General features: G+C 33.2%; 11 protein-coding genes across 13 annotated transcripts; 6 read left to right on the top strand and 5 right to left on the bottom strand.

Annotated features, from left to right (window-relative positions):
• The first annotated feature begins 2,157 nt into the window (after positions 1 to 2,157).
• On the top strand, positions 2,158 to 8,821 carry LOC122400672 (T-complex protein 1 subunit delta). 2 transcript variants are annotated; one of them, XM_043402251.1, is made up of 10 exons: positions 2,158 to 2,292; positions 2,404 to 2,706; positions 3,152 to 3,204; positions 3,342 to 3,431; positions 3,858 to 4,109; positions 4,772 to 4,867; positions 5,021 to 5,182; positions 5,259 to 5,603; positions 6,386 to 6,637; positions 7,721 to 8,821. In XM_043402251.1, exons 2-10 carry the CDS (start codon positions 2,598 to 2,600, stop codon positions 7,964 to 7,966), a joined length of 1,605 nt encoding a protein of 534 aa, XP_043258186.1. In that variant the 5' UTR covers positions 2,158 to 2,292; positions 2,404 to 2,597; the 3' UTR covers positions 7,967 to 8,821. The 2 variants fall into 2 exon arrangements, with proteins under 2 accessions (XP_043258186.1, XP_043258184.1); XM_043402249.1 differs by having other exon boundaries at positions 2,170 to 2,285.
• A 922-nt stretch (positions 8,822 to 9,743) lies between these two features.
• On the bottom strand, positions 9,744 to 21,555 carry LOC122400663 (folliculin-interacting protein 2). The gene is made up of 12 exons (XM_043402234.1): positions 21,115 to 21,555; positions 19,662 to 19,866; positions 19,498 to 19,587; positions 19,331 to 19,410; positions 19,174 to 19,244; positions 14,294 to 14,413; positions 13,984 to 14,215; positions 13,538 to 13,870; positions 13,396 to 13,480; positions 11,992 to 13,304; positions 11,451 to 11,913; positions 9,744 to 10,819 (listed from the first exon to the last, which is right to left on the bottom strand). Exons 1-12 carry the CDS (start codon positions 21,213 to 21,215, stop codon positions 10,607 to 10,609), a joined length of 3,306 nt encoding a protein of 1,101 aa, XP_043258169.1. The 5' UTR covers positions 21,216 to 21,555; the 3' UTR covers positions 9,744 to 10,606.
• A 4,089-nt stretch (positions 21,556 to 25,644) lies between these two features.
• On the bottom strand, positions 25,645 to 52,395 carry LOC122400577 (dnaJ homolog subfamily B member 13-like). Its single transcript, XM_043402099.1, has 6 exons — positions 52,295 to 52,395; positions 50,608 to 50,829; positions 47,012 to 47,156; positions 38,199 to 38,376; positions 29,518 to 29,689; positions 25,645 to 25,939 (listed from the first exon to the last, which is right to left on the bottom strand). Exons 1-6 carry the CDS (start codon positions 52,393 to 52,395, stop codon positions 25,645 to 25,647), a joined length of 1,113 nt encoding a protein of 370 aa, XP_043258034.1.
• LOC122400682 lies at positions 30,521 to 31,090 on the bottom strand. Its single transcript, XM_043402266.1, has one exon. The coding sequence runs from the start codon at positions 30,983 to 30,985 to the stop codon at positions 30,521 to 30,523; it is 465 nt and encodes a 154-aa protein (XP_043258201.1). The 5' UTR covers positions 30,986 to 31,090.
• Positions 52,396 to 52,784: 389 nt separating the features above from the next.
• Positions 52,785 to 55,840, top strand: LOC122400576. Its single transcript, XM_043402098.1, has 2 exons — positions 52,785 to 52,824; positions 55,209 to 55,840. The coding sequence occupies exons 1-2, from the start codon at positions 52,785 to 52,787 to the stop codon at positions 55,838 to 55,840; spliced, it is 672 nt and encodes a 223-aa protein (XP_043258033.1).
• Positions 55,841 to 74,301: 18,461 nt separating this feature from the next.
• On the top strand, positions 74,302 to 109,434 carry LOC122400671. The gene is made up of 7 exons (XM_043402248.1): positions 74,302 to 75,919; positions 75,979 to 76,161; positions 94,198 to 94,751; positions 98,430 to 98,565; positions 100,147 to 100,325; positions 103,674 to 103,817; positions 107,128 to 109,434. The coding sequence occupies exons 2-7, from the start codon at positions 75,981 to 75,983 to the stop codon at positions 107,593 to 107,595; spliced, it is 1,662 nt and encodes a 553-aa protein (XP_043258183.1). The 5' UTR covers positions 74,302 to 75,919; positions 75,979 to 75,980; the 3' UTR covers positions 107,596 to 109,434.
• A 21,361-nt stretch (positions 109,435 to 130,795) lies between these two features.
• Positions 130,796 to 133,941, top strand: LOC122400575. The gene is made up of 3 exons (XM_043402096.1): positions 130,796 to 130,849; positions 132,044 to 132,241; positions 133,621 to 133,941. Exons 1-3 carry the CDS (start codon positions 130,796 to 130,798, stop codon positions 133,939 to 133,941), a joined length of 573 nt encoding a protein of 190 aa, XP_043258031.1.
• A 33,244-nt stretch (positions 133,942 to 167,185) lies between these two features.
• On the top strand, positions 167,186 to 187,611 carry LOC122400669 (T-box transcription factor T homolog). The gene is made up of 6 exons (XM_043402246.1): positions 167,186 to 167,484; positions 179,538 to 179,633; positions 182,936 to 183,179; positions 184,781 to 184,934; positions 185,607 to 185,804; positions 186,213 to 187,611. Exons 1-6 carry the CDS (start codon positions 167,186 to 167,188, stop codon positions 187,028 to 187,030), a joined length of 1,809 nt encoding a protein of 602 aa, XP_043258181.1. The 3' UTR covers positions 187,031 to 187,611.
• A 743-nt stretch (positions 187,612 to 188,354) lies between these two features.
• Positions 188,355 to 194,237, bottom strand: LOC122400673 (E3 ubiquitin-protein ligase parkin). Of its 2 annotated transcripts, XM_043402252.1 has the most exons (8): positions 193,980 to 194,237; positions 193,599 to 193,800; positions 192,857 to 193,220; positions 190,369 to 190,570; positions 190,146 to 190,307; positions 188,873 to 188,998; positions 188,715 to 188,799; positions 188,355 to 188,641 (listed from the first exon to the last, which is right to left on the bottom strand). In XM_043402252.1, exons 1-8 carry the CDS (start codon positions 194,235 to 194,237, stop codon positions 188,532 to 188,534), a joined length of 1,509 nt encoding a protein of 502 aa, XP_043258187.1. In that variant the 3' UTR covers positions 188,355 to 188,531. The 2 variants fall into 2 exon arrangements, 1 of the variants encoding a protein (XP_043258187.1); XR_006259373.1 differs by lacking the exon at positions 188,355 to 188,641 and having other exon boundaries at positions 188,873 to 188,984.
• A 1,608-nt stretch (positions 194,238 to 195,845) lies between these two features.
• On the bottom strand, positions 195,846 to 209,832 carry LOC122400573. Its single transcript, XM_043402095.1, has 4 exons — positions 209,776 to 209,832; positions 198,817 to 199,394; positions 198,520 to 198,735; positions 195,846 to 196,186 (listed from the first exon to the last, which is right to left on the bottom strand). Exons 2-4 carry the CDS (start codon positions 199,391 to 199,393, stop codon positions 195,846 to 195,848), a joined length of 1,134 nt encoding a protein of 377 aa, XP_043258030.1. The 5' UTR covers position 199,394; positions 209,776 to 209,832.
• A 2,629-nt stretch (positions 209,833 to 212,461) lies between these two features.
• On the top strand, positions 212,462 to 288,103 carry LOC122400681 (EF-hand domain-containing protein D2 homolog). Its single transcript, XM_043402265.1, has 4 exons — positions 212,462 to 212,862; positions 279,837 to 279,984; positions 285,349 to 285,483; positions 287,798 to 288,103. The coding sequence occupies exons 1-4, from the start codon at positions 212,693 to 212,695 to the stop codon at positions 287,930 to 287,932; spliced, it is 588 nt and encodes a 195-aa protein (XP_043258200.1). The 5' UTR covers positions 212,462 to 212,692; the 3' UTR covers positions 287,933 to 288,103.
• Positions 288,104 to 288,358: the final 255 nt, after the last annotated feature.

Here is a 288,358-nt window from a genome sequence, read left to right as displayed (position 1 = left end):
ATGAAACTTTACATTTAAGTTTTATGTTCTCATTTCAAAGGCGTGTGGACGGATTCAAATACGTGAACACTAATCGTAACGATGTAATTATATTATTTAATATTTACTAACTATTTAACATAAAGAACATAAAAGAAAGACATAAAACGTAAACGTAAAAGATCATAAACGTAAAACTGTGATTGCTCTCGACTAACGTTCGATACAGAGTGACGTTCCTGCAGTCAAAGTCGACCCTTCCTTATTCCTATCTTATAATAATGATCTAAACAAAACGCACGTTCGAGACGCAGTCTCTAAAACGTATTTCAGCTTAAACCTAAACACCTCACTCGATACCTACTCTAGCTTAGACTAAACACTCCTATCGACGCAAACGATAACGGTTCTCCTAGCCACACACATACACTCCTTACAGATTATACCTCTTGTTTCATAGTTGTTCCGATATATAGGCATAATGTATAAAAAATCTTTTAAATGTTTCATATAAATCTTAGGACGAATTAAATTTTATATGAAAAAAATTATATAAACTTTTTCTCTATCTTCTCTAGAAAAGAAAACATTAAATGAAATCTTATACATTACATGCTTACTTAAATCGCATTGAAAACGAATACCACAAATGTTTTAGAATAATGTGCAAAATGTGATTGCGATTTTCGCTAAGACAAATTGAAAACTCGGTTCTAACAAGAAAAAGTTGGAATGGTACCAGGTTTTGGGTTAGGTTTTACTTTGAGATATTATTAAAGTTATTACAGGTACTTATCTTCAAAAATAGAAATACGTTCAACAATCAGCGTGGCGTGAATGACCAAGGTATTTGCCTGCAAGTTCCGAGCTTCTTCTGCTCTGCAGGTTCAAACCCTGCCAAAACAAATCCTTTTCTTTTATTTTTTCAATCATATTTTAATCGTACACTAAATGTGACATTATATTTTTGTCTGACCTTCGAATATTTTTTTTTAAAGTTATATTTAACCGATTACATTTAACATATGTTATTTTCAATGTACGAAGTACATGAATCTGGATGGTACTTTTCACAAAAACAGTCAAAACATAAAAATTTCAAGCACCACGTACATTTACTGAAAGTTTTGTTTTCACAGAAATTACAAAATTTTGTATTTAACTCTGATGAAAAGGCCGCTTCATTTACATTGATAAAATGTGAACGATTTTCGGATAGTTGTACCTTGTAGCTCGTACTTTTTACCTTATACTTCAGGTAAAAAGGGATATTAGCTGGGAAAAACAGTTTTATGACATTACCTGCTAACTTATGTTACTGTTCTACAATGAAACGCTATGTTTTGTACCTTTAAAAATATTCGACTATGTCCTTTTAAAATTTAAGATACAACCCATACTTCGTATTAAACTGGCAAACGGGATCACTTTTCCTTTGTTTCTAGTTAGTTCTATTTAGTTCGTCATAACCAATTGATACGGTTATCTCAAAACAATCGAGGAAAATCATTATTAATTAATTTCTGCAATTATTAATTCTACTGTTTTGTTTATGTTATAAAAGTAAGTACTCTTCTTATTGAAAAATACCACAGCGTGTACAATACTGGTAAAGAGGGGAATCTCATTTTAATTTATTAATTTTCAATCTTAAAGTATTTTGATTTTCAAAAATCGTATTAATAATATACATATGTGCGCTCATACATGGGAATAAAAAAAAATGTCTTTTTTTTCAATAATTAAAATATGATCAGGAGGTCTTAAAACGTGTATTTCCGTAAAATAAATTTTACAAAATTTTTTTTTCATTATGGGTACTTTGCTTATGTGCGCCTACATAGGTCGGAAAGTAAAAATGCCTGGGCAGTCGAGAATCTCGGCTCGAGAATCCAAATCGTATGCCGTTGACGGGAGGTCGGATTTCAGTTGTTTAGAGCGAGAAGGCAAATGTGAGCCTTTCTCTCTCGACTCCCACGAGGCGATCCGAAATTACTTCGGGCAGCTTCGGAGAATCGAGAAAGAGGGCATGCGTCAGTTTGCCTTTGTCGACTTTCCGAAACTCCACGAGCTCACGTACGCGTATCTGGCATGTGTGCGTGTGCACCCGGCGGTGCTTTTCTGGCATCTCTGAACACCGGTAAGGAGTGACGAATGTGATGACTCGTTAAATTAACAATTTTTATAATCGGAATACCGATATAATACTAATATTTATTTCGGTTTTTGATAATATATCGATTTTCGTATAGCCTTGATGACAATACCTGTATTAAATCCTTGATTAAGACGATATGTAAGCCAATGTAAGCCGTAAGTTTATGATACCTTTTTCAATTCTCCGCTATGTGGAGCTAAATAACACGTCTTTTATACTTCATGTTTGTATTACTTCCATTGGATTCTATATTCATTGGTTTCCAGTCATTTCTCGAGCGCGTGTTGGGCAAGTCCGTGCGTTGTAAGAAATTAAATTGTGTTTTGAAGCGTTCAACGAATCTTTAAGGAAGAACGTCACGAGAAATTATTTTGAAGACAAAAGCAACGAAGTTTCTCATAAACTTGCGTACAAACTTTGCGATTAACACAATTTATCAAACGTGAATATCTAATCGAAAATGACGGCACTAATGGCGAGCGGCGATGGACGAAGTGCTCTTGGTCAAGCATATAAAGATAAAACCAAGCCCACCGATATTCGAACTAGCAACATTAATGCTGCAAAAGGTGAATAAACAATCGATGTTGAAATGCATTTTGCACTCTTCGATTTTTGTCGACTAATTTCTGTGTCTGCAACAAAAGTCTTACCTTATATAGTAATGCCCGGCATGCGTTCAATGTAATACCTACGTTGTGTCATGAATTTGTCATTTAATATTTTTCAACTAAAATACGTATTCTGTTTTTTATATGAAAACAAGCAGATAGTGATTTAGTTTACACTGTACTTATTTTTCATACATATGAAGGTTTATCGAGATTATAGGAAAAATAAATTACGGCTATGTGTTTCCTCTTTTATTATTAATATTCACTTATCAGTTAGTATCAATGCAAAGTTCTATATAAATGATTAAAAAATAAATATAACTTTATCGTATAAATTTGTAACATATATAAAAATTATAAATGAAAGTTTATATCTAAAAAATATTTATATATGTTTTAGCTGTCAGTGATGCAATTCGTACTAGTTTGGGTCCTAGAGGAATGGATAAAATGGTAAAAATATGTTGTTATATCAAAGCAATGTATTGATTTTTCTTTTATAATTACAATTTTATACTGTTTGATATTATATTTTTGTAGATAATTTATAATTATAAATAATGAGTCAGTATTCCATTTTGTATATTTAGATCCAAGCAGGCAATGGCGAAGTTACAATTACAAACGATGGCGCTACAATTCTAAAAGAAATGAATGTTGTACATCCTGCAGCAAAAATGGTAATTTTTTGTTTAATATTTGACTGCCACGTTGGTCATATATGACCAGCCATGGTTTCTCCCGTGACGCCACAGTGATCATCAGTGACCAGAGCGCTTGAACTACTTACAATTGTAAGAGTTGAATGAAAATTGACACTTAGTGCATTTTGAATGTAATCACTGATTAGAAGATACTTTGAAATAAGAAGTGCCCCATTGAGCAATTAAAAATTTTCATTAAAACATCGAAAATAAAAGATTAATTTCTATTAGATCATGCTTCTGACGGTGCACGTCCATGGCATCCTGAGCAAAACATGTGATTTCGGCGTGGCAGCCAAAGGTTTAATATTTGAGAGTTTAGAGTTTCAGAATTTATAGGAAAGCTTTTAGAATGTTAAATTATGAAATAATGCGTTTGGGTTAATTATTATGTGTTTTCAGCTGGTTGAATTATCAAAAGCACAAGATTCAGAGGCTGGAGATGGTACTACTAGCGTTGTTGTAATTGCTGGTGCTTTCCTGGAAGCTGCAGAACGTCTGTTACAAAAAGGAATACATCCTACGTTAATTAGCGATGCGATTCAGAAAGTTGCAAATGAAACTGAGCTCATATTATTCTTTATGTCCACTCGTTTTTCTGTGGAAAAGGAAAATTTGTTGGTTCAAGCTGCAGAAACTTCACTAAACTCCAAAGTATACATGATTTCACACATTTAATATATTTGATCAAATGTCCGTTAGCGAATTACAGTAACGCTTGACTATATGCAAAGTTTTACTTAAATATATGTAAAAGAAATATCCCCATTACAATATTTTTTCTTTGGTAGTTGTATGAACAAAACTCGATTAGCTAAGTTTCAAAGCAGTTATCACGTGTCTATCTGGTGACAACCATAGAAATTTTTGAATTTTATTGTATCTTCATGAAAGTATTATCAAATGATTGTAGGAGATTTCCCCATTAAAACGAGACTAAACACGACCGAATTCAGATTATTTTTAATTATATGTTTATTCAATTGTTTTTGAACAGTTCAATCATGAACGTATAATTAAAATAGTCCGAATATGGTCGTGTTTGTATTTATTTTAATCAAAAAATTTCACTAACTCATTGATAATACTCTTATGAAGATATAATGAGAAATTAAAGTTTTTAATTTGCATTAGTGGCTATCGCCTGATACGAACGTGGCATGGCTTTTTAATTTCTCGCGCGGTTGAGTCGAATTTCGTTTCTTAACCTCGAGTAAATGGAAATCTAGTTTCAAATATTTGCATATGTTCAGACACTATTATATATTTCTTTTCATTTACTTGTAATGTACAACATTTTTGTATTATGTTTTTAGGTAGTTTACCAACAATCTAGTCTCTTAGCACCTCTAGCCGTGAATGCAGTATTACGAATTACTGAGGAGGGAAACGAGAAGAGCGTCGATCTTAATGTAAGAAAATCACTGCATAAATAAAATTGTTATGCATTTTCTAAGAAAATTAAAAAAGTAGTTTCGTATCAAATTTAACAAAAAAATGCATGGTAGTTTCAGAGTAAATATTATTTATAGATTAAATGTATAATTTCTGTATTATGTTTATAGAATATAAAAGTAATAAAGAAGTTAGGCGGCACCGTTGAAGATACTGAGCTTATAGAGGGATTGATATTTACTCAAAAATGCTGTAATATCAATGGCCCAAAACGTATTGAAAAGGCAAAAATAGGTTTAATTCAATTCTGCATTTCTCCGCCTAAAACGGATGTAAGTATTCCAAGAAAAAAGGACATCTAAAATTAAAAAGTTTTAATTTTTAAATGCCAACTGAATGTCGTTTCAGATGGATCATAACGTCATCGTATCCGATTATGCTGCAATGGATCGTGTTTTGAAAGAAGAAAGAGCTTACATACTGAACATTATAAAACAAATTAAAAAATCTGGTTGCAATGTACTCTTAGTGCAAAAGTCCATTCTCCGCAACGCTATCAGCGATTTGGCTATACACTTTTTAGATAAAATCAAAGTTATGGTTATCAACGATATTGAACGCGAGGATATTTCATTTATTTGTAAAACATTAGGTTGTAGGCCAATTGCATCGTTGGATCATTTCGTCGCAGAAAATCTTGTCAATGCAGAATTATGCGAAGAAGTTCAAACTGGAAATTCTAAATTTGTTAAGGTCTGTGCAACTTATACATATTCTTACATATACTTTATAGCATGGTTGAAATACTAAATATATCAAAAATGAAACTTTAAGTAGTATGCTTAAGAAAGTAAACACTCTTTATGGGTCATGAGAGCAAACATTTTGGCATACTATAATTATAATTTTAATACAAATACAGTGTCCCACGCAATTGGAACAGGCTATATCTCCTAAACGGTTGGAAATAGAAAAATATGTTATAAATCAAAGTTAAATGGTATCACACGATGCGTAATATGCAACTAATTTTATGCACTTTTGTGCATTGGTGCATCAGAAAAATGCAACTGCACTTTCTTAAAAAATAGAAATCTACATTTTTAACTGCACTAGTCGATGTAGTTTCTTATGCTCTACATAAAAGTACTGCTACATTTAACTTCGATTTATAACATATTTTTCTATTCCCAACCGTTTAGGAGGTATAGCCTGTTCCAGTTGCGTGGAACACCCTGTATATGTACAACTACATAGTAAGTTCTCCAATTATTTATTAATTGCTTGATAATGTTTGACGATTAATTTGTTTTTCGTTGTTATTGTTTTATCTTACAAAGTGTACTGTGTTATATTTTAGTATATAAGACTAGGTGGTTCTTGAAGAAGAGCTTCGGAAAGTTTAGTGTTGGTCTACAGGGACCATAACGTTTGACGTGTTAAGGAGATTTTACATTCCTAAGCGTTCCTAGTATATCGAATAGAATAATGTTCACGAATTAATAATATGATCCAAAATAATTTTCATTTTACAGATTACGAAGATTCAGAATCCTGGACGGACTGTAACTGTTATTGTACGAGGTAGTAACAAATTGGTTTTAGAAGAAGCAGAACGATCATTACACGATGCATTGTGCGTAGTTCGTTGTTTAGTAAAAAACAGTGCTTATATTCCTGGAGGAGGAGCACCTGAAATTGAGCTTGCAGTGAAATTAGGAACGTATGCTCAAACTTTAAGCGGCATTGATGCTTACTGCGTTAAAGCTTTCGCTAATGCATTTGAGGTGAGTTGTGAATTATACAGGGTGTCCGGCCACCCCTGGGAAAAATTTTAAAGGGAGATTCCAGAGACCAAAATAAAACGACAATCAATAATATCAACTTCTTGACTGAGACTTTGTTAAAAAGTTATTACAAAATTTCAAATCATTCTGAAAAAATTATTATTGGTTGCGGGAGTCAATTACAATCATTTTTGGTGAATACACATACCCCCGAAATCCTATCCATTTTTTAAAAAAAAATTCGTGTAGGTGCTGAAATTTTTCGGTGAAAATAAATATTTCAAATCTTTCTGGAAAAATTATTTCCGGTTGCGGGGGTCAATTACAACAATTTTTAGTCATTACACATACCCGCGAAATCCTACGCATTTTCAAGAAAAAAATTCCTTACCGAAAATCTAATGTGAGGCCAGAAATGCTCTCCTGTCATGCGTATCTTTACAATGTTATAACTTCTGAACGGATTAGGGGATTTTAATGTTTCAAAGGGCGAACAACGCGTATTTTGGTGGAGAATATGTGAAAATTCCAAAAATATTCGAAAAGTTATTCCTTGACACTGCAAAATGAGAAAGACCCCATCAAAATGGTCCAATTTTCAAATGTTCTTAACTCCTACAATAGTGAATATATTTCATTGAAATTTTTTTCTGAAGTAGAGCCTATGGATACCTACAAAAAAGTATTAGACAACTTTTCTGTAGGAGGTCAAACAAAATTATTAAAAATCTAGAACGAATTTTTAAGAAAAATCGACAGGGGAAAAAATTTTTTAAATCGTTCTGGAAAAATTATTTTCGTTTGCGGGGGTCAATTACAATCATTTCTGGTGAGTAGACGTATCTCCGAAATCCTGCGCATTTTTTAGAAAAAATTCAGTACGGGCGGAACTTTAAACATTAATATCTTTTTAACGAAGCCTCCATCAAGAAATTGGTATTCTTGATTTTCGTCTTATTTTGGCCTCTAGAATCTCCCATTAAAATTTTTCCCAGGGATGCCGAACATCCTGTATACATATGTTTTTCCTTTTCCCATCTCTTGAATCACTAATTTTAAAATTTTTATTTTTGAATGGTTTAGATAATTCCGTCGACATTGGCAGAAAATGCAGGATTAAATCCCATTGCGACAGTGACGGAACTCCGGAATCGACATGCTCAAGGCGAAGCTACTGCAGGTATCAGTGTACGAAAGGGTGAGATTGCTTATATGTTACAGGAAAGCATAATTCAACCGACTTTAGTTTCTCTGAGCGCCATTACGCTTGCTTGTGAAACTGTTCGTAGTATATTAAAGATCGATGATATTCTGAACACAAACCAATAATAATATTCAATGCTAATTTTATACTCAAACTGTATTGCAAATGTTTTTTATTCATCGCGAGATGCCAATCACGTTTTGAATATATGTTCGGCTTCTAGTTTTTTTTACTATTTAATAAACTTAAATGGTTGAATCGGTCGATGGTCTTCACATTTTTGTTACTGTGTTTCGTAATAAAATTGATCTGCTTCTACAAAAAAGTTTGTTTAATATTCGCTTTTTATAGCCGGTAACATTGTTATACGGTCTTCGCTAAATTATTAAGGTTAAGGATATAATAATGTAATATTTTGAAGCAAAAATAAAAAATAATTATTGTAGTGCTCGATTATATGCAGAGAAACCCGCTCGGAGATTGACATATACATATTTGGGGTTGGGCACAAATCAATATTTCTTATCTCGAGATGAGATCCAACTGCGTATGAACTATCTAATGAAAAAAATGAATGAGATACATTAGGAATGAATGCGATAGCAAACGTGTCTTATTTTATGGATGCTCAGTCGTTGATATTCAAATTGAGACAGCCGCTAATTCAAACGAAAAATTTCTATAGTTCTTATTATATGTTCACAAGAGTATTATCGGCGAGGTTTTCTTGATTAAAATGAGTTTAAACTCAAAGTAGAAAGTAGAGGATTCTTCAGGTATGATTCGAAGAACGTGTAATTAAAAAGAGTCCGAATATAGTCACGTTTAGTTTGATTTTAATCGGGCATTCGGTGATACCGTTTTGAATTTTGCCTAGCAGCGTTTTGTTTTAATAGCTACTAACCTCTTAAGCTAAAGAAACAATGATAAAGGTGATTCTTTTGCACATATTCGGGATAAAATCGTCGTATATAGTCGAGCATTACTCTACTAAAAATTGCACTTTTTTAAAAGAAAATTATAGTTTTAATAATTCGATGAAAATGTTCATTATCTTAACTCTTCATATCTATTGGTTTATGTGGAAGTACGTATAAAAAAAAGAGTTTTAATGCTAAAAACTGGAATTAAAACACGTTAAAGTATAAAAATTAATCTAAGTTTTATTATCCACTCCTGTAGAGTGCATGGAGGTAAATTCTTACATGTTGTGTAAAAAAGGACAATTATAGATACTATGTGTTAAATTAGACTTATAATTATTCATTACTTTAAAAGTATGACTTCGTAATTATAGTCTACAAAAGACTTACAAGGAAGGGCCGCGAATGGTCAAACAATTTAGATGAAACTTTATAGGCTTGTAAAACAGCCGAAAGTAATACTTATGTATTTCTTTTTAGTTGCGGTAACTTGAGTATAAGGAATGAAACCACCTTCCAAAGTTCGTCCCCGAAAGTGCTAATTCAGAAATGGTTGGAGGTTAAAGAAAATGTTTTGACAAAAATTGAATGATTCTTGACATATGACAAGAAAATGTTCGAGACGACCAAAAATGTTTAAAAATATTTAAAAAAAAATGCATCTGCCATATTTATTTGAAAAGTTACAGCAATTGTTTATAGAACAAGAAAGATAGCATGTTTTATTCTAAACCCAACCATATACATATAGTACGTATAATATCATTAACAGTTAACATAAAAATTCCATTTATTATGCTGGCCACTCGTGGTACTAGTATCGTTCTTCCACGAGAAGCGTGCACAGCGTGTTTCCATCCCCACTCCTGTTGCAGTCCGCTGACTCACAGGTATTGGTCGAAAACGATGACGAAGATCGGTGACAACCAATCAGCGGACTGCAACAAGAGTGGGGATGTAAATACACTGTGCTTTCTTCTCAAGGAAGGACGATACTAGCAATTTATAAACCTCGTTGGCTTTGATACGAGTACCACGAGTGGCCGGCATAATAAATGGAATTTTTGTCTTAACTGTTAAAGATACTATACATATATGTATATAGTTGAGTTTAGAATAGAACATGCTATCATTTTTGAAATTTTTTTATCGACTCAAATATTTTCTTCTCAAAATATTTTTTTTCTATCTCTAATTATTTCCGAGTTAGCACTTTTGGGGTCAAATTTTGGGAGTGATTTCACCCCTTAAACTTGAGTTGCCGCAGCTAGAAAGAAATACGTAAGTATTATTTTCGGCTGTTTTTCAAGCCTACAAAGTTTCATCAAAATCCTTTAAAATTTCATCTAAATTTCCTTGTATCGCATTTTTATACATTAAAAACCATTGTTTTCATTTTTTTTTTTTAAATAGAACCATCATCCGTTCTTTGAAATTATGATTTCTAAAAGTTTCAAGCCACCGAAGAATAATGTGTCGTCATTTTATATAAATACTTTAAAATTACAATTATCTTTATTACAAAATATATACATAAGTTCTAACCTTTAAATGCAAATTTAAAACTTGTGTATTTTATAACAAATTAGACTTTTTACGAATTGTACAATTTGATTCAGACTTTATAATAATCAAGGAGAGAAATCTTTTAAGAAGCACTAATTTATTATCCTCGTTCGAAAGACGGATAAAAATTTATTGGGATAGTTAGTTGAGCTATTAAAGCTATCTACAATCATACCTATGAACGAGTATAGAAACATCTTTTGTAGTTTTCGTTCTCTATCGAACAAAACGGACTTCGTGTCAGTGTGTAAAAATTGTGATAAAAGTATGATGTACTCAAGTAAGCGTCAGACCAAATCTCTGCGCTATTTCTGGCGAGTGTGAAGTTGCGACTGCGAGTAAAAGTGGTATATCTGCTGCATCAAGATCGAGAGCATGTGTGAGATTTGCAACACTGGCATCACACAACTCTGTTACCATCAACATTTCAGCCAGTGCCTCGCTTTTCAGCCACATTTCCCTTAGTTTTGCTTCAAGAATACCTACACACTGTAATAAAAACTTTTTAAAACAAATAGTGAGATTCGTATTGAATTGAATGGGAAGTTTTTGCGTTTCTCTTTAATTAGACACAATAATATAGTCTCCATTATTCTCTATTACTCTTTTCTAACATGTCATGAATTTTTAGGTTCTATTTTTATAGAAATTTCGTTGAAATATTTGTGAATATCATTTGATCGTCGTGAACGATTAATTTCAGTAATCGACTAACATTATTATTAATCCCTTGACGTACGATTTAATTACAAGTAATTTTTCAAATATATACTTTGTAATGTTGTTTAAATTTATTCATCCATGCAATACCTGACGAATGTGAAAATCTGTTGATTTTAATATATGAAACTTTATGACAAGTATAACTTTGTCATTGTGAAACTTGATATAAAGAACTTACGAGCCAGGCTCGTCATTGTATGGTAAGGGGTTAATTGCATTAATTCTGTTTCCTAGGATATGCAAGAGCTTTCCATTCAACTCAATATATTAAAGTATCGGTATGCACATAAAGTTATTAAGATAGTTTCTATTTTCACTTACGAACATTTCACAGTGTTCAAAACAGTGTTATGTGAATTTGCATATGTCAATTAATGAAAATTAAACAATTTCTTACATGTGACGCTGAATGGTATTTTCGCCATAAGTAAACAAAGCTTTCCAGCATATTGGAAACAAGTCTTGACATTCCCACTGGTAAGGGTGCAGCATGCGAAGGTGTATTGTTTGATATTATTCCAACGTGCCAAGTATCTAAATCTGCTAAAATACAAAGTGATTCAGCAATTGGTTGATCAACAGTTGGATATCGTACACTGGCAAGACATTCTTCGCGTATGCAATACCACCATTCTCTTTCAATTTCAACTTCACAGTTATCTTTATTATCTCCTTGTCTAACAATTCTCTTTTTCCGTTTTCTCTTCTTTTTTGGCAAACCCTGTAAGACTAAACCCCATGTATAACCAGTTTCAGTGTTATTTATTGCATGCGAATCTTCACGTTTTATACTGTTTTGTAAAAGTGTTTTTGTAAATCCTGTATTTTGGTGCGAATCAGTCTTCTTCATCTTTTTCGATCTACAATTAGACATTTTATATTCTCAAACTGACCTTAAAGATTTTTAATAAATTCTATGCTATGCTTATGAAACTAACCGTGGCATGGGTAATTCTACAACGCTACTCGCTTCCATCAAAGCTTCTAAGCTATTTGATCTAGACAGTCCAACGTTTCCATCACCGACAGTACTACCGCAAGTACGCAGAACTTCAGTTGCGTTTGTCGGTGTTTCCAATACTTGTTTGCAATTGTCGTAATTCTGCGGAGGTACATAGCCTTGACCATTGCACCTCTGACAAAATCCTAAAGACCCTGCTGTCATGCTTGAAGGTGTGCCTGGCGGTGACTGTATACTCTTAGAGGACTCCGGGAAGTTTCTTTGAATAATCTTTCTCAGTACACCTTCTGGCAATTGCGAGGATGTACTTGGCACTCTTGTAAACATATATGAACATTGACAACTATGACCAAGTCGCGGTCGTGGTATCGATTTAGTAGATTTTTCTTCTTCGCCGAGCATGAAAAAAACATGTGAATTTTTTCTTTCGTTAGCCATGCTCTGACCAGTGTCAAAATCTGGCCTACTAGAATATAATTTTAGCGTGTCGATTGATGTGTCGTATCCTTCGAACGTGTTCATTTTAGTATTCATGAACATCTCTTCGGTTTCGTCATCCTCTAACTTCTTTTCGAAATTCCGCAATGGAAATTCAGAATAATGTTGCGTATCAGTCTTGGCCACATCAATATCCTGCGATGCAATATCACTAACTATTATTTTAACTTTGCTGGATGCACAGGTCTTCTCATCGTTTGTTGTTTTTTCATTTTCGTCGTTGGTACAAGGAAATTCTTTCGGGACTAATTTCGTATCTCTTTCGAATACTAACGGTTTCAGCGTGAACGAATCAAGATTCGACTCCATTGTAGTAGTACGCTTAAGTAGGCTAACAGATCCTTCTGCTCTTAACTCGTCAACGGTGTACTGAGGGTAGGAACGTTGCAAGAAACTATTACCTCTTTCTACGTCATATGGATGCTCTTGTACTGGAATTTGTTTGCGAGCAAATGTTCGCGATGTGCGTCGAGACGTCAAAGTGTCTCGATCGTTGCATGTTACTTTCGTATTGAATAAATGCGGACGCTTTATTCTCGCTTGTTCAATGAGGCTCGCAGCTTTGTGAATATCTTCTTCGGTAACGCAACAATATTCATAACGTTTTTGTACAATCCCACTGCGAATAAAGTATGACAAGAAGGATAATACGGAGTTAATTAAATCGACTTTTTGAGGATCTCCTGCGACAACAGTATGTGCTACTCTAATTGGATTACCCAATGCACCGTACAAATCACCCAGTTGAGCCCACAGAGGATTACAGGGATACCAGGAACCTAATTTCTCCATCTTAAATAGATATTGTATTGATATACGGATTGTTTTGCTAAACGAAATAAATTACCACGCGCATGTACTATAGCGAATAATTTATAATTACCAATTGCCGATCATGAACAGGCAGTGTAGTGTATATCCAGCCAAGGTGATATGTTAAAACAGCAGTTACAACAGTACTTAAAAAACTAAAACACACAGATGTTGAAATTGTGTTCACACCAATCCTCTATTTGTATACTTACAAATTGGTTGATTTTGTATCGATGTTTTCGAGTAACTGACACATTTGTTGCAAGCTATAGTGCAATGTATTCATTTTGTGCTCTATTCTCACTGAATTAAGTAGTACATCATGCCACAGTAAAGGCGTCCGCAAATTCAGCCTCGTATTAACATTCGTAAGTAATCGAAGCAATGAGATAATAAATGGGGAGGAAGATCTGTACAGCCGTTCGGAGAGCTGCATTCCTTTGTTCTGGGCGCTCACGTTACCCGCTTCGATGCAAAAATATCGTAAACGGTCTAGCATTCCTTCCAGTAGAGCCATATGCTCCAAAAGACAAGCTTCGATTCGTCTGTAATTCAAGTACAAATAATGATTATGGTTTCACATGTTTTAAATACAAAATGGAACACTAAGGGATTCATTATTTAAGCATTTGTTGACAAACGTTAACTAAGATCAAACCTTTCGTGGCCTTTCGCCAGTTGCACTAGCATTGTTAACCCAAGTCTTGTTTTATGACGCTTGACGAGACTGTCTTTATTATCATTTCCATTTTCGCTCCAGTATTGCAGCCCAAAAGCATCGTCCGAATCCGATCGTGCAAGTGACGTAGATACTACACGTAGCCACCTTCGGCGTAAGCTCGAAAGGCTACCGATACCTGATGATCCATTGCTTTCCAATGATTGCGAACCTGGATTATCATCATGTTATATTCCGATCAGTGAACATCTTCTGGCAATGAATCATCTCTAACTTGGCGTGAACTTACTGCCCATCGGTAGCGGTATATCTATGTCCCACCCACTGCCGGTACTAGAGCAAGTGGAATTTTTTCTTGGACCAACGTTCAATTCGGACCCTGACAAATTCCCGGAACTTGGCCGAGACACTGGAAAAAATGTCCTATTTAGAATGAAAAACGAAACTGAACCAATAACTACACGTCTCCCAAACAGTATTATCTATTTTCATAAATAGTAGAGCCAACAGTTCTTAATCTTTTTTTTCTACCTTTTTTGGCAGTCTAATGGAGCTTGTGAGCTTTTCTATGTCATGTTCCTGAGAATAACGATATAGGGTCAAAATTACTTATGCTGTTAGTCTCCTATGGATTTTTTTATTCTTTAGTGTATTTCTACCGAGTACAGTTCATAAGATGCTCTACTTACATTTAAAAGAAATAGTTATTTAGAAATTATTTCATTAGGAAAAATTAATGTTGAATGACATTAATATAATCGTGTACAAAATCGTCGTATAATTGTATTCAAAGAAATATTATTGAATATTTTGATATTTTTCAGGAACTACTACTATTATTCTGTGATGTGATTGGAAAAGTATTAAGCAGTAAATGATTAGAACAATGAATATAAATACAGAATGGGGTATTTGAAACAAGTCACCTGGATAATTCGTATATTATTACAGATAAAAAAGAATGTTTTGAAACGATATTTTTTATTTCCCTTTTAATAGAGGCTTGTAAAGCAAATACAACGATCTACGTTTCAAGGTTATTCAGGTCACTCAAGGACAGTTACAACAAAAAGTACTTTGTCTCGAGGTACAGATATAACAGATATAGTTAACAGATAAGTTCAGTACTTTCAATCTTTACATTTCAAGTTTTACTTTAACTGTTGGAAATGATGACCTTTAACGGTGATACGTGCTCTAAAGCGGTTTGGTATAAATATTTTGTTTCTTCATGTAAAGCATCATGGTAGTTTTGAATAAATTTTGGAAGTAAGAACTCTTGCGTTGATATAGATTAGTATAAGAATACTATCATAAATATAATTTGTACATTATGGAATGTTATTTATTTATATATCTTCTAGCATTGGAGTATATGCAGGTTAGGTTATAGCATAACAAATCTAGAAGATGCCAAGTAGAGAAAGATACGAAAGACTGTATAAAAAAAGGTTGTGCTGCAGTAGACCAAAATAAAATCCGAAATGCAATAACATGCATATAAAACTGCATTAGAGCAAGTTGCGTTCAAGGTTACCAGTGCAAATGTTTAGAGTATCTTTCTTTGTCATTGCTCTTTAGTGACATTGAATTGTAGGCCATTATATTTGTCATATAAGCCTTTAATTCTTCCACCTGGAATGAAGAAATGTCATCACCCTATATCATTCATAAAATTAAACAGCTCCTACTTCAAACATATTTTTATATTTTTTAAAATAAACAAGTTATTCAGGTGATTTTAAAGACCTGTCTTATATATTGCTAGTGGTCACAGCATTTTTAAATATTATTTTAAAACTTAATACATATTTGTTTATACGCTTATAACGATGGAGACTAAAAGATTAGATTTTACACTGCGCTAAAGGAAGACTTTATATAAGCTGGTAAAATGTTCACACATAATAGTTATATTTGTTTATGTAAGAACTTATTATAAACTAGTATATTCACAATGATGTTACGAAACAAAATCTATTTCAAGTATACTGTCAAAATTTTTCCATTATTGAAAAGGCGAATGCACACTGACATGAATGCCCAGACACTTTCGATTATTGAACTGTATGTCTCAGGATTTAAGAATAATGAAATCAAATTTTACTACGCTATTGTCCAAATTTGATAAATAGTATGTCATTGTATATCGTATTAACACTCTTTTACATTTGAATGGTCTGTAGGCAAAATAATAATACACTGCTGTGAATTAAAAACTGTGATGTTCCAAATCTGGTGCAAAACTGAATCTATCAGTATATATCAATATGAGCGAATAAACAAATATTAGAAATGTTATAAAATTATTTTAATATATCGTGATCACTAACAATACATTACTTATTTTTGTTTTTGACATTATCCATTGAGTACGATAATAACTAATAATTATTGTGAATCATATTGTTCAGTTATACTCCCCATTTAAGCTTCTTAAGAGGCTTTCCTTGTGTCTTCGGCGAAAAAAATCTTTTACAAGTTCTTAATATTTAAAAACTCTATAATAGTAAGTTGAAATTTAATAAATTGATCAAGATATGAGCATTTGAACAAAGTAGTTTTGTAGTAAAAATATATTTTAACTGGTGTAAACATTGAGTTTTTTTCTGAATTAGGATTATTTGAATGTGTTAGAAATTTTGTTTATAATGTAAAATTATGGGATAAAACTTGTAATTAATTCGTTTTATTTCTTCAAAGTGTTACCATTTTGTAGATTTTTAAGTTTCATGATTTTGTTTAGTTCAGACAAAAGCTACACTCATATAAAATAATAATGTGTTTGTATTTTTTGTTTCTAATTACTCGATAAAGCGCCATCGTGTTCATCGATTACGATGGCATTTTTAGAACAGTACCAGGATATTATTAATAACGCGTTTAATATTAGAATGAATTACATGAAAAAAATGCATATAATACTTCTCTATAAATATAATATTCTATAATATAATACTTTTCTATTAACATAATTTTCTATAATAATTCTATAATAGTACTTTTCTATAATATGAAGAAAAAAAAGGTATTTCAAACATTGCCCATTTTTTGATTCGAGACATTAAGAAGTTATGAACTGAAAAAATAGTTCTGTAAAATCATCTCCGGGGAATCCCTGTTGTACATGATGATTAATATCCTATTGTAATTCAAAATAATAGCTGCGTTAAATGTTCCAAAGTCTAGCTATTCGATGTCAGAGTACTTAATGGGTAAATGGAAAGGTATCGATATCTTTGGTATTTGATATTAAGTTTTGATACCAATATCGTATAATACCGTGTAAGTATTGATATTGTTTATATAAATAAAATTGTAATTCTGTCTGTAATTGTAAAATTTTTAGGCGATTTCGACTCAGACGTTATAGTTTATAGGATATCCAAATTGAATTGTACGTTTTTAGAATTTTTGCCTGGCCGTCCATTCTGGGTTAACTTAAAATCTATTGAATCGATTTCGATTGAACTACTTCTACTCTGTTCCGCACATGCCAGGGAACAAGGTAAGCTATTTGTTATCAATAGATATAAGTATTAAACAATTACAAATTAAACTTAATTGTGTCTATCTGTAAAATAGACCAATTTAAAATATCAGCCATGTAACATTGCAAGATTCTTACTAAGGGAGGAGGGATTGTTGTTGGATATTCCAACTATAAAATGTACGATATCTCATTTAGATTTGTTTTAAAGTTTTGCTTAAAACTTTTTTGTTTTGTTTTGTACAAATTTTTGCTATACAGGGTGTCCCACGTAACTGTCAAATCAAATCAAAATTAATCAGTTTCTAGTCAGCTACAAAGTGCAATATAAAAATTACCAAAAAATTTTACTATTAAAAAAAATTAAAGTCGCCTTCATTCTTTTAAATGGTATTATTGTATATTCTTTTCTCTATATTGTTGTAGCACGTGTCAAGACAAATTCAACGACCTTGTATACCATGATCTTCGAATAATTTTGAAGCGAAGAATGTGAATCTAGTGATGTTTAAAATTGTTACGTATACTTTAAATTATAATTTATGTTTAGTGCTTCTAGAATGCTCGCCTGACGAGTTTCTCTCTGCATGCTGTGCGAATTCACTGCTTCAGATGTTCCACATTTTTATGTTCAAAGGTCAAGGTATACAAGTTCATTACATTTCGTCTTGATACGAGTTACAATAATATGAAGTAAAAAATATACCAATGCCATATTAAAAAATGAAGATGGCCTTGACTTTTTTAGAATGACAACATTTTTCGGTAGTTTTTATATTGCAATTTGTAGCTAACCAGAAACTGATTAAATTTGTTTGGTAAATTTTTCCATCAGACCGCCGGAAATACTCGAAAAATCGTGGCGACAAATTACGTGGGACACCCTGTATATGTATAATCGAAAGAAATTAAAAGAAATTGTTGACAGATATGACTTGAAACCACAGGTAATAGTAACTGTAAATACAAACGTAAGTACATATAAAAAATAGATACAATTTTAGGTACAGAAATATCTGGACTTACGTTTTATCAGCGATGCTATAGGCACTTAATTTTATATATTTTATAATTACAAATGTAAATATAAGATGAAATTTTAGTTACTATTACAAATTAATGGAAAGCCTACCTTTTTATCTAATAAAATATTAATATACAAATGTGTATGTATATACGTGCATCATATCTATCTTGGCTTATGTCGGATTACTCTGGAACCAATTAGTATGCAAATTCGGGTATAATTGTAATTATATTTAATCGGTGAAAGTAACTATTTGCATTTGTTTGAAATTGTTTATTTCACGCGGATTAGACTTTGTCTCGATGTCTATTTGATTCGGTTTATACGTATTGGTATCGATATGTGTTATGATAGTATCGCCATTAAGAATTTATATCAATCGATAGTTTTGCGTTGTTATCAAAATAGTTTGTCACGAACTGATACTTTATTATTTGTCATCAATAATATCAATTCCAAAAAGCCTGGCATTGTATATTACAAAACAAAATAAGGCGAAAAAGGTGTCAATTATCATTTTCCTTATTTCATTGGTTGTTTATCTTTGAGAACTCTAATCGGAATTTTATCTATTGCTCAATTTCTATTGTAATTTTACCTACTATCCTAAAGCTACTTAAGTCTAATATGCAAGTCTTTCAGTTTCACTTACAGAGAGTTCGCATGCTGGAATTAGAATCGAGGTTCACGGAACAACCCAACCCTTCGTCCGAGACTCTCTCGCTAGAACTAGTCAAATAATTGATTAACAAGTCAAATATCGTAATGTCAAATCAATAACTGTCTTACAACAAACGGTTTAGCTTTACCTCTGTTTACACGTATTATGCTCCGTGGCAGGAAAAACTTTGGTGCACATAATACAGGGTGGCGAATTCATCGAATGTATCTAGAAGTAATATAGAAGGTACATTGAAAATTTTATGTTATTTCGTAATTTTATATTTACGTTTAAACGTGTTGAATTAAATTTTACCTTGAATGAAGACCCTCTGTACGTCATCGCCACAGTACCAAACACCATTTCGCTTAATAAACTTACATCGTCCTCTGCTGTCCTTTCTCGCTGAAAAATTATAATTTTGCGATTAAATACAGTAATGTGAAATAAAACTTTTAATCGATTTAGCGATTTGTCACCTCGAAACTACGACTGCCCGCGAAGTTTATCGAATCGTTGTTTGTCGGCTCGGTATTGTTTTTGAGATCAAATGCGGCTGCTTTGTTCTTGCGCCACCGTTTTTCCAACGAGAGGGAATCAAAGAGAAGCTTTCTTCCGCGCCACTCGCATTCTCGGAACAACAAGATCCGAACTTGACCTGTTCCAAGGCACAAGGCGGAGTTCCTATACATATTAAACATATTAAAATAATATAAATAAATAAATAAATGTATAATTCAATGAACATACTAGATTAAATTAAATTTAATCATAACTCCTTATTCTAAGTTAGAACATCTCGATTATTTATTTTTATAACATGCATGGATGTCACTTAATAAATAAAAGTATTATGTTGATTATGATACGGATCTAAATGTTGAAAAGTTTCGTTCAAAGATATCTTATTCTAGTGTATTTTATATCGTATAAATTAATTATAAAAAGACACGTATAAATAAATTTGAAGGTAATTTATTTATGAATTATATATATATATTTTACATAAATTATGATTTAACATCTGTTTTATATATTATTTAATACTTTTTTATTTATATATCATTTTTTATTATTTATATTTTGTATACTAGTTTGCAAACGTATATAATAAAAGATCGGAAGTACGGAATAAAAATTTTGAATATAGAAAATACCTTGTTCCTTAATTTTTGAAACAATGTTTGGATTTCAATTTGTAATCTTCGAATATTATTCTGAAATAACATATCTATTGTTTCCTTTCATATTTAATATTTTAATCTATAACAGGTATCAGTTTTAAATTTTATAATAATCCTGCGATTCTGGACAGAAACCTTGATTATATTGTACATTATAGATAAGAACCGTTACATACTTTATAACGTTTTAACAAATAATTCCTTTTTAGTCTGTCTGAACAAATGTAAGGATGAATTACCATTGAAGAGACCATTTTTAATATTTGCGCACGTATGAAAAAGATCAAATTTTACATACGAAATTGTCTACGCGAATTTAAATATATGTAACAGTCGTTTGGAAAGTTTTAACGTAGAGGTCAATTTCACGGCTCGATGCAGAAGCCAAGTCACGAGTGAGTTAGTAATGACAAGCGATTATGCCTCCCGCCAACGGGGAGATAGAAACAAGCATACGCGAAATAGGTTAAGGTTTTTCGTAAACACTATTTCGATCAAATCTTGTAATTCGAACAACACTACTTTCATGCGTGAATGAAAAAAACCATTCCCTCGGACAATAAAATCACGCAATAGACACCAAAACGACGTTGGAGCACCGATGATCGATACACCGTATCAGCAATAGATATCGAAACAGTGAATAAGATCGATACATATAGAACGATAAAAATACAGAGTGACAAGAATGAATAAGGTGAATGCAAACGAATAAATCGGTACAGGCGAAAAAAAGGAGAATTCTTACCTATCATCTTCCTCTGCTACAACGTTCGACGATACGAAGGTTTGAACGTTATTCTTGAAACTCCTCCTCGAAGGAAACAATTTATCGAGCAAAGGCATCATAAATTAAAGACCGCATATAGTTACCGCATTGCCCGCTAACTTTGTTTCGTTTTCGGTCTATCATGTCACAAGGAACTGCACCATACATGTTCGCGAGTATCAGTCAACTGTAAATAAAGTCACGTGCAGAGGAGTCATATGATTGCCCGAGATTATCGTATTTCGTTCGGCCAACATCGAATGATATGTTTAGCCGCAGTTTTCTTCAATGGTTCGAACGATTTGTCTTGCGTAAGAAAGTGCAGGTTTGATGGAATATTGTGGGAAATTTCAGAGAAAAATGAGAAATATTAAAAGAAAAAAATAAAACCGATCGAGACGAATTGTCGACGGTGCACAACTGTTGTACCTTAGAAGAAATTGTAAGTCGCGTCGCAAGAGAGCAGCACTTTCGCAATTCGTAACAGATGTCGCGTAACCTTATTTGAATTTCCCTTCCACGACCGTCAATTATAATACCGAACAAATGTATTTGGGCAAACACGTTTTGTTGTATAATTTCAGTATGCGGTACAGTAAATATTATATTAATTAACGTATAGGAATAATTTATTAAACTATTGCAACAAACATGTATTTTAAATATTGAATGAAATTAAATGTGATAAAAGTATTTGGATGATATTAATATACAACTATAGTTAAAACCAAAAATAAATTTGTCAGTAATTTTACAGGGTTAATGGAATTACATAATCAATATTTTGTAGCATGTCAATTCGAATCGATGGCTGTTTTCATCCGTTTTTGGTATGGATTCTAAAAGTTTCTGAATTTTTTCAAGACTAATGCCACTGTCGTAATATTTCAAATAATTTCTTATTTTTTAATTTGTTCAGGCTTTCAAGTTTTGTTTTAGGTGATTCTAAAGATGTTCGATTAAGTAGTAACTTTCTGCTATAGTGTACTTTATTTCGAGTTATTTAAATTTTGAAAATTTTCTCTGTTCAAAAAGCTGAGATATTTATAAAAAGTCAAGAGAGAACAAAACGGCGCAAAAAGGAATGATTACTTCGCCTTCAATGAAAAATAACAGAACTCGAAAAAAATGATTTTGGATGCCTTTTTTTTAAATATCATATTTTCATGTAATATTATCTATTGAAAGTCATTATACTGGGTGGTCCACACAACTTGTGCAGCTCAGTAATTTCCAAAATATGCGTTATATGAAAAAATTTTATATGTACTGGGTGTGATTGCCCCCACGATTTTGCACGCACCCCCGATAAATAATCTGCTAAAAAAATATTTCCAACTAAAGTTACACAGTTTTTAGTTACATATTATAATATAAAAAATTTTAAAAACAATTTTTTTTATAAAGGATAAGCGCACTTTGACTTTCTTTTAAGAATGGTATCCTATATTTCTGACTTCGTAGAGTTGTTGCTAACGAAAAGCCGAATTCAACGACCTACTATATCGTGAGCTTCAGATAATCTTGATTTCAGAAAATCAGGTTTAATCGACAGAAATGTTAATGTGAATAATTATTTTAGTTCAAGCAATTTACAATAAGTGCTCGAATTGTGATATACTTGGTCTGTGGGGCGTTGCTTTGTAGCGGGTAGGAACTCGAAGAAGATTCGTAGGAGGACGGAAAAGAAAAGGGGGGGGGGTGTGGGGGACACGTGTTTCGTCCGGGCCTGCGAGTGGACTCATCAGTAAGGCTTCCTAGCAGGCTCTGCCTTAGACGACTGGGATATTGGGAAGTCGGTCGAGGAGTATACAGGGTGTTCGGTCACCCCTGGGAAAAATTTAAATGGGGGATCTAGAAGCCAAAATAAAACCAAAATCAAGAGTACCAATTTGTTGATGGAGGCTTTGTTAAAAAGTTATTAACGTTCAAAGTTCCGCCCTTACTGAATTTTTTTCTCGAAAATGCGCAGGATTTCGGGGGTATGTCTACTCACAAAAAATGATTGTAATTGACCCCCGCAACCGAAAATAATTTTTTTAGAACAATTTGAAATTTTTTTTTCGCCGAAAAATTTCAACACCTACCCGATTTTTTGTCTCGAAAGTGGATAGGATTTCGGGGGTATGTCTATTCACCAAAAATGATTGTACTTGACCCCCACAACCGAAAATAATTTTTCCAGAACGATTTGAAATTGTTTTTTTTCGTTGAATTTAGGCACCTAATTAGATTTTCGGTAAGGAATTTTTTTCTCAAAAGTGCGTTGGATTTTGGGGGTATATGTAATGACCAAAAATGATTGTAATTGACCCCCGCAAACGAAAATAATTTTTTTAGAACAATTTGAACAATTTTTTTTTCGCCGAAAAATTTCAACACCTACCCGATTTTTTGTCTCGAAAGTGGATAGGATTTCGGAGATATGTGTATTCACCAAAAATGATTGTAATTGACCACCGCAACCGAAAATAATTTTTCCAGAACGATTTGAAATTTTTGAATTTAATTGTTAATAACTTTTTAACGAAGCCTCAATCAACAAATTGGTATTCTTGATTTTCGTCTTATTTTGGCCTCTAGAATTTCCCATTAAAATTTTTCTCATGGGTGGCCGAATATCCTGTATAGTAACCGAGGTGTCGGTCGAGCGCTTGTGAGAGTGCGACACCTCTGGTGGCAAGCATGGGAGGCGACGTGTCGCGACGCCACACATTGATTTAAGTTGCCTTTCGTTTTGGCAGACCAAACATAATATTCTTTTTTGTACCATCTGGTAGGATTTGATGAATAGATTATAGAAATACCAATTTTAGGTGTCGGAATTAACATTATCGAAAGTTATACTTAATTAAAGATGCATACTATACGCGCAGGTACCTACAGCTCATTTTAACGGCATGAAACTTATTCAATAAGGAATTTTGTGGCTTTTTCAGCGGACACAAGCATTAACGACCATATTTTTAATATACTAAAGTGTGAAAATATGGCCCAATAATCGATATGACGGGTTGTGTTAGAAATATTTATTTATATGGCCACCAAATTAAATACTAACTACTTAAATGAGAGGAAAGTGTATTATTTGAATACATATTGTCTTTTAAGTCCACCAATTAAGCTTGACATTGAATTTTACTTATTTTTTTACAAAATTCTATATTATTTTTACAGTTGAAACGTCGCCATAAAAAGTTTACTTATGCGGTGTGAGTTAATAGCACTAATTTCAATATTTGAGAGCTGCATTTTCAATTTCTATGTATTAAAATATATCAATGGTAAAAAAATAGAGCCAAAATTTTTGATCTCTCAAAACGAAGTTTAAGCTTGATCTTCATTACAATAGTATAGTCAGTGTCCTAGATCATTTCGATAATCAACATTATACATATTGAAAAGCAATAAATTAGTTTTGAATTGCTAGATATGTTATCGCTAAATAAAGTTATATTCGAAACGTGTTTCCATTGTGTGTTATCTTTCTAGATTTCTATTCAAAATTTGAAAAACACGCTTATAAAATGTTAAAAATGAATGTATTACAAACTTATACATATATTTAGTCCTATATTGAATATATTTTTATAATATTTGATAACTTTCAATATATCCGAAGATAAATATTCAGTGTTTTATTAAGTCACGTGTAATTCTGTAATTCTGTGCTATTTCGTTATTATAATTTAACATTTACATTTCAGTTACTACAATAATTTACAAAATATGCTTACATATATGATTTCGGATTGTACGAATTTAACATCTTAGAAGCGACATTCACGACTAATCTACTGTATGAAAATAATTAGTCAATTAAAATTGTATTTACATTAAAATTAGATTATTACGGTGTAACCGACCGAGGGGTTGGTCGAGCGCTTGTGAGAGCGCGACCTCTCTGGTGGCAAGCATGGGAGGCGACGCCACATTGTCCATAATTTCATGTATCTGATACAAAAAACCAATACCATGGCCAGAAAATTAACCCCACATCATTACACTACCTCCAGCATATTTTACAGTTACTTTCTTCTCTAGGTAAGAATGTTTCCCGTTTCTGCTCTACAGGTTACGGAAGAAAATTTGACCACATGATACATAAAATGGGGGAGATAATAATATTTTTTAAAAGAATTTGTTACATTTTATGTGAAAGTAATGTACAAGCTCCCAATAAAAATTTGGAAGTTGTCAAAGCTCTTTGTTTTTAAAATACTTAAAATAAGTTTATGTAGAAAGATTATGTTGGAAAAGGTGGCCAGCCGTCAACGACTAAAGGATGCATATAAAAGGAATACAATTATGTTTATTTTATAAATAGAACATTATACGAAGTCTTTTGCGATAGTTATATGGCTAATCATGAAATTTGTACTGATGTATCGCATTTTATTATGTTATTCTAATCGAGGAAAGAAAGGAATGTAATTTGGTGTCAAAGTTTCAAATACATATCATTATGTTGTAGCTTTTGACGAATTTTAAATGACCAGAACATCAATATTAAGAATTACATATAAGTTGTAACTCTTTTGCTTCATGGTCGTCGGGGTTTCGACGTATCGGAACATCGAAATCTACGTTTTTGCGAATTTTGTTTACCAATACGAGACGATGAATGTATTTCGCATCACTGCTATCATCCGAAACATCAAATGCTCTTCGAATGTGATTTTTACTCGTTGCAGGCAAGTATACCGGGAATTCGATGTTGAACGTTATGATGAGATTTCCTTTTTCTTTTGGAGTTTCTGGTAACGGCAGTCCTTCGCCAAGTATGCACTTCCGATAATCAGGTCTGTCGTATATACAATAAAAAGATATTACCAATTACTATTACATCAATTGAGCTAGGTTGTGAAGCAGTCTTAAACGTTGCACTCTGTCCTTTCACTCTGCTTGGTATACTCCCTTTATGTACGGGGGTCGTTCAATGAGTCCTTAGAAAATCCAAGAGCTGGTGCTCGTAGCATCGAAAACTTTTGTTTTTAGTAAGCATCATGACTCACTAGACAGCTGTCAAATTCTCAATTATATCCACCACACGATTTCCTTTTTATTGACTATTGAAGCAAGAAACTTTTGCATATTTAGAAAAATGGAAGAAAGTGAGTTTTGAGCTGTGCTTAAACACTTATATTTAAAAGGCTTAACACCGAAAGAGATCAAAGCTGAGTTGGATGAAGTTCATGGCACATCTGCTTCTGTGTTTGCAAATATCTACAATTGGATAAATGAGTTTAAACGTGGCCGTGCATCCACAAATGATGAACGTCGTTTGGGACGTCCAGTGGAAGTGACTACTCCCGAAATGATTAACAAAATCCACGATATGGGTTTGAGTGATCGACGAATCAAAGTGTGTGAAATAGTTGAGGCCACAGGCATATCGCAAGGTACAGTGTTTTCAATTTTGCATGAAAACTTGGGTATGAAAAAAATCTCCGTAAGATGGATGCCGCGTTTGCTTTCAGTGGAGAATAAACCCAATCGTGTGGTCGACTCTAAGGCTGTTTTGACGCTTTTTCATCACAATCCTGACGAGTTTCTGCGTCGATAAATAACTGTGGATGAAACGTGGATACACCACTACACTCCAGAGACAAAGGAACAGACAAAACAGTGGGTTTTTGAAGGCGAACGTGTTATGAAGAGGGCGAAGACGGTGAAATCGGTCGGCAAGGTGATGGCTACAGTTTTTTGGGATACACGCGGAATCATCGACACCGATTACTTGGAAAAAATGAAAAACAATAACTGGAGAGTATTATGCGTCGTTATTGCACCGGTTGAGCGAAGAAATCAAGAAAAAACGTCCTCATTTGAAAAAGAAAAAGATCTTCATCCATTAAGACAATGCACGGGTGCACACCTGTACAGTTTTGATTGCCAAAATCATGGAATTAAAGTTCGAATTATTACAACATCCACCGTATTCACCGAATTTGGCCTCCAGTGACTTCTTTTTATTTCCAAATTTTAAAAAATGGCTCGGCGGACAACTGTTCACGTCGAACGAGGAGGTCACCGCCCAAGCAGATGCCTATTTTGAGGACCTTTGGAAATCTTACTTTTTAGATGGCTTAAAAAAGTTGGAGAATCATTTGGAAAAGTGTATAGAGCTAAAAGGAGATTATGTTGAAAAATAAAAAAAAATCTACCTAAAATAATTTGTTTTTCTATCTTTTTCTAATGACTTATTGAACGACCCTCGTATATAATAAATATTAACACAAGTTTCTGGTACATATTGTAAAATGACATATGGAACACGCTCATCTATTATGCTTAGATCTCATGGTGTTAAATAGCGAAGGAAATAACTTTTTGACATCCAAAAGTTAACTTTTCATACTACTTTAAAATTGTAATTAAATGTTCTTTTTTGCAAATTTAATCCTTCTTTCTTGTTTTAAATCTTCAATTTGGTGTTTCATAAAGAAATGCTGATCGGTACAGAGCATTCATTAAAATTTATAAGTGCAGTCGGTGACAATTATAACACCGGCAGTCGAGGTATAAAAATATCAAAATATCGAAAAGAAAAAAGGAAGAAGATAAAAAATATTATTGCATTGTGTGGAAGGAATCCTATTCGCACAAGTAAACCTAATAAAAAATAATATCCTTAATCAATGTTTTAGTTGTCAAGATTGAGCACATGAGGAATGGACTAACCAAAATGATTTATATATTTGTCACATTTGCTTAATAATGGAGAAAGAATAATATAATTTTTCATCTTTCACCTTTCTACGTATCAAAACATTAATTTTGTCTCTTATCATTATAGTTTCTTCTAACGTTTTCTTCTATCGTTTTCTAAAATTAGACTTGTGTTACTGTAGTTCCATGGTGTGCTACAACCTAACCCCTAGTCCGGAACGGTTGTAACATTTTCTCCGCTTGTCATTTTTATTTAATAACTCAGATATTCGTTAATATATAACAAAATAGAAGTAATTATATATTTCGAGATATTTACAATGTTACAACCGCCCCCGTGTTTCAACCGTCATCGGTTTACCTTACATTAAGGGGGTATTGCTGCCTAGACTGTCATTTTTTCGGCCTTTTTTGTGATTTTTTTTAAATGTTTGGTAGGCTGTTTTGTACTGAGATTTCGCAGATATATTTATTCATCTTATAAATATCTACAGTATTTTCTCCATCAACAAATATTAAAAATTATGTGAGTTATAACATTTTGTTTAAATATTCATCAGACACTGCTTTATCGCTGGAACTAGAGATTTAAAAAAATATTGAGTTTTACTATTTTTTTTAATATACTAAAGATAAAAGAAAGGTTAAAAAATTAGAAATTCGAAACTTGAAGTGTCGCCATTCATTTATTTATCTAGATTTTGATTTTACCCTAGTTTCTGCTATAACTACAGCCTTCCTAATGAAGATACTTTAGCCCCCTCTGTTTCAGACTAGCGGATCGGCTGGAATCGTGGAAGCCAGTGGAGCACCTTTTTCAGAAGAGCCATTAAACAAAAAGTTATTTCTCCCACAATTTTTAATATTTTTTTATGAAAAAGATATTGTACATGCTTATAAGATGAATAAATATATCTACAAAATCTCAGTACAAAACCTACAGCTAAAAAAAAATTACAAAAAAGGCTAAAAAGTGACACTTTAGACAGCAATACCCCCTTAAATAACTACGAATCTGTCCGCTTATACGTCCACAAGTTAACCCCACCATCTTTTAAAATCCTATAACCGAACCTCTGTATTTTGAAGACAATGTAGAATCTGTTGGCTTCCATAAAATTCGTAAAGCCTGATTTATATAGCAAATAAAGCAAAAAAGACCGAAAGTGACATTTTAGACAGCAATACCCCCTTAGAACATCGTATATTATCTCCTATGTTTTGGGATTTTGAGCGTCGTAGCTTGACGCCATTGCTTACCACGAGTTCGACCACGCGGCTGGTCTCACCGTGTAGTTTCAGTCTTATAGTTTTTAAAATAGCTTTAATTCAAAATTAATTTAACACGTTCGCTGCCAGACGAGAACCGTGCAATTTTCTGCAAAACTAGAATTTTGATTTCAGACCATTGTAAACTGCACATCCGAAAATTTGTTTTGGTACTTATTATTGTAACCTTGCTAAAATTCACAAATCCTATCCAAATTTATTTCCCTCGACATCTCAATTTGACAATTAATTTTTCTACTTTCACAGTGGAAAAACCCTGTCATCCGTATGTGGGTGACGTGGCAGTCAAAGTGTTAAACTATTAATTTGTGTAACTTGACACATTCACCAAATTAGCGGCCAATTAATATTTCCGTAGACGTAGAAGGGGAAAGGAAAGGATGCATTATAAGGCTGTTGCAATAGCGAGATGACACGTACGTGATGACAGACGTTATTGGGATTCGAAGGGTTCTGTCGTCAAGGGTGTTGACGGTGACCACTGTTCCGCTCAGTGCCTCTCGCAGAAAGATATCGACCGTCATGTGCAAGTCAGAGCCCTCTCTTCGGAAGGTCTCGTGGGGCCGGTCCTCCGTGATGAAGATTACATCCGCTACGCTGACGTACTTCAGACTGAGTAAAGACATTACGCGAACCGCTACGATTAACCCACTTCTGTCCGCTACGAGATGCACGATGCATTTTAAACGCATCCTTCGCAAAATTCAAATCGATGCCGAGCGGAAATAGACCACGGATACGACGAATCTGGTTGCATTTCCGATTCTATCGCACGTTTCTATACTTTTTAACTTCCGTTTTGTACTAGCGATTCCAAGCATTAGGGGCTATACCAGTGTGATCGCTCTAAAATTAGATGATTTTCGGGAATTTTTTTTAAAAGAAATATTACATTTAATGTTTTTAAACTTTAGGTATGTGTTTAGTAACAAATCAAATATTTAGAATAATTTTTTGGTACAAAAATAATAAAAAACAAGCGACTTGTGCGCTATCTCCCAGAGGTTAAAAAAAAAAAGTAGCTCCGCTGCTGCAGTGATTGCCGCCGCCTGAGTACCTAAAATGAAAAATAACAAAAACGCTGTTAAACTAGAAAGTATTCTCCGTACCATGAACTAGGATTTTTGAAAAATATCAAAATTTGACAAAATGGCGAAGTTTTAAAAAAAATTGTGAATTTAAGCTAAAAAAATGATGGTTTTTTTAATGCCAAATTGATATTTTTCATCCAATCAAAAAAATCCTAGTTCATGGTATGACAAAACATATACTGAATACACTGCAAAAAGTTTCGAGTCGATACAATAATTTGTATTCAAGTTAGAGCTGCAGCAAATTTGAAATATACCGTTTGGAGAAAAACGCGTATAAAGTTAAAGTTACTGATTTCATTGTGACAAAACGATATTTACCATAGTAAAAGTTAATCTGCTATTCCGAATCCATATAATGGACCTTCCTCTTCCTCAAAAAGTACCTGCTGGGCCGCTGTAGCTTTCCTTCGAGCTGCTCGACTCTCTTTTGAAGCAGCCTGATGTCGTAACTGCGCTCGGTAAATTCTATTCCTATCTCTCTCGTCGGCATACTCCTTTGCAATGGGACCAATAATAACTTTCATTATTTGGAAAATTTTCAATATAGATTGAAAACCATCATTAAAGATTCCAACAGCCAGAAAATTGGCAAGTTCAATGGTTTTTAAACCATTGTGGAGGTGCTTTGGAGCAAAGTGCCAAAGCAAGGCATTGTAACTTTCATTGTTATTTTGGGTGTTTCGACCCTTGCACCTGTCTAATAAATCACGTTTACTTAGGTCCGTATAAATTGGCTTCAGAGCTTCTTCAACCTGTGGGTCTAAAGGACGATAGTTGTGTTGGAATATCGACATGTCTAATCCTTGAGCCTCTGCTCTGCGATATGTGCACCAGCTCTCCGCGCCTGCTGGGCAGTTTCCATGGTTTGGATTCTTGTCAGTCGAACACAAATGAAAAAATGTGGCCCAAATTTCCTTATACATTTCGTCAACATTATCTTGATGTCTGGTAATCGCCAATCCATAGTATTTTTGTAATTTATTAATTAATTTTTCGGTTAGTTTCACCGTACTCTTACTTTTTCCTCCTAAGCCCTTGGTTTGCTTTTTTAAATTGCGGCATCGCGTTCCCATTCTTTTTTGTACGTGTAAGTAGCACTCTAGTTTTTCCACTGGGATATCGTATGGGTCTAAATTTAATATGCCTTTATATGTGACACTATCGCCATCGCCAATATACCGCGTATATTGTATTCCATATTTATCAATCGAGTGATTGAACATTTCTTTTACGCTATCAACCTCCATTTTTGCAGCTGACCCTGAGTGATTTAGATCACAATTATTGTGCTCTGCGAGCCATTCTTCGTATTCTTCGGGATTATTTTCTTTTTTCTTCTTCCATACTTCACAGTAGGATGATTTCACAACTGTATCAATAATCTTTTTGCAGTATTTACCTGCAAGAGTTGTAACGCCGAAACGAGATATAAGTACGCTGCAATATGGTTTCTGGTGTGGCTACAAGTGAACTAAACAAGGGAGATAATGACAATCTAAACGTATACAGTCCTCGTAAATACGCGTTGACTAAGTTTCTTTCTCGCGGCGATAAGCGCGTTTTTGATACGCCAGCAACTACTCTTTAGAAGGCTGCCATTTTTAAACTATTTGAGATTCGACCTTGGAATTTTAATACGATATTCTAGGAAGTATAAACTTTGAAAAAATGCAAAAAAAAAAAAATCCATTTTTCAAAAGTACTACACTGGTATAGCCCCTTATACGAGGTCTGTTCAAAAAATAACCGAACTATTTTAGTTGTATGTTTGTGTATCGTTATAGCAACGAACAGTTGACAGCACTGCAATTGTCATAATCTTCCGTGTAACTGACGTTTTTACAAATTGTTTACATGAGCCGTTTATTTTGAAAGTGGCCTAACTCCATTTTTCAATTTTTTCCGGTTACCATGGTTACATGTACAACTTCATGTTATTTATCAGTAAAGCATTTCAGGTTGCTTATATTCCGAGCAAATACGATAATTCTTGACACATAAGTTTTCAGAATTAGTTCAATAATTGAACCGTGTAGTTTGAAAGTGGCCTAACTCCATTTATACTTAAATCAAGATATTTAATATTGATAATGTCGGAAAGCAGTGATGAAGGTAATTTTAATTAATTAGTATTTACAAGTTAACCTCAGTTTTTGGACAATTGCGTTAGTTGAATAACCAGTACGTTTAATTAATATAAAACTTAAAATTTAATATTAAATTTTAGAAATTATTTCACCCATGGGGAAGAACAGAACAAGATTATTTAGTTCAGATAGTGAAGAAGAAATAGTAACTAATGATTTAAAAAAAAATCGAAAAAGAAACAGAATTATAGAACAAAAGACTGGTTAAAAATATTTTGGATGCGTTTTGTCAGAAATGAACCGTATAAAATTTTCTATAAGACATCAATGAATGAGAATGAAAATTTTAAAGTCCTGAATTTATTACCACGTCGGAGTAGACCAAGAAAGTTCGAAAATATTGTATCGACACCACTGTATAAAAATATCAGACAAATTACAACAGCAAAATTCAAGGACATAACTGACCTATTACGATATATACCACCGGAACATCATGATTTCTTCAAATCCCTTTCACACGCACAAAATGTAGATGAGTAGTAAATTGTTTTGTAATAAATTTATGTTTGTAATTTTGTACGTTATGTAGTTAAAAAATGTTTTGAATCGCATAAATTATGTTTCCGAAGTGTTTTAAAGATATGTAAAATAAATACAGTATTGTTTTTTTCAATTTGAAGCATCTTAAATTATGTTGAATGGACTTGGGCACCTTCAAATTTTATAATGAATCTGGTTGTTAATTTTGAAAGTGGCCTAACTCCATTCTTGATAAGAAAACGCATATTATTCACTTAATAATTGCCACTATTTTAATAGGAACTATAAATTTAACACCCTTAGATACACTTAAGCAGTATGACTCATTAGTATCCTATACGTATATTTTTAAATTCATTGAAACGCAAACCCTTAAATATCTCGATTTGAAGATAAATGGACTTAGGCCACTTTCAAAATAAACGGCTCACATCTTGTTTAGTTTCCGAGTTATTGCTATTTGAGTGCAACGTGCTTCACTGTTCGTGGCGATTTTCGCAATGTCCGAGTTACGAGAGCAACGATGCAACGTGAAATTTTGCGTAAAACTGGGGAAAACATTCACGGAATCGTTTGAACTTTTGAAGCAAAAGCTTACGGAAGTGATGCATTTTCTCGTACGCAATGTTACGAATGGTTTACCAGATTTAAAAAAGATCGTCAATCAATTGAAGATGATCCTCGATCTCGAAGGCCTTCGACTTCAACTGATGACATTCAGAAAATCAAAGATCTTGTGTGCATTAACCGTCGTCTGACTATCAGAGAACTTGCAGAAGAGGTTGGAGTATCAATTGGATCATGTCATGAGATTTTGACCGAAAAAGGACGCCGTTTTGACTCAATTGAGGACATTAAGAAAAATTCGTCACAGGCATTGAAGGATGTTCCAAAAGAAGCTTTCCAGGAATGCACCGTAAAATAGAATCATCGCTGGAACAAGTGTGTGAATAGAAGAGGGGAGTACTTTGAAGGAGACAAAGAGCAATAAGTTGTACATTAAATAAAACAAATTTTTTAAAAATAGTTCGGTTATTTTTTGAACAGACCTCGTATTAGGTTGGGGAAAAAGAAATCCATTATTTTTCACTTATACGGCTGTGGTGATATATTGTGGTCGTTGGAAAAGTGACATTCCATAGTAAATAAATTCTTTTACAGTTTTTTGGTTGATCGATTCAGTTGTGAGTTACAAGGTGTAAAAGGTAGAAGTTAATAAAGAGAAAATTCGGTATATTTTACAATTTTGCTTCGATGAAGGCGAAAATCCAAGCCAGAAGGCTGTAATTGTGAATAGTATTTATGGTCCTGATACTGTTACAGCCAATGTCGAAATGATCGAAGTAGACCGACGTGTTAGGTGGTCGTGATACCACCCAAGAGCTAAAGATCGACCACAAAACAGTCTTAAACCATTTGCTGGATTCAAAAAGAAGTTCGATGTTTGAATGTCCACCTGCAAAGCCTTAGCCAAACGGAACGAAATCGAATGGCAACAAATTATACAATAAAACGGTACATACATACTTGATCCAAGTTGCACTACCCGAACCATGTTAAATAAAGTCTTAAAATAAACATGAAAATAATAGATTTCTTTTTCCCCTATCTAATATAATGTTCCGCCATTAGTGATTCCTCGTGAATAAATAAGTTGCAAATGCAGAATAAAAGGAGGGTGGTAAAAATAGGTCGATTTTGGATCATGCTGCCAACGAAAAATTTTAGCAGAGTATGATTCTATACCTCCCAAAGAATATGAAACACACAATTATTTATCCGGGAAGCGTTGTGAAAGTTATTAAAAACAAACGTAAACTTTGAAATATTGTCGTCCGCAATACTAAATACTAAATCACTAAATACTTTGATATTTTCTTGTTTGCAAGGTGATTTATCAGTAAAATAATCGTTTTAAATAATAGAAGGTAAATTCTTCATAATTTAATGTCAAATATATTATAAAAATGATAAAATTATGTTTAGGTAAGAGTAAGAATCGTCAACCCCATGCACCAACATTATGTTCGCAATAAGGAGCTATGTTTAAATGTTTGACTACAAGATAATATTATAGGATTTTAAAATATTTAAAAATATACATATTTTGATGTATGTTATAATAATATATAAAATATATAATACGAAATATATTATTATTATTATATATACAGGATGTTTGTCCACCCCTGTGAAAAATTTTAACGGAAGATTCTAGAGGTCAAAATATGACGAAAATCAAGAATACGAATTTATTGATGGAGGCTTCGTTAAAAAGTTATTAACGTTTAAAGTTCTGTCCGTATTGAATTTTTTTCTAGAAAGTGGGTAGGATTTCAGGGGTATGTCTATTCACCAAAAATGATTGTAATTGACCCCTGCAACCAAAAATAATTTTGTTAGAACGATTTGAAATTTTTTTTTCGCCGAACAATCTCACACCTTCTCGAATTTTTTTCTCGAAAGTGGGCAGGATTTCGGGGGTATATCTATTGACTAAAAATTGTTGTAATTGGTCCCGCTAGTTAAAAATAATTTTTCCGGAACGATTTGAAATTTTTTTTTTAGGAACCTACCCACTTGTCAATTTTTCTTAAAAATTCGTTTAAAAGTTCTACTTCTCTACTAAAGAGATACGTTAACTATTGTAGGAATTATTGTCGTTTGAAAATTGGACAATTTTTATGGGGTTTTCCTCACTTTACGAGGTTAAGCAATAACTTTTCCAATATTTTTAGAATTTCTACATATTCCTCACCAAAATACGCGTTGTTCGATCTTTTTTTCGAATTTTTTTCTCGAAAATGCGTAGGATTTCGAGAGTATGTGTAATGATCAAAAATGATTGTAACCGACCCCTGCAACCAAAAATAATTTTTTCAGAATGATATGAATTTTTTAAATTTAATTTTTTAATAACTTTTTAACGAAGCCTCAGTCAAGAAATTGATATTCTTGATTTTCATCTTATTTTGGCCTCTAAAAACTCTCATTGAAATTTTTCTCAGGGGTGACCGAACACCCTGTATACAGGGTGTTCGGCCACCTCTAGCAAAAATTTTAATGAGCGATAGTAGAGACCAAAATAAGACAAAAATCAAGAATACTAATTTGTTGGTGGAAGCTTCGTTAAAAAGTTATTAACGTTTAAAGTGCCGCTCTTACTGAATTTTTTTCTCGAAAATGCGCAAGATTTCGGGGGTATGTCTATTCACCAAAAATGACTGTAATTGAACCCTACAACCGAAAATAATTTTTCCACAACGATTTGCAATTTTTTAATTTTCTCGAATAATTTCACACCTTCTCTATTTTTTTTCTCGAAAGTGGGCAGGATTTCGTGGGTATGTCTAATGACAAAAACTGATTGTAATTGACCCCCGCAACCGAAAATAATTTTTCCACAACGATTTGCAATTTTTTTTCTCCGTTGAAAAATTTAGGCACCTAATTGGATTTTCAGTAAGGAATTTTTTTCTCGAAAGTGCGTACGATTTCGGAGGTATGTGTAATGATAAAAAATGATTGTAATTGATCCCCGCAACCGAAAATAATTTTTTTTAAACGATTTGAAAAATTTTTTTTCGCCGAAAAATTTCAGCACCTACTCGATTTTTTTTCTCGAAAGTAGATAGGATTTCGGAGGTATGTGTACTCACCAAAAATGATTGTAGTTGACCCCCGCAACCGAAAATAATTTTTCCAGAACGATTTGAAATTTTTGAATTTAATTGTTAATAACTTTTTAACGAAGCTTCCATCAACAAATTAGTATTCTTGATTTTCGTCTTATTTTGGCCACTACTATCGCTCATTAAAATTTTTGCTAGAGGTGGCCGAACACCCTGTATACAATAATATACGTAATTCGACCACTTAAATATTTTGTGTATATATTATTAGATAAAAATAAAAATGGATTAAAAAGTATTGTTGGACATATGTGTGGATGTAGAGTTGGTGAATTGGTTGTTGGTTGCTGCTCTCACGCAACAGTAATCTTATGGTGTTTTGGATATGCTTGACACCAAACTACGACGAACTTGCCTACTGAATTTCTAAATAACTATTTTAATGATGGATCATCATCAGAAGAACAAAATATCGAAATACAGAGATTACTTTGCGTTTATTTTTAATAACTTTCCTATCACTTCCCGGATAAATAATTATATATTTCATATTTTGTAGAAAATATAGAATCATGTCTTGATAAAATTTTTCGTTGACAGCATGGTCCAAAATCAGCCTATTTCTACCACTCTCTTTTTTTAATACGACGCTTTGTTTTCGAAAAAATTGAGCTTGAAAATTTATTGAGTACACGTGTACCAACTGTAATTTGGTGTTTCCAAAAAAGAGTCAAAAGAAAAGATGAATGGCTTCAAGAGCACTATATCTATAGAACCATAATTTAAACAAAAATGTAACGATGCATGTACAATTAACAATTGTGTGATTTTTGAAAATAGAAATGCATATTTTCTGCAGAAAATTATTAGGATACAATAGCAAAATGTTATTAGTTCTTGAGATATAAAAAAATGTCTTTTTATCGAAGATGCTCAAACGTTTCATGACAATTTTGTAAATGTAAATACCCTTATAACATGGCGCCCAGAGCCACGTGCACGTTCAGTCTCTGTTTTGTCACGGTTTTGTGTACATACACATATAACTGTACCGAATAATATCAAATTCCTATTTCAAAGCAGTAAACTGAACTGTATGGCCAATTTGACAAACTCAATTTTTTAAGAAACGACACTCAACGCAATTATAAGAGGCCAGTCAATGCAAAGTATCAGTGAAAATGACTTCAGCGTTCGTTCGTTACTAACATCTAAACCAGCCTCACTAATGTCCCACATAAAAATATTAAATATGTATGTACGTAAAAGAGATTTCCAAAGCAATGAATTTTTGATACTGTATTGAGGCAAGTTCGTGTAAAGGAATAGAATTAGTTCTCTTTTTCGAACCATGTCACATTAACCCCTTTGAGCCCATTTTGTCTCGAATTTGAATTTTGTTAATTTGTATTTGAGGCTTCATGTACTACTATTATTGTTACTCAGTAAAAACTGAAACAGTATAATTTTAAAATAATATCACGAATCAAAATTTTACTCATAAGGAAAAATTTTTAAATTATTATTTTCGTTATTTTTGAACTTTGACACCTAATGTTTGCCTGTAATTAATCAGTTTTTTAGTCGTTGGTGGTATCTACACGTGCTTGATAAGGAACCAAAGCAGCTTGAAATATCCTGTTAATGCGAATCACAAGTCGCATAAGTAATCGGACAGAAGTGTTTTGTAGTTAATCGATAGATTTTTCTATTTTTTTATTTTCTAAAAGGATAGAAGGATTTACCAGGAATCTTCGTAGGTCCCTGGTCGCCTTCGTTTGGAAAAATAATTCTCGTTCCTACCGGAATACCCGGTTTAATAGGTATCGTTAGAATCTTTTCTTTCGTTACTGTTCGAGATAAATCGTCGTCCACCAAGACCAATCTTTGTATTTTCATTTTTTTAATTCCTCCGTAAAAGATCTAATGATATTGACAAAAGAACACATAAAAGTGTGCTTCATGAGACGTATTGCAAGAATATCTTTGGGACCCAAAATTTTGTACAATTACATGAAATAATTTTTACATTACTGTCATTATAAAATTTATACGCACATAGGATCAAATTTCATTTAATTCTGAAAATTATAATTTCCATATCTCTCACTGTATCTTTATGGGAGACCTTATTCAAATTATTTTCAATTATACAGAGTGTTCGGCCACCCCTGGGAAAAAATTTTAATGGGAGATTCTAGAGGCCAAAATAAGACAAAAATCAAGAATACCAATTTGTTGATTGAGGCTTCGTTAAAAAGTTATTAATGTTTATAGTTGCACCTGTAGATAGGCAACCTGCGTACAGCTGCGTGTGCGCGATAGTGATTCTTACTCACAAGGGGAGGTCACGACCTGTCAACCTGGGATTTGAACCAAATTTGGCAGAGTTGTAGGGGCTGATGTCCAAATGTAATCTGTAAAATACTAGACGTTTATGGCCAGCCATTTTTGAAAAAAATGACGTTGAAGTTTAAAATTTGAAAGTAGTCGGATCGAATTCGTTTTTTTTTTAATTTCAGGTCTCGACGAGAGGAACACAAAAGTCCAATACATTTTTGCCATACCATCAATAGTTTAGCCAAAAATTAAAGTTTTTTGTAACGGGATAGATGCATACAGTGGCTCACGAAAGTATTCGAACGCTTACATATGCAAACTTGAGTGGCCGAAATAATGTACATTAAAGCAATTTGCTGAAACAAGTAGATGTCAATAGGAAGATGGAAGTCTTAAGATTATGCCAGTAAAATTTGAAAAGGATTCAACAACGTAAGTAGAAGTTATGATACATTTATTAGAAACACGCATGGTAAGCGACTCACAAAAGTATTCGAATGCTGTAACACTGTTGATAGTTTTTCATTTTCCTTTGCGCCGAATGTGAACATCAATGCTAAATGAAAATATTGATACGTTCACTTGATGTTAAGATATCGTTTCAGTATCAGTAACGTAAAAATGTGCACAATAGTATTTAAAATGAGCACCAAAAAGTGTGAAAGAGAAATAATATTACGATTGCATGAGGACAGCAAATTGTATAACGAGATTGCCGGGATTGTGAGCAGAAGTAAGTCTATAATACATTATATCATAAAAAAGTCAAAGAATGAGTGAACACTTGTAAACAAAGCTCGATCAGGTCGACCAAAGAAATTGACTGGGAGAGAGGAGAAAGTTATCATTCGCGAATCAAAAAAGAGTCCTACTATATCCGCTCCTCAACTCGCAAATATGGTAGCTGATATGTTTCATAAAGAAGTTCACCCGGAATTATGTCGACGAATCTTACGAAACAATGATTTTCATGGCAGAGTACCGTGAAAGAAGCCATACATTAATCCAGTAAATCGTAACAAAAGATTGACTTTCGCGAAAACCTACATTAATAAAGATAATACTTTCTGGGATAAAGTCATCTTTTCGGACGAGTCAAAGTTTAATATTTTTGGCTCAGATGGTCAAAATTATCTGTGAAGGAAACCAAATACAGAATTGGAAATTCAACATTTACATCAAACAATGAAACACGGAGGTGGGTCGGTCATAGTATGGAGGTGTATGGCTGCCAATGGCACCGTAAATTTAATATTTATTGACGGAGAATACTTGATAAATATAAGTATTTAAATATTTTAAAGAATAACCTTAAAGAAAGTGCCAGTAAACTAGGATTATTGGAAGATTTCCAACAAGATAATGATCCGAAGCATACTGCTAGAATTGTAAAAGAATGGATCGTATATAACACACCACACATGTTATTTACTTCACCGCAAAGTCCAGACGTAAAATTTATAGGCTAAAATAGGAAAAAGATTAAATAAATTTCAAATAACATCAAAGCAAACACGGAAAAATAAAATTATAGAAATATGGAACTCCATTGAGTGTAGTTTTACAAAATCATTGGTTTATAGTATGGAACGTCGGCTAAGAGACATTATAGCTGCTAAAGGTGGTCCAACAGAATATTAATATTAAATAATTTATTAATACATGTAGCGTTCGAATACTTTTGTGAGTCATTTACCATACGTGTTTCTAATAAATGTATCATAACTCCTACTTACGTTGTTGAATCTTTTTCAAATTTTACTAGCATAATCTTAAGACTTCTATCTTCCTATTGACATCTACTTGTTTCAACAAATTACTTTAATGTACATTATATCGGCCATTCAAGTTTGCATATGTAAGCGTTCGAATACTTTCGTGAGCCACAGTATGCATCTATCCCGTTACAAAAAACTTTAATTTTTGGCTAAACTATTGATGGTATGGCAAAAATGTATTGGACTTTTGTGTTCCTCTCGTCGAGACCTGAAATTAAAAAAAAAAAACGAATTCGATCCGACTACTTTCAAATTTTAAACTTCAACGTCATTTTTTTCAAAAATGGCTGGCCATAAACGTCTAGTATTTTACAGATTACATTTGGACATCAGCCCCTACAACTCTGCCAAATCTAGTTCAAATCCCAGGTTGACAGGTCGTGACCTCCCCTTGTGAGTGAGAATCACTATCGCCCGCACGCAGCTGCACGCAGGTTGCCTATCTACAGGTGCAACTATAAACGTTAATAACTTTTTAACGAAGCCTCGATCAACAAATTGGTATTCTTGATTTTCGTCTTATTTTGGCCTCTAGAATACCCCAATAAAATTTTTCCCAAGGGTGGCCGAACACCCTGTATAACAAATGAAAGTTTTTCAGATATTATTCGAATAACATACAAGTAAAAATAGCTCGAATGATGTCATGTTTGGGCATACATCTATCTATTCTTGGAACAGAAATGCTACCAGGTTGTGTGAAATCGAGTGGATCCGATTCAATGTCACACATCCGGGGATTGTTACACATGTCTAGTAAAATCTTGTCAGTGTGTCGCAGACATTTTTATGTCGTTAGAAAATTCTTAAACTTCTGTTAATTTAAGATACGAGCAGAAACTTAATAATAATTAGAAATTATTTCTAATTATTTAATAGTATCGTGCATCTTCGTCTACGACAAAATGTATATTGTTGCAGTTTTTCAAAATCATGCACAATAATTACTAGAAAATACCTTTATAAATATTAAAATGCATATGGGAAAAATTTTTCATTAAAGGAGCAACAGGAATGTTTTAATATGTTTGAAAATTTACTGCATGTTTAGGTTAACAGCTGGGTATGTTCAAGATTGTCTTTAAAAGCTAATAGATAATTAACGAAGGTGATGATAAGGTCACACTGGATGCACTTTGTAGGTAATATGCAGGGTGTTCTAGTTTTTTCTTATAAAACTTTACCAATATATTCTACAAGCAAAATTAGTGAAAAAATGTTTTGTATACATAGGTTCTTAAATTCTTTATTAGGAAGTTATAATAAAAATACGAAATGATAGCAGACTGGTGTTACATCGATACATCGAACGAACGAATTATCGATATCAATTTGCGTTTATACATATAAACTCCGTTTATGTTTGCGGAATACAACAACACCAAACTAAACGAAATCTATTTGTGTAAATATAAGCACATGTTATAAGTAAAATTACAAATAATATACAAAATAACAATAGATTGCTTTTCCGGATTCGTAGTTCTATTTTAAAGTAAAAAATCTATCGTATTGTTGATTTTCTCAACTTTTTTCTTAATTTGTTGATAGAGGCTTCGTTAAAAAGTTATTAACGTTTAAAGATCCGCCCGTACTGAATTTCTTTCTAGAAAGTAGGTAGGATTTCGAGGGTTGGTTTATTCATAAAAAATTATTGTAATTGACCCTCGCAACCGAAAACAATTTTTCCAGAACGATTTAAAATTTGTTAATTTTGTCGAAAAATTTCACACCTTCTCGAATTTTTTTCTTGAAAGTGTGTAGGATTTCGAGGGTACGTCTAATGACCAAAAATGATTGTAATTGACTCCCCTAGCTAAAAATAATTTTTTTAGAACGATTTGAAATTATTTTTTCGCAGAAAAATTTAGGGATTTATTCGAATTATTTAGGGGGATACCCCTGTCGATTTTTTTTTTAAATTTGTTTTTCACTATTAATAAATTTGTTTCACGTCCTACAGAAAAGTTGCCTAATACTTTTTTGTAGGTATCCATGGGCTCTGTTTCAGAAAAAAGTTTCATTGGAATACATTCACTATTGTATGGGTTATGGCTGTTTGAAAATTGGACGATTTTTATGGGGTTTTTCTCACTTTACGGGGTTAAGGAACAGCTTTTCGAATATTTTTAAAATTTCTACATATTCTTCACTAAAATACGCGTTGTTTGCATTTTGAAAAATTAAATTAGATTCGCATGAAATATCAGGAAAGCTTTTTGGCCCCACATTACATTTTCGGTAAAGAATATTTTTCTCGAAAGTGCGTAGTACTTCGGGGGTATGTCTTTTCCCCAAAGATGCTTGTAATTGACCCCTGTAACTAAATATAATTTTTTTAGTACGATTTGAAATTTTTTAATTTCGTCTAAAAATTTCAGTACCTTATCGAAGATTTTCCTCGAAAGTAGGTAGGATTTCAAGGGTATGTGTATTCACCAAAAATGATTATAATTGAACCACGGAACCAAAAATAATTTTTTCAGAATATTTTGAAATTTTTTAATAACTTCAGGGACGATTTCTTTTTTCTTTTTTTGAGCCTATTTATTATTAACAGTAACAGTAATTATAAAAAAAAACAACTAAAGGTCCACATATGTGGCCAAGGGCGTGAAGAGGTTAACGAAGCCTCCATTAAGACATTGATATTCTTGATTTTCGTCTTATTTTGGCCTCTAGAATCTCCCATTAAAATTTTTCCCAATGTTGACCGTGCATCCTGTATACAATTTTTTCTTAACTGAGCTTGTAGAATATGTTGGTAAAGTTTTGCAGGGAAACATTGGGACACCCTGTACGTATATGCTGGATATAAAACAATGTATTTGACAGTAAATAGTAAGTTCTTCATGTTGATTTCAATATTTCGTTGAACGAAAGATAACAAATTTATTTTCAATTGCGAAAATGATACCATTACACCGCTCATTTTCTTTACATGTAAAATCCCTTGCGAAGTTCAGTTGTTTAAACAAAATATAAAATAACGTCCTAGGCTATAGCACAAGCACTGGAATTGGAAAATTAGTTTTCATCGATAGTATTACGGATACGAACAAATATCTGAATTTATAAAGTAATTTATAAAATTATTTAGTATAGAGCGTTAAAATAATTGAGTTACATTACAATAAATCTAATCAGACTCTAGTGATCGAATATTTTTGTTATTCACTGTGTTTAATATTGAAATTAAAAATCAAAGGTAATCAAAATTGAAAACTGAAAATCTATTATTTTTTACATTTTATTATATATATTTTTCTTTATCGTTTGCAATTAAGTCTTGTAATGTGTCCGAAAATATTGTGACGTAATCGTTTTTATTAATTTTTAAATGTAAATATAAATATAACTATAATGTAAATGTAAATATAACTACACTCTGTGATAAAAAGATAGCACACTAAGTAATTTTGATACTTTTCGTAAATGTAGTTAAATAATAGCAGTTATTATATTATATATCGTTCTTTAGTTAAATATACAGGGTGGGGCAATAACTATGTCCACCTTGAATATCTCCGTTATTTGTAATAATATTAAAAAATTTTATATACAAAACTTGCACGGTACAGAGGGGGACACATTTTGATATAAACATTTTTCGTGTGGGTGGAGGCATAGAGTAGATTTCAAGGTCCCCTTCATTTGTTTAAATGGGATCACCCTTTTTGAAACACCTACAATGATAATCCCTTTCATTAGGAATTCAGTGACTATAATTATTCAAGGTCATGGTCGGAGAAAATGTATAAAATTTAAAATATGAAAGCAGAATACCTGTGTTTCATAAATGTTCAAAATGATGGCCATTTACGTCGATACATTGCTGTAAACGGGCTCCGAAGGAATGTTGAACTCTGACAAGTACATCCGAGATCATATTCGCACATGCTGTGATGATCCGCTGATGCATATCTTCAACTTTTTTAGCAGACCCTACAAAAAGAAATCCAGTGGATTTAAATCAGGCGAATGTGTTGGCCATGAGACAGTACCACCTCGTCCAATCCATCGGTTTGGAAACCTAGAGTTCAATGTTTTTCTCGCTACTCGTGCATAATGGGCCGGACAGCCATCATGTTGGTACCACATATCATAACGGTTTTGTAGAGGGTCATCTTTCAACAAAATTGGCAGATCTTCTTGCAAAAATTGAGAATATGTTTGCCCTGTCATCGTTCAAAATACCACATCACACGTTTACGTTTCATTGCCTTTGGTTATCAACTCTTCGAAGCCAGTGCAGATTATCAACAGACCAATAATGGACGTTCCGTAGATTAATTGAGCCATGATTACTAAATGTTGCTTCGTCCGTAAACAAGACATTAGAAAAAAATGAACGATTTTGATGTAATCCCCATTGACAAAAATTAATTCAACATTGAAGGACCTTAGTATGTTTACTACAAGTCTTCCTTGCGATAAACGTATTCTGCTTTCATATTTTGCATCTTATACATTTTCTCCGACCGTGACCTTGAATGACCTTGAATAATTATAGTCACTGAATTCCTAATGAAAGGGACTATTATTGTAGGTGTTTCAAAAAGGGTGATCTCATTTAAAAAAATGAACGTGATTTTAAACTCTCCTCTATGCCACCACCCACACGAAAAATGTTTATATCACAATGTGTCCCCCTCTGTATCGTGAAAGTTTTGTATATAAAATTTTTTAATATTATTACAAATAACGGAGATATTCAAGGTGGACATAGTTATTGCCCCACCCTGTATATTGCACGTGTTCAGGGTAAACACGTTTCCTCTATTTAGTCAAAATGATAGTACACTTTCAAAGTTTCGTTTCTCCAGTCAACATAAGGTTGTTGAACTGTCCACACGAGCAAATATTTAAGATTGTGAGAGTTTTAGTCTCAAAATTGTGTGCAATTATAAACAATGAAATAACAATAATTCAAAATTTGCATAAAAAAAAGTGTTTTATTGCAAAAATTGCAATAGTTTTAAATCTCAGTCGTAAAGAAATATATAATTTTTTTAAAAATAGAGAAAGATATGGGAAAAAGAAAAGCACCGGGCGACCAAAAATGACGTTTGACCGTCAACGACAGTCAACGTCTGACTTTAAGAATTGCAAATGTGAATGTTCGTAGTTACAACAAAGTACATAGTTAGAATTAAAAAAAATAAACTCAACTTATATAATATTTTTTTATTAATTTGACATGAAAGAAAATATGTTAATAATTTAGAAACGAAAAAAAGAAACAAAGACTGCAATAATTGGACGCACGTGTGCCATCCTCGTGGACACCCACACACACACACACACACCAAAAAAAAACATAAAATGGGCGCGTAAAGTAATGCAGCCAATCACACAAAAACAAAAGTATCTTTTACCAACCAAACGTCAAACCAGATATCCAAGGACTATAGAATCATATTTTAACAACAAAAAAATGTAAATACATACAACGTGCAAAATTGATGCATAAACCACCCCTAACAAAGCAGCATAAAGACCCACTTTTACAGTTTTCTGAAGAACGTATCCACTGGAAGAAAAAATGGCGAAGAGTAATTTTTAGTGACGAAAAAAGATTTACACTAGATGGACCGGATAGATATTGAGCTTATTTTCACAATTTGCATAAAGAACCACAAATATTAAGTCATCGACAAGCAGGTGGTAGAGGAGTAATGAAGTGAATTAAGCTTATAAGTGAAAAGTTCTAATTACATTACGTTAATAAATGAACAGCTGGAAAAGCATGCTGTAAAAATTGCTGGTACAGATTTCATTTTTCAACAAGATAATGCAAGTGTTTGTACGGCAAGAATTGTGAAATAGCACTTTACGCAGCCAAATATTCGAGTTTTAGAATGATCACCCAGATTAGTAGATTTGAATATTATAGAAAATTGTTGGGCACAATTATCAAGATTACTGTATGCTAAGGGAAGACAATTGCAGACCCTTCAGGAATTAAAGAATTGTATCGAGGGAAACTGGAGATCTTTAAGTAGAAATTTGTTAAAAAATTATTGAAATCTTTACCAAGCTATTTATTAGCAGTCATACAAACAACAGGTGATGCAAAAAAAATATTAAAATAACATATTTGTACAGATAATAAGTCGCTCAAGAGATACGTGTTATCATTTTGACGCATCGGTTTTTCATCGTTTTTCAATACTGTAAAATAAAATTTATTCTTTTTGCAATAAATACTTTCAACCATACTTGTATAACTTGTTATTATTATAAGACGTTAGAAACATCAAAAGCAATGTAATATATTGTTTAAAAAGTTAAACAATTTTATACTCGTACAGTGTGTTATCTTTTCGTGATGGGCCGTATATGCAGAAAGTTTTCTGTAGTGATCGCTATGTCGTGTCTACGGCTATTAACACTGTGAGAAAAGAAAACTATAAATAAGTAGAACGTCGATATGATACCTCCGGTAGGGTTAGGTACAAGGTTTTTATCAGAGGCTCCTCCTTGCGTTTTAATCCCCGTCCCTCGGGAAATTCCAGCACAGACGGAGGCTGCAATACTATTTGAAGTAGATCAGCATAAGGACTCTCGGTTCCGAAGAATTCCCTAAAGAGGCGCCGATAGATCAGATCGTAAATATTCAAAGTTTTTAAGTGGCTGTTAAGTCTGGTCACGTTAAGTTTCGAGCTAGTGAGTTAATGACTTGGAGATTCAAGTCACTGGGTGAAACGGAAAATTAGAATAATTGAAAATCATGTCAACGCATTGGAGAGAGGGAAATGAGCATGTTTCATTACTAGACATTTATGGGAAATTTTAATTCCCAAAAAACTACAGGATGCATCTAATATGCAATAATATAAGAAATACTTAAAATAAGATACGAATTATTATATTTAGAGATTGAGGCAACCCATTTCATTGATTCTATTAATAAAAGTGTGAATTTGCATAAAGATCGGTTGTCTGTTTATTACTTTCTTACTTATTTAACAAAAGCATACATATACAGTAGCGGACAAAAGATTAAGGCTAAAATGGAAAAAAGAAAGAAATGATTTATTTTGTATGAAAAACAGTAAAATTTTTTGGTTTTAGTAATAACTTATTAGTTACTTGTTTATATATTGCATACAATTTTTAACTTTATACCTGAACTTATTAGGAAAATTATATAAAAAGAAAGTAATTGTCTATACAGGGTGTCCCAGCATCGGTGGTACAAACGGGAAGAGGATGATTCTAGATGAAAAAACAAATCGAAAATAAAGAATAAAATTTTTTTATTTGAGGTTTCGTTGTCAAGAAAATCAATTCTGAATTGATCTCGATACAAATAGCACCAATATCATTAGTATCAACATGATGTACTGTATTACCTCTGTTTATGGATTTAAAGTAGATTTAAATGAAAATAAGGCATGTAATTTACTTATTAAACTAACTTAATACATACAAAAATTGTTAAAAATTGCTCATCGTGCTACATATACAATTTTCTAAATTAGATTTGTATGAACTAATGGATTCTAATGTATTCTGTATCTTTAATTCTTCAAATGCCAAATGATTTTCGCTTGTAATTGAGGAGTGCACAAAATATTCTTCTTATACTCGTTTGTTTTAACATGACCCCATAGATACAAATCAAGGAGTGTTAAATATGGGGACCATGATTAGACAAAATTGAAGATAATAGCATACTAAGACAACAAATGAAATGATGATACGTGCTCAGGAAATCATGTCAATATGAATGTACAGAACTACAAAAAACATAATAAAAGCCTGTATCGACATCTATTAATCTAAGCCATAGTTAAATGCGCGCGTGCTCTGTGAATATTCACAGTGGATTTTCTGGACAATGAAATTTTAAATGAAATAATTTTATTCTTTATTTTCAATTTGTTTTTTCATGTAGAATCACCTCCTCTGCGGTTGTACCACAGAGGCTGGGACACCCTGTATAATATCCAGATGACTAATTGTTATTTCGGCAAGTATCTTATTCTGCTTTTGTAATCTTATAACTTGTTTTCTTTCGTTTTATATTTCTTGATTTAGTTGTACTTTTGTGTAAATGAATTTGAAATAGCAAACGATGTACCAAATACTAACTTGGAAAGTTAAGAACCAAAATATTGACAAGTTAAAATCTCTTTTTAGACGGATTGTCTTAAACTAATGTCCACCGTTTGCAGATACTAAGAGGGAATTCATTGACGAAAACCAAATATACATCTGTATTATTTTAAAAACAGAAGCTGAACATAACACGCTTATAATACAAAACACAATTCTTCATCTTAAACTTTTGTTTACTACTGTAGTTATTTCATAAATTATTATTAATTTCGAAATAAAGTACTAGGGAAATGTATTCGAACGCGAAATGTATTCACTACGCTCTTACGAATTTCTCTCTTTGTGGAGTGTTAACTATTAGTTAATACAGTAAGTGCATTTGTATATAAATGAACAAAAGTGTTCAGATTTTTCTTTTAATATGACAATATTATTTCTTCTATCATGCGTCAGGAGGGAAAAATTACTATCAAAGTAATCATAAAGATGAAAATGATAATTTTATTTTGCTGCTTACTGCGTGGTAATTTGGCAAAAATTTTTTCATACTAATGAAATATAGGTAATCGATATCATATAATATTAAATGAAAATCTCAATTTTTTTGGCTACGTGACGTAGGTCACTTTCATAAATACCAGCTCATATCATCGCTTTCTCTATACAGGATGTTCGGTCGCCCCTGGGAAAAATTTTAATAGGAGATTCTAGAGGCCAAAATAAGACAAAAATCAAGAATATCAATTTCTTGACTGAGGTTTCATTAAAAAGTTATTCAAAACTTAAATTAAAAAATTTCAAATTATTCTGAAAAAATTTTTTTTTGGTGCGGGGCTCAATTACAATCATTTTTGGTGAATACACATACCCTTGAAATCCTACCTACTTTCGAGGAAAAAATTCGAATAGGTACTGAAATTTTTAGACGAAATTAAAAAATTTCAAATCGTACTAAAAAAATTATATTTAGTTACAGGGGTCAATTACAAGCATCTTTGGGGAATAACATACCCCAAATTCCTACGCACTTTCGAGAAAAAAATTTTTTACTGAAAATCTAGTGTGAGGCCAGAAATGCTTTCTTGAAATTTCATGCGAATCTTTAAAATGCCATAACTCCTGAACGAATTGGAGGATTTTAATTTTTCAAAATGCAAACAACGCGTATTTTAGTGGAGAATATGTAGACATTCTAACAATATTGAAAAAGTTGTTCCTTGAGACCGCAAAGTGAGAAAAACCCCTTAAAAATGGTCCAATTTTCAAACAGCCATAACCCATACCATAGTGAATGTATTCCAATGAAACTTTTTTCTGAAACAGAGTCCACGGGTACCTACAAAAAAGTATTAGACAACTTTTCTGTAGGACGTCAAACAAATTTATTAATAATGAAAAACAAATTAAAAAAAAAAAATCGAATAGATGCGTAAATTTTTTGGCGAAATAAGAATTTCAAATCATTATAAAAAAAATATTTTAAGCTAGGGCAGTTAATTACAATCATTTTTGGTCATTAGACATACCCTCGAAATCCTACACACTTTCAAGAAAAAAATTCGAGAAGGTGTGAAATTTTTCGACATAATTAAAAAATTTCTGATCGTTCTGGAAAAATTTTTTCCGGTTGCGAGGGTCAATTACAATAACTTTTGGTGAATAGACCTACCCCCGAAATCCTACCCACTTTCTAGAAAAAAATCAGTACGGGCGGAACTTTAAACGTTAATAACTTTTTAACGAAGCCTCCATCAATAAATTAGTATTCTTGATTTTCGTCTTATTTTGGCCTCTAGAATATCCCATCAAAATTTTTCCCACGGGTGGCTGAATACCCTGTATATTAATTAATTTCATACGTATTGTACCGCATACTGAAATTACTCAAAAAAAAATATTTGTTCGAATATATTTGTCCAGAAATGTACATGGTTTATGCTCCTCAATTTTCAGATATCTGATCCTGTACCTGTAAGTTCTCATGGGTTCCCCGTGGTAAATATAGGGTTCAATGATTCCATCCGCGCCAGGCACGCCATTTTTAAGCCCTTCTTCGCCAAACTGATCGTATATAGCCCTCCTAAGAGGATCAGATAGTACATCGTAAGCTTCAGCTGCTAACGCGAAAATCGTCCTCAAACATTCATCCTTTGCTTTTTCAGGATTGTATCGTATCGCCAAACGGCGAAATCTGAAAGCAACAAAGAGAAAACAAAACTAAGAAACAGTCGTGAAATTTATAATTGGCTTGCGTGTTTATTTATATAGACTTATATCCCTATTTCGGATATTTTTTTTTATTAGCTTACAGTTACATCAATCATTGGATTTGGCTATTAGAGATTTAGAGATTAGTGATTACGTGGTACATTTTTAGAAAAGTTTAATTCGTTAAAAAATTTAAAAAAATTGTAATATTTTAGGATGTCTTAAGGAAGTATTCTACTGTACAATTTTTAGATATTTTTTTAATAAGTTTTTGACAAAAAAATTGTACAATTTTTTTGTTGGAATTTCTCACACATATTTAATGACATTTATGAAATATGTATAAATTTTTCGATTATAAATATTAATAACAAAACATTTTGCACATTGTAGAAAATAGTAGAAGAAACAAAAAACACGTCTTTAAAACGCTTTCAATAAATATACCTTTAATATTTGTAAATGTTTGTACATTATTAAATATTTCTATTTGTTACGCTGTTATTTGAAAAAATATCGAGGAAATCACTAGACATAGAAAACTGATGTGGCAGTTGAAAGAGTTATACTCATTTGCACTCGATGACAGGATTTTTTTCTGAAATTTTGACAACTTTATTATAAAATATTACATTCAAAATAGGAATATCTTTTATTTTCGTTTTTCAAAATTGATAGTCTATATACAAAAATAAAACAATAAATATACTTGAAATATTATTGTATTTGCTATTTAATTACAGTAACAGTTTAAGAAAAGGAAAGATGTAAACAATGACGTATTATTTAGATATATTAATAAATATTACTTATTGAAGATCTTTCTACATGTACGTAGTTCTCATTGAAATTAAACGATTAGTTTTGTCGTGGTACGAATGGATTTTGGCTCACGGTAAACGTACACAGTTGGATCTATTCTTTTCCATCTTGCCGTGGAAAAAGTATTTCAAATAACCGGAGATTACTATGTAAATATGTTTTAATTTAACTCGTTTTAAAACAACAGTGAATTCAATATTTCATTATATCTATACTAAATCTATTTTACTTTTGTATTTATTATTATCGATTTTTATGTATTCATATGCCGAACTAAATATTAATATTGTTTTGTTGAATGAAATATAGTCTGCATTTGGTACATGTTTTCTAAAATCTAATAATAATAATAATAATAATAATAATAATAATAATAATAATGCAGATACGTCAATAAGGTAATACAAATAAATAATGTGCTCGAATTATTAATTCCTGTAAATACCTTTAGAATCATGTTAAGAATGTCTAAGGTATAACTGTTTCTCTTCCTATTTTAGAGAAAACGTTACACAATAGAAACAGAGGCTAAGAAATATTTTGTAATAAGACCAGGATAATTGGGCCGATAAAAAAACGACGAAATACATAGTACGTTCACGTCAATAAAATGAGCTCTCACTCACGCTTTCTTGATCTCTGAATCGGAACAGTTTTTTTTTAGCGATAACACTCCATAGTAATCGATGCCACGTTTGATGCACAAACAATCGTCGCTGCAAGACATGATTTTTTACCTTGGGATTCGAAACTTCACGTGAAAATACTACATTCCATTTAACGTAGAGATTGTTTAGTTCAACAGAAGAGAGGTTCTGAAAGGATTGTCCGCGGAACACTAACGCGTCGACCATCTTTTGTTTTTCGGCATTTGGGGCTGATATCATGGAAGAAGGACCGTCAGAAAGTAAAAAAGGAAGAAAGTCGATGCATCGTTTCGCAACGATTTTTCAAGTGTTTTCAACAACCAACGCGCCCCTCTCGCCAACCAAATAATATCAACGTTCGTGTGTTAGATTTCGTAATTATTAAACGTCTCGTGTTCTGTATTTATTGTTAAAGACAGAACAATAATTTAACGACTTGCTGGTCAAGTATTCACTAAGAAGGTTTATAATGGATGATTCTGGATTAATTTTAAATCTTGTGCAAAAAGGTGAGATACTAAGTAACAATTCCTTCGTGAATTTCGTGCATTGTTATTTCTGTGATTTTCGATTATGGTAAAATATTGTAAGGCTAATAACGACAGAAACTGAAATATAAGGATGAAATTTTAAACTATTCTTTTAAGCAATCGCTTTTTATCATATTTTGCTTTATTGTACATAAATACATCATTCAACTTTTACGTATGACTTTAGTCGATTTATTTACTATATCCTTCCACGGGGCATTTTGTTGAATATTATTTATATGAAAATTGCTTTAATGTAAAAATTTTTTAAAATCACCATTATTGGTACCAGGTATTAATAATCGTAAAGCATATTTGCGCTGAGGCGGTATTCTTGTTTTTCAAGTAAGAAATAGGATTGCGATTTTCTTTAGAGAAAGTGCAAGATATTTTATTTATAATTTTGTATATATATTTATTCGTCTGTAAAGGAGGTTTACAAATTTATATATGAAAGAATAATTAATATTTGAAAAAGTTATAAACTGAAATATAAGTCTTATATATTTTCATAGTGCAAAAAGTAAGATGCAACAAGATGGCGCCGAATAATATGAAAAACATCGATATTTTAACTTTAATCCGTTGGTATAGATAAGTGATGACAGATGTTTGTATAATCCTAGTACTATGAAGGAATGTTTATAGGACACGTGTATAAAATTTAAATTCAATTGGTTAATTATTTCATCAGATATTATTAAACCACATTCTAAAATATAGTTACGAGAAAAACTTATTTAAGCTTCATTGCAAGTAGCCAAACATCTGCAGCTTCGTTTGTACTTTGTATTTCTTTATAATATACACGATGTTCAGCCAGCCCTGGGAAAAATTTTAATGGGGGCTTCTAGAGGCTAAAATAAGACGAAAATCAAGAATATCAATTTGTTGATGAAGGCTTCGTTAACCTCTTCACGCCCTTGGCCACATATGTGGACGTTTAGTTTTTTTTTTTATAATTTTAGTTACTGTTAATAATAAATAGACTCAAAAAAAGAAAAAAAAAATCGTCCCTGAAGAGGTTAAAAAGTTATTAACGTTTAAAGTTCCGCCAGTACAGAATTTTTTTCTCGAAAATGCGCAGGACTTCGGGATTATGTCTATTCACCAAACATGATTGTAATTGACCTCTGTAACCAAAAATAATTTTTTTAGAACGATTTGAAATTTTTTAATTATCTCGAAAAATTCCACACATTCTCGAATTTTTTTCTCAAATGTCGGTAGGATTTAGGGGGTATATCTATTGACGAAAAATGAGTGTAATTGATTCCCCAAGCTAAAAATAATTTTTTTATAACGATTTGAAATTTTGTTTTCGCCGTAAAATTTATTAGGGGGAAAAACCCTCTGTCGATTTTTTTTTAAATTTGTTTTTCATTATTAATAAATTTGTTTGATGTCCTACAGAAAAGTTGTTTAATACTTTTTTATAGGTATCCATGAGCCTTACTTCAGGAAAAAGTTTCATTGGAATATATTCACTATTGTAGGAGTTATGGCTGTTTGAATATTGGACCATTTTTATGGGGTTTTTCTCACTTTACTTGGTTAAGGATCAGCTTTTTGAATATTTTTGGAATTTCTACATATTCTTCACTAAAATACGCCTTGTTTGCATTTTGAAACTTTAAAATTCTCCAATCCGTTCAGAAGTTATGATGTTTTGAACATTTGCATGAAATTTCGAGGAAGCATTTCTGGCCTCACATTAGATTTTCGGTAAGGAATTTTTTCTCGAAAATGTGTAGGATGTCGGGGGTATATCTATTCACCAAAAATGCTTGTAATCGACCCTCGCAATTAAAAATATTTTTTCCAGAACGATTTGAAATTCTTTTTTCGCCGAAAAATTTAGGCAGCTATCCGAATTTTTTTCTCGCGAGTGCGTAGGATTTCGGAGGTATGTCTATTCGCCAAAAATGATTATAATTGACCCCCGCAATCGAAAATAATTTTTCCAGTTAGATTTGAAATTTTTTAATAACTTTCTCATTGAAGCCTCAATCAAGAAATTGAAATATTCTTGATTTTTGTCTTATTTTGGCCACTACTATCTCCCATTAAAGTTTTTCCCAGGAGTGGTCAAACACCCTGTATAATACGCATATTTTAGATATTACATATTTATTGAAAAACATAGAATGAAAATTTATTATTTTCCTTAAAAAAATATTTCCTTAAAGTTCCTGTCTATTACATAGAAATATGCTTGAAATTTTCTATTGTATTAACGTTTCTTGCTGTTAAAATTCCTGTTCATCGATTATGATATTTTAATTACCACATAATGTTGAAGATGACTCAAACTCTAAGTTGAAATATTTAAATTCATCGATAGTAACACTAATGTATCTTAGCTGCTATTAAGACAGAAGTCGATGGGAACGATACGAACAGCGGCGAACATCTTGATAACAACGACGATGTTCCAAACCTCGATCGACTTTCGATCATCAAAAATTCCTTCTCATGCAATTTAACCGAGAAGCCATGCTACGATTGCAAATGGGAAAAAGCCAAGGAACCGATGTTCAAAGTTGCTTTGAGGACGAGTGACGCAGATTTGGAGGACTATAAGGGGAACGGGTCAAGGAAAAAGATTCGCGTGGAGCCGAAGCAGATTTGCAGTAGCCGGGAGAAGTGTGACGAGGAGGAGAAAATCTTCGTGCTGCAGCAACTCGGTCGATCTCAGATACCTCGGGATGGATTTCCAGCTTTTGTATGCATTGACGGGCGGATTGCCGATCCGAGCGGAGTTAAACGAAAAATTCCAAGACCGGCAAACGCGTTTATGCTCTTTGCCAACGAATGGCGTAAGAAGCTCGCCGCTGAGAATCCTCGGGAATCGAACAAGGACATCAGTGTTAGGCTAGTTTTTTTCACCAGTTTTCATTCATCGATACCGTATCACGATAAGTGGTATTCTTTATTCAAAATATTAACTCGTCTCAGATTGGCAAAGATCAAATTCAAAGGTCATCAATTTTAATAAAATTTTGTGTAAGATTAAATTCTGATTATGAAGATACAGCATCATAAGGGCAGAAACTCAATAGTTTTTTAAATATTTATTTTTTACTTAACGTTTTATATATATTTTAAAGAGTCGTAAGTTTGAAGTTCATCACCAATAACTACCCTGGCCATCAACTTGTTAATATTAGATACAGTACTAGAATATAATTCCTAGCGACCCGTAACAGTTTCATTAAAAAATATTTAAAAATTATATAATATTATACATACAAGGAACATTCCGCAATTGAATCCTTTCTGACTTGGAATTTAAACGCTATTTTTAACCAAGTTACTGATAAATGATTAGATACTTTCATAACAAGGAACGTATATATAAAATATATGTACAACTTATATTATGCATTACAAAATTATTGACTTTATTACTAAATTTCTGACGAATACAATGGCCGTGGTAAAACATCCCAACCAGTTTGCAATAATTTTTGTCCTGTTAAACTAACTTCTTTTTTAAACATGAATGATGGCCATTTCTTTTATCTGGTTGCTTTTAATTTATTCAGTTATGACAGTATCTTTTGCCATTAATTGTCTAGTTACGCAGTAAAAGTTTGTAACAAAGTATCAAAGTACAGTCGTTGAAGCGAACGAACCTATTACACAACTTAATATAAATGTGAATTGAGTATATGATAATGAAGCAAACAAAAGGGTTGCTAAAGTGTTAAATTTAAATTTCTTAATATCACATTGTTTATTAACAATTTTGTTATAACAAAAGGGTAGCAGAGATGGACAAAATTCTTATCTAGATGTACAAGGTGAGGCACGAATTAGTCCCCACGATTTTTTAGCCCCTTTCGATGGTTTAAAAACAAATTGATTTTCGATCAAAAACTAAGGTCACTGTTATATTTTTAGATGAATCTGGGTATTTTTAACTTCATAGTATTGTAGGCAACGTTTGGACGAATTTAAAGACCTGTTACACTATGATCCTCAGATGACATTGAAAGAAAAATTGCTATGAATCGATTGCCACAATATTTGAAATTATTCGGCAATACATAACATTAAGGCCTCCCATTTAGATGTAAACAAATGAACGTTAACATTACGAATGCTCATTTATTCAACTTCAGAACTCAACACACAAAATAAAAGGAAAATGTATACTTAGTGTTATGTATCGCCAAATAATTTCAAATATTGTGGCAATCGATTGATAACAATTTTTCTTTCAACGCCATCTAAAGGTCATAGTGTTGCAGGTCGTTGAATTCGTCTCGACGTCGCCTACAATGGTATGAAGTTAAAAATACAACAGTGACCTCAATTTTTGTCACGTAAAATCAATCACGTAATTTTGCCATGTAAAATCAAATTGTTTTTTTCAAATTTAAGCAAATGCAATTTCTTGTCGGTTAAATACTGATTAATTTCGATAGGGATCAGTTTTTTGTCAGACCATCAAAAGGAACTGAAAAATCATGAGGACTAATTCGTACTTCATCCTGTGTATTTCGAATAACGAATAAAAGAATCGAATGAAAATTTGAATTTTAGTTATTGAATGAATCGTTTTGCAATAAACAAATAAAAATATAATTGTACAATCGAATGAATGTCGTAAATAGTATTCGAATAAAATTTTGCTCATTTCTAGAAGGTGGTTATGTTTTTATCGAACGCATTTTACATTCAATTCAAATTCTTGATCGGGATATTGTACGTGCAGGTTGGGAATCCTTTGGAAGAAAATGGCGAAGGACATGAAGGAAAAATACTTCACCCTAGCTCGCGAAGTGGACGCAGAACACAAGCGGAAGTATCCCGGTATGCACTGTGCCTATAGTCTCTTTTCAACCCTATATGACCTCGTTTTCGCATCTGTAGCGGCTCGTCGGAGTTTATCGATGATGCATGTACGAGGTGTGTAAATTAAGTAATGAAACCGATTTTAAAAAATTTTTTTATTTGAATAGAATTACAATTCAATATTGTCTCCCTCAAAATAACTTCCTTGGGAAGCTATACAGCGCTGGAGACGATTCTTTCAATCCTCATAGCAGTGCTAGAACTCGGATACTGGTATAGCCTTCAGCTAGTCGGTTAAAGCCGCTTCAATGTTTTCGAGTGTCCCAAAATGACGTCCCTTGGGGTGATTTTTCAATCTCGGGAAGAGGAAAAAATCACAAGGACTCAAGTCGGGCGAATAAAGAGGCTGAGGAGCCACAGGAATGTTTTTACTGGCCAAAGACTCATTTATTGAAATTGCTGTGTTACAAGGCGCATTGTCGTGATGCAACGCCCAGTTGTTCTTGATGTTTGGCCTCACACGCATGACCCTTTTTCGAAGTTTTTCCAGAACCTCTCGTTAAAAGTGTTGATTGACCGTTTGGCCTTGAGGCACAATCTGTTTGTAGACGATTCCCTGGCTGCCGAAAAAGCAAATCAGCATGACTTTTGACTCATTTTTAGAATGCACTAAAAACAACTGTTTTACGAAAACAATTGCTACGGACAACCAAGTGGCTCTAGCGGGTACAAACTTGTATCGAAGGCGTATCACATGTTCACCTATCGTCTCTCCAAGTCCCGTGTCCCAAATATTGACAGATCGAACGCCATGTTGCCAGACTCATTACTTAATTTACACACCTCGTATGTTTATGGTATGCGTTCGGTAGGTGCACAATAGCTCGTCGTATCCTAATAAACACAAGAGAAAGAGCAGAGCCTCGACGGACACAACTGTGGAATTGAACAATTTAAATCACGTCTGCTGTCTTGAATCATTGTGCTCCTTATTTGCAATAACTTAACAAACCTTTCGGTAGCTCTGCTCGTGAGTCAAAATAATTTTACCAATTACGAGGGTAACAATAATTCCATAAAATTAGTAATTCAAGTAATCCTTTCTTTTTTTCTGCGTGGTAATTGTCTCTTAATTCTAATAAAAACAGAATTAAACAATAAATATTAGTGCAATATAGGTAATTCTCGATTTCTGAACTTTCGATTTACGAACATTCGCTATAATGAATCGTCAATAGTTATTTACAAAACATAATGCCAATTGCATAGACGAAAAAACTGTAAGATTGAACTAAATAAAAAGGTAAAAAGAGTATTTATTACAATAGTTATTAGAAAATTATTATATGATAAAACTAAAAAATTGTACTTGGCAAATAATATAATATAATAAAATGTATATGGGGTGTTTGGCCATCCCTGGGAAAAATTTTAATGGGAGATTCTAGAGGCCAAAATAAGATGAAAATCAAAAATATCAATTTCTTGATTGAGGCTTCGTTAAAAAGTTAATAAAAAATTAAATTAAAAAATTGCAAATCGTTCTGGAAAAAATATTTTCAGTTGCAGGGGTCAATTACAAGCATTTTTGATAAAAAGACATACCCCCGAAATCCTACGCAGTTTCGAGAAAAAAAAATCCCTGCCGAAAATATAGTTTCTGGCCAGAAATGTCTGCCCGAATTTTCATGCGAATATTTAAAACATCCTAACTTCTGAACGGATTGGAGGATTTTAATGTTTCAAACGGCAAACAACGCGTATTTTGGCGAAAAATATGTAGAAATTCTAACAATATTGAAAAAGTTGTTCCTTGACCCCGTAAAATGAGAAAAACCCCATAAAAATGGTCCAATTTTCAAAAAGCCATAACTCCTACGATAGTGAATATACTTCACTGAAACTTTTTTCTGTAGTAGAGCTCATGGATACCTACAAAAAAGTATTAGACAACTTTTCTGTAGGACGTCACACAAATTTATTAAAAATGAAAAACAAATTTTTAAGAAAAATAGTTGCCTAAATTTTTCAGCGAAAATAAAAATTTCAAATCGTTCTGGAAAAATTATTTTCGTTTGCGGGGGTCAATTGCAATAATTTTTAGTCACTGGACATATCCCCGAAATCCTACGCACTTTCGAGGAAAAAATTCGAATAGGTGCAGAAATTTTCGACAAAAAAAAATTTTTCAAATCGTTGTAAAAAAATTATTTTCGATTGCGCGGGTCAATTACAATCAAAAAAATTTCTTACCGAAAATGTAATTAGGTGCCTAAATTCGACGAAAAAACAAAATTCAAATCGTTCTGGAAAAATTATTTTCGGTTGTGGGGGTCAATTACAATTATTTTTTGTGAATAAAGATACCCCCGAAATCCTGCGCATTTTCGAGAAAAAAATTCAATACGGGCGGAACTTTAAACATTAATAACTTTTTAACAAAGCCTCCATCAACAAATTGATATTCTTGATTTTCGTCTTATTTTGGCCTCTAGAATCCCCCATTAAAATTTTTCCCAGGGGTGGCCGAACACCCTGTATAATATAATATACATAATATAAAATATATAAAATAATATATAAAAGTAATCTTGCTAGTTTAAAAATAAGGATTTGCTCGCAGTGGTGAATAAAAAGTGTGGACTACGAGAGCTTGTGCCCTGTTCTCCCCTATCGATCAGAAAAATCTGATTTTCTACGTATTTTATCAAGAATCGTTGACATTTTTTAATAACGTGCAAAAAACGTAAATATTTGCACGAATGTTTCATTGTTATTATTTGTAGGGATCAAATTTTCAAGTACTCGAATCTTTTTCCGATTTTTAGTTAACCTTTGACTTTTTCTAAATTCGCCTCATTCAAGGATAGACAATAAGCATAAAGAATAATGGTATGAAGCAGAACTCGTTCGTAAATCGGAAGTTAAATAATTAAGTAATTCTTTGGACAGAAAACTAAATCGTAATAAATAATTTGTTGACACAAATATAGACAAGATTTATGCCATTAAATTTTGTATATAATGTGCTATATGTGCTTTACGACACGAGTCGATTTTTTTGAATTAGTTCTCGAGTTATTTATCGATAAAAATCGTGGGTGAAAGGTCCATTTTTGGTTTAAACAGTTATAACTTCTATTTCGAAGTTCAAAAAAATCGCCTGCCAACCAATAGAGAATGTTGTTGAAAATATGTATACTAAATTTTATTAAATCCGGTTGAATGGTTTTTGAATTATCACGCTCACCAGCGTACCGTACGTGGTTCGGAATAACGCCATTTTCTCCGTTATAAATAAACATAGACATTTGATGAAAGCATAGAAATGCTTTATAAATGGTAAACAGATCATTTCGACCAAATGCACACATTTTTTGTACAACTTTCGTGAAAACACTGCTCATTTAGGGTCCGTAAAGGTGGTGTAACCCCTTAAGTCCGTACAACATACGGTCAAAGCTAAAAGTACCAAACTGTTTAACGCGTACGACAAACGGTTCAGTGAAACTTTTAAGTTTTCATGGTAGGCGGACAGGATAAAACGCTAAAGCTCTAAAATCTTGGTTCTTTAAACGAATATACAATATTTGTGAAGACAGAAAATATGAAAAATATGTTTCATCGTTTCATAATTCCAATTATTAAGAATTCATTTGCTCTACATTAATAAAACCGAAGGATCAAAAATTCATTTTTAATTTTGATACACACTACTGATTTACCAGGCACCAGTTAGAAAATGGTAGACCACTCGTAATTTCAGTATTATTACATTTGATAGAAAGACATTTTGTTACAAATTAATTCTTTGACAGTGACAAAATAAATTCCGAGAAACTGTGTGTTGTTTGTCCATTTAGATGTAATGACGGAGAGAAAAAATAAGAAAAGACACAATATCTCTCTTTAAAAAGTGCCAACAAATATTTATATAATATTTATAAAATACAATTGTCTGATCGATCTGATTGTAAAATTTAAAAAATGTTATACTTCAAGTGTTCCAAAACATCGATCAGGATCGACAAATAAACTATCGGAATTCATAAATCGGAATATTTGCAGAAGTATTTAAAGATAAAATGTTGTGCAAATACAACGAATATTAAGAACTTTTAATAATATAAATATTAGTTCGAAAATTGTTTAGCAAGCTTTAGGGAATTTTAGGGAAGTTCAATTGACATGAAAGGATGGAGTAAAGTGAAAAAAATAATATTCACAGCAAAATACATGACAATGCGATTAGAATTTGCAAAAAACTACAAAAGATTATAATGAAGAATTTTGGGCAAGTGTTATCTGAATCAATGAAACGAAAACCAATAGGTTTGGATCAGATTACAAAAAAGGAATTTGGAAAGGAACAAAAGAAAAATTATAATTAGACGAGTTCGTCTTATTTACAAGTTTGGAGGAAGAAGTATACTGTGATCTGGGGATGCAAGATGGCTGAAGATGTTAAAAACATTTACAGAATAGACGGTCAATTACTATGATAATACATATTTTGAAACATCATTAAAACAATAGTGCTGGAAGATGGTGTAAAGGAATTGTTAATATTATTTTCCAACAATATATTACAAATAATCTTCTAATCCTAACTCCATTAAACACTTATGAGGTACGTTAAAAAGATCAGTAGCAGATTGCAATTTCGTTACTAAAAATCTTGACGAATTATGAAGACATGTTAAAATAAAACAGGTGAACATTGCAGAAAAATATAGCAAAATATTAATAAGCAGTATGCCATGACGGATCGAAGCAGTTTAAGAAGAAAAAGGTGGTTACACCAAATGTTAAATAGTAAATAATTTATCTCAAATAATTGTTCATATCCATGTGCTATGTATTAACTATATGTTCTTTTTTTAAATAAAATGTAATGCTACTTAAAAAATGACGTTATTACTTGATTTATAACATTCATTGTTTACACCTATTCAGAGTTTTGTACTTTTAAGGAATGCAATGTGACTCTATATTAAAAAAAATGGAGTAGTCACTTTTTAAACCATATCTTATAATTTTATTAAGCACCGAAAGGGTTCAATCAATAATATGTGAAAGAATTTGTGACGTACTGTATACATATAAAATGAATAGTCATTTTTTAAACCATATCTTATAATTTTATTAAGCAGCAACAGGGTTAAATCAAGAATATGTGAAAGAATTTGTGATATACTGTATGTAAAAGGAATAATCATTTTTTAAACCATATTTTATAATTTTATTAAGCACCGAAAGGGTTAAATCAAGAATATGTGAAAAAATATGTTTGTTACTGTATATAAAAGGAATAGTCATTTTTTAAACCATATCTTACAATTTTATTAAGCAGCGAAAGAGTTAAATCAAGAATACGTGAACGAATTTGCGAGTTACTGTATATAAAAGGGTTAGTCAAGTCAAGATTAGAAAAGTCATTTTTTAAACCTTATCTTATAATTTTATTAATCAGCAGAAGGGTTAAATCAAGAACGCGTGAACGAATTTGTGAGTTACTGTATAGAACACATCAAATTCTAATCATAAAGGAAATAGATCCATTTTGAATGAAATTTTACAATTTTATTAAGCTGCGAAAGGGTTGAATCGTTTGTAATAAAAGTTATTATTTCTATTACAAAGTATCCATTCAGTATGGTAAAAGAAAATGTATACGCGATAAGAGAATGATTGTCTAATTGCGTAAAGGCGAGATACAGCCGAAAGCTGCTTTGAAACCTAACCTCGGTTACCGGGAACGTAGCCCCCGGTGAAATACGGCTGACGTGGCAAGCGAAGGCGTTAAGTTTGGCACGATCTCTTTCGTACACCCCGTAGATAGAGCCGTTGGAATAATCGGGAGCGGTATTGCATAATTGGGCCGATTTGACGATCGACGATGTTCCGTGGGTATTAAGAGCGCGGTTCTATAGATTTTGTAGCGGGTTAGGCTGTTAGCTCGCGGAGGACATTTAGTCGCGTGAATGCTCAGTAACGCGCGGGATACATGAGGAATAATCGCGCTTGTCGGTGGGTGTAGGTAGTAGGTAGGTAGGTAGAGCGCGGTCGTGTATCGGGCAGGTTCCTAGAGTCGCGTCGCAATCAATACCTCCGGTCCCTACTGTTCCCTCCCGCGCGTTCCCCGTCACTCACCCGAGAATATTTCTCCGCTTGCCACCCTGTGCCCTGTACCTCGACCCGCAAAACTCGTATCGCTCCGCCGTCCCACCCGCAAATCGACGAGCTGTAATCGCATTTTAGCTCCCCCGTGATCGCCGTCTCTTCTACGTCGGCTAATAACGGAATTCAGCCCATGAACAAAAAAGTAAAACTAGCAATGCACACCGAGTCCACCAGTCGACAAAAGTAACAAAATTCAAGCCTACGTTTTACAAATTTTTATATCTTAACACTGGAGCCAGCAAAGCGGACAAAATTACCATTTTGTAATTTGTAATAAAAATTTTTAAAAATTTACTCGTCTAGCAGAGTTCACCAATTGACAATGAACACAAAATTCAAGTCTACGTTTTAAAACTTTTTATATCTTAACATTGGAGCTACCAAAGCGGTCAAAATTACCATTTAGTAATTTCTAATAAAAATTTTTTTAAATTTACTCGTCTAGCAAAGCACACTGAATCCACCAATTGACAAAGAACACAAAATTCAAGTCTACGTTTTAAAACTTTTTATATCATAACACTGGAATTACCAAGGCGTTCAAAATTACCATTTTTTAATTTCTAATAAAAATTTTTAAAAATTTACTCGTCTAGCAATGCACATCGAGTCCACCGATTGACAAAAGTAACAAAATTCAAGTCTACGTTTTAAAAACTCTTATACCTTAACACTGGAACTACCGAAGCGGTCAAAATTACCATTTTGTAATTTCTAATAAAAATTTTTTAAAATTTACTCGTCTAGCAAAGCACACTGAATCCACCAATTGACAAAGAACACAAAATTCAAGTCTACGTTTTAAAACTTTATATATCTTAACATTGGAGCTACCAAAGCGGTCAAAATTACCATTTAGTAATTTCTAATAAAAATTTTTTTAAATTTACACGTCTAGCAAAGCATACTGAATCCACCAATTGACAAAGAACACAAAATTCAAGTCTACGTTTTAAAACTTTTTATATCATAACACTGGAATTACCAAGGCGTTCAAAATTACCATTTTTTAATTTCTAATAAAAATTTTTAAAAATTTACTCGTCTAGCAATGCACATCGAGTCCACCGATTGACAAAAGTAACAAAATTTAAGTCTACGTTTTAAAAACTCTTATACCTTAACACTGGAACTACCAAAGCGGTCAAAATTACCATTTTGTAATTTCTAATAAAAATTTTTAAAAATGTAATCGACTAGCAATACACATCGAGTCCACCGATTGACAAAAGTAACAAAATTCAAGCCTACGTTTTAAAACTTTTTATATCTTAACATTGGAGCTACCAAAGCGGTCAAAATTACCATTTAGTAATTTCTAATAAAAATTTTTTTAAATTTACTCGTCTAGCAAAGCACACTGAATCCACCAATTGACAAAGAACACAAAATTCAAGTCTACGTTTTAAAACTTTTTATATCATAACACTGGAGCTATCAAAGCGCTCAAAATTACCATTTCGTAATTTCTAATAAAAATTTTTAAAAATTTACTCGATTGGACTTTTGAAAATTTATCATCGTTTTCTACTAAGAAAATGAACAAACACTTGTTTCGATTGCATTATACATTTCTTGGCGCATCTATCGTTTGAATCTCTTTAGTACAAATAAGTGCACTATAATTGTCGGTAGTTCTGGTGTTAACAAGCAATTGTCAGACCAAAATCGTCAAATTTCCTGTTAGATCGAAACTTAGATTATAGACAATCGGAACACCTTTATAGAAAACATTGCAAGTGCCAAGAATCTAATTTTTTAGTAGGAAGAAAAAACATAATAATAACATAATAAAATTTGATTTATTTTAATCGTTACGCGTCACTACACCTAGAATAATCTAAACAGATTAAAATTTTTTAAATTTCTTATATTGTTCCTGGTGTGGAAATTAATATCGCGATTTAAGGCGAGTATTATATTCGAAAATCGACAAATAGATTTTTTTCAAATACGAAAACCGTTGGAATAGAAAAGAATTTTACTTTTCTTTACCGTTGGACGTTGCTTTCACTAGAGTTGTTTTTGCAATGGTCACTCCAAGAATACAGAAGTAGAATCGTTGCAGGTCCAGTATTGGGGAAGTAAATCTCTTGTAGCCATTTTTTTAAATGATCAGAAAATTTTCCTGATTTTGATGCTAAAAGAAAATGTTATCAGGACGAAATAAATTTTGATCTACGATTATAAACATTTGACAGTTTGCTCTAGGCTATACATGGTTTTACGTTGGCTAAAAATGCATTACATTTCGAATGCACATCCTCTTCTCAATTTGCTGCATTCTGGACACTATCCCATGCTTTGTCTTAAAATTTGTTATCCATGTACACCGATTTCAAATGTTGGTAAATTTTCTTTGTCTTTTGCTTGCAAAGCCCATCAACGCAGATCAACGTACAATTGTACTTAACTATCGATCTTCCATGAATTTATTACATTAAATCGTTTTAACTCACTGCTGTTCCAATATTCCAACAACTTTCCTTTTGTACTCGAAAGTAATAAATTCTTCATTGTGTCCACAAATAAATTCTATTTCGTAAATATTGTCAGAATTCGATCTATTCTCTTCATCTTCGTCTAGCCAATCCAAATCAACATCCTGAATTTCCTCTTCAACAATAAAAGCAGTATCTCCAACGTTTCTTATAATTAAATGAACGAAAACTTCTTTCAAATTTTCTTTAGCTCTATTAATAGGTGTCGAATGTTAGTCCCATGAACTAAAGGTAGCTGAAAGTAGAATTATGACGTTTATAGGATTATCTTTATAGTAATAGATGCTCTGAGCTTACGTAAACTTCTAATATTGTTATCAAACCCAAATCACTAATATTCCGATTAAAAAGCCACTACTTTATCCACTTGTTCCTTTTTCTTTTTCTTTCAAATAATAATTCGTCAGCAAGGCTAATAATAGTAATATTCCTTTCCATTCTATTTATTATCGTGTCGTAGCAAAACACATAGTGTACCCAACGAATCGTATCACAGACAGAAATGTTGAGGAACGTCAACTTTCGTCACTAATTGGCACGCGTTCCTTCCACGATGAGCAGTAACAGAATTATATTCCTCTCATTTCTTAAGGCGATAAAATGACAGGAAAAACTGAAGCGATAGTCAACAGGAAAATTTTCAAGTTAGTGAGTAACGACGTGATTGAAATCCCTTTGAGTTTCTCTAACGAAATCTTGACAAGGTGACACGTTTTCCTTGCGAAAAGAACGCTAGTGTATAGAGCGCTAATATCTCCTAAATGAGGCGTTTGCGAGCACACTTTCAAAGGAAATATTTACTTATTTTATGGTCCTACATTCATACTTGGAATCTGGCCATTTAAATCTGAAACACGTTGTATATGAAGCAATAACGTACGGAATACTATGGTGTCCGAATAGTGACCCATTTGCATCATTGGCATATACACGTAATTTTCCTACCCATTATCACCAGAGCGTATACACACATTCGTATTGTAAATTAATAGTGGTGGTCGAGAATAAATCACTGAAATAGTAAGTTTGCAATACTTTTTAAATTATTTTTATTTGGATTCGATAAAAAAAAAATTTGATGATAAGGTTACATTTTTTATTTTTTCGTATGAGACAAATGGGTTAATGAGAATCAGAGTATGTCGGTTAATAACGGAATTTAGCCATTGAAAATGTGCAAAAATGAGTAAATGGGACAAATTCAAAGACGATTAATACCGATACTTTTTAATTCAGGAGTATTACTTTGAAGTATCAAACAGACGTCGAAATAAGTTATCGTTTGTATCATTAGTTTGTACTTGATGACCAAACTGCAGATGTTCATGCAAATACATATTTTTATTAAAAAATAAATACAAAAGTAGGACGTACATTAAAATTTGTTTCGTTATGAGAAGAATTTAAAAATGTATTTTCTGTTTTTTGCATATTTTACATACTGTATACATTTATGCATATTTCAGTTAAATGACATATGTACGAATATATTATATATTTCGTCGATATGTGGTATATTTATCTCTAGCAAGTGTCAGTAATCACGTGTAATTTAAACTATGAGTATGTAGAAGGATAGAATTGTAGTATAACACTACTATTGAATGAGTGATTTAAGTATGCAAATTAATATTTACCGAAAAAATGTCAAGAGTTCAATGTTTCAAGTTTAAAAATATCGACACACTAATTCTTTACTGAGGCTAAATTGTTAAGCATAGAAATAATGGTAATTATAATTTTTTAGTTCATGTTAAGTAATTAAATAGGGTAAGACGTATAAAATATTTTTCACAGTTAATAAAATTTTACAATATTTTATTTGTCGATGTAAAATTACTTTGACCGTTACTAAGAATTACAACGTTGTTCTTAGAAAAAAGTGGGTCTAGTTTTTATCATTTTTGAGTTTCTTGTAAAATGATTAACATCATTTTGTCAGAACATAGTCTTTCACAATTTAACAACCATGTCATTAGTTTCAAATAGATTTATCATGTAATATTTTTATCTATCTATCATTATACAGGGTGTTCGGCCAGCCCTGGGAAAAATTTTAATGGGGGATTCTAGAGGCCAAAATAAGACGAAAATAAGATTAAAAAGTTATTAACAATTAAATTCAAAAATTTCAAATCGTTCTGGAAACATTATTTTCGGATGTGGGGGTCAATTACAATGATTTTTAGTCATTACACATACCCCCGAAATCCTACGCACTTTCGAGAAAAAAATTCCTTACCGAAAATATAAGTTAATGCGTAAATTTTTCGACGAAAAAAAAGAATTTCAAATCGTTCTGGAAAAATTATTTTCGGTTGCGGGGATCAATTCTAATCATTTTTGGTGAATAGACATACCCCCGAAATCTTGCGCATTTTGGAGAAAAAAATTCAGTACGGATGGAACTTTAAACGATAATAACTTTTTAACGGAGCCTCTATCAACAAATTGGTATTCTTGATTTTCGTTTTATTTTTGCCTCTAGAATCCCCCATTAAAATTTTTCCCAAGGGTGGCCGAACACCCTGTATATGATATTCCTTGACCTATTATGAATTATTGAAAAGGGCCCCAAATACATATATGTAGGAAGAAACATTTAGTTTCTTACACAACAAACCAAAAACAACTTGTTTATTTTATCAAAAATGTTACAATAGTTTGGATTATTTCCTACACGATAAAAAAATACTTGTTTATTTATCATATTCTTTTGTGTACATAAACATATATTGCATGCATAAACATTCGTAGATTATTGACAACATTTCAGCAGATTCGTTTTTGTACCATTTGATATTGTCGCGTGAATTTGCAATATTATAGTCATAATTGATCTTCCTTTTGATTACGCTTCTGCATTCCGATGAGCCGACATCATTTTGGTGATGTAAATCGACTAACAGCGGAATCTAACTGTTTCAATTAATAGGGAATAATCCATGAATGCTATAGATGAACCGATACAACGGAACGCAAATAGTAATTGCACATTAGACGGATTGATTGTTTTGCTCTTAACCTGATCGTATTCCCTTCCTCGTTGTCATGCTTCCGTAATAATTGATCAAACAGGCGATAAGAGTGCACAATTTTTTACATTGACATAAACATTAATTCGGATGTAAGATTTTTAAGTTATTCGAAACTAATAAGAAAGTTTAAAGAAGAATTTAACAACAGTAGATGAACATTTTAAATATTGAAATCAATTTTGTAGTTGGCACAAATTAGACCATAAATTTTGAAAATTTAAATTGGATTTTATCCGCCTTTATGTTTTCAAGTCATTTGCGTATATAACGGATTTATTATTGATAAATACTTTATTGGTATTATTAACGAAGAGAACAAATAATATAAGTGTAAATGAGTATCTTAAAGAATACCAGGAATAATACACTACGTTTTTGGACCTATGCAAACTATTTTTTTAGAGTACTGAAATTTTGGTTTTTAATAAATAACAATAATAATATTAATATCTAGGTGAGCTTTATGCAATTAACATTAATAAATAAAGTATTGTGACGGTTAGGCTATTGGTGGAAGAGAGCGCCTACTAGTGGACTCATCAATAGACTGCGGATGTTTCTGCATTTGTAAGAAATTTTAGTTCTCAAAAAACTACAGAATGCACTTAAAATGCAAAAATATAAGAAATATTTAAAGATCCGAATTATTATATATAGAAGCTGAGACAATCCTCAACAAAGTTCCCATTTCATTAATTCTATTAATAAAAATATGAATTTGCATAAAGATTCGCAATCTACTCATCAGTAAAGCAACCTTGGCGCTTTGCCTTAGGTGCTAAGAGGAATGTATAGATAGGAATAGGTGGTCAGACGAGTATGTATGTACTTGTGAGAAAGACAAGAGCGTGGCCCTCTGGTGGCGAATGCGAGAAGCGTCGCCACAAAATTTACAAATACGACAACGTAAAAATTCAATCAGAAATCTTGTACCAGAATACGAAATAATACAATTTATATTCGTGTCATTTATAATACTTCTTTTTTTTATCAATACAAAGGTAATATATTTAAGGAAAGAGTTTAATTCCTTTTTTAAAAATTATAAACTTTCAAATTCCCCAGTTTTTTCCTTTAAAAATAAGTTCAATAGTAACATAAATTAAATAAGATCCTACATTAATTAATAAATGATAAAAAAAATTGAGACAAATATGATTCCAAAGTATTCTGTATCTTTAATTCTTCAAATGACAAAATGATCTTCGCTTTTAATCGAGGAAAGCTTGCAATATTCTCCTCATTTTTTATTCAATATGGACCATAGATAGAAATCAAGGGGTGACAGGATATCCCCGTGACCAGTTTATTGGATCACCACGGTCTATTCGAGCTTCGTGTCGTTTATTTGATAAATTTTAACTTTGCTAAAAAAAATGAGATTCGGTACTATTATTTTAGAAAACAAAATTTTCTGTAATAGTCAGAGTTATGTTTTCTAACAGATTGAGCAAGTAAAAACTTTAAATATTCTGTTCCATTTGCATTATTTGAGAATAAATGAGGTTTTATGATTTAATTCCTAATTATTCTTGCCCAGACATGCACGCTGCATCTTACTTGATGAATATTCTAAATCGATTTTCTCGAAAACAAAGCCTGAAATGAAAAAATTTAATTCTTTATTTGCAATTCGTTTTTTCACTAGGATACACTTTAGTGTAGTTTTGCAAGCAGAAGGATTGTGGATAAAATACCAAAAATAAATAACATATTAAATACTGTTAAATAATAGACGAGTTTCAAAACCGAGTCAATCTATTTTTTTGTCAATGCTAAACAAACAGGCATTCATTTTTGAAAAAATTTCTTATGTTATGTTAACAACAATACATGCGTATAATGTTTCTTTTTTTATATTCTTTTACATTTTTAACAATAGATAATAATTTATACCAACGGTTCTCAACCATTTCTTCTTGCTTACTCAAACAATGTACAGGATGGATCACCTAAGTAAGGTCACCTAAATAACATTATGTTGCAAAAATATTTTTTTCCAATGTAATTTTTTTCACATTATACAAGGTTATTGATGTTTTTTTGCGTATAACTGTATAATTCTTATTATTGCAACGTTAAGCTGATGTAAAAATACGTTCATATACGTACATTACGTGACCTTGAAATGACCTTTGAGTTCAAAATTAAATGGAAACGAAATATTTGTTGCCTATCGAGATTTTAGAGACGAAGGCGTCGTGCAGGAATTGGTAAATGTAAATTAAACATGTTTTATATTACGAAACAACATTATGAAATTTATAATACTTTATAATTCCAATCTGCCATTGTAATAAGTGCTCGCGAAATGATGTCCCTCCACAAAGTTACATCTTTTTAAACGTAGAATAAGAGACTCTGTGACCGTGACAAGCTGTCATTATTCTGTCTTTTATGTTCTCTAGCGTTGTTAGTTGCTCACCATCGACATGATCAAAAAAATTTCTTTCAGTACAATCGAAGAACTTGCCTTATTATTCTTTTCTTTTCTTTTTCTTTTGCTTTGAGTAACATATTGCAAATGAAAATATCGATTAACTGAGGAATTGTTTAAAAATGATCAAACTTGTGTGATCATAGTTAAGCATGTTTATTTGCACTTACAGATTTTTACACGACGTCTTCGTTTCAAAGGCTCGACTGGCAAAAATTTTTCGTTTTTACTTAATTTTTGAACTCAAAGGTCATGTAATGTACATACATGAACGTATTTTTATACGCAAGAAACAGCAAAAATTTGTGAAAAAAATAATATTAGAAAAAAAATATTTTTTGCAACATAATGGTTTCTTCAAATCATTCAAATAGCATACAAAATATTTTATGTAGCCCCACAATTGGAAGAGATGGCCTTATTTAGATGGACCTCCCTGTATGTATGATCAAGTCACATATTACTTTGTAGGTAGTGTCTATTTGACAATATGAAAACATTTTTACTAGAAAATTCTTACTTGTAGATAAAAAATTGGGACCGATAATAAAAATTCAGATTTCGTTCAGTTCGTTTATTTAAAACAAGTGTTATAATAAAAATCAAATTATCAAATTCAACGAGAAATTTGTATGAAGTTCAGTTTGCAATTGTGCAACGTCGCAATGCAGAAAAAGGACAATAGGTTTAATTTAGTGTCGATAGAATTGAAAATTTCTGTGATAGAAGCTATTTAATTTCGTTTCTTTAAATTTGTTTACTCCCCTAACATTTTGTGCGTGCACATTAAACATATACTTTTTAAATCTGGTATAATTTAATTCGGTTCATGTATCGCCTGGAAATATTTTGCGTACGATAGGTTGAGAAACACTGATTTGCATAAAAGTTGCAGTTATCGGTTCAGTTATGCTCGTTACCGTATACGGGTTACGAAAATGTCGAGTGTAGTTGAATTTGGGCGATCTTTCCCTGTTGTTAAGACGTGTCCAAGGGGTGAGATTGCGACGTCGAAGACGATCGGGTGGTTGCCGGTAAACGTTCTCTCATCGTCAGCGATAACCACCTCCAACTGAAAGTTCGATGTTGTAAAGGGGAGGAGGGTGCAAAGATCCAGGCTAAATTCCCCACTAAACGTTGGTCGTGCAATCGACGGGGAGGCTCGGCTCGGGTGCGAGCAGCCCGAGTGGTCAATTAAGATCACCGGGAAGCGTCGATATGGTCTGCGCGAGCGTTCGAGAACGCGGCTAGCTGGCTCGCGTGCATCTGCGCGACTGCATCGCACGCGTAACGAGGAAAAGAGGGGTGACTCGGCGCGGTCGCGTCGAGGGAAGCCGTCAAAATGTCGAGGCTCGTGCATCCAGGTGGCACATGGAGCCGAAGACACCGACGGGGGAGGAGCCACTCTCCCTCTATTCCACGTCGTCTGTAACGATCGCCGGTCATCGATCCGCTATCGCATCAATGCGACGCTCGGTTGCTCAAGGAAACGAGCCAACGTCGACTCTGCCTCGTGCCTGCGAGCGTAACCGTGGATTCTCCCCTGAAGTATGTTTAGGATCGGCTAGACGTTTGCGCCCTGCGTTTACCGTGCATCAGAATTTCAGATGAAGCGAACGTCCGTCCGACGACTCTTGCGCTCGAGATTCCTACCCGGCGGTGATTTTCACGGCGAACTTTACACGATCGGTATCTCGTTAACTGTACGACACAACGATAGAGATACTTCGAAGATTGTATGCAACGAAACGATTTCGAACGTTTATAGAATCGTTATAGTTCGACGACCGCGTCGAACAGTAATAGGATTTAAACTGGCAAATCAATGCGTTGCGGAATCGCAGCAACGAAAGGTTCGATGACCGTGTAGAACGGCAAAGTACAAAGTTGTACGATTAAAAGTTGAACAGGGTAATTGGGATGTAGTAATCATCGATTGTTAGAGCGCATCGTAGTTGGAATTCAGGAAACAACCTCAATCCTGCGCCACCGTTGAGCCGAACGATCCGTTTAACCGGATCGTCCAAACTGCGTTCCGTTTAAACTTGGGGGTAATCGATGAGGGCCGCAGTGGAGGGAACGGGGGCAAAAATAACACGGTACATCGATCAGCTTCCGAAACGAGTCCAACGTTCGACCGTCGCGCCGACGGGAAACCTTCGTTCAATCCCGAGAAAGATTCAGAAGGATCAAGGAGGAAACGACGACGAATCGATAGACGGCGGAAGGGTTTCTTTATCCCGCGCAGAGGGCGAGACGGAGGCAAAACGGTTCTCGTCTCCTCGTGGCTCGACGTCCACCTCGTCGAGGGTGGGGAGAAGCCTCCCTCTGGCTCGACCCTCTTCCTCCTCCCTGGAGCTCCGACGTCGGATTCGTCGATGACGAAACGCACGTAAATTCGTCGACGTGCACGGTGCTGCCGCCCGCGAAATCAGTGCGACCGGAGTGCACCGCGACGAAGGAACGCGGGGTCTCCCGTGCGCGGCCTGCGGTTCCCGTGCGCGGCACGCGCGCCTCTTCTACGAAAGCCAGATACCGAGAGACGGCCGCGTAAATAGGTCGCTGGATGCGCGCACGAGACGCCGGACGGCGGATCGCGACGGTAAACAGCAGACTGGAAGGAACGACAGTCGAACAACGTCCGTGCGCCGGAACAGTGTTCCTAAGGGAGATACCAGCGAACCACTCGAATATCACAGAACAAAATAGAAACAGTATGCACGATATTGCATCATGAATCGTCGACGATGAGTTCGATCCGAACGGCTCTGTTCGGGTTCGCGTTTGTCAGGGTTAAACGGCCGTGTAAATACCGCGGTGAAAAGACACCTTAGCAAACAGGCCGCAGGATGCACGGGACGGATCGAGGGAGTAAATAATCGAGTTAAAAGGACGATCGTTCGATCCGATCCAAGTGGTGGAGCAGTGAGGATGTTTCGAACGGAAGATCATCCTGCGGAACGATTAGAAAAATAAAGGACGGGGGCGACGAGGGTTGTACGAAGCCGCGGAGGGAGGGAAAAGTACGAATGTGCGGCGTGAAAAACTGCATTACGAATTGAGGACGATCGGTTCGCTCGGCGCGACACATTCGGATTTAAATACGTCCAAGTGAACGATTAACTAAACATTGCGGATTATAACGATTTGTGTATTGACCGTTATTTCTTCGGCACGATCCAAGTGACGATTAACGTTATCTTCGTCGACGCGTAAAGGGGATGGTTTCGATCGGTTCTAGACTCGAGCGAGTTGTTGACGAATTTCAGGTCCCGGGAGCCGAAGAAATCGAAAGAGAAAAACATAATCAAGTTTAAAAAGAGTAACTGTTCGTTTTATCGATATAGGGAAAAGTGATATGAGACGAGCGTACCAGAAAGTTATAGCTCGAGTCGATAACAAGCGAGGGATTCGGATTAACAAAGGAGAGTTTCATAGGTGCGTGGTCGCCGAGCCGATTAGAGGCGGAAAAAACGAGAGCGAGAACGCCGTTGGAGGAAGAGGAAAAGCTTCGAGCATCGATCTTGTCCCCCGGTGCAGTTACCATGACGCGGCTGGTCGGATACGTCGAATTGCATGCAACGCGGAATCGGCGGCTCGTGTGGCCCTGGAGACGCGATCGGCGTAGCTATAGTTAATAGGCTGCTCCCGTGTCGCAGTCGACGGTTTGGACCGGTGGCCGCGGCCACCGAGGACAACGATGACGACCAAGAGGACAAGGACGACGTCGTTGGGGACGACGATGACGCCACGGGTGACGGAATTACAAACGCTGGGTCTTCCCGACGGAATGCGTCAGCCCGATCGAACGCCACTCGATGCACCCTTCCCTTACGTGCTCTTCCTGCGTTAATTTGATTCGATAGAACGGCGGGAGGAGCGAGAATAGAGAAGCGCATAGAGAGATACGACGGACGAGACGGAAGATAAATAAATAGAAAAAAAAAAACAGAAACGAAAAGAAGAAGGGGCCAATTTCGCGATTCTTCCAAATCACAAGAGACTACTTAGAACTCGAGCGTGCACTTGGGTAAAGAGTTTTGTCCGTGTTTATATCCGTCAGAAGCCCGCGCGCGGTGGTATTTGCGCGCTAGCTGCGGGCTGATAAGCAGGTGAGACCGAGCGAAGAAGTCGTTCTTTGCGCCGCGATAAGGACCGCCTTTTGTCGCAGAGATGGACTGCTGCAACTACGTCGAGGCTTACGCGGGAGGGGGTCACTTTTATCAGCAGCAACACTACTTCTGCTACGATAACGCGAACGCTGTCTACGGCGGCTATGAGTCGCCGCCGATCTCCGCCGCGATCGAGACTAACGCGCGGTATAACGGATCGATGCCGCCTGCCTACCCCACAGGTAGATGTCTAACAGGTTTGACGATCACTCGAGATTGATTTTTAATCGTCGGGATCAAACTTCGGAACTTACTGCCATGTTATTTTTTGGATAAATTTCCGATATTTTTTTATTTACTTCCGTAAATAATGTGAATTTTGAAAAATACGTCAAATAAAAGTTGTAGATCTCATCAAAATACATATTTTATGCCCTATTGATTTTTGTGATAAAGATAATACTTTCTGAGAAAAATGATAGGTAATTATTAACTTATACGGAGCCACCCTCGATTGCAATATCTTTTACATATGTTATCAGAACTAAAAATTATGTTTCAGCTGGACAAAATTGAACTTATAATAAATGGTTTTGAAACAGTTTTAATAATTCCGTTTATTTGCTAAATGTTACTGCAACTTTGGTGATGCCATTGGTTGGGCACATTTCTTCCAACCTTTAGCCGTCACATTGACATTGTTGGTCAGAATTATAAGTTCAATTTATTTTTTACTTGTTATTTCTCATTGTTTGGATAAACTTCCGAAAAAGGACATACTCCCGATTTTTTTTTACACTCTGGATTCTTATGTATATTGACGTGCTGATTACGAGTATGATAGTGGAAATTGGCGCAAATTTTATTTTCATAGCGGAAACCACGAAAAAACCATAAAAATCATAGTTTTTTATTTACTTCCGTAAATAATGTGAATTTTGAAAAATACGTCAAATAAAAGTTGTAGATCTCATCAAAATACACATTTTATGTGGTATTGATTTTTGTCATATAGACAATAGTTGTTTGAGAAAAACGATATTAAATGTACAAAACATCATATAACTTATCCAACACAAATAAAGTTTTATTGTTAATTTCATTAGTTAATGCTAGAAATGGATACAGCAATGCTCTTCCCTCGTCCACATGTTTTTTGTATCATTAGATTTTTAACTTTCCACGCGTAGCGAGATCCACCCTTTGCGAGAAGCTTCATCCCCAAAAGAAATAACCCAAACTTAACCCAGGCCTAAACCTAAACCTAAACTTTTAAATTAAACGACTGTTCGTTATAGAAGAAATGAAACAACCTCATATAAACTAAACCATAAAACCGTGTGTTCTAAAAAACGAAAGCAAAGCGGATAGAACAATATCATGAAAACTAAAAAATAGTTCTGATAACTTATGTAAAGGACATTGCAATCGAGGGTGGCTCCGTAGTGAATTTCCTATCATTTTTCTCAGAAAGTATTATCTTTATGACAAAAATCAATACAACATAAAAGGTGTATTTTGATGAGGTCTACAACTTTTATCTGAAGTATTTTTCAAAATTCCCATTATGTACAGAAATAAATAAAAAAAACTATGATTTTTATGGTTTTTTCACGATTTCATGAGCGCTTCGACGCACAGCGGGCCAGAATTGAATTTTAACTGTTCTTTCGGACTTTCGACTCAAATTTAATCATTCTTGAACTAATTTAATATTTTAGAATTTTATTGGCAGGTTGATTTCCATGCCAGTTTTATCTGCGTAGGAATAGAAATATTCAATAGTTCGATGGAGTAGAGGGGGTTGTATGATGATGGTTGTAACGCTGCAAATATCTCAAAATATACAGGGTGCCCAAAAATGTTGGGACCAAGCTTGTACTACGTGTTACTGAGGTCAAATGGATGGAAACAGTTCGTGTGAATTTATACCTGAAAATGCTTTATTGAAAAGATATAAGCGTCAGAAACAGAAAATTAATTTTGGAAATGTATTCATAAATGTCTTCACTTATTATTTCCAATAGAAATGAAATATTTGATTGACAATCACTAATTTGACGAATGAAAGCTTGCATTCTTACAGAGGGATGAATTGTCGAGCATTTTTTATAACTGCCACAATAAATCATAAATATCTTTAAATACGTGCATCTTTTCAATAAAGACATAAGTTTATATGAACTTTTTTATCTATTTGACCTTAGTAACACGCAGTTTAAATTTTGTCCCGACCTTTTTAGACACCCTGTATAACAAACATTAAAACAAGTTTCAGGTATACAGGGTATCTCAAAATCGGTAATACATGAAGAAACAAATCGAAAATAAAGAATAATATTTTTTCATTTGAGGTTTCGTTGTCGAGAAAATCAATTGTAAATATTCTAACTATGGCTTAGATAGATTTTAATACAGATTTTTATTATATTTTTTGCAGTTCGCACTCATGACATGATTTCCTGAACACAATTTTATTTGTTGTCTTAGTATGTTATTATTTTCGACTTTGACTAACCATGGCCCCCAGATTTGACACCCCTAGATTTTTATTTATGGGGTAACGAACGAGCATAAGAAGAATATTTTATGCATTCTTCAATTAAAAGCGAGAATCATTTGGCATTTGAAGAATTAAAGATAGAGAATACATTAGATTGTGTTCATATAAATCTAATTCAGAGAGTACAGTTGTGAATACAGCACAATGGCCAAATTTTCAACAATTTTTGTATCAATTAAGTTAGTTTAATAAGTAAATTACATGCCCTATTTTTTTCCACAATTGATCTCCTCGACAACGAAACCTCAAATGAAAAAATTTTATTCTTTATTTTCGATTTATTTTTTCATGTAGAATCACTCCCTTCCTGCTTGTATCACCGATGCTGGGACACCTTGTATAATGTAAAATAACGTTTGGAACACGTTCATCTATCATGCTCAAATAAAATGCTATTAGACAACTGCATAATGAAAGAAATAACTTTTCGATATTCAGAAATTAATTTTTCTTACTACTTAAAAATTGTAATTATACAGGGTGTTCGGCCACCCTTGGGAAAAATTTTAATGGGAGATTCTAGAGGCCAAAATAAGACGAAAATCAAGGATACCATTTTGTTGATGGAGGCTTTGTTAAAAAGTTATTAACGCTTAAAGTTCCGCCTGTACTGAATTTTTTTCTCGAAAATGCGCAAGATTTCGGGGGTATGTCTATCCACCAAAAATGATTGTAATTGACCCCCTCAAGCGAAAATAATTTTTTCAGAACGATTTGAAATTTTTTTTTTTCGTCGAAAAATTTATGCACCTAATTAGATTTTCGGTAAGGAATTTTTTTCTCAAAAGTACGTATGATTTCGGGGATATGTGTAATGACCAAAAATTATTATAATTGTCTCCCGCAACCGAAAATAATTTTTTTAGAACGATTTGAAAAATTTTTTTTCGCCGAAATATTTCATCAATTACTAGATTTCTTTTTCGAAAGTGGATAGAATTTCGGAGGTATGTGTATTCACCAAAAATGATTGTAATTGACCCCCACAACTGAAAATAATTTTTCGAGAACGATTTGAAATTTTTGAATTTAATTGTTAATAACTTTTTAACGAGGCCTCCATCAACAAATTGGTATTCTTGATTTTCGTCTTATTTTGGCCTCTAGAATCCCCCATTAAAATTTTTCCCAGGGGTGGCCGAACACTCAGTATATACTCTTTTAGCAAATATAATTCTATTTCCTTGTTTTGAATCTTTAATTTGGTATTGCATAAAAATATATTGATACTGAGTGTGTCATTAATGAAAATTTATAATCAAAGTTCATAAGTGTGGTCGGGGGCAATTCTAACACCGACAGTCGGTTGAAAACATACTTAATTGTTAAATACACTTTAAGACGTATAAAAGAACGTTAATCATCGTAGGGATTTGGAGAAGTATTATAAATTTGTACGGTTCTACACTTATAGATAATTTAATGCAAGAATTAGGAATTAATTTCTAGACTTAATATTTGCTGAAATCCTTTAAAGCTATTATTATATAACATAATACGCTATTCAAAATTCACGAATTTGCAGGTTTAATGTATTGCACGCTATTTGTCAAATATTCCTGTGCTTTGATGCATAGTCGTTTATAGACAACGAACGGGAAATCTTCGACGTTTGGCAAGTAGCTGAGAAACCAAGATCCATATATTGGACAAAACCTATTTGCCAAGTATCGGTGTAGCATTTGCCGAATGTGTGGATAGCCACTGTTTGTCCTATGCTCTTGTACTTTGTCGCGGAGTCGTTTATCGGCAACGAACGAGGTTATACTGAAACCATTGCAAGTGGCGAGCATTCCATTCACACATTCGATATTTGTCGATCAATGCTCGGGTATTTTTAGGACCTTTTTAATCATTCTTCGGCAAGGAACTATACGACTTTCTTTATCTAAATATCTCATACGTATTTATTGATACTTATACAATATCTACAAGTTTGATTAAAGCGAAATATAATATAAATTGAACATTCTGCATGTTCTAGAACGTAGTCAAAGAAAACAACAATATTGTCTTATGGTTTCCATAATTATAGCCATTCTACATGTACAACATTTGTAATCAAAACTGAAAATAAGTTCTTAATTAGGATGAGTCTGATTATTCTAGGTACTGAACAAAAAATAGAAAATCAATGATTAAAAAAATGGTAACAACTTGAAATTTAATTATCAATTTTCTAATGTTTTCTCCTACTTTTGCAAACTAAAAAAATATTAAAGAAACAAAACAATCAACTACTTTTAGTATGAGCTACAATGATATGCGTGCTGAAAATGCACACTAAATCTTGTGCCAAACGGTCAAAAAGTGTTAAAATATCATGAAAATTAATTAAAACAATATAGTTTTGAAAAAAAAATATCTAAAGTTTTTTACTATATTTGTGAATTAATTAAATATGAAAGAAACGAGGAATTCAGATATTGGATTCTGCACATATATTTTTTAAATCATATTTTTCAAGAAAATATAACAAGAAATCGAGTTTTGAAAGGTTTGCAACAGAACAAATAATACAGTGGAATACCATCTTAAGCAGAGGGGTTACTCTCCCCATCGAAGTTATAACATAAACGGATTTATCTTCTTAAACTCGAACAATATTGCACTATATATTAGAAGGAAACAAAAATATTCATAACAGATGCATTGAAAATTATGTGAAAGTAAGGAAGTGGATTTTTGAAGGCTAAAACATGACAATTACTGTCATAAATGTATATGGTGACTAGGGGGTGCAGATGAAGCGCAAAGGATTAATCATTTCTACTCGCATTACGGCAGACAATTGAATTTCTACTGCATATGAACATCGATCAGTCTCCAATTGCATTTGTAGAGTCGGAAAGTCTTCACTTATTTATGAAAATTAGTGTATCAGAATATAAATCAATATTGTTAAAAATATTATTTCACTTTTTTCATTTTTAATAAAATTATAAATATTTCGTAAAAGAAGACTAATTTTAGTTTGAATAAACAGTGTTAATAAAACCTTTATTAATATTTTGATCGTTCAGTTTGGAATCATATTTAGAAATATAAAAATAGATCTACGGAAATACAAGCATTTAACCTAGTGTTCTCTCATTTTTTTTAGATCATGCCGCAACTCAACATCTCACCTCTTTTGATCATTTAGAGCTATGATGTAACGAGTCTTCCATTTTTTCTGATTCTTTTTATGTTGCTTCTTCTGTATTCGCATGTAACAGTATGCTAAAGCAATAACATAATGCAAAATTATGCATGAATATTTACTATCTAATATGATTTTTATATAAATTACTTATTTATCTTAATTCACTGTTAGTTTCAATTTATGTGTACGGTAACTCTTATTATAAAGTATGATTACTCAAACTCTGTATTAATTTATAAAGATTTCATCTTTCAATTTTCTATATTACAGCGGAGGTTATTTTACTTATAATCATTAACTAGGAAAATCTTGTATAAAATTTAATGATTGTTGTCTGTTTGTAGATTTACTTTTGTAATTCTAAATATGGTCCCAAACTGTAGGATCGAAAGGGAGTATGTATTCTACTTTATTATTTCTTCTGCTTTAAACCTTTGAAAAAATCGATTTTCTGTTACATTTCCTTGAAGAATACGGTGTGAAAAATATGTGTAAAATTTAATGTTCCAACTTTAGTTTTTTTCATGTTTTTTTAATCGATGAAAATAGTACAAATCTTTAAACGCGTTTTTCTAAATTGTATTTCTTAATTGATTTCGATATCTATTTGACCGATAAGCACAAAATTTGTTGTTCATTTTCGGCACACATATCATTATATCCCGCACTAATCAAATGAATTTTTTGTTCCTTTCATATTTTTTTAATCGACGAAAATAAGAAGAAATATTAAAAATTGATAATTGAACTTCATGAGGTTACGATTTTTGTAATCATTGATTTTTTATTTTTATTTTAGTACCTGCTGTACTCAGACTCGTTCTAATTAAGAATCTAGTTTCAGTTTTCACTTTATATGTGTACAGTATTACTCATAAGTAGTCGAACGATTTCACAAGTTCGGAAAACTACCACTTCTACTAAAAGACACTGTCTTGGAAAATAAGAATTATTTCTATAATATTATATGTATCATAGATGTATACTAAAACTTTTATGACCTAATATCGTTTGGAGTACTTGCGAATGCCCTTACGGCTGCGGATGTTTCTTATCATCTTGTGCTCGTCAACCGTGAGGACTTGCACCGATAGCTTATTTTTACGATTTTACTGATATGTTTGTTCAAATTTTTTATACAGGGTACAAAAACGTAACTGGTGGTACAAGTAGGGGGTGATTCTACGTGAAACATTGAATCGAAAATGTAGAATAAAATTTTTTCACATGACTCTTTATTTTCGGAAAAAATAAGTTTGAAAATTTATCGAGTACGCGTACACTTGAGCCAGTTTCAGCTCGACGGATTTTATTGTAGATCACCTCCATTCTTGTTCGTAAAGATTGTCAATGGATGGATGAACAGATTTCCAGAAGTCGTCTAATTTATGAATTGTTGGAAGTGATGTCCACATTGTTGCAAACATAGCTGCGCTCTGCTTACTAAATTGCATCGAACGTTTTTTAATGTGTTGTTGTGCAATTTTAATTGTTCAAACGCTATAATAATTTTTTGTTTTAATTGTTCAACGCTCGTCATGTCATCACTGTACACAATCACTGAAGCTAAATCAAGTACACGCGTACTCCACAAATATTCAAACTTATTTTTTTCGAAAATAAAGAGTTATATGAAAAAATTTTATTCTATATTTTCGATTCAATTTTTCACGTAGAATCACCTCCTACTCTTGCATTTAGGTAAGTCCCAAAAATGGATTTTATAAATGCTGGTGTAGTGTTTTTCGAGCCATTTGTTGTTTGAATTTTCTTCCAGTAATATTCGAGATAAGTTGTTAAATATGTCAAAAGTTACAAAATTTTGTATAGGGTTTTATAACCAGTAAATTAAAAATTTCCAAGAACATGCAATATCGTTAAGAAGGATATCACCAGCAATATAAACAATCGTATCATCTTTATAATCTAGTCAGAATGAACGAGATAATCAATATAAAGTAAGACTAATAGAAGACATGTAGTGTACCCGAAATTACTTGGGAATTAAATTCGTAAAGGAATGAAACTCTGTTGCAACAGTGAAACGTTGTTTAAATAAAGTAGGTCTTTTCGGAACGTGAACTCCGAAAACACCGTATTTCCGGAAAGGGAATTAAAACAAAAACGATTTCTTTGGACAAGAGAACATGAAAATTGGTTAGAAGAAGATTGGAAACAAGTTCTCTGGATCGACTATCGAAATTCGAAATCTTCAGTTTGAAATGACGAACGTTTATAGTGCCTACAATTAAGCATGTGGAGACAGTCTCTTGATTTGGTGCTGTTTTGCGGGAGAAAGAACAGAAGATTTAGTCCAAATTAATAGAAGAATAGTAAAAGTGACATACTGCGGGATACTAAAAAGTCATGGAATTTTCTTTCGTCAGGAAGAAAATTGGTGGGTTAAGGATTTATTTTCCTAGAAGATAATAACTCCAAACGCACCTCAAAATTGTGTCGTGGATATTCGACATTCAGTAGAGTGGACTTTATTTAGTTAGTGCGACCCCTTCGATTTATTTATTTAAATGTAATAACATTTTGGGGAAAAATAATTTCTACAAAAAATCAAGATTAGATATGATTACAATATTAAGAAACAAATTTTAATTCGCGTAAAAGATGAATCAAAAATATGTTTTTACATATTCCGTTTGGCAGGAATAAGATTCAGTAACCAAGACTGATTCACAATTTAATTCAAAATAAAATCGATTCTTTTTGTGTAAATGCATGTAGGTACATTAGGGTGGACCTTAGTTACTCGTGGTCAAAAATTTTTTTCAGACTCTTGATCATGCGACATCTACAATTTGTTCCATTTCGGGAAAAAATAATTTCTACAAAAAACTGAGTCAATTGGATAACAGAAAGACGTACCACAACGGCTTTGTTTATGTAAAAAAATTAAATTTCATTGAAGATGGGAAAATACCAATTTTATCACGTTATTTAATTAGTACAGGTCAATTTAGACTAAAATCTGTATAATTATAATGTATTAGAGCGGAAAAAAATTAATTATTAAAAATTTAAAGAATTTGTTTAAACGATAAATGGAATATTTAGTGTCGTATGATTTCGTACGAAAATAATGTAATCTCAGAGAAAATAAAAATACAATTTTTCGATAATTTTGTTTATGTTTAATTTAGTTGTTACCATGGCTAATCCTCACTGACAATCACTTATGTTCTCACCTTTTGATTATCGAATATAAAGTTAAACAAGACACTAGAAATAACATTGTAAATATTCATATTTATTGCTACCTTTGCCTTAGTGTTTTTTTATCTATAAGGTTGTTTATATTCTGTTACAATTTGTAGGATATCCTGTTTTTCTTTTTCATTTTCCGTAATACAAACCATATATTTTTTCATTAGTTCAATCGTTCCTCTACATCGTTGATTAGTTGTTAATTGTGAACAATTTGTATCGCTTCATTATAATTATCAACTGTTTCCCATAACGCTGTGTCTTTACGTAAAAAATCTGTATGTATTTGAAACCAAGAAAAAAAATTTAAACATTTGGATAGAAATGAAATTATCAATAATAACCTTTGTATACAGTTTTACGTCTTCTATACGCATAATTAATTTCTTTAAATTTTGCTGACAGTTGTTTTCAAGGGCTCGAAACATTTTTTTCTTCATTTCTGCAGAAATATCCAAGTCAAAGAAAGAAAATTCTATATTCTCTAGTGACAAATACCATAATTGATTGCAGAATTTTTGAAGTGTTGCATTATTTATTGTTTCATCAATGTGTTTGTATTGATATAAATTATTTAAAAATTCGAAATCTAATCGTGGTGCTATTGCTGTTACGGTGGTACGAATCCAAGGTAAAATGTAGATTAAAAAAATACAAATACTTTGAATTCCCAGTTTCTCCTCATTACTTAAGAGAAATTCATTTCGAAAAATTCCCGTAGATGGAGTTTCGCCCAGAAAAATAATCATTTGTTTTATGAGCTCTTTATAGTTGTCTCTTTAGATAAATGTTATAATTAAATGACACTTTTATTAAATAATAACAACTTCTTCATCCGAAATTTGAAAATAGAGTTACAGATAGGATTGGAGTAAATTACTGAAATTCCCAAACTTCGAGTACCCTTTCTCATTGTCCTATTGGCTTCCCCTTTTGCAGGAATTATTTTGTTATCAAGTAGAACAAATCCTGGGGGTCGCACATAAAAATTTCGATAATCAAAAATAAGGTCCACTCTATCGGTACAAACGCCAACGTGACGATTCTATATGAAAAAATGAATAAAAAATGTGGATTAAAATTTTTTCATGCGAGGCTTTATTGAAAATAAATGGCTTGGAAAATTTATTGGGTGTGAGCACCAGAATGCCTCGGTTTACCAGATTTCTTTGTCTGTTACATGTATCTCTACTCGAATTAATTTTAATCGATATTCGTGGTTACACCCAAAATTGAACGTTCACTTTCGAATCAGATTCTTTTATTAATCTGCTTGTTATAATGTTATCACTTAAGATATTCCTCAAAATATTGCCGATTTTGGTGCACACATAATCGTAGTCTTTTTAATAAATTCCAATAAACCTTTCCAATGTAACAGTTTACATTTTCAATCCTTCGAATTTTATAATAATTTGCCTTAACTGTCCAATACAAACGATACTGCTTTACATCTTTTGTTTTTCAAAATTCAGAATGCTACGACCAAGTCCGTAGTATTAAGGCAACCGTCGCGTTTCCCACAAATTTTCAAAGTTAATTTCCTTGAAAACAAAGCCTCGAATAGAAAAATTTTATTTCATATTTTCGATTCATTTTTTGATGTAAAATAACCACACTTGTGCTTGTACATACCATTGCTTATTGGACATCCGGTATATGACGAATATTAACACAAGTTTCTCTTAGCAAATATAATTCTTCTTTCTTTTCTGAAATATAATTCTTGCTTCAAATCTTTAATTTGATTTTTTATAAAGAAATACTCATCGTTACATAGCACTCATGAGCGTGCCATTAATGATAATTAAAGTTCATAAATGTAATTGGGGACGATTGTAACGTTTTAGCCGATTCAAAATGAAAAAAGAACTAATACACCTATAAAGATGGAATATAGGGCTTGGAACAAAGTTTTTATCGAAGATCAAGAAAATTTTATTGTAAAATATTTAATAAAAGCAACATTATTTCTAACCATTATTTCTGTGCAGGAATTATTTTTTTATGAAGTTGAATAAATTTAGAGGGTCGTACATAAAAATTTCGATAATCAAAAATAAGGTCCATCGTAGAGCAACTAGGTGGTGTCCTCAAAACAATGGTCACTGTGATGAGCTTGATAGGAAAACAGAAGCAATGCTACCAAAGCACGAAGAAGACGTGTAACAGAAGTTACAGAAAACCTGGAACCAAATATCGACGAAAACATTAATGGAATTAAGTCAACGAATGTCCAGAATCTGCACAGTTGTCATTCGAGCAAATGGTGGGCATATTGACGAAAAGCGTTTCGATAGAAATTAAGATCAAATTCACAATTCTAATATAAGACAAACGCAATCAACAAATACCAGTTATTGTTTTAATTAATTTTCATGATATTTTAACACTTTTTGACCGATTGGTACAAGATTTAGTGTGCATTTTCAGCACGCATATCATTGTAGCTCATACTAAAAGTAGTTGATTGTTTTGTTTCTTTAATATTTTTTTAGTTTGCGAAAGTAAGAGAAAACATTACAAAATTGATAATTAAATTTCAAGATGTTACCATTTTTTTAATCATTGATTTTCTATTTTTTGTTCAGTACCTAGAATAATCAGACTCATCCTAATTAAGAACTTATTTTCAGTTTTGATTACAAATGTTGTACATGTAGAATGGCTATAATTATGGAAACCATAAGACAATATTGTTGTTTACTTTGACTACGTTCTAGAACATGCAGAATGGTCAATTATTATTATATTTCACTTTAATCAAACTTGTAGATATTTTATAAGTATCAATAAATACGTATGAGATATTTAGATAAAGAAAGTCTTATAGTTCCTTGCCAAAGAATGATCAAAAAGGAGCTTAAAATAGGTCTTTTACAGTAGAATATCCTCTTAAACAGAAATCAAGTGGAATAAAGAGAAGAAAGTAGAAAGAAAGTCTATATATTTCTTAATACTTCGTGTGTACTGTACTCGCCTATAATTATATTTGTAGTTTTTAGTATAAAACCGCAGTGCATGCTGTTTCAAATGTATAATCCGTTATTTAACGGAGTTTTGGTTTTGTATAGATTCTATTTTACGGAAATTCAGATTTAACGAGCAAGCCCTTCTCCCCTCTTAATCTGCTATAATGAGATTTAACTGTAGTGACGTTTGAATAGCTATACTTGAATACTCAAATACTCAAAATTCATTCGTAGTATTTCAATACAAAATTTAAATAGACATACTTTTACTTCGAAGTATTATTTTTACAACAATTTCTAACAGTAATTATAGATTGATCATATTTTCCAATTTGTTAGAAATTCGTACGGGATAATGATTTCTATATAGGGTGTCTCGTTTTATTCACTTCGCAATTTCGTCAAACATTACAGTTACGTAGAAAAATATTTCCCAGTAGAATTGCAATTTTAGTAAAAAAAAACAATACGTACTGCGCATTTTGCCAATTAACGCGATATTCTGAAACGCATGCTCTCGAATTTGTATTTTGATAGAATTGCGCGACCTGTCTCTTGCGTAAATCATTTATTTCGATCAGGGTAGGCAGAATTCACAGTCGTGCAAATTTTATTTACGAATAACGTATAAAAATGTTAGATTCATTCGTAACGCAACTCGTTTCGTTTATAAAATTCATTATATTTACGTAACCAATATATGAAACGAGTGGGAGGACTTTTTATTAAAGCGTTGATTGCTACGCAAGCTTTCTCTGTTTAGAAATATCGTTGACATTTTGCGAAATTATAGCATGACAAATAGAAATATTCGACAGTTCAGTAGCATACTTAATAATTTGTAGTGCTCCTAATATTAGTCACATTATTGAAAGATTTACATTAACGATCATTTATTATGAGCGTTTAAAAAGCACGTTATAAGTTTGATGCAATAACATGGCTTCACTTAAACTTCCATAACTCCTGCAATTTCATGATTCATAACATGAAATATTTAAATAGTACTCATTGTATCTTTATGGAGCTATTCAATATTTATGGCTAAACTCTCCGGAAATCGTATATTACATTTTGTTTCTGATGGTTCTAAAATTATGTATTCAGAAATATTTTATTGGTTACAAGTAAACAGGGAGTTCAGCCAACCTTGGAAAAAATTTTAATGAGTGATTCTAAAGGCCAAAATAAGACGAAAATCAAGAATACTAATTTGTTGGTGAAGGCTTCGTTATAAAGTTATTAACGTTTAAAGTTCCGCCCGTACTGAATTTTTTTCTAGAAAGTGGGTAGGATTTCGGGGGTAGGTCTATCCACCAAAAATTATTGCCATTGACCTCCGCAACCGAAAAGAATTTTTCCACAATGATTTGAAATTTTTTAATTTTGTCGAAAAATTTCACACCTCGAATTTTTTTTCCGAAAGTGGGTAGGATTTCGAGGGTATGTCTAATGACCAAAACTAATTGAAATTGACCTTTGCAAACGAAAATAATTTTTCCAGAACGATTAGAAATTTTTTTTTTTAAATTTGTTTTTCATTTTTAATAAATTTGTTTTACGCCGTGCAGAAAAGTTGTTTAATACTTTGTTATAGGTACCCATGGGCTCAGCTTCAGAAAAAAATTTCAATGAGATACTTTTACTATTGTAGGAGTTATGGCCGTTTGAAAATTGGACCAGTTTTAGGGGGTTTCCACATTTTACGGTATCAAGGAACAACTTTTACAATATTGTTACAATTTCGACATATTCTCCACTAAAATACGCGTTGTTTGCATTTTGAAAAATTAAAATCCTCCAATCCGTTCAGGAGTTATGACATTTTAAAGATTCGCATGAAATTTCAGGAAAGCATTTCTGACCTCACTTAGGTACGAAATTAAAATTTTGATTAGTTTTCAATTGAACGATGAAAATTAATTGTAATATTAATTTACGATCAATTACAATAAAATTATTATGAAATAATTTTTTGAAGAAAAAAAATTGCTAAATAATAAAAATATTAGGTACGAGATTAAAATTTTGATTAGTTTTCAACTGTCCAATGAAAATTAACTGTAATATTAATTTACGATCAATTACAATAAAATTATTATGAAATAATTTTTTGGGAAAAAAAAAATTAAGTATGAGATTAAGCATTTTCGGTAAAGAATTTTTTTCTCGAAAGTGCGTAGGAATTCGGGGGTATGTCTATTCACCAAAAATGATTGTAATTGAGCCCCGCAACTAAAAATAATTTTTTCAGAATGATTTGATATTTTTAAATTTAATTTTTTAATAACTTTTTAATGAAGCTTTGGTCAAGAAATTGCTATCCTTGATTTTCGTCTTATTTTGGCCTCTAGAATCTTCCATTAAAATTTTTCCCAGGGATGACCGAACACCCTGTATGTAATTGTTAAATAAAACTATTGTGTATATTATTGTAATAATGTCACTGAAAAATATTTCTTCTGATGAATAAATTTATAGATAACTGCTTTTGTAAAATGCAAGTGACAATTTATACAAACTGTAAGTACAGTTGATTAATTAACTAAGGTTCAAAAGGAACTACAAGAATTCACATAAGACTAGTAACATAAGTAATCTTAAATATGTATATTCTTGTATGTCCTTCTATAATTAACTCTCATCTAAAGTCTATTATGTTATTGTTGATTCTAAGTTTCATAAAATTAGTACAAACTCGTTTATTACACGATTGGAAAGCTCCCCAATTATGTTGGCAATGTATTAATGAGTTAAGAGAAATTAATTCTCCAATCGAGTCGTTAAGGAAAATAAACTTGGATAGTATCGATGAAAATTGACAAAATTACGGAAATAAGTTACACATCAAAATTTTGAGTTACGCGAGTTTTTAATTTTCCAAAAATAAAATTTTAGAAAATAAAAATATCAGACTCGTTTTCAAATTGACTTTCGTTTACGATACCGTTCATAAGATTAGGATTTCTTAAAGAATTTTTTGGATCGAATTATTATTATATTTTTATTCGTTATTTATGAATAAAATTTGTTCAACTTTGTTTGGCGGTCAATGCGTTAAATTGACAACCAGATAAATACGGGATAAAGTCTAATTTACGAACGAATCTAAAATGTGTATTCGTTATTCACGAATAAAATTCGCTATTCTTTGGCAGAATTTTATTCGAATAAATAGCGACGAATAAAAACACCGTGTAACGATTTAAGGTCTATTTATATCCACGTGACGAGCCATGGATGAGTAGAAGAGCTCAATGATTACCGTCGAGGCACCTATTGATAGCATTTTATCATTATTTTTTATTATTTGTTAATACATCCTTGCAAAGTTCAATGAATGAATGCACTCAATTGCATAGTCATTTGAAAAAACCAACTTCGCAGCTACACCAACAAGGTTCGTACGAATCTCACGATTGATTCGTTGACTTCAAGTTTTCAACGAACTCGGTCAGTTCTCGTTCCACACTTATGTTATTGGACAGTGAAAATTATACAAAAAGTTGTGAATGAAGAAAAATTAATACAATTGGTGAGAGAACATAATATTTTTTTGACATATCATATGCAAAATGCATGGATTGAAAATTCAGGGTGTTCGACCACCCCTGGGAAAAATTTTAATGGCAGATTCTAGAGGCCAAAATAAGACGAAAATCAAGAATATCAATTTCTCGACTGAGGCTTCATTAAAAAGTTATTAACAAATTAAATTAAAAAATTTCAAATCATTCTGAAAAAATTATTTTTGGTTGCGGGGCTCAATTACAATTATTTTTGGTGAATACACATACCCTTAAAACCCTACCCACTTTCGAGAAAAAAATTCAAGTAGGTACTGAAATTTTTAAACGAAATTAAAAAATTTTAGATCATACTAACAAAATTATATTTAGTTACAGGGGTCAATTACAAGCATTTTTGGTGACTAGACATACCCCGAAATTCTATGCACTTTCGAGAAAAAAATTCTGTACCGAAAATGCTTAATCTCATACTTAATTTTTTTTTTCCCAAAAAATTATTTCATAATAATTTTATTGTAATTGATCGTAAATTAATATTACAGTTAATTTTCATTGGACAGTTGAAAACTAATCAAAATTTTAATCTCGTACCTAATATTTTTATTATTTAGCAATTTTTTTTCTTCAAAAATTTTTTCATAATAATTTTATTGTAATTGATCGTAAATTAATATTACAGTTAATTTTCATTGGACAGTTGAAAACTAATCAAAATTTTAATCTCGTACCTAATATTTTTATTATTTAGCAATTTTTTTTCTTCAAAAATTTTTTCATAATAATTTTATTGTAATTGATCGTAAATTAATATTACAATTAATTTTCATCGTTCAATTGAAAACTAATCAAAATTTTAATTTCGTACCTAAGTGAGGTCAGAAATGCTTTCCTGAAATTTCATGCGAATCTTTAAAATGTCATAACTCCTGAACGGATTGGAGGATTTTAATTTTTCAAAATGCAAACAACGCGTATTTTAGTGGAGAATATGTCGAAATTGTAACAATATTGTAAAAGTTGTTCCTTGATACCGTAAAATGTGGAAACCCCCTAAAACTGGTCCAATTTTCAAATGGCCATAACTCCTACAATAGTAAAAGTATCTCATTGAAATTTTTTTCTGAAGCTGAGCCCATGGGTACCTATAACAAAGTATTAAACAACTTTTCTGCACGGCGTAAAACAAATTTATTAAAAATGAAAAACAAATTTAAAAAAAAAAATTTCTAGTCGTTCTGGAAAAATTATTTTCGTTTGCAAAGGTCAATTTCAATTAGTTTTGGTCATTAGACATACCCTCGAAATCCTACCCACTTTCGGAAAAAAATTCGAGGTGTGAAATTTTTCGACAAAATTAAAAAATTTCAAATCATTGTGGAAAAATTCTTTTCGGTTGCGGAGGTCAATGGCAATAATTTTTGGTGGATAGACCTACCCCCGAAATCCTACCCACTTTCTAGAAAAAAATTCAGTACGGGCGGAACTTTAAACGTTAATAACTTTATAACGAAGCCTTCACCAACAAATTAGTATTCTTGATTTTCGTCTTATTTTGGCCTCTAGAATCTCCCATTGAAGTTTCTCCCAGGGATGGCCGAACCCCCTGTATATGAATTGGACTGATGAATGATATAGTGTATTTTTTTCGAATGAAAAAACCTTCAATTTGCATATATCAGACAAGTATGCATATTATCATCATGATTTATGAAAAGAAGACAAAAATTCTGTCTTGACTTCAGGGATGTACTGGTTCCATTTGATATGGGGTGCGGATTCTATTTCAAAGTCATTGATTTGGCAATAATGGGAGACAAATGCAAAGCGGTAAAATAATATATAAATATTTTAAGGAATGCTTTGGTTAAAATTGATTGTGTTGTAGAACAAAGAAGTTGGTTTTTTCAACGTGGTAGCACCGCAAGATGCTCTGAACGTGTGCTGCAAGGGTGGTTTCGTAATCAAAGTATTGATAATCTTCCAATATCTGTGTTACCAACCGATTTAAATATCATAGAAAATGTCTAGAGATATAGGAATAGTTCCGATCTTATTAGTGATGAACTTATTATTAAATTAGCAAGGAGTAAAGTGGAATGTTGAAGTCATAAGAAGTAATCATACACGTACTAAATATTATATTAATAAATTAAAACATTGTAAGTTGTACATTTTCATCAATTTTTTAAAACGAGGTCATTAATGTGATTTGTGTTAAAAACCATATCTTTGGATTTTGTTTACAATGTCAAGTAATATAAACACTCTTCAATTTCCAAATACAAAAAACAACATATACAAATAAAAAATAAAATGTTTAAAAAAATCTTTACATTACATTTACATTACAAATAGTATATATAGAAAATAGGTAATGTTATACAACTCTATATTTCGTCTGAAGAAAAATTTTTTCAAAGCAACAAAATTAAGCTCAATATAGAATCGCAAGAACCACCTAGAGCGATTCGTCGCAGAAAATGAAACGTAAGTTCTTCGAGAAAGGGATTACGAAATCGATGAAAATATTGCATATAATACAAAAAAAAAATATATATTTTCTACAAATCTACCGAGTTTGAATATCACCCACATTTCACTATGATTTTCTCGAACAACCTAATAATTCGATCGTAGAGAAAAAGGAGCGGAGAGTCGTCCTCTTCGTCATCTTTTGTCCGTTTATGCGAAATTTGTATGCAGATAAGAATTTTTGCTCATCTCTGATTTCAGGGACAACCTGCGCTTCTTATCTAATTGTTCATACAATGGAATCGTTCGTTGCTACCATAATAGACGAAGGTTAAACGCTTTTGTACGCGCTATATGAATGTATGCCTGGTTCGTAGATTACGTGTACAATCCGAAGGAGGCGAGGCTGCGGAAGGCGATGCGCGAACAGAGTCGCGAGCTCTCGAGACGCTCGATTCTTCAAAACGCGATCGCTCGGGCAGGTGTGGTCGCTGGCCCGGTCGCGTCTTCCGGTTTCCTGGACCACCAGCATCGTTTTGGCTGCGTGTCAACGCCGGGGTTACCCATCAACGCCACCGTGGAGTCCGATCGAGTCGTGGAGCCGTGGTTTCAATCGGCGCAACGCCCAAAACCGATCCACTCGCCGCGAATGGCCGATTGGTACGGCAACGTTGGCGATCCGATCGAGAGATTGCAAGTCATGGGCACGATGCATCAACGTGGAATGGACAAGTGCAAGGACGTGAACAGAAATCAGGTTGTAGCCAGCATGGCCACTGCGGGGGCCGGGGAATGTAACGCCGCGTTCTCCAACAGCGGATATCCGTCCGTTGATTTTAGCGACGTCAATCGGGAAAGGGAGTTACGCAGACAAGAAAATATCGCGGAGTACGCTGAATTCACCGATGGCCAGAAATGGCATCCTTATCAAGTGGGTATCCTTCTTTCTTTGCCCAAATAGTAGGAGAGACTGATGACTGTTGTAGCACTGTAAATATCTAAAAGTATCACCAGGGTGTATGGCAGTCGGCGGTACAATAGGATGTACCTTAGTTACTCTTGGTCAAATATGTTTTTCAAAATTTCAATCGTGTGACCGAATTGATTTGAGAACAAATAATTTCTACAAAAAATCAAGTCGATTGGATAGGAGAAAGACGTGCCACAATGGCTTTGTTTATGTAAAAAAATTAAGTTTCATTAGAGATGGGAAAATACTGATTTTATCACATTCTTTGGTTAGTACAGGATAATTTAGACTAAAATCTGTATAATTATAATGTATTGTAGCGGGAAAAAGTTAATTATTCAAAATTAAAAGAATTTGTTTAAACGATAAATGGAATATACATATAGTGTCGTATGGAATTTTCTTCCATCAGGAAGAAAATTGTTGGGTCAAGGATTTATTCTCCTAGAAGATAATGACTCCAAACACACCTCAAAATTATGTCGCAGATATTCGACGTACAGTAGGGTGGACCTTAGTTACTCTTGGTCAAAAATTTTTTTCAAAATTATGATCGTGTGACCCACCCCAATTTGTTCCATTTTGAGAACAAATAATTTCTATAGAAAATCAAGTTGATTGGATAACAAAAAGACATGACACAACGGTTTTGTTTATGAAAAAAATTAAATTTCATTAACACTTTGACTGCCACGTCACCCATATATGGGCAACAGGATTTATATGATATTAGAAAAATTAATTCTCAAGTTAAGACGTTGAGGGAAATAAATTTAAATAGAATTTGTGAATTTTAACAAAATTACGAAAATAAGTACTGAAACAAATTGTAGGTTATGTAGCTTACAATGGTCTAGAATCAAAATTTTACTTGTGCAGAATATTATACGGTTTTGATGTGTCAGTGAACGTGTTAAAGAGGGGAAAATACTAATTTTACCACGTTATTTGATTAGTACAGGACAATTTAGACTATATAATTATAATGTATCATAGCGGAAAAAAGTCAATTATTAAAATTTAAAAGAATTTGTTTAAACGATAAATGGAATATTTAGTGTCGTATGATTTCATACGAAAACAATATAATCTCAGAGAACGTAAAAATACAATTTTTATTTAAAGTTAAAATTAACTTTCATGTAAAGGAAAGAGGTACAAGACACTAGAAATAACTTCGTAAATATTCATATTTATTGCTACCTTTGCTCTAGTGTTTTTTTATCTATAAGGTTGTTTATATTTTGATACAATTTGTAGGCTATCCTGTTTTTCTTTTTCATTTTCCGTAATACAAACCATATATTTTTTCATTAGTTCAATCGTTCCTCTACATCGTTGATTAGTTGTTAATTGTGAACAATTTGTATCGCTTCATTATAATTATCATCTGTTTCCCATAACGCTGTGTCTTTACGTAAAAAATCTGTATGTATTTGAAACCAAGAAAAAAAATTTAAACATTTGGATAGAAATGAAATTATCAATAATAACCTTTGTTTACTGTTTTACGTCTTTTATACGCATAATTAATTTCTTTAAATTTTGCTGACAGTCGTTTTCAAGGGCTCGAAACATTTTTTTCTTCATTTCTGCAGAAATATCCAAGTCAAAGAAAGAAAATTCTATATTCTCTAGTGACAAATACCATAATTGATTGCAGAATTTTTGAAGTGTTGCATTATTTATTGTTTCATCAATGTGTTTGTATTGATATAAATTATTTAAAAATTCGAAATCTAATCGTGGTGCTATTGCTGTTACGGTGGTACGAATCCAAGGTAAAATGTAGATTAAAAAAATACAAATACTTTGAATTCCCAGTTTCTCCTCATTACTTAAGAGAAATTCATTTCGAAAAATTCCCGTAGATGGAGTTTCGCCCAGAAAAATAATCATTTGTTTTATGAGCTCTTTATAGTTGTCTCTTTAGATAAATGTTATAATTAAATGACACTTTTATTAAAAAATAACAACTTCTTCATCCGAAATTTGAAAATAGAGTTACAGATAGGATTGGAGTAAATTACTGAAATTCCCAAACTTCGAGTACCCTTTCTCATTGTCCTATTGGCTTCCCCTTTTGCAGGAATTATTTTGTTATCAAATTGAACAAATCCTGGGGGTCGCACATAAAAATTTCGATAATCAAAAATAAGGTCCACTCTATCGGTACAAACGCCAACGTGACGATTCTATATGAAAAAATGAATAAAAAATGTGGATTAAAATTTTTTCATGCGAGGCTTTATTGAAAATAAATGGCTTGGAAAATTTATTGGGTGTGAGCACCAGAATGCCTCGGTTTACCAGATTTCTTTGTCTGTTACATGTATCTCTACTCGAATTAATTTTAATCGATATTCGTGGTTACACCCAAAATTGAACGTTCACTTTCGAATCAGATTCTTTTATTAATCTGCTTGTTATAATGTTATCACTTAAGATATTCCTCAAAATATTGCCGATTTTGGTGCACACATAATCGTAGTCTTTTTAATAAATTCCAATAAACCTTTCCAATGTAACAGTTTACATTTTCAATCCTTCGAATTTTATAATAATTTGCCTTAACTGTCCAATACAAACGATACTGCTTTACATCTTTTGTTTTTCAAAATTCAGAATGCTACGACCAAGTCCGTAGTATTAAGGCAACCGTCGCGTTTCCCACAAATTTTCAAAGTTAATTTCCTTGAAAACAAAGCCTCGAATAGAAAAATTTTATTTCATATTTTCGATTCATTTTTTGATGTAAAATAACCACACTTGTGCTTGTACATACCATTGCTTATTGGACATCCGGTATATGACGAATATTAACACAAGTTTCTCTTAGCAAATATAATTCTTCTTTCTTTTCTGAAATATAATTCTTGTTTCAAATCTTTAATTTGATTTTTTACAAAGAAATACTCATCGTTACATAGCACTCATGATCGTGCCATTAATGATAATTAAAGTTCATAAATGCGATTGGGGACGATTGTAACGTTTTAGCCGATTCAAAATGAAAAAAGAACTAATACACTTCTAAAGATAGGATATAGGGCTTGGAACCAAGTTTTTACCTAAGATCAAGAAAATTTAATTGTAAAATATGTAATAAAAGCAACACTATCTCTAACCATTATTTCTAATCTTCATTTTCTATTTCTAACTTTTTCAACTATCTACATACCGAAACATTAATTTCTTTTTTTTTAAATCATCGGTCTCTCCTAGGGTAGCACTGAGTCAAGAGTAATAGAGGGTGAAAATAACAGATTTAATATCTTAACATGCAATCATAATACCTATTACACTGAAATAAATGTTTCAATTCAATGTTCTGAACTTACCGCTATGTCTCGAATAGAGAAATTGCAAGTTAGCTAAGTTACTTTTGAGGGTAATTAGAAAATTATATTAATTTTATTTTCGTTTGAAGTACCTATTTGTATTATACTTTTCGAAATCTTGATTTACTATTATGTTGGAGAGTAAGGGGGGGGGGATTAAAAGATTTGAGATGTTGAGATGGAGCACGAATCAAAAAAATGTTGGGGAACATATCTTTCTCTTTCGTCTTGAGTCTAGTTTTTTCTTACAAATTTACTCAAAGCATGACCTCTCATTGTCCTTAATTACCAATTACAGAACGGTGGAAGTTCTCATCAGCATCCCAGGACGTCTCATCCTGCGCAGATGGGTGGAATCCTTCACCCGAGCGTTCAGAGTCAAAGTTCGCATGGACATGGACCATGGGGCCAATTTTGTCATGGCGTATTACCGCGTAAGTGTGTCCATAACTTAACAATTGAGATTCATGGGGGTTTTCAATTAAGTTAGCTCAAATGATGTGGAACCCAAGTTCCTATATTCTGTACTTTTTCAACCATTCAAAATAAAAATCTGAACAACGCGTTTTCTCGGATAATTTACGAGGTGAATGTCATGAGTCATTACAAACTTCCTCATCTAACTAAAATTGATCATGAAACTATTTATCAGAGAAAACACTAAGAAGTTATAATTTACGCATAAAATACTTAAATATTAATGTACTAAAATATTAAATTGGTAAAAAATTCATCACACAGTTTTGTTTGTAGCAAAGAGAAAAGAAATATTATTAGAACTGAGAATATAAGTAGTGTGGAATTAAATGATAGAAATTGTGACTTTTTGTGAATACAGAATATTGCCTTAATCTTCATCCACTTCTTTGTTGCGGTTAAGTGTTGATAAAGTATCGAATTATTGTAAACATTTATTTGTAGTCCAGTTTAACGCGTTGACTGTCAGCCCAAACCCTTTAAATTGTTCACAAAAATGGAATTTTGTTTTTAGACAATTGGAAATTTGCATACCCATAATTTGTCATAGAACTTATTTTTATAGCCTCGTTAAAATTCAAGAGTCTTATCTAGATTTATTTATTTTCTTTAACATCTACTCCTGAAAATTAATTTTTTTAGCTCCTTAGTGAAAAGTCATGTCACCATATACAGGGTGTTCGGCCACCCCTGGGAAGAATTTTAATGAGGGAGACTTCGTTAAAAAGTTATTAAGAATTAAATTCAAAAACTTCAAATCGTTCTAAAAAAATTATTTTCTGTTGCGGGGATCAATTACAATAATTTTTGGTGTCTAGACATACCCCCGAAATCCTACCCACTTTCTAGACAAAAATCCGAGACGGTGTGAAATTTTTCGATGGAAAAAAAAAATTTCAAATCGTTCTGAAAAAATTATTTTCGGTTGCGGGGGTCAATTGCAATCATTTCTGGTGAATAGACATAGCCCCGAAATCCTGCGCATTTTCGAGAAAAAAATTCAGTACGGGCGGAACTTTAAACATTAATAACTTTTTAACAAAGCCTCCATCAAGAAATTGGTATTCTTGATTTTCGTCTTATTTTGGCCTCTAGAATCCCCCATTAAAATTTTTCCCAGGGTTGGCCAGACACCCTGTGTATAGGTGACGTGGTAGTCAATGTATTAATATCATAATAATCATAAAACTTGTATTTTCGACTCAAAAAAATTGAAAAAATAGTTATAATAGAAATTATTTGTGCTATTGTTATTGTTAAAGATTAACTGAATATAATTCTTATAATTTAATTTTGTATTTATTTTCATTACATTTTACTCTTGATTTTTTTATTAAAATTTTAAGCGTCAACTTAAATACCGACGCGAGCGTAGATTTATTCCTAATCCGAGAACACCCTGTATCATGGCATTAATCTGTTTTGATGATCAAGTAAATTAAACTAAATTAATTTTTATTTCAATGTCTTGTAATTGATCAAATGTGAAAGTTATTATCGTTATTAATTTTAAAAAACTCTTGATTTCGATTTTGCAGATGTTCCGACTATGCCACGAAGTATGGGCGTTCGTGGACCACGACACACTGTTCTGTTACGAGATCGTCTGCCTGGTAGACATTGCGGATTTCCCGAAGAAACATCACGGTTGCAGTACGTTCCAAACAAACTTGATGTAGAGAATGTGAGGGCATCATACTCGTCTCCTGAGCACCAGGTCTCCTTTTTTTTAATATACATATATACAGGATGTCTCGTAGCACATGGGATTCATTTTATGCAAAAAACAAGAAAAAAAGTTCATTCAAACAAGTGCCCTATTTAACGCTAGAATTACCGACGATTATAATGTATTTATTTGTACCAAAGAAATCGAAACGGTAGATACGTGAAGAAATGTATAATGCAATGGAAATAAATGTTTATTCTTTCTCTTATAGAAAATTATGGTAAATTTTCAAAAATTCAGTCGAGTCAATTTTTTACAAGTTTTATTAAAAATTACGAATAAGTTATTTTGACTGTTTTGGTATAGTCCGGCCCACAATATAGCGAGGTCGTAAACTCGAGTAGGTGTCAAAGTTTACACGTTTCAGCTCCCGAAACAAGTGAATTGACAGAAATACGAGCAGCTAAGGGCCTTAGACCATAGTCAGGGCCGTACGAAGAAATGTTTTATCTAACGTCGCCATTTTTAGAAAACCATTTTCAAAGGTATCGTATCAGATAAAAGTTTTATTCAAGTTTTTAATATCTTTATTTACCTGCTTATAATATATGCATGTAGAAAATGAAAAAAGTAGTGCAGTTACGGGCACAAAAAGATATTCAGAAAGGCACCCTCAAGCAAGATGTACGGCCCTAAGTGCCGCAACAGTAGTCGGTCTCAATCCTCAAGAGTTTAGTTTACGACCTCGCTATAGTTCTAGTGTTAATCTTGTTCTCGAGTTGTAGTTTCTTTTTTAACACACTGTATTTGCTTAACTTCGCAAGAAGTGTTCAAAATAATTAATTGGCTGTCTTACCCTCTCTATTTGTTCAGGTATTCTTCACCCATGGCAAGCCCATACATTAAGTTCATATCTATCATTTCTTGACTAAAAAAACTCTTCATTTTCATTTCCCACGTATTTCAATAATGTGACACCTACTGTTCTAATTATTTATACGTAAGATACTAACAGGAAGCGTTCGCAGATTTAAAATACAAGATTCGACGTCAAGAACTGAATTCTCTTTGGAAATATTTAAATGGAATCAATGTAACTATTTCCATCTTTCGAAAAAATTATTCCAACATAGAATTTGCTATAACTCGAAAACAAGGTTAAATAAGACAAACAGGCTGGTCCACGCAATATGTGCAATTTTATAACTTCCAAAATATGCACGAAAAAATTTTGTATGCAAAAGTTGCATGGTTTAAAGAGGTACATTATACAGAATGTCGGCCACCCCTGGGGAAAATTTTAATGGGAGATTTTAGAGGCTAAAATAAGACGAAAATCAAGAATATCAATTTCTTGATTGAGGCTTCGTTAAAAACTTATTAAAAAATTTCAAATCACTCTGAAAAAATTATTTTTGGTTGTGGGGGTCAATTGCAATCAGTTTTGGTGAAGAGTCATACCCTCGAAATCCTACCCACTTTCGAGAAAAAAATTTGATTAGGTGCTGAAATTTTTAGACGAAATTAAAAAATTTCAAATCATACTAAAAAAATTATATTTAGTTACAGGGATCAATTACAAGAATTTTTGGTGAATAGACATATCCCGAAATCCTACGCACTTTTGAGAAAAAAATTCTTAACCGAAAATCTTATGTGTGGCCAGAAATGGTTCCCTAATTTTTATTCTTCAAAAAATTATTTCATAATAATTTTATTGTAAGTGATCGTGAATTAATATTACAATTAATTGTCATCGTCCAATTGTAAACTAATAAAAATTTTAATTTCGTACCTAAGTGAGGTCAGAAATGCTTTCCTGAAAAATGTCATAACTCCTGAACGGATTGGACGATTTTAATTTTTCGAAATGCAAACAACGCATATTTTAGTGGAGAATATGTGGAAATTCTAACAATGTTGGAAAAGTTATTCCTTGACTCCGCAAAATGAGAAAAACCCCCTAAAATTGGTCCAATTTTTAAACTGCCATAACTCCTACAATAGTAAAGGTATCTCATTGAAATTTTTGTCTGAAACAGAGCTCATGGGTACCTACAAAATAGTGTTAGACAAGTTTTCTGTAGAGCTTTAATCAAAGTTATTACAAATGAAAATCAAATTTTTAAGAAAAAAAATTTCAAATCCTTCTGGAAAAATTATTTTCGGTTGTTGGGATCAATTACAATCAGTTTTGGTCATTAGACATACTCTCAAAATCCTAACCATTTTTGAGAAAAAAATTCGAGAAGGTGTGAAATTTTTTGACAAAATTAAAAAATTTCAAATCGTTCTGGAAAAATTATTTTCGGTTGCGGGGGTCAATTACAATAATTTTTAGTGAATAGGCCTACCCCCGAAATCTTACCCACTTTCTAGAAAAAAATTCGGTACAGGCGGAACTTTAAACGTTAATAACTTTTTAACAAAGTCACCATCAACAAATTAGTATTCTTGATTTTCATCTTATTTTGGTCTCTAGAATCTCCCATTAAAATTTTTCCCAGGGGTGGCCGAACACCCTGTATAGTGTATTTAACTTTCTTAATATTCAACTTTCTTTATTTAAATAGAATACTACATTTTCTATGTCAAAATATGGAAGAATATCGAATTCTGAGTAAGAAAATATTGACCTTTATTAACCCTTAACCTAGTAGCTAACGAGTGATTTCACTTCATTTCTTGACAATTTTCTCCACGTAATATCAAATTGGAGACCCAACCTTATCTGAGATTTCTGTAGAACAGTGAAAATTATCAAGAAATAAAATGAAATTACTCATTAGGCATTACTACTCATTATTTAATATTACGTGAAGAAAATTTTCAAGAAGTGACGTGAAATTACTCATTAGCTATTAGGTTTAGAGCTAGTAAAGGTCAATACTTTTTTACTCAGAATTCGATATTCTTCCATATTTTGATATAAAAAATATAGTAAGGCAAATCTTCGAAAAGCCGCCACCTGTAAAAATAAATAAATGCACTAGATAATGTACCCCTTTAACCTCTTAACATTCATGCCCGAGTCTGACTGCTTTGAAAAACGATATTTGTTTAATCTGACGGTTTAAGGGATGATAATATTGGTTTCCTTCAAATTATACGTTATTTTTAGAAACAAATCCAATAAAGAAAATTGATCATTCTTGGTTAAACCGAAAAATATGAGCGTTAAGGGGTTAAACCGTGCAACTTTTGTATACAAAATTTTTTCGTGCAACGCATATTTTGGAAGTTGTAGAACTGCACAAATTGCGTGGATCACCCCAAATATTTATATGAACTTTTTTAATTGTTTTCATGCGCACTACGGGACACTCTGTATAAATAATAGCAGCAGAACGAGTGCTTGAACGTTGGGGTACTGAAAAACGCAATAATCTATTTCAGATGCCAAGACTACTCGAATCATCAGTCGATTCGGTTGTGGATTCTGCACCCTCGTTAAGGGCTCGTCGCGAGGATGAGGGGCCTAGGTGGGAGCCAAGTTCCATCAACAATGGAATCTCTATGGATAACTTAGCGCCGACAACGGTAATATTTCACTCGATGGGAGATGTTTCAAAAGAGCGTTTCTCAAACTATAGTCCACAGAACTTTGAGGTTTATGAATACAGTGTTTTTGAATAAGAACGATAGAACTTTGAATCGAAGTAAAATGAAAACTAAAAAAGATAATCTAAAAAAATACAATATCATTTCAATGGCCACCATTCTGCGTTTGATGGATGAAATACGATAAATTTCCGATGACTCTCAGACTTTATTTTACTAATAACACGAATGATCTCAGCTTCGTGGCTTGTTCGAATAAATGAGACTTAACATGACCCCACGAGAAAAATTCTAATCGCGCCAAGTGACAAGATTTTTAAACAATGTTATCATTTAATTTCGATTTGAATAAAGCGATAGTTTCTGCAAAAGCATGACATATAACATCATCTTGTTGAAACTACATCCCAGGCAAATTAAATCCATGCGTTTTAAAGAAAAGATGAAATCACAAAACAGCAATACTCGCCAGTAGCAGTCACAGTTACTCTTTCTTAATTTTGAAAAAAAAAAACAAAAGTCAATTACTACATCAATTAAAGAACCACACTACACAGTAGTTTTTTGTGAGTATTAGGGTCGTTCGACTATTAATACTAGAACTACCGACAATTATAGTGTATTTATTTGTACCAAAGAAATTAAAACGATATACGTGAAGAAATGTACAATGCAATGGAAATAAGTGTTTATTCATTCTCTTATAGAAAATTATGGTTTTCAAAAATTCAGTCGAGTAAACTTTTAACAAGTTCTATTAGAAATTACGAATAGATCATTTTGACTGCTTTGGTAGTTCTAGTGTTAACTGAGAATTAACATCTGTCCAAATTTTGACAATTCTGCTTATTGGCAATGCCATCCATCCAAAAGTGAGCTTTTTGGTCAAATCAGAATCAGTTTTTTAAGATAATTTGGATTATTCATTTGTACATACATTTCTTCTTTCTCATTTTTAAATTTCATTTTTAACGTTTTCGAGGAAGTCTAATTAGTCTTATATGTAAACATTGATCAGGTCTGTAAGATTCTACTCTATTCTATTGTCAACATTATTTTATGAATTTTTTCATTTAATTTCTAACATTTCCTATTCTTAAGAGCTTTTTTCAAGGTTTTAATAGATTATTATTATCAAAAATATTATGTATTTTTTATATATAATCATTCTTTTATTGGTGCTTCTTAGTTTATTTACATTGGTATCGTAAAAAGTATACAATTTATTTTGAATTCCTTTTCTAATTCTTACCTGTCGGAGTAAATATGGCCTCGTTTGGTAACTTCCCATTGAAAAAAGTTTAGCATTGCGATTAAAATAATTTCATGGTTATAAATTGGAAAATATAATAATTTTATTCTTGTTCTTTCGGTGATTCATTCGATAACATACATAACATGGGAATTCATCCAGTACCAAGCAGTTCTAGGAATTAGTGAGATGACTCGAATAATATTGAGGGAAAAAGTAGGAAATCATAACGAGCAACCACTGTATAAAGCATTATGAGGCAAATAATCAATGATTATCGAGATATTTGCGATTAAAGCTTTATTATTTGTTTACATATAATTACAGCATTTTATACGCAATATTCATTAATTAGAATAGATAAATTTGAAAAAAGATTCTATGACAGTCGAGAATTGAACCCAAACCTATGACATTGTAGATTACACTTCGTTCAGCGAGAACTGGCAGGAAATATAAATAAACGTCCAACTGACAGAGCAGATATAAAAATTTTAATGGGAGATTCTAGAGGCCAAAATAAGACAAAAATCAAGAATATCAAATTCTTAATTGAAGCTTCGTTAAAAAGTTATTAAAAAATTTCAAATCATTCTGGAAAAATTATTTTCGGTTGCGGGGGTCAATTACAATCATTTTTTATGAACAGACATACCTCTAAAATTCTACGCACTTTCGAGAAAAAGATTCGAGTAATTGATGAAAGTTTTTGGCGAAATTAAAAAATTTAAAATCGTTCTAAAAAAATTCCAATCATTTTTTGTCAATACACATACCTCCGAAATCCTACTTACTTTCGAGAAAAAAATTCCACACCAAAAACATAATTTCAGGCCAGAAATAGTTCCCCCATACGTATCTTTAAAACATCATAACTCCTGAACAGATTGGAGAATTTTAATGTTTTAAAAGGCAAACAACGCGTATTCAGGTGAAGAATATGTAGAAATTCTAAGAATGTTTGGAAAGTTGGTCCTTAACCCCATAAAGTGAAATAAAATTTTTCGGTGAAAAAAAATATTTCAAATCTTTCTGGAAAAATTATTTCCGGTTGCGAGGGTCAATTACAATCATTTTTGGTCATTACACATGCCCCCGAAATCCTACGGATTTTCAAGAAAAAAATTCCTTACCAAAAATGTAATGTGAGGCCAGAAATGCTTCTCTGTAATTTCATACGTATCTTTAAAACGTCATAACTTCTGAACGGATTGGACGATTTTAATTTTTCAAAATGCAAACTACGCATATTTTAGCGAAGAATATGTGAAAATTCAAAAAATACTCGAAAAGTTTTTCCTTGACTCCGCAAAATGAGAAAAACCCCCTAAAACTGGTCCAATTTTCAAACGACCATAACTTCTACAATAGTAGTAGTATCTCATTGAAATTTAGTCTGGAAGTAGAGCTCATAGGTAGCTACAAACAAGTATTAAACAACTTTTCTATAGGGCGTCAAACAAAATTACTAAAAATCAAAAACGAAATTTTAAGAAAAATCGACGTGGGGTAAGATGATGAAATTTTTCGGCTAAGAAAAAATTTCAAATCAGTCTGAAAAAATTATTTTCGATTGTGAGGGTCAATTACAATCATTTTTTGTGAATATACACACCCCTAAAATCCGACGCATCTTCGAGAAAAAAATTCTTTACCGAAAATATACTGTGTGGCCAGAAATGTTTCCCCGAAATTTCATGCGTATGTTTAAAAAATTATAACTTCTAGACGGATCGAAGGATTTTAATTATTCACAATTCAAACAGTGCGTATTAATGGAGTCTAGAGCTCCAGAGAAATGGGCCAATAAAATACATTGGATGTAAGCTCCTACTCGTATAATTTAATGAAGCCTCAATCAACAAATTAGTTTTCTTGATTTTCGTCTTATTTTGGCCTCAAGGATCTCCCATTAAAATTTTTCCCATGGGTGACCGAACACCCTGTATGTACTCCATGACCAAGCGTTGGCCAAGCGTTCGATCACTGGGACATGCCTGATTACTGGACCGTTGTTCTAAACGTTTTCTATTTTAGCAGCGGGAGTCCAGTGTGCCGCGCGAGAAGGAGCGCGAGCCGCGACGATCCGTGGAGAGGTTCGAGCCAAAGAAGAAGACTGTCAGCAAGCCGTTGCCTGGGTTCCATCAGGCGTTCGGCTCGACAGAAATTGGCAGGTTCTCCAGATCGGAGTTCTTCGTGAACATGGTGGGCGAGAACGGTGGAAACGTGGAAGTCGCCGACACGGAAGGCACCAACGTAAGTACAGATCGAATGTCCGAGGTGAACGGGGCCGCAGTGACGACTGCGACGCATGACACGGCTGCGGTCACTGCAACCGCAATTACAACCGTGAGGACTTTCGACGCCGATGAAAACGAGGAGGTAGGATTCGACGACTCTAGCAACGAGCTCGTCGCTCCGACGTCTATTGGCATGTACTGCGGACAGCCAACCACCCCTCGTTGGCACAGTCCTCACGTAGGCGCTATAGGTAGCGAAATTTAAGCGGATCTTTAACCCTTTCGTGGGCTCAAGTGTTTCCCGATCGAAGTATAATTTCTAGACGTTTTCAGGAATGTAAATATAAGGGTACTGGGTGCAACGCGGATATAGTTAACCTTCTATAACCCAAATCATATTTGACTTTTGAAACGCAATATACAATATGACCAGTGGCGGCTCGTCCGTAAGGGCTGGAAAACTGCAGCTCCTAAAATAATGGGTGAAATAAAATTAAATGCCAATCTAAAATTGTTGTATTATTTTTTTTTATTTGATAATTAGACTGTGGATGTTTATGCATTTATGGGGAACTTAAATGATCAAAAAACTGCAGAATGCATTTAATATGCAAGAATATAAGAAATACTTAAAATAAGATGCGAATTATTATATTTAAGGGTTGAGGCAACCCTTTACAAAGCTCCCATTTCATTAATTCTATTGATAAAAATATGAATTTACATAAGGATCCACAGTAAAGGAGCAAAACTGAACACACATATGACATTTTAACAAAAATAATTCTTTATTCAATATTTACATATCAGAATACAAAAAAGACAAAATACTTAGTACTATCTAGGATCTTCTGGCTCTTCAAAACAAATTTAGTATTTGTGATACCATTATTATTTCGTTTCGTACAATTTTTTTTCGTGTAGTCAGTTTTGCACCGCAACTAATTTTGAGTAAACATTTTGCATTTTGGTACACTTAATATTTCGTTCATAAACCTTTAACCTTGATAATTGCTTCAGTACGTTTAAACATATTTAATACAACATTTTTGTGATACTCTGGTGTAATAAAATACAATTGTTCTTGCACTTTATGCCATAAATCAGTTATCGTTGTTGAGAGAGCACTATATTTATTTTCCAATTTCATTTTTAAGTATGCCCAGACATTTTCAATCGAGTTTATGCCTGGGTCTTGAGCAGGCCATTCCATGGTTTGAAATAGTTGAGTTTGCAGCTAATTCTTCATGCTATTCGCACAATGCCTAGAAGCGTTGTCATGTTGGAATACATCATCACACTCTGGTACCAACATATTTTCAATTGTTTCTAGTAAATGTTTTTCTAAAATATACTTATACGTATACTGGTTCACTGTACCTTCTATTCGATATACTGAACTTACAACATATGCAGTAATACACCTCCACACTGTAAGTGAACCACCACCAAATTTCATTGTTTGTTTCACATGACAAGGCAAAAGAGATTCGTCTTGCTTTTACCAACACCAACAATGTTCATCCGATAAAATTAGATTGATTTTTGATTCGTTGAAAATAATTACTTTTTTCCGTTGCTCCATATTCCAGCTTAAATGTTTTCTTTGAAAATTCAGTTGGGCCTTGACATTCTTTTTTGATAGGGCAGGCATTTTTTCTTCTCAATTGCTGTAAAATTGGCTCCTTTAAATGCTCTTCGAGCTGTCCACTTACTAGTTTCCTTTCCAACATCGCTTTCTTATAGCTTTGTAATCATTGATGCTATTGTTGCAATTTCTGAAGTAATGTATCTTGTCAATCTTCTCTTGTCCTGATAAGATAATAATTTTGCATGGCCTCCAAAAAATGCAGGGACTACATTACATTTTCTTTATATTTTATGTATAACTCCCTGACTAACAGCAAATTTTCTAGTAATTACTTGCGTTGATAAACTCAATTTTGATTGGAAAATAATATTATTCTTCATATCTTTAGATAATGGTTTCATGACGTTATATTGACGCGATTCTATTGCACCAGAATATTGCGAAAATGTAGTATTAAGTATATCTAAATGTATCGAATTATCAAGGTTAAAGGTTTATAGACGAAATATTGAGTGTACCAAAATTTGAAATGTTTACTAAAAATTAGTTGCTGTGCAAAACCAACTACACGAACAATTATTGTACGAAGCAAAATAATAATGATATCACAAATATTAAATTTGTTTTATAAAGCCAAAAGATTGTAGATAATATTAAATATTTTGTTTCCTTTATATTCTACATACAAATATTGAATAAAAAATTATTTTTGTTAAAATGTCGTATGTGTGTTCAGTTTTGCTCCTAGTTGTATGTCGCGTTTATTTGGTGATCGTGGCAGTAGATCTAGAGTATGTAATTCAGTAAACATCGTTTGGTTTCAGTTTCTTTATAACGAGCTCTTCGACAAACCGATAATTCCTAACCAATTTCTTCAATTTCTAGGTAGTACAGTGAAAACTCAATAAATGTCCTCAAGAGATGTTCCGTAAATGATACATTTTTATCCCCACCACTAGAGAGATCCCCCTTGAACCAGTAAGGCGAAGTGTAACCGGAGATGTAACAGCTTTCTTTAAAAATCTTTATTGCCTTTTTTACTTTTTATTAATAAAAATTTTACTATCTTGTGGGGGAGATCAAAGTGCTGGGTACATTTATCGAATAGAAGGTAGCTATTTTCAAACGGAACGTTTCTACTGTTCCGTAAGTGATCAGCAACTGCAACACTTATAGTAGACTGCGGATGTTTATGCATTTATGGGAAATTTTAATCCTCAAAAAACTACAGAATGTATTTAATATGCAAAAATATAAGAAATACTTAAAGTATGATACGAATTATTATATTTAGGGGTTGAGACAGCCCTCTGCGAAGCTTCCGTTTCATTAATTTTATTAATAAAAATGTGAATTTGCATAAAGATCCGCAGTCTACTTATGAGATAGTAGGTTTCATTAGCTACCTCTGTTCGATAAATGTACTATTCACTGATCTTGCGAAGATACAAGTACGTATATGTTTTGGAGGTGCCATTAAATACCTTTCCCTAATTTCACTGAGACATTTCACTCGAAATTGAACACGTTTTGGCACACAATTACAGATTTTGTGCAAACTGGGGCAATAAATCCGGTTTTCAGTCCCTCTTTTTTCTTTAGCTACTGACTCTTTCTACATTCAAGGCGTCGGCAAACTACAATTAAATTTGAAAAACGATTCTCCTATTCCATAAATGCTCCTGACCGGACCCGGAGTAATGACATTTATCGAGTTTTCACTGTACATATCAAAATATCACTACTATTACTCATCTTCGAGGCTGCGTTCGTTGCAGCCATAACAAGCTATGATCTGTATAGGAATTGAGTATAGTGGAAGGTATGAGTAAGGCGTCATTTGTTTTTGACAACACGAGGAACGCAAATTAGTGAGATTAACGTCGTTGTGGCTGTTATTATCATTATCGTCGGATTAATACTTTGCGATTTTTGTTTCTGTTTAATTTAGAAATGAAAAAAGTTTAATGAAACATTTATCGAGTATAAAATTTTCAAGCCTGTAATTACAGGAAAAAATTGAAACAAAAGCTCTGGGGCATCTTACATACGTCTGAATTAAATATGTCTCTATTGTTGCAGCCGCCATTATAAACTTTCATGAGCCGCCACTGTATATGACCATTAATAAATACTGTTAAGAAAATATAAATTGATAGGTAAACAAGGATGTTAAAAAATGGCCAAATTTTGTATTGCTCCGTAACCTAAAGCATTGATGAGACATAATTTCTCAGGCCGAAAAGATGTACAAATTACAGTTGTAACTAAAAGATTTTAGGTCAATGCATATCGAAGGAGATTGCAAATGTTTATATTAATATGGTTCCCCTTCTTTAGATATTAAGTTTCACAGATATTGCGTCCTTATTGAAACAGAATGTAATTAACAGTTTTGTCAGTTTTAATATAATTAAAACATTGTTGAAGTTTTGTATTTCATGCGTTTAATTCAAAGTTAGGAATATGTAAAGTATTTGAACAATTTCCAACTTTTTACTCCATGAACTCTCCACTTTAATTACTTTTTTAATAACTTTCCCATTATATTTGCAGTAGATAATAGTGGATTCTAAAAAATGATGCGTTATCAATACTTTATGTTTCTGAACGATACTTTGGTCATTTTTTAACATCTTCCTTTCAATAAACACAAATTTTCAACTGTACCTAACCTAGTGTGAGATACTGTAAAATAATTGTTGTATACTGATTGTTTATAGATCATACTATTACTTTAAAAACTACAAATGATACATATTGATAGTAGGATTAAATCAAACTTCAACAATGTAGATAATAGTTATATGACTCTAGAGAGATGTTGGGTTATAAAGGGTTAACAAAGGAAGTTTGGGAGCATGAAAATTCAAAAATCATGAAACTTTGTGTACGAGTAGAGTAGGTCTTCCATAATATCTATTTTTCACTTTTACCATAATTTACTTTTACAGAATGTTATCACGTTTCACCCAAGTTAATGAGTCACCCAATTTATTGAATTTAAAATCAATATTAAACATTCAGGAAGCATACAAGGCGTCCTGAGAAACTGAGAAGAGCTATATCTCTAAAGTAGTTGGAGGTACAAAAAAATATTATAAAGCAAACTTATTGGACTATTTGATGCAATTTTTTAATCTCTACAAAAAAGTTACTTATGCTCTAAACCTAATAATTCAAGAGTTATAACACTCTCTAAAAGTGAATTATAACACGAATGAAAAATAAATGTTATGGATCGCGCATTATTTGTAGACAAAGTTTTGGAATTTTTAAAATTTCTGGGTTCATAATCTTTTCTTTTAAGTTCATTTTCCAAAATAACAAAAAGTAATCGGATTATAACATTTTGCTTTATTACAGTATTGGGACATTGGAACATTTCATTAAAATAAATTAATCTTTTTTTGTTCGTATGTGAACATTTTACTGAAAATACTATTCTTATAACCGAGCTTTGGGCTTATAGCTTTCCTTTCAAACACTTAGAGCGAATGAACTTTCAAATAATAATGTCATTAAGAATGTCATAAAAAGACAAGTACATGAACCATTGAATGTTTCTGTTGTTCATACTGTAACTTGAGTAAATGTTGAAGACATTCCCAGACATGGCTGTCAACGTATTAAAATAAAGCCTTCAGAAGAACAGAAAACTGAATAAATTACGCTTAAAACCAGCAATTTCAAAATACGTTTAATATATATGTTGTGCAATGACTTCAAAAAATAGACTTCATCAATTTCATCTTCTTTCTAATTCTTTTTAAGATCCGATTCGTTTTTGACTTATTTTTTAATGTGAACGAAATTTGAAACAATTAAATCAACTGAAAACTATTTTATCATACCTTTTTGGCTATTAAATCCTAAACTTTGCGACTTTTAGGAAAGATGACTTTATTGAAAAGATAATGAAAAAAAAAGTCGAATTTTTTAATTGGTCCACTTAAATACAATTTTAGATATAAATTGTATGTAATGACCTCTTTCTGCGAATGTCTTTGAAGGAGTGAAAATTTGTTTATATATAATGAAAGGATATGATCGCTTATCAGCTAAACAGTAACGAAATCAAAATAATTAGATAATTGGTCTCTAGGAGACACATTTCCAGCAAAATGATCAAACTTAATATATATGTAGTTCGTGTTTTCTCGAGAAAGAGCAGTTTTCAAACTTGTAGTATTCTTCTAAAAAGTATTAACAATATTCAATTTTTATATAGTAGCATTCCTAAATAATGTGCTTTTAGTATAAAGTTTTATTTCTGTAAAAATCGAACTGCAGACTTTAAAGCAATAGTGTATAGGAAACAAAAATACTTTGTGAACTCTGGAAAAATCCATCGGCTTAGGAAAAGATTTTTATCAAAAACCATTTGACAATAATTTCCAAAGATGTCAGCACTGCTGATTTTAATTTGCATAAAATCTATTGACAATTGAATTCTCTTGATCACTTAATGATTATTTTACCTTCACAAAGCAAGGACTTTTGAAACTGATCAGAATTCATTAAGCTTTACATAAAATTAATAGATAGTAATAGGTAGTTTGTGAATCATAATCCTCCATAGGATAAAACTCGCTAAATAGCTTCAGCTTTTGGTCGAAAAATATATTTCAATTTACATTTGTGCTAAGAAGAAAGAACAAAAAAATATTCTATTTCTATATGCATTTCTCAATACATATAATTTATAGAAGCCATTATGTTTGCTTGATCTTCGTAACATTTTATTTAATATTACAGATTATGTTTGCAGATTATCTGGTCTACAAGTAGCTGTTTCGATTCAACAATCTTTTTTTCTACTGTATTATGCTTTTCTGAGATGTTCGTTCATTACCTTTATTACTTTCATCACTTTCTCGAATTATTGTTTTTATTATAAATAATAATGACAGTTGTATGCTGGCACATTCAGCCTAATTTAGGAAACTAGTGTAATGTACGTCCTTTATACAGAACCCTAATATTATAAGTTACAACCTAATTAGAACTTATGAATTCACGATCTTCCATTCATGTAACTACTGTTATTTAGTTCGCAGTCGTAAGACAATCGCAGTGAGAATTTCTATTAATTTTTAATCGTTCTATTAATTTTTCAATATTGCCAAAGACTATTCCTGAGAACGATGGAAAAGGAACGTACCGTGCTTCCACGAGAATAAGGCACAGCGTGTTTACATCCCCACTCCTGTTGTAGTCCGCTGACTCGCAGGTATTGGTCGAAAACGTTGACGAAAATCGGTGACAGCCAATCAGCGGTCTGCAGCAAGAGTGGGGATGTAAACACGCTGTGCCTTCTTCTCGTGGAAGGACGATAGATGGATTAACTTCCTTTCGGGAAACACGTAGTCTATAAAATAACTGTATCTAAATAAACTGTTGCGTCCAGAAGAGTAAAGTGTCTCGAAGCTGCTGCGGTACAAAAGTGGAGTAGCATAAGCGACGGGAAGACAGGACTATACTCGAGTTCTCTGATATATTTACACATCAAACGTTAGACGTTCAAACACTTTATTGCGAAACGAGATACCCAAGCATATTACGTCATGTGAATCATTTTATATTCTTACGGATAGGATTTTCTATGCGGTTTTCAATTTAAAATGATTTCTAGGAAACAAGGGGCGAGATTGCCTCTGCTTTCGATTCCGTACGTATGATTGAATTACGTGTGACTTTACAGATCACGTGGGATTTTTTTACGTGTTCGCGAACGATGCGTTCGTTTATAGCGGTACTAGAAAGCTGAACGGCCCGCGAAAGGGATTAGCGATTCGTCGAGGACGTAATGTTTTGCGTCTACTTTTCCGTAGGATTAAAATTGTTTCCTTCGAACGAGTCGACGATGTGTTCTGTACAGGGAGGAAACGCCATCGCGATTCGCGTTTGCTACTTCAAAGACCAAATTTTTTAGTAATTCTAGTATCGTGAGATATCGTTGCGACGAAATCGAGGTAAGGAAACACGATTTATCGTAAAAATTCATTTCACGAGCGTTGGCGGGTTTCCATGAACTATGCAAGAACCACTCGACAGGCTTCGAACGATCTGGAGATTGCAAATGGCGTACGAAACGTTATCTCGTTCGTCGAGATTGTGCCTTCCAGACGACCGTGGAAATATCGAAGATCCCCAAAAATTCTCGGTCGAATAAGACAAAAATCAAAGCAGCACGATATTCGCGCGTCTCGTACGCCATACACCGGGCCGAGCAACCCACGCCAAGTAACAAATTGTTTGGAGGCCAACACTTCGAATCATTCTAGAAAATTATGCGAGAAATTCAAGCAAATGGAATTTTTTCAAAAGAAATTTAGAACTCTGGAACTTTAGGATCGTAGAACTGTAAGATCGTAGAATTTTGAAACTCACGGATTCGAGAACTTCAGGTTTCTAGAACTCTGGGAATCCAAGACTCTGAAACTGTAGGACTCAAAGACCTTCAAATTTTAGGAATCCGAGAATTCAAGATTCTGGAATTGTAAAAGTTTAAATCTCCAGGAGTCTTGATCATCGGGACTCTAGGACTCTAGCAGTCTAGAATTCTAGATATCTGGAACTCTAGAATTCCAAGACTCTAGAATTATAGAACTGTAGAATTCGAAAATACTAGGTGTCTAAGAGGCTCTGAGCATTCAGAACAGTAGAGCTTAGAACCATTAGGATTTTGGGATTCCAGGACTCTTGAACACTAGCAATCTTAAATTCTAGAAATCTGGAACTTCAGAATTTCAGGACTCTAGAATTATAGGATTGTAGAATCCGAGAATATCAGGACTGTAAGACTTTGGGAATTCAGAACAGTAGAGCTTAAAACCATTACGATTTTGGAATTCCAGGAGTATTGAATTCTAGAAATCTTGTACTATAGAATTCCAAGACTCTAGAACTATAGGACTGTACAATTCGAGAATACCACCAGGACTCTATGATTTTGAGAATTCAGAACTGTAGAGCTTAAAATCGTCAGGATTTTGGGATTCCAGGACTTTTGAACTCTGGCAGTCTAGAATTCTAGAAATCTGGAGTTTTAGAATTCCAAGACTCTAGAATTATAGGACTGTAGAATTCGAGAATACTAGGATTGTAAGACTTTCAGAATTCTGAACTGTGGAGCTTAAAGCCATCAGGATTTTGAGATTCCCGGGCTCATGTACTTTTAAACTGTAGATCTTTAGCAGTCTAGAATTCTAGAAATCTGGGACTCTAGAATTCCAAGATCCTAGAATTGTGGGACTGTAGAATTCGAAAATACAAAGTGTCTAAGAGGCTCTAAGCATTCAGAACTGTAGAGCTTAAAACCATCAGGACTTTGGAATTCCAGGACTTTTGAACTCTCAAACTGTAGATCTTTAGCAATCTAGAATTCTAGAAATCTGGGACTTTAAAATTCCAAGGCTCTACAATTGTAGGATTGTAGAAGCCGTGAACTCCAGGAGTCTAAGACTCTGAGCATTCAGAACTGTAGAGCTTAAACCCATCAGGACTTTGGAATTCCAGGACTTTTGAATTCTTGGACTGTAAATCTTTAACAGTCTCGAATTCTAGAGATCTGGAACTCTAGAATTCCAAGACTCTAGGCTTATAAGACTGTAGAATTCGAGAATACTAGGATTGTAAGACTTTCAGAATTCTGAACTGTGGAGCTTAAAACCATCAGGATTTTGAGATTCCCGGGCTCATGTACTTTTAAACTGTAGATCTTTAGCAGTCTAGAATTCTAGAAATCTGGGACTCTAGAATTCCAAGACCCTAGAATTGTGGGACTGTAGAATTCGAGAATACAAAGTGTCTAAGAGGCTCTAAGCATTCAGAACTGTAGAGCTTAAAACCATCAGGATTTTGAGATTCCCGGACTCATGAACTCTTGAGCTATAGGTCTTTAGCAGTCTAGAATTCTAGAAATCAAGGATTCCTAGAATGTCAAGGTCCTAAAATTGTAGGACTGTGGAAGTCGCGAAGACCAGGAGTCTAAGACTGTGCATTCAGAACTGTAGAGCTTAAATCTATCAGGACTTTGGAATTCCAAGACCTTTGAACTCTCAAACTGTAGATCTTTAGCAATCTAGAATTCTAGAAATCTGGGACTTTAAAATTCAAAGGCTCTACAATTGTAGGATTGTAGAAGCCGTGAACTCCAGGAGTCTAAGACTCTGTGCATTCAGAACTGTAGAGCTTAAATCTATCTGGACTTCGGAATTCCAAGATTTTTGAACTCTCAAACTGTAGATCTTTAGCAGTCTAGAATTCTAGAAATCTAGGACTCTAGGACACTAGGATTCTAGTACTGTAGAACTATAAAACTATAGGCGTCCAGAACTCTAAACCTCTAGATTAAACTCGAGAAACAATTATTTCAATGTTTTTTATGTTTCAATTTCGAAGAGATTTTTTACGTTAAAAATGCTTGCGAGTTGCTCAGGTCTGGCGAGAAGTATAATCAAAATGTGTCGTTGAACGGACTCAATTGGCACCTTCCATCAAGTTGTTAGATATCGCCGATGATACACGAAATTTGTGTACCGGCGATGGATTATATGAATATATTAAATATATATTTAAAGAAGTATATATATTGTACTTAGATAACGGAGGAACGAAAACGCTCGACGAAGAAGTACATAAGTTATTTAGTAGAATTTTAGGCGACACGTATTGCCGCACGGAGAAACGTATAAATAAAAGTGAATATAAACATTGAGAACGCTGGGAAGTCGAGAAACCGATGAGTACGAACCCTTCTGTTTTTGGAAAATGTGTTTATCGAAGGGAATGCACGCTACTTTGTATTCAGAACTCGTTTACCTTCCGTAAGCAGCAAAAGTTTCGTGATCTGTTAATAAAATATCGCAACTTCAGCCTGCTAATGTACATTAATATATATAAGTAATGAAAAACAGACCGTACGACAAATTCTCGAGTTAAGACTGTAGAATCTAAGACTAGCGATCAGAATTTTTTATATATCCATTTTAACGCGTACTTGCTATCGGATTTACAGTAACTTTGGGACCTTCTAAAATTATACATAGAAAGTTCAATGCTTTGGATCGCTACATTAATGCGCTGAGTGTGCGATATTCCATCGAATACTGTAGAAAATACCGATTTCGTACGAGCACGGATTTACAATCAAAGTTCGAAGCTGTTCTCGATTAAATTACTAAGAAGTATCGCGTGTAATTCAACAAGTTGAGGAAGCATATCATAACAAATCCGTGATTATTTAAGAGTTTGATTAATCTCGCAACTCTACGATAAACACGCGTGCCGTGTATTGAAAATTTCCATTCGATTATTGTAATTATTTTAAATTCTCATCAGTCAATGTACTTGGAACCCATTAAAAAAATTACAAAGCTTCCTTGGGTTGGAACAATCAACGCGTTCAAACCTTGGAGTATCTTAAATTCGCGTGTGCAGTTTAACCTTCGGCTGATATCTTGACAAATTGATCGCGCGATTGGTATCGTTGGATCATTTTCGACCACTTGGTGTTTTCTAGGGAATTGTATGCGGTGCATACAGGGTGTTCGGACACCCCTGGGAAAAATTTTAATGGGAGATTCTGGGGTCCAAAATAAGACGAAAATCAAGAATATCAATTTGTTGATTGAGGTTTCGTTAAAAAGTTATTAACGTTTAAAGGTCCGCCTGTAGAACGGGAATCTGCGAACAGCTGCGATAAAGCTGTCGATGAGTCAGTAAGTAAAGTTTCTCATGCTGAGTGAGAACCACTATCGCGCGCACGCAGCTGTACGTAGGTTGCCTATCCACAGGCGCAATTTTAAACGTTAATAACTTTTTAACGAAGCCTCAATCAACAAATTGATATTCTTGATTTTTGTTTTATTTTGGCCTCTAGAATCTTCCATTAAAATTTTTCCCAGGGGTGGCCGAACACCCTGTATAAATAGAAAATAATAGATTTTTTCAAAACCATTAAAAAAAGCGCTATCTAATTTATAACATCGCAAATGATAGGGACAAATGACCTGTAAACCAATAACAATAGAGGAGGAACCGTAATTTTGACATTCCTGACTCAATTTTCAAAATAAAAAAATGTCAATTTTGTATAAATTTTTCAGCAAATATTCAATCGTTGCAATCATGATTAATATATGTTAATATTTCAGAGTAAATCGTATAATCTACTCGTTTCCATATTAATATTATGGTTTCGTGCCAATTTTTCGACCATTTCGAAATTAAAAAATGTAACGTGAAATTTTAGAAATTTTAAATTCGGAATACCGAATATGAATATAATTAAGAATATTTCATAGTATAGCGATACTTTCTTAGAATATAAACTGCACTGAAGACAAGAGAAAAGAAAAATGTGCTGTTTATGAGTCCAAAAGTTACATCTGTAACTATTGCATGTGAATTTTAAGATTTAAAATTGATATTTACAGAAGACGATTATTCCCGTGTTGCGACTTTTTAATTAATAATTTTACTATCTACAATCGTTACTTTATCTCGTTCTTCGATTAGACCAAAGTTTCAGATACTTTTCTCTTCGTCATTATTACTGATAGTTTGCAGTAGAGAAATTTATTAGTTTCAATATAATATTATGCAGTGTTAATTGTTCCCATTCTCTGCCATAGTTTTTTATCCATCTTGAAAATATATTCCAATTATGCTATACTTCTTTTATTATTAACATATTGACACCAAATGACGTATACATGCATCAGATTTTTCACTCCCGTGTCATGAAATAAATCGATGAAACGCTAATAATGGTCCAATTTCTCTTTAGAGACTTCATAACAGATGACTTACGAGTTAGAATATTTTATAATACATTTGCAACTGTTTTGTTTCGTGATTATCGGCGCTGTAACTGTGTTACCGACGGGAAACGAGAATTCTCGTTTCATTGAAATATACGTTACCGACGGAAAACGATTATTCTCGATTTATTGAAATATACATTACCGATGGAAAACGATTATTCTCGCTTTACAAGAAGTGTGTGTTTTTCTAGTAATTTCTCCGATAACGATATTATTTAGTGATGCACTTTTACATTTATTCTACGCATTGTAACATATATTTATTAGTGTTCTTCTGACAGTTGAATACATCACAGTAGTTAATTCAAAAGCTTATTTTTGGTCTAAATGCATCAGTATAGGAAAGTTTTAATGAAAATGCTCCGTTGTTAATGTGTTCACATTAGAACGAGAAGAAACGAGTCCGACGTATTTAATCTCATGGTCATAATTCCATTCTTAGAGAAACTTTGAAATGGCCTAAACGAGTATTTTTATATCTTCTTCGCTGTACTCTAGTCAACTCATTCTGCAACTTTTACAAACTTAATCCAGAGTCAAAAATGAAATTTTAAAGGGAATCCTCGTACGTCAGATTCTGATCTATCAACTTCTAAACGAGTCTTCTACTTCGATCTGCTGGAAAATCTTACCGGAACTATGAAACAACATAAATTGGTAAAAATTTTTAGTCAGAATAGGAGTATAGGAAGAAAATGTAGTTTGTGAAAACCATATACTTTGTGAAAATTCTTACATGTGTAAATCCTGCGAGGTTTCTTTACATCTTGGCAATTGTTTCGAAGCATATCACATGAAAAAAAAATATTAACGTCGATAATACGATACAGTGAGTAAAATGTTAAATGTTTAACTTTGCAAATTAAAAAGTTGAGTAAATTATTATGCAGAAAAATAATACTTTCAAAATTAATAGTATATCCTAGTTGATGACTTACGATATCAAAAACTAGTGAATTTTATTAAGAAAACAGCCTTAAGAAATAACTAATTTATTTATTTTTAGAACTGTACGATTTATTTTGTGATTGTAATTTTACAACTACTTCTCCAATTAATTTTTATTCGCATTCTGCATTGCATGCTTGAATTAAAATATTCGTGATGAATTGATGGAATGTAAGATAATAAATCCATTCTTTGTATGCCTTTCCTCTGCCAATCGCCTTGAAGTAGCAAATAATAGAGACAACTGTATGTCACAAAATAATTTTAGTCCCCCACTTCTTGGTGAAAGATCTAAAGCACCTCTTCGGGATCCATTGAAATTGTATGAAACATTTTATATGGAGCTTTGTTTGTAAATCCACTGCATTCTTAATCAGTCAATTGTTGTCCACTATTTATTGCTTTTTTAATATAATGTTACTTCTTCTGTCATAGCATGTAAGGGGAAAAATGACTTACGCCACTGAAACTAATCATGAAGGATGCAGCAGATAATGAAAATGGCAATTTCAGAAATTCTTCCATAATAATGAAATATAATTGATACGACACAATTTGAAATGAAAATCTCTAGTTAGTTTCATGACGTAGGTCATTTTCATAATAACCGTTTCGTATGAAAACGACAAAATGGATTAAAAACTTTTATCAATAGAATAAACTATACTAGGCTCGAGTAAAAAATCTGTCATGGCGACGACAATGATAAAGAAAGCAAACGTGAACATATCTTCGATAATTATCGTTCAAGATTTGAATCAAACTTAATATCTCCATGCAATTCTAGAAATTGTAGGCTATGTTGAGATAATAGAGAAGTGGAGGGAAAACTAAAACTATAAAACAGTTGCGGATCACCTGTGATCCAACGATACCAACCGAGGGTCGAATTACTGAGAAAATAAGAACCGTTGGATGAGAAATTACAAGGTAACGAACGGTCAATAAATTATTGATAATCGATCACTGTAATACAAAGTACGACCCTGTTCCTTAAATCTTTCTACTCTAACTTTTAATCGAGTTCTGAATCCCGGTGCTGGCGTCTGTGACTCGCGTTGATCGATCAATCGGTACATCGACTTAACGTAATTCATGCCAGCTACCCTGTACCTATGGTGGGACCAAATCAAAAGAAAAGCTTTTATTTCACGTTCACCATCGCGCTTACGTCCTACGTATTGTCGCGTATAAGAACCTTCCCTCGTTCTGTTCGCTCAATTGCTCGGAATTAGTGGCGGGGATTCCTGTTGAAACGTGAAATGTTCTGTAACGCGTACATCGCAGATTATCACTGCTAAGGAACATCTGTTTTCCAAACAAAACATTCGATGCTTAATACGATGAAGTTATATTACGAGTTTTAAAATACATTTATTACAGCGACGGATACAAGAGAGTAGCTACGGGCGCCATTGAATTTAATATCTAAATTTTAATCGCTTCGTTGAAAAGTGTCGAACAATCGTCAAAAAGTTAATATATTTATTTTTATTTGTAATGTTTATGATAGATTTTAATGAGTTTATTGTGGAACAATGTGGTTTCGCCACGCGCGCGGTACAAAATTGTGGTTCCTTCCAAAAGAGCGTGTGTTCCTCCGCCGGACGCTATGACGAGAAGAAGGGGGGATCCCCAGATCCATGTCAACAGCCGCGAATCAACCAGACAAAAGTCACTCGTCCTGAGGCGGCGCCTTCGGGGAACGCGCGTGCGCAATAACCCACGGATTAGCGCCAAAATTCAAGTTTAGTGATACATTATATGTTTTTTTAAATTGTTTTACCACAGTGAAGTTGCATTGCGATTTTCAAAATATTTTTATTACGACGAATGGCAGAATGGAATGTTAAATAAAAAACATACAGGGTGAGTCTCTTAACATGACGACTTCAAATAACTCATAAATTATTGTTGTACAGAAAAATGTTTCAGATAAAAGTTGTATGGTTTTGTATGGCTATTGTAATTCGTCTTATGTTATTTTGTTTTCTTATCAAGATATCAAGGTCACTTTCAGTTTTTTGAATAGAATTGTTAATATTTCTTCTTACATTTAGATGAAACATTAAATTCTACATAAGAAAATATTAAATAAGGTCTAAAATAAATAATTACTGAGATGCTAGAGTTACAGTTTTATCGTACGCACTATAAATAATTATCATATTAAATTCTTCAAGAAAATTCTAGCAATTTTGTTATAGTAAAAATATATTGGAAGTCGTAAATACAAGTATTTCGAAAATCATAATATTATAGTATTTTTGAAGTACAATTTAATTTCGTTGTAATAAATGCATTTTGAAGATGATAAATTCATTGTTTCAAGCTTTAAACTATCGTGAATTTAATTTCACTGTAGTGAATGTATTTAAAAAATAGTAACGTTAGTTCTTTGAGCTAGGAGTATTTCGAAAATTTTAGTAATTTTGTTCTAATAAAAATATATGGAAAGTCGTAAATACAAGTATTTCGAAAATTATAATAAAGCTTTATTGTAATAAAAATATTTTATAAATTGTACTAATGCATTTTGAAAATGATAAATTCATTATTTCAAGCATTAAACTGTTCAGTAGCATTCAAATACTTTCGTGAACTACTGTAGGTTCCGTTCAATGAAAATTTTTGACAACGGTGAAGCGATTAAAAATATACGAGTATCCGATAAGCGTCGAAAAACAAATTTGTTAAATAAAAAACCACATGAAATGGAATTAATGGTACTCGTGAAGAACATTTCGCTGTTCAACATGAAGAAATGGACTTCCTGTCGAGCAGATAGCTTGAACACCGCTCGATCGCGAGCATTGTTCATAATTCGAGATGGAACAAAAACGTTAAAAGTTTATAATTAATATCGACCGTAGGAACACTTTCGACGGGAACGTTCGTTCTCTCTTTTTTTGGACGAACGCCGTCCGGGATAAAATGATGTAAATGCTGTGATTTGTTTTAAACTTAAACGATGTAGTTATAGAAGAACACGGCGATTGAAGCGCCAATAATCATCGCGACGTCGGTGAAGACGAAGTTGTGATAGAAAACTTACGCGAGAAATTTTAACGATACGTGTAATTGTTTGTTTGAAGCGATCTACCATTCGTTGTTTTAACTTTTGGACCGAGAACGTTGATAGAAATCGTTTTGCCGCGACTCGTGGTTCGGAAACTGTTCGCTTTTAGGTTAGGGTCGCACGAGCGTCGAAACGACGTGTGTTTTTATGTTTTTCCTCGTCTTACGATTGAGAACAAACAAGGACAGACATAGTAACGCCGGTCTTGTCTGTCTTCGTTGTTCTCAATTGAAAGACAACGAAGAACATAGAAACGCACGTCGTTTCGACGCTCGTGTGACCCTAACCTTAAAGTTACGCAACCAATTTCTCGTTTTAAACGAACAAACGAACGGATCGAACTTAATCAAGACCAAACGTCAACCTTGATTGCCCAAAAGTTAAAACGACTCTACCGAACATGAACATTTCGTCGTTAAAATGCATGGCAGCGTTCTCCTGATTGTACCATACCGAATCTTATGGCGAAATTTTACCGATGCGTTGATTACTTGAAATTTTAATAATTTTGTTACTTTATCGAACTGTCTCGTCGGTAATGCAGACTGTAACATAGAACAGGACGTTTAACGATTAAAGGAAAATAACGTGAGTAACTCGCGTTCCGTTGTTGGTGACGATATTAACGGGCGCGGGCGACAGCGTGAAATATCGACCGACAAAAGTGAAAACAAAACGATCGTGAACGATTGCAACAGCGAAACTTTAACGTATATAACTCGTAACAACTTTCTGTCTAATTATTAGCAACTTATTAACTCTAATCGCTAGGTGACGTGCTAAGGAACTGAAGTGTATAAAAAAAAAAAGGATAACGATTATGAGACAAAAAAAAAATGAAATTGTACATCTCTTAGTCCTACAAGTGCCAAGTTGATGTAAAAGTCCTTATAAAGGCTCGTGTTATTGTATCAAATTCCAACGCAAAACAAATAAGAAAGAAGTATATTTCGCGCGAGTTCGACTGTATCAGTCTCGAATTGCGAATGAAAAAGCTGGGAACTGATAGAGTCGAATGAAACAATGCAACCTAACGATCAAACATGTATTCATTCGTATGGGCGTGTACATTGACGTAATATCGGTATCATTGAGCTTAAATAAATTCACTTTCGAATTTAAACTCGTCGTTGATTTGAAGAGGCCCTTCGACGAAATTTAACGAAAAGTAATACATGTCAAAACGAGGATCGCGTTTGAGTCCAATCGAGTGAAACGAGCGTAAGCAGCATAAACGAGAAATAAACGGATATCTATGCGACAGTGAAAAGAAAATGAAAAAGGCCAAAGATAAAGCAATTCCCAGTTTCGAGTGACAATATTTACAGTATAGATTCAAGTAAAGAAATTGTTGGGTTATATATAAGAAGATTTAATAATTACTACACGATACATGGATGAACAATAAATGAATACGCGCAATGCGCGTTGCATCACTCGATGCCTCTCACGAACAATGGGAACCCACGCGCACACACTACTGCGCACACCAATCACACATTCCCCGCGCAATTCCAAACGTGTGACAAATTCCCATTAGAAATTATTTAGCACGTGTAATCGCATCGATTAATCTCACAACTTGGGCGACTAATACACTTCGAAAAATCGTAATTTTTATAGAAACAAAGTACATGTGAACCTAATTATATTGCTGTTTTTCTTTGTTGCTAAAAACAACTCAGACAAAAAGTTTTATGATTATAAAATGTTATAATATATAATTAAAACCGATGGGAAATGTAAGGGAGTTTTGTAGGAAGTAATTAACTACAAAATAGCACAAATTTTCATTTATTTTCAAAGACAACGTAGAAAGAAAACAAAATGTTACATGGAAAAAAGTTTCCGATCGTAACTGAAATAATTAGTTCTACGAATGTTTGAACCGTGGAAGGTGAGTGTAAACACAAGACAAGTTTACAAAAATGTAAGCAAACGCTCTTATGTCCGAGGTATCAACTAGTTAGTAGTTTTACATTCAATAAACAAGCAAGACAGAAGTGTGCAATATGCCATCGCGTAAATTGTATTCAAAAGATACAAAAATAAGAATAATTGTTCTTCTCAAGAAGGGAAACACACAGAGAAAAGTCGCAGAATTAATTGGGTGTAGTCAAAGTACCATTAGTGATTTAAAAAGAAAATACGATGAAACAGGCTGTGTTTGTAATCGTACGAGTCGTGATCATCCTGGTGGAACTACTAAAAGGGATGACAAAAGACTATGTAAAATTGTGAAAAATATGAGAAGAGCCACCTCAAAACAATTAAATGAACAATGGGCTCCAAACGTCTCTGATCGTATAGTTAGAAACAGGTTAAACGAAATGGGTATCACATTTCGGAAAGCTAAGACAAAACCCTTGCTTGCAAAGGCACATAGGAAACATCGCTTACGATGGTGCAAGGAACGTGCAAATTCGACAGTGGACGACTGGTGCAAAGTAACATTCAGTAATGAGTCACGTGTATGCCTTATTAACATTTATTTGAAGAAGACCAAATGAAAAGTTTAATGAAGATTGTTTAAATCATAAAGCAAAGTATCCACAATCATATATGATATGGAGCTGTATGCTGCGAAAGGCGTGGGAAAATTGTGCATTCTCCATCAGAATGTTAATAAAGAAAGATACATTCACATTTTGGAACATTTGTTAATTCCAAGTATAGAAAACATGTTTGCAGATTCTACAGATTTCATCTTTCAAGACGATAACGCCAGCTGCCACCGCAGTAAAATAGTAAAAAGCTATTTACTACAAAACAACATTAAAACAATGCAATGGCCCGCGAATAGTTCCGATATCAAACCCATAGAAAATTTATGGGCGAAATTAAAGAAACTGATTCGGGAAAAGAAGTCACAAAGTAAAGATGGACTTCGACAGGCCATAAGCTTATTGTGGGGAGAAATTTCATTCATGAATTGTAAAAATTTAATAATATCAATGCCACAGCGTATTAAAGCTGTCATCTGAGCACGAGGTAATGTAACAAAATATTAATGGTACCTTTGATCAGAAACTTATTTCCAAAACATTCAGTGATCGGAAACTTTTTTCCATCTAACATTTTGTGCGCTAAAAGAATCCGTAAAAATGAGAAAATTCTGATTAGGTTGATTTAAAGCTATCTTTACGGAGTGGTTAAGGGCTATAGATTCTGCAGTGAAGATTGATGCATTTTTAGTTATACATACTTCTTACTACGGTCTTGTTTAAGTCACTGCAGCAGACACACGCACTTCCTACGAAAACTGAGTTCTTTGACTTGTCCTCTTCAATTAAATTTTCAATTAATAAATTGGGATTTTCTACATACTTTAATAACGTACCAAATTCTGTGTTAATATATTAGGTATACAAACGAATAATCCAAATTATCTTAAGCAGTTATAAAATCAAGTTTAAAGTCAATAGATTTTCCCGCTCTTTTGCGGTCATATAGTGTTGACATACTACTGTGACCAAAAAATAAGGTGACATTTGTTATAAAACGTAAAATCTTTATTTATTCTTTCAAATCAATTTCATCCCCTTCAAAGTAATCCCCATTCGACATAATGCACTTATGCCAACGTTTTTTCCATTCCTCGAAACAGCTGAAAAAGTCCTCTTCTGGAATGGCCTTCAAAGCGCGCAGCGATTCACGTTGAATCTCTTCAATAGCGTCAAACCGGTGTCCCCGGAGTGGTATTTTGAGTTTACTGAATAGCCAGAAGTCGTATGGTGCTAAATCAGGCAAATAGGTTGCCTGTGGAACGATATGAGTTGAATTTTTGGCCAAATGATCACGAATAATCAATGCAGTGTGAGACGGCGCGTTATTGTGGTGCAAAAACCAACAGTTGCTTCGCCACAATTCCAGCCTCTTTTTGCGAATAGCTTCACGCAAGCGACGCATAACACTTAAATAGTATTCCTTATTAACAGTTTGGCCCGGCGGGAGGAATTCATGGTGCACCACACCACGATAATCGAAAAAAACTGTTAACATGACTTTGATTTTTGAACGACTTTGGCGCGATTTTTTCGGTCTTTCTTCACCTTTAGCACGATATTCGCTCGATTGGTCAGCTGTTTCCGGGTTGTAGGCATAGATCCAAGTCTCATCTCCCGTAATGATGCGTTTCATGACTGGTTCATAGTTGGAAATCATCTCTTTACAGATGTTAATACGACGCTCTTTTTCGAACAAATTCAGTGCTTTCGGTACCAATCGAGATTTGACACGTTTCAAGTCTAAAACATCTTTCAAAATGGTATTCACTGACCCTTTTCAAATGCCACCAGTGTCTGAAAGGTCTCTTATTGTCAGTCGACGATTTTGTAGCATTAGTTTTTTGATTTCATCAACGTGGCTTTGATCAGTAGACGTTGATGACCATCCTTGGCGCTCTTTGTCTTCAACGCTTTCTCGGCCATCTTGGAACTCTTTGTACCACTTATAAACATTTTTTTTTACATAGCCTGGTCGCCGAGGGCTTTTCGCAGCATTTCCAAAGTATCAGCGGCAGAATATTCATTCCGCAAACAAAATTTAATACAAACTCTTTGCTGAACAAAAATATTCATTATGAAAATCACCGAATGCACTTTTACTGTTCTGGATAAACAAGCGTATCTCAAAAACAACTGAAGATAATGACGTGAAATTTGAAATAGATGACAGTAACAGAGCTACCAAGCTACAGAAAAAAAGTTTATCAGTTTGGATAAAGCCGCGAAGTTTAAATTAAAAAGTCACCTTACTTTTTGGACACAGTAGTATAGCTAGTTAAAATAAAAGATAGTTTAGCGAAAGGCCCAACACAACCTTCAAAAGAATTCAATTCAGTAGAGTCGAAAATGGCAACAGATAAGGTGCATATCCGACACTGCATTCTTTACGAATTCCAACAAGGGAAAAATGCTGCAAGAGCATGCGAATCGATTTGTTCCTTTCTCGGTGAAGGTGTTGTATCGTATGATGTGTGCACATTTTGGTTTAAGCGGTTTAAAAGCGGTGATTTGAGTCTAATCGACAAACAACGCCTTCGAGGCCCTCGGAAGAGTGACAACAATGATTTAGAACAACTACTCGCTGAGATGTGTAATCCAATATTGTTTTGGATAATAATGAAATATATATTTAATATGTAGGTAACATAATTTTCTGCTATACACAACTCTCACAAGCCAATGGAACCGACGCGTAGATCCCCTCGCATGCCAGTGCTGTTAACATTAAGCCTACTTCACACTACATTCACTCACCAGACATATGTACAACGTCCAAAGAAAAAAATACAAGATAACATCACGTATAGGTTGATGTCACAGAAACATATAGAAAATACCCTGAAATATGTTGAAAAATATCAGGTTCCCTTGCATAGGAACTGATTAAATAAATGTATATAGACAATATTTATTTATTAAACACAACCACTTTAATTATTCTTTAGATATTACATAGTTTACTATAAAAGAAATTACAGTATGCGATGCCGACCATGCGGCTCGAACAAACGACTCGACTCAACTCGAATCGAACAAAAACCACGGAAATCCCCGCACAATATTCAATCTTATTATAGGTGGCGCCATTTGGCCGCGTGCTTATTGTCGCGAGATTATGAACAGCTCAACAAAATTGAATTTGTTCTTTATTTTTATGTTAAAAAAGTGCTTCTCAACTAAACAGAAAATCGATCACTGGCCACCGCTTCTTTTAAACAGCCATTAATTTTATGAGTTGAGGCACGAGGTTTTGCAGATATATTTCGAAAAATTATATTCTTTAAGAAAATGCACAAAGAATGAAATTTTTTCAGAGGTTCACAATTGCCATATCGACAATTGTTACAGACAATATCATAATAAGAGGGATGATATTTTGCGAAAGAGCTGTTTTCACTTAATGATTTACTGGATTAAATATACTTAAGGGACCTTTCTACTTTGTGGGATTTAAAAAATCGAATTTTTTTTTGCGTTTTCTTTTAGTATGTAGTCTCGAAAATGTATCTACCAAATATTAAATTGAAATTCGGAAAACTAACGAAATTATAGTCTGCTGAAATGTACCATGCGCAGATATAACAACTGGACGTGAAACTTCAAAGCTCTTTTTCTCAAAATTACATTTCTCGGCACTGCGTAGACGATAACATGAAAACTGTTCAAGATATCAACATCAAATTTATACAGTATCTTTAGAACTAGTCTCCTTATAGTCTCCCTATAGCATAAACTAGGACAATTGCGATATATGCAATACTTTTTCTTTTGTTAACAAAAAAGCAACCGAATATATGAAATTATTCAGTATTTTTTCGTAAAATAGCTGCCATTTTGCCATTTTTCGTTTTTTTGAAAAGATCCTAGTTCACGAAATTCGATGTACAAATGAATAATCCAAATTATCTTAAGCTGTTATAAAATCAAGTTTAAAGTTAATAGATTTTTCCGCTCTTTTGCGGTCAAATAGTGTTGACATATAGCTAGTTAAAACAAAAGATAGTTTAGCGAAAGGCCCAATACAACCTTCAAAAGAATTCAATTCAGTAGAGTCGAAAATGGCAACAGATAAGGTGCATATCCGACACTGCATACTTTACAAATTCCAACAAGGGAAAAATGATGCAAGAGCATACTAATCGATTTGTTCCTTTCTCGGTGAAGGTGTTGTATCGTATGATGTGTGCGCATTTTGGTTTAAGCGGTTTAAAAGCGGTGATTTGAGTCTAATCGACAAACAATGCCCTGGAGGCTTTCAGAAGTGCGACAACGATGATTTGGAACAACTGCTCGCTGAGAATGCGGCACAAACGCAAAGAGAACTTGCAGAACAGTTAGGAGTAACCCAGCAAACGATTTCCGAACGCCTACGTGAGATGGTAAAGATCCAGAAAGAAGGAAAATGTGTTTCGCATGAACTCACTGCAACCAACAAAAATCAACGAGTGGCAGCGTGTCTTTCTCTTCTCAATAAGCAGCGTCGAAAGTATTTCTTGTTGAAAATCGTTATGGGCGATGAGAAGTGGATGCTCTATGACAATCCTAAACGCAGAAAATCATGGGTAAATCCCGGCGAAGCATCAATATCGGTTGCAAAACCCAATCGCTTCGGAAAGAAGGTTCTTCTCTGCATTTGGTGAGATATCAAGGGCGTGGTTTATTATGAGTTGTTGGAACCGGGTGAAACAGTTACTGCGGACTGCTACCAATGTCAATTAATCTGCTTGAGTCTAGCATTGCAACGAAAACGTCCGTATACTGGCAAAGGAGAACGTCCATTGAAATTGTTGCATGACAACGTCAGGCCACATATTGCTTCCCATAGAAAAGACACCATAATGAGTTTTGGCTAGGACGTCTTGCAGCACCCGGCGTATTCACCAGACATTGCTCCATCTGACTATCACCTGTTCCGGTCGATGCAACACGCCTTATCCGATATGCACTTCCAATCAGCGGATGAGATCCGAAAATGGCTTGACGACTTTATCGGGTCCAAAAACGTAAAGTTTTTCCGAGATGGAATTCATCAGCTGTCTGAAAGATGGCTTAAAGTTATAGAAAGTAACGGCGAATAGTTTGAACAATTCAATTTACTTTCTTTTAAAATAAACATTGAATGTGACTGAAAAAATTGGATTATTCATTTGTACACCTAATAAATATTGCTAATAAAAGAGTAGTATTCTTGAACATCGTTATTGTGGTTATTGATGGTGTAAATATGACTGATTGAATTTTTTGTGTCTTTTATGCATTGGTATAGAAGCCTGTTACTGTTTTTGCGTTTGCTGTACCTGTTCTCCATAATCTTTTGGAGGCGAGAAATAGCTACATAAACTACCGAATTTTGGTTCGAATAGACCTTATTCAGGTAATTCGTGCATAGAAATCTCGAACGTTCTTGAATAAGTTGTAGTTTGGATTCCGATAGAAGAATGTTGATAGGTGTGCTAATTCTGTATCCAAGAGCAAGTCTTATTGCCGTGTATTGAATTTTCTCTAACTTATTTATTTGGTTTTGTTGGGTAGGAAAATATACAAAGCAGCCGTAGTCCAGTATTGAGCAAACGAAACTTTTGTAAAGTACTATTAAGGTTTCTGGGTTTGATCCCCACCACGTACCTATGTTAAGATATCTGTTGCTATCAATATTATTACTATTGCCAGCCGGTTTTAGGCGAATTGGTTGTTTCAACTGTGTCACTCGAAAGTGGGAATTGTTGTAGCGTAAAAGGCTGTGTTACTTTCTTCAGCTACACCCGAAGACCTACCTCTCCGCTCCCGTGATCTTTCCTTTCCCGCCGAGATCCTGCGGGATTCTAGGAGCCTCGACTGCCATTCACAGGATCGCGGAGAACGGGGAGTTCCTGTCGCGAATCATTCCCGACGAGTGCTGTTGGTTCACTGCTCAATCAAGATGCGGAGTATCGAGAATCACGGACAACCTTGTGGTGAGAGACACGTAGAAATTGAAATTTACAGAAATATCAACTCAAACAGAAGGCACGTGAATGGTTAACACTAGATTTACGAAACCTATCAATTTCACGGATTTCAGATTTCATTCTTAACACATTGACCGCTCGAATAGTTTTGGCAAGCAACGTGTAGTAACATCCTTAAATTTGAACATTCAAAAAGCATACAAATTACTTCGAATAATAAAGTAATGATGTACTCGGTGCCTTTTAAAAGTGTGGTAACGTTTAAAACAAACAAAGCTTGTGCAACGATGCACAAGAACATTCGCAGACGTATCTAATACATTGATTCACTTTGTTAAACGTACTCTGACTAGATTAATGTATGGATATAATAATATCACTAACGTTATCTTCGAAGTCGCTATCAGGGTTGATTTAAACGAAATCTTTTGATGAGTATTGGCAATCGGCGCTTCGAGCTTACAATTTTTCTCATCGAACACTTGAAACGAATGTACCCTTATTGCCTATAAATTTTTTAATTATGTAGCGTTCTTAGTAGACTGCGGATGTTTGTGCATTTAGGGGAAATTTGAACTCTTAATTACTACAGAATGTACTCAATATGCAAAAATATAAGAAATACTTAAAGTAAGATATTTATTAATTTTATTAATAAAAATATAAATTTGCATAAACATCTGCAGTCTAGTTATTAGAAATGCGATATAATGACAAGTACTATCGAACTATCGAATATTTTTGTTTTTCATACTTTCGAACAAATGTTGAAGACATTTCTAAATATGGCAAATAGGAAAAAAAAGAAACACGATTATAGATGATACTTGTAATTATTTAGCTTACACTTTTTATTTATTATTCATAGTGTCATTTTATAATGACTCAAAACATTAAATACATGCTTGCATAAAAAATTGAACATTTTAAAAATAGAAAGTTATGGAAAGGTGGAATTATGATATTTTTAAACATGGTAAACAAGAAAAAAAGAAATACAAAAAAACACAATTATTGACGATACTTGTAATTATTTAGCTTACATATTTTATTTATTATTCACAGTGTCATTTTATAATGACCCAAAATCTCGGATCAAAACGTTAAATACATGCATCAAAAATTGAACATTTTAAAAATCGAAAGTTATGGATGGGATTATTATCGTGAGAAGATTGTAGATCAAAATGATTAATACATTTTAATATCGTTCCCTACATTTGAAAGAAAGTACCATTTTTGACTGATCACTACTTTTTGTCAAACCCAATAATATTAGACGTTAGTTTTAAAAATTTGGTAGCGATTGATGTTCAAATTGATTTCCGCGTAGAATATTTTAAATAATTAATATACTAATGCTGTTTGCACGTAAAAATCTATAGAATTGCACTGCATTTTTGGACTGTTCTCATCATGCACGAGATAAAGAATGGTTCTGTCAGAACAATACGATGGTCCATCCGTCGGGGATGCAAGCTGTACTGCGTCAAAAAGAGAATTGTAAATTTACAAGCGAGAGAAACGACGGAAGCTACATAGTAATCGGCACCGCCAGCAACGGAAGCCTAAATAATCTCGGCGATGCCACGGACGATGAATTTGATAACGAATCTAGAAATCAAATGACCCTGAAGATAGAGGAAGGCAACTCATCGAAACATTCTAACGTCCCTCTTGCAAGACAAGATGGAAATGTTTCATAAAACGATTTCGAATGATTAAGATAGTGTCAGAGCTGGACAAATGGATGTGTTTTCTCATCATTCCCATTAGTATTAGAAATATCACATTGGAGGAAAATATAAAGTTGTTGTTTTTAATTTTAAAATCATGGATGCTATAAATAATAGTTTCTAGTTTTCGATCACCAAGGTGTGTGACCCTTTTCAGAGTACAATAACAAAACGTTAAAATAACTGTGATATAAACGCTCATTAAAGTTCATAATAAGAAAAGAAAAATCGTAAAAGTAGCAAATCTCAACTTACAATTCACTTTACATTTGGTAACATCGAGTGACCTTGTAGCAAAATATGATGTAAACCAGGATAAAAACTAAACAGGTTCTTTGACAGTGAAACCATTTTGTATTTAATTCCATTTTGACGTGACGAAAATCAACAGATTTGAATTCGAATTTCAGAATTAAAACATTGTAAAAAATTTAAAGTCATAGTTTACCAAGCGATCACACACCTTAGCGACAGAAATTTAGAATAAACTATTAAACGTAGCATCTCTTTATATTTAAAGCAACTTTACATTGTGTATCTGTTCGTTAGAGAATATTATTTCATTCTATAATTAAAATTTTATTTCAATTTAACGAGCAACGAATGAGTGATTTACTCATTATTAACAAGAATTTTGTCCACCTCTTGGCAATGCGTTCCATGATACTTCTGGCATTGTATATAATTTTTAAACAGTCTATAGACCAATTCTTCTTAACCATAGTACTAGTCAATTTTTTTTTTAGAGATTTAAAAATTTCTACCATATTTAGCCACTTATCAAAAATGTACCAGGTTTGTACCAGTCTGCCGGCTAAGATGGATCAATTCTGACCCGTATCCTGTTTTTGTTGTAAAACGTTTCGTAGATCATTTCTATTCTCTTATTTTTAATTAGAACATTCAGCATGGTACTTCGAGAAGGAATTAAGAAGCTACTCCGTCTTTTTCTAAAAACCATTCCCGGTGTTATATGTGCACAAGTAATGGCAATAAACACAGTACAAAATCTATTTGTAAACTCATGCTGTCAACTTATCAAAATCTGTGCGCAGAAATATTGTAGTTGTATATGTACTGCATACGTTTTATAAGAAAATGTTATAGTTAAACTTGTAAGCATGTGTTAGAAACAGACCAAAAATTATTAACAAGAAGTTTTTTGTTACTTAAGTTGGGGATAATAATCATAAAATCTAAAACAAATTTTTCAAGATACTATATGGCTGAAAATGATCGATTTCTAAACTTTTTGGTTACACAATAATTATTATTCGTAACCAAAATGTTTTTTCGGTTGCTTATAATAATTATCGATAGTAGAAATATTTTTTCGATTCCGTTCGACCAAACAAATTTTCAAAACACATTTCTCAAAAAACTGCATGGCTAAAAATTATCAATTTCTAAACTTTTTGATCACACAATAATCGTTATTCAAAACCAAAATGTTTTTTCGGTTGCTTGTAATAATTATAGATGGTAGAAATATTTTTTCGATTCCGTTCGACCAAACGAACATTTTTTCATGTCGTGGTTTGTATTTTATTATCGACAGTAGTACAACTTTTGGTTGAAATTATTGATAATCAATATCAATAACGTATAACGAATCATAGTAAGGAAAAATAGAGTACCATGGTTGATATTAATTCATAACTGAAAATATTTTAATTTAGAGAATTATTGTTATCCTATTTCTTTATTTTCGTTATAACCATTAGAATTTTAGTTTAGAAACGAACTTGAAAAGATTAGGAATCCTCTTAAAGCAATGGTGGCTTTTGATTAAAATTACTGATAACCAATATCAATAACGTATAACGAATCATAGTAAGGAAAAATAGAGTACCATGGTTGATATTAGTTCATAACTGAAACTATTTTAATTTAGAAAATTATTGTTATCCTATTTCTTTATTTTCGTTATAACCATTAGAATTCTTCTTTAGAAACGAACTTGAAAAGATTAGGAATCCTCTTAAAACAATGGTGGCTTTTGATTAAAATTACTGATAACCAATATCAATAACGTATAACGAATCATAGTAAGGAAAAGTAGAGTAGCATGGTTTAGTTCATAACTGAAAATATTTTAATTTAGAAAATTATTGTTATTTCTTTATTTTCGTTATAACAATTAGAATTTTTGGTTAGAAACGAACTTGAAAAGATTAAGTATCCCTTTAAAGCAATGGTGGCTTCTGATTAAAATTACTGATAACCAATATCAATAACGTATAACGAATCATAGTAAGGAAAAGTAGAGTAGCATGGTTTAGTTCATAACTGAAAATATTTTAATTTAGAAAATTATTGTTATTTCTTTATTTTCGTTATAACAATTAGAATTTTTGGTTAGAAACGAACTTGAAAAGATTAAGTATCCTCTTAAAGCAATGGTGGCAAAACAAGAATTGTTTGCGTGCAAAAATTCGAAAAATCAGACACCATGCGTGTCACGAAGTGCCAATTTTCTTTATCAACTATTACATAAAATAAAAATTTTTTTTAAAATTGTTACACGTTCCATTCGTTTGCTATCATAGTTTTAAATAGTTCTGTGAGCTTAAAAACGTTAAGAACCTCTGGTATACAATATCGATCATCTACTTTGTACCGCGAACGATGAGCTCATGCTATGCTAATGTTATATTTGCGAATGCGAAGTAAGAACTGCCGAAGTCTGAAATAAATAACAGATTTTTAGAGTATTATGGGCACACGTAGGTAGTAGGTGTATTATTAGAGAACTTGTATTCGCTTCTTGCATGTCTACTGTAATCCTTTCATTGGCGAAGTTGTCATAGTTGTTCCATTACTAATAAACGTTTAATATATTTAGTGGTTCTAAGCAGAAAAAACAACAATGTTCCCTTGTACATGATTCTGTTTGAGTTTAATTTAAAATATATATGGTTTGTAAACAGAAGTTGGGGTATAATTTTCGCTGCAAGCGATAACTTGTTAAGGTGTGCACAGCAAATGCAGACGGGACAGTGGTAATGTATACGTATAGATTTGTGTCGGTTCTAACCATATTTAATTTTGTGGATTGTGACGTATTTTTAGACATTTGTTTAAATTTGCTGTTATAAAGTTACGTCGTCAGTCAGTCGCGGGATCCTAAATGAATTCGCTTGAAATAATTTTAATGATGCATTTTGGCTGCATGACACTGATTATAGAGGTAAAACGTCGTTGAAATTATTTCATTTCGATGATTTGCATATATTTATATTTATTTTCGTAAAAATTGTACGTTGATTTAATAAAACAAAATTAATTTCCATCGATCGAAGTCAATCAAAATGATCAAAATGTGCTCGAATATATGGAATTTTAGTAACTGAACTATCGTTGGTGTTTTTACTGAATGATAGCATGAACAAAGATGTAAATTATGAAATTACATTTTTATTAAATACAGCTTCGTCGTTAAAAAACATGGTAAATATTGACTTCAGGGAAGATAGATTCGATGAGCTTTTTGATCAAATTTAAGAGGTTTTAATTGTTGCTTGTTAATCATAAAAAGTCATTAGTCATTAATGACGAAACATTTACCAAGCGAATTTCTTACGCTTGTATAATTCAAGAACGAAAAGTGAAGTTTGTTTCGATGTCGAATATTTTTGTTTTGATTTTAGTTACAACATAAATTTAAGCGTCTAGCATTTTGATATTCACTTCTGTCTAATTTGTACTAGAGGTGTCCAAATAGTTTGAAAATAGAATCTGAGCTAAGTCTAGTTTAAGCTGTTCAAACCAAATCTGGTACTTAAATGTTCAAGTAAACTTGATTATCCAAACAAATTTTAGATTTATTCTTACATAATTATAATACAACACTTTGGTTTGTTTGGATAAGTTGAAAAGTTTGCTTTGATAAGATTTGAATAAGCTTGGATAAAGTCAAGAATAATAATGATTATTCTAGAAATTAGAAAAAGAATATCAATTTATTTAAATAATTTAATTAAGTTTAACGAATGGTCAATTTACTTGTTTGCAAGTTATTAAAAGTTAAAGAATTATTTAAATTTCTTTGAGGTGAGAATATTGCTACATAAAGGAAAGAAAAAAAACAAAAACAACATACATAATATAAGTATAATTTTTATAATTAATTTTTTTAAGGTCGATCAAATATTCAAGGTATTTGAATAATTAAATATTTGAATTTGTTTGAAAAAATTAATTTCAAGTATTTGGACAGCACTACTTTATATCCACCGAGTGAAAATAATATCAAATTTTCTCACAAACATTGAATATAATTTTAACATTTATTTATTTGCCTAAATAATACAAAGCAAAATTTGCCAAAATGGTATTACAATTTTTGTATTTCCCCCTGCACATCTATTCTGATAAGCCTAAACTATTCATGAATTAAACTTAAAATAGAATAACTGAGCTTAGTTAACAGACGGAAAATTAGTGCTTAAATTAAATAACAACCAAATGACACAAGGTATATACAAAGTGTTCAGCTACCCCTGGGAAAAATTTTAATGGAAGATTCTAGAGGCCAAAATAAGACAAAAATCAAAAATATCAATTTCTTGATGAGGCTTCGTTAAAAAGTTATTAAAAAATTAAATTGAAAAATTTCAAATCGTTCTGGAAAAAATATTTTCAGTTGCAGGTGTTAATTACAAGCATTTTTGGTCGAAAGACATACCCCTGAAATCCTACGCAGTTTCGAGAAAAAAATTCGAGTATGTGTCTAAATTTTTCGGCGAAATTGAAAAGTCTCAAATCATTTTGGAAAAATTATTTGTGGTTGCGGGGGTCAATTACAATTATTTTTGATCAATAGACATATCCCCGAAATCTTACTCAGTTTCGAGAAAAAAATTCGAGTACGTGCCTACATTTTTCGGCACAATTGAAAAGTCTCAAATCATTTTGGAAAAATTATGTTTGGTTGCTGGGGTCAATTACAATCATTTTTGGTGAATAGACACACCCCCGAAATCCTACCCACTTTCTAGAAAAAAATTCGAGAAGGTGTGAAATTTTTCGACGGAAAAAAAAAATTTCAAATCGTTCTGGAAAAATTATTTTCGGATGCAGGGGTCAAGTACAATCATTTTTGGTGAATAGACCTCCCTTCAAAATCCTATCCACTTTCTAGAAAAAAATTCAGTACGAGCGGAACTTTAAACGTTAATAACTTTTTAACGAAGCCTCCATAAACAAATTAGTATTCTTGATTTTCGTCTTATTTTGGCCTCTAGAGTCTGACATTAAAATTTTTCCCAGGTGCAGCCGAACACCCTGTATATATTTTTAATAATAAATAACTTTTCAAGGAGTAACGAACGATGGCTAAAACCTCTTAGGGGTTACTCAGGAAATGTTCTTGACAACATACACGATCTATTGCAAAAATAATCCAACTTCTTAAGAATATAAAAAAATTATTACTCATACTAAAACAAAAGTTATTTATTTTTGTATAATCTCAGATTCGTTATTTAATTTAGAAGACGAATGTATATCAATTATACAAATGCTTCAATAAATATAATATGTACCATATGTTTCATTCTATTTATATCTCTCCTTAGCTATATCGTCTTATCCCGGCCGCTTCCTGCTGTAGTTCCTTCAAAATGTTGCTTCAAAGGAAGAAAATGACTAAATTTTTTACCAAAGTTGCCCCAACTTACGGCTTCGTTTATCAAACAGAAGGAAGTATTCGAAAATACGATAAGGCAAATTGTTGCCAAGGGCTGTTGTAGCAGTTTTGTGGACCTTTGCCAATAAAGCAAATTAATCGCTTCCGTGTTTCGTAGAAGAATTCACCGGTAGAAAGCAACTTGTAAATAAAGGAACAAAAGCCTCTCGGGGCGGTGATGGTTTATCAAAGGCGATTGTAATCGTGGACGTTTATTGTGGACGAGCCAACAGAAGGCGGCATTCTTCAAACGCGATAAACGAATATCGTGGACCTCCCAATCCGTCAGGTAAGCTACCTAACCGGCAGGTAGTGATGGGATATCTGTATCGTAAACGACTTACGCGGCGATGAACATTGCATAGGATTTTCGAGGTAAAGGTTCATTTTTATTGCCCTTGCCACCGTTGATGCATCCGAGACACGGAATCGCAACCGTTAGAAGCAGCGAATCGATGACTGGAACCGTCTCTTAATTAGACGGGCCCAATAAAGCCATAAAAATATTCTGAATAAAAATTTGTAACGTACGTTGAAAATATTGCGTACTCTGTGCGTCCAGAAACGTTCGCAATTATTATTGTTGGAATAAAAATCACCGCATTCGCTACCTTAGTTGCATGTTCAGTAGTTGGTACCCTTGCCTGGACGACACATGTATAAATACAGGGGGTCCCCTTTCTTCTGTAATGTTCTATCGCGAACCGTCGTGTAAAATGGACAAAGGAAAAGTTCTTGGTTAAAGAATTAAAATTACGTTGGACTACATATGTTTTTGTGCGCGTATAACTAGAGTTACACGTATTTCCATGTGCATTTAAAATTATAAGTTTAGTGTTCAGTGTTAATAAAGTATAGTGTTTATTTAATATACCACGACCACGTGTCACGCAAATCTTGTCAGTTAACAATTATCAAAACATTTACAAGTAAAAAATGATGTATAAATATAATTAAATATAAGACCACTATCCCCTGCATATGGATAAGGTAGGTAATTATTTGGCTGCCTTTTCCAAGAAATTTCAGGATTTACGAAGTATTAGGTATTGTTTGTTGGGTGTGGAAAATCCATGGCACTTACAAGGGAAGGACTTTTGCAGAATGATGGTAGAGTGACCCCGTTTGCTGTATGTAAAATATTAGGTGTAGATACTCAACATTTTTTAAGATATAAATAATTAAAGTGGGACGATTATAAGTTAATATAACCTCATCTGTTGTAAAGTTTTGATTTGAACTTCTACAAAAGTGACCTCTATTGTTCCAGTCGTACTCTCTTATAGCTATTTTTTTCCTTTTTGGGTGGTTGTGTAAGAAGCATCTACCTGATCCTCGCCTTACATATATCTATAATTAATATCCAATATATTTTCTAAAATCTCAACCAGTTTAGTCGTTAATCGACAACCAACAACATCATCTATTCACAGGATGTCTCGTGAATATTAATTCAGTTCATAAGTTTTGGTGGATTTTGTCTATTGAAAGAAAATATGTATCTGTTAACGGATAATCGACATAAGCGCCTCTATGAGTCAATGACTACAACTTAGTGGTATTATAGGTTAGTTTTGTTCTGAACGACGATACCGGGAGGCACACGCGTCGCGTTGTTTATACCACACGTATTTCTTTGTATATATTTATATGTCAAATAAACTAATTTTCCAAAAGTCAAATACTGCGTACTGCTGCCATGATCAAGTAGGATCTTATTGATGTTGCAATACTGTAGCAACTAGGAGAACTGTCTTTACCAGAGTTGAATTACGCTCGCATACTACAATGAATCTCCAAGTGTCGTGGCTTGGACTGCACGACACAAACAATTCAATCTATTTCATAATATACACAATTTACGAACTGGATTAATATTAAATTTCACGCGACATTCTATGAATAGATGGGGTTATACAGAACTTATAATTGTCCCACTTTAATTATTTATATGTTAAAAAGTATTAAATATTTACATCTGATACTTTGCATACATCGAAAAGGATTATTCTGCAAAAGGACGTTAAAATCGTAGTTGAACTGTCTGTGTCATTTCCTTGTAAGTGCCATGGATTTTCTACAAGCTCTTAAATTGCTTGGATAAGGCAGCTAAATAATTATCTACCTTATCCATACGAAAGAAATAATGTTCTTACGTTTAATTATATTTATATATCATTTTTTATTAATCAACTAGCTGCATTGGGATACGATTATTCAAAGCTATTTGATGAGTTTATTGAATTTAAAAACGATACCAATCTAAAAGTTGTTTTTGAGGGAATGACAGAGAGAAAGGAGTACGTCGAATTTTGAAAATTAATGCTCAACAAATACAAAATTACAAAAATATCCCCACCTAAGAACATGTAGCAATTACACACATGATTTATGTAAAATAGTCAAAAGTTTGTCTCAGTTTTTAAATAAATGCTTAAATGTACTCAAATGTTGAGTTTTATTTTTTACATTGTTATATTATAAGATACACGAATATACTTCCTATATACACCATAAAAATCTGTACATTTCAAGAGTTCCAACCCAATTTTTGTTTACTTTGACACAAATTAATGTTGAAATTTGGAGGTTCAAGTGAGCAAAACTCGACTTCCTCTCAGCAACACACTTCTAATGAGCACGAGGCTTCGTTACAGACAAAAAGACACACGGTACAAAAGTAGTAAGTCAGAAGAACTCTAGGTGGCGCAGAAACAAATGGCGTTTTATTTCTAACAATTAAACGCAAAAATATGAATTATATTTCAATCGACAGCGACTTAACTTTTGCAAAGTCGTATTATGTACCTTCGACCTAGGCGTTTAACGTGCTAAAAATTATAAATCTAAGCGTTCGAATATTTTTGTCGAACACTGTATACGTATGTATTTGTTTTCCTGATTCGGTTTCAGATCCGTAAGATGAATTTGGTAAACTAAAAGTTTGCTAATAACCGAGATGCACGGGCAACTGTTGAACAAATGGTGGATCGCCGTGGAGACGGTACGCCTTCGTCCAACAGATATAACTCCGTTACGTCTTCGCGACTTTGCGGCACAGATATCGCGACTTTTCCCTTCACGAAATTACTAGCACAAATATCAGTCAGGGTTGAATGGTTACTTTACCAGTCAAAACCGCGCACCGATAGCAAACAAGAAACGGTCCTGCTCAAATATCTACTCGCGATACATCGACCAGCCGAACGTAACTTGTTGATTTTTGTCATTTGACTCGAAACGGTCAGTCAGTGTGTCCATCGAACAGTTAACTGTTTCGCCTGCAGCTGTGACTCTTTGGAGTTCGGAACCGTTTCACCTTAAACCAATGTCTTCCAAAGCGAGAAGCGCGACCACTAGTCTAGGGTCTCTAGGCTAGGCGCCTGGAGAACCACCCGGGGGTGGGGGAACGGGATAGAACATTTTAACACTAGATTTACGGATTGAGCCAATTTGATTCTTTTTTCTTATTATTTTTTAAAAACGTATATTGGTTTTTAGTTACGTAATGAAATATACAACGTGATTGGCCATCTGTGGGAAAAATTTGAATGGGAGATTCTAAAGGCCAAAATAAGACGAGAATCAAGAATACCAATTTATTGATGGATGGTTCGTTAAAAAGTTATTAACGTTTAAAGTTCCGCTCGGATTGAATTTTTGCTACAAATTGGGTAGGATTTCGGGAGTAGGTCTATTTACCAAAAATTGTTGTACTTGACCCCTGCAATCGAAAATAATTTTTCCAGAACGATTTAAAATTTTTTAATTTCATCGAAAAATTTTACACCTTCACCAATTTTTTTCTAGGAAGTGGGTAGGAATTCGGGGGTATGTCTGTTGACCAAAAATGATTGTAATTGACCCCCGCAACCGAAAATAATTTCTCCAGAACGATTTGAAATTTTTTAATTTCACCGAAAAATTTCAGCACCCTTGTCGATTTTTCTTAAAAATTCGTTTTTAATTTTTCATCAATTTGTTTAGCGCTGCACGGAAAAGTTGTCTAATATATTTTTTTGTAGGTATCCATGAGCTTTACTTCCCTAATAAATTTCAATGAGATACATTCACTATTGTAGGAGTTATGGCTGTTTGAAAATTGGAGCATTTTTATTGGGGTTTTCTCATTTTGCGGGGTCAAGGAATAATTTTTTGAATATTTTTGGAATTTTCACATATTCTTCATCAAAATACGCGTTGTTTGCATTTCGAAACATTAAAATCGTCCAATCTGTTCAGGAGTTCAGACTTCAGATTATATTCTCGGTAAGAAATTTTTTTCTCGAAAGTGGGTAGGGTTTCGGGGGTATGTCAATTCACCAAAAATGCTTGTAATTGGCCCCTGTAACTAAATATAATTTTTTTAGTACGATTAAAAATTTGTTAATATTGTCTAAAAATTTCAGCACCTACTTGAATTTTTTCTCGAAAGTGGCTAGGATTTCGAGGATATGTCTATTGACCAAAAATGATTGTAATTTACCGCTGCAACCAAATTTAATTTTTTAATAACTTTTTAACGAAGCATCAATCAAGAAATTGATATTCTTGATTGTCGACTAATTTTGGCCTCTAGAAATTCCCATTAAAATTTTTCCCAGAGGGAAAAAATGGTTTAATTTTCAAACGACCATAACTCCTACAATAGTCAATGGATTTCATTGAAATTTAGTTTGGAAGTAGAGCTCATGGATACCTACAAAAAAGTATTAATCAACATTTCCGTACAGCGTTAAACAAATTTATTTAAAAAAAAAATGAATTTTTAAGAAAAATCGTCAGGGAGGTGCTGAAATTTTTCGACGAAAATGAAAAGTTTCAAATTATTCTGGAAAAATTATTTTTAGTTGCAGGGGTCAATTACAATTATTTTTGGTGAATAGACATACCCCCAAAATACTAGGCACTTTCGAGAAAATAATTCGTGTAGGTTGACAAATTTTATTAATAATTTTTAACAATAATTTTGTTAATAACTTTTTAACGAAGCCTCAATCAATAAATTGGTATTCTTGGTTTTGGTCTTATTTTGGCCTTTAGGATCTCTCGTTAAAATTTTTCCCAGGGGTGACCGAATTTCCTGCGTATTCAAATCTTCATCGAATAGAATCGAAACTTTCATAAATATTATATTAGAAATTCTCTGATCTTCTATTTTGTTACTTTGAGAAGCAAGTATGGTCATAATTATAGTGTAATGCATAATTAAATTCTGTACATATGTACATATAATGATGTAACTATAGTTGTATAATGTGTACGACTTTTTATATCAGCATTATAAGATATTATTTTTAAATAGTTATAAATTCAGCAAATAAAATTCAATTTTATATACTATATCAAATATCTTACTTAAGTTACAGATTTCTGATTTACAAGATTCGAGTACTATGTACCTACAAAAGGTCCGAATATCCATAATATCGAATACTTGCAAATACCTTTTCGAAGCTTGCAAGTATTCGTTCCAAGGTTCGATATGTATTCGTATAGAATAAATACACTTTAAGTATATTTGTTGATACATTATTACTTTCGAGTAGTATTCGAAATCTACGAAACGGAGCATAGTTATTGAAATTGATTCGAATTCGTAAGTACATTGTATAAAATAAGTTCCCGGAATTTCTCACTTTCAAATCCCACAGTGCATGTATTGAAACAACTTTTTGTGCGTAAGTAGGCAACATTGTATTCAGTTGTTATGCTAAATATGATCGCAATATGACAACCAGTGTGTTCACGGCAGTTATTTACACCAGTCGATCTCGAGTGTGCTCTGCGATTTTTGCGGTGGAAAGAACTGTCGAGCAAAGAATTTGCCTTAAATTTTGCGTTTCTAACGAAAGTTCTTGTGCAGAAGCGTTAAAAATGTTACAGAAAGCCTATGGTAATTGGTGCCTATCAAAAACGCAAACATACAAATGGTACAAGGCATTTAAAGAGGGCCGAGAAGAAGTGCAAGATTTACCACATGCTGGCCGACCGTCAATGGTTTCGACTGACGAAAACATCGAAAACATAAAATAAATGGTCATCGATAATCGTCGCCTGAGTGTTAGAGAGGTGGCTCATGAAGTGGAAATGTCTCACATGTCCGTGCATAACATTTTAACTGAAGTTTTGGGCATGAGACACGTCGCTGCACGACTTGTTCCGAAGGAGCTGAATTTTCTGCAAAAAGAACATCGAAAAGCAGTTGCTGAAGACATGATTTCACGAGCTTCTAGTGACTTTACCTTCATGAAACGCATCGTAACCGGCGACGAAACATGGGTTTATGAGTACGATATGCAAACAAGTCAACAATCTTTGGAATATCGCTTAGAAAATGAACCAAACTCTAAAAAACCGCATCAAAGTCTCTTGAAAATTAAGGTCATGCTCACTGTTTTCTTCAATTATCGTGATGTTGTTCGTTCGGAATTCCTTCCAGATGGGCAAACAGTAAATAAAGAATATTATTTGGGCGTCATGAGACGCTTGTGTGAAAATATTCGTCGGGAACGGCCAGATGTGTGGAAAAACAATTCTTGGATCCTGCACCACGATAATGCTCCGTCGCACACATCGATCTTGGTACGCGAATTTTTGGCCAAGAAATCAACAAATGTGATCGAACAAGCACCGTATTCACCAGATATGACCCCCAGTGACTTTTTCTCATTTCCGAAACTCAAATTACCCCTTCGGGGAAGGCGTTTTGAGTCGATAGAGGCCATAAAAGAAAATTCGCAGAAGGAGTTGAAGACGCTACGTTCTTCAGCGTTTAAAAAGTGTTTTGAAGACTGGGAGAAGTGTTGACGTATGTGCATTGCTTCTGATGGAGCCTACTTTAAAGGCGACAAAATAAATTTGGATGATTAGGTAAGCAATTTGAGTTTTATTTACAAATTCCGGGTACTTATTTTACATAATGTATAATATTGAACTTGGGCCCATCTCTAACTGTTATTAGTGTAATTTGGAATGTTTCAGAAGAACGGTAACTTTTAAAACCAGCGTAAAGACCAGACGTGTGTACTTAAGTATTACTAATTCTAGTAAAACTCCACCGCGTGTAAAATCCTTTTTTCTCCGCCTAAACAATACTTTTTATTCCATTTACTTAAGGTTTGGAGTTTGAAATACGCGTTTGCAAAATATGAAAGTGATATTTGAAAATTTCTAAAATTATAAAACAAGTTTCATATATTAGGTCGAGTCATAAGTAACTTCCGATGCAGCTAAGTAGAATCTATTGTTCGTATCTACCCGCTGTGAGTTGCCATAACAACAAGTTTTTGTTTTCACTATATAGACGAGGCTTCAGTTAGTCTTTTGTCAACTGTTTTGTGTGATACACGTTACGTTATACTGTTTTTTTTAACCTCTGAAATGGAGAGTCAAAAAGTACATATTCGTCGTGTAATGCTTTGGGAATTTAAACAAGGCAATAGTGCTAAGGCGACAGCTGAAAAAATATGCAGTGTATATGGTTAAGGGCTAATAACTGTTCGGGCAGTTAGAAATTGGTTTATAAAATTCCGTTCTGGAGATACGACCTTAAAAGGCGAACCGAGGGCGGGACGTCCATCCGACTTTGACGACAACCTTTTAAAGGCAATATTGGAGCAAAATCCACTTAAATCAACAAGAAGTATATCAGAAAGGTTGAATACATCACAATCAACTGTTAACCGCCACCTGGAGAAATTAGGGAAAGTCAGCAAGTTAGGAGTATGGGTACCTCACAATCTCAATGAACGGAATAAAGAAGATCGCATGTCAATCGCCACAAGTCTGCTCTCACGGGTAAAAATTGAGCCTTTTTTAAACAGGATTGTAACAGCCGATGAAAAATGGGTTTCCTATGACAATATAGTCCGCAAAAGACAGTGGCTTGATAAGAATCAACCACCTCTACCAGATCCGAAAGCAAACATCCATGGCAAAAAGATTTTATTGTGTGTATGGTGGGATTGTCAAGGAATAATTCACCACGAGTTGTTGAAGTCAAATTTAACGATCACTGCGGATAGATACGTTCAGCAGTTGCAAAGAGTGCAAGAGAAACTCCATGAAAAGTGTCCTGCACTCGTCAATCGCAAAAGCGTCATTCTTTTACACGACAATGCGCAATCACATACAGCAAGGGTGATTCAAGAAAAAATTCTTGAGCTTGGATGATCTGTTTTACCACATCCACCTTACTCCCCGGATCTTGCCCCGGCAGATTACCACCTTTTCTGTTCCTTACAAAACTTTTTGTATGGAAGAACCTTCAATTCTGAAGAGCAAGTCAGGCAGGCTGTCGAAAACTTCTTCCAGTCCAAACCAACCACATTTTACAAGGAATTGATAAACTGCCAGGAAGATGAGAGAAGGTGATAGATAATAGTGGTGAATACATAATAAATTAATATAATTTTGTTATTTAATGAGAGCAAAATAAATGTCTGATAAAAAAACGGAAGTTACTTATGACTCGACCTAATATTTGTATTAATCAGAGCATGATTTTTTCAACACGGTACGCTTTCACAGTGTAAAAGGAGGGTCAGGTGTATATCTTCAAATTTTCAGACGAAATTCGAAATACAATCAACCTTCGTACAACACGGTTAATTCGTTTCATATTGAGCGAATTTGAGAAGCAATATAAATCAGGGGGATGCGTTTCCCCAAGATACAAATTTATCCAAAAAGTGGAGATGTAGTTCTACAACATAAATATCCATAGATATAAGGAAAAAATAAATTTATTTTATGTTTAATGATGTTAAAAATTCGTGAATTAAAATAAAAGTAAACAAAAATTCAACGTTTTGGTACACTAATTGCTACACGAGAAATTCTCTGTTTACTTCAACTTCCTTATACGTGGAATAAGGAAGCTGATTTTATGAGTGTTGATTTTATGCGTGAGAGTGAGGATATATTTTTATGAGTGAGAATTCTTAGTCTATCGTTATTCGATTCAAGATGGATCTGAATAGTACAACCGAGCAGTTGAAGAAAAAATAAGAAAACAATTTGATAGAACATTTTGTTATCCGAGGTTTTATTTTCAAGAAAATCAGCTTTAAAGTTTGTTCATCTTTGTGAACAATTTAGTTGTCCACAAAAGAAAGTGTTAACAAACATTATTTATTGTGTATTTAAAGCAGTACAGGGTGTTTCTGCTGATAATTAATTTTTTATTCCTTATTACTGCTTTCTATTGCAATACTACAATACAGTACACTATTATTATTATTGTTGAAAATGTCCTCCTCGTTGTTGCATAGATAAATTTGTTCGAGGCTCCGTTTTCGAGAAAATCAACTTTAAAGTTTGTTTATCTTTGTGAATAATTTAGTTGTCCACAAAAGAAAGTGTTAACAAACATTATTTATTGTGTATTTAAAGCAGTATAGGGTGTTTCTGCTGATAATTAATTTTTTATTCCTTATTACTGCTTTCTATTGCAATACTACAACACAGTACACTATTATTATTATTGTTGAAAATGTCCTCGTTGTTGCATACATAAATTTGCTCGACGAATTAATGATATCTGAACGGAATGTAGGCTGATATCATTTTTTAATTCCTCGAATTCCTTCATAATCTATTGCTTCAAATGAATAATATGAATAATATTTGAAATATCGTCTTTATAAACTTCTTCTTTGATATGTCCCCATAAAAAGAAGTCTAGAGGTGCGAGGTCCGGAGACCAAATGTTTCCATCATTGTCAATGTTTGTAAACACTATCTAATGGAAATAACAGCGATAGAAGAATGGACAATTAAATTGTTCCCAAAGATAAGCAAACTTTAAAGTCGATTCTCTCGAAAACGGAGAATAAAAAAATATTATACCAAATTTTTTTCTTATTTTTTCACGTAGAATCACCCCCTGCTCGGTTGTACTACCAATTCCGATCCACCCTGTACAGTTTCTGGCGTAAATGTTATACGGGGCGTTTCAGGTTTTGATGTTCAAACTTTATCAGTAGACTGCGGATGTTTATGCATTTATGGGGAATTTTAATTCTCAAGAAACTACAGAATGCACTTAATATGCAAAAATATAAGAAATACTTAAAGTAAGATACGAATTATTATATTTAAGGGTTGAGACAATCATCTACAAAGCTCCCATTTTATTAATTCTATTAATAAAAATATGAATTTGCATAAAGATCCGCAGTCTATTTATCAGTATATTCTATGGCATAAGAAAAAATTTTTATAAATATGTGTCATTTAAAGCTTTATTAAAACGTTATCAGTAAATAAAATGCATATCTGCATATTCTCAATTCATAAGTACATGTGGCATTTCGATATGAAGTCGAACGACTTACTAATAGCTATTACAGGCGAAAATTACTTTCAAAATTTGACGTTCAAACACAGCTTACATAAACACACTACATATAAATATTGCTGATCTACACAAGTCAATACTTGCAGTAACAGCAAGTCTGTTACTATTCCACTTGTATTCCGTATTTGTGTTATAATTTTTGAATAAAGCTATGAATAACCTATGTTTATAAACATTCTTTTTTTATTTAGCGCCATATAATATACTAACAATGTTTGAACATCTGGGACACCCTGTACGTCAGAGTCCAATCTAGTAAATTGTTTATGTTGTCAAGTGAGTCCGAAGAAGAGTCGAGCAGTTAGTCAGTCGAAAAGAGAGTAAAGAAGAAGAAGAGATTTTTGTATTATCGTTTATACTTTATTTTTATTAATTTACTTATTCGTTTAAATGTATTGTATCTGTGTTCTAAATAAAAATCATATCTCGTCCTATTTTACCCACATAAGCATCACTGCCGACGGCACGCTCTTCCTTCAAAGTAAAGTAAAATGGCGAAGAGGGTCTTATACATCTTATAAATGATTAACCATTTGCATCTTCGCTCTAAATATGAAGTTTGCTTTAAAAATCATAGATGCTCAACTGAAAGTCTTTCAATAATTATACATATTTCAAAATGGAATCGTTTTATATAATGTTATAAAATAAATATTTATTTTTTTACATACAGTTACTCATAAAATTGAGTATACACCTATGTTGCTAGTAAGCGGGAAAATGAATTAAATCATGCGTACTGAGAGTGAGAACACAGAATATACTTATTTACTAACACAGTTCAATAGTCAATTAACAGAAGAAAAACAAGATAGCATTAAGTATTTGTTTATATCTAACTGAAAATGTAATATTGCTGGTATTTTATCGACATAAAATTGAGCATACACATGGCGAATTGTTTAAATTCCGGGGGTCTGTATAAGTTTAATGAAGGTATTATTAGTGAGAAGTCCCGTTAAATATTTCTTGATACACGATTGCTAAGAAACCGAAAACAAATGATCATTTGTTAGGTATCATTTTAGTAATAACACCGAAATGGCTGCCAGAAGGAAAGAAACCGATATTATTATACAATGCGAAAACTTACAGTGCGTATCATAAATATTATATACCAACCCGTCTATATTTAAATATTTTGACAGATTAGGAAAAGATTATGATGATGCGGCACTTTAGAATAATGTATAATACTATTTAAGTAAATAAAACGAAAGAATTATAATACTTTAGTGTATACGTATAATAGAAATGGTTATGTAAAAACCTAAAATACTAAATTTCAAGCGTTTCATTAATATACCAACCTATAACATTTTTATAGCAATATTCCAAACCGTTATATTAATATAAAAGAAAAAAGCAAACTAGCATTTTGTTTAGTACGAATATAGCTATCGTGTGAACAGTGATAAATATAAAATCTGGATAGCATACTAAAAAATATAAAAAACTTAATTATACGAGGGTCGTCTGAAAAGTTTTGATCTTCGACATGAAGGTAGCGTTTCTCGTCAAAGCCATTCTGGTAGTACAATGGTATATGCTTTGACAAATGTCTGTGAAAATTTCAGCAATTTTGGGCGCTCAGTTGTTGTTTGGGAATCGTTCGTGTCAGTCGATGTCAGTATTTTTGCAAAGATGGACCAGCTCACACTTCGGCGGTCGCCATGTTCAAAATTCATGAATTGCGTTTCGAATTGGTTGACCAGCTACCGTGTTCACCAGATCTGGCCCCCCAGCGAGTTTTTCCTCTTTCCTAAGCTTAAAATATCGCTTGGAGGACAGAGAATTTTCATCTAACAAGGAGGTCATTGCAAACGTAAATGACTACTTTGCAGGGCAAAACACCAACTACTATTTCGAAGGGTTTAAAGGGTTATCGCTGAGAAAAGTGTGTTGACTTAAGAAGAGACTATGTTCAAAAATAAAGTTATATATAATCGGAAAAATACTTGTTTCTATGTTAGACTCAAAACATTTCAGACGACACTCGTAATATAAAATTTTATAAACTGATAAACGTTTAAAAAGAAAATTATACGAGTTTAGAATCCAAACAATCGATGAAATATCGATATACGATTCATCTACAGTGCGTATCATAAATATACCAACCTGTCTATATTTGAATATTTTGTCAGATTAGGAAAAGATTATGATGAGGCGACACTTTAGAATAATGTATAATACTATTTAAGTAAATAAAACGAAAGAATTATAATACTTTGGTCTATATAATAAAAATGGTTATGGAAAAACCTAAAATACTAAATTTCAAGCATTTCATTAATATACCAACCTATAACATTTCTATTATGTTTCCAGCAATTGGATTGTGTTTTCTTTTGTTTGCCTGTCATATGTTTTATTTGGCGTCTTTAAGCGTCCAGTGTTTTATTTAGGTTAACAAAAATTGTAATATATAAGTGTTATAAAGATTGAAAAGGGAAATGCCTCGTGGCAAAGAACTGTCGAATAGAGAAAAAGCCATGATCGAAGCTTTTCGTATTAAAGGCAGAGGATACACCTATACATATAGCGAAAAAAATGGGTCGTTCAAAAAGTGCAATTGCCACTTACGTTACTAAAAGGCGTAATCATGGATAAAGAAAACGTCCAGGTCGACCTAAAAAACTGTCTCCTCGAGACGAACGACAAATAATTCGAGTGGCTTCTAATTCAACAAAGTCACTGATCGATATTAAAAACGAGTGCAAATTAAACGTTTCGAAGTGCACTATACATCGAAGTAGTTTCAGATCTCCACACATTATTAGGGCAAAGATCACATCGGCACCAAGATTAAAAAACGCCGACAAAGAAGCAAGACTTTCGTTTGTTAAAGCAAATATGAACACAGATTGGGAAAAGGTAGAGATTTCTCTTAGAAAATGAATGGTGCACTTTATCCATAAAATTTTGTTTCTTAAATTTTCTTCAGTGATGAAATAGAAATTTAATCTAGACGGACCCGACGGATTTAATTCTTACTGCCACGATATACGAAAGGAAGTAAAATACTTCTCTAAACGAAATTTTGGCGGTGGGTCAGTGATGATTTGAACGTGCTTCTCAGTCCATGGCAAAAGTTCCACAGCTTTTGTTTCAAGTTAAATGAACAGCATGGATTACAAAAATATGTTAGAAAATTATTTAAAACACTTTTGGGCAGAAAACGATGATCAAAATTTAATTTTTATGGAAGACAATGCAGCGTTTCATAGATCAACCCATACGTTAATCTGGTTTGCAGAAAATAATATCCCTCTTTCTAACTGGCCTGCACGTTCCCCTGATGCCAACCCTATTGACAATTTGTGGGGAATTTTAGTTTGATGAGTTTTTTGTAATAATCAAAAATTTGCGAATGTAAAAGAATTAAAACTTGCGATTACTGAAGCTTGGAATAATAGGGTTAAAAATATTCTAAAAAATCTTATTGTAAGTATGCAAACTCGAATTTTCGATATAATTCGAGGTGGTGGAAACGTAATAAATTATTAAATTTGTGTTTTCGTATTAGATTTAGAATAAAATGAGTTTTGTTTACAGTTGGTATATTCATGAAGCATATATTAAACAGTATTTCTGTCATTTAAGTCATTAATTACAATAAATTAACGGAACTGCTTTTGATTATTTATTTTTATTGTACTATCAGGAACAGAAAGTGTTATTATAGCTTAATTTATTTCCAAAAGATCAAATTCCTTACATTTCAACCTCTTCACGCCCTTGGCCACATATGTGGACGTCTAGTTCTTTTTTTATAATTATAGTTACTGTCAATAATAAATATTATAAAATTGTATTCCAAAAGAAAATCTTTTCGAGAAGTGGGTGAAATTATTGGCCGAATGCATTGTACGATACAGAAAATTATAAACAATTATCGTTACAAAATCAGAATTGCCAATAAACCTGGACGTGGTAGAAAAAAGATATTATCGGAATCGATAACCGATTTATCTGCTGGCAAGTCAAAAGAAATCCAAGAATAAATCTGAGAAATTTAACGAACGAGGTATCAACTCGAATTGCAAAAAGTATATCGGTGGAAACAATTCGAAGAACTTTACGTAACGAAGGGTACAACGGGAGAATAGCTAGGAAGAAACCTTACATCTCAAAGAAGAATAGGGAAAAGCGTTTACAATTCGCTAAGAGCTTCGTTAATTGTGACAAAAATTTTTGGAAAAATGTTGTAGTTTCTGATGAGACTAAAATAAACTTATTTGAATGCGATGGAAAAAAACAAATTTTATGGGGGAAGCCCAACACAGAACATCATGTTTGCAATACCTGTTCGACAGTCAAACACGGAGGAGGCTTGGTGATGTTATGGGGTTGTATAGCTCCAAATGGTACCGGGAATACAGAATCTATTGACGGTACCATGGATAAAATGAAATACTTAAATATTTTAAAAACAAACTTAAAACAATCGGCTGAAAAGTTACAAATGCCGTCTATATACTATTTCCAGCAAGACAATGACCAGAAACGTGCATCTTATTTTGTACAAGAATGGTTGTTATATAACGTACCAAAGTTATTAAAAACTCCTCCCCAGTCGCCCTATCTTAACTCGATCGAGCATGTTCAAGGAGAATTAAAAATAAAATTATTAGATCATAATTTTGCAAATGTAGAACAATTAAAACTACAACTACGCGAAGAATGGGACAAAATGTCGCCTTCTTACATTAATAAATTAATTCAATCTATGCCACGACGTTTACAGGCTGTTATTGATGTCAAAGGCCATGCCACAAAGTATTAATGTTAATTTATTTATATGTTATTGCTTAAATGTAAATACATATGTATGCTCAATTTTGTGTCGATAAAACTCCAGTAATTTTACATTTTCAGTTAAATATAAACAAATACTTAATATTATTTTGTTTTCCTTTTGTTGATTGTCTATTATACAGTGCTAATAAATATACTGTGTTCTCACCCTTAAATATGCATGATTTAATTCATTTTCCCGCTGATTTTCACTACCAACGTAAGTCTATACTTAATTTTGTAACTGTAGCTGTACGGTAAATAAACTTAAAATAGATACTAAAATTTGTTAATCGGTATGATAATCTTTAAAATGATCGATACATAATGGAACGTTGCAATTTAAAACAGTTTCTTTTCTAACTGATATCGATTTACATACAAGTGCATTGTTTAAATGTCTTTTGCCTTTAGCTTCGAGGTATTCGTGTAAGAAAATGACGACCTATACAGAGTGTCCCGTAGCATATGAGACCCACTTCAGGACTAGATTCTACACATGAAAACAATAAAAAAAGAGTTCATATAAACATACGTCCTATTCGATCTTGTTTTCGAGTTATGGCAAGTTTCTTCTTTAATACACCGTATTTGCTCACCTGTGAGCAACAAATGTTCGAAATGAGCCCCTTGTATCTGAACACAAGCCTGGAGACTTTTTATCATTGACTGTCTTACGTTGTTATAGGCACTTTGTATATAATAGATTTGAAATAGCCCCAAAGATAATACAACTCGTCATACTCGAAAACAAGGATAGGACGTATGTTTATATGAACTTTTTTTATTGTTTTCGTATGTAGAATCTAGTTCTGACTGTATATCTCGTTACTGAGCTATTGATAGACGAAGTCTCTTTAATCTGTTCGTTTTCACAAAATTCTTCACTAATTTTCTTGGCCAATTATTATTTGTAAACATGGAAAGCTCGATCTTTTGTATTGTTTTTGAATATTCCGCTTTTGCTGATAAATTATTGTACGAGCGCCGTTCAATGAGTCCTTAGAAAATCCAAGACCTGGCACTCGTAGCATCGAAAATGGTTTGTTCTTAGTAAGCATCATGGCTCACTAGACAGCTGTCAAAGTCTAAGTTATATCCACCACATGGTTTCATTTTTATTGTCGATCGAAGCAAGAAACTTCCTCTTGCATCAAGACAATGCATCGGTTGCACACCTGTGCAGTTTCGATGGCCAAAATCATGAAATTAAAGTTCGAATTATTACAACATCCACCGTATTCGCCGGATTTAGCCCCCAGTGAGTTTTTTTTATTTCCAAACTTAACACTTTAATGGCTGCACGTATCACGCGAAGACCGTTGTCCGTCATCACTGATATTGTAGACCAAAGTTAGATACACGAAAATGCTAGGAATATTATTATAAGGAATTATAAATGTAACCTCAACAATCGTAATAAGTTGAATGTACGATAAAATGGTGACTGATACAGTAGATCACGCACACGTGACAGTGGCCAACGTCTACTAGCTGGCAAAGTCACGTATACGTGACAGCGGCCGTCAAAGTGTTAAAAAAATGGCTCGACGGACACCGGTTCATGTCGAACGAGGAAGTCACCGCCCAAACAGATGCCTATTTTGAGGACCTTCCAAAATCTTACTTTTTAGATGGCTTAAAAAAGTTGGAGAAACGTTTGGAAAAGTGTAAAAGGAGCTAAAAATCTACCTAAAATAATTTGTTTTTCTATCTTTTTCTAAGGACTTATTGAATAACCCTCGTAATACAACTCGTCATAGCTCGAAAGCAAGGTCGAATAGGACGTATGTTTATATACATTCTATTTATTGTTCTCGTGTGTACGGTGTTCTACGGGACACCCTGTATATCTCGTTACTGAGCTATTGATAGACAAAGTTTCAAAATTCGTCAATCGTTTTTACGATATTGTCCACTAATTGTCTTCGCCAATTTTTGTTTGTAAACATGGAAAGCTCTTTTGTATTGTTTTTGAGTATTCCGCTTTTGGTGATAGATTATTACAGTTATTCTATGCTGATTATGTCGCTTAACGATGCAAATGGGTTAACCGGCACAATCTCCTCGGGACCAACGGACCACAGGTCAAGAACCACTCAGTTATAATTACCATTCACAGCTTGCGTTTTCGAGTTCCTCGGTCGATTTCCAAACTTTTCATGGCACACGTCGTTCAGCGACACTGTCGTACGAACTCGAAGGACAAGAGTCGTTCGATCGACCCGATACATCTCACCACTGCGCCCCCCTCCTGTACTGTAATTCCCATTTCTTCTTTCGAACGACCTGTAATCTTACTTCTCGTTGCACTTGTACCATAAAAAAAAAAAAAAAAAATACAAAAAGAACAAAGAGCACGCGACTACGAGCACGGACCAGTGAACAGACAAACAAACCCCAGAGCTCCACGATAGAGAGAGAGGCCAAAGGACGATTGACGATCGGTAAAGCTTGGTCCAAGCTCGCGTACGCGACTGCCGCGTGGGCGGACTGGCGGGGTCTCGTGCTTTCGAAAGGATCGACCAACCGACGCGGAATCGTAAAATGGCCCCGGGTATGGATTGGCCGAGGAAACCGCGGAAAGGCGGCGACCAATGTTCCCTGTCTTCGAAAAGAATCCAACCGCCAGTGAAAATCGGTCGGCCGGAACCGCGCATCGTTCGCGAACCAATCGGGGAGTCCCTCCGGCGTTCCGGCGCGCCGCCATCGCTGCCCCCGGTAGTTTTCTAATTTACAGTTCAATTAGCGTCCCCGAGGAACAGGAGAACCGCGCCGTGGCATCGATTGGACGGTTCTCCGGAGGGTACCGTCGCGGAACAGAGGAAAGAAAGAAACGTCGAACAGAGACGACGATATGTCGGCGGTCAGTCTTCGGCTCGTCCTCGCCGACTAGTGTGAAATATCGCGCCCAAGTGTTACGAGCACGACCACGCGGTCCCGGGGCCCGAATAGTCTCGTTGAAGGAATACGCCCGCCACCTTTCGTCCTTCTTCGCCACCTGATCCGCGACTCTTCGTCGCTTACCTTTCCCACGTTCTTTATTTTTTATTTCTCTTCCCCGTCTTCGAGCGATAATTCGATCGACGAATCGATCGCGGGTAACAACCACCGGAGAAATAATCGAGGAAAGTCCTTCGTCGCGGTTTTCAACCCCTATCTCCTTTCGGCGTTTCAGAGACACTTCCGTTCGTGCCCGCGGGGGTCCAGTCCTCTTTTCCTTTCTTCCCTCGACTCCCCAAGTGTTCGATTAAGGAAACGGAGGACAGAGAGAAACGAAAAGTGCGTGGCAACCTCTACCGAGTCGCGACTCGGTCTTAAGGTAGGTATCCAATTATCCTCGTATTTGCATTCGATATGCGAAAGAGAATTCGTTTTGAGAAAGTATTGCGGTTATACAGTGCGTATCATAAATATACCAACTACTTAAAATGTAAGAAACTTGATCTTTTGGAAATAAATTAAGCTATAGTAACACTTTCTGTTCCTGATAGTACAATAAAACTAAATAATCAAAAGCAGTTCCGTTAATTTATTGTAATTAATGACTTAAATGACAGAAATACTGTTTAATATATGCTTCATGAATATACCAACTGTAAACAAAACTCATTTTATTCTAAATCTAATACGAAAACGCAAATTTAATAATTTATTACGTTTCCACCACCTCGAATTATATCGAAAATTCGAGTTTGCATACTTACAATAAGATTTTTTAGAATATTTTTAACCCTATTATTCCAAGCTTCAGTAATCGCAAGTTTTAATTCTTTTACATTCGCAAATTTTTGATTATTACAAAAAACTCACCAAACTATAATTCCCCACAAATTGTCAATAGGGTTGGCATCAGGGGAACGTGCAGGCCAGTTAGAAAGAGGGATATTATTTTCTGCAAACCAGGTTAACGTATGGGTTGATCTATGAATCGCTGCATTGTCTTCCATAAAAATTAAATTTTGATCATCGTTTTCTGCCCAAAAGGGTTTTAAATAATTTTCTAACATATTTCTGTAATCCATGCTGTTCATTTTACTTCAAACAAAAGCTATGGAACTTTTGCCATGGGCTGAAAAGCACGTACAAATCATCACTGACCCACCGCCAAAATTTCGTTTAGAGAAGTATTTTACTTCCTTTCGTATATCGTGGCAGTAAGAATTAAATCCGTCGGGTCCGTCTAAATTAAATTTCTATTTCATCAGTGAAGGTAATCTAAGAAACAAAATTTTATGGATAAAGTGCACCATTCATTTTCTAAGAGAAATCTTTACCTTTTCCCAATCTGTGTTCATATTTGCTTTAGCAAAAGAAAGTCTTGCTGCTTTGTCGGTGTTTTTTAATCTTGGTGCCGATGTGATCTTTGCCCTAATAATGTGTGGAGATCTGAAACTACTTCGATGTATAGTGCACTTCGAAACGTTTAATTTGCACTCGTTTTTAATATCGATCAGTGACTTTGTTGAATTAGAAGCCACTCGAATGATTTTTCGTTCGTCCCGAGGGGACAGTTTCTTAGGTTGACCTGAACGTTTTCTCTATCCATGATTACGCCTTTTAGTAACGTAATCGGCAATTGCACTTTTTGAACGACCCATTTTTTTCGCCATATAGATGTATCCTCTGCCTTTAATATGAAAAGCTTCGATCATGGCTTTTTCTCTATTCGACAGTTCTTTGCCACGAGGCATTTCCCTTTTCAATCTTTATAACACTTATATATTACAATTTTTGTTAACCTAAATAAAACACTGGACGCTTAAAGACGCCAAATAAAACATATGACAGGCAAACAAAAGAAAACACAATCCAATTGCTGGAAACATAATAGAAATGTTATAGGTTGGTACATTAATGAAACGCTTGAAATTCAGTATTTTAGGTTTTTACATAACCATTTCTATTATATACACTGAAGTATTATAATTCTTTCGTTTTATTTACTTAAATAAGTATTACACATTATTCTAAAGTGTCGCCTCATCATAATCTTTTCCTAATCTGACAAAATATTCAAATATAGACAGGTTGGTATATTTATGATACGCACTGTAGATGAATCGTATATCGATATTTCATCGATCGTTTGGATTCTAAACTCGTATAATTTTCTTTTTAAACGTTTATCAGTTTATAAAATTTTATATTACGAGTGTCGTCTGAAAAGTTTTGAGTCTAACATAGAAACAAGTATTTTTCCGGTTAAATATAACTTTATTTTTGAACATAGTCTCCTCTTAAGTCAATACACTTTTCCCAGCGATAACCCTTTTAACCCTTCGAAATAGTAGTTAGTGTCTGCCCTGCAAAGTAGTCATTTACGTTTGCAATGACCCTCTTGTTCGATGGAAATTCTCTGTCCTCCAAGCGATATTTTAAGCTTAGGAAAGAGGAAAAACTTGCTGGGGGCCAGATCTGGTGAACACGGTGGCTGGTCAACAGATTCGAAACGCAATTCGTGAATTTTGAACATGGCGACCGCTGAAGCGTGAGCTGGTCCATCTTTGCAAAAATACTGACATCGACTGACACGAACGACTCCCAAACAACAACTGAGCGCCCAAAATTGCTGAAATTTTCACAGACATTTGTCAAAGCATATACCATTGTACTACCAGAATGGTTTTTACGGGAAATGCTACCTTCATGTCGAAGATCAAAACTTTTCGGACGACCCTCGTATAATTAAGTTTTTTATATTTTTTAGTATACTATCCAGATTTTATATTTATCACTGTTCACACGATAGCTATATTCATACTAAACAAAATGCTAGTTTGCTTTTTTCTTTTATATTAATAGATCGGTTTGGAATATTGCACACTGGCAGATCATTCATTTTTGTATAGTTACATTCAACCACACGGAGCACACGTGATTCTTATTATTTTCAATTTAAAAGAATAATGTATAGGGGAAAGTAGGGTAAAACTGCGTACCTAACATGTTTTTTGTTACCAAAAGAAGAACAGAGGGCAAAGAAGATTTTATAAAGCATTTAAGTAGACCTTGCACAATTAGAAAATGAGATCTTTTGTTTCAAAAATATATTTAGTTATTCGGTAAAATAACATATTTCGACAACATTACATTTTGGAAAAACAGAGGTAATGCAGTTTGATTCGCTTATGTAGTTTTACTCTATTTCCCCCTATTATCCAAATGTTCTATTATCCGAATATTTATTAGATATTACGGTTTTGAACGTGAAATCAAATGATACATACATGTATCCATACGTGTATACAAACGTGAATTATTTCACATTTGTATCTTAATTTATGTAATTTTCAGAATATCGATATCAATTTATGGATTCAGGATATGAATCCACAATTTAATTGCAAAAATGAAATGAAGCATTGTTTATACGAAAAAAATTTATTGAATTAGTTCTTTATTTTCATATAAAACAAACTAATGTGTTAATATTTTTTACATAAAAATAAAGAACGAATTCAATAAACTTTGTTCATTGAAATGATGTTTCATATTTAAACTTAAACTTCGAAACTTGTGGAGTCATACTCTGGATCTGTTTTAATTAATATCGATATTCTGAAAATTACATGAATTAATACACGTGTATACAAACATACATAAAATAATTCACACGACACGTATCTTTAATATGCCACGTACTGTAATATGTGCATTTAAATATAGATGAAATAAGGATCTCTAATATTTACACATATGTACAGACATTTTGGGTCCAGATAATGAAATTCTAATAGTAACAATTCAATCTGAAACTAATGGAGTATGTGTATAATGCAAACGAAAACGTGTAGTCCTATAACAGAGGTATACACTTTTGGAAACAAGCTTTTAAAATTGTTGAATATCGTTTTGTAGCCTTGTTGGATTTTTAGAATGAAACAACGCGTGATTGAATTACGCGAATCGTATCCGTATTGGGAATTTTGCCAAATTACACTTTGATATCATCGACCATTTTTATTATACGTTTCGTAAGTAGGCTTATCGTAAAGAGAGAAGTCTCTTAGCTTTAACGTACAACAGAAATTAGCTGATACTGAGAAAATTCAGGAGTAGAAGGGCGGATAAGCGAAACGACTATTCGTTGACTTCTCTTGGAAATGAAAAATTCATATCAAACCTTATTAACTGCAAGTTTAACACGAAGACTCGTCGACGATTTTCACAATTTCAATATTATTAAATTGTCGTTTTATAAATATTTAAATATTAGCTTCACGTAGTTTTATCATTAACCAAATATACAAATATAAATTTTATTAAATTACATAGCACGTCCATATTGTCGTAAATATCAAAGATAGCATCTTTATACAGGGTAGTTTATGCAACTTATACACCTCCATAACTTCCAAAGTATACGTTGCTTAAAAAAGTTACCTGGTTTGAAGGTGTACACTACATAGTGTATTTGTTTTTTTTATTGGTGAAGGCGTTGAAAGCCAACTTTGTTTTTTTAAGTGGTATACTATACTTTTTATACAAAAATATGGAAGAATATCAAATTCTGAGTGGAAAAGTGTTGATTTGTATTAGCCCTAAACCTAATACCTAATGACTAATTTCACTTTATTTCTTGACAATTTCCACTGTTCTGCAGAAATCATAAAGTTGAGTCTCCATTTTGATATTACGTGAAGAAAATTGTCGAGAAATAAAGTGAAATTACTCCTGTATTATTAGGTTTAGGGCTAACATAGATTAACACTATTTTAGTATAAAAAATATAGTATTCTATTTAAAGAAACAAAGTTGACCTTCAAATCTCCGAAACCTATAAAAAAAACAAGTGCACTATACAGGGTGTTCGGCCACCCCTGGGAAAAACTTTAATGGGGGATTCTAGAGGCCAAAATAAGACAAAAATCAAGAATATCAATTTGTTGATGGAGGCATCGTTAAAAAGTTATTAACGTTTAAAGTTTCGCTCGTACTGAATTTTTTTTTCAAAAATGCACAGGATTCGGGAGTGTGTCTATTCACCAAAAATGATTGTAATTTACCCTCGCAACAGAAAATAATTTTTCCAGAACGATTTGAAATTTTTTTTTCCGTTAAAAAATTTCACACCTTTTTGAATTTTTTTTCTAGAAAGTGGGTAGGATTTCGGGGGTATGGCTATTCACCAAAAATGCTTGTAATTGACCCCTGTAACTAAATATAATTTTTTTAGTATGATATGAAATTTTTTAATTTCGTCTGAAAATTTTAGCACCTACTTGAATTTTTTTCTCGAAAGTGGGTAGGATTTCGAAGGTATATGTATTCACCAAAAATAATTCTAATTGAGCCCCGCAACCAAAAATAATTTTTCCAGAATGATTTGAAATTTTTTATATTAATTTTTTAATAACATTTTAATGAAGTCTCAGACAAGAAATTGATATTCTTGAAGCTCCCATTAAAATTTTTCCCAGGGATCGCCGAACACCCTGTATATTGAAAACATTTAAAGGAGACAAAACAACTATAAATAAACCACGCTAAAGAAAACCTAAACTGCTGAGAAATCGTAACGAAACACCCATACTGATAGCTGTCAAGAAGGATCCTCGTACCCCCAACACCTGAAATACGTGGAAAGGTACATACTGTCTCCGTGTTAGGAAAAATAGTAAGCCTTTAAACAGTAGAGTTAGCCATGAGAAACCGTTAAATTTAATTAACGCAGTAAATCGGAAGAAGAGATTAGAGTGCGCGGGAAAGTTCGTTTCTAGTTTTGACGCATCTAACAAAAAAATTTGGATGGAAGCAAATGCAGGAAGAAAATTTGATATCAACTGTGAATATCTTTATGCAAATTCATATTTTTATTAATAGAATTAATGAAATGGCAGCTTTCTGGAGGTTGTCTCAATAATTCATATTTTACTTTAAGTATTTTTTATATTTTTGAATGTTAAGTGCATTCTGTAATGTTTTGAGACTTAAAATTTTCCATAAATGCATAAACATCTGCAGTCTAGTAATTACAGTTGGTGTCGTGGATTAGTGAACGTATACAGGATGTTCCGCCATTTTTCCGTGTTCTACAAGCAAAACTAAGACTAAAATGTTATATAACAAAAAATCCATAAATGCTTTGTTAAGAAGTTATAACAAAAATATGAATTATGGACTGACGAGGCTTTACACGTGAAGGCATATTTAATTTACGCGTTAATCACGTATGGGTAACTGAGAATACATATGCTGTCAGAGAAAGATCATTTCAGCATTAATTCAAATGCAATGTTTGGTTGAGCATGTGTGATGAATTCTTAATAGTACCTTATTTCCTTCCTGAACGGTTGACAGGAGAATCTTTTCTAACGTTTTTAACAAATGATCTTCCACCATTGTTAGAAGATGTATCTTTATCATTCCGTCAAAACGACTGGATACAATTACGGAACGAATGAGGTCAATTATGTGCAATCCAATGTTGTTTTGGATAATAATGAAATATATATTTAATATATAGGTAACATAATTTTCTGCTATACACAACTCTCACAAGACAATGGAACCGACGCGTAGATCCCCTCGCGTGCCAGTGCTGTCAACATTAAGCCTACTTCACATTACATTCACTCACCAGACATATGTACAACGTCCAAAGAAAAAAATACAAGATAACATCACGTATAGGTTGATGTCACAGAAACATATAGAAAATACCCTGAAATATGTTGAAAAATATCAGGTTCCCTTGCATAGGAACTGATTAAATAAATGTATATAGACAATATTTATTTATTAAACACAACCACTTTAATTATTCTTTAGATATTACATAGTTTACTATAAAAGAAATTACAGTATGCGATGCCGACCATGCGGCTCGAACAAACGACTCGACTCAACTCGAATCGAACAAAAACCACGGAAATCCCCGCACAATATTCAATCTTATTATAGGTGGCGCCATTTGTCCGCGTGCTTATTGTCGCGAGATTATGAACAGCTCAACAAAATTGAATTCGTTCTTTATTTTTATGTTAAAAAAGTGCTTCTCAACTAAACAGAAAATCGATCACTGGCCACCGCTTCTTTTAAACAGCCATTAATTTTATGAGTTGAGGCACGAGGTTTTGCAGATATATTTCGAAAAATTATATTCTTTAAGAAAATGCACAAAGAATGAAATTTTTTCAGAGGTTCACAATTGCCATATCGACAATTGTTACAGACAGTATCATAATAAGAGGGATGATATTTTGCGAAAGAGCTGTTTTCACTTAATGATTTACTGGATTAAATATACTTAAGGGACCTTTCTACTTTGTAGGATTTAAAAAATCGAATTTTTTTTGCGTTTTCTTTTAGTATGTAGTCTCGAAAATATATCTACCAAATATTAAATTGAAATTCGGAAAACTAACGAAATTATAGCCTGCTGAAATGTACCATGCGCAGGTATAACAACTGGACGTGAAACTTCAAAGCTCTTTTTCTCAAAATTACATTTCTCGGCACTGCGTAGACGATAACATGAAAACTGTTCAAGATATCAACATCAAATTTATACAGTATCTTTAGAACTAGTCTCCTTATAGTCTCCCTATAGCATAAACTAGGACAATTGCGATATATGCAATACTTTTTCTTTTGTTAACAAAAAAGCAACCGAATATATGAAATTATTCAGTATTTTTTCGTAAAATAGCTGCCATTTTGCCATTTTTCGTTTTTTTGAAAAGATCCTAGTTCATGCTATTCGATGTACAAATGAATAATTCAAATTATCTTAAGCTATTATAAAATCAAGTTTAAAGTTAATAGATTTTCCCGCTCTTTTGCGGTCATATAGTGTTGACATATAGCTAGTTAAAACAAAAGATAGTTTAGCGAAAGACCCAATATAACCTTCAAAAGTATTCAATTCAGTAGAGTCGAAAATGGCAACAGATAAGGTGCATCTCCGACACTGCATTCTTTACGAATTCCAACAAGGGAAAAATGCTGCAAGAGCATGCGAATCGATTTGTTCCTTTCTCGGTGAAAGTGTTGTATCGTATGATGTGTGCGCATTTTGGTTTAAGCGGTTTAAAAGCGGTGATTTGAGTCTAATCGACAAACAACGCCTTGGAGGCTTTCAGAAGTGCGACAACGATGATTTGGAACAACTGCTCGCTGAGAATGCGGCACAAATGCAAAAAGAACTTGCAGAACAGTTAGGAGTAACCCAGCAAACGATTTCCAAACGCCTACGTGAGATGGGAAAGATCCAGAAAGAAGGAAAATGGGTTCCGCATGAACTCACTGCAACCAACAAAAATCAACGATTCTCAATAAGCAGCGTCGAAAGTCTTTCTTGTGGAAAATCGTTACGGGCGATGAGAGGTAGATACTCTATGACAATCCGAAACGCAGAAAGTCATGGGTAAATCCCGGCAAAGCATCAACATCGGTTGCAAAACCCAATCGCTTCGGAAAGAAGGTTCTTCTCTGCATTTGGTGGGATATCAAGGGCGTGGTTTATTATGAGTTGTTGAAACCGGGTGAAACAGTTACTGCGGACTGCTACCAACGTCAATTAATCGGCTTGAGTCAAGCATTGGAACGAAAACGTCCGTATACTGGTAAAGGAGAACGTCCAGTGAAATTGTTGTATGACAACGCCTGACCACATATTGCTTCCCATATAAAAGACACCATAATGAGTTTTGGCTGGGACGTCTTACAGCAACCGGCGTATTCACCAGACATTGCTCCATCTGACTATCACCTGTTCCGGTCGATGCAACACACCTTGTCCGATATGCACTTCCAATCAGTGGATGAGATCCGAAAATGTCTTGACGACTTTATTAAGTTTAAAAACGTAAAATTTTTCCGAGATGGAATTCATCAGCTGTCTGAAAAATGGCTTAAAGTCATAGAAAGTAACGGCGAATACTTCGATTGAACAATTCAATTAACTTTCTTTTAAAATAAACATTAAATGTGGCTGAAAAAATCGGATTATTCATTTGTACACCTAATATAACCAAACTTATCTGTATTAAGAATATCTTTGGTTTTTGGATTTCGGATAACTTGTTCGCGAGATATCACATACACAGTCGGGCGCCGTTCGTAAAAACTGTTGTTCGTTGATCAACAAAAACAACGTAATCAATAGATGTTATGCTTTGCAAAAATTCGTAAATATAATTAAATATATAATAAATGTATCCACAAAACTCGGAATTAATCGCTCTTTAATAGTCCGCAAAAAAAAATCACAAAGAAACATGTATTTTTCGTGCCTACAAAGTAGAATGGCCCCTTAATTATAATATATTTTTTTCATAGAATATTACCTTAATCTTTTGTTCATTACTGTACCTTCAGAGGCAGAAGGGCAGCGTGGAAGTCGGGGAACAAGGATCATGCAGTCTGCGGCGGCTACTCCCGGTTCTCCATCGCGTTCATCCTGTTGCGAAAGGGAACGGGAAAGGGAGGTTCGCGAGGACCGTGAACTGGAACGCGTCAGGCAAAGTCGGGCGACTCCTGAAGGCGATCGCGAGGAACAGAACGACGAGAGGTCCGCTGTATCCGGGCAAAGTCTTGGTACTATGACGATTAGCGGTAACCAGGGATTACCTCTGTCTCTGTCTTTAGAGGACAGAGATCTCTGGACCAAGTTTCAGTGCCTCACCAACGAAATGATCGTCACGAAGAACGGAAGGTGAGTGCACTGCCAAAAATCATGCTACGAATATCAATTCACGGGGTAAAATTGCACGAACGATTCATCAGTAAACACTGGGGTGGACCTTAATAGGTTCATAATTCTTCGTTTCTATATAAATAACTATGTAATTACTGTATGTAAATGTAATTAACATGATAAAGTAAATTATGAAACGACAGTTTTTTCTGATTCTATGAAAAAAGTGTACTGATAAACTTGTAGTTCGTGCCAAGGCGAATTCAATGATCTGCTATATCATGACCTCCGGATGACCTTCAACTGATTATTCATTTCACATTACAGTCTATAAATATCTTTGAGTATGCGCTTGCATAAATAAATAATTAATGCGTTCAAATGATTAGAATATTAAGAAACAAATTTTAAATCGCGTAAAAGAGGAATCAAAAATATGTTTTTATACAGGGTGTTCGGCCACCCCTGGGAAAAATTTTAATGGGAGATTCTAGAGGCCAAAATAAGACGAAAATCAAGAATACTAATTTGTTGACTGAGGCTTCGTTAAAAAGTTATTAAAAAATTTCAAATCATTCTGAAAAAATTATTTTTGGTTGCGGAGATCAATTACAATCATTTTTGGTGAGTACACATATCCCCGGAATCGTATCCATTTTCGAGAAAAAAATTCGGGTAGGTGTTTTCATGCGAATCTTTAAAATGTCATAACTCATGAACAGATTGGAGGATTTTAATGTTTTGATCGGCAAACAACTCGTATTTTAGTGGAGAATATGTTGATATTCCAAGAATATTCGAAAAGTTGTTCTTGACCTCGTAAAGTGCGAAAACCCCCATAAAAATGGTTCAATTTTCAAACGTTCATAACTTTTAGAATAGTGAATATATTTCAATGAAATTTTTTTCTGAAGTAGAGCTTATAGATACCTACAAAAAAGTATTAGACAAAATTTCCGTACAGTGTCAAACAAATTTATTAAAAATTAAAAACGAATTTTTAAGAAAAATCGACAAGGGTTGCCTAAATTTTTCGGCGAAATTGAAAAATTTCAAATCGTTCTGGAAAAATTATTTTCGGTTGCGGGAGTCAATTACAATCATTTTTGGTGAATAGACCTACCCCCGAAATCCTACCCACTTTCTAGAAAAAAATTCGGTACGGGCGGAACTTTAAATGTTAATAACTTTTTAACAAAGTCTCCATCAACAAATTAGTATTCTTGATTTTCGTCTTATTTTGGCCTGTAGAATCTCCTATTAAAATTTTCCCCAAGGATGGCCGAACACCCTGTATAGCCTTGGCCACCCACGAACAATGATCATTAGTTCTACGAGCCCTTTATAGTCGTCTCTATAGATAAATGTTATAATTAAATAATAACAATTTCTTCAAGCGACATTTTAAAATAAAGTTACAAATAGGATTAAAATAAATTACTGAAATTCCCAAACTTTAAGTCATTTGTGGCTCATTTTCCCATCGTCCTATTGACGTCCCCTTTTGCAGGAATTATTTTGTTATCAAATTGAATAAATCTAGAGGGTTGCACATAAAAATTTCAATAATCAAAAATAAGGTCCACCCTAATGAACAGAGAAGAACACGTATTAGCCCTTTGAAATACAAATAAAACGAAATTCAAGGCGTCCCAAAAATACTATTTAATTTGAAATTTTAGGTTCAACCGAACGACTAGGTGAAGACAGAGTTGGGCAAATTTTATTCGCGAATAACGAATACAAATTTTAGATTCGTTCGTAAACTAACTCTTATAGGCTGCTTCTTTTGCGTGAACATCGATATAAAAAATCCTTCGATAAGCCAAAAGGGGTTCGTGGAAAGAAATGGTTAAGGGGTAAGACCACTGTAAAAACTTGAAATAAACCTTTTTTTTGCAATTTTTTTTTGATGGATGGAAAAGTAAAAGGATAATAATATTCAAGAATGTCATGAACCATGTCATTAAATGTTACAAAAAAAAATATTTATTAAAAAATAGTGCAAAATGACGACGCTGGAGCCATTCTCGCCAGGCGTGTTTTGAATTCGAGTGTGTGACTGACGCAAATTTGTATCTGGAAAAAAATAAAAAATCTTCTCTTAATCTATGAGTATAGCTAGAGAAATACGTAGGGGATTTTTGAAATATTAATTTTTGTGTGATTGGAGAGCATTTGAAGTAGAAAGTTCAATTTTGTACAAAAAATGGTGCAATCATTCGTCAATAAATAATGTTAAAATTAACTTATCGAAGATCCCCTACGTATTTCTCTAGCTATACTCGCGTAAATTAAGAGAAAATTTTTTGTTGCGTCAGTTATACTGCATGCCGCAGAGCGCCTCAGATTCAAAACGCCTCGCGAGAATGGCTCCAGTGTCGTCATTTTGCACTATTTTTGAATAAATATTTTTTTTCAACACTTAACGACATGATTAATAACATTCTTGAATATTATTATCCTCTTATTTTTCCACCCAGTCGAAAAAAAAACGCTTTATTTCAGGTTTTTACAGTGGTCTTACCCCTTAAGAATCACTGAACTAGAGCCTCGAATAATTGTCAACCTATCTCTGGAAACAGACATGATTTATTAAGTGTCAATGATATGCTGATTTCCGTAAATAATTCACGCGTTTAAAATAGTACATCACGAGTTTCATATTTAAGAACGCCGGAGGATCTATCCGTTTGTCGGAAGGTCCAAAGCAAAGATGGCTCTTCGTCGAGCGTAAAAATGTATTAATTAGAGCGTCTGTGCGAACAAGGCAGAAGGTAAAAATAATAGTCGGTATATGCTGCGCAAGGGAAAAATTTATGGAGAGTGGAAAGAGATCATTACGAAACGTTACGAAAATTTAGATGATTCACACGGACGAATGGACGCAACGGAACAACCTTAGTACAAATCTTGCTTTTTTAATTTTTTATATGAATTTAAATTACTATATTTATATGAATTATTATATTTATATGAATTTAAATAGAATATAGACGGTAGTAAATAGCTTTCTTCCTTACTTATCTTTGTGGATGGAATGAGGTAAATTATGTGTAATCCAATGTTGTTTTGGATAATAATGAAATATATATCTAATATACATATACGAGGGTCGTAGAAAATCCAATAGCTGGTGCTCGTAGCATCGAAAACTTTTGTTTTTAGTAAGCATCATGACTCACTAGACAGCTGTCAAATTCTCAGTTATATCCACCATACGATTTCCTTTTTATTGTCCATTGAAGCAAGAAACTTATGCATATTTAGAAAAATTGAAAAAAGTGAGTTTCGAGCGGTGATTAAACACTTGTATTTAAAAGGCTTAACACCGAAAGGGATCAAAGCTGAGTTGGATGAAGTTTATGGCACATCTGCTCCTGTGTTTGCAAATATTTTTACCAATACGAGACGATGAATGTATTTCGCATCACTGCTATCATCCGATACATCAAATGCTCTTCGAATGTGATTTTTACTCGATGCAGGCAAGTATACCGGGAATTCGATGTTCAACGTTATGATGAGATTTCCTTTTTCTTTTGGAGTTTCTGGTAACGGCAGTCCTTCGCCAAGTATGCACTTCCGATAATCAGGTCTGTCGTATATACAATAAAAAGATATTACCAATTACTATTACATCAATTGAGCTAGGTTGTGAAGCAGTCTTAAACGTTGCACTCTGTCCTTTCACTCTGCTTGGTATACTCCCTTTATGTACGGGGGTCGTTCAATGAGTCCTTAGAAAATCCAAGTGCTGGTGCTCGTAGCATCGAAAACTTTTGTTTTTAGTCAGCATCATGACTCACTAGACAGCTGTCAAATTCTCAGTTATATCCACCACACGATTTCCTTTTTATTGTCCATTGAAGCAAGAAACTTTTGCATATTTAGAAAAATGGAAGAAAGTGAGTTTCGAGCGGTGATTAAACACTTGTATTTAAAAGGCTTAACACCGAAAGAGATCAAAGCTGAGTTGGATGAAGTTTATGGCACATCTGCTCCTGTGTTTGCAAATATTTACAATTGGGTAAATGAGTTTAAACGTGGCCCGTACATCTACAAATGATGAACGTCGTTCGGGACGTCCAGTGGAAGTGACTACTCCCGAAATGATTGACAAAATCCACGATATGGTTTTGAGTGATCGACGAATCAAAGTGTGCGAAATAGTTGAGGCCACAGGCATATCGCAAGGAACAGTGTTTTCAATTTTGCACGAAAAATTGGGTATGAAAAAAATCTCGGCAAGATGGGTGCCGCGTTTGCTTTCAGTGGAGAATAAACCCAATCGTGTGATCGACTTTAAGGTTGTTTTGACGCTTTTTCGTCACAATCCTAACGAGTTTCTGCGTCGATAAATAACTGTGGATGAAACGTGGATACACCACTACACTCCAGAGACAAAGGAACAGACAAAACAGTGGGTTTTTGAAGGCGAACGTGTTATGAAGAGGGCGAAGACGGTGAAATCGGTCGGCAAGGTGATGGCCACAGTTTTTTGGGATGCACGCGGAATCATCGACACCGATTACTTGGAAAAAAGGAAAAACTATAACTGGAGAGTATTATGCGTCTTTATTGCACCGGTTGAGCGAAGAAATCAAGAAAAGACGTCCTCATTTGAAAAAGATCCTCTTCCATTAAGAGAATGCACGAGTGCACACCTGTGCAGTTTCGATGGCCGAAATCATGGAATTAAAGTTCGAATTATTACAACATCCACCGTATTCACCGAATTTGGCCCCCAGTGACTTCTTTTTATTTCCAAATTTTAAAAAATGGCTCGGCGGACAACTGTTCATGTCGAACGAGGAGGTCACCGCCCAAACAGATGCCTATTTTGAGGACCTTTCGAAATCTTACTTTTTAGATGCCTTAAAAAAGTTGGAGAAACGTTTGGAAAAGTGTATAAAACTAAAAGGAGATTATGTTGAAAAATAAAAAAAAATCTGCCTAAAATAATTTGTTTTTTTATCTTTTTCTAAGGACTTATTGAACGACCCTCGTGGGTAACATAATTTTCTGTTGTACACAACTCTCAAAAGACAATGAAACCGACGCGTAGATCCTCTCGCGAGCCAGTGCTGCCAACATTAAGCCTACTTCACACTACATTCAGTCACCAGACATACAACTAATAAAAATAACCCTACAATCTTCGCCTTTTCACTAAGTAACTGATATATCAAAGTCGATAATTTTGTAATACTTGAGAATGTGCCTCACTTTCTATTAAACTAAGAAAAAGTTATTTTAGATATCAACCATCGATTGCTTTGAAACTTTGTATGGATAGTAGAACATAGACTATTTTTCTTTTATCTTGTTCCACTTTCATGCTTCGAAGATCAAACCAATCCTCAAATTTTATGAGAAGAGGTACAAAAGTTCCTATTATATCGTTGACCTAACAAATATAATATTACGTTGAATAAAACTTAATATGTAATTACATTCTTATCGTCAATCGCCCTTAACAGCGAGTAAACTATCCTTAATTTTTGGGTTTGATGGACGAAGAATGGTATGGAGATAGAAAATATTAAAAATTTAAATTTAAATACACAAGATTGGGAAACACAGAAGCGAAAGTGCGCTAATCTGGGGACGTATTTTGACATTTGGGACTATAAAATTATTTTTTTTTTATAGTATTATACAAAACAAAATGTATTTAAATATTCTGAAATATTATTAAAAGGTGTAACAAAAATAGAAATTCAAGCTACATTCGAATACTACCAAGGCAATGATTCTAACCATACAGCACGAATTGTGTAAGAATATTTACACAATTAAATATATAAAAAAATATTTATATTTGTGTAAGAATATTACATTATCATTTATTGTTTATTCGTCAACATTATCATTTATTGTTTATGGCTTTACAATTTCTATCCTTAAACTTATCCTTAAACTTTCTCTCCTTATACATGATATACATATGTAAAGGACATTGCAATCGAGGGTGAGTCCGTATAAGTCATCATTTTTCTCAGAGAGTATTATCTTTATGACAAAAATCAATAGGCCATAAAATGTGTACTTTGATGAGGTCTACAACTTTTATCTGAAGTATTTTTCAACATTCCCATTATTTACGGAAGTAAATAAAAAAACTATGATTTTTATAGTTTTTTTCATGGTTTCCGCTATGAAAATAAAATTTGCACCAATTTTCACCATCATACTCGTAATCAGCACGTCGAAATACGTAAGAATCTAGAGTATAAAAAAAATCGGAGGTATGACCTTTTCGTAAGCACGTCATATTGTTTTTTCCCCATTGCAGAATTGTGTAATAATATATAAAAGATGAAGTTATAAAAGAAAACTTTTGTAACATTCGCATAAACAACTAATTATTAAATTATTATTAAATTAAATTAAAAAAAAAAATGCTGTTTGCATTCTGGACAAAAGTATAAGTTTGGTTAGAAAAAAACTGCTTATTCTTAAACTAATTACAATAAAATTTGTATTTTAAATTTAAAAAAAAATTAGTAAATTAAATTTTAAAAAAATTATTAAATTTTTAAAAAAAATTATTAAATTAAATTTAAAAAATATTATTAAATTATTAAATTAGAAGAAAAAAATGTTTGCATTCTGGACAAAAGTATAAGTTTGGTTAGAAAAAACTACTTATTCATAAACTAATTACAATAAAACTTGTATTTTAATAATCAGTAGCGAAATAATTGTCGGAAAATGTTTAACAGATTCGAATTTTGCCCGTTTCCGGGAAGCTGGTACTAGCTACCATTGGACGTTTTGTAAAATGATAAACCAGCACACGGTCGAGGGAAACAAGATTTTATGAACACTAATGAAAGTAACACTGGTGCCAGCGATCAAGCAAAAGAATCGAGCCGCCGACAATAAAACTTTACGATGCTCACAATCCTGCATAAAACGTTCTTCCGTTCAACTGGTACCTGCGAACACTTTGCCTCCGCACGATGAGCGCAGTCGACAAACCGTAATCGTTTTTAATAACATACGAATCGTAAAAGTAGTCGGCCAGTTTACATCGTGTCCGTGCCGGGTATCTTTTGATCTTTCGGCCCACCCGAGGGATTTTCCCTCGCCAAATCGAGGTCCGTCTTTCGCGTTTCCGGTTCAGCTTTTTCATTCGTAATGCTTTCTTATTTTCTTTAGGCAGAAAAAGTAATCAAGCACGGCGCACAGTGCGTAAATGGGAATTCGGCACAAAAATCATAGCTTCGAAACTAGTCCATTCTCGACCTACCTCTTATAGTTTTTTAAAGAAAATACAGAGATGCATCGATTGATGCACAACAAATTATACATTTTTGTTAAAAAGATTGAAGCGACCTTGATTTTTTGTTGAATAAAAATTGTTTTGCTAATTTCTACTATTACAATTTCTTGTTGGATTGCTGTGTAACTTTTGTTCGAAAAGTTTTTTGATTGGTTTAGAGCAGGCCTAACCCAGACCTAACGTTGAGGTTCCATAAAATAATTTTGGGGTTCCCCGAAACAAGTTGCGATATAACATTAAAATAAGATTAGCTGCAATATTTTCATAGAAATGCATTAAAATATTAACAAACTATTAAATTAAACTATTAAACAAATTCAGTCAAATTTTCTTGCGAAAGGCATTATTGTTTATCTGTCGTTTCAAAGTCGTTTATTCTAAGATCGTCTCATTAGATCGAACTGTTCTATAAAAGTGACAGGCTGCCAGAAATGCATAGGCGCCTGAACGGTTCTTAAGGGTTCCATAAAAAAAAAAGTGTGGGAAACCCTGGTTTAGAGGAAGTGCCTGAAATATCGTAGCGATCATTTCGAGTATATGGGTGTTCCAGAAGAAAATCATAACTTTGTGTTACCACCGTGCGACGCGTGTGTAGCAGTTGGCAGCCGTGTCCGGTCTCCCCCTCTACTTTCAGTACGTTTCTTGTCATAGGGAGAGCGGAACACTACGTTGAATTCCACTATGTACAAACAGTTGCCATTTAACCTTTTGTGTCATTATATTCCACTCGCGCCTCGACTGCTGCCATCAATTTGCATCTGTGTAATGTTTTTCCTTTATTTCTTTTTAATTAAAATATAAAATAGATACAGAAACAATTTCTTATCTTGGTAAATAAACAAAAGAACATTTTTTATTAGATTAATTCCGATTCTGATTCGGTGCAGGTATGCAGTACTTGCAATAATAATTTTGATCAGTTTCTCTGTTTCGGTCAAATTCGGGCAGCTAAAATTGGCGTTAAATTAAAGTTTAATATATAAAAAATCATCGAGGTATTTTTTGGTATTTTTTTTTAAACCCAATTCAAAGTTGATGATCATTTAACATAAAAAATTGGGACCAATTGTTAATATTGTAAAAAGATTGTTTAGTAGTTTGGAAGCTACTATAATACTGTACACAACTTGCAAAAATCAAATTAAAAACATAAACTTTCGGTAAATGGCACATGTTTAAGAAAATGCACCGAAAATTGCAATTTTCTGTCATCATTTTCAACAACAAATTGGTAAATTCAGTAAATGTTATGGATAGTGTTAAAATCTACATTCCTTTATTAACATTTTGGGGTATAAGAATTTATGAAACATAGACTTTAGTTTTTTTACTTTTGTCCATTGCTGGATACACTGTGCGACGATCCGAATTATGGTAAATGTGCCAACCACTGGCCAACTTAAGACACCAAAACAGTATTTTAAACTCTTAGAAATGGATAACATTCTTATCTAATAATAAAGATAAACAAGTGATTATCCGTTATGCGTTAATAATACGCAATAAAAATATTCTACAACGTATAAATAAAACTTTAACTGCTCGATTAAAGAAACACCACAAATAACTTGTATGTTGGTTTTATATTTACATGACAAGAAATGGAATCTTTACGCTAACTATTGTCTTATTGTTTCGAATGACGTCGATGTTAGTAGATTGACTCGAAATTTTTATGTATTTATAGATATACATTTTATCAATTGCCAACCAAACTTCATATGCAATATGACAGTGGAGAAATTGTTCCCAACGATACTCTCCTCCAGGAGTGTATTTTCCAACCAACCGAACCAAACTGTGAATTATGGTTCTGAATTGCAGTGCGTTTTAATTGTCATTAAAAATGTAATTACCATTGGCTTGAAACGCTGCATAACTCTGCGAGTTCAAGAAAAATGCGGAATGGGATTGTGGTCCGTTAATAATATAGAGCGTAGTTTATTCATGTCAATAAGTCATACATTGGAAGTGATACAACTATTTCGGTATTAATATTCACGCACGAAAATCCCCACAACCGAGTGGCGATCCTGTCTTGGGGTTCCCCCACGGTCGACCAGTACTTTCCCGTAAAGCGCCATCGTGCGGCCATATGCGCGCCACAATTCCCTCTCTTGGACGCACGATCTCACTGGTTACCTGTAACATCTTAGTACCCTTAATTACCTTTTCTTCAGTCAGTCCTTTTGTTAACACTATGCCGTCCGCACGTCTAATCTAGATTTTTTCGTGTCGCACCGGTGTAACTGACTTACATAATTTCGCTTATCGCCGGCGGTTTTTCGAGATTCATCCGAAGATGTTGCCTCATTTTCCTTTTCTGAAGACGTAATGTCTTCTAGTTTTTCACAATCTTCAAATTCGTGTGAAACATCAGACAAGATGTCCACACACTCATCATGTGTAATTGTGTCTTCTTTTTCGTTTGCCATTGTCGAAGAGCACAGGTTTTTATGAAAATACAAAGTTGTTACGTCTGTAATTTACTGTTAGTTAAACAGAACACGCAATATTAACTTTCGTTCTACAGTTTTGAATACCACAATACAGCCATCGGCGCTTGCACAATAATTTCCGAATGGCACCAACGTGGAGCCACCGGACGTCATAGTGTTAATATATCGGCATCGTTTTCCTCTGATTTTATATGTTTCAGCTCGACTCTTTTCTCCTTTACTTCATCTTTCACAAAGTAGTACTTTCTGTTAATGTGTTTCGTCCTGTTAGTGACTTTATCCTTGTTTATCCAGCCAATTGCCGCCTTGCTGTCTGTCTTCACCTCTACTGGGTTTTTACATAAATGTCCCATTCCTAATCCTTCTAAGACTGTCTTGATCCACTTTATGTCCCGTATGCCTTCACAAATAGCCAATAACTCAGCCTCACAGGTAGACAATGCTACCAGTTATTGCTTCTGACATTTCCAAGTTATCAGATTATTACCTATTTTGGCTATGTAGCTCCATATGATTTGGCATCTTTTGTGGCGGTCCAGCTTGCATCGGTACTCATCGTTAATTGGGACTCCTTTCTATCATACTGCAACTTATAATCCATTGTTCCCTTGAGATATCTATACATACTCTTTTTACTGCTGTTAAGTGCATTACTCTTGGTTCTTGATTATATCGCGATAGTCTACTTATCGCATAGGAAATATCAGGTCTTGTTCCCACAGCTACGTACATAAGTGATCCTAGTAATTCCTGATACTCTGTTTTATCTACTTTAAGTGAGTCTTCATATACATCCAGATCCTGTGTTATATGTAAGTTACGTTTTTTCAAGATCTTCGCAATGTATGCTGCCTGAGACAATTGTATTCCATTTTCGTTCTCCGTAATTCTTATATTTAGAAAGTTTTTATCCTTTATTTCAATTAGTTCGGAGTGTTGTCTAACCTTTGATACTGTCTCTTCAATTACTATATTGTCTGATCCTATTATAATAAAGTCGTCTACATATATTCCCACCATCAGCTGTTGTTTTCCCTTTTTCAAAACATAAGCACACGGTTCACCTTCTATTTGTATTAATCCTAATGATATTAACGTGATAATCCATATATGCTTCTTCGTAATTCGCAAACCTTATTATTGTCTCTTGCAAACCCTGGTGGCTGTTCCATATATACTTTCTCCTTCAGATCTCCATAGAGATAAGCTGATTTCACGTCAAACTGTTTAATCTTCATTTTGTAAGTTGCCACTAATGATAACACAATTCTTGCAGTTTCCAGCTGTATAACTGGTGTGAACGACTCCTCATAGTTTATTCCTAATTTTTTATTACATCCTACAGTAACTAATCTCGCTTTGTATTTTATATCACCTTCTGGTGTTTGTCTCTTGCTGTAAACACAGCGACTCTTTATCATTTTCATCCCTTCTTGCCATTGAATTAATTTCCATACACCATGTTGTTCCATTGTGGTAATCTCTTATGTCATGGCTTTTTTCCAGTTCTCTGAGTCTTTTGATTTTATTGCTTCTGCATGGTTGTTCGGTAATCCCATGTCTTGTATAATAATGAAATTTGTTTGCTCCTCTTTTTCCTGCAATCTTGTAGATCGTCTTACCCCCTCTTCTCTCAGATGTCTCTCTATTTCCATCATTCATTCCTCATGATCTTCTTGTATGTCTTGATTTTACTTTCCTCGTGTATGTCCACAGAGATTATTACTGGTAAAATTGTTTTTACATAAATAACGGCTAATGCAAAATGGGTGTAAACAAGTAAACCACACCTGTAACTCGTTTTACACGATTTAAAATCTTAAAGTTTCCATAAACTGCATAAAACTATACAGAGTATTTGTCCACCTCTGGGAAAAATTTTAATGAGAGATTCTAGAGGCCAAAATAAGACGAAAATCAAGGATATCAATTTGTTGATCGAGGCTTCGTTAAAAAGTTATTAAGGATGGCGATACGTCATTAAGTAGAGTCTATCATGCTGAATAAGAACCACTGTCGCATGCACGCAGCTGTTCGCAGATTGCCGTTCTACAGGCGGAACTTTAAACGTTAATAACTTTTTAACAAAGCCTCAATCAACAAATTGTTATTCTTCATTTTCGTCTTATTTTGCCCCGTAGAATTTCCCATTAAAATTTTTCCCAAGGGTGGCCGAACACCTTTTATAGGGCGCCACGTAACCCTAAAGTCGGCCCTACACTAATACAGTCGATACTTAAAGATAAGAAAACCCTAAAACAAACCAATAAAACCAAAACGACGAACCGTCAGTCTCATGTTTTGTTGATTTTTACTTTCAGACGCATGTTTCCAGTTGTCAAGATAGTCGCGCGAGGATTAGAACCGAAAGCCATGTACACTCTTCTTCTCGAATTCGTCCAAGTGGATCCGCACAGGTAACAATAATCTTGTCCTCGTCTTTCGTACGAGAGATTAGGGGTAATTATCGTACCCCTTTCATCCACAGAGCAGTAACACCGTTAAGCATGATTCTAAACTTGTTAGAACGCTATTTTTAACTCGGTCAATCGTCATCCGTTGTTTGCACGAGGAATAGATCGCGGTAGGAACGCGAGCGAGGCAACTCAACTATCGTTCGAGAAAAGATTCACGACTCCTGTCGTCAACCATTATGAGTTAGCATGGCTGTTTAGTAGGGTGGACCTTAGTTATACTTGATGACAATTTTTTTTCGTGATTTTTTTCGGGACACTCTCTGGAATTGTGATACTAGGTCAAATAGACAATAAAAGTTCATATAAACTGCGAAAGTTCTTTATTGAAAAAATATAAACTTTTAATGATATTTATGATTTATCATGGCAACTACAATAAACGTTCGAAAATTCCTTCCTCTGCGAGAATAGAGGCTTCCATTCGTCGAATTTTTTCAAATATTCCATCTGTATTGGAAATAATAAGTAAATGCATTTATGAATACATTTCCAAAATTAATCTTCTGTTTGTATCATCTTGTAAGACGAATTTTGACTGTTTAGTAGGGTGGACATTAGTTATACTTAATGACAAATTTTTTTCGGGACACTACCTGGAGTTGTGGCACTAGATGAAAAAATAACCTATGCAAAATCTGAAATTGATCGGACAAAGGAAAGGCGAGGCATATCGAAGTTGAACATTTTTTATTTTTGCAACCCGTTTTCCTCCATTTCAAGTGTATCGCTATCATATATTTTAATACCTCTTTGAATTCGTCTTGCCACACTTTATAAGGATATAAAGTGGTAGAAATAAAATTTAGGGTTTTTCATGTTTTATAAATTGCAATTCCAAAATTTCAAAATTTTATTTCGGGCAAAAAATATTATATTTACTTCGTTAACTTCGAAAAAATGAAGTCATATATTTTTTATTGCATCAATTGATGCACTTTGATATTATTTACAAAAGAGACAATTAAAATATCACTTAAACTAATAATTTTTTATCATAAATAGGTTAATACTGTTTCGTAAAACGAAGTTAACGAAGTAAATATAATGCGAAAAAGTATATTTTTTGTCCGCAATAAATTTTTGAAATTTTAGAATCGCGACTTAAAAAAAAACAAAAAACCCTAAATTTTGTTTCTATATCTTTAGAAAGTGTAGCAAACGATACACTTTAATGGAGAAAAACAGGTTATTTTTGCATAGGTTATTTTTTCATGTAGTGTTACAATTTCAGGGAGTGTCCCAAGAAAATTCTAAGTTGAAAAATAAGGTCCACCGTACTATTTAGTTATAACTAGTTTAAAATCTGTAGGGTGAATTTGCCTAAATCGTACCCCCTAAGGGACTTTTAGTTAGGGCACGTCGTTGTAACAGACAAATGAAGTAGCATTTGAAAATTTTTATTTCAGACGAATAGGTAACGTTGTCAATGTTTTCGTATTGTCAAAAATTATACGTATAAAAGTATAAATCCACTTAATTTCATTTAAAAGCAGTAATTTCTATAAAAGTTGTTAGAATTAAAGAAAATAAACTCAACTTATACAATATTTGTTTATTAATTTAGAAAAGAAAAAAAAGGAAACAAAAAGAGTGTAATAATTTTATGACATTGTGCCCTCCTCGTAGGCACACTCTCACATACCAAAAAAAAATAGACACACCAAAAGACATAAAAAGGGGAGATACAGCAATGTAGCCAACCACACAAAAACAAAAATAACTTTTACTAGACAAGCGTTAAACCAGATATAAAAAACAGATTATAGAAACATATTTTTAACAAAAGTGACTATTAATCGGGTGAAGATTACCCCTACTTAGGCTAACAGAAGAGATACCTAATGACCAAATCATCTGAAATAAGATGTTTTATAATGTGTATTAGTATTTCGGAAAAATGCAAGAATATAGAATAGGAAATCCAACGTTGAACTTGAAACCAATACAAAAAATCGAAAAATAAGAACCAAGTCCCTATACATAATGATAACAAAGTTGAACAAAATGTTATTCGAATAATAGATAATCAATAAAACTAAACATAGCAATTTTTACGATCGAATGAGCTCAATTGTTATTTGTTTATTGTGAAATAATCTATTCTATCATTCAAATTTATATTTTTATTTAACGAGTAATGGGTAAACAATTGTTAAAAAAAAATAAATAAATATAATATAATTTCCTAATTGCACCAAAAATATTAAAAATTGACTCATGTTGTTTATCTTGTATAGCTTTCAAGTTGCAACAATAAAGTAAAAAATAGCCAAATATTTGAAGATTAATTTCTACCCTTTAAAGTGAATTTGAGCAACAAAAAAAATTATGTAACATATATGTATATATGTATCTATATATGCTTTATATACTCCCAAAATTTCAGAATTTTTGAAATTTCCAAATTGAAGATCATCATGTTAGAAATGTTTAAATTCACTCAATAGAAGATGGTGATATTCTTTCTGGCTGAAAGATTAAATTCCTTTGCAGATGAAACGTTTAATTTTTGCGTGCTGAAGGAAATATTTAATATATTTAGCACAACGTTTTCAACTGAATTCTCAGTCCTCTTCTGTGCAAATAAATCCAAAGCAAACATATTAATCTAAACAGAAACGAGAAATAACAAAAAGTCAAAATAGATTTAAGAATGTCACCTTGAAATTTAAGAGACAATCACATGTTAAAAACGATTATTTACATAAGAAACACAAAAATATAATTCAAACTATGTACATCAATTCTAAGAAACTAATTACACTTTTCTTTATTCAACTTCAGTATCGATTTTCTAATTCTTATTATTTATTGGAAAAAGAAAAAAAATCGTTGTGTAGAATAAATACATGTTTGGTTTTCCAATAAACGAGAGAAAGTTGAATAAATAATTATGCAACTGAGTTTTTCACAACAAATGTATGTTCCTACATGGTTTGGTTTCTATTTTTGTGTTTTTTAGTCGTATGACCATTTTTAAACGCGGCCATTAAACACGTGGTTGTCTCTCATGATTTTAGCAAACATTCTTGAATTTGTTTTCACGTCTTGTTATTTCTTATTCCTCTTTACATTACATGTTTACTTATTTTAGACTTATTTATACCGAAGAGGACTGAAAACAGACCTGGGTAAAATTTGTTCGTTTTAAAAAATTTTCCTAAAACGAACGATATACATAATGATATTATTGAAAGATTAAATGTTTAAAAGTTATATAATTTAAGAACCGTTCTTCGTAGATGGAAATACGTTAACGGAGAATGGGTCCCAGGTGGAAAGGCGGAAGTCGCCCCACCGAATCCTATTTACATACATCCAGAGAGCCCGAATTTCGGATCCCATTGGATGAAGGAAGCTGTATCGTTCGCTAAAGTGAAGCTGACGAACAAATCTAACGGGAATGGACAAATTATGCTGAACTCGTTACACAAATACGAACCTCGTGTTCATTTGGTTCGCGTGGATGCGGTGGAGCAAAGAACGGTACAATATTAGTTGTGCTCTCTGATAATTATACCACGATGAACGTTGTTCTATAATATCTAATCTGTATATTAAAAAATTAGGGATCAAGAAGGTAAATTTCTCAGAAAAACATGTAAATGAAAATATATTGTTTAACTACAATCTTTCTTCAGCCGATCCTTCTTTAAGTATAATACTAAGAATAATACACAGGGTGTGTTATGCAATTGTCGCCAATATTTTTGAGGCACTTCCGATAATCTGCGAAAAAAATATTTTAAACAAAAGTTAATCAGTTTATAGTCAACTACAAATTGTAATATAAACAAAAAATTTTCAGAAACAATTCTTTATCGATAAAAAGACAAGGTTATTTCTTTTTAAATGGCACTGTACATTTTTGACTTTATAGAGTTGTTGCGAATAAGAAAAGGAGTATAACGACCTACAATGATAATTACATGATCTAAAATTTAAGTTTGACTTTTTTGTTTTGTTTTTCAATGACAGATACAGTGACTGTCACTTAAAATCGTACATCTAGCGGTTCAGCCAATAACAAAAAGTAAACTGTTCCTTTATATACTTCTTAGCAAACTTGTACCTCTTCTTCCTATTTTGCAAACTTATGAACGGCTTCTTTCGAGCAACTCTACCATGATACTTCTGTTTTCTTAATACTCTTCTAATGGTTGAGTCACTTTGTTTCTTAATTAAATATTTTTCAACTTCTGACGCTAATTTTGGAGCACTAATCCTCGGATCACCCTTAATTTTTCTAACAATCCATCGTTCATCCCTGATATTCAGTTTTTTATCAGACCTCTCTTTTAATTTATTCACTACACGGTCCTCTACTTTGTATCATTTTATTATACACTGAACTGTGCTTCTACTTCGATTAATAATTTTACTAATTTCATTATAACTTTCTTTGTTTTTATAGTGATACTACTGTAGTTTGTCGCATTGTAAGTATTTTTTTATTGATTTCTTGGCAGAACAACGCATATAACAATCAGAATGCTGCTAAATCAGCTAGCTAAGCGTTGTTAGATAAAAAGCAATTGGGGATTCACCGAATTTCCAATGTTACCAACGATTTTTACTGACAGCTAAATTTCATACGCAACCTCAAATTTTATTTAATTTGTTGAGTACTACTAAAGGTTTCTTTGTATTGTTGTTATATATCAAATAAAGAAACATTACACTATATACCTCTATACGAGTTTCAACAGTTTAATACAATTTTCATGTTTTGTTGGAAAAATATTGGCTCAACTGCTAAGTGTCTACAGTCACTGTAGATTGTTTTGTATTGAGATTTTGCAGATATATTTCTTCGTCTTATAAATATGTACAGTATTTTCTTCATCCGAACATCAGATCTAAGAAATAAAAGACTATAAGTTTATGTATTTTCATATTGACGATTACAACGCAATCGTTAAGTTATAACTTTCATTTACATATCCTCCTGAGAAGTTTAATGCTCAAAAGTATCAAGAAGGAATAAACCTAACTCAGACCTTCTGAATACCTAATTCTTTAATTCTGCAGTTTCGAACAACGAATCTAAGAAATTATTAATCCTTATCTGATTTGTACATACTTAGGTTCTTACGTACCGCTATCCTGAGACACAGTTCATAGCAGTGACAGCTTATCAAAACGAGGAAGTGACGAATTTGAAAATTAAATACAATCCTTTCGCGAAAGCGTTCCTCGATGCTAAGGAAAGACCTGCTGATCCACAAACTTATCCACAATGTAAGTTGACTAGTTGAAAATTATGAAGAAGGGTTAAATCTTTCCACTGAATATATACAGTGATTCGCTGTCAAAATTGGTTACATTTTCTAATTACGATACATGTATTAGGTCATGTAATAGGTTCGTTCGCATTTCTTTACAAAAATATTAAATACTGCCAATTTTATATAGAACTTACTTGATCAATGTGTGTATTTATTTCTTCGACGTTTCTAATCAATTTTCTAGTAAACATAGTCCACGATAAAACATGAACGAATAAAATCAAGAGCAAACGTAACAAATTTAAATACTGTCTTTTTACTTAATCGTTTCTCATTACTCTTAATTCAATATATTAAATGAAATATAAAGTTTGAGTAAATCAATTTTGTGTTTAGACATTTGTTTCTTTTTGTCACCCGAAAAATTGAATAACTTTTGATTTTATACTTCATTCGACTCCATAACAAATAATATTGAACGGATTACAAATAATGGATAAGATTTCACCTGTTATTTTTTATTTGAGTTTGAAGATTTATTCGGATAATGCCTGACTCTAATCGGTGTATTAAATACATATTGAAGACCGTGACCTTTAGTACAAATCGTAGTTTCAAAATCCGTATGTAATCAATTTTGACCACTGCAAGCTACTATATATTAAAATCGTATTATGGATTACAGACACAGGTGCTTGGTTTCTGCCACAGTCTAGTATGGGATACGAATATAATACTGCTACAGCCATTGCAGCCGCCCAAAATCAAGCATCGGTAACGGTTAATAATCATCTCTCGAATTCCTGTACCATTTCTACAGCTGGTCACAGAAATACTTGTAGATCGTCGCCTTACACACTGAGACATAAATATATTCAAGATGGTACGACTCTTAAACCTATTAAGTGATGCCTTGGAAATTGGCCGAGATTTTCCCTTGGAAATTGACCAATTGCTATCTCCATCAGTTCCTGGAACTGGCTTCCCGCCTGTCCCGGCGGTCAAGTATGCTTATGTTTCTAAATCTATTGTTAAATATCCTCTCCCTAAAAAAAGAGAGATGGGAGTTCCTGGAAGATCTATTTCTAGCCAGATTCGGTCCCGAACATCGACCAATATCCAAGACATTACCACATTATTAATCTTATAATGCTTTCTTCTCTATCTCTGTCATTTTTAAATGATCCGTACTGCAAATATATGTAGTGATTTTATGCTCGTTTAGACTACTTTTACACGCAAATGATTTCTTTAAAAACAAATGATCTGACGTTTCAAATTAACGTTACAGAACAACGCACGGATCCATATAGCCCGGTGCAACTCTTGCATTCCACAGCCTACATGGCAGCATCGGGATGGTCACCACGGAGTCCAGAATCTTTACAAAACTTAAGTCCAGCTTGTTTACCACCTACCCAAGAATGGCCCACATCACCTTCGCCTTCGCCGACTTCAACATCGCATGCAGTATTCAACAGAGGCACTGTTGGGACAGCATCACCAACCACAGCTACAGGGTGCACATTGTATGTGCCGTCAAATCTATCTTCTGTCTCTCAAGAGCATAGTCACTGCGCCGACACCTCAGCCTGGATTCATCCCACCACTCTGTCAGAGCAACAACAACAGCAACAATCCTACTTAAATTTGAATCTCCACTTACATCACCAGATGTCTTCTTATCCGGTTCCACATACCGGGTTACATCACACTTTACATCCAAATGGCACGGATGCGGTTCCTCCTGTTGACGAATATGTTCACGAGTATCAGGCTTCCCCTATTCAATCAACAACACCAGACCGTCATCCGCAACACCATCATCCTCAAATGTTACATTTGCAACCAATTCAACAGACTGGTACAGTGTCTCCTGTCAGTGTAGAATATGACACTCCTCCAAAGGAACATCATATACCTGTTAGTTACTCGGATCAAAGTGCAGATACGCTGAACGACGTACAATCAAACGAGAACCGAAGATATCTGACAACGGTTATTGATAGACATCACCGTCAGGATTCAGATATTGCGACCAATGATCATCAGGCCGCTGCTTGGACACCACTGACACCGCCGCCTGCTCCGCAAACTACAGCAATTTGATTTAAGTATGTGATACAACTAGTTTTATTTATGTTACTTAGCTACTACTCTATGATTTCCACAACTGTTTCTATAGGTAGGTGATTAAACGAGAGCAAAATCGAAATATAAACTAAATATGAAGTTGTACACAGAGTCCACTTAGGTGCAATACGAATAAGGTGTTCTGAAACATAGATGTGCTAAAATTGATAGTTTAAAGTTTGGGTATGTTCATACTCGTCAAAAAGAACATACGTCATAAACAGTTAACACATTATTCCTTATTTTGATGAGTAATATACATATATACAATTTAAACCATTAATCTTAGCATACCCTGTATAGGTATTTGAAATTATATTAATTATTGTTAAGTATAGGATACATTTTTTAATGTGAATCGAAAAATTTGGGCAATATGCAACAAGAATGTAACGAATACTATGAAACAGGAATACAGTGAACACATGGTAAAATAGAGATACATATTAGCGTTTATAACGGGATTAGTTAAACAGTTTGTAGATTTTATCTAATAAACTGTTTAAATGTGTTTTGCCAATCGAATAATTGATGTCAATTCAATTTCGATTTCCGAGAAATCAATCCGTCCTATGATCGTGTCTTAATGTTTTTAGATAATATGTATTACATAATATAATCATTAAAATAAAATATACTAAACGAGCATATATCGTTTCTTCCTCAGAATTAAACGAAGTGCAATAAAATCATAAGATAATTTGCTCATAGATGACATATGATTATTTATTTATAGACAAATCATAAATTTGTAACCGTTATATATACAGTGGTTAATTTATACTAATTCGTAGCCAAGTTTTTAAAAAACAAAAACGATTTTGATAAATTAATTATTTATATAATTACAAAATAGTACAATGAAAAATGAAAGACGTAAAAATTGTATTTTTCATTTCAGGAGACTTCCAAATACCTTCCTATATACAGGGTGGGTCAATCACATTGCCATTTAGATTTACGTCATTATTAATAAGCGTAGTAAACAATGTCTCGGATGAAGTTGAATGATTTCGAAAGGGGCACATTTTGATAATATTAGTTTTCTTGCAGGTGAACGTGCAGAGAACATATGAAGGTCATTAACGTTTTTTAAATGGAATCAGTTGATGCACCTTGATATTCGTTACAAAACAGTATTAACCTATTTTAGTTAAAAAATTATTAGTTTAGGTAATACTTTAATTGTCTTTTTTGTAAACAATATCAAAGTGCATCAATTGATGCAATAAAAAATATATGATATATCATTTTAAAAAACGAATACCATCAAAATATACTCTTCTCAAAACCACTCAACTTGATCTAAAACATTTTTCGCTATGTGCAATAATAACTGTGTAAATCTAGAATATACGGTGTATATCCATCCTGTATGTCCTTAAATTGACTAGAATGACATTATACTTTTTCAGAAAATACTCATCATAATTTATTTTTTTATCTTTGTATATATCAATATCAGATTGTTTATACATTAACCAAACCAATGATTACCCATACACTCTCTTGTCCATTGAGTTTGACATACCCAACACCAATGATAATCACAACCTGCTCTCGTACAAACCATATGCATGCATCCTCCTGGTAAATAATATTTTCATTAATATGAAATTGTTAATACATCGCACTGTTTATCTCTAATATTATTACGTACCGTCTCTTTCAGTTGGTGTCCTACATTTTGGACACGGTTTCGTTGATATTTGTATAGTTTTCTTGCTAGCTTCGTCCCACTTTGCCTAAAAGAAATGGCACTCGATAAAATCTCTGTTTAATAAATGGACAAAGTATAAATAATATTGCATTATGTACATCTTTAGCTCTTAACGGATCCACCGGATATCCATCAGATTTTAATATTGTATTGGAAGATTCGGATGACTGCAATTCACACTCTCCTACATGAAATCCTTGTAAGCATCTCCTACAGAAGACGTACTGAAGACAAAATGTATTATCAATAGTTTTATTATTAGTCAAAAGTTATGCACAGTTATTCTGTAATTCTTGGCACTTCGATTATATTTTAATCTATAGCAGTTACAGAAAGATTTGACAGAGCTGTTGAAAAATCAGTAATTATAAGTACTATCCTATGCATATACTTTTTCATAATTTCTACCTTTTTTCTGAATTTAGCTTTTTTATAGAAAATATCCAATAACGAGTACTGAAAGTTTCTATTCCCCCTGAGAATCTACATAGAACAGAAATTTTTTCACTTTTCTCTCATAGTACTAACTATACCTATAATAAACTCGTCCCAAGAATATATTTATGCATAAATGCTGCACAGATTTATTTGAACCCCCAAAAATTTCGATCTTTTAGCACAGATTAATTCAATAATTTAATATTATTTTATTTTCTTTGTAAATCTTGTTACTTACAATATTCAAGATACAATATTCTAGAGGCCGAAATAGGACGAAAATCAAGAATACCAATTTGTTAATAGAGGCTTCGTTAAAAAGTTATTAACATTTAAAGTTCCGCCCGTACTGAATTTTTTTCTAAAAAATGCGCAGGAGTTAGGGGGTATGTCTATTCACCAAAAATGATTGTAATTGACTCCCGCAACCGAAAATAATTTTTCCAGAACGATTAGAAATTTTTTAATTTTGTAGAAGAATTTCACACCTCGAATTTTTTTCTAGAAAATGGATAGGATTTCGGGGGTATGTCTATTGACCAAAAATTATTGTAATTGATCCCCGCAACCGAAAATAATTTTTTCAGAATGATTTGAAATTTTTAATAACTTTTTAACGAAACCTCAGTCAAGAAATTGGTATTCTTAATTTTCGTCTTACTTTGGCCTCTAGAATCTCCCATTAAAATTATTCCCAGAGGTGGCCGAACACCCTGTATAAAAGAGGTAACATGTATTCTTAGCAAATAAAATAAAATAATTGACTTTTACAGATAGTGTATTGTACGTCATTAAATTTGCCTTAACAACTGCTATAAAAGTTTACAAATTGAAAAAAAGGAGAGATGATCCTTGTAACTGTTATAATATTGGGAATAATTAAAGCGTTATTAAATGAATTAATAGTTACTGAAATGCACTGTTATTACTTACTCCGCAGCCACCAATACACTGAATCCTTCTGCATTCATCGTTACTGCTACCATCGTCTGGAGTTGCTGGTATAATACCCATGCCACAATCTGGTCTTGGACATAAAAGACCACCAGCGCGTAAAACGTATTCTTCTGTACCAAATCTCTGGTACTGTTCATACTACATAGTATAGATATTATTAAAGGCTGAAAATATTAAAATTTTTCTTTTTATATAATACCTGCTCTGGAGAAAGGAGATGGAAGTGATGAACTTCCGGTATAAAAGAATCTGGGCATCCAGCTGGGCATGCAAGAGTATAATATCCTTTAGTATCATCGAATTGAAATTGACGTTCTCTTAAACGTACTGAACAATAATTTCTAAAGCAATCTAGACAAGTTACATGACCAGCCTCGCATGGAAACACCAATACTATATCTCTATAAAAGAATGAACCTTATTGAAAAATAAGAACATTTTTCCAAAAAGTACTGGTGGCCGATTAGCACCAAGGTTAGAGGAAGGAAAAGGGGAAAAGAAGTGCTAAATATAAATTGTTTTAGGAAATCCTGCACTCCCTCACTGAAATATACTTTTTCTTTTGTTGATATGGGGGAATTCTCATAAACACCCCGAGGCCCCTGTGCAGGTGGATCTGGAGGTAGTACACGATTCTTACAGTCTAAAACTCCTCAGTGATCAACTTTAGGTGCTTTGGAAGGGGACCGGGAACTCTAGTGAGACATCATAGAGTCCCCCACCAGCTTTTTCAATAGTGTAAATAAACGTTCTCTGTTTACAGAAATTGAACCGTCATGTAGTTTGAAAAAAAATTGGTAGATTATAAATTGGGCAAGATATCCCTATGCAGTATTAGCTATTACTACGAGTGCTAGCGACGACGACTGCCACAGAGAAAACAATTGTGTTAATTTCATCTGTATAGGCTGATTTCAATGTATCGTAACAAAATTTTTCATTAATATCTTGGAAACTATTAAATATCCGCTGCTAAAATTTTATATTTGGCACTCTCTCTCTCTTCCCCCCTCCCCTTCGCCTCCAAATTTAGTGCCGATCGGCTACTGATACTTTCCAAAATAAACAGCCAAAGATAATACTATTCCATACTATATGTATTATGGATTACCCTGGGGTTGCCAAAAACTTGTTTCGACGACGCTGTTTTCATCGACATCGACTCTCGTCGACAAGTGCTTTTATGGACACTATATATTTACTGGCAGGTTTGAGTTCATTCTTTTCTATAAATTGTTAATTGTTATTTGTTCAGGTTTATCATGCTAGTACATCAGTACACTTTCTGGTTTAATACATGATTATTGTATTAAATTATTAATGAAATAAACACTATGAGTTCAACAAGACAAATTAGGTTTAAACTAGTAGCGGAAGTTATTTTCTCTATTCATGAAAAACGAAAAATTGTAATTGATGGTTTTATACAGGGTGTCTTGCTTAAGTGAGTACAGCAGGATATCTCGGAAGGCGTTGTAGTTATTTAAAAAGTTGTAGTTATTAATTGTTTTCTTGTGGGTGGAGTGATGGCGAAGATGTGAAGGTCAATCTAATTTTCTTAAATGGAATGCTTAATTTTGTTCTTTATAAAGTAACAGCAGGCACTGAGACAAATCCAAAGAGGTGTTATACGATATCATTCTGAGTTCAATACAGGTAAATCGTTATCTTATGTTTACGTTCTGCATTGACATCCAGCAGCCGCTGGTGTGTAGCGTCAAATTCGTCCATATTAAATTATTTCCCACATGCTTCTTTCATTAATATCTTCATGTTTGACAAATCAGATTAGCAATAATCCTCAATCTCTGTTTATAACATCATAATTGCAGTAACTTGATACAAACGCAACCAACGCTGCTCAACAGCGGCTGCTGGCTGTTACACAACAATTTACCTTTATTCAATTCAAAATAATATCATATAGCACTTCTTTAGATTTGTCTCAGTACCTGTTGTTGCTTTCTGAAGAAAAGAATATAGCATTCCATTTAAGAAAATTAGATTGACCTTCAGATCTCCTCCACCACTCCACCCACAAGAAAACAATTAGTACTACATGATGTAGCCCATCCTACCAAACAACTTTTGTACGAGCATGTTTTTAATAACTACAACTTTTTCCGAGATATCCAGCTGTTCTTAGTTAACCTTTTCAGGGACGAATTTTTTTTCTTTTTTTTGTCTATTTATTATTAACAGTAACTATAATTATAAAAAAAAAACTAAACGTCCACATATGTGGCCAAGGACGTGAAGAGGTTAAACAAGACACTTTGTATATAGAAAAAGCAAAAGCAGAGACGACTTATATTATTGGGTTTATAAGAAAAATGGTATTAGGCTCGATGCAAGGGAGCGAATTTTTAACGCACGATCGTATATTTTTCCTTGTTTTTCCAATTAAAAAGAAAAACAACAAAAACAAATGTATAATCGTGCAACAAAAAGTGGCTTATATGCATTGGACTTTAGAGAAAGTGATTACAGATGTCATAGTACTGCAAATACATTATATAAATAAAATGATCAATATATAATCCGTTAATAGATACTGATTGTTGATGAAAGCATTTGTTGACGACTTAACTGTTTCGATGTAAACATAGTATAAATAATAGTGTCTGCGAAATAAGTTGTTGGCAACTTCAACGTAACTTATGTATTATACCTTATAGATTAATTACCTGACATCTGTGCATGCAAGACAAGGTATTTTTCTTAAATTTGGTTTTATAAGATAAAGTGGAACTGCTTCGTCTCCTTCTCCTAGACTAACGTGTTTTGTACACTTAAAATAAAAGCGAGCGTATAAAACTTGAGATTCCGTATCAGTGTCAGAAAAAGATATAGGTGCGGGACACAAATCATTTTCACAATGAACAGTTATTCTTTGTGGAAGTAGTACATCAGGCCAACATTGAGGATCTCTGTCTACCGTAACTGCCCCACTATTACAAGTTGCACATTTCACTCTTAACTTTCCTGTTGTAACTGCTTTGCATGGTGTCGAACAAAATACAGTAAAATGAGCGCGATTTTCCGACTGTTCTGTAAACATTAAAGATATGGTGTTATCTTTGCCACATACACGAAATCTTTTACAATTAATCCTTTCACTTCACATATATAATATGTTACAATAATTTTTGCATCTTGCACAGAAATTATTGCTGTCGACCGAATGTTAAGCAATGCTGGAATACCTCAGACATTTGATTATCAACTAGATTTAATTTTGTTTCTAGATAATGCAGTACACGCAAAAAATTGCTCCGTATATCAGCATCGAGTCAATTTCTGTGTTTATTACGTTGTAAGTATATTTTCTCAGGAGCACAGAAGCGAAAGGGTTAAAACCATTTACATTTAACAGATATGCACTTTAACCGTTTATGTGTAACCTTTGCAAGGCTATGGGTATTCTACCTGTTATAGATGAATTTTCTTGCGGATCTGATTCATCCAAAGGTAAATCAGAAAGAGTTTCATTCATCGGCTTGCCACCACTATCGTTCAATTCAGATATTTCAGAAGATTCTTCGATGGTACTTGTATCTTTGCTTCTATTAAGTTTTCTAGATGGAATTCGAATTGCGTGCAAAACGCTTTGTTGGCCCAAATCGCATTCCTACAACAGTATAAATTAAATATAGTGAAAAGTTATATTTTCGTAGAAATTTATACATCTAAATGAAATATAAAATACGTAAAGGTGAAATGATCACGATAAAGTAAGGTTATCGCGCATATATTGTTCCACGTTGTACAAATACAAATTAACAGTGATGTTGTTTAACACAAACTTACCTCTATTATTGTTGAATTATGCAATTCTTTACCTGCGAGAATAATTTTTATATCGTCAGGTGATGTTCCCATTCGAGAGGCTACTACTTCTTTTAAGTTTTTTATATCCCATTTCGGATTTAAGTCTACGGCAAGTGTATTTCCAGTGTTCGTTTTAATAAATATACTTAGCGAATTTGTTACTCCCCGCTTGCTAAACCAAATTAACTGCAACATCTTAAGAAATACATTTCTTACAAGGTCGAAAATAAAGCTCATATCAAAAATTAGTTGATACTGGATAGAACAACATACAGAGGCGACACTTCCCAGTATTTACGTAATTAAATTTGAATACCTACAGTAGGGTACTATAATACCTACTTCCTAAAACATTCTAAACTTTGAATTTATAAATAGAGAGATTTTTAGAGAAAAATATTGGACAATAATAAATAAAAAAGAAAACCAATATTTTTGATAAATAAAAATAATGCAATATTGTCAGAGATGATTGTTTAGACGACTGTACTTAAATCTTTTATCCTAAACGACTAATTAAAAAAAGTTACTACTTACATAAACATTTCTATGTAAGTCAATTTTTTTAGCAAGATTGATGCATTATAATTAAGATAGATGAATAAATTAAATAATGATATAAATAGATAATTATAAATAAAAATTTATTTGAGTAGCGCCCAACCGTTGCTAACCTCTTTTATAATAGATGACAATGATTAATAATTGTAAACGCGTTTACTTTTTCGCTCCATTCCTCTAATATTTCAATTGATACGAATATAACATTTGTTTAATTTTGAAAAATATTAGAATTCCATCAATTTGTTAATTTAATAAACAATATAATTCAATTGCTTGTTGGTTTAGTTGAATCACCTTGCTTAAATTAAAAGAAGGTTAGAAAGTGATAAAATAATAAGGGTTAAGGGCAAAAATTACATTTCTCCGGGTACAAACGTAAACAATATAATTCATTTAAATTCAAACAAATCAATTTCAGTGACATTATACATGATATCACAATATATATACATATACATATAACAATAACCTCATGAAAATCGTACTGAAATTTCATTTCGCAATAGCGCCACAAAAATCGTTTACTTACAAAATATTGAAGTGTTGTATCATGTAAATAAAATATACACAATTATACACACACCGTATAAATAAGAATACAAAATTTCATAAATAAACAGATATGTACAATTAGCGAGTTTTAACTCTTTCTATTCCAATGATTCCATGTATACGACATCGCTAACTTTAAGCCTCGTAATTTTACATATAAACTTCTTAATAATTTCATTTGACATTTTTAACGTTTAAAAATATGATAAATAATAACTTTTGGTAACTTGACTTATTTCTGCGTACCATTAGTTGTATCTTCTTCTGTGTACCATTTAATGAACCATTAGTTGTTTCATTATAACAGTTGAAAACAAAATGTCTTCATCCGTGCATACATATGTATATGTACATATTGAAAATATTTAATTTTGATATTTGTTAATCTTTTAAACATTTTTTAACAAGTTAAATAATTTATTAAATAATAAATAAATAATAAATAATTTTTAAATAATAAATAAATAATAAATAATTTTTTAAATATTTTTTAAGAAGTTAAATAATTAAAAAATATACGTATACTATATTTTATTTTATGTTTTCTTTAAATTCACATTAGAAAGTTAATTGCGGCAAACACTATTTTCATTATATCACGAGCTAAATATTTTTCTATTTACATTATATAATATTTATATTTTTTTATATATTTTTTGTTTTAAAAAAAAATATTTTTTTTAACTAAAGTAATTCATTCAGGGCAATAAAGGCTTAATCAAAAAATTGTTAAATTATTTTCCAATCTTGTCCCTGTCTCTCATATCGTAAGTTTGTTAACTTTATCGAGGATATAATTCGAGGTCTGACTCTCCTGGAACTTGTCGCCTGTTCCCTCTTTTTTTCAACTCTGCGTTGGCGACGAAATTCACTTAGGCTTATTCTTGCGTCTATTACTTTATCATTAGCGAATTCTTCATCTGTCGATTCGGGAAATTTGTACACATCATCGTATACTAGATCGAATTTTTTTAACGAATGGTTCCAGGTTCCTCGCACAACACTCATATTAGGCGGTATTTCACTCTCTGGCCATAATCTCGAAGTTGGTCTCTTGTTACGATTATCATCTACGGGATCTGCGATTAACCATGATCAATTGTTTAGTTTTTATTGTTAATGGGATAGCAATAGGAGATGCACTGTGGTCGAAAGTATATGCACAGATAGCAATAACGAACAGAAAACTTTATTATAGAAGGCGAAATATGTACATAATGATCTGCTACGTTGTGTCTGGACGCGAACTCGCGACGATCTGAGGAACGCACGGCGTGTGCAAACCACGACGTGTGCAACGCTGAACCGTTAACGGATTCCGTCTCGTAATATACCACGAACGGTTTCCTGTGACAACAGTTTTTAATTAAGAGAATTTAAAGCCTGTAAGAAGCATTGAATCTACTAATTGTAGGGTGTCATTAAATCAATTATTTTATTAATAAAGCAATTACTAATTTAATCTTATTTTATCTTATTACACTATTTAATTTTATACCGTTTAAGAATGAAATAAATAGAAATTTTTTGGGATTTAAGAACTACTTGATTCCAAACCAAAAATGTATATTGCCCTATTGGGGTACTTAAAGCAATATACATATAATACAATTTTGGCGTGGAATAAAGTTGCTTTTTAAAATGTAATTGCTTTTCAAAAATTAGGTAGTTTCCTAATTAATTTTTGTCTAAAAACAAATAAACAAGACGTCTCTACATTATTTATTTTACTTATTTAAGCTTGGGGTGAATTTTGTTGGCGTGAGTTTAGAGGTCATTGAAGATTCCTTTCGAACTTCAATTTCATTAGATTTGATTTAGGTGAATTTCGTAATATCAATAGAAGAAAAATAATATTAGGATATTTCTGTTTACGACGAATAAAGATTGCATGATAAAAATAGTTAACTACTTTGCCTAACAATTAAATAATGACAAACGGAAGTTCTCCTGAAAGACGTGTCGAAAACACAAAATTAATTTGAACATTATGGTTAGTTACATTTCTTATTTTCCTAATTTTTAACGTTACTAAACAATAAATATGGTCGTATAATTGCATCTTTTAGAAAGCAACACAAACTAGAAATAATACAGAAATGCATAGACTCGATCGAGAGAGGTCCTCCGAGAGCTAATAAACAAATTCATAATTACCGACTCGCTTGATGATCAAATGTGAAATGATTTGTTTCATTTCTAATTCTGACGACTACACAGGGACATCGATATACAGGGTGTTCTAAAGATTCTAGAGGCCAAAATAAGACGAAAATAAAGGATATCAATTTCTTGACTGAGGGTTTGTTAAGAAGTTATTAAAAAATTAAATTAAAAAATGTCAAATCATTCTAAAAACATTATTTTCGGTTGCAGAGATCGATTACAATCATTTTTTATCATTAGACATCCCCCCGAAATTCTACGCATTTTCGAGAAAAAAATTCCTTACCGAAAATATAATTTCAGGCCAGGAAATGTCTCTCCGAAATGCGTATCTTTAAAACGTCATAACTTTTGAACAGATTGGAGGATTTTAATTTTTCAAAATGCAAACAACGCGTATTTTGGTGCAGAATATGTAGCAATTCTAAACAAATTCGACAAGTTGATCCTTAACCCCGAAAAAAGAGAAAACCCCCATAAAAAAAGTCCAAATTTCAAACAGCCATAACTCCTGGAATAGTGAATATATTTCAATGAAGCTTTTTTTTGAAGTAGAGCCCATGGGTACCCACAAAAAAGTATTAGACAACTTTTTTGTAGGGCGTCAAACAAAATTACTAAAAATGAAAAACGAATTTTTAAGAAAAATCGACAAAGGGGGTAGGTGCCTGGCGAAAAAAAAATTTCGAATCGTTCTGGAAAAATTATGTTCGATTGCGGGGCTCAATTACAATCATTTTTGGTGAATAGACATACTCCCAAAATCTTATGTACTTTCTACAAAAAAATTCAGTAAGTGGACTTTTTTGACAAAATTGAAAACTTTCAAATTGTTTTAGAAAAATTATTTTCGATTGCAGGGGTCAATTACAATTATTCTTGGTGAATAGTCATACCCTCGTAATCCTAACCATTTTCGAGAAAAAAATTCAGTAAGTGGGCAAACTTTTTGATAAAATTATTTTCGGTTGTGGGGGCCAATTACAATCATTTTTGGTCAATAAACATACCCCCAAAATCCTGCGCATTCTCGAGAAAAAAATTCAGTACGGGCGGAACTTTAAACGTTTATAACTTTTTAACGAAGCCTCCATCAACAAATTGGTATTCTTGATTTTCGTCCTATTTTGGCCTCTAGAATCTCCTATTACAATTTTTCTCAGGGGTGGCCGAACACTCTGTATACAAAATATTATGTAACTCTAACGAAAATTTGGTAAAATACTTAATTACTTACCTTTGTCATTCTTCTTACATGATTCTTCGTTTACATCTTTGACATACGGTCTCATTTCTTCAGGATGTTTTTGTACATAATCATCCCACAGAAGATTACTGGTTGTAGATGGTATTGCTACGTCCACCAACCACTGTTTGGATTTATCTTTCGGGCTTATTGCTTTCTTCTTATGTATCTTTGTCCGTGCATATATTTTTAGTACATCCTTAGATTCTGAAATTTGTATTATCGTAATTAGTAGTTTGGTACGCTTAAACACTATTTACAACCATTCAGAAAGAGATTAATAATTACTCCATAGCTGCGCTTCCTCCTCGTCGTCTGTGTCTTGAATACGCAAAAGAAGATGAGACGTATCGTTGGGTGACAGAGGTTCATAGTTTACATACCCCTCAAGTTTCTCTGGGCTCACAATTTCGTTTCGACGAGGTCGAGTGATTGGCGACTCCAGGTAATCTTCATCAACATGATGCTCTCTTCGAATCAATTCTGGAGATCGCAGATCCTTAAATAAAATATCATCCGAATTCGTATCACCTGTGGTCTGTTGTTTGACATCACTCGTCTCTAATTCTGTCACCCAGTCGCTGTCTGAATTTGTTGATGCAATTACTGCTCTTTTCCTAACATTGCGTTTCGATTTCTTTTTTAGATCTTTCCGACGTCTTTTTTGTTTCTTTTCAAGACTTGCTTCAGTCGTTGGTAGCTTTCTTTTGCGAGCCCCATCCGACGAAGAGTTCGTTTCAATCGCTGAAAGGCTTATGCTACTTAGTCTAGGATCAACTGACTTCAATGGTGTACTACAACCAGGATGCTTTTGTTTGTTCGCAATTTCACTTTTTCGTGTCTGACTGGTCGACGAAGACGACATCCTGTAAACCATGTTTTATTAGCCGGACGCAGTATTATCCAGGCAGATTTAATATCCGGAGAGATTAATACTTGAAGATATAACACATCACTGTCCTTGATATTTCTATTACAGTAACTCCCGTTTGTATGTGCCGATTTTCACATTTAATTTCGAATAATAGAATTTTTTAATTCGGTAAAATTGTAGGAAAAGGAGAACACGAACAAAAGTTTAAATTACCGTTTCTTATTTTAATACATTTTTAATTAAAATTTAGTTAAAAAAATATCTAGTTTAATAATTACATCGGTACTATAATTACACATTTTTACAATTTTTAACTCAAAATCTACTGAATCGATTTTGATTAAATAAAAGGAGGATGTTAAACAAGTGCCAAATTTGTACCCCGCCAGGCACCTAAAATAATTATAAGGCATCATTCTACAGATTCTGCACTTCAAATTGTGCACAATTGTTTATAGCAAATGTGATGGGAAAGTCGTGAAAAATGTGATTGAAGTTGACGATGCTACGAAAGACGAACCATAACTTTCTGACTTCAAATAACTATAACTTCGAAGTGAATACATGAAACGTAACAATTTCGATGCTATTTTGTAAAGAAAAGTCAATATTTATATAATATGCAAGGAAATGTTGCCCAGATTGTTGGTTAGTAACAATAAAATGCAACAAATTAAGATGATATATTAGGATGCAAATATTGCTCAAAATATGTTTAATGGTATACTGTAACTCAGTTCTAAAACGGGATGGAATGCATTCAATACGAAGAACTATTTTATATTTCATCCTCTTCTTGAGATGATGATATTTCTTCGATTAAGTATCTGTTGAGGAAGTTGGCAGGTGAATGTATGGATGTTTGATGTCGCGCAAATCCGAAGTACCATAATACTGTTGCAATATGTGAACAACACCCCACTACACTTTGGCCTATTTTACACTCACAAGTATGTTCAACAATTGCAGCAAGTCCAAATTTACTTTTAACGAACTCTAAAGACTGCAACCAAAGATGCCTCTTTTTCTTGACAAATGACTTCTGTCAATGTTCAGAAACACTTTTGAACTCTGGGTACTGCTTCACAAAGCAAATCTACTTCTGAAAAAGTGCCGTCAGCCGTGCTATTGACATTTCTGCTTCGATAGCATCTCACACAATACTAATTGTCATTGCACTTCCGGTATTTGTTTCGAGTTAACTTTGCAATTGACTTGCTACAAATAATATAGTTTCTCTTCATTTTACACTATAACGTGAACTACAATACACTACAAGAATTACATTAGGCTACAAAGTACATTACACAAATCACACTAAACTACAAAGTACACTGCATAAGCACACTACAAAAATCGTAATACAAAATGTCTTCAAAATAAAATAAAATCTCAAATCTAAAAAAATTTAGGAATCGCTTGGATAGCATGTCATATAAGATTGTGGTCCAATTCCAGACGAAAAAAAAAGTATCGTGGAAAGCCATAGTGGTGTTATCTTCTCCAGATAAACACCTCTACAAGAATGTAACGAACCAGCAGAACCATCTGAAGTATAAACACTTCAGATCGCATGATAGCAACCATATCGCATATGTTGTGAACGTCATCGTTAATGTTAAATTCGTTAAAAAATTATAATCCAAAGAAGAAGGGGATGAAATATAACAGTTTGTCATATTGAATGCATTTAATTCCATTCTAGGAAAGAGTTACAATATAGCATTAAATATATTTGGAGGAATATTTGCATCCTAATACATCATCTTAATCTCTTGCATTTTATTGTTACTAACCAACAATCTGGGCAACATTTCCTTGCATATTATATAAATATTGACTTTTCTTTACAAAATAGCATCGGAATTGTTACGTTCTATGCATTCACTTCAAAGTTATAGTCATTTGAAGTCAAAAAGTTATGATTCGTCTTTCGTAGCATCGTCAACTTCAATCACATTTTTCACTGCTTATTGCTATAAACAATTGTGCACAATTCGAAGTGCAGAATCTGTAGAATGATGTCTTATAGTTATTTTAGGTGTTTGGCGGGGTACAAATTTGGCACTTTTTTAATATCCTCCTTTATTCTGTTCCTCAGGGAAGTAATAAACAATTACAAATAAAACATAGGTCCATCCGTCAGTTTACTTCCACGCCATGAAAAGACTGTTAGAGGGATCGCGATGAAAAGAAAATATGTCTAAAGTGGACCAACTTAAAATGTTTGATTATTATCATTCCTGCTGGGAGAGAGTAGTTGTCAGGATCGTTAACCATAAAATGTACGATTTCTTATTTATACTTGCTTTCACATTAAATAATTGGAAATTAAGGTAATACATAGATTAGGGAAAATCTGACTGATTTGGATGACTTTGAAATATGTTATCGAGAACATCATTCTAACCAATTTTTTCTTATGTACATGTAACCGCAGTTAGGTTTTAATTTTCGAGATACATTTATGGACAGAATTAAGCGGACAGGTAAAGAAAATAAGTATAAATCAAAATAACTAATATGCACTTAAGTTGTATAGTATATTATACAGGGTGTCCTAGACCACCCGTCCACCCCTATTAAAATGGTGGAGAGTGATTTTAATTGAAAATTAAAAAACTTTTAGTAACTAATTCGAGTACTTTCTATCGAATGGTGATAGTTGCAATTTCCGGTACTAATCAGAAATAGGATTTTCAAACCGGAAGTCGTTTTTTTTTAATGAGACCTGGTATTTTTTATTGCATATACAAGTTGTACGCAAAAAAATGTAAAAGTTTTGTCTCTGACGTTTTTCTCGAAAATGCCTCCATTGGATGGAAAATGAATTCCAATATATGAATTCACATTTTTCAAATTAAGGGTGTAATTTTGAATAATGAATTTGCACACGTTACAGGACAAACAGTAAAGGACAATATCTTCTCTTAACTAAATGAATAAAGAACTTAACAGAAATAAACTATGGAAATAAACAAAAGAGTAACAAGGATTAATTTTGGAAATAAACAGGAAATAATTAGGTATCTAATATTGGTTCACGTAACTTGAAAAAACGAGTGTAAATGGATTTTCATAGTTTTTTACAACGTTTACGTCGGAGGCCTCTTAAATTTTCAATGATAAGTACTATGTAGTAAATGTTTTTTATAAACTTTGTCGACCGCACTTTTAGAAAAACCGTACTTTTTACTATTATACAGTAATCTAATTTATTTCGACAGTTCGCTATATAATGAAATTACGAATGTGATTTGAAAATTCTTTTCTTACTTACATTCAGCTGTTTCCTTACAAATAATCTGTTATATGCAAAGCTTACACATCAATCAAATAGTTTATTTGAGACCACTGCGTGAGAGTGAAAAGGATATTTCCAGTCTGCTTATTTTTATCCCTAGATAATCAATCAACGTTTTCGTTAAGTATACTTTATTTCAACACAAATGTAAATATTAATTTCAATTACTCACTAAATAATCTATGCATCATAAAGATGTATAATATATACAACTTAAGCGCATAATAGTTATAATACTTTGTTTAAATTTAATTCATACCTACTTTCCCTACTTGTCCACTTAATTCTGTCCGCAACTGTACTTTCAAGTAAAAAGTATAAGTTTAATACGAAGGTAGTCTCAGATTTGGATGATTTTTGGATGTTATAAAGGACATTATTTTGAACAACTGTTTCCTCTATCAAGTAGTAACAGTCTCTAGCAAGCGTATACACATGTATAACGGGTAGCCCGTGTGGTGTCGCAAACTCTGTCAATCTTGTGTTGGAGGACCAGTGCCCTGTTTACTATTTGTATCTATCCAGAGTCACAATGCTCTTCCGTCAAATACTCAAAATTCGCAAAAACATCTCATAATTAGTCAGCGCAGCACACTGACTAGCCAGTTCAAAGTACAACTTCGAGCATATTTCATTTTCCATTATCTCTGTCGTAAAGGAATTAACTTCTCCCCGTCAATTTACCATAATATACAGGGTGTTCGGCCAACCCTAGGAAAAATTTTAATGGGAGATTCTAGAGGCCAAAATAAAACGAAAATCAAGAATACCAACTTGTTGATTAAGGCTTTGTTAAAAAGTTATTAACGTTTAAAGTTGCGCCTGTAGATAGGCAACCTGAGTACAGCTGCGTGCGCACGATAGTGGTTCTCACTCAGCATAAAGAAACTCTACTTAGTGACGTATCGACAGCCTTACAGTTTTCTGAGTGAGAATCACTATCACGCGTACGCAGCTGTTTGCAGATTGCCGTTCTACAGGTGGAATTTTAAACGTTAATAACCTTTTAACGAAGCCTCAATCAACAAATTGGTATTCTTGATTTTCGTCTTATTTTGGCCTCTAGAATCTCCCATTGAAATTTTTCCCAGGGGTGGCCGAACACCCTGTATAGTGCACTTGTCTTTTTTATAGGTTTCGGAGATTTGAAGGTGAACTTTGTTTCTTTAAATAGAATACTATATTTTTTATACTAAAATAGTGTTAATCTATGTTAGCCCTAAACCTAATGATTAATGAGTAATTTCACTTTATTTCTCGACAATTTTCTTTACGTAATATCAAAATGGAGATTCAACTTTATGATTTCTGTAGAACAGTGGAAATTGTCAAGAAATAAAGTGAAATTAGTCATTAGGTATTAGGTTTAGGGCTAATACAAATCAACACTTTTCCACTCAGAATTTGATATTCTTCCATATTTTTGTATAAAAAGTATAGTATACCACTTAAAAAAACAAAGTTGGCTTTCAACGCCTTCACCAATAAAAAAAACAAATACACTATGTAGTGTACACCTTCAAACCAGGTAACTTTTTTAAGCAACGTATACTTTGGAAGTTATGGAGGTGTATAAGTTGCATAAACTACCCTGTATAAAGATGCTATCTTTGATATTTACGACAATATGGACGTGCTATGTAATTTAATAAAATTTATATTTGTATATTTGGTTAATGATAAAACTACGTGAAGCTAATATTTAAATATTTATCAAACGACAATTTAATAATATTGAAATTGTGAAAATCGTCGACGAGTCTTCGTGTTAAACTTGCAGTTAATAAAGTTTGATATGAATTTTTCATTTCCAAAAGAAGTCAACGAATAGTCGTTTCGCTTATCCGCCCTTCTACTCCTGAATTTTCTCAGTATCAGCTAATTTCTGTTGTACGTTAAAGCTAAGAGACTTCTTTCTTTACGATAAGCCTACTTACGAAACGTATAATAAAAATGGTCGATGATATCAAAGTGTAATTTGGCAAAATTCCCAATACGGATACGATTCGCGTAATTCAATCACGCGTTGTTTCATTCTAAAAATCCAACAAGGCTACAAAACGATATTCAACAATTTTAAAAGCTTGTTTCCAAAAGTGTGTACCTCTGTTATAGGACTACACGTTTTCGTTTGCATTATACACATACTCCATTAGTTTCAGATTGAATTGTTACTATTAGAATTTCATTATCTGGACACAAAAAAGTATGTACATATGTGTAAATATTAGAGATCCTTATTTCATCTATATTTAAATACACATATTACAGTACGTGGCATATTAAAGATACGTGTCGTGTGAATTATTTTATGTATGTTTGTATACACGTGTATTAATTCATGTAATTTTCAGAATATCAATATTAATTAAAACAGATCCAGAATATGACTCCACAAGTTTCGAAGTTTAAGTTTAAATATAAAACATCATTTTTATGAACAAAGTTTATTGAATTCGTTCTTTATCTTTATGTAAAAAATATTAACACATTAGTTTGTTTTATATAAAAATAAAGAACTAATTCAATAAATTTTTTTCGTATAAACAATGCTTCATTTCATTTTTGTAATTAAATTGTGGATTCATATCCTGAATCCATAAATTGATATCGATATTCTGAAAATTACATAAATTAAGATACAAATGTGAAATAATTCATGTTTGTATACACGTATGGATACATGTATGTATCATTAGATTTCGCGTTCAAAGCCGTAATTTCTAATAAATATTCGGATAATAGAACATTTGGATAATAGGGGAAAATATAGTAAAACTGCATAGTCGAATCGAACGGCATTACCTCTGTTTTTAAAGAATGTAATGTTGTCGAAATATCTTATTTTACCGAATAAGTAAATATATTTTTGAAATAAAAGATCTCATTTTCTAATTGTGCATAGTCTACTTAAATGCTTTATAAAATCTTCTTTGTCCTCTGTTCTTCTTTTGGTAACAAAAATTGAAAAGGAAAATGACTCCAGGCAAACAACTGTCGGATAGAGAAAAAGCCATGATCGAAGCTTTTCGTATTGAAGGCAGAGGATACATTTATAGTATACAGGGTGTCCCAAGCAATTGGAACAGGCTATACCTCCTAAACGGTTGGGAATAGAAAAATATGTTCTAAGTCAAAGTTAAATGGTATCAGACGATGTGTAATATGCAACTTTTGTGCATTGGTGCATCAGAAAACTGCAATTGCACCTTTTTTTTAAATGGAAACCTATATTTTTTACTACACCAGTCGATGTAGTTATGCTCTACATAACAGTACTAACATACTTATGCCCTAAACTTATTCGTTAGGAAGTTATCGAAGATAAAAGTTCTCCGAATCCATTACAATGTTTGTGCTGCCTCACAATGTTTCGCGGCTGCTAATACTAGTCACTGTAAGATTAAGATTTCCATCAGTAACTGTTTACTAGGCGTGTGGGATCGTTTGCTGTCCCAGTGTTTCGAAATTATGACATTTACGAATAGTGAAACAGTTGATATGTTCATTTTGTTTAGCAAATGCAATCAAAACGGTACCGAGGCCGCCAGGCTGTATCGAGAAACGTATCCTAATCGGCAACAGCCCTCGCGTTCGTATTTTTATAAACTGGAGTTCAATTTGCGTCAATACGGGTCTTTCCACAAACCAAAACGCGACGTGCCCAAACCAGTCGTTAAAGATGAAGGTAGTGTGACAGTAATGCTGGCGAACGTCGAATTAAATCCACATGCGTCCGTGAGAGATCTGGCTAGAGAATGTGGAATTTCAAAATCCTCGGTTCAACGCATTCTAAGAACACAGAACTTTTATCCTTATCGGTTTTCCGTTGGGCATACATTGCAGCCTGGGGACGAAATCCGAAGAATGTTGTTGATATTTCTTACGGCGTATTCAGGAAAATGAAAATTTTGTATTTCAAATTCTGTGGACAGACGAGGCGACATTTACAAACAATGGGCTGTTCAATCGATAGAATGAACATACATGGTCCGTTGTAAATCCACGTATCAGAAGGAACACTGACAATCAAATACGGTACAGTGTAAATGTTTGGTGTGGAATTTTTGACAAATGGATTATCGGTCCACATTTCTTTAACGGAACACTGACTGGTCAGAGGTACCTAAACTTTTTGGAATCTGACCTACCAGTTTTCTTCTACGATTCAGAGATTCCTCTAAGTGTACGGCAAAACATGAGGTACTTTCAACAAGAAATATCCAAAATTACGGAAAGGGACATCAGGAACGCACTGCGCAACATCAAGAAACGGACGGAAAGATGCTTGGACTGCAATGGAAGACCGTTCGAACACTTGTTGTAACGGAAGTACTCCGGAACGCTTGCTGAGAGACCGAAATAATTTGGAGAACTTTTATCTTCGATAACATCCTAACGAATAAGTTTAGGGCATAAGTATGTTAGTACTTTTATGTAGAGCATAAGAAACTACAACGACTGGTGCAGTCAAAAATGTAGGTTTCCATTTAAAAAAAAAGTGCAGTTGCATTTTTCTGATGCACCAATGCACAAAAGTGCATGAAATTAGTTGCATATTACGCATCGTCTGATATCATTTAACTTTGACTTATAACATATTTTTCTATTCCCAACCGTTTAGGAGGTATAGCCTGTTCCAGTTGCGTGGGGCACTCTGTATACAAACAATAAACAACCGCCGAGATCTTACACTCCGGGACAAAAAGATAGCACACTTCCAAATTATTGTAATTTCTGTTTATTAAACATTACAAATTCAGCTTTTTGTATGCATATATTTCAGACTGCCCTTGTTGATACATATGAATGAAATGAAACGAACCCTCCGTAATCTATCTATTTTTATTTAAAGAAATACAATTATTGACAAGATATAGAGGGACAAAATGATAGCACACTTAACGAAAAACTTGAAGCATAAAATAATTAATGAATATAAATGAATGCTTAATATTTTGTAGAACCTCATTTACATCTAATAATTTCAATCAATCTGTTTGGTCAAGATTTATACAATTGTTTAATATTTTTTGGCTAATATTCTACCACTCGCCCAAAATGCAGTTTTACTAAACAAACAAATTTACCAAAATTTTGTTTAAAGAGAGCAACTGCTAGTCGAGGCAAAAAAAAATATTTTTAACGTAGAATCATGTTGATAATTTAAACATTTCTTTATGCGAGTTTAATTTCTATCATTTATCGTGGGTGCTGAAGTATTCTTTCTTCGATGATAAATTTTTGTTGTCATAAAATTTTGAACTATTGTTCAAGTCTATGCTTAGTAAATTGGAAAGAAACTCGCGATATCGAATGCTTGCAAAAGATTGATTTTATTTTATTATAAATATTTTTTCATTTTTTAATGTCCTGAATCTCAACCAAGTTTCACAGTTCATATTTTTGTTAGAACTTCTTAACAAAGCATTTATGGATTTTCTGTTGTATAACATTTTAGTCTTAGTTTTACTTGTAGAATACACTGCTGAAGTGCGTACAGAAAAATGCGAAACACCATGTATGTACAGAGAAAAGTTGTTTAAAATTATGTCTCTGATAACATACTCCAACATTATACGAATCGGGTTTTCGTTAGACAGAGACAACTGAAAGAAAACTAAATAAACTATCGGCAGAAATGATTTTAACGCGAGTGAAGTCACGTTTAAACACATTTAACACATTCTTATGTTGTTATTTTTTATTCTTTAATTACGAGTGTATCTCATAAAGGACCCCGCACAGATCTTATGGAAAATGGTCCCCGGTTAAATTAGCTGAACTTTTGATATGATGTAGTTCATTATGTCTTGATGAAAAGTTCCAAGCCCAAGCTCGTAAATAGAACAGTTTCTGAGATACAGGGGATCACAAGTCAATAATAGTGCGCCTTATTCTAGACTACCACGTTTGAACATATTTGAGTGTAAGAAGCACTGTTGTACACTGCCCATTTATTTGACCCCTTAAAACTCGATAGTAGTACTGTGGACCCTTAAATATTACCCCTTTAAAAGGTAAAAAATGGTTCTCTTTCTCAATGTACAAACATGAAGCACCGTCGATATTAGCATTACCCAGTGTATACCACGAAGAGGTTGCTCGATCGGATTTTGCACATCATGTGGCCCTGAAAAGGGCCGTTTTTATAGTTCTCTCTATTCGGCCATAAGAATTTCAACATTCATATTATCTTGATGCCCTCTATTAGCGGCATCTCTGGTTGTATTTAGAAGATTGCCATCCAAATATTTGGCATGCCTTTGATGACGAGCAAATCCTAAAAACCTTGAAACACTTGCAATATGTGCGCATGTACCCAATGTTTAGGCAACAGATTGACAGGTGCAGTAGTAACCATTTATTACTTCCTCTTCTAGTTCCAGTTCATTTTCAGGAATGTGTAAAATAAGAACTTGATGTTTGGTACAATTCCGAAATTGTGAATAAACTTTTAGTCTTCTAAGGCTGTTATCTACCAACGAAGTGTCAATCTGTAATTCATCGTCATCATCTTTTTGCAGCAGAGGGTCAGGAGGTCAAGGAGTAATATTTAAGGGTCCACAGTACTACTATTGAGTTTTAAGTGGCCAAATAAATGGACAGTGTACAACAGTGCTTTTTACACTCAAATATGCTCAAACGTGGTAGTCTAGAATAAGGTGCACTATTATTGACTTTTAATCCCCTGTATCTCGGAAACTGTTCAATTTACGAGCTTGGGCCCATTGGAACTTTTCATCAAGACATAATGAACTACATCATATCAAAAGTTCAGCTAATTTAACCGAGGGCCATTTTCCATAAGATCTGTGCGGGATCCTTTGTTTCATCGAGCGATACATGCGAAAGGAAGCCAAAGCTCAAGATAAAAATCTCTGCATGTCTCTTTTCGAGTGAACTCGAAAAGGATTTTTAGTTGCGATTTTACCACTTGAAAGCGAGAATTACTGTATGTCCAACTCCTGATTGATGTATTTATCGTTAATTAAGTTGCATCAATATCGATTAATATCATTAACGAGACACGGAACCTCCATGTAAGCTCCGATATTTTAACACTTACCTACTTTCTATTGGCGTCGATACAGCAACGAATTTAGAGTTTCAGAAGACTATTCCCTTCGGTTCCTTACCGAATACTGACGAATAATAACAGCCGTCTTTGAAATTCAACCGGTAAACATACTGAGCAATGAATGTTTCGATACTTAAGGTCAGTCTAGGGGAATACATTTTTTGTTTGGGCGAAGTGGTAACATATTTAAGTTACAAATAGCATTTGCATGCAGAGATTCCTTCCTTTCCAAATTACATTCCTGGTGTGAAATAATAGAAAAACAATTATGAACATGACGGAAGTAAATATTTTTGATGCTTTGTATTATTATAACATAAATTACAAAAAGATAAGTGATAAACTCCACTCTTCTAGAGTCTTTTACTTACGCATCTTTTGTCGTTATTAGGATAATTGTGTCGTGGAAAAAAGACAGGGTCCGCCATTTTCAGAAACATTTACCTAAGACGTGTTGTCTCTGACGTTATCAAATAAATTTTTCGCTGGATAATTCGTCAATGCGTATCGATATCCATCGATTTCTATGAAAAGTGAATAATAACGTTTGCATGATCCCGACGATAAAAAATATGTTGTTGTGTGCTCGTCAATTTTTTTTGCAATAGTTTTTGCCAGTTTTTAAAGATGAGTCAAATGATTATGAAATTATTTGAATAGATTTCATTCCAAATTTTGTTAATTCTCACATGATGGATCCTAATGAGAGCATACAGATAAAAATGGTTGAAGATATAAATTTTAGTTTGAATGAAATTTACAAATAATTATTAATTAAACAACAAAAATATGGATTCATTGCAATACGCTGACAGTAACATTTCTTTCAAACATTTGAAACATGCAAAATAAACTAGTCAAACTAGCAAGATTTATTCATCCGAGATTATTATGGATCATTAGTATGGTTGTTAATTTTAAAAAAATGATCTTGAAAAAAAAACATAATCAAAATATATTTAGCTTTGAACCAAACAAATTTGTCCTGACATACTTTTTCGTACTATTAAAAATACCGAAAATATTAGGATGTGCAAGATAGAAGGAACACCCTATACAGGGTGTTTGATAACCCCTAGGAAAAATTGTAATGGGAGATTCTAGAGGCACAAATAGGACGAAAATAAAGGATACTAATTTGTTGAATGAGGCTTCATTAAAAAGTTATTAAAACATTAAATTAAAAAATTTCAAATCATTCTGAAAAAATTATTTTTGGTTGTGGAGCTCAATTACAATCATTTTTGGTGAATACATATACCCCTGAAATCCAACCGACTTTCGAGAAAAAAATTCGAATAGGTACTGAAATTTTTAGACGAAATTAAAAAATTTCAAATCATACTAAAAAAATTATATTCAGTTACAGCAGTCAATTATAAGCATTTTTGGTGAATATACATAACTCGAATTCCTACGCACTGTCGAGAAAAAAAATTCCTTACCGAAAATCTAATGTGAGGCCAGAAATGTTTCCCTGAAATTTCATGCGAATCTTTGAAAAGTCATAACTCCTGAACGGATTGGAGAATTTTAATTTTTCAAAATGCAAACAACGCGTATTTTAGTGGAGGATATGTAGAAATTCTAACAATATTGAAAAAGTTGTTCCTTGACACCGTGAAGTGACAAAAACCCTAAAAAATCTAGTCCAATTTTCAAATGGCCATAACTCCTACAATAGTAAAGATATCTCATTGAAATTTTTTTCTGAAGCAGAGCCCATGGGTACCTACAAAAAAGTATTAGACAACTTTTCTGTAGAACGTCAAACAAATTTATTAAAAATGAAAAACAAATTTTTAAGAAAAACCGACAGTGTGCAAGTAGGTTTCCAAATTTTTCGGCGAGAGAAAAGTTTCAAATCGGTCTGGGAAAATTATTTTTGGTTGCGGGGATCAAATATAACAATTTTTGGTGAATTCATATACCCCCGAAATACTACCCTCTTTCTAGAAAAAAATTCGGGAATGAATGAAATTTTTCGACAAATTGAAAAAATTTCAAATCGTTCTGGAAAAATTATTTTCGATTGCGGGGGTCAATTACAATAATTTTTCGTGAATAGACCTACCCCCGAAATCCTACCCACGTTCTACAAAAAAATTCAGTACGGACGGAACTTTAAACGTTAATAACTTCCTAACGAACTCTCCATCAACAAATTAGTATTCTTGATTTTCGTCTTATCTTGATCTCTAGAATCTCTCATTAAAATTTCTCGGAAGGGTGGTCGGACATCTTGTATAGGGCGCCACGCAACCCTAAAGTTGGCCCTACACTACTACAGTCGACCCTGTATAATGGGACATAAAATAAACAAATATTTCTCATTTGATCTAACTACTAATAAATTACACTTGATCAAACAAGTCTCTAAAATTGAATCCAATTATACGTTTATTTAATTTATAAGTATTTCTTGTAGTATCATTGTATAATATTACTCGAAAATTACACGAACTTTTAAATGATGTTCAAAGTTCGTTACAGTGGTTGAAAGAAATTTACCGTAAAAGAAAATTTAGTATGAAATGAGTTGATATCGAAATGCTTTAGAAAGCTAGCTGGCCATCAGAAAGGTTAGAAATCATAGCTCCGCGTTGATACGGCACTGGCCTCCAAAGGTGCCTATAGTATCCAAGCTTCTCGGCACACCGTCAGTGCACGCTGGCTCATCGCGCCGGTTGGTTTGTCTTGTTGGGTGTATCGGTTTTAAATTTGACAGCTAACGTTGCAGATCTTCGAATATCGTCTCGTTTCGCCTCTTTCGGTTCACGTTTCCTGCGAACATTCTCCGAATTATACCGTTCCGATCGATCGTGTCGCGTATCGTTCGTGTCAGCGATTACTGTTCGCGAAATTGTACAGGTTAACGACCAAAAATCGAAGGACAGTTGAGAAAATGCCAGCGGACGCAGAATTGAGTGATCTGCTTAGCAGGCGACGAAGAATCAACGAAGAGCTCGAAGAAGGGAAAGACGTGAAAAAGCAATACAAATTCGTGAACGTTTACACCGAGTTCCACGAGTTATCCCGCCGCGAGATCAAGCAGTACGAACAAACCTTCAACAGGTGAGGACTAAACCTTCCGTTTCTTTCTTCGTTTCTCTTACCTGCCCACGATTTTACCGGCACAAACCTGGAAAAATGTTGTCCTTCGTTGTCATTCGGAATAAACGTTCCTCACAATGGATCCGCGATCTATTTTTCTTCGTCCAAAGGACACCGTTTTCTGTACGAGGCTTTGTGTGTACAAATATTCGAGTGTCGTTCGATTTATCGTTTCAAGACCGATTAGACCCTAGTGTTTCTGTCGACGATGGTTAGGCATATTTTTAATGCATCGATCTTCGAAATGCAGTACACTTTCACTATTTACCGATCCAAACGGATATTTTACTCATTGTCAGCGACATTGGTGTATTTCTTGAGATATTAATCGTAGCGGACAACGTCAGGTTAGCAGTGAAACAATAAACATTTGTATGTCAGTAATAAATTACTAGATCCACTATATCCTTACCAGAATTTTCTAAAAACAGAATTTCTATTCGTTTTTACTCGATTATATATTTTTTTCATATATTGTTTGATATTTTATCGTAACCTATCTATTTCGAAGTTTCACAAGAATGAACCTTCGGTACAATAATTTCCATATACGTCATGCATTCAAATAAAGAAGTATTTTAAAAAATATTGGATGCAATTCTTTTTACGAAACCCCGTTTTCGAAAGAAATACATTTACACGTACAAAACGAAATTAAATAAAATCATTGAGAATACGTAACGATAAAATATGAAGTATTTTATATTCAACAAGATACAAATCGTCCATTTTATTTTTGTGTTCCGCTCAAAAAAATATATCGTTTGAATAAAATTTTGCCTATCTGGACGGCGAGGAAACTCGTTCGAAGGACAAGGAAATCGAAAGTATACGTATGTATACATCGGAACTCCTGTCGAGTCGCTCGCGAATTTCCTGCTTTGTTTACGTTTAGGCTCGAGTCTATTTACTCTCTTTACGAGCAGATCGTGTTTCTCTAGTTGGTCAGTTTTTCTACGTATGAAAATACACGAAATTACATCACGCAACGAATCAGTTCAGATGAAGTTTCAACTTGAAACATAATATGCCTGCAATTTTCTACTCCCGTGATATGTAATGCTTAACTATACTATGTCGCAGTCTAGTATAATCAACATAATGAGTTCCTATACTATACTATGTTACGTTACTCTGTTGTATTTAACTATAATGTGATCTACCATTCACTATTATACACACATCGTTTTTGATTATAATCAACTATATTACGTTCAATGATTCCATATAGTATGTTTGATTATTACTACATTTTGTTATACAAGGTGTACGGCCACCTCTGGGAAAAATTTTAATGGGGGATTCTAGAGGCCAAAATAAGACGAAAATCAAGAATACCAATTTGTTGATGGAGGCTTCGTTAAAAAGTTATTAACAATTAAATGCAAAAATTTCAAATCGTTCTGGAAAATTTATTTTCGGTTGCGGGGGTCAACTACAATCATTTTCGGTGAATACACATACCTCCGAAATCCTATCCACTTTCGAGCAAAAAAATCGGGTAGATGCTAAAATTTTTTAACGGAAAGAAAAAATTTCAAATCGTTCTGGAAAAATTATTTTCGGTTGCGGGAGTCAATTACAATCACTTTTGGTGAATAGACATACCCCCGAAATCCTACGCATTTTCGAGAAAAAAATTCAGTACGGGCGAAATTTAAACGTTAATAACTTTTTAACAAAGCCTACATCAACAAATTGGTATTTTTGATTTTCGTCTTATTTTGGCCTCTAGAATCTCCTATTAAAATTTTTCCTAGGGTTGCCCGAACACCCTGTGTAATATAATACTTTAATTTACTACACCCAAGAAACTTTGATAATTACGTAATATACATACAACAAATCATAATTTCTACTATAGTTAATTTTACTATGAGTTGCCATATTTTTTTGTAATAAGTTGTTCTTTATTACACATATTCAATTATACTGTGATCTACCATACACTACTATATTCTATTACGTTTTAGAGTACTTAAGTATATTATGATATATCAATGTATACATTTTTTATTATCATTATTAATTACATTAATTTTATTTTTTATATCAAGTAATATTTTTATTTTAATTTTTTTTTCGAAGTTAGTTTAACATTAATATTTCTAATAATTATTTATTGAGGAATAGGAGAATTACGAATTTTAGCAGGTTTATATTTAATAGTTCTTTATTATTGTTAATATTATATACATATTGAATACATATTGTTTTATAGAATATAGTGGTACTATACTATATGCAAAAGCTTTAATAAACGATACACGTAATTGTAATTTCATTTAACCAGTCAGCTGTGTTTGACGACTATATTCGTCATGGAGAAATGGCAGTATTTTGTGTTATGACGACTATATTCGTCACGCGTAAAATTAAGTTGCCATTTGCTGTTTAAATAGTAATTTTAGCAAAAACTAAAATATATTCGTGAATAACAATATGTTTAGAATCTTTGGGGGTTAAAACGAAATGAAACAAGTGCGCGCTCTGAAAAGAGGTCGCCACTGATCGCGCCCAGGGAATCGCTGACTGATTAAAGTTGAACTAGCTGTGAAGAAATATAATACTCATTGAGAACATTTATTTTTCTTTAGAGATCTTTCACTTTCAGTTTTAATTATGTATACTATTATTATAAACTAAAATCATTGAAAGCATTTTCTTCGACGTTTCAACCATTTTATTTTGATCCTCTTCAAAAACAGGGTTAATATAACACAAAAAGAATGCAAAAAATTGCAATTATTCTTACTCTATAGGTGAGTAGTAGAAAGTTATAACAATTAACTATGTTTATACAAACTACATGATAAACTATAAGAAGTTAATAGCTGTACATGAAAAACTTTTGTCAAAGTTTATATCTCATTGTCTTTTATATTAATTTAATATATTGTTTCTAAAAAAAGTCTAGAATAAATTGGTTGAAACGTCAAAGACATCTGCCAGGTACCCCAATCAAAGGAGACTCCAAAAAATATTTCAAAGACTTCTTGTTGTTATTCGTATACAACATACAAGGAATAAGATTTTTGATTTGAATACTTAATATAAACAAATATTAAAATCTCTCAATTATCAATTTAATATATACTTATTAATATAAAACTATATTAACAAACGATCTGATGATACTGATGAGAAAAATTAATTTATGTTATACTAAACGGATGACATTATTACTAATGATTTAAAGGAAGAATTAACATATATTATACATTTGTGTAAAAAATAAAAATTCTTTAATGTACGGATCAATTCAACTTTTTCTAATGAAAGAATATTTGAACAAATTTTATTAATTTCTATGATTAAAGTCAGTAATTTGTATTGATAAAATATAAATAATAATTTGCCAGTAATTTATATTAAAAATGATATAACAAACGAAATGGGTTATAATGAATTAAAACATAATTTCCAAGTTCAAAATACATGCAATGTCCAAATAAGGTAATAAAAATATGAGATCATTTTTGATTCGTGTTAGATATTTTTCTTACGTTGTGTCATGCCTGTGTGTCGTTTCGATAAAATGGGGATTTAAAAATATTCTTTATCAATCTCAGTGCCCCACATTTAAAAACTCGACTGATAAAAAAAAATATTAAAAATCAGAGATAGGACAGTTTTATCCCGTTAGATGACTGATAACACCAACGTTCAACAATTTACTTATGACGCACAGTGTTTGAAAACGACGATTTAGACGCGAAAAAGTCCAATTTTTTACCATCTCCAATCATTTTACTACATAAGTTTGTGAATCCTTGAGGTTTAATTTAGGTTAATTTTTACTCAGGAACTCGAGGTTTCAATTCTTCTTGGAAATCTGTTTTTGCAGTTCATATTTCTCCTTCTAGAAAATAATGATATTATAATGATTTCATTTTGTACTGTATGAATCTTGCACAGAAAGATACACACTTTATTTTGGAATAAAAACAATTAATCAAAATTTATTATAATTTTAAATGCATAATAAAAATTTTTTAAAATAGTTATCAAATTGGCACGTATTGGTCAAAATTCCACCACGGACTTGTAGTTTATATTCATTTCTTTGGTTTCTTTGAAAATCAGCTGCTACTTTTTGCTACTTTCTTAATAATATAACTTTAAAATTAGCGAATCTTGTTCTTATTATTCCTATTTTCTATTATTTTCTTCATTATTTACATACATTATATAATAAACACATTTCTTTTGTTTTCTTTAATTAAATAATTCAACTTTCATAAACATAAAATAATACAAAAATGATTAATCAAAATTAATGTTAACAGTGTTAATAATCGACCATAAATTTGTTTTCAAGAATTTATCTATTATACATCTTTACTCAACCGCTGTAAAATATTTAGTTCTATAATTGAAATTTTCTATTTAACGATAAACAATGTTTTATTCGATATTCGAAATTCTTGTCCAGATAAAAATATTACCCCTCTCTGCTTGGAATCACTGTACATTATAATTTTTTTGCAGCAAAAATTGATTAAAATTTTTATTTTTATGTTAATGTTTGTCTATTGAACGAAACAGTCTGTGACAGAGAACGTGGACAATTTGAGACGATCCTTGTCTCCGATTAGTCCCGAAGAATGTAGTCCAATCTCGCAGCCATTTTTTCCCCCGAAGCGAAGACGCGAGAGGCTCGGGCGTCGCGGCTCTGTTTCCACCGCTTGACCGAAAATAGCATTTGTTTCGTGCAACGTAGGACCCTGGAGATTTCATAGTTATTTCGCGGCGTGGAGGCAGAGCTTTTGAAGATGCCCAAGTGCTCGGCCGTGTGCACCCTACTTCTGCCTTGTCAAACCTGCTGCCCGGTTGACTCCGAAATACCTACAAGAAGAACAAGAGAGACGGAGGACAGACTCCTCGAGGTCGTCTGCCCTGGCCTGCAGCGCGACCTCCGTCTTGCGTCTTATTCCCCCGTGCTACGAAATAACTACGTCACGAATTCTACTGTCTGCGGTTTCGTAACGATCAACTCGCGACTTTTTCCATTTTTATTCCCTTTTTTACACACTTTTATGCGCCACCAGCCACATCCAAAATCGTACACAGCGTATAAAAATAGACCCCCATGGCAAAAAGGATAGCTCGCTACGTGATTTTATCAATTCTCATAAATATTAGGTCGTCCCATAAGTTCGTGCCGTTCGATATTCTGAAATTGACGAGGATAACATTTATAATTTAATAGAAAATTTGTCAGCTGAGGAGACTTCTGATATTTCAAACATAGTAACATCAACAATTCGTAGAAATTTGAAACAAATAGATGTTGAGTTTGAAGTTTGGAATTCGCACTAGCTTACGGAGAAAAATTTTCTTGATCGTGTTAGAGCCTGGTTGCATGAATATTTTTGTTAGCATATAATAAAACCGAACCTTATAAGGAATAAAATATAACAATCTCCAGACTTATTAGTGGGTGAACTGTCAACGTTTTAATGAAAAGTATTGAACTACATTTTTAAAAAAATCAAACAAGTTTTCTAGAACGATACAATGGCTTTGCCAGAGGAAGGGGAAGGAGTTGTCGAATGAGAAAAGGTTTACTATTTTTCATAAAATTCCATTATATGTTTAAAATATTACTTCAAGTTGCAGTAGAAAACTCGACACGAACATATGGGTCGACCTAATATAATTTACGAGTTTTTATTAATTCTCGTAACTATACTACATATGTACAAAAGCTTTAATAAACGATACACATAATTATAGTTTCATTTAATCAGTCAACTGTGGTTGTCGACTATATCCGTTATGGAGAAATGGCAGTATCTAGTGTCATGACGACCATATTCGTCATGCATAAAATTAAGTTACCATTTGCTGTTTAAATTGCGATTTTAGCAAAAACTAAAATATATTTGTAAATTTCTATATGTTTAGAATCTTTAGAGGTAAAAACGAAATAAACCAAACAAGTGCGTGCCCTGAAAAGAGGTCGCCACAGGTGATTGTGGACTAGCTGTAAAGAAATATAATACTCATAAAAATATAATAATATTATTATACAATAATATTTATTATTGAATAATACTCATAATACTCAAATATAATACACATTTATTTTTCTTTATAGATCTTTCATTTTCAATTTTAGTTATTATTATACTATTATTATAAACTAAAATCACTTAAAGCATTTTCTTTGACGTTTCAAACATTTTATTTTGATCCTCTTCAATACAGTATGTAGGGTTAATACAACAGATAATGAAATATCACATAAAGAATGCACAACACAGTAATTAGTGTTACTCTAAACGTGGGTAGTAGAAAGTTATAACAATTAACTACGTTTATACAAACTATGCAGAGTGTTCGGCCATCCCTAGGAAAAATTTTAATGGGAGATTCCAGAGGCCAAAATAAAACGAAAATCAAGAATACTAATTTGTTGATTGAGGCTTCGTTAAAAAGTTATTAAGTTCACTGTTCCGCCCTTACTGAATTTTTTTCTAGAAAGTGGATAGGATTTCGGGGGTAGGTCTATTAACCAAAAATTATTGTAATTGACCCCCGCAATCAAAAATAATTTTTCCATAACGATTTGAAATTTTTTAATTTTGTCGAAAAAATTCACACCTTCTCGAATTTTTTTCTCGAAAATGAGTAGGATTTCGAGGGTATGTCTAATGACCAAAAATGATTGTAATTGATCTCTACAACCGAAAATAATTTCCCCTGAACGATTTGAAATCGAAAAATTTAGGTACCTACCCCCTGACGATTTTTCTTAAAAATTTGTTTGACGCTCTACAGAAAAGTTGTCTAATACTTTTCTGTAGGTGCCCATGTGCTCTGCTTCAGAAAAAAATTTCAATAAAATACCTTTACTATTGTAGGAGTTATGCCGTTGAAACCAGTTGTAGGGGGTTTTTCTCACTTTACGGGGTTAAGGAACAATTTTTCGGAATACCTTAGAATTTCTACATATTGTACACCAAAATACACGTTGCTTGCATTTTGAAACTTTAAAATCCTCTAATCCGTTCAGGAGTTATGACATTTTAAAGATTTGCATGAGGAAAGCATTTCTGGTCTCATATTAGATTTTCAGTAAAGAATTTTTGTTCTCGTCAGTGCGTAGGATTTCGGGGTATGTCTATTCACCAAAAATGATTGTAATTGACCACTGCAACTAAAAGTAATTTTTTTAAAACGATTTTAAATTTTTGAATTTCGTCCTTGCCCACTTGTATTTTTTCTCTCAAAACTGAATAGGATTTCAAGGGTATATCTATTCATCAAAAATGCTTGTAATTGAACCCTGTAGCTAAATATAATTTTTTTAGTATGATTTGAAATTTTTTAATTTCGTCTAAAAATTTCAGTACCTACACGAATTTTTTTCTCAATATTGGGTAGGATTTTAGGGGTATGTGTATTCACCAAAAATGATTGTAATTGAGTCTCGCAACCAAAAATAATTTTTTCAAAATGATTTGAAATTTTTTTTTTCGTTGAAAAATTTAGGTACCTAATTAGGTTTTCGGTAAGGAATTTTTTTCTCGAAAGTGCGTTGGATTTCGGGGGTATGTGTAATGACCAAAAATGATTGTAATTTATCCCCGCGACCAAAAATAATTTTTTCAGAATGATTTGAAATTCGTTAATTTAATTTTTGAATAACTTTTTAATGAAGCTTCAATCAACAAATTAGTATCCTTGATTTTCGTCTTATTTTGGCCTCTAAAATCTACCATTAACATTTTTCCCAGGGGTGGCCGAACACCCTATATAGCTTGTAATTCAAACAAATTTTGACATAATAAATTTTAGAATTAGGAAACCTATATGTTTTTCTTACTTTTTTTCATTGTCGCTTAAGATGACGTTATAACGTAACCGTGTCGCGTTGTTAAGCATCAGACTATTTATGTACAGTTCTCCAAGGAATATTTACGTACGCGGTGTTAAATTACAAGGATGTGTATGATGGTAAGGTGAGTAGTACTTGTGTCTTCTTGACTCTGTCGACTGGAATTCTATTTCTAAACACAGAATATGATCAGAATGACCGAGTTGGAACGAAGTGTATAGTGATCAGCTGCTTTTGATCGAGTTCAGCGTTTGAAAATTCGAACTGTTAATTCTTTGTTTCCACGTTGAGCTTTGCGCATTGCTACTCGTGTCAGCAATTCATTATGATGACCGATTTGGTGGCGAAGGCAGGCAAAATTTTAACCTCAATAAAAATTTCGAAATACGAATTTATCCGTTACTTTTTTTTTTAAATACTATTTTCAATTATAGAATGAAATATTTCATAAAGAACATAAAAATTTAATTGTTCGATCGAACGAACTTCACGTATAAATTGTTACATTTTCGTTTCATCGGCTATTTATAATTCGAATAAAATTTTACCCAACTCTGTATGGTGAATGTAATATATTACTGAATATTTAATACATCCTTTTGATTGTTCGAATGTAATAAGCGAATGATTGTTTTGCATTTTCGTATGTTTTGAATTAATTGTAGGTGCATATCGGAGTGCATGTTAGTTACTCTTGTTGAGAATTTTTTCCGAAATTTTTTATCACGCGACTTATATGCAAGTTATACTAATTGATACAAAATTATTTCCTGAAAAATGGTAGGTTGATTGAAGGAACACGTGTTGTATATATGTTTGTATTGCATAAAAACATTTATTATTACTGTAACCTAGTGTTTCTGATTGAATCTTTTCATTATCGTACTTATAAATTGTTTATTTGTTAGTGTTGTTCATTTGATATGCTTGGTATAATATTATTTATTAAAAATTTCACGACTCTGAAAGAGAAATAGTTCGCATGGGTCCAAATGGACCCAGACTCCACTTAGCGAAGATTAAGACAGTTCTTGTGTTCAGCAGCTTTATGTATACTTATTTGGAACAAAAGTTATCTTTTGACACCGAACATCTTAATAGCTAATTTTGAATATGACTTAAAAAAAATTATTGCTTTATCAACATTAAGTCAATTAGGTTTAGTAATGTTAACTTTAAGAGTTAATTATTATGAATCATCTTTTCTTCATATAATTATTCATGCTTTATTTAAATCATTAATATTTTATGAGCAGGTGATTTTATTCGTGTAATAAATAATAATCAAGATATTCCATATAAATAAAAAGATTAATTATGATTTTAAGTTTAATTATATTAATAGGATTTCCTTTTCTATCAGGATTTTATTCAAAAGATTTAATTATTGAAATATTTATAAATAAAAAATTAAAATATATTGATTATTTAATTTTTATTACTTCAATAATATTAACAATTAGATATAGAATTCGAACAATTTTATGACTAATATTTTATAATAATAATTTTATTTTTTTATTATATTTTGAAGAAAATAAATAAAAGGTATCTTTTGACACCTTTTGTTAATTCGTCGTCGAAGCAAATCGTAATTCAGCCTTAAATTGTGGAAAATGTATTCCTGTAACGAAGGTTGATATGTTGTTAATATTCGGTGAATGTAAAAGGAATGCATGTAAAGCAGCGATTCTGAATTCAAGGTCACCTGAAGGTCATACTACATTTGGTTATTAAATTAGCTTGATGTAAGTTACGATACTATAAAGCCCAAAATATGTAATGTAATTTTTGAAACATGTCGATAATTGTGACTTCTTTTACTGTAATTTAAATTTAATTTAATTGAAGGCTGACCTAACATCACATCATTGAAACTGCTTAAAAAATCGTGGCAAGAGTTATGTAGGACACCCAGTATATTCAACTCTTAATTATTCTATCGAACTCGTGGGATTATAATCCCCGAAATATAGTACAATCTCGGTAGTCGGAAACATATGTAGATTATTGAATTACGTATATGGCCGGATTACTGAAGATAACGGGAATTAAATATACAGGGTGTTCGGCTACCCGTGGGAAACATTTTAATGAGAGATTCTAGAGACCAAAATAAGACGAAAATCAAGAATACCAATTTGTTGATGGAGGCTTCGTTAAAAAGTTATTAACGTTTAAAGTTCCGCACGTACTGAATTCTTTTCTCGAAAATGCGCAAGATTTTGGGGATACGTCTATTCACCAGAAATTATTGTAATTAAACTCCGCAATCGAAAATAATTTTTTTATAACGATTTGAAAAATTTTTTTTTTCCGAAAAATTTTAGCACCTACCCGATTTTTTTGATCGAAAGTGGATAGGATTTTGGAGGTATGTGTATTCAACGAAAATAATTGTAATTGACCCCCACAAACGAAAATAATTTTGTTAGAACGATTTGAAATTTTTGAATTTAATTGTTAATAACTTTTTAACGAAGCCTCAATCAAGATATTGGTATTCTTGATTTTCGTCTTATTTTGACCTCTAGAATCTCTCATTAAAATTTTTCCCAGGGGTGGCTGAGCACCCTGTATAGTGTAATATTTATACACAAAACGTAAATTTTTTTATCTTTAATAAGTACATAAACATATGCAAAAGAATTTATTATATTTTATTCAAACCTCTCCTCAGAAAAAAAATCCTAAATATTAGCTTTATTTTAAGCACTGAGACGAGAATCTCCCCTCAAATAAAATAAAAATGAATGAACACGTAATGATCAGAATTTTGAATTGTTATTCGCTGGAATCGCTGTTTGACCCTTGGATGAATATCCGTATCCATATCCATACCATATCCAGTCCGTGGGACTCAAAGACGCAAGGAAAAGTGGGTAGCTAGTTTCTCTAACGACAAGGACAACTCCTTGGATGGTGACGGTGCTTAGCGTAGTTGTCTTTCTCGCTGAAGTATCGTCTATCGTGCATGATATGTATGCACGTGCTTAGTTCGCGTTGAAACTTTCGCGCTACTAGATTTATCGACTATCTCATCGTCCATCGCATAAATAATTAAGTGACGTCTGTTCTTCGTTATCAGCGGCTGCTTTTAAGTAGGATTATTCTTTGGAACAGAATTTAGAAAGCATACACAAAAGGATACGTTTACACATTGTAATTTGCAAGCGTGTGCTATTTAACTGTACGTCGGTGAAGGTGGGTCAATTCTGACCCATATTCTGTCTTCGCTATCAGACAATTCATAGATTATTTATATTATCGGTGTTTAGACGAAAATTATTCTTTATTAGCTACGCCACAAGCAATCATGACACAGACATTTGTACATATTTACAGATTCTTATTTTACAGGGGAAAACTTTTATGTAAGACATTTTGTTATCAGACTTCGTTTTGGAGAAATATATAGTGTTCAGCCACCCCAGCAATCATGACACAGACATTTGTACATATTTACAGATTCTTATTTTACAGGGGAAAACTTTTATGTAAGACATTTTGTTATCAGACTTCGTTTTGGAGAAATATATAGTGTTCAGCCATCCCTGGGAAAAATTTTAATGGGAGATTCTAGAGGCCAAAATATGGCGGAAATCAAGAATACCAATTTGTTGATTGAGGCTTCGTTAAAAAGTTATTAATGTTTAAAGTTCCGCCTGTAGAACAACAATCAGCGAACGGCTGCGTACGCGTGATAGTGATTCTCACTCAGAAATCTGTAAAGCTGTCGATACGTCGCGAAGTAGAGTTTCTCATGCTGAGTGAGAACCACTATCGCGCGCACGCAGCTGTACTACGCAGATTGCCTATCTACAGGCTCAACTTTAAACGTTAATAACTTTTTAACAAAGCCTCCATCAACAAATTGGTATTCTTGATTTTCGTCTTATTTTGACCTCTAGAATCTCTCATTAAAATTTTTCCCCGGGGTGACCGAACACCCTCTATAATAAAGAATTTTATTGGTTTCGCTGTTGCAAAAGTATAGGATGGGAAATTAAATCATACAAACGCAATGTCTTTACTTTGTTTGTTGACAAAATGAAGATAATTATAAATTTTCACGTGATTTGCAATACAAAAAGAATAACATAGTAATTTCACTTTATCTTCATAGCATATTATTTATGTTAAGCAATAATACAATCTGTTGTGGTTTCTCCATTTTTTTTTGTTCCCTTTTGAACATTTTCGCATTCATTTACTATTTTATTTCTTAAGATATCAATATTTCCTGGTTTTCATTTAAATATTGCAGTTTTTAAATATCCTCATAAAAAAATCTAATCGTAACAAAACAAAAGAAATGTAAATGATTCCACGTAAAAGAATAGAATTATCATTTATTTAACTTCATTATCTTGTAGTCACCAAATAAATAATTTCCGTCCTCCACGTTGGGAATACTTTATTAAATATCTATTACAATAGTGATTTTTAAGATGAACATCGCCCTGGGGTTAGCATGCTCATCTTTCGTATAACAAAGACGAAATTCGACACCACGGGTATTTATACACAGCGATATGGTTGAGCCTCGGAGTTGCTTTTATCTTTTGCCGACGGCCATAGTCGACAACCGAAGAAAAGCGAGTGAAAGCGAATGAGAAAAAAGCATTGTCTTTTATACGAATCGTCGTCGGCACCACAGTTCGTTTCGTTTTTTAAATATCGTCTTTCACGCTTAAATTAATTATAAATCATTAATGTATGCACAAGTAGGATATAGTTTTCTGATGTAAAAATAGAAATCTGCTTAAATTAATCATGCTTGCACAAGCATGGGTCAGAAATGACCCGGATCCGATTCTGACTGTTATAATAAATTATTAAAATTTAATATTAATTTTATTAATTATTACATTTCCATAATTAAAAACATTATATTTTATTGACGTAATACGAAATCCTACACTTTTTATTATTTTAACCTCTTCAGGGACGAATTTTTTTTGTCTATTTATTATTGACAGTAACTATAATTATAAAAAAAAAGACTAAACGTCCACATATGTGGCCAAGGACGTGAAGAGTTTTATAGCAAACTAGAGGTGTGTGACTTGATTACACACAATGGCGGCCAACTGGTTCACACGTCGACTACCACGCCAATTTTCTTTGTCTAGATTTTTATCCTACAATTTTCAAATTATAATGCGATGATAAATTATAGTTTGACAGACAAATGTAACTTACATTTTATAACTTTTTTTTTCACATATTACATTTGCAATGTTAATACATTGATCATTGTGCAATATAATAGTAACGTAACTTTATTTTCAGTTTATCTTTCTAGAGGGCGCGCTCAATATTATGACACGATCGAGCGGCGTTGTAATTTTTAACTAATGTTTCCTGCTTTAGTATGTTGTAACTGCAAGAAGTAATTTCGCGTAGAGAATAAATAAACTAAATTTGTAAATGTTCGCTTTCGACCTGCACTTGGGCCATTAAACCTTATTTCTTTAATCTTTCCATCAATCGGAAAATCTGACTTGACATTTTATTTCGACTTAAACTCCAGTTATCGCGTTTTATATTACTTTTATATTAGTTATATTGTCTATATACAAAAACTCTGCTGGCTGAAATAAAAACACTTACACCTTAGATAGAGAGTAGCAAGAATAAAATAACGTTCGGAAAGTCAATGTTTTCGTAACCGACTTATCGCGCTCTTAACTATAAATACGTGAAATACATATCACTTTTATACTGTAGTCTGATATATAGGTTCGCTGACATTTGATAGTAACCGTATAGTTTGTCACTCGCTCGTGGATGCGTCTACGTAGGCTGCGGTTATCAACTGGCCACTTCCTGTTTGGAAGTCCTCCTTACCTCAATGTACTTTCCCAAATTTTTGAAATTATAGTATCGAATTTGAAATCAATGGCTTTCGCCACTATTACAGATTCAATGTATTTTGATGATCAACTCTCTATATTATATAACCTAACCTAACAAAATGAACCATTGTAAAGTGCGTCGAGGAAGTTTTACGAGATTCGTGCATGATGTTTTCTTATGGAGACATCCTGACATACCCACTGATTCAACCACTTATTGGCCAGGTTATGTTCTGATTAATTTATGGACGTACACATACCCGTGAAATAATTGATTTGTTGAGAGAACAAATAAAATTCATGCAATAAAGGGTTCATTCGTTGTCTGCCATAAGGATCCTCGACAACTGGCGCTATTAAACTTATTTACAATGCCTAAACGATCTTCGGTGCTTGTTAAATTCTGAGTAATATAAATGTTTCGATGACAGCGTAAAATAACGACTACGCTATCGAACAATCGCACTGTCATTTTTAATAATGTACGTTTTGTTAGATCCTTCGTGATTCTACATACTTTATTGTAAAAGTAATATAAATATACAAAATTTTATCCGATTAATAAATTCCTTCAAATAAATAAATTATCTCGATTGAATTGAACTAATACGTATGAAAAAATCTACTAGAGTAGGTAGTTTCGCAATTTTGTTTTTTCTCCGGAATTTTGATTTTGTTGAGTTTGTGTAATTTTTACCACAGCCCAAAAGTGTATTTTCTGAATTTTTTCTTATTTGTCTTTATACCTGGGGGAAATTTTAATGAGAGATTTTTGAGGCCAAAATAAGACGAAAATCAAGAATACTAATTTATTGATGGAAGCTTCATTAAAAAGTTATTTACGTTTAAAGTTCCGCCAGTACTGAATTTTTTTCTAGAAACTGGGTAGGATTTCGGGGGTGTGCCTACTGACCAAAATTGATTGTAATTGACCCCCGCAACCGAAAATAATTTTTCCCGAACGATTTGAAATTTTTTTTTTTCACCGAAAAATTTTTCTTAGAAATTCGTTTTTGATTTTTAGTAATTTTGTTTGACGCCCTACAGAAATGTTGTCTAATACTTTCTTGTAGGTTGTACCTATGACCTCTACTTCAGAAAAAAGTTTCATTGAAATATATTCACTATTGCAGAAGTTATGTCTGTTTGGATATTGGATCATTTTTATGTGGTTTTTCTCAATTTCCGGGGTTAAGGATAAACTTGTCGAATTTCTTTAGAATTTCTACATATTCTTCACCAAAATACGCGTTGTTTGCCGTTTGAAACATTAAGTTCCTCCAATCCGTTCAGAAGTTATGGTGTTTTAAGTATACGAATGAAATTTTGGGAAACACTTCTGACCACACATTATACTTTCGGTAATGAATTTTTTTCTTGAAAGTGCATAGGATTATGGTGGTATATCTATTCACCAAAAATGATTGTAATTGACCCCTGCGACCAAAAATAATTTTTCTACAACGATTTGGAATTTTTTAATGCTGTCGACAAATTTGCCCATCTACTCGAATTTTTTCCTCGAAAGTGCGTTGGATTTCGGTGGTATGTCTATTCACCAAAAATGATTCTAATTGACTCCTGCAACTAAAAATAATTTTTTTAAAACAATTTGAAATTTTTTAATTTTGTCGAAAAATTTGTCCACTTATTGAATTTTTTTTCTGAAAACTGGGTAGGATTTCGAGGGTATGTCTATTCACCAAAAATGATTGCAATTGACCCCCGCAATCGATAATAATTTTTTCAGAACGATTTGAAATTTTTTTTATTCGCTGAAAAAAGGCACCTACTCCCTGTCAATTTTCCTTAGAAATTCGTTTTTGATTTTTAGTAATTTTGTTTGGCGCCCTACAGAAATGTTGTCTAATACTTTTTTGCAGGTACCTATGAGCTCTACTTTAGAAAAAAGTTTCACTGAAATATATTCACTATTGCAGGAGTTATGGCTGTTTGAAAATTAGACCATTTTTATGGGGGGTTTCTCATTTTTCATGGTTAAGGAACAACTTTTCGGAATTTCTTAGCGTTGTTTGCCGTTTGAAACATTGAAATCCTCCAATCTATTCAGATGTTATGACATGTTAAAGATACATAAGTTTTGAAGTGATATTTCTGGCCCGAAATTATATTTTCGGTAAGGAATTTTTTTCTCAAAAATGGTTAGGATTTTGATAGTATGTCTATTCAACAACAATGCTTCTAATTGACCCCTGAGACTAAATATAATTTTTTTAGTATGATTTGAAATTTTTTAATTTCATCTAAAAATTTCAGTACATACTCGAATTTTTTTCTCGAAAGTGGGTAAGATTTCGAGGGTATGTGTATTCACTAAAAATGATTGTAATTGACCCCCGCAACCAAAAATAATTTTTTCAGAATGATTTTAAATTTTGTAATTTAGTGTTTTAATAACTTTTTAACGAAGCCCCAGTCAAGAAATTGATATTCTTGATTTTCGTCTTATTTTGGCCTCTAGAATATCCCATTAAAATTGTTCCCAAAATTAGGCCTTTTGAAGGATGACACCAATAACTAGAAAAAATTATTTAAATAATAAGAATTGTTAACGATATAATTAAGAAGAAAAATTAGCTTTCTAATTTAAAATCATTATACAAAACGTAGAATGTAAGTAAATAATTATATGTGATTATTTATTATAATATAGATTTTTAAACTTATAACATAAAATATACTGGACAGTGGCCGCGTTTATAGACAAATTACCTAAACTCAAGACTAATGAATAGCAAAGGAAAGTACTGCATTAAAACGAATCGTCGATGCAATCTAACACTGGTCGACTAAAAATTCATTCATATGTATTTGATATATCAGAGTCTGGTTGGAATACTCATTCACCGTTAAGTTAATATTTATTCATAAGCTGGCGTTTCTAACTCGATTTAGTATTGAAATATGTTCAAAAATGTTGTCTAAACGGTACAATTAATCGAGACATTAAGAACGCATTTAATATTAATTTGAAATAGTAGAAAATACTGGTTCTAGCTAATTATCTTGAAAGAGCTATCACAGCGTTGTTTGGTGTTTACGTTGAATTTTTATCTCAGAATCAGAAACTTCTTTGGCGGAGAGATAGCAGTAATTGGATCCCGACGGACGTAAATGATAGTTCGTTAGCGAGAAATTTTATTCGAAAATTTTAACTTGAAAATCGTACCGTGAAATTCACGGTAACAAACGACCTTTTACTATTTGCTCCGCAAAGAAACGGTAGCGACGTGTAACTAGTTTTGGTTTTTCAGCGCGTAAAAGGCAGCCACTTTTAACTTCTTTCGTAGAATTATCTTTTCCTCCTTTCACGGCTGTTCGGTGGCGGGGAGAAAATCGTGACCTATTCCGGTACGGCTAAATGTGTTGCAATAAATTCTTCCCACGGATAAAATATCATCCATTCTGCGGCACGATGTAGCGCAGTGTATCGTTCTATATTAGCGCGACGAAACAGTATAGAAGAGTAATACAACAATATGTAACAATGGATTGCTTCCGCCTTTGACTCGTTACCGTCACAGATGTATGTGTCGCTACTGGCAAACACTACTACCGCTAATATGTCATTATTTGTCGCACGTGTAATAGTCCAATGATTAATCCAGTGACTCTATGTCATGACGTGGATGAGTGCAGGAAAACCTTGAGTGCGTACTTTGAACACAATGCGGAAGGAACGTTAAATCGTGACGGAGCATAGCTGTAGCACCACTGACATTTCAAAAATTTGTATAATTTAAAAGAAAAATTCAAAGAAAGTAATTGTATTACACGAAGAAGTGAATAATGAACTTCAGTTGAAACATACTAAAGTGGTTTGCGTATGAACTGAGATAAAGTCAAAAAACATTATAGAATTGGAGCTAAACTATAGCACCATTTTCATTCTAATTACACTTTAAGGGGTGTTTTACATCAAATGTTGACTTGACGCAGATTTTTATAGTTAATTTACATAATTTCACGTGGTAAATACTTTACTATAAAATTTAGAATAATTTTATTTATTATTTCAGAATTATTTTTTTTTTATTTCTTTATTTAAATGTAAATAAAATAAATGTAAAATTTCTTCTATCCCTCAATAAATAATTATTAAAAATATTAATCTGAAACTAACCTAGAAAAAAAAAATAAAAAAGTAAATTAAAATATAATTAATTATTTTATTTAAAATATATATACATTTATATATAATCTCCAAAACGCCTTCACCTATAAAAAAAAACAAATGCACTACATAATGTACCCCTTCAAACCATGCAACTTTTTTATACAAAATTTCGTTGAACAACGCATACTTTGGAAGCTTCAACTCTTGAGTTACCTGGATCTTATAAGGATGAAGACATAAGTCTACACATAATTCGTAATTTGCGATAAATTTGAATTGTGAGTTTTGTTGGTCAGTTTTGTTGACCAGGACCATTCTTGAGTTGTTGGCGTGCAAAGATAATATTGCTGTCCATTATTAATTTAATATTATTTAATTAGGAATTTTATATATAATATTTTCTTTCATATTTATAGGTATACATATACATAGTGTTAAATAGTTATTATGCAAAAGAAATCTATTAATTTTTATCTTCATGGAATGAAATTATTTTTCATAAATTAAAATTTATTTGCAATAAATCTTATATTTATTCAGCAATAAAAACCTTATTGTGGTGGATAGGTTCGCACTCGGGAGAGTCTTCAGATATAAAATTCAACTCTGTTGTTGTATTAAAAAAAAGACTTTATTTAAGCACACTTCTGCTTTCTTATTTCTTGATTTTACTTAAACTAACTAAAACTAACCAGAAACTGACTAAAACTAGAGACTTAACTAGATGGCGCTTGCTACGCCTGTGACGTTAGCCGCCACACACGTGGTTAAAATGGCGGCATCTATAAGGTTGAAGATCGTGCGGGGATTCCCGTGTCTTTTGTTCGTCTCGAGTCGTGTCGTTTTGTTCGAGCCGCATGGTCGGCATTACTGTAATTTCTTACATTAAACTATATTTAAGGAATAATTAAAGTAGTTGTGTTTAACATTTTAACATTGTCTATATACAGGGTGTTCGGCCACCTCTAGCAAAAATTTTAATGAGCGATAGTAGAGGCCAAAATAAGACGAAAATCAAGAATACTAATTTGTTGATGGAAGCTTCGTTAAAAAGTTATTAACAATTAAATTCAAAAATTTCAAATCGTTCTGGAAAAATTATTTTCGGTTGCGGGGGTCAACTACAATCATTTTTGGTGAGTACACATACCTCCGAAATCCTATCTACTTTCGAGAAAAAAAATCGAGTAGGTGCTGAAAGGGCCTGGCGGGATATGCATATGAAAAATGCCCCCAAACAGATTAGTTTGATTTTTAGCTAGATATTACTTCTAGATATGTATATAACTTTCCTTAATTTTGAACCCGAAATATGCATTAATTTTTAAGTTATTTAACGATAAAGAATTTTACAAAATATTTTTTAATTGAAAAACTACCTGTCCAAAAATTCTGAAAAAAATATATGTTGTACATACATCTGCCGCCCATCTAAAAAAAAATTGTTTTCTTTAATTTGTTTATTGCAAATGTTATAAAAAAGGTAATATTTATTTTAATCATTTTTTTAAGTGCTTTATCGTTTTGGTACCACAAACATATTTTGTACATATATGTATTAGACATTTCTGTGTAACATATATTTTTTTCAAGTCGATTGTTGTAGTAGAATGTATTCAAATATACTAAAAATGGGTGTAGCACGCGGAGCGCAAGGAGGCTGCATAGTCGCGCGGCGCGGCGTAACTCAGACTCGATCGCTACATAGCAATTAATTATGATATTAAGCAGAATAATAATATGCAATGTTATGAATCTCAAGTTGCGCTATGATCGTATGCGCATTACGCCAACACTGGCTGCGGATATCGTACATTAAACAATAGACAACAGCCTTCCATTCTTGCATTTGTTTGCCCAAACAAAAGTGAAAGCTATTTGATACGTAGTAGATGCTATTGAGCTGTACGTTTATTTTTATTAGTTATATATAATCTTGTTATATCTTGTTAGAAATATGTCAAACGCTGAGAAATGTGCTTCCTGCAATAAATATGTCATCAAAGTATCGCCGCGCAAAACGATCGTGACATCCCAAAAAATGGCGGAATTCTTGACGCAATATCTAAAATCTCAAATTGTGTTACATGATGTTTTATGCAACAATTGCCGAATAAAAGCATATAAAAATAAGAAAACCGACAGTGCTTGTGATAATAATAATGAAAATGATGTGATTGTGGAAAGCTCAGTCTCATCTTCATTTGATGATCCAGATTTTAATATTTCACTTATGGAATCAGCTAAAGATGACGTTATAAAGATTGAAGTCCCCATAAAAAGAACTGTTGCAACACACAAATATTGTTTTATTTGTAATGATACAAAAAATATTCATGTTATTCCGTTTGAAGCAAGATTACAAATATATATTAAGATAAAAATCTATGTTCCTAAAGGGAATCGATGTTGTCGAAAACATTTAATTAAAAATAAATTGTATAATGACGAATTGAAACATATATCCATTTATTCACATTTTAGTTCCATTGAGCCTGTAGAATTACAACAATTATTAAATAGTTTAGCAATTACTTGTGATTCAACATTGTTTGACAAAATTGGTGATTTTAATATGCCAGAAGAACAATTATTCATATTTACTGGCTTAACGTGGGAGAATATTATAGAATTGAAGACAATGTTAATATCAATGAAGAATTCAGCATCTCGAAATGTTACACAGGCTATTATTATTTTTTTATTTAAATTACGAAGTGGTAACGCAAATGAAACAATTGCTTCTATTTTTCAGTTAGAACATAAACAATTAGTTTCAGATTATTCAAATGCAGTCATGAATGCGTTTGATAAAGATGTTCTTCCCTTAAAGTTTGGTTTAAAATCTGCGACTAGGGAATATCTAATTAATAATCACACTAGTAATGTAGCTAAATCGTTGTACGACATTGATAACAAATTACTATTAATTTGTGATGGCACTTACATACGACACCAAAAAAGTTCTAATAACGAGTATCAACGAAAGTCATTTTCTGGACAAAAAAAAGTGCCTCTGTGTAAACCATTTACCATATGTACAACAGATGGTTATATTGTAGACATTCTAGGCCCATATTACGCTACTCAAAATGATGCGTCAATAATGAAAGAAATAATGACCGAATCAAATGGATTATGTAATTTAATGAAAAAGGGGGATATTTTTATACTCGACCGTGGTTTCAGAGACGTTAAAAATATGTTAACTGAACAAGGTTATGGTGTACTAATGCCAGCTTTAAAAGGGAAACGACCTCAGTTGTCAACTATTGAATCAAATGATTCACGATTTGTAACAAAACTACGATGGGTGGTTGAAGCCATCCATGGAATACTTAAACAAAAATATCGCCTTCTGGACAGAAAATTAGACAATAAAATGTTACCTAAAATTGGGATTTATTGTAAAATTGCATCATTTTTACAAAATCGTTATGGCAAACGTTTAAACTCCGATGCGGGACGATTGGATATTATTGCCCAAATGAAAGAAAAAAAGAATCAAGAAAACTCATTGTCGGAAGAAATAGAAAAGCACGGATGGAGCAGAAAAAAATTAATATTTAGCGATATATCTACTTCAGATATTTTCGATTTTCCGGAAATGACTGAAAATGATTTACATATTTTTTCACAGGCTCATACCAATTCTCCCAAGCTATCTCGTATTTGGCAGAAATATTGAACGCGGATGGTTCAATTACTGCAAAATATGTCAAAGAAAGAAGTAATATTTTAAAATTATCTGTAAAATCTCGACATATAAACAAAAAAACATATCGCTGTTATATAGAATATTTGCCAAATACTATAGGACATTCAGGAGTGACACGATATGCTTGCGAATGTGCAAGTGGCAAAAGAACAGTTGGTTGCTGTTCGCATGTAGCTGCATTAATTTATTATTTAGCTCATGGCAGATATTTATCAAAAATTCTCAAACCAGCTGAAATTTTGACGAATTTATTTACTAAAAATGAAATACATCCAATAATAAATGAAAATAGTGATATTGACGATTAAGTATTTTGTACTAATAAATAATAAAATTATTGCTTGCAACAATTAATTTTACTACGTGTGCTACTGCTTCTTACTACCATTCGTACAATTATTATTCTGCTTAATATCTTCATTAATTGCTAGTGTAGCGATCGAGTTTGAGTTACGCCGCGCCGCGCGACTATGGCAGCCTCCTTGCGCTCCGCGTGCTACACCCATTTTTAGTATATTTGAATACCTTCTACTACAACAATCGACTTGAAAAAAATATATCTTACACAGAAATGTCTAATACATATATGTACAAAATATGTTTGTGGTACCAAAACGATAAAGCACTTAAAAAAATGATTAAAATAAATATTACCTTTTTTATAACATTTGCAATAAACAAATTAAAGAAAACAATTTTTTTTTAGATGGGCGGCAGATGTATGTACAACATATATTTTTTTCAGAATTTTTGAACAGATAGTTTTTCAATTAAAAAATATTTTGTAAAATTCTTTATCGTTAAATAACTTAAAAATTAATGCATATTTCGGGTTCAAAATTAAGGAAAGTTATATACATATCTAGAAGTAATATCTAGCCAAAAATCAAACTAATCCGTTTGGGGGCATTTTTCATATGCATATCCCGCCAGGCCCTTTTTCGGCGAAAAAAAATTTTTCAAATCGTTTAAAAAAAATTATTTTCGGTTGCGGGGATCAATTACAATCATTTTTTATCATTACACATACCTCCGAAATCGTACGCACTTTCAAGAAAAAAATTCCTTACTGAAAATCCAATTAGGTGCCTAAATTTTTCAACGGAGAAAAAAAATTGCAAATCGTTGTGGAAAAATTATTTTCGGTTGCGGGGGTCAATTACAATCAGTTTTTGTCATTAGACATACCCACGAAATCCTGCCCACTTTCGAGAAAAAAAATAGAGAAGGTGTGAAATTATTCGAGAAAATTAAAAAATTGCAAATCGTTGTGGAAAAATTATTTTCGGTTGTAGGGTTCAATTACAGTCATTTTTGGTGAATAGACATACCCCCGAATTCTTGCGCATTTTCGAGAAAAAAATTCAGTAAAAGCGGCACTTTAAACGTTAATAACTTTTTAACGAAGCTTCCACCAACAAATTAGTATTCTTGATTTTTGTCTTATTTTGGCCTCTACTATCGCTCATTAAAATTTTTGCTAGAGGTGGCCGAACACCCTGTATATTTATTTAATCAGTTCCTATGCAAGGGGATCTGATATTTTTCAACAAAATATACATAATTATTACAAATACTCGTGTGAAAAGGCTCTAACCGAACAAAACATTAACCGACTTTACGACTTCTTATCTTCGGTTTTAATGGTTGTACAAAGCTCTTCGAGGTCTCATTTTTCTTGTAACATAATGTAGTTTAAAACATGTTCTATACATTTTTCCAACCCGAGGCACGGGAAAAGTTTTGACGTGGCAATATATAAAAACGATGCATTAATTACGTGTAATTTTTTAATTTTTTTGGACCAATTTGAAAGCGCTGTATATCTGGTCATATTTATTGTAGAAAGCACAGCAGGGTCGTATTTCTTTCGTCGAAAATTAGTTGACAAAATATTGTTTCACATCTTTCATGAAATACCGTGTCATTTTGGAGATATAACGCAAAAATTAAAAACTGCACCCCTTTGGGATACTTTTTATGCTGTTTGAATTCGTTCCCGCAAAATGGAACACACTGATTTGACATCTAAATACACCCATTCGTTCAATACAATTCCTACTTGTAATTATTGCGCTCTAGGATCGATTTTTTGCCACTGAGTCGTCTGGCCTAGTGGCCTAGGTTACCTGTGCCAAAATATTTTTCTCGTAACATTTACTGTAAAAATATCCTGCTTATGTATTAAAGGCCTTGCCCTGATTAGTATGGTCACTGGTGACATCGAAGAAATTTTAGACATATTTTTGCAGAACAAAATTTTGTTAATTATAGGATGTGCTTACTCTAAATACCTATCGCTTACATTCTCATAATATTTACTATATTATGACTAAAATACGTTTCAATTTGATCGCTTCTACATTTACAATTTCCGTTTAAAATTACGAGTATAAATTATAAGTAACGAAATCTTTTATATCCAAGTATAAAACCCACGGTAAATTAATTGTAAGGGAACTTCTTTTCGACCTTGGTCCTGGATCCTCATCGTGAAAATAAGTCTTGGGAGGAAGAAATTATTGCAAAGTAATTGGGAACCTAAACTTAAAAACTAACAAATCGAAAAAAAAAAATGATTTCTTTTTTTAACCGAATAAATACTATGTAGTACTTGTGTCGCTGAGGGTAGGAACTCGTGACATTCGTTGGACAGAAAAGGAAAGCGCGCGCGCGCGCGTATCGTCCGGGCCTGCTAGTGGACTCATCATTAAGGCTTTTTACCAGCCTCTTTTTTTTCTTTTTTTTTTTTTTACATACGTTTATTAAAGTCTTATGAGATATATACAAATAAATACAACAATTTAACAACGAATCCTTAAACGAATCCGTATCGAAATAGGAAAAACATGGCTTAAAGAATATTAATTCTTACAGACTAAGAGACTCTATTTGAGTACGCGTCGTCTTCGGTGTGGATTACATGTATTGCACTTAATGCCGTTTAATAACCTTAACTAAAATGAGTAGAGGGACTTAATCTATTACGCTTAAGTTTAGTATAGAAAAGGCATAGTAAAAACTATACTATCCAGGCCCTGCCTTAGATGACTGAAATATTGGGAAGTCGTTCGAGGAATGTAGATTGTATAGCAACCAAAGGGTCGGTCGAGCGCTTGTGAGAGCGCGAGCCCTCTGGTGGCGAGCATGGGAGACGACGCCACATACTAAAAACTTAACCTACTTACTATATTTATAATATAAAGTTGAGGCATTGTTTAGGAGAAGGAAAGATTTTCTTCGAAATATCTTATGCTATAAAATAAAATATATTATTTAATAATAAATTAGTGAGTGCAATTGGCCATCGCATAGCCTAAAAAACTACATGATTGAATTGAATTTGATTATTATGGAATTAAATTCGGTGGTTGCGAGAGTTAATTTGTGTTTTCATTTTTTTCTTTTTATTACTAGTATTTCAAAAATGAATTATCAAAATTAATTAAACGCAGCATAAGAAGATAAAACTAAAAACTTTTTAATATGGGTCACCTGGGCACGCTATCCAAAGTACAATTTATATTATTATCAGATTGTGGCGGCCAAGGCACCACATACGCCTTAGTCGTTCGAAGCCGCTACAATGTATGGTTGCACACGAGACGATGGTTGCACACGAGACGACCAGAGCCGCGTGAGCCGAAAAGCCGTTGTCGTCGTCTCTGACCGTCTTTTGTTTTCGAAGGCCTCTTGGTACGGTGGCGATGATCGTACCAGAGAGTCGAGCGTAACCCGCACCACGAGTCACGTCGTTGTACGACAGCAACAATACAATTGTGCGGAACGGAACAGAGCGGAGTCATTATCTTCCCGATCCCACATTGGTGACCCCGACGTGATCTCGCCGCGCAAGTAAAGTTTTTTTAAGAAAATTTGGACATTTTTCGTATACGGACAATATTAGTTAGGGTAGAGAAATAAGTGTATAGTGTTAAGGACATAAGAAAAGGACACGGTCTGACAAATAGTAAGCGCGGTGTGTGTGTGCGGTGAAACTATTTTTTTTTGTGACCAAGACTGGTAAAATGACTGACCCTAACGTTAACGCAGGGACATCCGCGGGTGTGCCGTTGGCAGTTGATCGCGTCGCTGTACGGATACCCGAGTTTTGTCCGGGAGACCCGGAGATGTGGTTTTCAATGGTAGAGAGAAGTTTTGAGGTATCCAATGTAACGTCGGAGACCACGAAATTCGGGTACATTCTCGGCGCGTTAAGTGCGCGACACGCCGCGGAAGTAAGAGACATTATCATGAATCCCCCGGCCGCGGATCCGTACACGACGCTAAAAAATGAGTTCATTCGCCGGCTTAGTGCGTCGCAGGAACAGAAAACGCGGCGGTTATTGGAACACGAGGAAATCGGGGACAGAAAACCGTCCCAATTTCTTCGTCACCTGCGCGGATTGGCCGGTACGGCTTTTTCGGACGGTGTATTGCGGACGCTTTGGATGGGCCGACTACCTGCTAATATGCAGGTGATTTTAGCCACGCAGCGGGACACCCCGCTGGATAAGGTGGCAGAGTTGGCAGACGCTGTTGCGGATACGATGACACCGCGGGTACACGTCACGGAGGCCGCGATTACGGGCGTATCTGCATCCTGCCAAATACCCCCGCCGGGCCCGAGCATCGAGGCCATGTTAAACATTAAGATGTCACAATTGGCTCTTTCCTTGAGGCAGGAAATTTCTGCCATCCGTGAATCCTTGGTGGACCAGGGGCAATCTTCCCGTCGCAGGTGGACCCACCGAAATCATCCAAACTCGCGCTACCGCAGACGATCTCTATCGCGATCGCGAGAGCGGCCCGCGGGAGGACAAATGGACCATCAAGGGAAATGCTGGTACCATTGGCGGTTCGGTCCGGCCGCGCAGAGGTGCGTTGCACCGTGCAATTGGAACGCCACGGATCAGGGAAACGACCTGGGGAGTCGTTGATGGCGGCCAGCGACACAAATCCAGCATCACGCCGCCTCTTCATCTTAGACAACAGCTCGAAGACGGAATTTTTAGTGGATACCGGGGCCGATTTGTGCGTTTTTCCGCGCCGCCTGCTAGGCGGATTGCGAGAAAGATCGGAGTACCAGCTGGCGGCGGCGAATGGGAGTGTAATTAACACCTACGGGACAGTGTCGTTAAACCTGCACCTCGGCCTACGACGGGATTTCGTGTGGCGATTCGTGGTTGCGGATGTTACAAAACCCATAATCGGGGTAGACTTTCTCGATCACTTCGATCTTATGGTGGACATCCGCAATCGTCGCCTCGTCGATCGGACCACGTCGTTAACGGTCCGCGGAACACGAGCCGAGGATGAAACGCCGTCGGTGAAGACAGTAGCAGGGACTACCGTTTACCACCAGCTCCTGATGCAGATGCCGGAACTTACACGGCCTAGCGGCACCCCGATGAGGACTACGCACCAAACGGTGCATTACATCGAGACAACCCCTGGACCACCCGTTTCCAGCAAGCCGCGGCGGCTTGCACCGGACCGGCTCAGGGCTGCCCAGAAGGAGTTCGACGCGATGGTGAAGATGGGCATCGCTTGTCCTTCGAAGAGCGCGTGGTCAGCACCCCTTCATATGGTTCCGAAGAAGGGCGAAGAAGCTTGGAGGCCTTGCGGTGACTATAGAGCGTTAAACGCACGGACAATTCCCGACCGATACCCCGTGCGTCACATTGAGGATTTTGCGCAACAACTGAGTGGCAAAAAGGTATTTTCCACAATAGATCTCGTCCGAGCTTATAATCAGATTCCGGTTGCGTCGGAAGACGTCGGAAAAACGGCCATTACAACGCCGTTCGGGCTTTTTGAATTCCCGTACATGTCGTTCGGGTTACGAAATGCCGCGCAAACATTTCAGCGCTTTATCGACGAAATTTTACGCGGTTTCGATTTTTGTTACGCGTATATAGACGACATTTTGGTCGCCTCAGAATCCCAAGCCGATCACCTGCGCCATTTAGAATTATTATTTAAACGATTAAAAGATTATGGCATTGTTGTTAATCCGAATAAATGCACGTTCGGACAGGAAGAAGTTAAATTTCTAGGCTATCGGGTAAATGAAAGCGGCACTCAACCTTTGCCCGGCAAGGTACAAGCCATAAAGTCATTTCCCCTTCCGAAAAACGCGAAGGATTTGAGGCAGTACTTGGGAATGCTTAATTTTTACCGCCGTTTTATCCCAGATGCCGCTCGCTTTCAAGCACCCTTGAACGACCTTCTAGCCGGCAATTTAAAGGGCAAGACCCCGATAGCCTGGACTTCGGAAGCGCGTCAGGCTTTCGAAAATACCAAAAATAGTTTAGCAAACGCAACCCTGCTTTCTCATCCTGCGGTCAACGCTCCATTGTCGGTTACCTGCGATGCTTCTGATTACACCGTAGGAGCTGTTTTACATCAGTGCGTCGGCAACGAACGACAACCATTAGCATTCTTTTCTAAGAAATTAGGATCTGCCGAAAAGAAGTATTCAGCTTACGACCGGGAACTACTTTCTATCTATTTAGCAATAAAACATTTCAAACATATGCTCGAAGGCAGACATTTCACGATTTTTACAGACCATAAACCCATAACTTTCGCTTTCAAACAGAAATTAGATAAATGCTCTCCTCGACAATTCCGATACCTAGATTACATTGCGCAATTCTCTACAGATATTCAACATATTTCCGGTAAAGACAACGTCGTTGCCGATGCACTGTCCAGAGTGGAAACGGTTAACCACTCGATTAATTTCGAAGAATTGGCAAAATCGCAAGCCCAGGATGAGGAGTTGCAGCGGTTGTTGAATAGCGAATCTAGCCTGCGATTACGCAAAGTCTCGTTGCCTGGCACGTCTTCCGAAATTTTTTGCGATATTTCGACTAAGAATGTAAGACCTTATGTCACCCCTCCTTTCCGACGTGCAGTTTTTAATATGTTACATGTATTATCACATCCAGGTATTAACGCGACGATCAAGCTCATAACGCAACGTTATGTTTGGCCGTCGATTAAAAGAGATGTTCGCACGTGGACACGTTGCTGTATACCGTGCCAAAGATCAAAAATTTCCCGTCATGTGACTGCACCATTGGCTACATTTGTTAAACCTTCTGCGCGATTCGAACACATTCATTTAGACATAGTAATTTTACCGGTGTCCGAAGGTTTCAGGTATTGTCTGACCTGTGTAGACAGATATACGCGGTGGCCGGAAGCCTTCCCCATGGTCGATCAGGAGGCCCAAACCGTAGCTCGAACCTTTTATGACGGTTGGGTAGCGCGGTTTGGTGCTCCCGTACGGATTACCACCGATCAGGGTAGGCAGTTCGAATCCAAATTATTTTTTGCGCTGAACAATTTAATTGGATCCACACGCCTTCGCACAACGGCGTATCACCCAGCGGCCAATGGGATGGTAGAGCGTTTTCACCGACAGCTCAAGTCGGCTATAAGGTGCCACGGATCCGACAGGTGGACAGAAATACTTCCGACGGTTCTACTCGGTATTCGTTCCGCCTGGAAAGAAGACCTCGGCGCTACCTCAGCGGAATTAGTTTATGGCGAGCCATTAAGATTACCGGGAGAGTTCTTGTCTTCGCATTCAGCGGAAGGCACAGAAAATGCTTCCGATTTTACTAATAGACTACGCAACCATTTTTCTAAATTGAGTCCCTCTAATGCATCACGCCATTCCGTTAATCGTACATTCGTTTTCAAAGATCTTAGCAGTTCAACACATGTTTTCATCCGAACAGATTCAGCCAAAACTATTTTACAACCCGCTTATGAAGGTCCATACGCCGTAGTGCGCCGAGGCGAAAAAACATTTACAATAAACATTAGAGGTAAGGAAATAAATATATCAATTGAAAGGCTAAAGCCTGCTTATATGCTAGCAGAAAACAGACCGGATCCCGTGAGCATAGAAAATCAGCCGGTCACACAAACAAACGTACCTGACAATGCGCCGGTTATACAGCAACGTGTTACGCGTTCAGGTAGACGCGTACGTTTTCCCGAGCGATTTCAAATTACGCGGTAGTACTTAAGGCTTGCGCATTATTATAATAAGTATCATATACCATTTATTTTTATCCATCACTTTTATGTACTTTCATGTATTTTTAGGTATTACGTATTATATATTAAACTCCATGTAAATTCCTTTTTTTTTCAACTGTGTTCAAATACTGTAATGTAAATCTTAGTTAGGATAACGTATTTTATATAATAGAGTAAATGGTAGTGGTAATGTAGTCGTTCAATTTTACGTAATTGTGCCAATTACTGGCAGGGGGGTAGTGTGGCGGCCAAGGCACCACATACGCCTTAGTCGTTCGAAGCCGCTACAATGTATGGTTGCACACGAGACGATGGTTGCACACGAGACGACCAGAGCCGCGTGAGCCGAAAAGCCGTTGTCGTCGTCTCTGACCGTCTTTTGTTTTCGAAGGCCTCTTGGTACGGTGGCGATGATCGTACCAGAGAGTCGAGCGTAACCCGCACCACGAGTCACGTCGTTGTACGACAGCAACAATAAAATTGTGCGGAACGGAACAGGGCGGAGTCATTACCTTCCCGATCCCACAAGATATATTGTATTTTTTAAGAGAAATTAAAAATAAAGGTAAATTAATTGTAATTATTAATGATGTCGGAGTTACTTAGTTTTTTGTGTTTCAATCAATTTCTAAATAAAGAAAGAAGTTTATAACAAATATTACTAAGTCTAGAAATATATTCTTGAAGGTTTATATTTAGAATTTTTGTATTGTCCAAACAAAATTGGGCAAATTCGACTAAATTCTATGTTGGTCAAAAAATTTAATTTAAATTATTAATCCTCTGTGAAATATTCCTTTTATAATTAAAATTTTAATATTTATTTTACGAGTAACGAATTATTGAAACACGGAACTGTGTTATTTTTGTAATTCAAAACTCAAATAAATAATAATTTTTAAATATTAACACTGACTATTGTAAATTGAATTGATTACTGTCAAACAATTACTAAGTTTGAACGTTCAAGTATTTTTTTAAAAATCATTTTCGTATTCATACCTTACAATATTAAAATTAGAATTTTAATGAAAAATTTTGATTTTCAAAAAAGGAATTTAAAAATTTCAGTTCCTGAGAAATTACATGTATACTTTTTAGAAAAATAAAGAAGAAATTAAGCATTTCGGGTTTCGAAAGTTTTGGATTCGAGTTTCCATGTACTATAATAATCCATGTACACGGCGTATTGTACAAGGTTCCGACGCTGTTATTCAACCATAATGTCTTGTAGTATCGTACGCGTACAAAATTTTGATCTCTGACATGAACTTGTACAGCAAAGAGAACTAACGAGTAAAAAGTAAATAATTGTGTATTCGTTACTCGTCGAATAAAGATTAAAATTTATAATGAAATATTTCTTAATGGACAAATAAAAATTAAAATTTTTATCGCGAATAAATCGCTATATGTTGGTCTTATTAGCTACCTATAACATAATAATAATAATAATCTAAAATTTTTCTTGCAAAATTATTCTGAATACGAGATCCATAGACATCCAATGATTATATTAGTCCTGCTGTACTTTCTGGTATTCGTAGTTCTGATGTTTTTTAAACGAATTTATGTTTTGCAAAACCGTTTATAATTATTCTATCTCTAATAGTTCCCGAAATATTCGTCAAAATAGATTTTACACCACCAACTTTGGAGGAAATTTTTACCTCTTTAGAATTCACAACTGTCAATAAAAAAAATACGTTACAAATATTTTCACGAAAAACTACATCATATTTAACACGTTGACTGCCAGTCTAAAATCCTAAAATTGTTCACAAAACCAAAGCTTTGATTTTAGTAAATTGTAAACTATACAACTTAAAAGTTGTCCTGGTAGTTACTTTCGTCACGTCATTAAAATTTATTTTCTTTAACATTTCTGTTAAGCCGTTCATAATACCGCGGCCAAATGGCGCCACCTATAATAAGGTTGAAGATCGTGCGGGGATTCCCATGGCTTTTGTTCGAGTCGAGTCGAGTCGTTCGTTCGAGCCACATGATCGGCATTATTGTAATTTACTTATAATAAACTATGTACTACCTAAAGAATAATTAAAGTGGTTGTGTTTAATATTTTAATATTGTCTAGAAACTTGATATTTTTCAACAATTTCAACTTGAGAATTAATTGTTTTAGTTCTATTGTTAAAAGTTCTGTCACCCATATATGGGTGACGTAGCAGTCAAAGTGTTAAATTTCATTAAAATTGGCAGTTGACACTTTGGTATGTTCCTTTAACAGTCTGAATATTATTCAAATTTCGCTACCGAACTTTTCGAACAACACAATGCATATTATGATCGAATAACAGTGTCGAAACCTTGTAAAACACACGGTGTACACGGATTATGTTCCGTCTAATATTCATATTAGAAAGACAAACACTACCTGGGCTGGGAATCTGCTTTCCATGTGGGCCACGTACATCGTGAGTCGACGGTTTCCAAATTTCATATGCGACGGTGTATGCTGGGGTACTGTACGATACCGGAAGTCATCAGGCAACGTGCAGCGTGAATTTGTTTCGTGACTAACCGCGTGACATGTACGTAACACTTTGATTCACACGCATGTTCTGTGTACTTGCATGTGTGATTCATGCTGCGATTCGTCACGTTGACTGCGACTGCATTAACGCTTGATTCTCCCAATCAATTTTTAAACGAAACGTATCATTCGATTAGGCTCTCCCGAGCACGATGCTCGATTTAGAAACGAAAATAATAGTTAATAACGCAGAACGGACACCAAATTGTACGCGACCACTTTACACATACAGTTAGGAACAAAAGTATTGGCACACCTGGCTCTTCATTATAGACACGCACATAAATCAAAGAAAAAATACAGTATTAGTATAATTCTTTTTATTAATTATAACTATTAGGTTTACAGTTTGAGAATATTACGAATATATTTGAGGCGTTTATTTTAAAAGTGGCCTAAGTCCATTTATCTTCAAATCGAGATATTTAAGGGTTTGAGTTTCAATGAATTTAAAAATATACGTATAGGATACTAATGAGTCATACTGCTTAAGTGTATCTAAGGGTGTTAAATTTATAGTTCCTATTAAAATACTGGCAATTATTAAGTGAATAATATGCGTTTTCTTATCAAGAATGGAGTTAGGCCACTTTAAAAATTAACAACCAGATTCATTATAAAATTTGAAGGTGCCCAAGTCCATTCAACATAATTTAAGATGCTTCAAATTGAAAAAAACAATACTGAATTTATTTTACATATCTTTAAAACTCCAATTTCTTGGCGAACCTTTTCCGTTTGTTGGACGTCTTCGTACCACGATTTTACGCTCGACAGCTTCGTAAAGCAATACATTTTGTTTGTTAAAATCTCCCAAACCCCAAAACTTCTCAAAAATATTCTTTCTTTCTTCTTCATCGTAATTTTTTGTGCAAGCATTCCGACAACGGCAATCTTTGTTTTCGACAATTTTTTCAAGTACAATATTTCCGGTTTGAGTACAATATCTTTTTCCTGAATTCCGTTTAATCTTTCGCACTTTTTGGATGTATGATTTATCAATCTTTTCTCCATTGTTATTCGTATCTTCATCCCCTGAAGACGAATATTGTTCTATAATTCTGTTTCTTTTTCGATTTTTTTTAAAATCATTATTTACTATTTCTTCTTCACTATCTGAACTAAATAGTCTTGTTCTGTTCTTCCCCATGGGTGAAATAATTTCTAAAATTTAATATTAAATTTTAAGTTTTATATTAATTAAACGTACTGGTTATTCAACTAACGCAATTGTCCAAAAACTGAGGTTAACTTGTAAATACTAATTAATTAAAATTACCTTCATCACTGCTTTCCGACATAATCAATAGTAAATATCTTGATTTAAGTATAAATGGAGTTAGGCCACTTTCAAACTACACGGTTCAATTATTGAACTCTGAAAACTTATGTGTCAAGAATTATCGTATTTGCCCGGAATATAAGCAACCTGAAATGCTTTACTGATAAATAACATGAAGTTGTACATGTAACCATGGTAACCGGAAAAAATTGAAAAATGGAGTTCGGTCACTTTCAAAATAAACGGCTCATTTATACCAATTTATTACAAAACAAACCAGAATAATAAAATGCACATTAACGACAATTTTCAATGAAGCAAAAGTATCGGCACATTGAAATAAAATACTTTTGTTTCGGATCTAGATTAAATTTTTATAAGGTTGGTACACTGTTTCTTTCTAGGAAATTTCCCGGATTTCGATAGCATTTATTTGTGTTAAAAATAAACACTAACGAACGGTCTGTTGCAAAGATTTTATTTTATTGATATAATACACCTCTTTTCCTTTTTATAATATGGTAGCACAGCGTGGTTACGATCCACGGACCTCTGCAGTCATTACCGGTAGCGCCACCACCACCTTCGTACGCGTTGCTATATATATTCTAACAATTTGTTTGCTCGTTATTCACTTATTTACAAAAGCTAACGTCGATTTAGAAACGAAAATAATAGTTAATAACGCAGAACGGACACCAAATTGTACGCGATCACTTTACCCATACAGTTAGGAACAAAAGTATTGGCACACCTGTCTCTTCATTATAGAAACGCACATAAATCAAAGAAAAAATACAGTATTAGTATAATTCTTTTTATTAATTATCACTATTAGGTTTACAGTTTGAGAATATTACGAATATATTTATACTAATTTATTGCAAAACAAAAAAGAATAATAACGTTTGAAAAATTATTTGGAATTAAATCGTACGTTAAGGGGTTAAGCAATTAATATTCTTATGTGTTCAATAATGAGGACATACATTGTGTAAAATAAGTTCCCGGAATTTCTCACTTTCAAATCCCACAGTGCATGTATTGAAACAAATTTTTGTGTGTAAGTGGGCAACATTGTATTCTGTTGTTACGCTAAATTTGATCGCAATATGACAACCAGTGTGTTCACGGCAGCTATTTACACCAGTCGATCTCGAGTTTGCTCTGCGATTTTTGCGATGGAAATAACTGTCGAGCAAAGAATTTGCCTTGAATTTTGTATTTCTAACGAAATTTCTTGTGCCAAAGCGTTAAAAATGTTTCAGAAAGCCTATGGTAAGTCGTGCCTATCAAAAACACAAACATACGAATGGCACAAGGCATTTAAAGAGGGCCGAGAAGAAGTGCAAGATTTGCCGCGTGCCGGCCGACCGTCAATGGTTTCGACTGACGAAAACATCGAAAAGATAAAAAAAATGGTCATCGATAATCGTCGCCTGAGTGTTAGAGAGGTAGCTCATGAAGTGGAAATGTCTCACATGTCCGTACATAACATTTTGACTGAAGTTTTGGGCATGAGACGCGTCGTTGCACGACTTGTTCCGAAGGAGCTGAATTTTCTGCAAAAAGAACATCGAAAAGCAGTTGCTGAAGACATGCTTTCACAAGCTTCTAGTAACTTTACCTTCATGAAACGCATCATAACCGGTGTCGAAACATGGGCCTATGAATACGATATGCAAACAGGTCAACAATCTTCGGAATATCGTTTAGAAAATGAACGAAACCCTAAAAAACCGCGTCAAAGTCGCTCGAAAATTAAGGTCATGCTCACTGTTTTCTTCGATTAACGTGGTGTTGTTCATTCGGAATTCCTTCCAGATGGACAAACAGTAAATAAAGAATATTATTTGAGCGTCATGAGACGCTTGCGTGAAAATATTCGTCGAAAATGGCCAGATGTGTGGAAAAACAATTGTTGGATCCTGCATTACGATAATACTCCGTCGCACACATCGATTTTGGTACTTAAATTTTTGGCCAAGAACTCAACAAATGTGATCGAACAAGCACCGTATTCATCAGATATGGCCCCCTGTGACTTTTTCTTATTTCCGAAACTCAAATTACCCCTTCGGGGAAGGCGTTTTGAGTCAATAGAAGCCATAAAAGAAAATTCGCAGAAGGAGCTGAAGGCGCTACCTTCTTCAGCGTTTGAAAAGTGTTTTGAAGACTGGGAGAAGCGTTGGTGTATGTGCATTGCTTCTGATGGGGCCTACTTTGAAAGCGACAAAATAAATTTGAATGATCAAGTAAACAATTTGAGTTTCATTTACAAATTCCGGGTACTTATTTTACATAATGTATATCTTAACACATTACTTGAACCACTATCGCATGCACGCAGCTGTTCGTAGATTGCCGTTCTACAAGCGGAACTTTAAACGTTAATAACTTTTTAACGAAGCCTCAATCAACAAATTGTTATCCTTGATTTTCGTCTTATTTTGGTGTCAAGGATCTTCCATTAAAATTTTTCCCAGAGGTAATTGAACGCCCTGTATATGGGCGACATAGCTTTTCCCTAAAGAATTAAAGAAATTAATTCTTCAGATTGAATATTAAAGAAAATAAATCTAGATAGGATTCTGGAATTTTAACGAGGCTGTAAAAATAATTTCTATGACAAATTATGGATGTGTTAGTTTAAATTGTCCAAAATTAATTTCAGGGGTTTGATTTGCCAGTCAAAGTATGTTAATTAAGAATTGAGCTAACTCGGTGCTAATGCTGCTCCACGATGAACTCTCGCAGCTTGTTTCGTCGCTGTTTGGCGCTATTGAGCGTTCGTAAACAGAAAGATAAACCTAATTAGTTTGGTGTTTAACGCGTTAGCGATAGCTGTGCGGGTGTTAATTATCAGATCAGTGCGACATAGTTTCGACAACGAAGGTCACGAACCGATCAACATAAAATGTGTTCACGACGTCTGCAAGTCGTGTTATCGAATAAATCCCCGGCATCGTTTATGTATTCGGAACGCGTGTTCTTCGCGAATGGTTTTGAACTAACGGTCTGCTTGTCGTTATGCGACAAGACCGCCGTACTGGGAGCCGCATTCTGAGCAAACCTATTTCTTTTCAGTATGCCGAATTGTAATAATGCGGTACGCAAACCAATTATACGACCCGCGATGGTGAAAGTGAAACTCGCAAAATGAACGGGACAATTAGGCTAGGCGCACAATGGACGCAGAGTGACGCACACCGTGCTAAAACGCCTGAAACCTGGTCAAACAGTTTAAACACTAAAAGAACGTTAAAAAAAACTTCCGAAAAATGCTCTATACCAAAATTGTTAAGACCACCTATTCATAGAATTCACCAATGACCATCATCAATGACCAATCACCAAGTTTCAGGTATACAGGGTGTTCGGCCACCCCTGGGAAAAATTTTAACGGGAGATCCTAGAGATCAAAATAAGACGAAAATCAAGAATATCAATTTTTTGATTAAGGCTTCGTTAAAAAGTTATTACATAATTAAATTATAAAATTTCAAATCATTCTGAAAAAATTATTTTCGATTGCGGTGGTCAATTATAATTATTTTTGGTGAAAAGACATACCTCCGAATTCCTATCCACTTTCGAGAAAAAAAATCGGGTAGTTGCTGAAATTTTTCGGCGAAAAAAAATTTTTCAAATCGTCCTAAAAAAATTATTTTTGGTTGCGGGGGTCAATTACAATCATTTTTGGTCATTACACATACCCCCGAAATCCTACGCAGTTTCGAGAAAAAAATTCGAGTAGGTGCTGAAATTGTTCGGTAAAACAAAAAAATTCCGAATCGTTCTAAAAAAATTATTTTTGGTTACAGGGGTCAATTACAATCATTTTTGGTGAATAGACATACCCTCGAAATCCTATCTAGTTTTGAGAAAAAAAATTCAATAAGTGGACAAATTTTTCGACGAAATTAAAAAATTTCAAATTGTTCTAAAAAAATTATTTCCAGTTGCAGGGATCAATTGCAATCATTTTTTGTGAATAGACATACCACCAAAATCCTACGCTCTGTCTAGAAAAAAATTCGAGTAAATGGACTTTGCCGACAGAATTAAAAAATTCCAAATCGTTCTGGAAAAATTGTTTTTGATTGCAGGGATCAATTACAGTCATTTTTTGTGAATAAACAAACCTCCGAAATCCTACGCAGTTTCGAGAAAAAAATTCATTACTGAAAATATAATGTGTAGCCAGAAGTATTTCCCCGAAATTTCGTTCGCATATTTAAAACATCATAACTTCTGGACGGATTGAAGGATTTTAATGATTCAAAATTCAAATAATGCGTATTAATATGTTCTAGAGCTTCAGAAAAATGGGCCGAAAAAATACATTGGATGTAAGGTCTACTCATATACCTCGTCTGTGATGAGATCTACTATCACGCGCCACGCAGTTGTTCGCAAATTGCCGTTCTACAGGCGGAACATTAAATGTTAATAATTTTTTAACGAAGCCTCAATCAACAAATTGCTATTCTTCATTTTCATCTTATTTTGGTCTGTAGAATCTCCCATTAAAATTTTTCCCAGGGTTGGCCGACCACTCTGTATACGGCGACGTTTAATTTTTGTATCTAACTTATATTTTATAAAATTCAATGCATACAAAATTATTCTTTTATTGATATTAAATAAAATGATGTGCTTACGTTGTTCTTATATAACGAAGCCAATCACTCAAAATATAGCAAAATAAATGTAGCAGAGGTTATAGAATTAGTCAACAAACGACACATATATTTTTAGGTTATGTTTAATACATATGGCACGAATCGTTGCATACATGGTACTACTGTTGCGTTCTGCTATGCTAAAACAAAAGACGACGCGCACGCCTGCCAGCGAGGTAAAAGGAAATTGTACCTCCAACACGTGCATGTTTGCCAACATGGGAATGAGAAACATTTCCAACAATAAATTACAAAAGAACTTGGGACAGGTCTTTCGCATAGAACATTGACAAATAACTATAAATATTTAGTAGGAGTAATTAGTCATATTAGAAAAAGGTATGCAAACAGTATTGCGAAAAATAAAGCTGGTCGTAAGCTGGAATTTTCTGGCACGGTAAAGCATAATATAATCCGCTATATCGATCAGGAGTTGATAATGACATACAGGTAAAACATAGGTTGAAAGCATTGAATATTAATGTTAATGCTGAAGTGGTACGTGGAATATTACGGCAAGTTGGATCGATGGGAAGAGCGAAAGTTAAAAAATCGCTCTTAAAAAAATGGCACGTGATGTTACGTTTAAAATTTGCTAAAAAATATCTGAACTTTTCTACGCGAAATTAGGAATGTTTAATTTAGTCGGATGAAAGTAAAATAAATAGGCTTGGGTCAAATGAGAGAGAGTGTATCTGGAAAAGAAAAAAGAAAAAATTAAATCAACGATTTGTTTATCCTAGAGTAAAATTTAGAAGAGAAACATTATGGTATGAGGTTGTCTGACTGTATGGGGTATAGACTTTATTATATATTATTATAAACACGCTCCATGAGGTATGCAAAAATCGAAACCGAGTATAAGGGATGTTATCTTTCAGCATGATAACGAATCCAAAAAACACACTGCTTGTTTTCCCAATAATTGCTCCAAAATAAATAGTTTGATGTCCTAAAGTGGCCACAAAAGTCTCCAAATTTGAATCCTATCGAAAATCTTTGAAACTAATTAAAAGAAGTTGCCGACTTAAAAAACAAAACAAATTAAAATTTATCATTATTATAGGAAAATGTATTAAAAAAATGGAATAAAATTAGTCTTGAACAATGCAAAAATGTTGAGAAAAATATGCTTAGTATAATTTAAACCATTATTGATGTTAAGGGTAGATACACTAATTGTAAGTACAATTGCAATTATTTAATGCTACCTGTTGACATCACATTATCGATCATTATTGCGCTTACTGTTTAATTATTGCTCTAATAAATACTATATTCGCCATGCTCTATATATTTTGTATGAACGTAACACTTCAAGGTGTATATTAAGTACGTTTCCAAAAATGTATAATCGGAGATTACAGTTTGATTAAACAAAAAGTATAATAAAAGAAAGTACTTACTTGATTAATTTCGAGAGTGATTTTATAAATAATTCGTAAGTTTATAAAAGTTTTATAAACCAATCAAGCCAATTTTTCAACGAACTGTTACTAATTCACCTGTTCGATCGAATAAACATTACGGATAAATACGTTGGTGTTATGGATTAATTATTATTTGAAGTTCACGTATCTTCGCCTGCTAAGCACGAGGGTATGCACTTTGCAGACTGTTTAGCTTTGAACACTTGCAATTCATCGGCTACTGGCCATTTATTCCACGCCTCGATGGGATTTTGAGGTGTCTCGCGATTCAGCGAAATTCAAGTACTTACGTCTTCAATATGCGAGCGTAGCTGACGTATTAAGGATCGCGTACAATAAAAACGTTTCGTCGACCTTTTTTACTTCCATTCAGCAGTCACGCGCATATTGCACTTTTCCTCACACCGTTCTTCTTTTATCATCGCGTTGATTTCTTCCTGTTCGCTAAACCATTTCCGCTTTACGTGCCACGGGCAATGCAATCCATTGGAACTAGAACTAATTACAGTCCGTCCCACAGGATCGTGTCGGAAATACCTCTATAAATATAAATTTTGATGTAAAAAATTTTGTATAAAGCGAATGGTACACCTAAAACACTAATACGTTCTTTCTAGTGATTGTTATACCAATAAATCTCGAAAAATAGTCTCGAAGTTTTATGGATAATTCGTCTCTTTTTTAAATTAAGGGGCCATTCTACCTTGTAGGCATGAAAAATACGTGTTTCTTTGTGATTTTTTTTTGCGGGTTATTAAAGAGCGATTAATTCCGGATTTTGTAGATACATTTATTATATATTTAGCTATATTTACGAATTTTTGCAACGCATAATATCTATTGATTACGCTGTTTTTGTTGATCATCAAACAACAGTTTTTACGAACGGCACCCGACTGCGTACGTGATATCTTGCGAACAAGTTATTCGAAATCCTAAAACCAACGATATTCTTAATATAGATGAGTGTGGTTATAGCATGAACTAGGATCTTTTCAAAAAAACAAAAAATGGCAAAATGGCAGCTATTTTACGAAAAAATACTGAATATTTTCATATATTTGGTTGCTTTTTTGTTAATAAAAGAAAAAGTATTGCATATATCGCAATTATCCTAGTTCATGCTATAGGGAGACCAGTTCTGAAGATACTGTATAAATTTGATGTTGATATCTTGAATAGTTTTTTAGTTATCATGCACGCACTGCCGAAAAATGTAGTTTCGAGAAAAACAGCTTTAAAGTTTCACGTCCAGTTGTTATACCTGCACGCGGTACATTTCAACAGGCTATAACTTCGTTAGTTTTTCAAATTTCAATTTAATATTTGGTAGACATATTTTCGAGACTACATACTAAAGGAAAATGCAAAAAAAAAATATCGATTTTTTTAATCCCACAAGGTAGAAAGGCCCCTTAATATGGAGCGGCAAAGTTGAAGCTTTCACTACAAGGACAAGAAAGTCGTTTATCATCTCTTTTCTTTCAAAATGAAAAATTGAGATTTGTGATTTCGCAACTATGATTCACTATTATACAGGGTGTTCGGCCAACCTTGGGAAAAATTTACATGAGCGATTCTAGAGGTCAAAATAAGATGAAAATCAAGAATATCAATTTATTGATGGAGGCTTCGTTACGAAGTTATTAACGTTTAAAGTTCCACCCGTACTGAATTTTTTTTTCGAAAATGGTTAGAATTTCGAGGGTATGTCTATTAACCAAAAATGATTGCAATTGACCCCTGCGACCAAAAATAATTCTTTTAAAACGATTTGAAATTTTTTAATTTTTTTCGAAAAATCTCCCTGTCGATTTTTCTTAAAAATTCGTTTTTCATTTTTAATAAATTTGTTTGGCGTCCTACGAAAATTTTGTTTAGTAGTTTTTTGTAGGTATCCATGAGCTCTAATTCCATACTAATTTTCATTGGGATACGTTCACTATTGTAGAAGTTATGGGCGTTTGAAAATTGGTCCGTTTTTATGGGATTTTTCTCACTTTCGGTGTTAACGAATAACTTTTCGAATATTCTTAGAATTTATACATATTTTTCACCAAAATACGCATTGTTTGCCGCTTGAAACATTAAAATCCTCCAAGCCGTTCAGAAGTTATGACATTTTTAAGATTCGCAAGAAAGGGTATAGCCGAATAAGGGGGTCAAATGTGCCCTTGAACGAAATGTGACATACGATAGATCCATCGATAGAGCATCAAGAAAAAACGTTCTGTGCCAAATTTTAACCCTCTATCTTGTTTGGAAGGGTAGTTATTGAGAAAATTCGGATTAACGAATTTCTGCCTATTTCCCCTATTTAATCGAGTAGAAAAATTATGAAAAAAATCTGGTGCATTGCGACTATTGAGATACGTGTTTGAGAATTTTTTCCGATTTTTCAATTTCAAATCCTAGGTGTGAAAAATTAAAAACGCAAAAAAACGCAGAAAAATACCGATTTCGTATTGAAGCTTTCGAGACACTAGATTTATATAATTACTGTAAATGCATATTGTCATTGGTTATGTCCCTGAATTTTTTCAGATTTTTTGGCAGGGTGCGCCGTAGTAGCAAAAATGAAAAACTGATTTTTTCGGCGTTTTTCGCGTGAAAAAGCAACTTATACTTTGAATTTTTGTATTCCCTTTAATAGATAACTATATTCTGTGGTTTTAAATATTTCCATGTTGAGTAAAACAGTGTATACAAGAAGAAAAGCAAAAATAAGTCAAGAAAAAAAACGTGCTATGCGCGTTGTATTCAGAAGTATCAGCATTATTTCCAAGAGCTGCGATGGTGCAGTGAGTAAGATGCTTGGCTGCGAGACTGCTGCAAACTTTTTGACGCGCGTTCGCGCCCTGCTACGGTACATTTTTTTTTATTATATTAATTTTTTTTTTTTCAATTTCTAACTAAACGACAATGAAAAACTATTAGTTTATTAATATTTAAAAAATATTTTTACCTAAAATATACGCAAAAACAATTATGGAGCAGTTTCTATTCCATCATTTCTCTAGTCGTATATTTGCTTAAATACCCTACTGTTTCATTTTTTCTACGTTAAATGAATATACGTACTTAGTTTTAAAATCGCATACCTTTAATAACTTTGAATAGTGGAAGAAGATTTCTTCAATAAAAAGAACATTAGCAGTCTTTGCATATAGTTATGGATATCATGATGACAAGATTTATGATGTGCAAGGTTTATGAATGTTTACGTCTATTGGCAGTCTAAATTACTTATTTCAGACGAGAAATTGTTCTCTTATTATCCATTTCCGTTACACATGTCCACATTTCAACAAAGGCGAATATATGTACCGTCAAAAATAAGTGCTAGCTGGTCTGTTATATTATACAACTGTTTAGCAATAATGGACGTTTCATTTTCTATTAAATGTTGACGAGAAAAAGCCGCGACTCCGAAATGATATGGTAAAATATCTTTTTCAAACGAGTTCCTAACTGCTTTACAAAAATCGGATACCTGTTGTTCGCGCTCTAACCCAAAAATTGAAGCTATCATACTATTCGAATTTCCAGTACGCAATTTAAATAAAAAGACAACAATAGCCTGTGTCACAGCTCGTTTTTCCGTATTTCTCATGGACTTCATCATTTCTCTAAGTTGAATTAGATTTTCCCAAGTTAATCCCGTGAATATTTTAAGACGTTCTTCTGATAATATAAAATCACCTATTTTATCTTTAATACTAGAATCACTACTAACTGCAAGGTATTCGAGTAAGAGAAATAAGTAATTTAGACTGCCAATAGACGTAAACATTCATAAACCTTGCACATCATAAATCTTGTCATCATAAATCTTGTCATCATAAATCTTGTCATCATGATATCCGTAACTATATGCAAAGACTGCTAATGTTCTTTTTATTGAAGAAATCTTCTTCCACTATTCAAAGTTATTAAAGGTATGCGATTTTAAAACTAAGTACGTATATTCATTTAACGTAGAAAAAATGAAACAGTAGGGTATTTAAGCAAATATACGACTAGAGAAATGATGGAATAGAAACTGCTCCATAATTGTTTTTGCGTATATTTTAGGTAAAAATATTTTTTAAATATTAATAAACTAATAGTTTTTCATTGTCGTTTAGTTAGAAATTGAAAATAAAAAATTAATATAATAAAAAAAAATGTACCGTAGCAGGGCGCGAACGCGCGTCAAAAAGTTTGCAGCAGTTTCGCAGCCAAGCATCTTACTCACTGCACCATCGCAGCTCTTGGAAATAATGCTGATACTTCTGAATACAACGCGCATAGCACGTTTTTTTTCTTGACTTATTTTTGCTTTTCTTCTTGTATACACTGTTTTACTCAACATGGAAATGTTTAAAACCACAGAATATAGTTATCTATTAAAGGGAATACAAAAATTCAAAGTATAAGTTGCTTTTTCACGCGAAAAACGCCGAAAAAATCGGTTTTTCATTTTTGCTACTACGGCGCACCCTGCCAAAAAATCTGAAAAAATTCAGGGACATAACCAATGACAATATGCATTTACAGTAATTATATAAATCTAGTGTCTCGAAAGCTTCAATACGAAATCGGTATTTTTCTGCGTTTTTTTGCGTTTTTAATTTTTCACACCTAGGATTTGAAATCGAAAAATCGGAAAAAATTCTCAAACACGTATCTCAATAGTCGCAATGCACCAGATTTTTTTCATAATTTTTCTACTCGATTAAATAGGGGAAATAGGCAGAAATTCGTTAATCCGAATTTTCTCAATAACTACCCTTCCAAACAAGATAGAGGGTTAAAATTTGGCACAGAACGTTTTTTCTTGATGCTCTATCGATGGATCTATCGTATGTCACATTTCGTTCAAGGGCACATTTAACCCCCTTATTCGGCTATACCCTTTTCGAGTGACATTTCTGGCCCGAAATTATATTTTCGGTAAGAAATTTTTTTCTTGAAAATGGTTAGGAATTCGAGGGTATGTCTATTCACCAAAAATGATTGTAATTGGCCCCCGCAAACGAAAATAATTTTTTCAGATCAATTTGAAACTTTTTAATTTCGCCGAAAAAAGGCACCTACGTCCTTGTCGATTTTTCTTAAAACTTAATTTTTGATGTTTAATAATTTTGTTTGACGCCCTACAGAAAAGTTGTCTAATACTTGCTTGTAAGCACCTATGAGCTCTACTTCAGAAAAAAGTTTCATTGAAATATATTCACTATTCCAGGAGTTATGGCTGCTTGAAAATTGGACCAATTTTATGGGGTTTTTATCATTTTCCGGAGTTTTAACTTTTCGAATTTGTTTAAACTTTCTACATATTCTTCACCAAAATACGTGTTGTTTGCCGTTTGAAACATTAAAGTCCTCCAATCCGTTCAGAAGTTATGACATTTTAAAGATTCCCAAGAAATTTTCGAGTGACTTTTCTGGTCTGGAGTGACATTTTCGGTATGGAATTTTTCTCTCGAAAATGGTTAGGATTTCGAGGGTATGTCTACTGACCAAAAATGATTGTAATTGACTCTTGCAACTAAAAATAATTTTTTTGAAACAATTTGGAATTTTTTAATTTTGCCGAAAAATTTCAGCAGCTACTCGAATTTTTTTCTCGAAAAGGAGTAGGATTTCGGGGGTATATGTATTCACTTAAAATGATTGTAATTGAGCTCCGTAACCAAAAATAATTTTTTCAAAATGATTCGAAATTTTTTGATTTAATTTTTTAATAACTTGTTAACGAAGCCTCATTCAAGAAATTGATTTTCTTGACTTTCGTCTCATTTTAGCCTCTAGAGTCTTCCATTTAAATTTTTCCCAGGTGTCGCCGAACATCCTGTATATTTTTTGTGTTATACAATTTTATATCTTATGTTCAGAATAGATTTATCTGCATGTATTTCTTATACTTCATCATTAAATTTTAACGAACCATTCTGGTTTTAGGATTTTCATTTTGATATTTTTAATACCTTCAAAAATACCAATAAAGTCGTTTTGATTGTAAGTTTTACCGTATTAGCGACAAATGAAAATTTCTGTTAATTTACAATCCCTAGCTCCTACTTTATATTAAATAATCCGTTATATTATATTAAAAAGTCCGTTTTATCATTATATTAAAAAGTCCGTCTCGTTGAATAGATTTCTGTTAACAATTGACCACAAATATCATTTTTAATCTGTCGTTAACTTTTCGTCAAACAATGCTTGTGCTATCGTGGCTGAAAACATTGTTCTTACTTTCCGCGGTGAAAGTCCGGTTTAGCCAGCATCCTTGTTCTTTTCAAATGACCTTTTTTGCAAAAGTTTAATCTTTTTCTTCCATTTGCTTCATTCACGCCCGACGTTTTCTGAGCATCGCGTCCATTATATCCACATTCCATGAATGCTCGACGAATGGCTTGTCAATTCACACTTTTTCCGCGTTCGTGGAAAAGTTCTAAAGTTAAGTGCAGAGCATTTAACCGCGAATTTCACCGATTTTGTCCAAATTGGTTAGCTTGTTCCTTTTATAGAGTACAGATAAACATTCCGTCCGAGTCATGGTGAATAGACATACCTCCGAAATTCTACCCACTTTCTAGAAAAAAATTCGAGGTGTGAAATTTTTCGACGGAAAGAAAAAAATTTCAAATCGTTCTGGAAAAATTATTTTTGGTTGCGGGGGTCAATTATAATTATTTTTGGTGAATAGACATACCCCCGAAATCCTACCCACTTTCTAGAAAAAAATTCGAGGTGTGAAATTTTTCGACGTAAAGAAAAAATTTCAAATCGTTCTGGAAAAATTATTTTTGGTTGCGGGGGTCAATTACAATTATTTTTGGTGAATATACATACCCCCGAAATTCTACCCAATTTCTAGAAAAAAATTCAAGAAGGTGTGAAATTTTTCGACGGAAAAAAAATATTTCAAATCGTTTTGGAAAAATTATTTTCGGTTGTGGGGGTCAATTAAAATCATTTTTGGTGAATAGACATACCCCCGAAATCCTGCGCATTTTCGAGAAAAAAATTCAGTATGGGCGGAACTTTAAACGTGAATAACTTTTTAACAAAGCCTCCATCAACAAATTGGTATTCCTGATTTTCGTTTTATTTTGGCCTCTAGAATACCCCATTCAAATTTTTCCCACGGGTGGCCGAACACCCTGTATACAAATGTAATTTTAATGTATCAACTGGCAATTACAACGATGGGGTCATAGTAACTCCTACCCAGTTGGGTCCATGTTCGATTCCCGATAGTTATATAAATTTTTTTCTCTTAATATAAATCAATTTTAATAATGAAATTCACACATAAGAATGCTAATTAACTTTTAAATACAATGTCTTTGTATTTAAAAATAAATAAGGATGAGTTCTTTTGATACAATGATAAAAATACAGGAAATTTTGAATTTTTATACAGAGTGTTCGGCCACCCCTGGGAAAAATTTTAATGGGAGATTCTAGAGACCAAAATAAGACGAAAATCAAGGATATCAATTCCTTGATTAAGGCTTCGTTAAAAAGTTATTAAAAAATTTCAAATAATTCTGGAAAAATTATTTCCAGTTGCAGGGATCAGTTACAATCATTTTTTGTTAATAGACATACACCCGAAATCCTACGCACTTTCGAGAAAAAGATTCGAATAAATGGACTTTGTCGATAAAATTAAAAAATTTCAAATCGTTCTGGAAAAATTGTTTTTGGTTGCAGGGATCAATTACAATCATTATTGGTGAATAGACATAGTCCCGAAATCCTACGTACTTTCGAGAAAAAAAATTCTTTACCGAAAATATACTGTGTGGCTGGAAATGTTTCTGTAACTTGTTAACGAAGCCTCAATCAACAAATTAGTATTCTTGATTTTTGTCTTATTTTGGCCTCTAGAGTCTTCCATTAAAATTTTTTCCAGAGGTGTCCGAACACCCTGTATATGTATAATAATAAGCACTATTTCCAGTTTCTTATATTATAAATAAAGACATTTTATTTAAAAAATAATAACGTTTGTACGTACAAATGTAACTATTCAAAATCTGTATTGAAAGGAAAAAAATTATGTAGTTATCAGGTATCGAACTTGTATCTGCCCTTATAACCTTACATATTCTCAAACAGAATAACTAAATCTACAAGTGTGCAAAGTTTCAAAAAAATCGGTAACCCAAAGGCCACGCTCTCTACTTGTTACTCAATTCCTAGAAAATCAAATTGAAAACACTCGGTTACAGTAGAATATTCCTTTGAAATTCCAGTAAATCCCATAAGTATTCGTATCTTCGTTGCTTATGAAAAAAATTTCTTGAAATCAAACGATGCATGAAAGATTTTGCAATAAACTTTTTGCTATAAATAAACACATGTATAAAGGTTATTTATACCAAATTATAACAAAATTGATTAATTAATAACAAAAATATATCGATTTTACTACATAGTACGTAATAACAGTCCACAAAAGTATTCGTACCATTCTTAGCAAAGTCGATTTTCTTTTGTTTCGAATGTCATTACTAGACTGCGGATGTTTATGCATTTATGGGAAATTTTATTCCTCAAAAAACTACAGAATGCATTTAATATGCAAAAATATAAGAAATACTTAAAATAAGATACGAATTATTATATTTAGGGGTTGAGACAGCCCTTTGCGAAGCTTCCGTTTCATTAATTCTATTAATCAAAATGTGAATTTGCATAAAGATCCGCAATCTAGTCATTACACATAGAAAATAATTTCCACAGTTTACAATCGGTTTAGTGAGCGCCAACAAAGTAGTCAAGTTCGAAATTGTGTCAAAATAACATGAATAATCAGAAATGAGTCGAAAGAAATCCGAGACTACTCTAGAAGAGCGTCAAATAATTTTTAAATTACACCAAGAGAGCAAAAGTTATGTTGAGATAGCAAAAATAATGAGTAGAAGTAAATCGACTAAAAGAAAAAATTGTGTAAGTTTGGAATAGCATTGAATCAAATATCTCTTTAAAACTGGTAGAAAGTATGCCAAATCGATTGAACGATGTAATAAGGCATAAAGACGGACCAACGAAATACTTCAAAATTAATACAAAGTAAAAAAGTTACCATAATATGCGATTTTTCGACAAAATCTACACCGGTACGAATACTTTTGTGGACTGCTATTATGTACTACGCAGAGTAAAATCAATATATTTTTGTTATTATTTAATCAGTTTTATTATAATTTGGTATAAATAAACTTTATACATGTGTTCATTTATTGCAAAACTTTAAATGCATCCTTTGATTTCAATAAATTTCACTTACAAGCAACGAGGGTACGAATACTTCTGGGACTGATTGTATGTTTACATTTATTTATTTCGGAGTAGAAGTCTAAATATTGTTTTAATTTAATTCTTTTTACAAGGTTTGCGGAGTAGAATAAAATGCATGCAATTGAGGGTCAAAGGTGGCACAGTGTGCCAAAAGACAAGTAGCAGGAAAAGCGCACTGCCGAACGTAATCGACCCGCAGCGCGAATGACGTCCTTCAGAGTACAAAAGGAGAATCTCTGGCGCATCGATCTTGGAAAGAATGGCAAAAGGGTGAGAGGAACGTATCAGCCAAGTACCGACAATCACCTTGACCCAGTTCTCTTTAGTCTTGAAGAACGTCGGCGAACGAGTCGCTCAACAACCCGACCAATAATGCAAGAATTGATTATGCTGTAACAATACTTGGCTCCCCTGTATTGTTGCAGAGCAACATGGCCTGGTTAGAATTGATTCACGATACTGGTCACGTCGTTTATCGTTGTTGCAAGTTGCAAAAATAATTACCAACGAGACATTCGATGCAGGGTATAGCGTTGGCGAAACAAATTTTCACATACAGTGACTAACTTTAATATTCGGACACTAAACAATTCTTACTTTGTCGCACTGTAATTTTGTCCACGATAAAGAAAACAAAAATTAATTCTGAATTACATTATTGTATAGGGACTAGCAAATAAAAGCATAATTTCTATTTATATAATTACTAACGTTTACTAAGTATTCTATTTTAAATAAAATAATGTCCAGTTTTAGCGTGACAATAATATTTGGACACCTCGGAATGTAACAATCTGCGTGAGCTAGTGCAACATTTAATGCGACTGTGAGGTATGCTTACAAACATTCCAGTCTGTGTAAACTCCCTCAAGCCTCAGAAAATCAGTTGTGTTTAGATATTCACTAAGTTCACTGGTAATAATGGGACGTAAGAGAAACATTTCATACAACATACGCCAACAAGTCATTTTTCACGATGCAAAAGGTGAATCGCATAGGAAAACTGCAGCAATGCTTAAAATTAGTAAAAGTACAGTGGAAGATATTATTAAAAGATTCAAGTATGAAGACCGAATAGAATTTATTCCGCAAAGAGGTCAACGAAAAATTTTGGACACGCGAGATAAAAGAAAAATTATAAGAGAAATAAAGAAAGATCCTATATTAAGTGCATCAAAATAAGCTGCCGAATTATTAGAAGAGACTGGAAAGAAAGTGCGCCCCCAAACAATACGCAGAGCATTAAAAGGATATGGTTACAATGGACGAGTTGCTTGGAAAGAACCATATGTGAATGAAACTGGTAGAAAGAAAAGATTAAACTTTGCGATAGAATTTGTTTCAAAAGAAGATACGTGGTGGAATGACGTTATTTTTAGCGATGAGAGTAAATTCAATATTTTTAGATCGGATGGGCGAAGAATGGTGCGGCGAAAGAAAAATGAAAAATAAAAAATAAAAAATACGAAATCGACTATAAAGCACGGAGGTGGAAATGTACTTGTAATGAGGATGTATCTCAACATTTGGAACGTGTGAATTAACTTTTATTGATAACATAATGGACAAAACTGTAAAAGTGCAATAGTAATGGGGATTCAGAATACATTTAAGTATTATTAAGATAATGACTCCAAGCATAAGGCACGTATTGTACAGGAATATTTGCTGTATAATTGTCCAAAATTATTACAACCGCCACCTCAGTCTCCAGATCTGAACCATATAGAAAATTTATGGGATGAACTAGACCGCGGAATTAGAACGATTACAATAACATCTAAAGAAATGTTAAAAGAACGACTGAAAGTGGAATGGAATAATATTACTACAGAATATTTGAAAAAAACAATTTGCAATATGCCTCAACGATTAAAAGAGGTCATTCGTCAAGAAGGATATCTTACACGATATCGAATTAGTTTTCGTTTGCAAAAATTAGTGTAAAAACTATCAGTTTTTAAAAATGTCCGATTATTATTGTAACGTTAGAACCAGACATTGTTTTGTTTAAAATACGATATTTAATAAACGTTAGTAATTATATAACTAAAATGTATACTTTTATTAACTAGACCTTATGTAGTAATGTAATTTTGGATTCAATATTTTTTTTCTTCGTCGTGAATAAAATTACAATACAATAAGGTAAAAATTGTATAGTGTCCGAATATTAATGTTACTCACTGTATAAACATGCTTCTTTGGTTTAATTGTACACACGCAATTATCTTAATCTTTGTCATATACACTGTATACATACAGGATCTTTTCTTTAAGTGAAAACAGTAGAATGTTTTGTGAGCGATCGAAATTAACAAAAAATTATTTGTTATGAGAGGAAACATTGTATGATGTAAATAGTTTTTCATAGATGGAACCTTATATTCTATTATTTATAACATGGTAGCATTTGTTGAGACGATTTCAATCAGCTGCCATATGAGATACATTATTAGTGTAATTCTATTACAATGTCTTCGTTACTTTTAACGATAAAAGGAAATGTCGAAGGAACGAATGCTTTGGTTTGATGAGACAAACATTACTATGGGATCTATTTTTTTCTCAAGGTCATAGTTTTCGAGATTGCAAGGTCATCAATATTTCTTTAAATGGTACTACGTCTGTTTTTCATACTGATAGAATTGTAGGGTTATTTTTATTAGTTGTATGTCTGGTGAGTGAATGTAGTGTGAAGTAGGCTTAATGTTGGCAGCACTGGCACGTGAGGGATCTACGCGTTGTTCCATTGTCTTGTGAGAGTCGCGTACAGCAGAAAATTTGTTACCTATATATTAAATATATGTTTCATTATTATTCAAAATAACAACATGGGATTACACATAATTGACCTCATAAATGCATCCATTATAATTGGCAACACATTTTTCGAAATTTCAGATCTTTGATTACGTATTTCTATTATCTATTATAGCTGACGTTAAGGCGAATACAAATATTTCCTATGAAATTTTAGTTGAATCATTTCGATTTATGTAATTTGCTACTTTTTCACATGTTTCTAATTATTTCCATTCTACTTAAAGCATAATTCGCAGAGCCTTGATGCTCCGAGAGACTTATTCAGAGACCTAATGATGTCAAAACTATTTTCATAATACAATAGAATTATGATTCTCGGTTATAGCGAAGGTAAAATGTCAGTAGGCCGATATTTTTCAAAATTATACTTTCAAGCTGAAGTGCAATTTGTTTGATATCATTAAAATGTTAAAAATGTGTGTGAATTTCAGTGTACACTTATTATTTTTATTAGTTGTATGTCTGGTGAGTGAATGTAGTGTGAAGTAGGCTTAATATTGGCAGTACTAGCACGTGAGGGATCTACGCGGCGGTTCCATTGTCTTGTGAGAGTCGCGTACAGCAGAAAATTTATGTTACCTATATATTAAATATATATTTCATTATTATCCAAAATAACAACATTGGATTACACATAATTGACCTCATTCCTTCCACAAGAATAACAGGTCAAGTCAAATACAATGATCCGAATATTTAAGTTACTCACTGTATTAGGTCGTTCCATATGTTCGTGTTAAGTTTTATAACGTAACTTAACTTACATCTAAAGTACGAACACAGCTCGTGTTATGTCGTGAATTTGAAATCTTCGCTTGCGCCTGTATTAGGAGCAGAGCCATAATTATGGATTTAATGAAACAGTAAATTTTAATTGTAATCAATATTTAACAACGCAGAACGATATCTACATAAAACTTAAAATTCATTCATTTTGATTCTTGATTTATTCATTAGAAGATCAATAGTTCTTAATAATAATACTAATTTTTACCATTATATGTGTTTTCTTTATATTTTTCATGAAGTTTGAAGTCGCATTTCATTTTAAGACAGTAATTACAAGTGCATAGTTTGATAAATGTGATTTATTTTTTATTGCAGACGTTTTGTAAATGTTTAATTTGACCGAAGTATTTTTTCAAGCAATTGTTTATATTGAATTAGAAAAAAATGAACTAACACAATGAAGCAATAATTTCATTTTTAAGTTTCTAACTTACACGAAGCCAATATCTGTAACATAATTTTCGACAAACTTTCAACAGAAACATCTACAATATCGTATATTCTAGTAACTTAAAACAATATTTTAAACACATAGTGGAATTTATATGTTCCTCCTCTTTTTCCTTTGGGAAAGGAACAAAAACACACAACAAAACTTATTTGATTTTTTATTAAAATGTAATTCAACGTTTTACATTAAAACGTTGTTACTTTCAAATTGTTCGCCTACTAATAAGCCTGGAGATTGTTGTATTTTATTTCTTATAAGGTTCGGTTTTATTATATGTTAACAAAAATAGTCATGCAATCAAGAATATTTCGAGTTTTCAAGCAATATGTATTAGTTTCAAATTTGTATGAATTGTTGATGTTTAAAATTTCTGAAATCCCCAGAACTGATAAATTTTGTTTTTTCTCAATTAAATTACAAATTTTATCCTCGTCAATTTCAGAATATCGAACAGCACGAACTTATTAAACTTGGGTGATTAGTTCGTGTCTTTAATATTTTTTTTTTTAAATAGTATAATCACCCCAATAATCGAACGATTAAGAAAAAATAAAATGTTCTGGCTCCCAGAAATTAACCTATTGTGGTTCGAGACATTTTTAATATTTGAAGAGTCCATCAAAAAATAAGAAATGTCAATTTGTAAGATTTTCCAGAAAATGAAAATTTATTCTTCGGTCTAACATCACATTTTCATATTTTCGTAATATTAAAATAAAATATCAATTTATTTTCCACTTAATTCTGATTACATATATGCATACGAGTCAAAAGTGAATATACCGTATACACTTTTCCCAAAAATTCAAAACTTACTATTGTCAGTAAATAATGCTACATTTAATTAATAATAGTATTTAAAATAGTACTTTTATCTTTTGAGTTAGATAACATCTATCGCATTGATAAAATCAGTGTACACTGAAATTCATACACATTTTTAACATTTTAATGATATCAAACAAATTGCACTTCAGCTTGAAAGTATAATTTTGAAAAATATCGGCCTACTGACATTTTACCTTCGCTATAACCGAGAATCATAATTCTATTGTATTATGAAAATAGTTTTGACATCATTAGGTCTCTGAATAAGTCTCTCGGAGCCTCAAGGCTCTGCGAATTATGCTTTAAGTAGAATGGAAATAATTAGAAACATGTGAAAAAGTAGCAAATTACATAAATCGAAATGATTCAACTAAAATTTCATAGGAAATATTTGTATTCGCCTTAAGGTCAGCTATACTAGATAATAGAAATACGTAATCAAAGATCTGAAATTTCGAAAAATGTGTTGCCAATTATAATGCATGCATTTATGAGGTCAATTGTGTGTAATCCAATGTTGTTATTTTGGACAATAATGAAATATATATTTAATATGTAGGTAACATAAAGTTTCTGCTGTGCACGACTCTCACAAGACAATGGAACCGACGCGTAGATCCCCTCGCGTGTCAGTGCTGCCAACATCAACACTACTTCACACTACATTCACTCACCAGACATACAACTAATAAAAATAACCCTACAATTCTATCAGTATGAAAAACAGACGTAGTATCATTTAAAGAAATATTGATGACCTTGCAATCTCGAAAACTATGACCTTGAGAAAAAAATAGATCCCATAGTAATGTTTGTCTCATCAAACCAAAGCATTCGTTCCTTAGACATTTCCTTTTATCGTTAAAAGTAACGAAGACATTGTAATAGAATTACACTAATAATGTATCTCATATGGCAGCTGATTGAAATCGTCTCAACAAATGCTACCATATTATCAATAATAGAATATAAGGTTCCATCTATGAAAAACTATTTACATCATACAATGTTTCCTCTCATAACAAATAATTTTTTGTTAATTTCGATCGCTCACAAAACATTCTACTGTTTTCACTTAAAGAAAAGATCCTGTATGTATACAGTGTATATGACAAAGATTAAGATAATTGCGTGTGTACAATTAAACCAAAGAAGCATGTTTATACAGTGAGTAACATTAATATTCGGACACTATACAATTTTTACCTTATTGTATTGTAATTTTATTCACGACGAAGAAAAAAAATATTGAATCCAAAATTACATTACTACATAAGGTAAAGTTAATAAAAGTATACATTTTAGTTATATAACTACTACCGTTTATTAAATATCGTATTTTAAACAAAACAATGCCTGGTCATAACGTTACAATAATATTCGGACATTTTTAAAAACTGATAGTTTTTACACTAATTTTTGCAAACGAAAACTAATTCGATATCGTGTAAGATATCCTTCTTGACGAATGACCTCTTTTAATCGTTGAGGCATATTGCAAATTGTTTTTTTCAAATATTCTGTAGTAATATTATTCCATTCCACTTTCAGTCGTTCTTTTAACATTTCTTTAGATGTTATTGTAATCGTTCTAATTCCGCGGTCTAGTTCATCCCATAAATTTTCTATATGGTTCAGATCTGGAGACTGAGGTGGCGGTTGTAATAATTTTGGACAATTATACAGCAAATATTCCTGTACAATACGTGCCTTATGCTTGGAGTCATTATCTTAATAATACTTAAATGTATTCTGAATCCCCATTACTATTGCACTTTTACAGTTTTGTCCATTATGTTATCAATAAAAGTTAATTCACACGTTCCAAATGTTGAGATACATCCTCATTACAAGTACATTTCCACCTCCGTGCTTTATAGTCGATTTCGTATTTTTTATTTTTTATTTTTCATTTTTCTTTCGCCGCACCATTCTTCGCCCATCCGATCTAAAAATATTGAATTTACTCTCATCGCTAAAAATAACGTCATTCCACCACGTATCTTCTTTTGAAACAAATTCTATCGCAAAGTTTAATCTTTTCTTTCTACCAGTTTCATTCACATATGGTTCTTTCCAAGCAACTCGTCCATTGTAACCATATCCTTTTAATGCTCTGCGTATTGTTTGGGGGCGCACTTTCTTTCCAGTCTCTTCTAATAATTCGGCAGCTTATTTTGATACACTTAATATAGGATCTTTCTTTATTTCTCTTATAATTTTTCTTTTATCTCGCGTGTCCAAAATTTTTCGTTGACCTCTTTGCGGAATAAATTCTATTCGGTCTTCATACTTGAATCTTTTAATAATATCTTCCACTGTACTTTTACTAATTTTAAGCATTGCTGCAGTTTTCCTATACGATTCACCTTTTGCATTGTGAAAAATGGCATGTTGGCGTATGTTATATGAAATGTTTCTCTTACGTCCCATTATTACCAGTGAACTTAGTGAATATCTAAACACAACTGATTTTCTGAGGCTTGAGGCAGTTTACACAGACTGGAATGTTTGTAAGCATACCTCACAGTCGCATTAAATGTCGCACTAGCTCACGCAAATTGTTACATTCCGAGGTGTCAAAATATTATTGTCATGCTAAAACTGGACATTGTTCTGTTTAAAATAGAATACTTAGTAGACGATAATAATTATATAAATAAAAATTATGCTTTTATTAGCTAGACCCTATACAGTAATGTAATTTAGAATTAATTTTTTTTTTCTTTATCGTGGACAAAATTACTGTGTAGTTATTTTTACTGGTGCAGTTGGTAGTGTTGGAACGGGGAATATGAGGAGGAATCCCGTGGTAGAGTGGCCGTTAATGTGTAATGTCGTTGTTAGGGAACACGTGTAGAAATACCTATGTACATTCATTGTTAAAATAGAAATAAATGTGTTGAAATAATAATGAGTTGTTTAGAATTGTTTAAAATGAACCAAACACAATCCCAACAATTATAATGCGACAAAGTAAAAATTGTTTAGTGTCCGAATATTAAAGTTATTCACTGTATGTGCATTACACTCATGAAACGTGGGTTTAAAAAAAGTTGACGACCGTGAAATATTGATAATTATTAAGTATCAGAGTAAAATGACATTTATAAGTTCACCCCTCTTGTACGTATTGAAACAATCGATACGGTGATGACGAAATTCCGTGACTTATTACTTGTATTTGTCTGTCGGTGAAATCGGGACGATGTCAAAAGCAACGATATAAAAGATCGAAAGGTCAAGTGTACGCTAAAGGTCAAAAGCGTCGATAAAACTCGTTTCGCCCATCCTGACAAGCTGCGTAATCCCGAATTCGGAATTTATGAGAATGAATCTCGGGAGAATACGATACGTCTCTCTGGGTAATAAATTGTTTCGTGTTTCTCTTTCCTTGATACTTCCAGCGTGTAAATTTTATATCAACGAACGTTCATGTACTATCTATCGAAAATACTCACGAACACTTGGGGAATCGTAATTGAATCAGAGTTTCGAGCAGCAATAATATTTTACAGCTTCTGATAGAAGACCTACAAGGCAATTCGTGATATAATAGTGCTTATTAGTTATATAATGATACTTATAGTTTAGCACATTAGCAGAGAACTAAGCGTTTAAACGCAAAAATTAAAAATAATTGAATCGAGAATATTAGAAAATTATACTATTTTATGGAATTAGAAAATATTTGAACCTCTCGGAAATCAAGCTGGTGACTTCCATAAAATAGTAGCAGAACAAAATACAACATACCCTTCAAAGTTCAAAAACTTATAAACTTTTACTTATGTTAGTATCATTAGTGATGTTATAAAGTAACAAGTACACCAAAGAACTGTTGAATATTTCTTTTTTTCATACTAAATTTTGTTAAAATGTTGAAGACAATTCTAGACATAGAGAACGAGCGTGCTAGTTAACGTGTTAATCTATATTTTTATCGAATGTGTAATTTATGAGAGAAATGCGCAGAGAATTAGCATGAGAGAAATCATTGAATATTTTAGTAATAAAATGATTTCGAAAAATATGTAGATTCCTATTTAAAAGGAGCACTTTAATCAATTTTGTGGGACGCGTGCGTAATCAAATCAACGGAAAAATTCCATCACGTTCGTATGTGTATGTAATTTTCTTACTGAAACTAATCTTGCTGTAGCAATGAAACGTGGTCGTCGATTGATTATTCAAATGAGCCGTGAAATCGCAAACGAATGTCTCCGATGCGTACCATGGGGAGATACGTTGAATATCGAGAGAAATGCGCGTCTATAGTTCTCTCCCACTCTTATTGATCAGCGCTACTTGTCGTGCGTGTAAACGTTGAACCTCGACCTTCGAACGATTTTTGCTCTTTACCTTGACCGAAAGAACACATTGGAATAAATTTATCGAGACGATTGTGCCGACTACAATATATAGGGAGCTTATAAAATAAGGGAGAACAGTGATTAACCGAAATGTCGGTAATAAAAAGAAGAAGCTCGTGTTATGTCGTGAATTTGAAAACTTCGTTTGCGCCTGTATTAGGAGCAGCGCCATAATCATGGATTTAATGAAACAGTAAATTGTAATCAATACTTGGCAACGCAGAACGACATCTACATAAAGCTTAAAATTCATTCTTTTTGATTCTCGATTTATTCATTAGAAGATCAATAGTTCTTAATATTAATATTAATTTTGACCATTATACAGGATGTTCGGCCACCCCTGGGAAAAATTTTAATGGGGGATTCTAAAGGCCAAAATAGCCTTTGTTAAAAAGTTATTAACAATTAAATTAAAAAAGTTCCACCCGTGCTGAATTTTTTTCTAGAAAATTCGCAGGATATCGGGGTTATGTCTATTCACCAAAAATAATTGTAATTGATCCCTGCAACCGAAAATAATTTTTTCAGAACGATTTGAAATTTTTTTTTTCGTCGTAAAATTTCACACCTTGTCGAATTTTTTTCTAGAAAATGGGTACGATTTCGAGTGTATGTCTATTAACCAAAAATGATTGTAATTGATCCCTGCAACAGAAAATAATTTTTTCAGAACGATTTGAAATTTTTTATTTCGTCGTAAAATTTCACACCTTGTCGAATTTTTTTCTAGAAAATGGGTACGATTTCGAGTGTATGTCTATTAACCAAAAATGATTGTAATTGATCCCTGCAACTGGAAATAATTTTTCCAGAATGATTCGAAATTTTTTAATTTAATTGTTAATAACTTTTCAACGAAGCCTCCATCAACAAATTGGTATTCTTGATTTTCATCTTATTTTGACCTCTAGAATCCCTCATTAAAATTTTTCCCAGGGGTGGCCGAACACCCTGTATGTGTTTTTTTGATTTTTTTCCATGACGTTTAAAGTCGCATTTTAAGACAGTAATTACAAGTGCATAGTTTGATAAATGTAATTAATTTTTTATTGCACACGTTTTGTAAATGTTTCATTTCACCGAAGTATTCTATCGAGCAATTGTTTATATTGAATGAGAAAAAAATTAACTAACACAATAAAACAATAATTTTATTTTTAAGTTTCTAACTTACACACAGCCAATATCTGTAACATAGTTTTCGACAAACCTTCAACAGAAACATCTACAATATTCTAAGTGATTTTTAATTATTCTTTAATTATTATCCGAGCACTAATGAATCAAACGAACGTATATTAAAATTATCTTACAAATATAAGAATGCTATTAATATACGCTATTTTCAAGATGATATCCGTTTATACTACATCGAAGAAGAAAATATGAATTTATTATTCGAAGTTGACAAACGACGCTTCTAAATGATAAGCAAATTTTAAAAATTATCTAACATTGGCCATTTGCAATACAAATGAAGAACAATTGTTTTTCGTTTTAAAGCATATCAAAAATTATTTAAAAAATGTATCTTGAACAGAGCCATTTAAATAGTTTATCAATAATGTATTATTGATAACATTACCCAACAATTAGAATAAGACACTAGTACTAATAAATTTGCTGTTTTAAAAAGCAGAAAATTATTACCTATCATCAATACTTACAATTTTCATCAATTTTTTTATCATAGGAATTAAACGTTTAAATAAAAATATGCAGGCGACTTATTTGGACATGTTGGAGGAATCGAACCTAGAAAAAGAATTTTTCATTCAATTATATATTTGATCTTATCACAGCTTCTAAATGTGCGTTCCATTTCCGTCCATTACTATACAATCTTAAATAGATAAGAAAAAAATTTTTTTTATTTCAGAACTTTGTAATTAATTTTTTTTATACTTCAAAGTAATTAATCTTGAATAATTTTCTCTCTTTAATCGTAATTCAAAGTTAATAATTCTAATTTCACTCGAAGTTCCCTCTATTTCCTGTATCATTAATTATGCTATTTTCATGCATACTCTTACGTAGAGTAAAAAGTATAGATTTGATTTTATCGTTAATGTTTTTTTATATTATACATGTCTTTCTTTTTCATTTACGTATTAAATTTAATATTCACCTGCTTGTGTTAAGGCTGATTCTGGTCCAAAAATAAATAGACACATATCCAAGTGTTTTTGCCAATGCTCATTATTTACAAAGATATTTACTATTTAATTAATTTTTTTAATGTCTATACAGGATGCTCGGCCAACCCCGGGAAAAATTTTAATGGGAGATTCTAGAAGCCAAAACAAGACGAAAATCAAGAATACCAATTTGTTGATGGAGGCTTCGTTAAAAAGTTATTAACAATTAAATTCAAAAATTTCAAATCGTTCTGGAAAAATTATTTTCGGTTGCGAGTGTCAATTACAATCATTTTTGGTCATTACACATACCCTCGAAATCCTACGCACTTTCGAGAAAAAAATTCCTTACCGAAAATCTAATTAGGTGCCTTTTTTCGACGAAAAAAAAAATTTCAAATCGTTCTGGAAAAATTATTTTCGGTTGCGGGGGTTAATTAAAACAATTTTTGGTGAATAGACATACCCCCGAAATCCTGCGCATTTTCGAGAAAAAAATTCAGTACGGGCGGAACTTTAAACGTTATTAACTTTTTAACAAAGCCTCCATTAACAAATTGGTATTCTTGATTTTCGTCTTATTTTGGCCTCTAGAATTCCCCATTAAAATTTTTCCCAGGGATAGCCGAACACCCTGTATGTACTAGTTTCTTGAATTAATTACGATTAACAGAACTAGTTACGATGATATGGATCAACCACAAATTACGAAGTTCAATTCCGCACACATAAACATTTTTCTCATTTTTTAAATTATATATTTTTTTTCGGACTATTTAAATTTTTTTGAATGCATAATTCGCCGTTGATTGAAATCAAAAGAAACAACTTAATTGTTAATTAATTGAAATGAACGTAACATCAATTATTCGTGTACAAATTTCAGACGTTGAAATTCTGTTCCTTTTAGAGAAACATTTTTGAACTAGTTTGAAAACCACTGTTCTAAACATTGAATCGATACATAATGTCGCGCCACGTTATCGCTGGCTTATCGTTCAGAAGTATTCTTTCCTACGTACCACGCGTAGTGGAAATTAAATGATAATTAGATACAATTATCTGGCGGTCTGTTACAGAAAAGAGACTAATTTGAAAAATGCAAATGATTGTATAGGGGAATAGGAAACTGTAAATCATCGTGAATCCCGGATTCGTAAGCGTAAATGTATAATTTATGGATACGTGTACAACAGTGATTACGTAATAATTAACGTAGTTCAGGGGCGAATATAACATAAGCAATAATTATGCTCGAGATTTCTCGAGTTTTTTTTTAACAAATTTTCATTCTTGTTTCTCGAGAATATAATTTTGAAACATTTCGGGTACCTCAATTCTCGAGAATTCTAGTAAACGTTATGTATAGGTAGATACAATTAATTTTGTGCTGTTATATTGGAATACAATGTTGGTAACACTGTTGTTATATGGTAAGACAATGTTGGTACCACTTGTAAGAGTGTCAATTTTGGCAGCACTGTTACAAACTGTATGTGTATATTTAACACTAGACTACCAAACCAGTCAAAACGACGCATTCGTAATTTCTAATAAAACCTGTAAAAAATTTACTCGACTGAATTTTTGGAAATTTGTCGTAATTTTCTATAAGAGAATGAATAAACACTTATTTCCATTGCATTATACATTTCTTCACGCACCTATCGTTTCAATTTCCTTGATACAAATAAACACACTATAATTCTAGTGTTAAAAAGTACGTTGTGATAAATTGATAACCGAAAAATGTGTCCGAGTCCTGTGTGAAATCCTTCTACATCTACGTATATAAATACCGAGTGCATATTCTAAACTATCATTTAGATACTTATACTTTACAGTAACATTATTAACTCATTTGTATCATACGAAAAAATAAAAAATATGCCCCGATCACCATATTTTGTTTAATTACTAAATTAAATTGTGTGCTTTTGAATATAAATGACAAAATATTGACACAGCAAAAGATGCACCCAATAGAAAAAATACAAAATAAGATAGATTTGATTAAATTTTTATTTACATTTCTACTTAAATATATCTTATCTATAACTAAAACATTTTTTTATTTCCTTTCTAATTTGTTCTTTTAGTCTACGTGTCTATTTTTGAAAACAAGATTGTTGATACGTGACTATTATTTATGAGTGTTTATTTAATAAAACAATGATAGATTCTCCCGTTATGTATTTGTGAAACTCATGTAATGAAAATATGTGACTGCCTTATTATATTCTGTCGATATCAATGAAGTTAAATATTAAACAGAAATAACGTAGTAAATAGGGAGTCTTCCTAAACTTCCTTTCTTTATTTATTAAAATGTTTCAAATTTCAATTATTTGATTTGGGTTAGGTCTGGGTTTTTATTTATTAAAATGTTTCAAATTTCAATTATTTGGTTTCAAACTTTTGCAATATTGTAGGTTAATAACTAAAAACTAGAGATGGAATCTTCAATAACTCACCACTCAAAAATTTCAAGTTCTCGAAATTTGAAACTTTGTGCTAGTTTTATAATTTGGAAATTCTCAATAACTCAAGTAAATAATAATTTGAATAAATAACTCACGAGAGTATTATGACAATAATTGATAATAATCTAATTGAATTTGTGTTTAAACTGTCTTTAAAGTACAATACATATCTACTCAGAGAACAAATCCCTGTTAACACGGCCCTGTTACCGTCACGTGGTTTTGTTTACGTATGCTTTATCTTTGAGTCAAACGCATAATATCGTTCTTTCTCAGCGTTTCTCAACCATCACCTTCCCGTGAGTCTTCATTCGTTATAAGTTGTGCTTAAGTAGTGTTGGAATTCATCATCATTAATTAATTTTGTAGATGTGCTGAAGAAGACTAAACAATTAGCCCAGAATGAAATCCTTCTGCTTGTTTAACACGTTCCGCGCTGGACCAACTTTTAGTGACTTTTTGTTCGCGCCATGTTGTCTAAAGAAACAATTTTACTCATAACGTATGGCTTACGATATTTACCTATAAAAATCATTATTGTTAACGGAAAGGTGTAATGTTTAAGATGTTGGAATTGTGTTGGGTTCAAGCCAGTAGTTCTAAACAACTCATTATTATACTTAAACACATTTATTTCTAATTTTAGATCAAAATATTAGAATAAACATACATATCTCTCCACGTGTTCCCTCACAACGCCATTACACATTACCGGACGCTTTGCCACGGTATTTCCCCCCCAAATCTCCGTTCGAACGCTACCAACTATAATCAGTAAAAATAACTACATAAGATGTACTACAGAACAAAACAAGAATTCTTGTTTTAGCAAACTTGATAATGAATCTTAATATTAATTGTTTAACAAATTATTGTAAGTTTGAGTCGAAAAAAGAAAAAGGATTTGATTTAAATAAAACCTTTTATTTCTGATATAGTTAATATTACTGTCACTGTTATACTTTTATTTGTCCTTGTAAAAATATTTGTAATTATAAAGACGTATTGCGATGTTTCATTGTAAAATATGTTAAGCATAAATGCAGTCTGTCTAAACAGTTATTGCAAGATTTATAAAAGAACGAACTTCTATAACACAATTCCTTTGTGACAGTGTGCCAAACGAAATGACAAAATCTTGAAACTTTTAAAACAATCCCGATTTTCAAAGTTTCTAAAACTTTGAATCAGATTCAATGTGATTTGATTTTTCCGCCATTTTATAGATTCGTAGCGTTCCCAATCCCATTACTAACTGCAATGTACCGTCTCATAGTGCAAGAACAATAGATTTGGATGTCCGCATTGTTTTTTAATTATCACTGTCGATGAATGCAAACGAAAGCGTTCGCTGCGTTTTAATCGCGTAACTCGTTACTCTTAATTAACGGATAATGAAATTTATATCGAAAGAAGGAACGTGAGAACGATCGACTATACACACCGATTTCGAAAGTCACGGAGAATGTCAACGGTGTGTTGCGGTGCGCCTGTAAGCCGGAAGCTCGTGAAATCGACTTTCCGTGTAAACGATTCCGATAGCCAACCAGCGAATTGCTTTCGAGAGTGTTACGTCGTGGCTATCGATTCAACGAAGCGCATCACTCGATAAGATCGAATCTCGGAATTCACTTCGACTGACTTCTGCCCGAGAATTTCCACTGACGTCAAATAAGGCGAAACGTTATTAACGTCTCCGCAGCGTCTAACTCTTTTAACGAACTCTTCTAGAAGCTAGAATTCCAATAATGTGATAAGGCAAAAGCAAAGAGGCTCGCGTACCCCTGGGCGCCATATTAGGCACAGTGTTTGGAATTCCAAACATTTTATATTATAGGACATGTCATTTATTTTCAATATTACTTAAATTACTTAATTTGGTCATCTGGCAAATATACCTTTTTTGAGAATAGGAATTGCCGTACCCTAAAGCCATTAAGCCATTCAACATAATTAATTAGTTTCAAAGGGTAATTTGGGCCCATTTACTTGCCCCTTGGGACCATGGATGCCCACCCCCTTACAACCCTCAGTGGGTGGGATTTGGAGGCTCAGGAGGCCCACAAAGGATGGGCAACTTCTGATTTGTTAATAGAATCTTCTCCTATTTTTGAACACTGTATATAATCAACACAGAATTGGACGAACTCAGTTACAGTCAGAACACTTACGAGTTATTATAGAACAGAGCAAGTTACAAGTTACAAGTTACAAGTGACTGATACATAGAACACTTACAAGTTACAGTCAGAGAAAGTTACAAGTTACAAGTTACAATTACAATAAAACTCAGTTACAAGTTACAAGTTACAAGTGAACAATTACCAGAGTATACAAGAGAATGCAAGTTTGAACAAAGTAGACTTCAAGAGCTTTACGAACCATTGTTAACACGTTTTCTTTGTATATATATTTTGTTAATAAATTTAAGGTGTTTGTAAATAGTTATAGTACTTATCTATTTACTACATGACTCGGCTCCACAAATCTTGTGGGAGCCAACACACAGAGAGTTCTTAATACTGATGGGACTTTGAATCTTATTACAACGTGGATTTGAAACTGATCCGATGTTAAGAAACTCTTGAAAGTCCGGATTGTCTTGAAAGGCTTGATTGTCCTTGGAGGTTTTAAGTCTTGAAAATGTCGATAAGTGTAAGTTTCGAGCGTTGAGTTAATTATTATACATTTTTATGTCTTTTAACACGTTCACTGCCAGATCAAAACCGTATAATATTCTGCACAAGTAAAATTTTGATTTTAGACCATTGTAAGCTACATAACCTAAAATTTGTTTCAGTACTTATTTTCGTAACCTTGTTAAAAAATTCACAATATAAAATTCATAAATTCTATTCAAATTTATTTCCCCTAACGTCTTAACTTGAGAATTAACTTTTCTAGTATCATAATAGTAAATCATGTCACTCATATATGGATGACGTGGCAGTGAAAGTGTTAACAGAAATGAAATCTTTTTCCCCGAATATGATTCTGTGGCGCGCATGTGTCCGCACGATGGCGCTTTACGTTCCAATACTGGTCGACTGTAGGGGAACCCCCCAAGTGAAGCTCGCCAGGCGGTCGCTGGTAATTCTCGTGCTTATTGTATTACTATCAGACTACGATTTCGAAACAGTTTTATAAAACATCTCTTCTTCGCTACCCCTGTAATTTCGCTCTATGGTTTATTAGACCCGAATAAATTACATTTTATATTATTATCGGACCACAGATTCTACTAAGAACGTTCCAAGGACACGGTAGAATACCTTTTTCTAAATGCAACTCTTTTGCCATAATTGCCACGTGCTTAATGCAACTGTACACATCATTTGTTTAATACTCCAGGACTTTGGAAAAATGATTAAAAGATTCAATTGACCATCGTAATTTATTAAAGAACTACACTTTCTTTTTAATTCAGGTAAAACTTCTTTGCGAAAATAAACGTAATTATCCACTAATTTTTGGTTTACAGTTAATTGCATGCGATTTAATGCCTTTACTATGGATTCACGCGATGGCAAATGTATGGAATTTATTGGTGACTGGTTCAAAATACGAAGCAATTGATTTAATGACTCGGTAGACGTTGATTTATTACATTTTACCGCAGTTTCATGCATACCATCATCGAAATCAACATCATTATCATCTGAAATCTGAAATGGCGCAAAAGTACTGTTAGAAGCTTCAAGTTACGGTTCTGTAAGAGTATTCAGAATTTCCGACGTATTAAGCAAACGACTACGCCTTAACTGGCAAATATACTCATCGAACTCGAAACTTCCTTCGCAATGCTTCCGTAACACGTCTAGTATCCTTGCAATGCTTAGAGTGAATCGGGATCGAGAAAGGATTGCAGTAGCCCGTTCGCACCATTTTATTTTCCACGCAGAAATAAACACCTGTACAAATATCGATTGTAATCACAATCACACTGTAGCTTTAACAATTTTCTAAATTTTGAAACATCCTTTCAGATACGTTTCAAATGTATGATTCTATAATTTAAAAATATTATACATTAATGGCCAAAACGTTTAAAACAAAATAGTTGTAAAATTACCATAAATGTTTATAAAAAAATTAAGATCAACCAAAAATAATAAGAGCTTCATGTTACGTGTATTGTATTTAATTAAAATATTGATTACTTGCAGGTTCGATGATGGCCACGATGGGTTCCTCGATTTGTCCGAGCTGAAACGCATGATGGAAGTTTTAGAAGCACCGCAGACTCACCTCGGTTTGAAAGCAATGATACAGGAAGTTGACGAGGATGGCGATGGACGCATCTCCTTCCGCGAGGTTAGCGATTTTGTGTGTTAATTATCGTTAATTATCGAAAAACTTCAATGAACTCACGAGACTGCTGACCATTTTTTCTTCCTCCACAATGAAATGTGCAATAAAAAGCAGGAAATAATTTTGTTCATACAACGATTTTATATTAACGGAAATTGATATGCACCGTGATGACTACTTTCGTTGGCTCATTGTAGTTTCACTGGACGAGCAGAATTCAACAGCGCACTTGTCCCGTTTCATTTCACTTCCTGCGTAACAATTGTTTTATTATTTGAACTTTAAATATAATCGATCCATTTAATATGGGATCAACTTAAAAACCACTAGTAAATAATATGAATTACATTTATGACATTTAATATGTCATATATAAATTTAATAAATGTACATTTTGTCATATACAATAATTATTTACTTACATTCTGAAGTATTAATACGTGAATTTTTCCTTTTACTTATACTTTATCGAGTATTTTTGCCCTTTCTAGATAAAGTATACAGAGTGTTCGGCTACCCCTGGGAAAAATTTTAATGGTGGATTCTAGAGGCCAAAATAAGACGAAAATCAAGAATACCAATTTGTTGATGGAGGTTTTGTTAAAAAGTTATTAACGTTTAAATTTCCAGACGTACTGAATTTTTTTCTCGAAAATGCGCAGGAATCGGGGGTATGTCTCATTCTCCAAAAATGATTGTAATTGACCCCTGCAACTGAAAATAATTTTTCCAGAACGATTTGAAATTTTTTTTTTCCGTCGAAAAATTTCACACCTCGAATTTTTTTCTAGAAAGCGAGTAGAATTTCGAGGGTATGTCTATTCACCAAAAATGATTGTAATTAACTCCCGCAACCGAAAATAATTTTTCCAGAACGATTTGAAATTTTTGAATTTAATTGTTAATAACTTTTTAACGAAGCCTCAATCAACAAATTGGTATTCTTGATTTTCATCTTATTTTGGCCTCTAGAATCCCCCATTAAAATTTTTACCAGGGGTGGCCGAACACCCTGTATGTAATTCTTGCATTAAGAATTGTTATTACAAATTAGTAGGAAGTAAATTGTTTGTGTAAAAAAATATGCATAAAATAAATATTTATTTCTATTAATCAGAATGTAACTTTCTTTGCATCACGTTTGATCTCTTCAGAAATGAATTGCTTTTTTATAAAAAAAAGTTAAAATTCTGTCTAATATTGAGCCATGACATCTAACAATCTTATGATAATGCTATCTTACTGAACCTTAGGAAAAGTACATTCTAAACATTTACAATTTTTGTGGTTACTATCAGTGGCAGATTCTTTGGATCTGGATAAGAAAAAAATGTTATGTTAAGATATGTCGTTTAAAACTTTATTCAAAAGTTATGATACAAATATTAAATAGTAATACCGCGATGCAATGTGAGAATATACCAACACTATTTACATTCAATCTGTCTTCATCTAAGCTAGTAAATTTTTATTATTTGATATTTTTTAAAGTTTTTCAAATTTTTGTTAGCATTTCAAAGTCCAATAACTTACAAATACAGTAATAATTCTTAAAATGAACCACAGACGTGATTCGCAAGTTGAACATTTCTATCTTTCCCAACTGAGGGATCCCCCTTGGAGCCAGTGAAGCGTGAAAGATAACATTTAAAAAACGATACGAGCTGGAATGCCGGTGACGATTTGTATAAAAGACAATGCTTTTTTCTCATTCGCTCTCACTTGCTGTCTTTTTCTTCGGTTGTCGACTGCGGCCGCCGGCGAAAGATAAAGGCGACTCCAAGGCTCAACGATGTCGCTCACTGTGTATAAATCTCTGCTTGTGTTGAATTTCGCCTCTGCTGTTAGAAAGATAAATATGCTAAACCCGGATCGATATTCGTCTTAAGAACCATTACTGCAGTACCTATTAGCGAAAACTACGTTCATAATGTTCGGACTTAACCCTTTGACTACGGACGATTTTGTTGCAAGCACAAGTTGTGTGCGGAAGACTTTTTCACGCCTTGAGCAATACACAGGTTGAACGCCCATAAGCGTTTAACACACACAGTCAATTGACTGAGTAGTCTTTTAGCTTTTATTAACTTTTAGCAGTCAAAGAATTAAAAGTAAATATAGCTTAGCCAGAAACTACTTTTGGAGAAGAAATCGAAGTAAATAAAACCATTTTCGTGAATGCACGCGAAGTTAATTGAATTTTTGTTTAAATTGTAAAGATGTCTAGATAATATTTCTTAAAAAATTGCCGTTTCGTCATAGATCGGTGAACTTTTTGCTAAAACAAAAGGACCGTTGCTGAAGAACGATTAAAATGTTTTATTTTTGTCTTATCGACTGCGACGTTTGGTACATGAACGCACGTGCGATGTATCTTTCGTAAAAATAGTCTGCCCCCTGGGGTGCTTAGCGTGAACTCGTACGCAAGCTGACGATAGCCAGTGTTTACTTTCCATGTGTGCACCTTCGTAGAGGTCAATGGTGTTCTATTTTAGTGAGGCACGCCATAAAAGTTCCTCAAGTAGTTTTTAAACATGTTCTGAAAAATATGAAGTAAGTTTTTGATGGTTTATGACACACATCAGATAAAAAATAGCAGCTGTATTTACGTGCGTATGGAAACTTTGAAGGGTTAAGAAATTTGATCGCACGAAGTGCTTACATACATATTTGCATTAGCGCCATAAGAAACTTTCGCTGGGAATGCGATGTTTGTCCATTGTTGAAGAAAAGATAAATCGCGGATGCAAAGACACGCATATACACCGAAAGAAAGTCCACAGGGCTTGATGCAAATGCATGGCCGTGCGTTCCTACGTGACTTTTCGTGGTTCGCGAACAAAGCGTTCGATCTGCATGCATGCGATCGGTCGTCTGTTCACAGATTACCGTGATTCATCGCTGAGCTTGGTATAGTGACCAATACTCACCTTCCTCTTTAGTCATCCTATCATTACTTTAGATCAGTAATAGCAAATCGTTTGCTATCTGCACAAAAGTAATCACTACCTAATATTTGCCTAATCGATTCATGATACGAATTCCGAAGAATTTAAGTTTCATACATGTACTAATATGAATTCCAAAAAATGTTAATAGATTTCCTAAGAAATTCGACGAGATTCTAAATACTCTTATATCCGACGAAATGGACAAAAAAAACTAAACGCACGAAAACATGTTTCGCTTCTAAGAATAATTGATTATAACCTATTATACTGAAAATATAAAATTTATTTCTTTTGTGATTTCTGGTACGAATTGGTTTCAGCAATGAAAAGAACTAAATTTCTTATAATTTTAATTAATTTTTGTCAATTTTATGAAATACCTTTGAAACATGTATTAGAATATCTGAATAGGTTCTATAAAAGGTCAAAATGTTATGTTTCGCTTTCTAATAACAAAGAATTGTTCATCAAAATAAAATCACTAAACTTTATTTATACAATATTGGTTCAATTATAACAACAAGGGAGTTTTAAAACGTTATTATAGGCTCGTTCCGAGTTCAGTATAAAAATACAGTGCGCGAGAATGAAAACATGAACTTCTACAGAAGCGTATTGGCAGAATGTGAATCCCCAAATATGTAGATACAATAAAATTTATATGAGTATAAATATAAGTGCACGTATATAAAAAAAATACTATTATTAGTTCCTTTTAAAGCATTTGCAATAATGTTTTAATAGGAAACATGTCTAATTTTTTAATTGTTTATCATATTATGACCCACTATGTGATGGATATCACAACTACAATAGCTACACTCCTAACCAGAACACGTCAGCCAATGAAAGCTTAATCACGTGACAGTCTGTTGACATTTCTTCTATCTTTGTTTTCAACGGGCAGTAGATTATATTGTTTTTTCTATTGCTTCTTAACGATTGTTTATTTTCAGGTTAACTAATCGATTTATTAATATGAAAGCTTTTTCTATAAATTGAATATAAAAATTATTTACAACGTAGTAATCTAATTTTAACGTTAATACAATTCTAATTGACTAATTATTTTCATACAGTAGATTAGTTGTGAATATCGCTTCTAAGATGTTAAATTCGCACAATCTGAAATCATATACAGGGTGTTCGGGCACCCATGGGCAAAATTTTAATGGGAGATTCTAGAGGCCAAAATAAGACGAAAATCAAGAATATCAATTTCTCGATTAAGGTTTCGTTAAAAAGTTATTAAAAATTTTCAACTCATTCCGAAAAAAATATTTTTAGTTGCGAGGATCACTTACAATCATTTTTGGTCAGCAGACATACCCTCGAAATCCTAACCATTTTCGAGAGAAAAATTCCTTACCGAAAATGCCACTCTGGACCAGAAATGTCACTCCAAAGTTTCTTGCGTATATTTAAAATGTCATAACTTCTGAACGGATTGGAAGATTTTAATGTTTCAAACGACAAACAAAGCGTATTTTGGTGAAGAATATGTAGGAATTCTAACAATATTGAAAAAGTTGTTCCTTGACCCCGTAAAATTAGAAAAACCCCATAAAAATGGTCCAATTTTCAAACAGCCATAACTTCTACAATAGTAAATATATTTCAATGAAACTTTTTTCTGAAGTAGAGCTCATGGGTACATACAAAAAAGTATTAGACAACTTTTCTATAGAGCGTCAAACAAAATTATTAAAAATGAAAAACGAATTTTTAAGAAAAATTGACAAGGGGGGTAGGTGCTTGGCGAAAAAAAAATTTCGAATCGCTCTGGAAAAATTATGTTCGATTGCGGGGCTCAATTACAATCATTTTTGGTGAATAGACATACTCCCAAAATCTTATGCACTTTCGAGAAAAAAATTCAGTAAGTGGACAAATTTTTCGGTGAAAAAAAAAATTTCAAATCGTTCTAAAAAAATTATTTTCGATTGCGGGGGTCAATTACAACCATTATTGGTGAATAGACATACCCTCAAAATCCTGCGCATTTTCGAGAAAAAAATGCAGTACGAGCGGAATTTTAAACGTTAATAACCTTTTAACGAAACCTCCATCAACAAATTGATATTCTTGATTTTTGTCTTATTTTGGCCTCTAGTATCTCCCATTAAAATTTTTCCCAGGGATGGCCGAACACCCTGTATAAAACTTAAGTGTATAATAGTTATACTACTTTGGTTACATTTAATTTATACTTATTTCCTTTATCTGTCCACTTAATTCTGTCCGCAACTGTATGTATGGTTTCAAATGTTTAATAAAAAAAAAAAATAATTACCGACGTAGCTACCAAACAGAAAGTGAAAAGCGGTTGGCAGTCTCAAGATGCAATTGAACAGACCCGTAAGACTTAATCATTTGATGTTATCTGTTAACATGTGTGGTTTGTGGCCTGTTACAGTTTCTACTGATCTACCGCAAGGCACGTGCTGGTGAATTAGAGCAGGATTCTGGTTTGGGCCAGCTAGCCCGTCTTACAGAAGTAGACGTAGACGAGGTGGGAGTGACAGGGGCCAAACACTTCTTCGAGGCCAAGGTATAAATAGTTTTGTAAAACTGAAATTTCGCTAAGTCGCGAAAACCAGTTCTGGCACCAAAATTTTACATACGAACTACGCGTGTAATTCAAAACACGATCGTCGTTTGTCAAAAACGATGAAATAATCATCTCTTGACCAAAATATCTACCGATACAAAGTGTGTATTCCTCCGTAAGACATCGATGACTCATTGTATGATAGACATTTGAAGTATACATGATAATAGTGAAAACCACTCTTAAAAGTCAAATATCAAGACAGTCGAAAGGAACGTCCTTCGTGAATCACCGATGATACGCGATAGAATAATTATTTGCTTATTGTCTAAAGCTGTTCGTTTCGTTTCTACTCGTGCTAAACATGCTTTGTACCTTTCTACGGTTAATCTCGTTTTTTCTTCCGCGGCAACCTTCGTTTCTTTGATCATACTATTCAACTACATTAACAAGCTTACGTTAGGCTCTCAAACACAGAAGATGCAATACGTTTTGTATGTTACGTATATTAGTCTTGCTTACTTTTTCGTCGCTCTCTACGACTGTTCTTTTCAGTCTGTCCTCATATTCGCCAATTTCCTCAGTCAAATGACTAATGAAAGCATTGAGCTCGGTTTCATCATGTTCCAACGAACTGATTTCGCGTCTGTGCCTTTCAGACAATTCGTCGAAGTACATTATAAGTTCGTCCATTTTCAAAAAAAATGAAAACTTCTATTTTGGAATGAAAAATATCAACTAGATTGAAAAAAAGATCCTTCGTGAAAACATTGATCTTTAAATATTTGCATTGCCCGTACCGATAGGAAAAATCGTTCTTGATAGTAAAACTAATAAAAATCTTCCGTGAATCACCGATGATACACGATAGAATAATCATTTGCTTTACACACGATAACAATGGAAACTTCTATTTTGGTAACAAAAATATCAACTAGACCCAAGAAAAGATCCTTCGCGAAAACATTGATTTTAAACGCAAAAATATCGACCGAAAAAAAAATTCTCTTCGTATGATAAATATTTGCGTTGCACGTACCGATGGGAAAAATCGTTCTTGATAGTAAAACTTGTTAAGCCGTTCATAATCTCGCGGCAATAAGCACTCGGCCAAATGGCGCCACCTATAATAAGGTTAAAGATTGTGCGGGGATTCCCGTGGCATTTGTTCGTGTAAATTCTTACATTAAACTATGTAATACTCAACCTCTTCAGGGACGATTTTTTTTTTTGTCTATTTATTATTGACAGTAACTATAATTATAAAAAAAAACTAAATGTTCGCATATGTGGCCAAGGGCGTGAAGAGGTTAAGGAATAATTAAGGTGGTTGTGTTCAACATTTTAACATTGTCTATATATATTTATTTAATCAGTTCCTACACAAGGGGATCTGATATTATTCAACAAAAGTGTTGGTTAGTAAAAACAGTTAAGGAAATATTTATTAAGTGCTCGATCTAATACACGCCACAAATATAGAACAGCTCGTTGGAGACTCGACATGTAACACGTACTGTTGGATAAACAGTTGTTAAAAACAGTAAAAGGAACAGACGAGGTTAAACCCTTTACGAATACGAGTAAGCACCGGCAAGGCGCGTTCGCAAAATGTCCGTGCAATCGTCGTGTGAACACACCCAATTGCTCACAAAAACTAATAAAAATCTTCCGCGAATCACCGGTGATACACGATAGAATAATCATTTGCTTTACACACGATAACAATGGAAACTTCTATTATGGAATCAAAAATATCAACTAGATCCAAAAAAAGATCCTTCGTGAACACATTGATTTTAAACGCAAAAATATTGATTGCAAAAAAAATCTCTTGGTATGATAAATATTTGCGTTGCCCGTAGCGATAGCAAAAATCGTTCTCGATAGTAAAACTAATAAAAATCTCCCGTGAATCACCGATGATACAAGATAGAATAATCATTTGCTTTACACACGATAACAATGGAAACTTCGATTTTGGAATCAAAAATATCAACTAGATCCAAAAAAAGATCCTTGAGAAACATTGATTTTTAACGGAAAAATATCAACTGAAAAAAAGATCCTCATGGTATGATGAATACTTGTGTTGCCCGTACCGATAGCAAAAATCGTCCTCGATAGTAGAACTAATAAAAATCTTCCGTGAATCACTGATAACCCACGCAGCATGAAATGCTGTAATGGTATAACGAACGAGTGAAACTATGAATGACTTTATTCTAGTATCCGTGTGCATAGCGGATTCAGGATTCGCGAAAGCGTATCCGTGCCAATTAATGTTTCCTGTGCATCAATTTCGTTTTTACAGATCGAGCAGCTACGTAAAACGAGCAAGTTCGAAGACGAAATTCGAATGGAGCAGGAGGAACGAAAACGAGAAGAGGAAGAAAAAGCGGCGAGGCGAGCACAATTTAGGCAGAAAGCGGCATTGTTTGGCAATTAAGAGGGAAAACCGTGAATCGAAAGTGCCCGAGCCTCGCTATGCCTTAATGGAATCACAAACAATTGCCTTGATTCAATTTACTGATTTCACATAGGATTTATCGATCTGAACGTTCCGTAGATTTAACTCGAATCGTTATTCTGCGTCGTTGAATCGTTAATTTTGATAAAACAAAAAAAGAAGTAATGCGTTTTTATTCATAAGACATTTTATCGCATTGGTACAGCGCGTTAACCACTTGCCCTGGAATTGATTCGCAGATAACCAAACCATTCATATTAATTCGAAACGAGCCATGACTTGAAATCAGAAAAACATGAAATAAATTATTTTTATATCAATTCTAGACAGACGTGTACAATAAATCTGTTCATTAACAATTTTATACAGGATGATAAACTTAAAAGCGACGTGAAATACGGACAA

This window comes from Colletes gigas, unplaced genomic scaffold, assembly GCF_013123115.1.
Source record: "Colletes gigas isolate AHSC1104 unplaced genomic scaffold, ASM1312311v1 Colletes_gigas_Sc00019, whole genome shotgun sequence".
NCBI classification, from domain to species: Eukaryota; Metazoa; Arthropoda; class Insecta; order Hymenoptera; family Colletidae; genus Colletes; species Colletes gigas.
Note: the sequence above shows the minus strand (reverse complement) of the source record. Positions and strands in the feature narration are given on the sequence as shown.

Coding starts and splice junctions, on each gene's coding strand:
- LOC122400672 (XM_043402251.1), top strand. CDS start 2,598: ATGACGGCACTAATGGCGAGCGGCGATGGACGAAGTGCTCTTGGTCAA. Junction 4,110..4,771: donor AAACTTCACTAAACTCCAAA/GTATACATGATT, acceptor TTATGTTTTTAG/GTAGTTTACCAACAATCTAG. Junction 6,638..7,720: donor CTTTCGCTAATGCATTTGAG/GTGAGTTGTGAA, acceptor TGAATGGTTTAG/ATAATTCCGTCGACATTGGC.
- LOC122400663 (XM_043402234.1), bottom strand. CDS start 21,215: ATGATGCCTTTGCTCGATAAATTGTTTCCTTCGAGGAGGAGTTTCAAG. Junction 19,867..21,114: donor GTAGCAGAGGAAGATGATAG/GTAAGAATTCTC, acceptor TAATATGTATAG/GAACTCCGCCTTGTGCCTTG. Junction 14,414..19,173: donor TTCCAGCATGCGAACTCTCT/GTAAGTGAAACT, acceptor CATTTTTTCCAG/TGTCTCGGCCAAGTTCCGGG.
- LOC122400682 (XM_043402266.1), bottom strand. CDS start 30,985: ATGTCGATATTCCAACACAACTATCGTCCTTTAGACCCACAGGTTGAA.
- LOC122400577 (XM_043402099.1), bottom strand. CDS start 52,395: ATGTCTTGCAGCGACGATTGTTTGTGCATCAAACGTGGCATCGATTAC. Junction 38,377..47,011: donor TGTACCTAACCCTACCGGAG/GTATCATATCGA, acceptor CAATATCATTAG/ATCTTTTACGGAGGAATTAA. Junction 29,690..38,198: donor GGGACCTACGAAGATTCCTG/GTAAATCCTTCT, acceptor ACGTCAGCGTAG/CGGATGTAATCTTCATCACG.
- LOC122400576 (XM_043402098.1), top strand. CDS start 52,785: ATGGATGATTCTGGATTAATTTTAAATCTTGTGCAAAAAG. Junction 52,825..55,208: donor TTTAAATCTTGTGCAAAAAG/GTGAGATACTAA, acceptor AATGTATCTTAG/CTGCTATTAAGACAGAAGTC.
- LOC122400671 (XM_043402248.1), top strand. CDS start 75,981: ATGGACTGCTGCAACTACGTCGAGGCTTACGCGGGAGGGGGTCACTTT. Junction 100,326..103,673: donor ACTCGTCTCCTGAGCACCAG/GTCTCCTTTTTT, acceptor AATCTATTTCAG/ATGCCAAGACTACTCGAATC. Junction 103,818..107,127: donor ATAACTTAGCGCCGACAACG/GTAATATTTCAC, acceptor TTTCTATTTTAG/CAGCGGGAGTCCAGTGTGCC.
- LOC122400575 (XM_043402096.1), top strand. CDS start 130,796: ATGGGCGATGAGAAGTGGATGCTCTATGACAATCCTAAACGCAGAAAA. Junction 130,850..132,043: donor CTAAACGCAGAAAATCATGG/GTAAATCCCGGC, acceptor TACTTTCTTCAG/CTACACCCGAAGACCTACCT. Junction 132,242..133,620: donor GAATCACGGACAACCTTGTG/GTGAGAGACACG, acceptor AAAAATCTATAG/AATTGCACTGCATTTTTGGA.
- LOC122400669 (XM_043402246.1), top strand. CDS start 167,186: ATGCAGTCTGCGGCGGCTACTCCCGGTTCTCCATCGCGTTCATCCTGT. Junction 183,180..184,780: donor ATGCGGTGGAGCAAAGAACG/GTACAATATTAG, acceptor GTACATACTTAG/GTTCTTACGTACCGCTATCC. Junction 184,935..185,606: donor TCCACAAACTTATCCACAAT/GTAAGTTGACTA, acceptor TATGGATTACAG/ACACAGGTGCTTGGTTTCTG.
- LOC122400673 (XM_043402252.1), bottom strand. CDS start 194,237: ATGAGCTTTATTTTCGACCTTGTAAGAAATGTATTTCTTAAGATGTTG. Junction 190,571..192,856: donor CTTGCATGCACAGATGTCAG/GTAATTAATCTA, acceptor ATTCTTTTATAG/AGATATAGTATTGGTGTTTC. Junction 188,800..188,872: donor ATCCGTTAAGAGCTAAAGAT/GTACATAATGCA, acceptor CATTTCTTTTAG/GCAAAGTGGGACGAAGCTAG.
- LOC122400573 (XM_043402095.1), bottom strand. CDS start 199,393: ATGTCGTCTTCGTCGACCAGTCAGACACGAAAAAGTGAAATTGCGAAC. Junction 198,736..198,816: donor GGAGGAAGCGCAGCTATGGA/GTAATTATTAAT, acceptor TACAAATTTCAG/AATCTAAGGATGTACTAAAA. Junction 196,187..198,519: donor ATGTAAGAAGAATGACAAAG/GTAAGTAATTAA, acceptor CAGATCCCGTAG/ATGATAATCGTAACAAGAGA.
- LOC122400681 (XM_043402265.1), top strand. CDS start 212,693: ATGCCAGCGGACGCAGAATTGAGTGATCTGCTTAGCAGGCGACGAAGA. Junction 279,985..285,348: donor GACGCATCTCCTTCCGCGAG/GTTAGCGATTTT, acceptor GGCCTGTTACAG/TTTCTACTGATCTACCGCAA. Junction 285,484..287,797: donor AACACTTCTTCGAGGCCAAG/GTATAAATAGTT, acceptor TCGTTTTTACAG/ATCGAGCAGCTACGTAAAAC.